This window comes from Aptenodytes patagonicus, chromosome 14 (assembly GCF_965638725.1).
Source record: "Aptenodytes patagonicus chromosome 14, bAptPat1.pri.cur, whole genome shotgun sequence".
Classification (NCBI taxonomy): domain Eukaryota; kingdom Metazoa; phylum Chordata; class Aves; order Sphenisciformes; family Spheniscidae; genus Aptenodytes; species Aptenodytes patagonicus.
In genome coordinates this window covers 3,327,665-3,563,668 of record NC_134962.1, presented here as the reverse complement: position 1 = coordinate 3,563,668, position 236,004 = coordinate 3,327,665, and the positions used below count along the sequence as shown (strand labels likewise).

General features: G+C 43.5%; 7 protein-coding genes across 13 annotated transcripts; 5 read left to right on the top strand and 2 right to left on the bottom strand.

The window, feature by feature from the left end:
* Positions 1 to 59,480: 59,480 nt before the first annotated feature.
* MRGBP (MRG domain binding protein) lies at positions 59,481 to 65,337 on the top strand. Its single transcript, XM_076351656.1, has 5 exons — positions 59,481 to 59,715; positions 60,318 to 60,439; positions 60,998 to 61,079; positions 62,751 to 62,825; positions 63,894 to 65,337. The coding sequence occupies exons 1-5, from the start codon at positions 59,481 to 59,483 to the stop codon at positions 64,082 to 64,084; spliced, it is 705 nt and encodes a 234-aa protein (XP_076207771.1). The 3' UTR covers positions 64,085 to 65,337.
* A 1,554-nt stretch (positions 65,338 to 66,891) lies between these two features.
* On the top strand, positions 66,892 to 79,545 carry OGFR (opioid growth factor receptor). The gene is given in 9 exon segments (XM_076351618.1): positions 66,892 to 67,175; positions 72,161 to 72,205; positions 72,922 to 72,984; positions 73,302 to 73,386; positions 73,757 to 73,835; positions 74,301 to 74,367; positions 74,705 to 74,853; positions 75,975 to 77,322; positions 77,324 to 79,545. Coding segments are annotated over 9 exon segments (2,088 nt in total). The 5' UTR covers positions 66,892 to 66,950; the 3' UTR covers positions 77,351 to 79,545.
* A 1,807-nt stretch (positions 79,546 to 81,352) lies between these two features.
* Positions 81,353 to 120,976, top strand: COL9A3 (collagen type IX alpha 3 chain). Its single transcript, XM_076352142.1, is given in 34 exon segments — positions 81,353 to 81,472; positions 81,475 to 81,508; positions 81,511 to 81,677; positions 82,945 to 83,013; positions 87,526 to 87,561; positions 88,185 to 88,256; positions 89,049 to 89,102; positions 93,635 to 93,670; positions 94,278 to 94,301; positions 94,834 to 94,887; positions 95,560 to 95,613; positions 96,366 to 96,407; positions 97,818 to 97,874; positions 99,557 to 99,610; positions 100,089 to 100,142; positions 100,690 to 100,743; positions 101,519 to 101,572; positions 102,718 to 102,771; positions 103,213 to 103,266; positions 103,565 to 103,618; positions 104,255 to 104,308; positions 105,079 to 105,123; positions 106,097 to 106,150; positions 106,572 to 106,625; positions 109,544 to 109,597; positions 110,362 to 110,433; positions 114,041 to 114,076; positions 115,499 to 115,543; positions 116,113 to 116,145; positions 116,542 to 116,688; positions 117,332 to 117,386; positions 118,249 to 118,431; positions 118,703 to 118,780; positions 120,801 to 120,976. Coding segments are annotated over 34 exon segments (2,283 nt in total).
* TCFL5 (transcription factor like 5) lies at positions 120,888 to 128,062 on the bottom strand. 3 transcript variants are annotated; one of them, XM_076352146.1, is made up of 7 exons: positions 127,885 to 128,062; positions 126,889 to 127,678; positions 125,978 to 126,164; positions 125,164 to 125,323; positions 124,285 to 124,531; positions 123,713 to 123,854; positions 120,888 to 121,112 (listed from the first exon to the last, which is right to left on the bottom strand). In XM_076352146.1, the coding sequence occupies exons 2-7, from the start codon at positions 127,620 to 127,622 to the stop codon at positions 121,089 to 121,091; spliced, it is 1,494 nt and encodes a 497-aa protein (XP_076208261.1). In that variant the 5' UTR covers positions 127,623 to 127,678; positions 127,885 to 128,062; the 3' UTR covers positions 120,888 to 121,088. The 3 variants fall into 3 exon arrangements, with proteins under 3 accessions (XP_076208261.1, XP_076208258.1, XP_076208260.1); XM_076352143.1 differs by lacking the exon at positions 120,888 to 121,112 and adding an exon at positions 121,831 to 122,962; XM_076352145.1 differs by lacking the exon at positions 120,888 to 121,112 and adding an exon at positions 121,831 to 122,962 and having other exon boundaries at positions 126,889 to 127,624.
* A 3,032-nt stretch (positions 128,063 to 131,094) lies between these two features.
* DIDO1 (death inducer-obliterator 1) lies at positions 131,095 to 189,165 on the bottom strand. Of its 2 annotated transcripts, XM_076351813.1 has the most exons (17): positions 189,086 to 189,165; positions 173,180 to 173,381; positions 170,860 to 170,970; positions 169,629 to 170,538; positions 168,993 to 169,311; positions 165,737 to 165,949; positions 164,714 to 164,939; positions 150,334 to 150,802; positions 149,251 to 149,410; positions 148,423 to 148,539; positions 148,095 to 148,202; positions 147,496 to 147,631; positions 146,820 to 147,366; positions 145,790 to 145,943; positions 144,667 to 144,756; positions 143,794 to 143,989; positions 131,095 to 136,258 (listed from the first exon to the last, which is right to left on the bottom strand). In XM_076351813.1, the coding sequence occupies exons 2-17, from the start codon at positions 173,274 to 173,276 to the stop codon at positions 132,867 to 132,869; spliced, it is 7,245 nt and encodes a 2,414-aa protein (XP_076207928.1). In that variant the 5' UTR covers positions 173,277 to 173,381; positions 189,086 to 189,165; the 3' UTR covers positions 131,095 to 132,866. The 2 variants fall into 2 exon arrangements, with proteins under 2 accessions (XP_076207928.1, XP_076207927.1); XM_076351812.1 differs by lacking the exon at positions 189,086 to 189,165 and having other exon boundaries at positions 173,061 to 173,247.
* A 6,327-nt stretch (positions 189,166 to 195,492) lies between these two features.
* GID8 (GID complex subunit 8 homolog) lies at positions 195,493 to 203,197 on the top strand. Of its 4 annotated transcripts, none has more exons than XM_076351634.1 (6): positions 195,493 to 195,561; positions 196,825 to 196,954; positions 198,135 to 198,331; positions 198,845 to 199,042; positions 199,376 to 199,545; positions 202,730 to 203,197. In XM_076351634.1, exons 2-6 carry the CDS (start codon positions 196,837 to 196,839, stop codon positions 202,854 to 202,856), a joined length of 810 nt encoding a protein of 269 aa, XP_076207749.1. In that variant the 5' UTR covers positions 195,493 to 195,561; positions 196,825 to 196,836; the 3' UTR covers positions 202,857 to 203,197. The 4 variants fall into 4 exon arrangements, with proteins under 4 accessions (XP_076207749.1, XP_076207752.1, XP_076207751.1 ...); XM_076351637.1 differs by having other exon boundaries at positions 199,376 to 199,552; XM_076351636.1 differs by having other exon boundaries at positions 199,376 to 199,552; positions 202,289 to 203,197.
* A 3,056-nt stretch (positions 203,198 to 206,253) lies between these two features.
* On the top strand, positions 206,254 to 227,586 carry SLC17A9 (solute carrier family 17 member 9). The gene is made up of 14 exons (XM_076351741.1): positions 206,254 to 206,369; positions 215,125 to 215,322; positions 216,928 to 217,067; positions 217,730 to 217,829; positions 218,621 to 218,751; positions 219,579 to 219,675; positions 220,607 to 220,703; positions 222,807 to 222,894; positions 223,208 to 223,242; positions 223,822 to 223,937; positions 224,431 to 224,486; positions 224,855 to 224,884; positions 224,993 to 225,670; positions 227,308 to 227,586. Exons 1-13 carry the CDS (start codon positions 206,254 to 206,256, stop codon positions 225,154 to 225,156), a joined length of 1,368 nt encoding a protein of 455 aa, XP_076207856.1. The 3' UTR covers positions 225,157 to 225,670; positions 227,308 to 227,586.
* Positions 227,587 to 236,004: the final 8,418 nt, after the last annotated feature.

Below are 236,004 nucleotides of genomic sequence, written 5' to 3'. Positions count from 1 at the left end.
TTGAGGTTTCGTTTCTCTTCACAGTGTTCTTGTCAGGGCTGTCCATTTGGCAGCATGTGAAATCAGATTTCCAAAGTCATTACGCTATTTGGAAATTTCCCCCAGACAGGACTTTCTCACCAAAGGCCCAGTACACATCAGCGTTTGAACGCTTTGGTGAGCTTGTCTTTTTTGTAAAGTGCATGAGACCTCACTTCAGCGACTGCGCCCGTAAAGGAGAAAATGAAATGGAAAAGTTGGTGAGGAGGGTTAGCAGGACACGTGCTGTAAACATGACGATAGCAGGACCTTTGCATTTAGAGCATCAGATGTTCAGTGAAATAAAAAACAAGGTGTGCTGTTGCTGCAGACAGCTCGCGCTGCGGGTTTGAACCCATCATCTGTGCGGCTGCCATCGCTACCTGCCCTCGGGGAGGGACACACGTCCGCACGGCACGAGAGCGCTGGAGCTCTCCTGTGCAAGGCCTTGAGTGCTGGTCTGATATCCTCCTGGTCGTGTTGTTTGGTAGCTGTATCTGCTAGAGCTCTGTCTGGTTCTTAACATTACAGCTCAACGAGTTCTTCTGTTCCCAGTCTCCATTCGTTTAGTACGAAGACAGAAATCGCTAATCCAAAATTTCACGATGCCGTGTCCTGGCTTTGTGATCAGGAGTCCTTCCCCAGCCGTGCCACCTGATAGTCCTGCACAGGTTGTATTTATGGCAAATATTTTTTAAAGTGCACCTTTTTTTTTCTGAAATACAAAATGTTGATGTGCTTTATTTTCTGTGGCCTGTTGCGCAATGGGAAAAAAAATGAATGTTAAAAGCGTGTCAGCGTCTCCTTTGTAATATTTTCTGTGACAAAGGGAAGGAAGAGGCTGTGAAATCCTTTTGTGTAGCAATGGGAAACACTCTTTCAATGTAACATGCTCTTATTGATACTGTATTTACTGATCAAACTGTAATGAAATGGTTACTTCCTGATATAGCCTTTGTACTGTATGGTATTTTATTTTATTTTATTTTGTCATTTATCGATCCTAAGAAATAAATATCCAAATTTAAGGCTTGGGCTAGTTATGCTTGAAATGGCAGCTGTGCCTTTATCACGCAGCCTGCTTACCAGCACAGGCTATCCGGCTGTGGTCTAAACCGGTGAAATCCCGTCGACCTTGAACTGGCCCAAGGGCGCCCGCGTGCTCCTCTCCCACAGCCTGCAAGCACTGGCTATTCGGCACAACGCAGCATCCGAACGCCAGCTGCTGCTCGTGTCTGCCAGTCGGCAAACAAATGGGGGGAAAGTCTGGCTAGGTCTGAGGGAGACTCCCATCAGTGAAGCTTGCCCTGAGAAATCCCTCCTGAGATCTGGCAGAACCGAAGAGGGTCCGTGCTGGTTTACAGTCCCGCTGGGCTGTTAGGAGCAGCGATGGTGAGCATCCAGCTCCCTTCGGTTGAACCCCTGGGCTTTGAGCGTGTGGCACCCACAAGCCTGAAGTATGTGAGTGGAGATCTTCTGGGCTTCAAGAAAGACCCGTGCCGCACAGAGGGCAGCTGCTGGGCTGAGATCCAGGTGGCACTACAGGAGTCTGCCTGTTTTCTGAACTCCTGTCTTGCTTGTCTTGCCCGCTTGCTTTCCCCTGTTGTAGGGCGAACATTAAAGACGTATCTCGGCCACTATTTCTGCAGCAGCTCTGCCCAGAAAACTGAGCAGATCAGGGCTTTGTTGCACTAGGAGCTGTAGGTACACAGCGAAGGAGGCAGCCCTCATCCCAAAGAATTTGTTGCTGAAAAAACAAAGGAGGTTTACTGTGCCTTAACAGTGAGATTTCCCTTCCTACCTTCCCCTCTTTTGCATGAACCACTTCCTCCCTGGCAGCCATTTTTCTAACACAGATGCAATTTTGTGGGAACAGAACACTTGGGTATCACCCAATTTATTAAACTGTCCTTACACTTAATGACCAAAAATCAGTCGCCTCCATTCTCCCTGCAGCTCCCGGTTAACGTTCTGTTGTGAAACAGCTCAGCTGAGCACCAGGAAAACCCACAAAACCTTCATAGTTTTTAGCCATTCAACCCTATTGTTTTGATTTCTGGTAGAGGGAGAGGTTGCTTGGAAAGCAGCAACAAAATAAAATTTAAATATTTGGGATGATTCATGCCTGGAAAATTCATCTTCTAAAACCTAGCTGAAATGCACCGCCTCTCCGAAAGCATTTTGGTGCTGCTTCCAGATGAGAAGAGCCTCTATTGTCCCTACACCATCAATTATTAAAGAATCAAATAATTTATTTTATGGATCTTTTTATTTGGCATTCAGCCCTGCTCTGTTAAAAGGTGTATTTTCAGTCCGCTGCCTAAGGAGCTGCAGTTAGTGTCTTCAGCAGTGAAAATCCACAACACGCGGCGATGCCCTTGTTTTCTAGCTGCAGGAGATTTTTGTGCAGGGCACAATGCTCTCAGTGGAGCCTCCATTGCTTATGCAGAAATCCAGACCACGTTCAGGCTGGAGTGAGAAATGTTGCCCTCTGCTCGTGACTTCTCTAGCTCAGGGCTGACTCCTTGAAAAAGCAGAACTCCGGGGAACCAGAGCCCCTCGCTCCACCTGTGCAAACCTCCCACCTGATGTCACGCAACGGGGCATCACATCACGCCCCACCAATGCAAAGGAAAACAAAAAGCTGTGGAGAGTCAATGAATTTCTTTTTTCCTTTGCTTGAGGCAAGGGCTGTGCCTCAAGAAATGAGGAATGCTTTCTATTTGGCCCGTATTTCTCATTTCAATTATAAAAGTCATTTCCATAGTTCACAAGAGGAAAATTTCAGGTGCCTTTTGAAACAAAAGTTACATTTTAGTAAATGACTTCATAAAGTTTAATAAACATCCATCCAGAAGTTAATTTATTTAAAATGTCTTTAAATCCTCCTCTGCCTTATTGAATTTGTTTGAACTGTAGATCAGGTTGGAGTAAATTCATGCGGGTATTTAAGCAAGAAGGCAGCGCATCCTGGTTGTTATTACAGGTCTCTTGTGGGCTGTGAAGTATGAAGCAGAGTGTGAAGCGACTTTGGGCACTCAAGTGCAAAACTCCTCCAGAAGTACACGAGCGCAGACGTGGCCCCGTGTGCTGCGGGGTGCCCGAACCAAAGTGCTGGGGTTGTTTCCCGGGGGAAAAACCACGCGGGGCGAGCGCACAGCAGCCAGCCCAGCCTCCGCCAGCTGCCAGCCCAGCCCTGGGCTCACTCAGCCAAATGCCGGGGGAAAGGACGGTGATGGAAAGTTTAGGACAGGTCAACTGAGCCCACCAGCGACCGTAGCTACTAAAGAGAGAGAAAACACAATTGTTTCATTCTTGAAGACAGACTTACTGAAAGCAAAATAAGCGGGAGGAGTCAAAAAAACTTAAATGAAACTTAAACATCTCAGAGATGGCCAGAATATCCTCATAGGTGTGGATACAACAGCCACACACTTACCCGTGCATACACTCGCTATAAATTTGTCTTTCCAGTGGGGACCTCTTCCTCTTGCTTGAAAGCACTGGCGGGCTTGGCTGGTTTGTATCACCAGTGACAAGACATTTAATTATACTTGGCTGTTTCTCTATGAAATCCTGAAGAAATGGGAAGCAATATCCTTCACCCTTTTAATGCAAAAATGTAAAACCGTCTTGTAAAGCAGGAACAGTCCACTCCGCTTTCACGCTGCTGCTGCTCCACTGTGCGCTGCTGAGATGTCTCAGCTTTGTTGTAAACTGAAGTTACATAAAGGAACGATTATGAACACAGCCTGGAAGATCTGCTTCAAGATCTGCAAAGGTACAGAAAGAATAAAGGACTCCTCTCTCGTGTGTAACATTAGTATCTTGGATGGACCATTTCATCCTCCCTCATCTTGATGAAACGCAGCACGAAGATGAAAGGACAGGCACACCATATTTCGCCATTGCATTAGCTTCAGTCGCATTAAGGGCTGAACCAGTTAGACTGGAATTTCTTTGTTCCTTTCTTCTGCTTCTCCTTTTTGCTGTCTTTGGAAGCTGCTCAGTAGAAAGCGTATGTCCAACACTTCTGCAATGATGCAGCTTTCAGCCTCAGGCACCGCTAAAACACAGCATAATTAATCAGGAAGTCTGATTGCTCTGTATCTCATCACTACTCTTTAAATATTCAATGAAAATATTCATATTCACATACCATTTTTTCTTTATAAATGTCTCAGGGCTGAGCAGGTATCAACACTAGGTCACACAGGTCTGTGTTCGTCTCCCTGCCGCAGACAGACACGCAAGGGAAGAGTCCCAGGGCCAGGGCTACAAGGGAGGTTTGTAAAACTCATGTTTTTCCAGAAATGCGTGAAGGGAAAGCTGCTGCACGGCCACGCTGGCATTAATGTAGTAGGTACACTGAATAACTGGAGTGTGGGTTGCACAGCGTGATGCTCGCTCCTCTGAAATCACATTTGTTGTGGAATAGCCCCCCCGGGCTCAGCTGGAGAGCAAACACTCGGCCACTTCTGCCATCCTGTACCTACATGCTGTACACAGTCACTTGTGGGCTCGCCAGCACCCCAACATTTCACGAACATAATCGAGATGTAACAGCCATCGTTATCGAGATTTAATAGTGCTAGCGCACTGCTAACAACCCAGCACACTCCCTACCTTCATCGCTGCAGGGGTGCTCTTGTTTTATGATACGGTTTTCAGGCACAGAGAACATAAGGAATTCACTCAAGACCTCTAATGAAATCTTCTTGTAGACCAGAGATTCAAACCCCGGTGTTTCCAGCACAGTCAACTCTGATTCATCTTTCACTTCATTCAGCTTAAGCAGGTAGTCCATGAGCTATTTTAAGCCTTGATTCCAAGACTTATATTAGCAAAACATGCCAGTGTTCAACCACTTAAAAGCAACTTCTTGCTGGTTGTCAGCAAAAGCAACAACGTTGGCATAGCACTTGGCAGCTTTCAAAGCGTTCTTGACGGTCCTGTTATCCTTGGTGTCTGCTTCCGTATAGAAAACATACACATTGCAGGAGGTGAAGCATTGTGTTCTGAATTTAAAAAATACCCAAACAGGAAAAAACTCTATTAAATGGGAATGACCTTAGTGGTGCCATGGAGAACTGTAATGAAATCTGTGATACCTGACATTTTCAATGTTCTAGTCCTTTGTCCCCTTGAAAAGCAGCTACAACTGTCAACAGCATTTTTAGTACAGCTCCCACACAGAGGATGCATTCTTACAAAGTTCCACATTACTGCAATAAATCATTTTTTGTCTTCCTTCAGGCTGGCAATTGGGATAAGATTAATTTCTCTGTACCATCATCACAAGCATGAAATTAGATTTTTCATGACCATCCCAGAAAAATGCCTTATGTAGCCAATGGTGTTTCCTGACTCAGAATTTAAGACTTACTCCTCTCCTTCCTCTGGCCTTGATCTGGATTAGGACAAGCAAAAGGTACGGGGATTTTAAAGCTGGTCACCAATGACATGACAGCAAGGCAGTCAGACTGGTGAATTTTCTTGGCCAGAGAAGTGAGCATCCTTTCCGGGGTGGGGGGGGAGCTGATCTAGCAAGACATGCAAACGCAAGCCTATAGGTTTTTGAAATGAAAGAAAATACAAATTTGTGGAGCATTTGTGAGCCCAGACCAAGGCCCACATGCACAACTGGTATAAATCAGTTTGCATCTGCAAAGAAACCCAGTTTGTGTTTCTAAGTGACCCAGTCTAGCTTTGCTTGTTTCTCTTTTCTGAGGCTTTTTTTAAAATATCACTTAGCAGGGGAAAAATGAAGCAGTTCATTACGTTCTCAGCTCCACAGCCAATCTTAAATGCCAGAGGCGCTGATCAGATTAAAACAGAAATCACAGTTCGTAGCTTGTGTCTGGAAGGAACAAAGACTCCGGTCCTGATTTTGATTGAATACAGGACGATATCTCTTGCTTATTGTATGTATTACAATGGCAAGGAGGGACAGCGTTTATCACAGCATGCCTCAGTGCTTTTTAATATACTGTTTATCATATGGAGCTCACTGGCATTCACAAAACACCCTTGCAGATTTCACTTTGTATCTTAATAGGTTTTCATGGACTTTGGGAGACAGAGAAAAAAATACATCTTCCCATGCTGCCGCTCTCACTCCATTTATACGCCATTAAAACCAGCTCCCCATCGAAGAGCAATGTCCTTGGCTTAGTAGAGCTAACTGGTAGAAATCCCTCTCCCCCTTGCCCTAGGGTGACATGACCTCTGTGAGATCAGCCACGATGTTATAATCTGATTCCTGGGGAAGAAGTGCTGTCTTCTGCTGGGAAAACATTTCATCAGTAAGCTTGGGAAAGAACAGGAGTAAGTGCGAGTGGCAGCTTTATACCTGTGGTGAACGGGAAAGCCAAAGCTGCCCATAGATGAACACTCAAACAGAAGTCGCGGAGGGCTATCTCTGCTCCACTCAGCAGCCTGGAAGGCAAATGCAAAATTAATGAACCTCTGCACAGGGAGATAGAGGCAGAAAAGGTTTCTGCAGGGAGAAGATCTCGCTTTGTTTGGCCCCCCGTTGAAATGCATGCCAACCCGAAAGCTACTGACTTTTCAATGCTCAGCTTTGAGGAAGATTGTGCCATATTACTTTAAGATGTAGGACAAAAGGTACAAAGGACTCCAAGTGCCTTCAGAAAGCGTGGAAGAAATAAGTGCACAACAATAATTCTATTTTCTTTGTGTGTTTCTATATACGCCATGTCATCAAAAGGATTTGCAGACTTTTTCCAGAGAGAAGACAGTTGTTTTAGCAACATCAGCATGTAACAAAAACCACTGGAAAAAGGAAAAGGAAAAAAAGAAAACATTCTGCTCCTGTCTGATTTTTGCATCTTCACAAATCAGTCAAAAGCTTTCCTCTTCAACCAAAATCTCACTTCCACTTGTTTACAACTGTTCATCCCCCGTGCTATTCATTTTCCTTGCAGATTGCCTCCAGGGCTCAGGCTCTGCCTATTTTTTATATCCATCTCTCCAGGAAGCATCGTAGGGTTTGGAGATCGGTTGTCTTGATCAACATGAAAAGGCAGTTTTGTGTAAGAAGGGGCTGTGAGTCACAGCAAGACTTTGATGAGCCCAATAGAATTCCTTAGTGATTGGCACCAGATTAAAGGAGAATTAGGAGCTATAGGACTGAAATGAAATACTGAATCAGATGATGGGATGGGAAAGATGTTTTGTTGGGGTGATAACTGATAAAGCTGAGGATATTGCATATTTATTTGAAATTGAGCCTACTTCTTGTGAGGCACAAAATGGAATTTCTCAGGAAGCTGTTTAATAGTGCACAGACAGAAATACAGAATAGGAGAATGAACAGAATGAACTGGAGGGGAAAGAGGGCTGATCGGACACTGCATCGATGCAGTGGGCTGAAGGAAGGGCACGGGTACCACCCCACGAACCTGCTCAGTAAAGCATCCCCGGACCAAGCATCACAGTAAAACAGAGAAGCAAAGAGTAAAGTTCGCTCACGTCTCCCAGCCTGTTCCCACAATTGCTGCCTCTTTTTGGCCGGAGTTCTGTATTTTTTAACTGTTCTCAACTGTCTCTTAGAGCAATTATTCCAAAGTGCGACTGAGGACATTTTCCCTTCTGCTCAGATGAAAGTCACTTCTATTCAGTTTGGTAGTAGCTCCTTGGACCACCTAAAAGCATCTCCTTTCTTTAGTTTCTAATCTGTACATACCCAACTGCAGGGAGAGCTGCTAAGACACTTGGAAAGTCAGTGGGAGAAGAGAGCAGAAGGGGAGAAAGAGGATCTGAGCTGATGCTGCAGAGGCTGAGGAATGGGACACTCACCTGGCTTACAGGAGAAAGAGAGAAGGGGGATAGCAAGGAAGGAGTTAAACATTCAAATTTGGGGAGGTTTGCAGAATTATTTGCTGCCAAATACAGCTCCAGAGCAGGTCAAGCTGCATCTTTACCAGTACAGCCCTTCCCACATCCATCTTTTCAATCACGAATGTTTTCACAGTCATCCCTATTCTCCAAATGTTAAATTTGGTAAAAATGGTCAGCCCCAGACCCTTAAAATGACTGTGTGTTTGATTTGATTTATTTCATCTCCACTTCAAATATTCAAATCTTTCCAACCAGCTCCTTTTATTTAGGATTAACGAGTAGAAGTTTCACTTGAGCAGCTGTGATTACACCCCATGAATGTTTAAATTGAGGATAATTTGTGTTTCTGTTCCTATCAAAGTATCGGCTCTATAAAATGGCTTGAGTCAATTCTACTTTTTTACTGTTTGTGAGCAGAAAAACTTCTGGCTTATTTGCATTGTGGACAAATTTATTCCTAGCTTTGTTTTCTTTAATAAGACTGTAACTTTAATAAGATTTACATACTGAGACTCACAATATACAGATTTCAGATAAATTTGTTCAGTGGTCAAGGCACAAAAGAGAAAATATTGCAATTAAATTGAATGTTAGCTTCTATCTACTATTCTACCAGCAATAATGAATTACAATCTAAAATACAATTCAACTCTAACCATAAATATTCATAGCTAAAAGTCCTTATTTTCCCTTAAACTGTTCTGTGCTACTAGAAAATCTAACGTTTCAAAAGTCAAACACTGGGACCTCATCATAACCAGATGTACCCAGGAAAACTGTGATGCAGAAAAGTGGACTTCATCTCAGATAAATCATGAACTGTGGTGGGAGCAATGCTATATACTGAGAGTCAATGCATGAAATTTGCAAAAAGCAAATCTGAGACAGGCAAAACTGGGATTGCACAACCAGGACCAGGCGAAGACACAGAGATATCAGTGTCTAGATAGACACTGTTCAGATTAGATATAAGGAAGAAATTTTTTACGCTGAGGGTGGTGAAGCACTGGCACAGGTTGCCCAGAGAGGTGGTGGATGCCCCATCTCTAGAAACGTTCAAGGTCAGGTTGGACAGGGCTCTGAGCAACCTGATCTAGTGGAAGATGTCCCTGCCCACGGCAGGGGGGTTGGACTAGATGACCTTTAGAGGTCCCTTCCAACCCAAACTATTCTGTGATTCTATGATATCGCAGACAGATATTCCAGCCCCATCATGGGGATCATGAGCAGCCACGTGTGGATCTCACTTTAGCAGCTCATGCAAAGGAGATCAGCTTCATTTTAAGCATTATTTTGAAAGAGGAGATCACTTTTCAGGTGAAAAGTTTGCCTCCTCTAACATCTCCAACTGCCTGTAATCCTGGTTTCCCATCCAAGAGCTGACTCTGGCAGACCCCACTTAGTTTCAGAAGTGTCACAACCTCCCCCTCAAAAGTAGCAGTAATAGAGAATGTAACAGTCATAGAAAGCAGGGGAAGACGCAGCAGAGATTTCTGGTGTGCAAAAGAGAAGCTGAAAGTTACTGTTCCCACACCTGTGCGTGAGCAGTCCAGACGTACTGTGCCGAAAGAGCTTCAGCACTGTCGATAAACTTGCACCTCCCCGAGGGCCAGCCTTGCAAACATTACGTTTACCACCAGCTTCTTTGCCGAAAAGGGGACTAAGCTGCAAACAGCCAGGGTTTTGGCCAGCGTACCCAAGGCTTAACCAGACCTCCACCACTGGAAACCACGAGCTGGTATTGCCTGTGTTGAACGTCCGTGGGCAGCACAAGCTCACATCCCCTGCGGCATCCCTGCTCGCTCGCTTAACGCCGTCTGATGGTAGGGAGGCGCGGTGCCAAGCAGGAGTGCCAACCCTGTCTGTGTGGAGCCCGAGTGATGGAAAAATAACTAGAAAAGGCCGAGTCTTGCTCTGTATCTCAGTCCCATCAGACTTCAAGAGGTGATCTAGGATCCTGATGCAGGAACCTTATATTTTCTCCTCTCTGCTCCCATCCCCTTGGCTGGCAGTTCACCGTCCCTTTTAAGCCACACCAGGAGTTTCCAGTTTGACATCCCCAGGAAGCAGGTAGCTGGGGACCAAGATGTCTTGAACCAATGGCCCCATCCTGAGATGCAGAGACAGAGGCACGTGAGGCTATTTGCTAAGAGCGTTCGTGTGCACAACTGCATGAGGAGGGGGAAAGGAAGAAAGAGTGTCTTATAAACCCCATGACAAATGGGAAGACAAAGGTAATTCAATTATGCTGCACAATGATGTTAGCAAAAAGGATGAAGAAATTAAGTAGATAATTGTTTATCCTTTGTTTTCATTGTTGATTCAAAACTAATACAATTATTTGTGCAGGTGATGTCTCAGCTCTGATTCGCATAGGGGAACAGTACTTCTTGTGCCTTATGAACTGTTAATTCAACATGACAGGTTTGACCCGAGAACACTAATAATGTTGCCATCTCAGTTGTCTGTTGGCACAAAGCTGGACTGATACATTCTGTCTCACTAGTTCAGGCAATTTTGTGGAAGCAGAGACCTCTCAGGTGACAACCATGTACAAGGGGAATGTCTTTCCTTTTTCCCTTTTTTTTTTTTTTAATTACAAAATCACTTTCCCATAACTTAAAGTTGTGGTTCTCTTTCACTTTGATTTCACCACCTAAGTCTTTCCTATATTACAGCTCCAGTAAGGGAAGAGAAATGAGTGGGGAAGTCATCTGCAGGATGGACTTTGGAGTACAGCCACAACGTGGCTGTGGTTGGGCTGTTCGCCCCTCTGCCTCTGTCTTCTACTGTCAGCAGAAGAGAATTGTCTCCTTTCTCCCCTAATTATCCCTGACACTCAGCTGGCAAAATCCCCACTCACACGTGTTTTCCATTTGCCCCTTCCCATGAGAAGAAGCAGGACTTGTGCCAGGGACCCTCCTCTTTGAGCAGTCCCAGTTTAAGTTTCCAAATTCTCCCGCACAGCCCCTGCCAGGTGGTCCCCTTGTACATAAGCCGCAGTCCAACCACAGCCACCTGTGCTCCATGCTTTTGTGGTCCAGAAAGTACAAGAAGAACTTTCCAGGAACCTGAGCAAGCCTCCAAGCCTGCATGACCTTGAAGATATGATCCCTCAGGAAGAGGGAGGCTCAGCTCTTCCCTTCCTGAGCTCTCCTGTGATTTGATTTGATTTTACCTTGCCATGAAAAGTTTCCCACTTGTCTGCTATATCCTTCCACTAGAGAGAGGCCTGCAGTGAAAAGAGATGATTGTTAACACAGCTGCTGCAGGTTGCAGTGTTGAACTCGCTGAGGTTCACATGGTGCCATCTTCAACCTCCTCCAGAAACGCAGCATTGCTGCAGGGGCCACGTTCAAACACTTGGAGCCGTCAGGATGGGTCTCTGAGGGAAGGCTGGAGGTAACAAATGCTGGGGGTTATCAGTTGCTGGGTGTTTTCAGAAAACAACTCCTTTGCCTTATTCATCTCTATGGATCCATCTCAGTATCTTCTTTTTCTTCTTGGGCTGAATAGCTCCATTTAGCACTAGGAGCCTTTATTTAAATGCGTATTTCTTTAAGTGAAGGAAAACAGACAGGGAAGAGAGAATCCTCTTTACTTTCAGACCTCTGTCTTGAAACCTTTGCTTGGTAATTCTACTCACCAGTAAAGATGAGCACACTCTTGCTTCTGGAGTACCGATGAGAGGACAAAAGCTCTGTGTGCTACAGCTGCTGCCTCATGATCTTCACTGCTGGGAGCAGCTTCAGTTATTACATCAGATTTCCCATTTCCCCTTGTTGCCCCTAGCTGAAGTCGTAATCGTGTCATGGGATGAAATGGATAAAAAGCAAAAAATATATACACACGCAGCGAGTATTCATTATTGCGGTAAGCACCTTGGCTGGTTCTCTTTTCTAGCTGATGACTATCCCTCACAGACCAGTATCGTGGTACCTGGGACTTTCTGAAGATGGACAGATCATCCCGAACATCTCACCCTACCTGTGCAGACCTGCAAAGCTGTTGCTAAAGCACTAGCGCATCTCAGAAGCTACTAAAGGCTAGGGCATAGATCACAACAGATTCTCAACAGCATCCAAAGGAAATGATTCCCAAACACAGATCAGACACAAAATAGCCGCTAGGAACCAGAGCCGTGGGATGCCTCTTCTCACAAACTCCTCCACTCCTGCTGACAGCGGATGCTGAAATAAACTTGCTCAGATGTCACATTGGAGCCTGGAGACAGGCCAGTGGGAAGGGAGGAGGTGTGGGAGTGGATGAGGGGGAAGGATTTTTTTCTCTTTGCAAACAGCCAGTTTCACCACTGACAAGGTGGAAACCAATTTTAAAAAAAAAAAAAATCCTACTCACAGGTGCCCAGCTTCTCTGGAGGAGTTCCTCAGTTCTCCCCACTCCTTTGTAGTAACTTTTGGGTGCTGACACAGGGCACGGGAGCTAAAGCAGCCTTGCCTCCCCGGTGTCACAGCCCTCTTGCTTAAACAGGGACTGTCCTGAGGTCTTTGTCAGCTAATGGGGGAGCGTGGCCACAGTCCCTCTGTTTGCACACTTTGTGGGAGCACGCATCAACCACTCTGCTGCCCACGCTGTTTGGAACAATGCTGCAGGAAGGTTGGTTGCAGTCTTTTGCTGCCATTTTCCCATGAGATGCTAATAAAGCATCTCAGAAAGACGTAAGCTATTTCAGTGTGATGCTTGGCAAAGCAAGGACAAAGACTAGCCTATTAAGATGGGTCATTTGGCTTCATTTTCTATCACTTACTAAAAGGATCACAGTGAAAATACCTATTTCAGAAAGGCAGGTCCTGCCAATTCATCATCAGACAGGCTTGACACAACAGCAGAAGATGGATTCTTCCCCTCCCAGGGTCAATTTTGAATTTAAACACACGTATTCCTGGGAATCTGCATCAAAGATCCTAAACAGCTCATAACAGAAAGAGCAAGACAATGTTATTATTCAGCTACATTTACAAAATCCCCATGCAAAGTAAATGTGCATGAAATTACTGCTGCGGCATCTGTGAATCACAGGGACCTTAATGTTTTAAAATTCCCTGATGAGCTTTGCTCTGCAAGATACTAAGCAAGTTTCCCCTGCACCCTGAAGTCAGTAAGGGTGCAGAGCTGCCAATGCTTTGTAGGATAAAGCTTTTTCTGAGACAGGAAAGCTTTTCCAGAAAAGCAACTTGCTTTTTGTCACTTGCACTTCAGAAAAACCCCATGAGATCTGAACCCTGCAGACCCAGGTAGAAGCAGTCTGGGTTTAACGTTCCACGTACAGATCAGACACCGAGAGTATCAGCTCCTCTTCGGCCCTGCAGCTTTGGGAAACGTATCACCGCTGGCTCTCTGGTTATGCTGTATTTCTAAGCTGCTCCCAAGACAGGCTGCATACTGAAATGCAACAACCGTTCACCCCTTTCCCAGGCACTCTTCTCTCAAACAGGGTGAAGCGTGATAACGAACAGCTGGGTAACATCAGCAAACACGGTCAGCTGGCCACATGGGTGTCAAAGGGTTTGGTTTCCAAGTGCTAAAAATGACAGACTCAAATCTCTGCTCAGCCAAACACTTCCTTCGACGGCAGGAGAAATCAAGTCACCGTTTTAATTTCTCCTAGCTTTAGGACACAAAGGAGGATAGTACTTATGGGTGTGACAGCAGCAACGACACTGTGAGTTGCTTCTCCTTAGGACAGTATTAATGTTAGCTGTGGAGGCCCTGCTAATAGCAGCAAAAGAAAGAAGCCACTGGCTTTCCTTGGCCCACAACAGAGATGTCACCTCAGTCAAGAAGTCTCAACTCAAGCAAAGGAGGTCCTTTCTATCCATCCAACGGCCTTGTCAGAAGCTCTTTTTTATTTAGTGTTTGTTCGGGGATGCTCACCTCTGAGGGTGCTGTCCACTCATCCTTGCTCACATGTGAATCCATGAGAGATCTTACACTATGGAGGCTGTCAAAAGGTTTCCCCCTTAATGAGAGCCACTTCTCTGCAAGGAGCCATCGTGGCCTGGTGATCAAAGTCAACATCCATCATCAGACAGAGCTGCATTGTTCTTATAACCCAACTTGCTGCAGTGCAAAGCTCATTAATACAACTTGCATTAATCGCTGATCATTACACATAGGGTCCCCATTTTGAAATGCTTGGCAAATCACACAGCAAGGTCCCCTAACCCCAGCTTGCTCATTGCCTCCCTAAAAAAAGGATCTGCGGAATAATGACTGACAGAAGGTCTTATTCACCAATGTCTCTTAGTCTGCACTCATGAATTTTCATCCCGATGCCTTCCTCATAGGACTTTCAGAAAGCCAGACTGATTTTATTGAATGTGACAGGAGATAACAGTGCCTTATAATAATTGCGCTTTTTTTTTCCATCATGAAAACTATATAATGTAGCAACCTCAAGCTCGCTGATGAGCAAAGGGATACCTTCCTAAGTCACAGGCTATAATGTAAGCAGCTAGAGCTCTACTTACCCTCGTTACATCCCATGTAAAGAGGATGACCCAGGAGGTTAGCACTGACATCCAAAGCATCTTATGATTCAATTAGTCCCCTTACTGACACAAAGAAGAAATTAGGATAGGAGCAGAAGCACGCTGGAGTGTATCTCCCTTCTAAGGAACATCCTGCTAAGACGGGGAATGAACAAAATGGCTTGCTCTACCTCGTTATTCTAATTTATTCCTGGAGATGGGCAGTTACCTACTGGATAATGCCAACAAGGGAATCTTCTCCAATGGCCAAGAAAAAGCCTGCCTTCATTTGTGAGACTCAAAGGAATCAGTTGCTGAGAAGTTATCCAAAGCCAAAGGAAAGACTTCTGCCTACAACATCTGCCTCTCTGAGATGGGCATCGCTCACCACGTATCAAAAGGACAGGAGATGTAGCAGGTTGGAACATGGAAGGCTTGAGAGCAGAGGAACTGGCTCCATACATGCTTGAGTTGTGTGTCCAGTTGCATGTGTTGATCAGGCTCTTGGCTGCGCAGCAGCTCCCAGGAGTGTCTGCAATTCATGCTACAAGCACAGAACAGAATGGGTGCACATTTTGTTAGAAGAAAATCAGGCAGTTTGGTGAAGAATAGAGCCAGAGCAGGAAGCAATATCACTCCCGAGTTCCGCTTTCTGCACAAAACCACTGGTGCAGAGATATCAGTATCCTAAAAGAATGCTCACATACTTCATTTCTTCCTTTCAGCCCCATCATTCTCCAGTGACTCTCAGTTTGCTCCACTCATAATATTTTTCCCCCAACAATAATGAAATTTATGCTATTTTCATTATCCTTCAATTTGCTGCACATTCTAAATAGCACTCTTGGAAACTGATACAGGGACTGTGCTACTGTCATTTGAAAGCAAGAAATGATTAAGGGGCCTACAGCCAGCCCTCAGATTCTACTCCTTGGCTTAGCACAGCCAAAATGCAACAACGGAAGGATTACATTTGGAAAAGGGAACACAGAAATCACTTCTACAGCCTGTGGCACTAAGCTCCAAAAAGACCATCAGACACTTCCATACGCGCGCACTGGAACGTGCCCCATATTGTATAGGCGTACAGGCACGCATTTTGTGAGGTCATGGTAAGGGTTACATGCACACTTCAAAAAATATGCATGGATTCTTGCAAATGCACGTGGTAGATTGGCTTTCTGACTTGTCGCCCGTGCCAGAGCTCCGGTCTCTTTGCACTGTCCACTTTACCATTCTTTGCTTGAGATGGTGGGATTTCACCTTGATCTGAGGAAGGACTGGTGAGCTGTGATGCTTTTTCCTCATGACAGCTCTCTGCATCAGCTTGACAACAATAAGCCAGAGCAAAAGAGATGTAAAAAGTTGCTGAAAGCACAGCTGATTCTTGGTGCACTCATTCAGCAAAACGTTTTATGATGCCGCATGTGAGGGACATTGTGTGAAATTAATTGTACATTTAATTAGCACTCTGTCTCTTTTTCAGGTCTGCTACATGCATATTCCCTTTCTTCCTGTTCAATTATTCTACATTACTCTCTTTCAACCCCTTTTTTCATTTAGCACTGTAGCTAATTCTGTAGCTGGTTGTTTACATAGGAAAGTGGAACTGAGGCAATTTGTACAGGAAAAAAAAACCCTTCTGTGCTACAATATGCCTTTCTAGTGGCAGTCACCAGATACAGACTTTTTCTGCCTCCCCCTATAGACCCCAAACAGCTAAAATTACCCACGACTGCACTATATGAAGCAGGGCAGAAGTCTAGCTTAGATCTATGCAAATCCTACCGCCTTGGCAGCATTTTAAAATCAGGAGGAGCCAATGTCAATGGCCTTCTATCAAAGTAAAAGAAGTAGAGCAGAGTCTACAGCTTTGGATAGAGAATACGGCTGATTATTTTTCAGTAAATACCATACGCAGTGGAGCTGTGTTAATCCGACTGGGCACCGTATCCTTGTTTGGATTAGCAGAAGTTCATATTCTTGTGCTGGAGTGATTACTATTCTCAATACTCACTTTTCAGCTGTACTGTGGTGTCTTTCACCAGACAGAAAGATACCTTGGCATAAGCAGAAGCACAAACAGAAGAAGCGATAGCATTAACACGAATATATCACATCCACAAACCGATGCAAAAACTTTGGCAGCAGAAGGACCAGAGGTGGAATAATTTAATGAGCATTTGCTGATCGAGGGGTTTGGATGAGCAAGCTCCAGGAAGGTGGCTGATGAGATGATGCGTGCCATGCAGTCAAGAACAATAACACATTAACGTCAAACATCATGGTCAAGTACTGGTTAGCAAGCATATCCCAGTGTCTATTATCATATCCCTAGAAGCAGCCCAGCCTGCAACCATCACCATTGGATGACAGTGACATTGCAGATAGACAGTAATATACTGTCTAATGAACTGATGGCAACAAAACCTGTGCAGCTTTGTTTTGCATCCACAGTGAAACAGAGGTCTGCTCCCCTCCCAGCTCTCACTCTTTGAAAAATCAACTTTAATGGGACCCTGCCTATTTTTCGCTTCTCTCAGTTTTGCTAAAATTTCTTTGAGACATGGATACTGCCATAACAACCAGCTGAAGCGACCCTCAGTGGGCTCAGATGTAAAGCCAGGCTTCCAAAGTTAGAATTTATGCAGCAGGGGAACACGTAGTTTGAGTTACTTTTGACAGAGTCTTAACTTCGCTGCGCACAAATACACAAGTGTATTTGTTGCTGAAGAAGAGGAGGCAAGGTAGCAGTACATGAAATTGCATTAATGCTCTCTTTTCTTTGCCAATAAGAATTAAAGCCTCAGGGCAAAGGTCTATTCTTCACCTGATTTTATTATGTGGCCTGGATTTAATTGTGAGCATCCTTTATCAGCTCTGTTCATCCTCTTCATCAGACTCCAGATGCATACATAAAAACACACATTTGTCTTCCCCTGCTATTTCAGCTGTCCCTGAAATACTAAAGCACCAGCTTTCAGGGCAGCACCAGTGGCTCCTGGGATGCCAGAGGGCAGCTTAAATGAAGCTGGAAAAAAACATCTAGCCAGTTAAAAAACTGCCATGTTACAGCCACATTAAACAAGTTAATGTGGCTGGACGAAGAGCGTGTCCTAACATCAGGGTGTAGTACAGTGAGGATTTAAAAACAAGAGGAAAGGCTTTGTTACTGAAAAGTCAGCCTGGGGAAATGATCACCTATTTTGTTTACCCAGTTTTGCCTGCAGATCTTCTTTTTCTTTGCTTATTTATCACTCAGCTTCATTATGTATTTCCTTAGTCATGCTGCCGATACACTATCGAATCGTTTTGGTTTTTTTCTCTCTCTGTGCCCTTACAACCTGGTTTCTGAAGTTCTGATCACAGGCTGGAACCAAATGATACCGACAATGTGATTTTGTAACGCAAAATTTCATAATGAGGTCCTTTCCCCGCACCATTTCAAGCATATTAATTCAGAAGTGGAAGCCTCAAAATAGCACTACTGCTACCAGTTTGTACTGAAAACTGAGGTCAAATACACGAGGAGTCTTTATTTATGAGTTCTGGTAAGTGTTAGTAAGCATAGCCTAAACCTCGGATCCAGAATGTAAGGAGAGCATTTGTAATATATAAATACTTTTGGTCAGTGACACCGAATGTGGTACGAACGGTACTGCAAGAGACCAGCTTGTAATTTTGGGTCAGAGCCAATGGAATTCAAAGGATGATTTCCCATCATCTCTGATAGGCTTTGGGATCAGGCCCAATTTGCTTTAAATCAGGCATCTGGCACTTAAATAAACTAAAAGGTTTCTTAGTTTGTGGGCTTCCAGTAAGGCTAGCAGCAATATGTTGTGCAAAGAGAAAGCTCTCATGTAATGTTCCTCCCTGGCTATAGCTTTGTCCCAAGATGACATATTGTTTTCAAATAGACTCACATGATATAATTCTATTATAGATGCTCTGTGCATGTTTCATGATGGGTTTTTCTACTTCTTTAAACTCCTTCAGGAAGCATGCCTTCTATTAAGTGTATTGATTTATATATATCAAAAGCCGTATGTTTAAAGGAAAAGGACAAAATAAGTTCACTTTTTTTTTTTAAAGGAAAAAGAAGCAGGAAATAACAGAAAAATGACAGAACTTGTAGTATGTTAGAGTAATTAACTGGTGAAGGAAGAGATAAAACCCGTTCCAAAGCAAGCTCAGGTAGGGGGGAACAGATCACCCCAGCATGAAATTAGCGCTTGTTTTATTTACAGAAGTGTCCTGTCAGAGATTTGTTTGTTCAGTTGAAATCTGGTTTCTGCTCAACCCTTGGAAAACTGACCAAGCATTTGCATGACCTGACCGGCACAGATGAGATGTTCATCTTGGCCATGCAAGGGAAGGTTGTCAACTGTGCTGCAATACACGTGGTCTTGGCTGACTTGATAATCAGACTCCTACACGTTGAGAGGATCTTGACAAGACCCTCCTGACACTGCTCTTCCATCATGCTCTGTCAACTTTAGAGGTTGGTTATTTCAGGTCTTCCACACATTGGACATTCAAAGAGTTCCTCAGCTGTTGCTGTTTTATTAGGAACAAAATGGCACAGCTCCAGTACAGGAGGCATCAAGCCCTCTACTGCCAAGAGGCTCTCATCTTAGTTTGTGTATCGCTAATCCACACTTAACATTTTTCATGCCGGGATGATCATGCATAGAAATAAATGTATGCATAAGACCCCTGGCACTCAGTATCTGGAGGATCTGGTTTTAGCCAAGAATATTGTGCGAGACATTTCACGTGTTAAATTCTCTGGATCCTCGTTAGAAAAGGCAGTCCCTAATATTTACTCTGTTTCATGTACATCTTTGGCTTCCACAGCCTCTTCATTCTCAATGACCCAAATAGTTTCTGTCATGTTTTGTTGATAATCTGACTGTGATAAAACCTTTCTTAGTGTTATTAATCTCTCATGCAGAACCACGTGAGCAGAGCCTTACCAAAGCCTGCTCCAAGAGCTGTTGAAAGCAATTCTCCCCTTGCATCTGTCCCATAGACCAGGCTTCAAGTATGAGAGCAAAATGTCAAGTTCATGTTAATATGCATAGGGACTTACTGCAAATTATATATACTGATGTTAGGTATGTGATTACCAACTATTATTACATCAAAGGCACCCATAACTAGTTCAACTTTAATTATATTGATTAAACAACACAGGCGCAAAGCAAAAGGAGTTAACCGATTGCTGAGCACAGTGAAAGGCTCTTCCTTCATCTCAGGAAGATCCCTAGATGTAATTATGAAGATGCAGGTTGGCCCGTAGTGCCCAGATTGTGTTAGGGCAATGGGCTGCCCTTTGCAATTTCTATCATCTATCAGGCTTGTCTCCCCGTGTTCTTGCCTCTCCCAGATTTGTAGCGACATCCACAGCAGGAGCTGCCGAACCCTTGAGCTTTCTGCCATTCCCTTGCTGCTTCTGACATGAATTGGGTGCACTGGGCAATCCTGGGGGAGGGGGGAGGGCAGGGAAGCAATTAGCAATCGACCCGCTACAAGGATGAAACCGTTTACTCTCAAGCAGCTGTGTGGAGGCAGCTGGAAGGGGCGATTTCTTGAATGAGGCTCCTTCTTATTGCTCTCTTTTGGAAGGAGGACTGGAGGGCAAGGGTGAATTGGGATGCTTCTGTGTTTTTTGTTGTTGTTCTCTTTCTTCAGCCTCTCTTTTCAACAATGACAGGATGTATGATACACAGCAAGGGCAGAGATGTGTGAAGTGATATAAATGGAAAAGAGGTCAAGCCAAAGCATTCTTTGGAAGAAATTAAATCTCTCTGAGCTGTTGTATCTTTTCTCAGCATCTTTCTTTCTTGAATCTTTTGGCTAAATGACCAGGTCTGCTGTCACCGTTTCTCTTTCCCCGCTCCTGGAGAGGGTGTTTTTTCTACTAGTGGGCTGTTTTCTGGGGTTTGTATTAGCTCTGTTCAGCATAAAACTAGTGTCTGCCTCAGAGCTGGGAGCACTACTGGTGTCTTTGGGAAGCAGAGACATGAAATGCATATGAGCCATGGAAATATGATGTCTCTATCCTGGCACACCCAGTTAATAAGAAAAGCTGGAAAAATGTTGGACGGTCCCTTGCCTACATTTGGGTTTCATTGTCCCCAAGATCTAGAGATCCAGGAGCATCAGCTCAAAAGTTTCATTTTGTGCTCATCACTATGACAGGCGGGTGAGTTTTCTCCTTCCATGGTCTGAAGATAAGTCTTTTTTTTTTTCTCAAGTGTCAGCATAACTTTTATTGAGTCTTCACAATAAAGATTCTATTGTTTAGTCAGTGTTATTGTTTCTAGAAAAGGAATGATTGTCAGTGCTGCTGTGGACTGGTATTTTCTCTGGATTTGAATTGAATGAAAAGTCTAAATTAACAGTCTGCTGTAAAAATGAAGAGATGGCAGCAGCTGTCATAAATCTGTCTGTGGAAAGAAAAGTGGAGTTTGCTGCTGATTTGCAGATGGTAGATCTGGGTCTCAGACCAGCGTACAGTATGCCAAATGGAGTTACACTGAAGTCCAAGGAATTAAAGAGCTGTAACTGCATTGGTGAGAGGATACAAATCCTCTATTACAATTAAAAAATAACCAGCCAAATTATTTCCACCTGGCTATTTCTTCCGGCTCATGGTGTTATGGCCTTATTCTTAGGAGAAACAACAGGATGAAAGGGGACAGTCTGTATGACTCTAGAAGAATGCTTGGAACTATTTTCCAGACATATTGCATCATTTTGCATTGGCTTCTTTGTCAGCAGAGCCAAGGCAGATGGGGGAAATTCCCCCGCCATAGAGGGATGTAATGGTGCCATAACAGTAATGACTTGCAGTGACCTGCAAGATAGGGAGCAGAAAGTTGCCAAAACCTGGGGATCTTTTACTGTGAGCGCCCTGGGGAGACAGGGGTAACGCGGAGTCTGTCCCAGACAGAGATATGCTGTGGGGACTGTGCATTGATGAGCAATCCAGACTCTGCAATTCTAAATTCCGTGGGACATGTGGGAATGGAAGACAGAGGCAAGGCCAAACCACTCAAATTTTCCAGATCAAGTTGTTTCTGCACCCAAACTTTAGGGAAAAAGGGAATATGGGATTGAAAGAGCTATTGACAGAGCTTGGGATCCAGAAGAGCCATGTGATGTGTCCGTGTTTTTTACCACGACTGCAACATAAAAAGTCCATCTTCCTCTCCTTGCTTGCAATGCAAGTTTGTCGTTTCCTCTGCTTAGGAAAGAAAAAAAGAAAAAAAAAAGAAAAAGACAGAAAGATAGAAACTATGTTCTGCTGTTGTAGCCCATCTCATAAAACCACATCTGATGTGATAGCTGGGAGTGAAAGTATGTCACTCTGCTACAGCAAGTGACTTTAATTAAACTTCTTGGCAGGATCCATGAAGGCAATGTGTTCACACCTCCAATTTATTCTTTTTTGGGTGGTTGCATACAGCCACAGAATCTTCCTTTCGCCCTATCCTCTGCTGGCATCCTCCGTGCCCTCTACTCCCTCTGACCCAGCCAGCCCGTTTTCATAGAAAAGCTGTGAAGAGTAAAGCTCGTTGAGCTCACTGGTAGGTGTCTAGGTTGGTGGCATTTTGAGGATTCCCCCCTGACAGCCCTCCTTCCCTTGCTGCTCTTCTCATAGATGGTCAAGAGAGGACAGGGTGGCACAGAAGCCAGCAGCCACCCAGCTGATGCCAGCAGGTGCCTGTATCAGGCCTCCAGGCGATAGACAGCCTCTATACACTGGCTTGGGAGATTCTGGTGGAGAATGAGAGCTTTTAAGTAAGCCCTCTGCACAATTTTGCAAGATAATGCATCCTGGTACAAAATACTGAGTTGTGTCATGGTGCCTCCTACATCACACTGTATTAGATTAAGCTCAGCAGCAGGACAGTGTATTACACGGCACCATGGTGTATTAACTTGAATTTGTATGGTGTCTGTGCATCATATGATAATGGTTTTCTGTCAGCAAAGGCTGTTGGAAAAAGGAAGACTATTAATACAGACGTAATGGAAACAGAGAGAGTGGGAATAATCACATTTCCTAGTTCTTGTTAGAGGTCTACTGGGGCTCAGGGAGTGGCATGCACAGCCTGAACGTGGCAAGAAAGAGTTAAGGGAATACAGAATGGCGGGAAGAAAGAAGTATTGCCACAGAAGTTGAGACTGGATGGACAACTTTTCTTCTTTTTAAGTTAGGAAGGGTCCTATTTTTTTTCTGAAACTATATGCCACCGAGTAAATAACTATTCATGGAGATGCTCTTTGGAAATAGCCTCATTTAGAAGCTCTGTCCCTGATAACAGACAAGCATTTATTGGGTTTATAGGAAGAACAAGGTGTTTCTTGGGAAAGATCTAAAGTTTCAGCCACCTTATTTCTGTCTTCCAGGCTTCTCATCAAAGGAATAAAACTTGATTTAGCACTGGATCGCTGTCTATGAGTCACCTGTAATTTAGCCACCACTGATTTAGAGAGACATCAAGCATAAATGGACATAGAGTAAAAGCCAATGTACAATTGATATTTTTCTGTCAGAGATAATAATTTATAATACCAAAACAGAACACAGCTGATTTTAAAGTGATCTTACTCTTGGATAAGCAGTGAAAAACTTGTTAAACTATATGTTCTGCAGATACATTTTCAACATGTATCTATTCAGAAGACACCGGAGAACAGAGAAAATAGAACAGGTTTTTAGGATGCCACCTGACAAGTGAGTCTTGCAGTCAAGATATTAGACTGCAAGTTAGAAGAATATGCTTTAGTTCCTGGCTCTGCAAGAAATGCTCCCTGTGACCTTTAACATCGCATTTATTCTCCTGCTGTCTCCAAAATAAAATAAGAAAAATCTTAATATTGTTGTCCAGCCTCCAAAGGGTACTACAGTGATAAATGCATTCATGCCTCTAGGGCACCCAAGTAATACCATGGCTACAGCCTTATTAGAACAAGACAGATGCTTCATGCTTTGGCCCATCACTCACCTATGGGTCACCAAGTCGATCCATACCCTATATATGGGAGTGACAGTCCCACGACAAATTGCAGGGCTGTGGGAGGAATGGATCTGTCATGTGCTTCTGACCCCGTCACCTGCCCTCTGCCCATAAATGCATTTATTCCATCCTTCCCCATCTTTGCAAGCTCCAACCTGCCAGCATTTGACAACTGAATCTCAGCTTTGATGAGAAATATTTAGAGAACGGCTTTGTGATAGCTGCAAGATGAGCACTATTCTAATTCAACAGTGCTCAGATATCAGTGTAGCAGGGTGGGAAATGTCTCCCGTCTTCTCTTTAACTCTATCTAAATTATTGCTTTGCATCTAAAGAATATCCAAATGAAAACCCTGCAGTCACCAACAACCAATTTCATTTCCAGTGTCATGGAATAAGTTACCATACATTATCAATAAATAGAGGGAGAACGTAATAATTCTAGAGAGAAATGTGGTTCAAAAGGAGCCCAAGTGGACTCGAATGGAATAATACAGCACAAAAAGATCACCGCGTCTACCCTCATCACCAGCTATTCATAGCAAGCACAGCATCAGCCATATTACCCTAAGGCAGTCCTGTCAGGATCCATGACATTTTTAATTAATCTAGCCAAGACAAAAACAAAGGAAAGAAATCTCTGCAGTCACTATTTTCTTTGCACTTTGTATATCCCACAAAAATGAACTTTGGGGAAGGCAGCGTGATAAGGCATTTTGGTACCCAGTCATCCACTGCACTTCCCTTCCAACTGCCTTGCAAGCCGCCCTGAGATGGGAAACGGTCGTCTGCACCAAAGAGGTTGTATTCATGCCTTTTCACGGATCTCACACTTTTAGGTTCTAGTCTTTTAAGAGCCTGATTAGTGACAAAGATTTTATCAGCCCTTTGGTAAGGGCTGACCTCCATCAAATTTGGGGTGTCCTACCCTTCTTATGAGGATATTTGCATGTGTGCATTCAGTACCCAGTCTCTGCTTCAGTTTCTCTGAAGCAATCTAATGAAATATATTAATCTCTCAGTCTCTAGTCCCTAGCTTTTATTTTTAATTATCTCCTTTGCTTTGCACATGGAAGGCTTGAGAAGTGATGCCGCCAGGGCCCAAAATTTAATTTGGGTGGATCACGCACCTAAGCAGACCTGATAAGCCAGTCTATTGGCAACACTACCAGCCTGGAGACAACGCTGCAGATGGCTGCATGACCTCAGGTAGACCAGATTGTTATTAAACATGATCTCAGAGCAGCTAACGCTTTAGAAACTAGAAGTTTATTAGGCTCTATATTGACATTCCAATCTCCAGCAGTTGACAGAACAAGCACAAATTCATCTTCTGGCTGACTGGGCAGCCCTCTGCTCCTCTCATGTTGACAGATCTCAGCTGAAGCACATTTTCAGTTTTCTTGGCAGATAAGTCAAGGATTTTTGCCATCTGAGCTGTCCCAGGCCAAATTAATTCACTGCCACATACTCGCATGCCCAGCTCAGGACACTGAGCACATTATCTCTGTGCCAGGAAGCACATGCACATGTCCTAAAAGAGGACATCTCAAAATCCAGGTGACCCTATTACACACCTCCAAAGTGAAAGTGTGGTTCCAGTCCTGTCCAGTTGCGAGCATTGAAAAATCAAAGAATTGTATTAAATTTTGTTTATGCACATACATACGTATGCAAATTTATACACGAATACACACGTGCACATATGCAGGTGTTTGTGTGTGTGTGGTGGAGTACATCCATCCAAACAACCTATGCCGAAAACAGAGCAATACATTAAGGTTGGATTAGATTATAAGGAAATACTGTACAGTACACATATTTGAAAGAAAAAAATAGAGTCATAAAAAGCGTTTTCCCAACAGATCCAGCCTCCCCAAATGCCTTTTCCTTTACTCAAGGGACTTTTTTGATACTATATTTGGAGTTGATTTCTGATGGTTTTCTGTGCGGCCATGAAAGCTACGGATGGACTCTGTGCTCCCGTACCATGGGGCTTCATGAATGCTGCAATCAAGAGCTTTCAGATAGCTCAGATGGCTACAGGTAACAAACAGATTACCTCGGGTCCATGGCAATTCAGAGACAGTCTGAGGGGCTTAAGGAGTTTCTCTGCTTTTAAACACGATAATGTTTTGCCAGAAGTAGTACCCTGTGCTTGTTACAAAGCACAGTTTAGCAGACTGTATCTCGAAAAACCTCTTGCCGCTGCCACTTCACACCTCGTTTTCGTATTGTACAGGGTCACTGTATGAAGCAGGGCTCTCTCAGACTCCTTGGGTTTCCGCGATTTCTCAATAGTGGGCAGAAAGGCAGATCTCACCGGAGAGAGCACGCACAGGAGGTCCGGACAAGGATTTTCTCATCAAGGGAACTGCCTGCTGTGTTTCTGAGATGTTCACTGGGAATTTGTGTATATTCTTCATAAATTAATGTCAAAGAAGATACAAGTCAGACATCAACCACTTCTCATCCTAATGGAAAGAACTCTAAAAAGCTGTGCATATAGGCTAATCACACAAGTGAAAAGGCCAGCAACTCAATTAGCCAACCCATTAATTATTAACACAGTATTTGTTTCTTCACTTTTCTGAGGAAATGCAGCAAAACACTAAGATAAAAATCAAAATGCATGATAAAGGCAATCCCTAAGTGTGTATTTATCAACACTCGCTTTTTAATTTGCATAGAGCTGCCACCTTTAAGAAATAAAATCTTTGCTTGAATCTCATTTCAGTAAAACCCACACGATGTGCAGAGGGATACCCATCCTGCTGAATGCGGGTGTCTGGCAGCCACGGAAGCTGGTTCCACTTCTAAACACCTGCTTGTGGTTGCAACAGCTTCATCTGCAGGATCCTTGGCTGGCTGTTTGATTGGGTTTTTATAACTTGTCATCCCTGCGAGATGAGGATGGTCCCATTCTGCCATCACCATCTGTCTGAGGCTTCAAGGCTCGGTTGTCCATTCTTCTGCTTCTCACAGCATAAATTTGTGCAACTCAGTCAATTTGCATCTTCCCGGCATTCCCCGTGTAAGTCCCACAGTAGTAGGCACTGCACAAACTTCTGCTGAGAGGCAGGACCTGCTGAAAACACGTTGCAAGCTAAAGGGAGGTGGTAGTTAGGAAGAGTCATTATCTTAATTAAGCTTAATGCTAATCCATTTCTTGAATCCCAGCCCAGGGTCCTACCTGAAACCCATTTTCTGAGCTGTGGTTGTGAAGGTGTAACTGAAAAACTACCCTTCTGTTAACTTCATCATTTTGGATCCCATTCTGTTACCTTTCCCCACACGGGACAACATTTAGCTCTGCAATTCATCTCACTTAAACCCTGGGGACTCTATGGAAAGAGCAAGTCACTAATCAACTTGAGAGCAGACAGAATCTGGCCTTTAGAAGGGGATGGAATGAAAATGGGAAAGCAGAGGATCTCTAGGGAGTTTAAAGTGTCTGTCAAACACACACCAAAGCTCCAGTTAAGTGGGCTGTGGAAAGTTTAATCGGATGGCATTATCCCAAACTGAATTCATTTGCTAGTGTATAATGTTAATGAACCTCATCTGCTCTTGCTGAAAATAGAGTATGAATGTGCATTATTTTGAGTGCATGCATTAGCCACCGCTAGTTCCTTAATTAGTTTTTCAAAGACTGTGTCTGAATGGAAAGGTTATGGAATAGTAAGTGATAATGGACTCTTGTTTTATTTGATGCTCTTTCCTAATTTATGGGACATTAAAAGAATGGTAAAGAGAAATAATTTCTTTTCATCAGGGGTAACCATGTTGTGGGCAAAATGAAGCATGTATGTTTTCCACAAATGATCTGAAACTCTCAGATCCAGACAAGTTCAGCTTTGATGGAACTCCCTTTTCAAGGGACAATTTGCCTGCCAAAAAGGAGTGTATTTTTCATAAAGCCTTTGGAACCTGCCAGCTTTGCTGTAATCCACTTGACTGATGCTCCAGTTCTCTTTAAAGAGCAGATCTGCATCTAAACTGCTTCAGATGCAAGGACAAAGGAAACGGTGAAATTCCAAAAACTGAAAGCCATCAAGGCACTGGCAAATGCATTGAAATCCATGAAAAGAAATGGATCTGGAGCTACAGGGCAGGCTTTCATGGAGAAAGGGGACTGATTGATGGAAACACAGAAAAGGCCAGGGTCTTCGACAAAGACAGTGTCAGATTTCCTGTAGAAAATGGGAACAGTTCTTGAAAGAGGTTTTTTTACTAGCAAAGACCTTTGCATTTTTTTAAGCCAGATTATGTAGCAGTGCTCACAAAAGCAGAGACAATCATCTACCTGAAACGGGAGACCCAAACTCTTACCACGGAGCAATCTCCTGACAAAGGGACTGAAAGGTGCCCCTCTTCTTTCCTGTCTCCTAATAGGGAACCCCCATTAGGTCCTTTATATCCACAGGCGAGGGAGAGACCACCCTTACCCTGACATGGGTGAGCAGTGAATTCCTCCCCACCATCTTTCTCCTGCCCCTTGCTGCAGGCTCTGTGTTGCTTTAGGGTTTGCTGGGGCGGGAGCAAGGAGCACTGAGCAAACGCTGTTTTCTTTACCAAAGAGCCATCCATGCTTCGCAGCCAACATTTGAGCGTGGAAGCCAAGAGAGAAATCTGAATACAGGCTGTGATGGCGTGGTCTGCAGTATGGGGGCTGTATGTGCAATGGGGCCCGTCCATGCACAGAAGTAGAGCTGGACTATCTCAGTCATTTTTGAAACTAGTTTCACTACGAGAGTTCAGAGTGCAAATGCCCATATACTGTCTTTAATCTAGTTTGTAGAGGTTTTTGCTCTCCCCAGAAAATTAGAGGCACAAGCTACACCCACAGGAAGGTTTGTATGGATGTCCATGCTTGCCCTGCTTTCACTGAGCCATGTTTAAATCACACGGTTAGTTAAATAAGCCCAGCTTCATGCATCAGGCAGGCATTAATCAGATCGCAGGGCTCTTCTGAGATGTGGCAGGAGGGCTGTGCTTCAGCCCATGCGTGTGGCATGGAAGGATTTGCTTAAAACTCTGCCAAGAAATCATCCGTTCCCTGTGCTCCCTCTCTAAGGATCTCACAGAGACGGGGTGGGGTTGTCTCCATTGGCTATTCATTGCCCTGATGGAAACGTTCGGATTAAAAGTTTTAAAAATATTCTTTTATATTTAAAAAACACCCAAACAATCCCCAGGCTGTGTCTCAGACTCATTAAAAGTTGGACGGTACCTTATCAAATAACACAGCGATCATCAGCTTCCACTGACATGGCTTATGGCTTGATAATAAATGACTTAATAAAACAGTAGTAGCCATTTCTGTCTGTATCAACTTTTTTTTTGCAGGAGAGATCCTTGAGGATATTCTCGTGCCAGAAGTATGTGAAATTCAGGCCCATTGCCTCTTGTATGGTATAGCTGTTCTGTTCACATTCCTTTCCTTCACCCTCATATATAACCTCTTTTACCTTCAGTCCTTTTGCTACCACTTCCTTATTATGAACTCTTGATGAAGTAAACTGTGTTTTGACCGAACACATACAAAAAATGTAAATTTCTATGTTTGTTCCATATAATTGTGCCTCAACATAATTGTGCAAGGCTTGATTTTGCTTGTAAGGGATCCATTTGCACACAAAGACTCTCTATGGCTTAGCTATTTTCCTTTGCTTTATCGCTTAGAATAAAATGTAAACACCACAGTCCCTGCGTGATTGTGCATTTCATTGTAACTCATTTCCATACTTCGGGTTTGCTAGCAAGTCATACTCCGTGATTTATAGCAAAAGAAAAATATGAGACTAATCTGTCAGCCCTGTCATTGAAAAACTGACACATTATAATGTCTAGAGAATTGCTCCTAATCAAACAATTAGTTAAATTGCAGTGTATTTAATTATTGGTAAACTTACCAGATACTGTAGCACAGAGCAGTCAAAACCCCTTTAGAAATAATTTTTCCTTGGAAAGCTGTTTTCTTGTGTCAGGATAATATTTGCCATGTTCAAACTTCCCACCCTGGATTAGTAGAGTCTTTAATGTAGACAAGTATTACTGTATTATTTGCAAACTTATTCAACAAATGCTGATGCCATGATGAATAGAAGCAGTATTTTCCTGAAAGTCTGGGATATAAATTAAACCCTGAGGGAGACTAATATCATCCCTGGCTGTTCCGAAGATCATGAAGGGACAGTGAGGCTTACGCAGATGCTCTTTTTTTTCAACCAGAAATTTAATTTTTCAGAACACTGGAACCAACCTCTGACAAAAGCTTTATACAAACTGGTTTTCTGTGCTCCTGTGAAGGATTCCTTTCCAAAGAACTTGCTTTTTCCACCAGAAATGCTTCTGATCAGCTCCTGCTCACAATCATGGCCCAAACATATTTAAAGAAGGGAGGGGATGCACAGTATCGGCCACAAGAGAAAAAAAACATCTGCAGCTGTATCTGTCAGCCAGACGCAGAGCACCCTGAAATGCCCCGGCTATTCGAGAGTTTAAAGATGAATCATGGCCACCTGCAACTGGCAAAGAGGGAGAGTGAAACTACCAGATTTAAGCATGAAGAGCCCTGCCGCAGACTTGCATCCTTGCTCTCCTGGTTAGAAAAGAAGCATTCTTATCAGCTGCCAGAAGACGGGTTTATTACTCCAGACAGAAGCTCATGAGCCTTTCACTCCTAATTCAGGACTTTAACAGAAGAGGGGAGAAGAAGGGGTGGAAATAGGAGATAAAGAGAAAATGCCTTCTTAAATTCAAGTGATTAATACATAACATTTTACTGAGATTTTTCCTGCTTCCACCTGACAAGTGAAATGCCAGTGAGTAGTATCAGACAGAAGATGGATGCTTTCACCCACAGTGTCAGGGCTGAGAACTGGGAGACACAGATTTAGTACTTGTTCATACCTGGCTACAGAACCTCCTGTGCTGCACTTTTTTGTCTTCTTTTGCCACACGATAGCGAATTACTGGCAGAGGAAGAGTGGAATTGCCCAAAACCCTCTTTGAGGGTGACCACGGTGGGCCATCTCTGCCGTCTCTGCCACCTGATGCACACTTGGTTCTGGGTTGCTGTCCCAGAGGCACAACAAGACCCAGCACCTAAAAGTTGAAGCAAGACACTGCAATAGAGTAAATAAGATATTGTTATCTTCAGATCAATACTGCGTGTCCTCCTAGCCGTGTATCAGCCAAACATAACTAGGTCAAATGCAAGGTAAATGGGTGAAATTTCATGCCTGTGACATATCTGAAGTAAAACTATAGGATCTGATGTCCCTTCTGGCTTTAAGCTCAATAGGGTTGTACTGCAGTGCTATGACCATAAAGTAGTCCTTGGTCAGAGCTTTTGTATTATTTCATGTAATACCATGGTGGTGCCCAAAGGACGTGGGGAATTTGTCTTGACAGAGGACCTCAGTCCCCCAGGATCCTGTGTCTTAGTCCCTTCAGCAATATTTCTTTTCTGGAAAACAAATTTCATTTTCTAAAAACTAACTGCTGTACCTTCTTGGTGTGCAGCGCTGAGAAGGAAGGAAACATCTGGAAATTTCATTTAACAAACTTAAGAAGTAAGACTGTTTTTTGGGGCTGCATGTTCTCACTGGAACACCTCCAACTCCTTACTCAAGGCTCTTTTTGTCTCCTCAGGGGAAACATTATAGCAGTACTGATGTCCTGATGGATTAGACAATTTCTTAATAATTAATGACAGTTTCCCTGTGCAGCTTGGTCAGCGTCCCACTAAACAGCACAAAACAAATGAGGTAACAACAAAATAGTTCACCGGTAGGTAATGCAGGGCAAGAGCTCCGAGTCTTCTTTAATTTTGCCACGCACCTTCAAATTCCTAGTGTGGGAAGTCTGTTTAGGGTTGCATTTTTTTAAATAGGTCATTAAAGACCATCAGGAAAACGAGCTCAAAATTTTGCCCTCAATAATATCCCCTGAAGTACCGTAATTTATGCTCCTTGAGTGCAATGTACTGTAACAACTCTGCAGAGACTTCATCACTGCAGTGTGCTGCCCACCCAGGAGATGTGTAGATGGGGTAGGGCTGACTGCCCGTGAGGGAAGAGCTGAGCCTCTCCAGAGGACAAGTCAGAGAAGCCTAACCTAAGTTACCCTATGGAAAAACCTCTCCACCTCTCTCAGCTGAGTACATGGGGACTTAAGTTTAGCCTTCTACCTGAAGAGCTGTTTGCAGATGCCTAAAGTGAACGTATCCCCAAGTCTCCACAGCCTGTAAAAGGCAAAACACAGTCATCCCGCCCAGGCTGTGCTCAGGCCTCACCGCCACGGCTTCTGATCTCCTTCAGCAGCATCAGGGACTGACATGCAGAAGAGGAGACATAATGTTGCCATCAGAGAGGCACTGTCTTCTTAAATTATTAATGCGCTGCTGTTTTCCTGAATGTTACTGAGAAATTATTATTTGAAGAAATAATAAAGTATACTTTATACATATATATACACACAGACTTTATACTATATATATAAATAAGGATAAAGTACTATGAAAAATTTTCAGAAGCATCAGGTGTTGGTTCCCATAGACTTTGGTTACACATTTTCATTGCTGCATTTAATTATTTGAAAATATTATTCTGTTCTTTATCACGAAGAACACTAGCAATATGGGATAACCAAGCACAGAGAAGCGTGGATCTGTTACTTACTGCAAAAGAAGAGCAAATTATAGATGAAACGGAAAAAGGTTGAAATATTTCATAGCTGCTTTGCTATACCTTCACAAGAAATAAATAAGTAAGTGGAAACCAGGTACGTGGTCTCCACTATTTTCACACAGAGGGAGAAGTGCAGGCCACATACAGATTAAACACTATGTAAGTAAGGTGGATAATCGAGTTTGGCAGGACCTGCAGAAATCTCTCCTACAGTGTTTAAGGAAATGCTCAGATTTAAATATCTGACCATAGGTTATCTTATATTTTCCCACAGTCTGTCATGAGTATTCGCTATATAATGGAAGCAGAAGAAAATTACAACTATTGAAGTCATCATATCCATTTACCTACTGCGCCAGGTAAACACATTAAAAAAAAAAAAAAAAAAAAGAGTTGGATTTGGAAAGATTTTTAATCTGTTGGAGCTTACAGCCTCGTTCTTTACTTGTACAAAAAATCAGGACTGGGATCTGTTTCAGCAGAAATCAAAACCTGGGAAAAAATTCTGTGCTGAGTGAAAATTTCTGTTACCCCAGAGAAGCACATGGCTGGAAACCAGTGCAGATTGGAGGCAGACCTCAAGTCAGAGTGCATATAAAGTTCTTATGTTGTGATCAAGTCCAGCCCCAGTTTAGGATTAAGGTTATGAAATGTTAAAATTATGTCATCAGAAATGACGGCAGCAGATAATTTATCAAGCTGTTAGAGAAAGAGGGCTGTTCCAGCTAAATCAGATGTGCCTTTGTTTTAAATATTCTCCAAGCAGAACTAAGGGGTCTGTGAATGGGAGAGGAGAGCAACAACCAAAAATTGAAGCTGCTGATAAAAAATGATAGGCTGAATCCTCAAGTATGGCTTAGCGAACTGCTGCTCTGAACAGAGTAAAACACCAGCAAATGTAACTCAACTTCTGTGTGCGAGAATATTCACCCAGAGCCAGGGCAGACTGCATGACACCCAGCATCCAGGGACACCCAGCGCCAGAACATCTGTAAGGGCAGGGGCAAAGCAACCTATGGAAACATATACTGGTAGCATTAAGGCTACTTACCCTTCTCCAGCTCTGGATCCTGTGCCGATGGCAGCTCAGCCAGACCGGCAGATCTCCCAAAGAGCTTTTACTAGATTTTGTTGCCCATATGAATTGCAATTCTAGCTAGAAACTCCCTCACCTCACCATCTTTCTGTCCATGAGTGGGTGACATACAGTCCCAGGCTTGGGCTGTGCAATGGGGACTGCCGGGCAACCCAAATCTGCAGGCTGTAGGAGGATGTCCATCAGCAACACAGTCAGCACAACCAACCTCGTCACCTAAGGGAATGGGGGCCCTTCAGAGGTGTTATCACCCTGTGACTGCAAACCAGGACTGGTGCTCTCAGTTCTCGGAGCCATGTCATATCAGTCTTGCGACTCTCAGCCCCTTGCACCTTTTGCTGTCTGACCACTAGAGCAGGAGGTTTGGCCACCCACCCTTTACCAGTTTTTCAGTGAGTGAGGTATTTCCAATGAAGAGGGCTGCCTTTTTTGCCTCTAAAAAGATTTCTCAAATTCTCCTGTATCACAGGTGCCTACATTGCCATCTCATAAGTAAATATGATCACTGATTAGACACCAATAAGAATTTCATGCTATTGTTCTGGCAAAAATTGGTGCCACCAACTTTCTGAAAGCATTGGGATGTTGTAAGCTTGGTAGGAGTTTGATTAAACTGTAAGTGAAAATGCTGAGCACTGCCACCAAAAAGCTCCCTGGAGCTGTAGTCCCAAGTAGCACTTAGTCACCTGCAGGTATTCTAATTAATCAAAATTACAGAATTTCTCAATCAGAATCATAATTCCTTGTTCCCCAAGCAATACACTGGCTGACACTCTTCAAACACAGGAGACAGAGAAGAGGCAGATCGTTCTGCAGATAGATGGATGGATGGATGGATGGATGGATGGACAGAGGTGAGCTGTTGCACTTACAACTGAGGGTAGGTCCCATTCGTGGCTGTGGCTGTAAATAGGCTTGAGCTGGCTTTAAACCACTCAAGTACCATGAGCACTGTGGAAATCAATGGGGGCTGGGGAAACCCTCTGCAGAAATTAAGTATGCATTGCAGCTGTCAAGTAAATTATATATTGAGGCAATGCCTCCAATTACTCCTGATTTAGCTAGTTAAAAGGTAATCTGGGTAGAACTGTATGACCCGACAATTCTCATAGTCTAACTAGGCATAATTAGGAAAAGGTGCCAGCTGGTAGGTACAATTTAAATACAGGTATCGGTTAAGCCCATTCTGTATAAGAGGGCAGTTCATCTCAGTCAGTTCTTTAATCTCTCCTTCATAATTGCCATTTGCTCTCTGTTATGCATTCATCTCTGCAGTGCACTGAAGTGTCATACTCCAGTTCATCCAGCGTTTACCTTTCAAGTCTTGCCAGTTCTACTGTAGCTAACTAAATTCACGGGTTCGTGATGCTGTCCTTAGCATATTCCTGTTCTGGAGACGAATCGTGGTTGGTAGGTGCCATCTCAGAAAAGGAGATGAAGCACTGAACTAAATAGCATTGCCCCAACCTTTGCAATTTGCTGTAGCCTTCTTGTAATTGCCGTGCGCTGTTTTTGGAGAGTTGCCTGCACTGCTCTGTGAGCAGCTTTGCCTTGATTGATGGCTCTTGTGCTCTGCTCTCTGGGGCAGGAGATTCAGGGACACGTGCCCAGCACTAACCGAAGGGGCTAAAGGGGTTAATTCACATCATTTAACAGCCTTTCCTTTGGCTGACTCAGGAGTGATACCGAGTGGTTCGTAATATGGCTCTGCCCAGCCATCCCAACCCTGAATGATGCCAGTTCTGGGAAAAGGTTTGAAATTAGGGTCACGGATTACAGCTGGGGGGACGTTCCCAGGTTAGAGAGCCCTGCAGCAGGTCCTGGAGGAGCAGGAAGAAACGGAAAGTTTCTATTGCTGTTCATCAGGCAGAATAATCACAGCCAGCAAGATGCAGATGACAAAGATGTGCCATGTTCCCATGTTCAACAGGATACCCTCTTCATAATTAAAGACTTTCACAGCAAGAAATATTGCACAGTGGATTTTATAGCAATCTATAAAGTCTATGAAGTCTATAAAGAAGCAGAAGGGCACTGTTTGCCTTCCAAGATCAGGTGGGAAGCCTGCACTTAGACAGAAAAGTTGTCTAACTGTGCCTGCTTTCTGCTTCCACCACCTAACGTCTCTGCCCTGAGGAGCTCGCCTACAAAATGAAAGCACTGATGGGACAAGGCATGGGAAAACAGCTGGGGAGAAGAAAACTGGAGGCTCCCGGGATATCCGTAAGCACGTTGTTCTGTGAGCAATGAAGCCTGGTAGCCTACAAAGTGGTGTTTCGTGGCTGGATTCTCTAGTATTTATTAAGCATATTTCTTTGTCTGAAGTCTTCCCCAGTGATTGCAATATTCATAATGACTCTTTCTTGTGCGTCTTCTCTGATGTCTACTTAGGGCTGTGCTCATACCGCAACCATTCCCCAACAAGAACACTAACAAAGTCCATCCTCCTTGCCAGGCTACCTTGTGCTAAGAGGTTTGTCAGACATTAATTGCTTCAGGAACTCTTTCTATCATATGAAATGACATAAAACCAAAACTGACCATTTGGGGGACAAACTCAGAATTCGTTTACACAAGAATTCCTGTGCAAAATTAGTTAAAAGCTGAAAGATGTGAAATATCAGAGATCCACTGAAAGTCAGCCTTTCTTTCTTACTCTTCAGGACTCCTAAGGATTTCAAGTCTAGTAGGGCAGCCGTGGCTTGCTGTAATACCTGGCTTTATCCACCCTGTTTCTTTCAGTAGCTAGAGACTATAAGCACTTGGGAACAGAGTCTGTTTTTATAAGACACGTCCACAAGTGCCTGATGCAAAGGGATTCTCACTGGATTTTCTGGCTAGTATCACAGTCATATGAAGAAGAAAAACACATGGACATTGAACAAAAATCCATGTCTTTTCAGTCACAAGATAAGGCAAAAGATCATTTTGAGTGTAGCTGGGGCAAAACAGAATTAGTACTTATGACCTTTTTACTTTTTAAATTAATAAACACTGTATTTGCTACTCCCCCCCCCCCCCTTAAAAAATAAAAACACAAAGATTTTTGAAAGTTTCTCTTTTTCTGGTTGTTTGAGAATTGCCTGGTATTGCCTCAGGTTAACAATAATCAGAATAGAGCATTCTGCAAATGAGCTCAGGAAACTTTTCCCAGGACATCTCTCAATCCATCCTTTGCGGACAAGTGTTTTCAGCTTCCCTGTCCGTAGCTCTGCATTAACAAGATTTATGTGGCTTTCACTTGCATTGGACAGGTGAACCTCTTTGATCATCCATCACTGCTTTTCACTGAGTAACGTGAGCAGCAGCAGCGTGTATCCTTGTGCTGTAAGAAATAACGTACTTCCTAGTCCTTCACGGTGTTAATTCACCAGATGAACTCAATGAATCCCATCGGGACTCAAGGGTAGTCAACAGCAGCCTAGAGAAAGGGCTATGGTATGAAACAGGACATTTCTTGTGTTGAATCCATGGCTGCACTGCGTGGGTAACATAAGTATTGCTTATTTAGCTGACAACAGTAATGAAGATTTTCTTTTCTGCAGGCAAATATCAGCATGTGTTAGCACATCACTGCAGCAACTCTGGTTTGGGGGGTTTTTTTGGTTTGGGGGTTTTTGGAAGTTTGTTGTTGGTTGGGTTTGTTTGTCGGTTTTGGTTTTTTTTCCAGAAAAACCTAACAGAGTGGGCAGGTAGAATAAATCCTGGCAGAAGCCAATACGGAATGGAGTTTAGGACAAGTAAAGGGAACGATTAAAGGACAAGTAAAGGAAAATCCACCCTGAGGACACTCCTGCTCCTGATTTCCCAGGATACTTGGTAACATAACAATTTTGGGCTCAGACACACATGGAATAGGCTTGCTAACTACCCATGCTGGTATACGGTTTGTAGAAATTGTATAATAATATGAGTTAGCCTAGCCCCAGAAAAGGCAAGATAAATGTATTCAAATTTATCTAAAAACTACTACATGATGAGATCAGCATATCATTAATTCAGGAAGAAACTTAAGAACTGTTTTGATTTCAGAAGAGTTGCTCTTGACACACGCCACTGAAAGCCACGTGTGGTGTTAGAACAGTCGAAGATATCTTTTTAAAGCTTCTGGAGGAATCCCTTGTGTTTTGTAACATAAAAATTACACCTTAAGTGAACTTCTGAAATCCCTGACAGAATCAAAGGACCTTATTCTCCTTTCATTTTTACTAGTAGAATTACTCACAGTTTATACTGATAAAAGAGATGAGAATAAATAAACCCAGGTTGTGCACTAACATTCTCCAAAGACTCATTAAGCTAATTGTGGCTTGTTCACAGGGGCCTGATTCCAGTCTCACCTCCCTGCCCCTACCCCAGCATAGCCAGGGTCAGCAGACTTTCTTTCATACGCCCAAAGCCAACATTAAGATAAGTCCTAAGGGAAAGTACAGTATAACATATAACGCAGCACAGCAGTAGTTTTAATACTACCACACTTCAGTTTGTTCCCCGTGGATATGCAAGAATTGTAATGTATGCAAAGCACTCAGTGGGACCATATTTCCTCCGAAAATGTTTCTCACAGGAAGCCAAATTACATTTCTTTATTCAACCCAGACTAGTTAAATTTGCATTTCCAAAATGAGTACCAATTTCTCCGTGATTTTTTGCTCCTCAGAGAGAGATTTCTTATGGTATGGCACATCTCCATCACATGCACTAATTCCCCACCCAGAATTGTAGCCGTTTAGTTACCACAACCTTGTGCACGCAGGCCATTTACTCATCTAATGGAGAAACAGCATATATATTGTAACTATTAAACATGCAAACCTGGCATGCAAATATGAATGTTAGTCTGAAATTCAGGATCTGTCTCCACCTGTAATTTTAATGCAAATAAACAAAGGTGACCTACTTCAGCACATCAGCCCTTCCCTGATATAGATGGTTCTTCCAAGATTTTCTTTTTCCTCTAGGTTAGAGTTTAATCTTCGTTACACAGGTGTGACTATGGATCTACTTAAGCGACTTCAGCAGCTATCGCATTGGTCCCAGTAAGAAGATTTGGACTGTACCGACTTGCCCAATGTGTCATAGTGGATTTGTGATGGAGATGAAAAGAAAATCCATGAGTCCTGATGCACTCCGTGCTGTTCTCCTCCTTACACAACACTTCGTTACATAAAACTTCTTCTGGAAAAAAAAGGGGGGGGGGGAGAGAGATGGAAAAAAATAACATCTTTTTGGTTGTAAGCCAGTTTTCTGTAGCAACATGGCAGTAGCGTGTGAAGTGAAGCAAGATTTCCTTATAGCACCATGCGACAAGGCTAATCAAAATAAACATCCAAAAAATAGAGAAATTAAGGATGAGGTAGCAGACTGTGGGGAGAGCAGATGGTTATTTAAAATAACAGCAAATTTTGCATGCTGACTGCAACTATAGCTTTTATCACAAAACATAGTTAATGGCAAAAGAGAAGGCAGAAACATCATCAGGGTATTTTGTGGGGCTGGTGAAAGCAGAAGGATGAAAAATATATGGGGAAAGGGGTATTTCCAGCTCCCTGCAAAATCTGCCCTAAGTATCATGGCACCGGAGCAGAGGCAGGGGAAATGGAAATGCAGTAGGTGGAAAGAACGTCATATTTATCAAATTTGTCACACAATATAAAAGGTCTCTCACAAGCCCAGGGATCAGACACTGAGCTAAAGGAGAATCTTTTGTCTCCCCGGGAAAAGAAAACCACAAAATCTGTAGTTTACAGTAGTTTGAAACCCAGAAAAGAGGGTCCAGACCCTGAGAAACGAGCTGGGAAACCAGGACTGCACTGACAGCTTAGCTCAAGCAGCGATTCGACTCCAGCCGCTAGCACAGTTCCCATCCCCGTGCACAAATCCACAGCCTGAGTTCAAAGTCATGGGTTTAGCCACGGGTTTTGCTAATCCTGTCATTTTACAGGCTCTCACTATAAGAAAGGGTTGTTGCCAGGGGTCAGGCCCCATACAGGGCTGTTCAGCCACCGTATCGCGTAGAGGTGCGCCAGGTTATTTGATCTTAAGCTGAGCTCTCGAGGGATGGGGCAGCAGCCATACCTGCCCTCCCAAGTACTTCATCCCCTCTCGTGACGGCCACTCCAGCCGGGCGAGCGTCAGCCACGCAGCTCAGCATTACTCGGAGTTACTGCTGCATGCGGACTGCCCCTTGGGTTTGCGAGGATGCATAGCAAAGAGAGGGGCAGATTATTGCTAGGCTGCAAATCACATTAAGTAACAAAATAAAAGCCAAAGATGGGTCCATTTAGAGACAGACAGGGGCATGAGCCAGTTCACAAACACGCTTTGTAGCCCCCAAATTTGTATCCAGTATTCAGGTGGCTCATAGACTCTGATCAGGAGCAAAACACTCACTCAAAGAGGCTACCACCACCTCAGAAGGGCTCCCAGTCATCTGGACATCCTCCATTCATTTTGCAGATGCCATTCCCTGGGCTGACTCCCTGAAAATTACCCTTGAAATGTGCCTGATTTAGGAAAGGAAAAAAAAAAAAGGCAAACAACCTCCTCCTGACATGACTGTTGTGACAAATTGAACTGCAGGAACAAAAACGTCTCTCTGTACAAACTAACCGCTTGACAACTGCGTGGGAAGGTGGGCGGGAGCAGGAGGGGAAGGTGGCTCAAAGCACCCGAAAAAATCCATCTTTCTGTACTCCAGCCTGCAGCAGCTGCTGTGGGAAGTGCTCTGGAATAGCAACCTCCCTCTGCACATCCCAAATGATGCTACAGCACCAATCCATCTGCTCTCAGAGACCTGATCTTCAAATGTTCTGCAATCAATAGGAGCTCCAGGTCTGAATAACAAGGCAACAAAGAGTTTAGCTACACAGTCCTCTCTGACCAGGCCACGGTTCACCCCAGACTAGGGAGGACAAGACACTTCACTGAAGGCCATACCCAGATTACCCCATCCTCCCTAGACCCGTGTTCCCTATGCCTAAGTCTTCTACACTGATCTCCGAGTCTTTCTTAATGAATTGTAAAATAATGTGGCTTTCTAGTTCTACAGGAGGGACTCTGGGAAGGAGGGGTGGCAGGTGTTTCAACTCGCATCGCCATAGCAAAATGGGCAGCTATCACTATGAAAAAAAATCCTGAGATTTAAACTCACACTTGTTTCATGCTGACTGGCCACTGCCAAGTGCATTCCCCCACGCAGGCAGCACCATGCATACCGGCTGCTTTCAAGGGCAGTATGTCCACCAGCATGTTCTTTTTTTACAAATTCAAAGTTAAACGTGTTGCTGGAATCTCAGGTAAAAACAGGGAGATGCAGCTTCTGAGACAGAGAGGATGCTGCCAACCAGCTGCCAAGCAGCACCTTGGGTGTCTCGGATTCAATGGAGGGGACCTGGGAGCCTCTGCCTGCAATTTCTCTCTGCCCTGGTGTGTTCTGTTTGCAATTTGCCCAGTGTTATCTCTGCTAACTGTGAATTCACTGCTGACCCTCCGGCAAGGAGCACCAGCAGGTTGCTATTGTACCACCACCCTGGCCCCTGGGATCAGCCGTCCAAGTGGGGTCAGCCGAGCAATGATACCAACTCAACAAAAGACATATATGTTTTTATAAGTTCACAGAAAATACCTGTTTCCTCCTGAGCCGCTATCTTTAAACCGCTTTTTACTGTGAATCCCCCTTTAAGGCTGAATAATAAAAACAATAATCAGAAATTGCAGACAAATTGCTTCCTCTCTACAGTTAAAACTTTCAGAAATGAGCTGTCAGCACATTGAAAGAATGGAAAGCAGCCGGCTCTGCTCTGCGCTATTAAGTGTTTTCAGCACACCAGACACTTTAGGATCTTGGCACAGTGAGCAATAAATGCAGAAGCAGCATCTTTTCTGTCTCCTGCAGAGGAGGGGGAAGTAGAGGGACATATTCTAAAGCCTCAAAAGCTGGAGATGACAGTGACATAGAGGATGCAGCTGTATGCTTTTTCCAAGGATGACGGGTTTCCATGGAGTTCACACCACACATCATCTGCTGTTTTGTTGGTCATGTGTGGTACCCACCCTGGTCTGGCCTTCTGGATGCCAGAAACCCTGCCAAGTACGTGTACATTTTAAAGACATGGATACAGCAACACAGCCTTTTCCTTGACACCTGAGCACTGCCTTTGTCACTGTATCTATCAGAAAGGTGGAAACTGCCAGTTTGGATCACTCCCAAGGTCCATTTACTCCACTCGCCTTCTCTGACAGTGGCAGCACCAGATGCTTTGGAAGAAAGTGAAAAAAATCCCTTGAGTACTGCAAGCTGGGCAATGCCCTCAGATCTGGGAAGGCAGCATCTGCCTTATTATCTGCATTTTCCTACCCTTCCAGCTGGTTTTCTGCCCTAATAGAAATGTTTGTGTTTTCCATGACTGTGAGACAGTTTTTCTAGGAGTTATTTCACTCCTTCAGCAAAAAAATAGGGTTCCTGAGTTTGCCGTTGAATGGAAGCTTCAGATCTGTTGCATCAGGCTTCTCCTTACTCAGATACATCTCAGTTCTTGTCTCACACAACTTCCTACTTAAAAATACATTTAGCAGTTATCTCAGCAACAGAACGGACAAAGGCAAAGGCTTATTGCCTGCCTAGAAACACAGAATTTTTCATGTCTATCCTGATAAACTACTGCAGCTGAATAGCAAATGAAATTAAAGCATTTTTCTAGTTCTCCTCCTCCTAAGTGATCATCCTTGCAAAAAATTAACTGTGTGGATGCTCACAGTATTTAAGATCATGGTCTGCTCAAAGGTGTTTTCTGAAGAGAAAGGACAGTTCTGCCTAGAGTCTCAATTCCTGGTGACTGGGCTTTATACAAGATCCTTCTGCAGCATTATCTAGATAAATTATAACTCTACATTTCCTCAGAAGTCATGCATCTTTGTACTGGCTTTGTACACCCCTTTCTTCAAACTCTCTGATATTATGCAACCAGTTTCTACCACCCCTCATCAGCACAGTATCTGAACACTTCCCACATAAAAACTGAGAGTGAATGAAAACTTCAGCTAATTCTTTGTGTTTCTTGCACGTTGGGGTAAAACTTTAGCTTTGATGGAGGTTTTATTTTTTATTTCAGATGTTACTATTTCTTCTTCATTTAATATTGCTTGTTTAAAAGGGATTTATTGAGTAGAAATGTTGTTTCCTAAAGCTGGCATTCAGGGTAGGATAAATCTCATCACTAGCAGACAGAACCAGGGTATCTCCAGGTTTATGACACACAGGTGGGAAAAAGATGCGGTAATCCAGAGCACAATCCCAGAACCACAGCCTGTAAGGTAGTTGAGCACGGTTAGAAGGACCCAGGGCAAATAGCAATAAGGAAAACTTTAGGAGAGCTGACAGAGACAGTGTTAAACCCACTCGGGAAGCCCTGTCTCCTGTGTGTCACAGGCAGATGTGGTGAGTCACCGTAGTGCTGTTGGGGAAGCAGAGCTATAGGTACGTGTATATGTATCCTAATACTCAATTTTCTAGTTCCTGCCAGAGCATTTGACTAGAGCTTTTTAGTCTGCTTAATTCAGTTTTGCAAATATATGCTATCTCAGTGGTCTAGTGAAACAGAAGATTATAGCTTTCTTCATCGCTTGAAATTCAGCATGGCAACTTCATTACAGAATCAATTTATCAGATTACATTGGAGTCCTTCAGATTTAAAAAATGGACACCTGCTGAGCTTCTATATTACATTTCCAAAACTTCTTGCATTTAGCAGCATTTTCAATAAGTTTCTTTGGAAATTAATTGGCGGTGTGATTAAATTCTTATTCAGGTACTCTATACAATGATTCAAGCACCCATGTGAATATGTAATGAAACATAAGATTAGACTCACTATAGAAGCAGAACGGGGAACAGTGACTGGCAATGTTTGCTTGGATTTTTTCTTTTGAAATTAAAGTCCTTGCCAGGTTCTACTACCCAAAAAATAACACATCTATGCCTCTAATACCCTAATAAACATTTGCTTTGCAAAACCTCCAGACCTGAAGGTTAAATTATTAAGTACAACCCCAGAAGAGACACGGAGGCTTCTGCCGTGTTTCCAGGCTTTGATTTTCTTTTGAAAAATAGGAAGTCTTTCCATCTCGTGTTTTCTGTCTGCAGGCCCCTGGCTTGCTCAGTGAAGTACCAGCCAGGTAACAGGTAGCCTTCGGTTCATTTTCAAACCATGCGGCCTCAAGAGAGCCGTGTACTCAAAATATCTACAGAACATTGTTTTTCCCTCTACCTACATGGCCTGAAAAAAAGGAGGAAATCACCAAGAAACAAATTCCCCTGCCCGCTGTCTAGATTTGTTGGGGTCCCCCCTGCTCTGTGCCACCTCTCCCAGCCGTCACAGGAACCGTTAGGACCAGAACTAGCAGGATTTTCTGAAGGGAAGCGCCCAAGGCATTCGTGGGACAGAGGAGAGGCCCATCCTTTTTGCTCAGGTGGGAGGCTCTAAAGCTCAACTTCCCCCTCTCCTTTCGCTTTTCCACTTAACAAGTCATCCCCCCTGTTATTTGTGTGTCTCTGGGTGATGGCTTAGCAGGTATCATCCTGTGCCTGCTTACAGAAAGATATGCAAAAATACCGAATGCCCTCTGGCTGTAAATGAGATCACCTAATCTGCGGACGCCTTCCTTGTGAACAGCCTGATCAACAGTCCACAAATGTCTATGGAAAGTCTTCACCAATTTCATTCAACCCCAAGCCTGGATGTGGCTCCTTCTTCTGGAATTTGGCACGTTGAGCTCATACCCATGGCAGCTGCCTAATATCACAAAGCAGCACTAGCACTTCTGCACCAGCCCTGAGGGCAGTGTAAATGCAGGTAACAATCAGCAGTCTCAGACTACACAATAAAAACAAGTGATGTTAACTGCCCATTAAGCCTGATGAGCAGTACTTATCTTCCCGATTAAGGGAATAATAAAGTAGATTTGGATTTGCTGATTGCAACTGGTGTTGCTACAGAGCTCGGGTGCCAGGCCTGCGCAAAGCCGCCTCCTTGTTTTTATTTCCAGGCACCTGAGCTAGAAACATTTTCCCTGTTCTCCTTCTTGCTGCCCACCAGGATCACACAGGCACTGCAGGCATCACGGAGCTGCTGTCGCTGATGCCACCCAGTTACCAGCCAGCCAGCCATGGTCAAGCAAGCGCAGAACTACTGTTTCCATGCCAGGGCTTCAGATGTTCCTGGTGAGTTGATTCCAGTGCCAAGCTGCTATCATTAAAGCCTGTTATTCTCACAAAACATCCACGCAGGGCACTTTGTCATTTCCCTCCGTATACTAAACTGTTGTTACCTCAGTGCTGTGTCTGTCTGATTCACATGAATGCTGGTGTGTCATTTTTTATAGGAGCAGAGAATGCAAAATCAGTATCTAGGAGGGCTTTATAACTGAAACAGAAACATGTTCTCGGCAGAGGAATGGACGAGAGATAAGAATGAAAATGGAGCTGTGGGAATACCTGAATCCCGCCCCACTTGGATATTTAGTGTGGTGTTAAAAAAGACAGTTATGGGTTTTCTTCTGTTAGTTCATTTGTGAAAGACGGGGGCATTCTTATTTCTGAAGCTTTTGAAGCTCTTCTATTAGCCTGTTATTATGAATTTTTAATTATTACAAATTATTTTAAAAACTTTTGTTCTCTACAACTTGTTTGTGGCAAAAACTGGAGAAGGTGCTTTAGAACAGGCTTCCTATCAGTAACACTCCAGCAGGACCAGGAATACAACCCATTGCCATGGGATAACCTGTAATAACAACTCAGAATCCGGACCCCGCTCTTCCCAGCAGAGCGGCTCCTAAAACAAGTCTCCTCCAAGCAGGTTTGTAACCTCTTGCGGCCATTCATTTGGAAAACCCTTGCAGCTCTCAGATAAACCGGTTACAAGCTCTGATGCCCTTTTTAATAAGGAATCACTTAGCAACGGTGGGAACACAGCACCCGCTGTCCGTCACACATCATGCAGGAAAAGGAGGGGGCAACAGTCACCTCCAAATTCACAGGAGTCCCAGCTGTACCCGTCAGCCAGAGCAAGGCGTGAGGAGCCGGTCCAGAGGCAGGGAGCGCTGAGAACTGGCCTGCCTGCTGCTACAGAAACAAAGGCAGCTCTAGGGGCTGGTTCCAAGTGACTGCTAATGCAACAAAGGGGACTAAAAATAAGGGGTTTGTACGTAAAACAGCAATCACAGGCAGTTCCACTTAAATGCTGTGAAACCAAATATCTTCCACTTATGATTACAGCCCATAATGGCATTTCCTAAAGGATCTTACTGTGCTGCTGACACAGACTCGAAGTGAGTAGGATAGTCCCAGTAAAGCCCGATTCCAGTGAGTTGCTGGAAATTATTTATGCTAAATGGTTCCCTGAACAGCCTGCCAGCCTTCTGCAGAAACCAGGCAGGAGCTCACCTCCAGCGTGACTTGGCTGCTTCTCTTCGTCTTGCTGTGCCCCTCCACATGCACCTCAGAGAAACACAAGAGTATTCAGACGAAATATTCTGACAAACTTAGTCACAGACTTACATTTAAGGATGTGTGGGATTAATTATATAGGAAAAGCTATACATCAGGAGTCAAAGGCCTGGGGTATTATGGTGAGAAGAAAATCACAGAAAATCAGAAAACTTGTTTTCATTAGAGTGGGGAAGCATAGCATGTAATCATCATTTTTACTGCACTTCATCAGTGCCAGAAAGGTTGACACTAGCACCTCTCTTGCAGCTTCTGTTTCAAGATGTAACCCCACACGTATCATAGAGCTGTCGGACAAATTCACCCCTGCCATCTTAAACTAACCCAGCACCGTTACTGCTGCTCCTTCTAAACCTCTAACAAAATTGCTTCTTTTCTGCCAAAGGTGCTCTTTTGTTTTATGAGAAGTTTAAGAAAACAGTGTACAGAGACTAAAATCCCAATCCAAGTTCAGTTTTGAAACTGTTTATTTTTATAGATCAGACGTTTTAAACATATTGTTTGTTGCTTAAAACAGTTTTACTCCAAACGCTTCCATCTATATAAGTTATCTCTGTGCCAGTATTTCTTCCTAGAGGTAGATTTAAGCATGAGGACTAACATCAGGTCTTTTCTGACATTAGAGAAATTTGAGTCCAAACCCAAACTGCCTGACTAAAATCTATTCAGCAAGAATATAAACCGGAGTACAATTCCAGATTATAATCCAGTAAACTAGGCATTTGGATTTGGACCCCAGATTACCTTTAGCACTTCAGTCTCACCCCTTAAAATCAGTGAACAATCGTATTTGCTGAATATAAGGTAGTCACAGTGGACGGAGACTGAAGACATGTAACAGGGTATATTAAAAAATATACTACCGTCTGGATTGATTTAACAGTTCATGGTCCTCAGAGTGGGGGAGTGGTAACCTGTGAAAAGAATAGAGAACTAAAACATTCAGGCTAAGAAAGCTCTACTCCTCTGCTCTATCGTGTACAATAATATCAGAGAAGGGACGAGTACAAATAAATTCAAAGATATATAATTGGTGTTAGTAGTGCTACTTCCTTAGCCACAAGAGAAACAGTGTCACAGAAGGCAAGGAAAGAAATGCTGGGAGAACTTCGAAATGCGCTGAATTTCAGGCGGTGTAACGCAGGTATCCAACCACCCGGTATCATCAGCAGGGCTGCACTTAACTGCTTTACCGTTCTTAAAAGAAAACCACTTTTGCATTACAAAGTCAGAGCTATGTTTAATCACTTGTAAAGTTACACTGAATTTTAAAAGGAAGAAACTGTCAGAGTGTACCAAGAAGCCAAGTAATTAGCCTGCATTAATCTTCGGTTGCCCCCACTCCCTAAAATGACCTGAAATTGTAAGTTATGTGAGCTCTGAAGTCTATGTAACCCCTGGGTCAAGCCACGAGGATTACAGAGAGTTTTCATTCTGAGGCTGAATGCAAATGCACAAAAAAACAATGAAGATTCTGAAGAACATTCAGGTTCCCAGTTGTTGACACCAACAGAGCTTAGGAAGCAGCAAAAAGACAGCTGCTTCCATCAAACAACATCAATTTGAGATCTGATGCTTGATCCCACTTATCTTAATTATAACCTTTCATTAACCGCCTAAAGAGAAAAACAATTTTAATATAGTATCTCTTGGCAAAAGACTCAATTGAACAGTAAATTGAGGAAAAAATTCAGACTCACAATGCAGTTAATAGTCATAATGAAAAGCTTTTTCCCTCAGCTGCCCTCTCATTATAATAGGTCACAAAGTTTTAAAATTACATTATCTTCAGTGAGCGGTCATTTTTTGCAATGTAAATAGCAATTGTTATCCAAACTGAACACTAAAATGTGGGGTTTAGTGACAGAAGAAGTTTCTTATATTAGGACATATCATAGATGTTAATATTACGTCTTAACAGGGTTTTAAAAATTTTTATTGTCTTGTCTTCTTAGATGTTTGAGGGATACAGCAATTTAAACCTCTTGGACAACCCCTGCCCTGTTGTGAATCCACTGAAATGAAACGGCTCCCAGTGCTGTCCACTTGGGAGGTTTTCACCTCTCATATATGTTGAAGGGTGTTTTGCAAAGGAGCTGGACTTGGGCATGAAACTACCCAAAAGAGCAAATATCTAACTCTGAGGGTTTGAATTAGATCTGCCTGTAATGAACAAAAAGAGGATAAACAAAAAACCATTGTGTAAAACCAGTAGCTCTGTGGTATGAATTGTACTGCCATACAGACACAGCATCTCCTCCTGTTTGCATCACTGTGAGTCAGGAGTAATTCCAGGGACTGAACTTAGTAGATTTAGTCCAGTGTCATAAAACAAGCTGTGCTGGTTTTAGCTGGAGTAGGGTTAATTTTCTCCACAGTAGCTAGTACGGGGCTGTGCTTGGGATTTGTGCTGGAAACAGTGATTTGTGCTGGAAACAGTGTTGATAACACAGGGATGTTTTCATTACTGCTGAGCAGTGCTGACACACAGTCAAGGCCTGTTCTGCCTCTCACCCCACCCCACCAGCGAGCAGGCTGGGGGGCACAAGGAGCTGGGAGGGGACACAGCCGGGACAGCTGACCCCAACTGACCCAAGGGACATCCCACACCATATGGCGTCATGCTCGGCATAGAAAGCTGGGGGAAGAAGGGGGAAGGGGGGACGTTCGGAGCGATGGCGTTTGTCTTCCCAAGTCACCGTTAGGCGTGATGGAGCCCTGCTTTCCTGGAGATGGCTGAACACCTGCCTGCCCATGGGAAGCAGTGAATGAATGCCTTGTTTTGCTTTGCCTGCGTGCGCAGCTTTTGCTTTACCCGTTAAACTGTCTTTATCTCAACCCACGAGTTTTCTCACTTTTACCCTTCTGATTCTCTCCCCCATCCCACCGAGGGAGTGAGCGAGCGGCTGTGGTGCTCAATTGCTGGCTGGGGTTAAACCATGACACAAGCGATCATCATCATGTTTAATTGTCTGTTGTTTAAAGCATTGTCTGTTCATAACTAAAGAGTAAAGGGAGCAATGCACATTGTGTATTCATTGTTCCAGTATGTTTGTGATTATCATTTTCTGGAAATATGTTTGTCAACAAACTTCTATTATGAACCTGAATATTACCTGTATTAGAATCGGGAGCTTCAAACAGCCGTTGTCAGAATTCATTTTACAAATTGGTCTGGAAGACAAGTATAAAAACACCTGGCCAGCAATCCTATCTAATAAAACTGATTAGAAGAGCACAGTTTTGCATGAGCCCGCCTCGCTCGTGGTGAGAGCAAATAGAAACTGTTCTGAATTTGAACAAACTAGAAACAATCCCATCAGGGCACAGCGATAAGGTAATATACAGATATGGATTAAAGCAATAAAAGATAAAGTGGAAAATGAGATAAGTTATTTTTCTTAACAACTTGACTAAGTTGATCCAAGAAGAAGAACTTAAAAAATTCAAAGTGGTGAATGCAGCTTATTATGTTCTTGGGTTCTTCTTCCAGAACAGACTGTAGATACAGAGGAAAATTCATCAGCTCTCCCTAACCTCCCCACCTGTGTTGAAGATAAATTACACACGGGTACATAAACAGCTGCACACCTTTTACATGAAGCTATTTTCTAAGGGTGGAAAGATTCCCGTTTCATCCCGCCTTTGATCGTGGAGAATATTCAGACGGAATCAATCAGAATTCCCTTCAATGGAGAGAAATTAAATGAATGTAGTAGCAAGACTCTTCAAAAGAGCTTTAGAAACCGCTATACACAAAATGGGGAGAAACTGTCACTTTCCGTGTTGTGCCCATGTTTGAAAGCCACCACAGATCATTGCAGCTGGACACTGTCAGAAAGGCAGCAGCACATTAAATGTTGTCCTGTGCAAGAGTAGAGCTTCTGAAATGAAAATACCATCAAAGTCGCCTCTGAGAATGAAAGTTTGGCAGCTGTATAAGGACAGCGGTCATGTTAGACCCAGGGCTAACTCTACATCCGTGTTTCTATCACTTTCACCGATGAAAAATCCTTCCCATAAAAAAAACCCCAAACAATTATGAGGCTAGTTTAAAGGGTATCATTTAATAAAGGCAATGAATGACCCAGCATTTTAGATTTGCCCAAACATTATTTTTTCCACCCCTCATTTTAGGTCTTTCTCTTCTTTGGCTCTTGAGCATTTGGTCTTCAGGCTAAGAAATAAAAGGGAGGACAGCAGAGCCAGATATAGGGAAAAAATGACAGCATGAGAAAGGGCAGCATAAAAGACAATTTCTGAGAAACTCAGCTGATAAGTAAATTTGGTGGAAGGTTCTTGCACTCAACAGAGATGGATGATTTCATCCTCTGACCAAGGTCAGGTGGTTCTTCTAAGGTCACACGACTCTTCCTTTAAAAGCATGAAACAAAACATTGGTAGATGCAAGTTCTCTTCTAAACTTACACAATTGTAAATATTTTCTAGTGGAGACTTATTCATTCAAATGAAAAATTGTGGTGATCATGTTTAACATCACCAAAAGTAGAGAGCACTTCAGGTAATAGCTTCCAGGCAGGGGAAATAAAACACTGGGAATAAAGCCATCCTTTTAATCTTGTAAATATTTATTATCATTGCATGAGCAATTCAGAATTCTTGTGTGCAATGTTAATAGGACCCATTATAGTTCACCTGAGCCCCAAATTTCCTACTGTTAAAGCAAAATGGATTTTTTTTATTCTTATTGTTTTCTTAAAGCACATTGTACTCCATTATATGGTTAAGATGGGTATGGATTCCAAATGAACTCTCATCTGCTTCTAATGGTGAATAAAAAAAGAAAAACTTCTGAAAGTCAGAAATATAATGTGATTGAATAATTCCTATCTCAGGACTGCTAGTGAACCTAGGGCCTAATTTAGTGTCTCTGAAGTTGCTGCAAAAAAACCCTTCTGTTTTTTTAGGTTTTGATATCTCTTAGCAGCAAAGAGAGCTGGGAAAAGAGCTGTGTTCTGAAATACTTGGACTTAGCTCTGATGTATAGTAAGTTTGGCCAATATAAATTAAAGACATCAAATTTTCCTTCACAGGTATACAGTCCCTAAAATATAAAGTGCACAGATACCTGATTTGAGGCATGCGAGTTAACAAACCGTCCCTCAGCCAAGATGACATTAGTAGCTAATAAATGCACTGATTTTGTGTGAATGAAGGGTCAGCTTTGCCTCTATCCCGTCCAGCCAGATCAAGACACCTTGGCAAATCTGAAAACTAGCCAGTGAAGGAAGATTAGAAAAAAGGAGGATTTTTATCCTCCCTAATTCTTTTGACCATGCAGTAGCATCTCTAGTGTGCTAAAGGACCTCCAGGGCCCAAGACTTACAGATAGGTATAAAGCGGTTGGGGAGTCACAGAGCTCGGACATTCCTTAAATTACCTCTCCAACTCCAAGAGGACAATCTGTAGCAAATGCTCCTTCCCTACCTCCCACTCCTAATGGCTTCCTAAGGGCTGATCTAAAGTCTTCTGAAGCCAGGAGAAAGACCCCCCCAGACATCAGTACATTCCGTATCAGCATTTCCTTTGGACAATGGCAGTCCTTTTCTAATGGGAACGTAAGAAAAGTGTGAGTAATTCGGATCATCAGCAGAGACGGTTTTAAGAACGGGATAAGGGCAAGAGATACTTGATAACTCTCACATGGACTGGAGGGTGAGTCAGTAGCACCAGGATGCGTAGGTGGGATCCAAAGCCAGCCAAAGCATTCTGTCCACCTGCGTATCAGTCTCTCATGCCCCACCTTCCTGTTCCAATCTATAAAGAAATAGTTAGCGAGCTTTTCAAAGTACGCCCCCCAACACACATGATAAAATCAAATAGATATTTTCTTTATAAGTTTCTCACATAGTTAAATGATGAAGTTATCTATTATGAAAGAAATTGGCGCCTTCCTACCATTTAGAAAATTGCTTAAATTTGATACTTTACCTCTGATATTGTGTCAAGGAGCATAAAACCAGCATGAATGGCCATGACAATTGAGAAATCCTGAATAGGAGGAGAAGCTCTGCCTCTTTCCAAAAAGCTTACAGTCGCAGCTTGCTGGGAAAAGCTGTGAAATGTGCTGTCTTTGTCAGTAACGCGATTATGCAAAGTAGATGATAGTAATAGCCCTGCCCTGCCATCACTTACAATGGCATCTGCTCCCTTTCAATTTTATGTCATTTTCATTGAATTTAGGTCCATCAGGTTGCCCTGCCACAGGATTCATGTGAAAATGGGATCCTTATTCTAAGCAACTGATGCAGTTGAAGAAATGGGAAGTATTAAGGCTGCTATCCATTATGCAAAGGGAGGAAGATTATTCCAAAAACGCAAGGAGATAAAATCTATTTAAATGTGCAAGTTTTCAATTACTTCCATTCCAGAAAAAATTGAGGCTATTCTAAATAAGAGGTCTGTATATCACAGCTGGCCTCAGAATACTCTAACATACGTGTTCAGATGGGAATTATGACATATATGTAAAATTGCTTACAGACCTGACCCAGCAAAGAATGCATTCTGATAGGAATCCGAGTTGGAGCTTGGAGTGAAATAGCAACTTTGGGGTAGAGGCTACTGAGCAAGTAAGGGATAAAGCAGGACCAGTAATTTAAAGATGGACAGTGATCTTAGCGAAGTAGTAGAGCACGTTGGCCAAGTCGGCCAGAGTTTAATTACGTGGTGGTCCTAGGAGGAGACAGTGCAGAAGGTGATAATTAGAATTTTGGAGTGCAGTAGAGAACTGCTGATCCAGTGGGCAGGTTTATGCAATTAAGTCTGTCATGAAGGTAACATACATAATTTGCCAAACTTCTTAAGCAATAGCTCATTGGCATCACTGACTTTTACATCAACTTATATCATCCCTGTACAGTTTATAAAATCACTGAGTTATGGTACACAAGCAGCAATGCACTGAAATAAAGTTCTGCCTGCTGAATCAGAAGACAAAAAGTGGCTAAGTGTACCAGCCCATAACAGAAAGAACTGCACATATTACCTTGGTAATATTGTTAACTGTATCTGTTCCTTTTTACAGGAACAGATTTTTATATATTTTTATACAGTGATGTCAGTCATGACAGTGTTGTCTGCAGCCTTTCTTTAAACCTGTTTATTTATTTGAGGGTTTTTTTCCCCTCCTGAGACACCCTAGGCACGCACATGGTGAAAACTGACATTTTGTTGGCTATGAAGATGGAAACACTTCCATGCTTCAGATCTAATCCAAATACTTTAAATTACTGACATAGTTACTTTGGCATTTTTGTGATGTTTTAGAAGGAATGACTGGCTTTGAAATATGTGCTGTAAATTGCAACCAAAAAAGTAAGTCGCAGGCCTGAAATACAGTAACCAACTGTCTCCTGCCTCCTCTTACAGGTGTCTCCTAAACTGCCAAATAAATAGAAACAAGAATACAGTCTATATGAAATTCCACCTTCACCGAAATCAATGGATTTTTTTCCCCTTTGATTAACACATAAGACAACTATTATTTTTGCAGTTGCTCTGTTCTAGGATTATTAAAGATAGTGGTGGATTCATTGAAAATGGTGAAGGATAAAACTCAGAGACTGTAGGCAACACCAGCCAAATTATTTCCTGATCCAGGACATTAGCACTGTCTGGTCGAAGGCAAACTCGGACCCACGAGCATCTCCTACCAATAGAGCCACTGCAAATACACCGATGATTTCTGAGAATCCAATTTCTTCTCCATGTGACGGAGTTTACTCTGTACCCAGTGAGGAATTTGGCTCAACAGATAAAGCTCCATCATCAGATATGTTGGTTTATCAAGCATTCCCTACTGTGAGTAATTATATTCTTTGCACGAGGATAAACCCAGAATTATACAGCGCTGGTTTGGTTCTGTAAAACGAGTGCAGGCTTGAAATTTTGGAATCAAAGCAGAAGTGTTTATAAAACAAAACAGGAGACAGGACAGGCGTGTTCTCCATAACTAATGAGGAAAAAGGGTCCTGTTACTAGCACTTTGTGGTCTCTTGTTTCAGAGACATGCTGAATCTAGAGACCTATTTCTACACATCAGACAAGTTCAGGCGTTCTTTGAGAAGTTACTTGGCTTACTCCTGGATGTCATTATCATCATTGCGAGCCAAATTTCAAACTAACCTGTTGTTTCCACAGCTTTCTGTAACAACAGCATTGCCTGGCTGGCTGCAGCTGCAGTTTGTTCCTAACACATTATAGTTAGCCGATGCATAGGGTCCATACCAAGAAGCGACCTTAAACGTCACCCAGATGTTGTAGCCTAACAGATGATGCTGAAAGGCACCTGTGAATACTCTCAGGTAGTCAAAGTTGAAATGCAAAAAAAGGGCCCTAACATAATCTCCCAAACCCTGGACTTGCACAGTTCTGTCAAGGTTTGTATGTGCTTAAAGGAGGACACGTCCTTTACGAAAATCTGCTGCCACCCTCCGCCACAGTGAAAGGCTGAGTGTGGTTGTCATTTTAATGTCAGCTAGTCGGGTTTAGTGCTTGTCCGCTTTCCTTCTGAAGATCCTTTGTGTTTATGCTGGCTCTTTTTTTATTTTAAAGAGTAGTATTTTTGTTTTGAAAAATGAATTTAAAAAAATGTCCCCAGAGAAGAAAATGATGATCTGAACAATCCCGATCACAACACTGAAACTGTCAAGGAAGGGAATCCCTTCTAGATTTACGCTGACCAGCTGGGCTAGTGTGAGTTTACTTTGGCAGGCACTTTAGGCACTATCAATAAAAATCACCTTCAGTAAAACACGCTATGGTCTTCCCATGTTGGCTTGGGATAGCCGGGCGTTCATGAACTGATTCTTGTGCTCACCTTGAACTGGTCATTCTAAATTCACTGGTTCTTCTTTCTGCTTCTCTGTAAGCCTGGGATATGATGGATTTATTAAACTGAAAAATCAGTAAGATGGCTTTTTCTTCCGCAATCCCCACTCTGCACTGGGGTATTTTGAAGCGTAACAGCAGCAGTAATGAACACCTCTGTGCGTGCTTAGAGATGATTATTTGCACTGTTTTCAATCTATTTTTCTAAGGCTTGCCATCTGATGCCCATCTAATATGCAGCCTCTCTCTGCTGGGAGAATGAGCACAACCGATCACAAGGGAAAAGTTCAGTTCAAGAACATATGTCTCAGAAAACAGAAGGTATCCTCTGTCTGACAGCTGCTTCCCCCTTCTTTGCTGCTTCACATCTCCCCCCACACACACCTTATTTTGAATTAAATTCCATACTTTTGCCCCTGTAAGAAGCCACACAGGCCAGATCTGAGAGTGAACTCCCCATTCAATGTTCTTGTTTAAAATAATCAAATGCACCTTTTTGCTAAGAACTTGGGCAATTGGAAGAAAGCTGGGAGGTAACTCCTTGCCAACCGCTGGAAGAGGCAATGCTGCTCTAAAGGGCTGCGTGATAAGACTCTAGCAACAAATAGGTTTTATCTTTTTGGTTCTTCCTCCTTGACAGGTTTAATGGGGAGAAATGCACGTCTATATCAAACTATTTTCACTGGACAAGCTCAAGAAGCGGGCCTGTGTGAACCTCATGAGGTTCAACAAGGCCAAGTGCAGGGTCCTGCACCTGGGTCAGGGCAACCCCCGGTGTCAATACAGGCTGGGGGATGAAGGGGTGGAGAGCAGCCCTGCCGAGAAGGACTTGGGGGTACGGGTGGATGAAAAGCTGGACATGAGCTGGCAATGTGCGCTCGCAGCCCAGAAGACCAACTGTATCCTGGGCTGCAGCCAAAGCAGCGTGGCCAGCAGGTCGAGGGAGGGGATTCTGCCCCTCTACTCTGCTCTGGGGAGACCCCCCCTGGAGCACTGCGTCCAGCTCTGGGGTCCTCAGCATAAGAAAGACACGGACCTGTTGGAGCGGGTCCAGAGGAGGGACACAAAAATGATCAGTGGGATGAAACACCTCTCCTGTGAAGAAAGGCTGAGAGAGTTGGGGTTGTTCAGCCTGGAGAAGAGGCGGCTTCGGGGAGACCTTATTGCAGCCTGTCAGTACTTAAAGGGGGCTTATAAAAAAGATGGCGGCAAACTTTTTAGCAGGGCCTGTTGCGACAGGACAAGGGGGAATGGCTTTAAACTAAAGGGGGGTAGATTTAGACTAGATATAAGGAAGAAATTTTTTATGCTGAGGGTGGTGAAGCACTGGAAGAGGTTGCCCAGAGAGGTGGTGGATGCCCCATCCCTGGAAACGTTCCAGGTCAGGCTGGACGGGGCTCTGAGCAACCTGATCTAGTTGAAGATGTCCCTGCCCACGGCAGGGGGGTTGGACTAGATGACCTTTAGAGGTCCCTTCCAACCCAAACTATTCTATGATTCTATGTATTAAAAGATGTGCAAAATGATCAAGCTCCAACTTTTGGACAATTCCCTATGCAGCCCTGTTAAGCAAAACTTCCTATAGATTTCACACTGAAAGAATGGATTTTGAAAGCACAGGTAAAGCTTACAAATCAGATCAGAACTCCTCTTTTCAGGAGGTCCTCGTCAGTCAGAAAGGATATTATATTTGGAAATACTAAAATACGTCAAGGCACTGAGATTACTTATCTTGTAGGAGGATTTACGGACCTGAGAGTAATTTGGTGCAGGACTATGTGTGTACTTCTGCATGTAAAAACTATGTATGCAATGAAAATGTCGTAATACAGTAGCTAATTACCCAGTCTGCCAAAAATTAAACCCAGCTACGGCTAGCGACACACAGTCAGCATCAGATGGCAGTGACTGCTGAGCACATCCATCACTTTAGCCGGGTTCCCTGTCCGTGAGCTCCAGCAAACTGCAGTACTTCTCTCTGTTTTTATAGAATAAAGCCAGTAATGCTCTCCAGGGGTCTCAGGAGGTTTCATTCACCTATGTGAGAAAAATTCTTTTAGAATCTGTATCAAAGATGTACTAAAAACCCCAAGCAAAGGTTAAGTGACTGATTTTAATGCAAAAGTATGCAGATTATATTCTTTTACAAATGTTCATGTGGCATACCAAAAATTATCCAGGATTCGGAATGAAGTTTTTACTTTGTTAAGGGCACTAACACATGGTGTTCTAAGATAACGACAGAAATAGTTGTAGCCATATTGCTTATCCCAGAAATCCAAAACGCTTTTAGAGAGAATGCCAAATGCTGGGCATATTTCTCAGTTGTTGCAATGTCTTATGAAATATCGGATTGTCTCTCCGGGGGGACACGACCTGATCCAGCGAAGGGCTGAGCACCCTTTGTTGATATAATAGGCAGCCAGGTTTCTAGGGCTGAAAGCAGCCTAGAGTGGGAAGAAAAAGAGAGGCACTAAATTGTGCATGTCTTGCATTGCCGGTATCTGCTTAAAACCAAAAGTAAGATTTAAACTTGAACAAGAAGAGGGTAAGTTTTTCAGAATCTGAAAAATGTGTTCAATGAGGGGGAAAAAAGCATCTAAAATTTAAAGAGAGAAAAATGTAACTCTGGGCCGAATCCGGGTAGAGGCTGTATGTGGCACTATTATAGGCTCCCATATGTTTCCTAGAGGCACTGAAAGAGACAAGGAAATTTAGACACAGGGAAATGTAATTATTTGTGATTGAAACAAAATAGCAGTTTATGCGTATACTCTTCCTGTTGAATTAGCATTATTCCACTGAATTAAATTATTTTCATATGGTATTGTACTTTCAGAGGTAGCCATATGTTTTTTCACATTCTGTTTCACATGCTACTTTTTTTAGTCATCAGAACTTAATGACATAAAAATTGCTATCTGAGTTGACACAGTTATTCCCCCTTGATGATAGTCTTTAAGTAGAAGCATAACGTGACAGATGAGAGTGCTGAAGCTCAGTGTTTCACACAGACTTAAAAATAATTAAAAAAAAAAAAAATTATTCCTGAAAAACTTTGAAAACTATTCTACAGGGGAACAATTTTTCTACTCTGTAATTTATTTGCTTTTCTTTCTTCCTTCATTTTTCTACGCCTAGAAACGTGTGTATGAAAACAGGAATTTAGTTGTTCAGGAACTCATTTACTCCTGCTGTGCAGTCATCACAGGAAATCATAACCCTCTCTTTCGGTAGCAGATTAAGACTAGGTAGCAGCATAGATCAAATAAACAGTGGAAGATTAAACAGATCTGAGAGCCATACTGGATTTAGGGCCGGATTTAACTGGAAAAGCATGCAGACTTGTATTCGAGATCGGCAAAATCTTGTCGACTGATAGATAATTTTGGCTCAAAATGAGGAAAGTAGTGTGAAGCCTGAGCGGCGTAAAGGCAGGTCCAGTGCAACCAGGACGTAGGTACAGAGGTGACAGTAGGCAGAAGAAGTATTTCTGGAGATTCCTGTAGTCTTGATGCAGAGAAGTCATTCCAGCAAGATCTCTGTCACTCTGAATGGAGCCCTCACAGAAAGAGTTATTCCTGGAAAATTTCAACAGCATCTAAACCAGACGGGAGCGAGAGACTCCTTTCCATTTTGAGAGGCTAGCCTGAACCCCGCTGGAACTGAGGATTTGCATCCAGGCATCCGTATCCAGGATCCGCGCCACCAAACTTCCCAAGGCTTCACACGTGAAGTTTTGGGTTTAACTCATTTCAAATGTTTACTTAATGTTAGATTAATCTGTTTTGGGTATAAGCATTACATCAAGCCCCAAAGAATGATGAGAGTCAAGTTAATTCTCTGGGTAGAAAAGGTACAGAAAGTTTTCCATTTCAGAAAATTGCATATTTTCCTTCCTACTTCTTATTATTTGGATAATTTGCATGAAAATAATGTCTCTTTGCTTGTGAGTTTTTGCCCCCACTGCTTTATTAGTCACTCAGAACAGTCGTTCTTTGCGTATGTCATTTTTATTTGCTATTGAAATAATTTTAATGTCACAAAAAGGATCAAGATTTCAAGTGAGGAGTGAGCAATAGGAAAACTTGATCACCTAAGCAACAGAAGTCCTGTTTCATGCCTGTGTGTCTAATAATATCTAAGAAGGCAAAAAACCCTATCACCGAGGGAATGATACATTCTCTTTCTTCCCAAACAAAACGTTTTCTTACGCCTTACATGATGGGCAAAGCTGCTGTGCTCTGCGTTTTTCAAGCATGCCAGACGTTATTTGTTAAGCACCAATGTCAGGTTGATATAAAACCTTCCTGTTGTCACAAGGACGAGGGGTCTGGGGGGGCTTTGCAGCGCTCGGGACCTTTCCCCAGCGCCATCTTCCACCTTGGCGGCTCCTTGCGCCAGAGGACAGGCCGGGAGGCCGAGCGCTGGGGCGGCCGAGGCTTCCCTGGCCGCGGGGCCAAGGCTGAGGCCCCGCTCTGACCTCCTAGTGCCACCTTCCCAACCCCCTGGTGATCTCAAATGTGGACGAACAGGCCTACGGAGGCCACCTGGGATGGCGGCGTTCCGCTGCCTCCGCGACCGGCCCGAGAAACTCTAAAGCTCGACAACGGTCGATGAGAAACTTCTCGGAGGCACCTGCGGCCTCGTCCCGTCCCCGGGGGGACGGGCTCCGTGCCCAGCTCACGCCTCTCTGCCCTACGAGCGCGGTGCGGCCCAATCCTGAGGGAAACCCCCCCCGAAACCTCCCCCTGCCCCAGGAAAACCCCCAGGAAAGAGGCCACAAAGGGCCTTTCCCCCCCGCCCCGCCCCGCCCGAGGAGCGGCCCGCGGCCCGCCACCCCCTCCTCCCGGCCGGCAGGAGCCGCTGCGGGCGGCGGCGGCGCGCGGCGGGGGGGGGGGGGGGGGGGCGGCAGGCGGCGCGGCGATGGGCGAGGCGGAGGGCGGCTCGGCGGGCGCTGTGGAGAAGCCGCCGCTGCCCGCGGCCGGGCCGGGGGCCGCCGCGGCGGTCGCTGCCGCCGCCGCCGCCGCCGTTGCGGCCGCCGCGGCGGCAGCGGCCGCCGCCCCGGAGCCCGGCGTGCCGGCGGAGGAGGCGGTGGTGGTGTGGAGCCCTGAAGTGGAGGTTTGCCTCTTCCACGCCATGCTGGGCCACAAGCCCGTAGGTGAGAGCAGGCCGCGGACGAGCCGCGGCCTCGAGTAGCGCCGCTGGCCGGGGAGGAGAACCAGGCGCTGGGCCCGGAGCGGCGAGCTCCGGGCGGGGGGGCCCGCCGGGGGGGGCTAGCGGCCCGGCCGCGCTGCGGTGCTGCCCCTAGCGGCCTCCCGGGCCCGCTCCCGCCGCGGCAGCCGGCCGAGGGCCCCGGGGCTTCTCCCGAGCGTGGCGGGGCCTGTGGGGAAGGAGGCGCCGTGCCCTCCCGGCCTCCTCAGCCGCCCCTCCTGGGGGCACAGAGCCGGCCCCCCTTGCTCCCCTCTGCCTTCGCCTTTCCTGACTTGCTGCCTTATACTTTCCTTCGGTTGTTTTCCACGCAGCTTCTTTAAAAGCTCTGGCTGCGGCCACATGTTGGCGTTACCTGGTGGGGCACCCTCAGCCCCTCTCCGGAATAGCACCTGTAATGTAGGGTGAAATACCAGCCAGGCAGGGCTTCCCGGATTGCCGTGTGTCTCTCCCAAACTGTATGATTTCCCTGTAACGACAGGATGTTTTTTTTAATTGCGTGGCGTAAGTAAAACTGTCAGTAGTGTTAATCGCACTGAGTTCTTCCCCTAGGTGTGAATCGCCATTTCCACATGATTTGTATCCGAGATAAATTCAGTCAGAATATTGGACGGCAGATTTCTTCCAAAGTGATTTGGGACCATCTGAGCACCATGTATGATATGCAAGCTCTTGTGAGTATAGAGGGTTGGTGCAGCCATGTTCTTATTTCGTATGGTTCAGGAGTTTTGATAGGCCAAAATCACTGGGCCTGTCATAGCTTTCATGGTACGAAGAATTACGTGTCGTTCCAGTGGGTCGATGGCATTTTCCCTGTATAAAAGTACATCAGATGGGAGACAATAAAACCTGCAGTGGTTTGTGGTTGGGGTTTTTTTTTTCCCATACTGTGTTCTGACTTTAATAAACAAAGTTGCCTAAATGCTGATCTGGCAAACGTTTACTTAGGTACTTAAGGTCAAATAAGGAGGTTATAGTGCGTTTACCTAAGAATTTGCCATGTTTGGGTTCCTGAAATGATCTCAAATGACCACGTGTCACAGTCTCGGATATCTTGACCTTAGTAATCAGTTTGACATCAGGAGCCTCCTGATTCTCTAATGTCTGAAGTGTCTTGTTAAGAGTTATTTAGCTACTAATTGCATCTAAAATAGAAGTTGAGATTGCACTTCTAAATCCAAATTAAAGTTTTTACCAAAGTCATTCATAGGGATCTTTCTTTTCTTTCTAAGCATGAATCTGAGATTCTTCCGTTCCCTAATATAGAGAAGAATTTTGCTCTTCCTGATGAAATGATTCAAGAAGTGAGAGAAGGTAAGATGTGATAGCAGTCTCTTATTCTTGGTTAACCTAATCTCATTTCAGAACGGGTAGTTTAACAAAACTCCCCCCAAAAAAGAACGTAACATGTCAATCCAACGCCATACACAGGCTGGTGTGTGAGGTGTATCGGGAAAAGGAAGTGTTAAACAGATACAAGTTTATCTCATGAATTTTTAATCAGCTGACTGAAGGACACTGTCAGGGAGCACTGTTTGTGCTGTTCATATTGTCGTTATCAGCCTCTGTGTGATTGACCACTGTAGGAGACAGGCTAGCGGGAGAGATAGACCTTTGGTCAGATGCCACACAGTGCTTCTCATATTCTTAAATATAATGTAGGTGGGATGCTAATACAGCACAAACAGGATCTGTTGATACCATTTAGATTCAACTTCTCCTTCTGGGTATACACAAAAGATCCATGTGCTTCAATCAGTTTGCAGCGTGAAAGGCAAAATGTGCTTCTTTGCAAGGTGATTAGTAGTTTATTGTGGGTTTTTTGCACTTTGTTGAGACGGCTGTAATATTGCATCAGACCATAATTTCTGCTAAAACAGATGATCTACACACTTTCATGTGGTTCATTTTGTAGCAAGATAATTTTTTAAAGAGTAGGAGCTATAGAGCTGATGAAAATAATGTTTTCTGCATTTAATTTGTATGCAATAATATTTCTGTGATAAAATTTTCTGTACCGATGATGATATAAGGCAGCTAAATAGCAATTCAGCTAATGTTTAAAAACGTACACCAGGAATATACTTGCTGAATGGCTGCAGTTTCAGTAGCTGGCGAAACTTGCTTTTTGGGCGTGGACTTGTACCTTATGCTGGTATAGCCATCTCATTTTTAGGCTATTACTATTTTTAATATGGTTCATATGTCTTATTTTTAAAAGCATTACTGGTTTTTAATGTCCGATGGTAGATTTTTCATGAGTTTTTTTTCCTCTAGTTGCGTTAAAATTGATTGAAAACAAAATCAATATGAAACGTTTAGAGGCGTTTGTATAGATTCACGGTGGTTTCCTTGCGCTGTGAAATAATTTCTTTGTGTTTTTACCTTCTTGGGATTCAGCTACCTCGTTCATCCAAATCTCTCTCACTTGTGCTAAGCCTATCTGTATTGTCTAATCTAATAGAAATACGCAGCAGTTTGACAGAAATCTTAAGTTGAGCGGTGAGAGCTGAATTTTCAAAGTTTAGCTATATCTGTGTTACTTAGTACTGTTATCCAAGGTAGGAGCTAGGAGGCTCAGGCATCTGCCAGAGGAGTTCTTGGGATACTCTAAACTACAGTGGAATGCTTCTCAGTTACTAGGTACACTAAACTTTACACTAAAAATTCAGCATAAAATCATAATATAGCTAAGACCTTGCGATATGTTTTGCCTGTTTAGCATTTCACTTTCTTCGTGTTAATAATGTCAGTGGAACTTCTTGACATGAGACATCATCTTGTTCGGTGCTTTACCTTACGCTCGTAGTATGGCTGGACTGTTAGCTATGTTTCTGTATCACAGTGCTGAGGAACCGTTCTAAATAACAGCTGAATATTACACATTTGTTAACATTATGCACATATGCTGAGGCTGCTAATCCAGAAAAAATACATACGGCTCTTTAAAACCATCTAACCATTGCCTAACAATCCTTTCTGTAGGAAAAGTAATGATAGAAGAAGAAGTGAAAGAGGAAATAAAAGAAGAGATGGAAACGCATGCAGGTCCAGAAGAAGGTAAATTTGTAACTCTCTACTGTGTAATACGAGATTAAAAGACAACTGTAACTCTGAGAAATTAATGTTAAAATGTAAATCCCAAATATGGTGTACGTTGTGATTTGTATTCAGACTTAGCGTATGCTCATGCCAAGAACTAGAATAATTTAAGAATGCACAGAGTAAGCAGTTGCCAATATCTGATACTTCAAAAGATTTCTCCTTCGCTCCTAATTGATATGTGCAAAGTTGTATAGCTTTGGAGTGTTTTGGTTTTAATATGTACTTGACAAAACCCTGGGAGTCTGAAGTAATCTAAGGATCTCTGAAAGAAAGTTGAGTCCGGTTTTAGCCAACCTAAATACTCTGTGTTAGGATCTTTGTAGTTACGGGAAAAACAGGGCCTATAAATCAAAAAAGACTGTAAGATTGTATGCTTAAATCGGAAGGCGGGCAGAGTGGTTTTTTTATTTTATTTTATTTGCACTATCTTGCTGCTTTTAAATATAAGGCTTCTTTTCCTAACACTTTGCTGTAGAACAAAGTCAAATGTGAACAGTAGAGATCCTGCTATTTACCTTAACAGACCAAGCCAACTGTTAACTATATAATTTCATAATATTTATATCACAGAGTAAGTGGTGTTTTAAGATTGAGTGTAATAAAAGATCTAAAAATGTATTTTAAAAATATATTAAATTTCACATTTTGAGTGTTCAGTTTTAAAATCTATCGATAATACTGAATGTAATGACCGTTGCTGATTATAAATTTCATAGATTGGTCCTATGTTCTGTAAGTGTTCCTATTAAGTATTTTAAGTGCTGTTTAATTCCACTTAATGAATTTCATTTTTAGCCTGTCAAAATACACGCCTGTCTTTAAAGCAAATAATAAAAGCAAGATGTGCCTTTCTTACAGAAGATTTTTCCTTTAAAAGTGAAAGTAATACTTAAATGGTGGTTAAATATGCTGAGAATTGATTGGTTTGAAAAGTTTTATGTAATATAAAGAAATTTGATATCACTTCTTGTTTGCCTATGTGTATGACTCTGATCTGGAATCATTACTTTGATCCTATTTCAGTTTTTGCACCCTCTGGAAGTTTAGGAAAAGCAACTGAAAAGCCGAGCAGCAAAGAGAAAGAGAAAACTTCATCAGATTCTGGGTCCAAAGAAGGATCTGATAAGAGGAAGCGCAACAGAGTGACTGAAAAGGTCTTAAATGCAAACAGTAATCCTTCCAGTCCAAGTGCTGCAAAACGACGCAGAACATAAAGCAAGCTGTGAAAGAGAGAAGTAATAAACTCTGGAACATGAGGAGGGAACAGTAAAAACGAGTAGCAGGATAGTTGCTACGTAAACTTTTTGGGAAAGGCAAAGATATCTGAGCCAGGTATTTGAAGAATCTGCACATTGGCTTTATACATGCAAGACTTTGTCTGTCTTTCCTGATGTGTTTTCTAGTCAGCACCGAGTAGCTGAGCGATGGCTGCCTTCTCAGGGCGTTGGGGGAGCAAGCTGGCAGCGTTAAGAGTTTATGCGTATGTAACAATTCCGGTGGCTGCATTTCGGACAGGTAACGCACTCTGTGTCAGCATAGTTCATGAAACAAGCGCTCAGTGAAACACAGAGCCTCAGTTCGTGAGAAGCATAGGTTATTTCTATAAATTTGGGGTCGTTTTTTCTGCCTTTGCTTTGTTGCTGTCTTTGAATATTACAGACCCTCTGTGGGCAGTGTTGTTTGGCCATTTTACTTACTGCAAACGTAGCGTTTGTATCAAATGTCTGGATTCGTTGGTTCAGTAAAACTAAAATTCTTTTAAATACAGGTAACTACTGAGTTGAAGTATTCTTTCGCTCGATTTGCTGGAGGAACCTTTACTTCTTTCACCCTTAGTCATGTAACATTTCTCAATCTTTATAAGTTTATATACCATAAGTGAAGTGAAAATGGTAATGCCCCGTGAACAATAATTAATAAGTATCCTAAATAAAATAGCCAGTGATGTCACGTGGTTTTGTAAGGGATCAGCTGAGCTGTGCATGAACCTGGAGATGTTGCTTCATCCGTTTGTACTATAGTAGTATATAACAGTGGGTTTTGTACTTCATTATTTATTTTTTTTAAAGCAGTTTTAGTAGATGTTAATGGAATTGGTATTCCAAAATGTTAATTTTGTTCTACAACTTAAGATCATCTTACTGACATTGTAATGCTTATCTTTTATACGCTAGAATGTTGAGATTTGAGAGAAGTTACTATTTTTGTGTTGTGAAAAGATGGACCGCAATCAACAAACACGTTAAATGGTGAATGAAGTAGGCTGAAGTGTTACTGAATTTGTTTCACCATATTAACTATCAGTTAATGAAAAGAAGAATTACTTCTTAATCTATCAGTATTGCCTTCAAGGTGAGGAACTAGGAATCTACTAGTTTTTGCTTCTGTTCTAGGTGCGTAACCAAGGTCTCGTCTGCCTTATTTGCTTCATTTGTTTTATACCAAGAATAAATTTGACTTGTCTTTATTTTGCTAAATGGTAATTGTTGCGTAACTTGGTTAAAATTTGGTCCAACTTATTTTGAAAGTTGTTTAGATACCTTGTGTCTTTAGTGAAATTGGTCAAAAGTGCCTACCTGGTGGCTTGGTTTTTTTACTTCGTCTGGATCGTAGGAGCTACTACCCTGTTATTTCTCTCAGATATTTGATGAGAAATCCTGACCCGCTGAAGTCAATAGGCAGGTTGCTGTAAGTTTCCACACTAGAGGATTTTCTCTGTTCTAGCTAGCATAACGCAACTGTAAAGTACTGAGTTGAGAAGATGAAGGGTTTTGTTGCAGCCTTTTGGAAGCTCAACCTGTTCACCCTCTCATACGCACTGGTGAGCTCTAGAAGGTCAGAACTCTGCCAGGATGGTCACTATAACTGCTTTTGCAGCGTAGATGCAATCGCACTGGTTTAGGGTCTGAAATAGCGAGGCATAAACAAATTCCGAACCAGAAGGCGTGAAATGCCATGAGTTTAGTGCTGTGCTCCAAGTGACAAGCCTTGCAAAAGGTAACCTACCCGCCGGGGAGCTCCGTGGAGCTCTGGTTTGAGGGGGAGATGCTACTGGTGTCTTGGAGGTTTTCTGGGTGGGCAGAAATTGAACTTTTATAACCTTACGTGAGGAAGCTCCTGGTTTTAGTTTTGACATTTAAGAAAAGTACTCAGATTAATTTATTTGTTGCTACTCCCAAGTTGCAGAGGTTGTAATCGTATGTCACTTACAGATCTGTCATCTAAGTGCTGAAAGATGAATGCCTCTTAATTCTTAAGGAAACAACAGAACTTGAAGCGCTGTTTGCTTTGTCATGATCTACGTGGATCTTGGCCATAAAGTGCAGATTTTGTAACTTTCAAGTCTCGCGGCCTTGTGGGTAAATCCTGTTCATCCAAGGGGTTCTATTAAAAATCTTTTTGCTATACCAATGAAATGGGGGGTTTTTTTATAGCTTAAAGTAGAAATGCATCAGCATTAACATGTAGCGGTGCAGCCTCTCAACACCATCCTTGAAGCAGGGAGAGTCCCCTTGGGATTTCACGGTCAATCCAGCAGTAACGGATTTTTTTAGGAATGTGTCGGTTGCCGAGTTAGGCATTTGGCAAACGGAAATGCTTTGAACGACCCGAGTGCTGCAGCTCCCTCCTCCCTTCCCTTTCACCGAGTCCTGCCTGCTTGGGAAGGCCGTTCCTGCCTTCGCTTTCCTGGGAGGGGAGTCGGGCCTCCTCCCGCGGGAAGGAGCGAGACGGGCGAGCCTTGCCGAACCGAAGGACGGAGGAAAGCGGCCGTTGCTGCCGTATCCCGTTTCCGGGGTGGATGTGGAAGAGCAGAATTACGTTTCCTCCGCTTTCTCCCCTCGGGTGGACGCGCCGAAGGGAAGGATCCCGGGAGAACCGGCGGCGATCGCCTGGGCGGCCGGCTGCGGGAGCGACGGGGGAGCGGGAAGGGGGCGGGCGGCGTGGCAGGAAGGGGGCGGGGCGTGCCCGCCCTTCCTCCCCCCCCCCCCCCCCCCCCCACGTGCTCGGGCTTTGTGCTGGGCGGGCGGCCCCGCCGCCCCTTTCGCTTTCCCTTTGCCGTCCCCTCCCCGCCGCGCTCCCATGGCGGCCTGGCTCGGCTTCAGGGCGGAGGAGGACGAGGCGGAGGACGAAGCGTGCTTCTGGAGGTACGACTCCACCTGGGAAGAGGAGGAGGAGGAGGAGGAGGATGGCGGCGACCAAGAAGAAGGCGAGCCGGAGGGAGCGGAGGCGGCAGCCGGGGAGGAGCCGGAGGATGCGGGGGAGCAGCCGGTGCCGAGCTGGGCGCGGGGCTCCCGGCAGGCCCAGGTGGGTGCCGGGGGGGGCGCGGGGGTCCCCCGGGGCGGGAGCGGGGCACAGAGCAGACCCTCCGAGGCGGTTCGGGCTGAGGAAGCCCCTTCCCCTGCCTGCCCCGAGCTCCTCGGGCTCCACAACCGCCCCCGGCTCCCGCTCCGCGCCGAGGGGCGCTCGCCGCAGTCGTTCTGCGTTTGCAAAGGCAGCCGGTTGGGCATTTAGGAGCGAGGTCGGTGCGGTGAGAGTTGCCGTAGCCTTCGGGATCGTCTCGGGTACTTCGGCGCGTGCCACTGACGGGCACGCGTGGATCTTCCCAGGCCACCCGCTCCGCGCGCTGCCTTTGTACTTGGGCGCCTTCCCCCTGGTATCCTCATTTGCTGTCGGGAACTGGAGCAGCTCGACGTACTTACAGAGGGTCAAAGGGGTTTTTCGTCCTGGCGGCGGTCGCCAGCGTGTAATTTCGTCCTCGCCTAGAAGCCGGTCTTCAGAGAGGAGAGGTGACCTGAGGGCCCGTTCGGGAATCGGCTGGGGGGTGGCGCAGGCAGAGGTGTGCTGTGACTTTGTGACCCCTTAGGTTTTATTACGCTGCCGTGAGCTGGGTTTTAATATTTTTGTCCCCCACCATTCCCTGCGATCCGGCTACTTCATCCCATAAATACGAGGTCTGTCTTCTGTTCGGCACCCGCCTGTTCGCCACGTTCTGGTGGCCGCTGGATCTGACGTTATGACATTGATGTTCTTCAGCAGCTCCTGGCTTTTAAGTTTTTTTTTGTCGGTATCCTCGTCTTTGTGCGGTGGCCTTTTGTACTCTTTCGTGCCGCCAATAAAAAGCCATCACAAAACACCTGCTCACTTTCAAAAATGAGCTGTAACTTTTTATTTCTTCTAGACACGTTTGTTTTTCCTAGGGAGCGTATTATAAAGCAACTCTGAAAACAGAAAAGATCCGCTGATGTTTTAAAAACTGCAGGTATGTGTGCAGTTACAATGAATGAGGTAGTGCTGCAAAACGTGAACGCTTGTCTCCAGTGCCTTAAAATAACGTTGATTTGAAATTAAAGGAACTTGTTAGTCTTATCAGAGGTTCCTATCTTTAGCATCAATGTTTTTGAGTTTGACGTTGAGCGTCAGTAATTTCTTCTACAGCACGGTTTTGGCAAATGCAAAACTGCGTCCCTGTTTTTCAGTCTTTCCTGGGTCAGTCAAAACGCGGTACGGTCCTTCAGCTTAACTCCTCCCCTTTCGGGGAAAGGGAAACTAATCCTTCACTTGAGTTTCATTTCACCGACTCATCCATATTCTTAGAATATACATAGGCAGATAAAGCTTTCTAATTAATACACTTTTAAAGGAGTTTACTATTAAACTTCAAATCTTTCAATAAGCATTAAGATATTAAAATAACCCTTTTAAAAAAAAAGTAAAAGAAATTCTGTGCAACATAGTATTCCAAACACTCACGACTTCCTACAAAAATACACGCTCTGCACTTCGCAAACAAAACCAAGGCTGAAACACAGCGGATGGGCACGCCCGTGCGCGTCTGCACCTTCACGGAGTTCACTACGCCCGTGCGCGTCTGCACCTTCACGGAGTTCACTACGCCCGTGCGCGTCTGCGTCTTCACGGAGTTCACTACGCCCGTGCACGTCTGCGTCTTCACGGAGTTCACTACGCCCGTGCACGTCTGCGTCTTCACGGAGTTCACTACGCCCGTGCGCGTCTGCACCTTCACGGAGTTCACTACGCCCGTGCGCGTCTGCGTCTTCACGGAGTTCACTACGCCCGTGCGCGTCTGCACCTTCACGGAGTTCACTACGCCCGTGCGCGTCTGCACCTTCACGGAGTTCACTGCGGGGAATGTAGTTAGGCCTCAGCTGTGCAGGTAGGTCTGTGAAAGGTCACGGGCATTTTAGGCAGAATAGCTGTAATACTTAAAGGAGGAGGCAGGGATTTCCTTTGAAGTGTTCTGCATTGTTTGAGGGCACGCTGTCAATTTTCTTTTGTACGCGGCTGGAGTTCTGGTTTTGTTCACGAGTTTTAATGCCTCCAGAACGTTCAGATGATTCTTTTTGAATGTGTTTGTTCTTCAGATATTTTTTTTTTTTTTCTTAGAGCAACTGGATTGTGACAGCTGTAAAAGCAAGGACCATTTTTTCACTCCAGTGAGTGGACTTCTTGAACTTTGCCTTACCGGCCCCTGGAATATTGTTCTGCATCTTTGAAGAGGAGTTCTTCCGTCAGTGATGAATGTGTAGTCACCTCTGACAGTGCCTGAAAAATTTTTAAGGGCAGTGAGAATGTACAAAAAGAAACAGTAAATCTTCTGCTATCCGTTTATGCCTTTACAACCTGCCAAAGGCACGAATCGGTTTGCAAAACTAGTTCAGTTCTGTTTATATTACACTAATACTCATTCTTCTCCCCTCAGCCTAGATGGTTTACTTTATGTCTGAAGTTTTTATTCAATACTGAGGTTAGAGGTTTTTATTATTATTTTCACTACGCACTTTCAAAACCAACTTAAAATTCTACTTTTATCTTTGCATTTCACTTGTGTCTCTGCAAATACCCCATATTTGCGGTTTGAAATTCCTGCAGGGGTGTCTTTTCAGCTCTTTTGCATTTTGGCGCTTTTAGCTTCTAAGAGCGAGCATTGAAAATTTGGGGGTTTGTGCTCATTTTAAAAAGGTTACCTCTGCTGTAATGCGTGGGGGTTCATGTTCCGCTGCTCGGAGCCGTGTTTTAATAACAAGCCCTGTAGTTCTGCCTTCTCCTAACTCTTCATCAACAAAAGGTTTCGATCACTCTTCTGGGATTCTGTCGTCTTTCTCATTCCTGTGTCTTGTTCACAATCCGCTTGGTCTTTCATCCCTTTGGGTTGCAGCTGGTTTCTGGTTTTCAGCCAAATATTGTTCGTGTTACCCTCTCCTGGCTTTGTTCTCTGCTTTCCTCACGCTCTTTGCACCGCGATGCATGTTCTGACTGATGCGTTGCAGGTTTGGAGGGAGAGACCCACTTAAGATTGCCTATCAGTGTCGTGAGAAATAAGGGGGGTTGATTTATGTGTGCGAGTTTCAGTCTTGCGCTCTAGTTTGTCTTTCTAACCTGGAAAGAAAGGGAAGGTTATGTTTCTGTGTGGCTTAAATAGAAGTTTATAGAGACCCAGGAAAAACACCTGCTTGGAGGGAGGGCTGAGTGTTGCTCTCTTTGCTTCCCCGTCTTGCTCTCTTTAACGCTGCTCCCCAGAATGCCTCTCTCCTGGATCTACCTTCTCCCTAGACAAGCCCCGCAGCACCTTGCACCATTGCGTTGCATCTGTCTCTCTATCTACGCTTACTCTTCAGCAAACCAGTTCTTCTTCAAAATTGGAGCCAGTCTACTGTTAGCCTGTCCCACCTGGCTGCGTTAAAGGATGTTATTTTAGAGCCTTAACTGTAAAGAATATCTGGAAATTGATTCTTCTGTAACTGGGAAGAAAATTTTCATTAATTCCACGTGTATCAGAATTTCTTCCTTGGAGTTCAAAAGTTATAGTCAAAAGCATGGATGAATTTCAAAGTGCTAAACCCCAGTCTCTGCTTACATCTTGAACTGGATAATACTGATCTATTCTGGCTGAACGTACCTCTTAGTCTTGTGTTCGCAGCCACTTATTTTTTTTTTTCCAAATGTTAGCTGTGCAGCAAAGCTTTTTGTAGTTGCGTGCATTTCTGCAGTCTGGGTAGATTCTGGGGCTGGACACCAGCGCTTGGATTTTCTAATCCCGTATGGGCCGTGCGGCTGTGGGAAGTTCTGCCACCTATTTTGGTCTATGTTGTCATGTATAAAATAGAAATGTGTTGCAATCTAGACAGGCATTATTTTAGGTCATCACAAGTTACTACATTTAAAAAGCAACTTGAGCTTTATTTAATTCCTGTCACCAAAGTATGGGGGAATCATGGTGTGTAAATAGATATTTAAAATGTAATTTTAAAAACTTCTGCATTGTTGACCTCCCACTGTGGATAAAGCTTTGATCTCCCAAATGCTGTGCATGCTTCATAAATTTTAACTATTAACAATCAACAGGGCTGCTGAATGGATAACTTAATTACAATGAGGTGTTAAAAAAATCTAATCCAGTTCCTGCCTTAATAATTAATGAACCAGTGATCCGTGTTCACTAGACAGTGGTTTTGTTTTTTATTTTTCTCTGGGCAAATGAAGTTAGGAAGTATCAAATGAAGTTAAAAAATAACTTGGGAGAGGATTTGCTGCTTCTTTCTTCTAAGTTTCTTAAAATGCTTATTTTGCAAGAGTCTGCACATCTTATCCCTCTTTCACAAAGACCCTGCTCTTGCTGTGAGCTGGCGTTGAAGGCTCTAACTGCACCGTGCATCACGTTGGGTGGGTCCTCTTGTTCATGAGCAGTTTTGTTCATTTTGGTGGTTCTGCCTTGACAGAACACTTTTTTAAGTGCTTTCGTGGTTTGGGACAAGATGGTTCAGCACTCAGCAAGATTAAGGACTATACTTTCAGGGGTCATTTCTGTAGTTGGTCACTAGAGGAGAGTGATCGGACCTGTAATCCTGTCTGTGTTGCTTGTGAAGTGTAACAAAATCTCTTATCATTGAAGTAATCCACTGTAAAAAAAAAAATATATGTAATTCAGTTAAAATGCATTTCCATGAAGTTCAGAGGAAGAAATGAAGCTGCTGTTTGTGATTTCTGTCTAAATGCTACATTTGGAATTAATCTAGCACATCTGTGTAGCGAGGAGAACCTGATACCTAATTGTCAGGTGGACGTGGCACCTCAGGTTTTTCTCTATAGCAATTTGAATTACGAATAAAATCAAGTGAATTCAGCTGTAACTAGGTAAACCTGTCACTGGGCAACTAATAAAGATCATGTGAGTCACTGCTGTGGGTATTCTCATCTCGTATATATTTTTTTATTTTATTAGTGAAGTTTGGTTTCTGAAATGATTCCAACTAAATGCCTTTTATTTGTAGGAGCCAAGATCAAATTGGTCACCGCTGTCTCGGAGGGGTTTTCAGGTAGGCTTGATGTAAAGTTTGGTTACTTGGAGAGATGAGCAATAATGAAGATGATGATTGGAACAGAAGTCCAATAAAATAAGTATCTAATGTGACCATGTGGCTCTATTATTGTCCACTGTCTAGATCAGCATGATGCTAAGTCAGCAAGGCTGCTCTTGAGCATAAAGCAAAGATGAAGAAAACATTATTTCAATAATGTCTACAGGGAATGAGAATCCTGAATTTAAGGGATATTTCCGCATCTTGAATTCTACAATTTTGAAGTCTGATCTCTGTCTTGACTAGGGTATATAGTGACTCAGAGAGACAGACAGAGAGGGCTTAGTTTGTCTTGTTTTAAAACCTTTGAGTTAAGAAGAAAATGACATGTTACTATTGGGGATTTCCAGCTAGTTCTGACCATTTCTGTAGGAAAACCCAACTGGGATAAAAGGTGAGCATAAAACATGAAGACCTTGATTAATAAGACTAGAAAAAGAAACGTTTTGGTTGAAGGAGATGGTGTGAACTTCCCTTAGTCTAAAGTTGTCTTCAGGAATGCAGAGAAACGACTGCAGTAACAAACTGGCTGGTTTTGGGGGTGCTGGGGGTGCAGGGCACAGGAGAGCGATCGGCAGGGGAACATTCAGTCAGTGGATTTTTTTTTTTTTTTTCTTCTTTTCCTCCCAGAAGACAACTTTATTCTGGATCTCTGACCTGTCTCTCTTATCTAGTTCTCAGGCAGGCGCAACTGGAATGCAGCAAAAGACTTGCAGAGATACAGACATCATTACCCGGTATGGACTAAATGATGATGCACATACTCTTGTGGCTCTTGCTCATCGTGTGCTAAATTTAGGAACACTTTATAAATTTTGAGGGCACCCTTTTGTCTTTACGTTGACAGGCTCAGAACCTTTAAAGGATTTATTTGTGAGGGGGAAGGGATGATGCGTAAGTGGGTGCATCAGAAACAAGCTGTTACTTACCAAAACACATTTCAAAGATTTAGCTTGAAATGTTTAGGAAACGTGAGGGAAAGCAAGAGAAGTGTTGAAGTGAATACTGCTTTTTAAAAGATTGCTGGTTGTTGATTTCTTGTTGTCATCTCCAGGATTTGATAGAATCAGAAAATGAGGAGGAAGAAGAGATGTGGAACTTGAGCTTTTATAAAAATGAGATTTGTTTTTTGCCCCAGGGTGAGTACCTTGTGTGGTGACTGTTTGATGCAACTCTGCTGCAGCTGGTTGAATTGGTGAAAGAGTAGCTTGATCCATTGTGGGATGATTACTAAGCCAAACAAAACCCACCACCAAAACAAAAAAAAACCCCACACCACACCAAGAATTTCCATTTTAAAATGTCCTTGTTCCTGTTGTATGTTCCTTAATTTTCTGTTTGGTGGTAGAAAACTAAAATTTTGTTCTGGCTTACCAGAATGGTTGACTGGTTAGAGAAGCTAATGCCTGTATGCGAACACCTGGCGCTGGGTGATGAGCCAGCCTGGGTGACTGGCTAACTTTAATTTTTATTTGGTGTCATTTCTTCTTGCCTGACTTTTCTTTTCAGGTTTGTGTATTGAAACTCTGCTTGAATCTTGGTGGGACAACTATGAAGTTCTGGAAGAAAACCATTCTTACATACAGTGGTAAACTGCCTGCATGAATATAGTGCCTCTCTTTAGTTGTGCCTCTTAAGAGTCAGTTGTGTCTGTGTTCCTGAATTCAGCTTCCCAAAAGGCCCAGAATTACTCCTGAGTGAAACCTGTGTCCACTTTATTTTATTGAGTTACATTCTTCTGGAAAGAAGTGCAGCTGTGGCAATAGATCTCAGTCATGCTTGGTCTTACGGCATACTGCAGAACGAAGTGTTAGGGCAATGAGAGAGATCCAGATAAGCAACGTATGTTGTTATCATTGGTGTAGACAATGCTTTTATGGGAGGGATTTATTTGTCATATAGTAAACTACTTCTATGTCCATAAGGATGTGAGGTTTTCAAGAGATGCCTGCGATATCACAATTTTTGGAATCTTTTTTAGTTTTAACAAAATGGGTACCCTGGGTTGGATGTCATCTTTGCTCATCTGGGCTGAAAATTTCTTTCCCTTCAGGCTATTCCCTTTACGTGAACATGGGATGAACTGGCGTGCCAAGCCACTCACGTGTCAAGAAATCCAGGTATTGAAAGCTTTTGTCTTTTTGGGGAGGTTTGTTTTTGTTTGGGGGGTTTTTTTGAGATCTGAAGGATGTTAGGATTTCCCCTAAATGCCTTATATGTGAAGTCTAGTTTGTTTGGTTTGGTTTTTTTTTACATGCTTGCTTGGGGCCCTAGTATGAACGGAGCTTACTCAAGCATTGTTAAGCATTTGTCTGTCTTGTGTCTGCCAGTAGCTACACCAGCAAATGAAATGCTTAGTGATATAATCAAGCCTTGTTTATAATTCAGGTGCCAGTTAAACTGGTGCAGGTAATTAGGGAGTTGCACCTTGTATTCATTGGTCTGTCTTGTTTTCAGGCCTTTAAGAGGTCCGAGGAAGTTATGCAAAGGTTTACACGTGCTTATCAGCTCATGCTGAGATTTTATGGAATCAGTCTGATCAATGAGAAAACTGGAGAACTTAAGAGAGCAGAGAATTGGGCTGAACGATTTCAAAACTTGAACCGGTGAGTCTCTGTTTATACTGCTGGTCATTTACTACAGCCAGGCACTTCTTTGAGAAGGAAAAAAAGTCAAGAAAATCCTCAGCCCTTGAGGAATGGAGGCTTTTGTTGATAAAAAAGTTAGCTAGCTGAAGTATTTTTAACTTGGCTCAGCCTCTGACCGTAGGTCATCACGCTCTGTCACTTATTAAAGTGACAAGTATAACAAGTAAACCAGCTGAGATTGGTTTCCTTTTGTATCCGGTGCAGCTGTTAACAGCAGGCATTCGTGTCGGTCTCCTGAAGTACGAAATACAGACTTGGAGATGTTAATATTGCTCTAGCAGAGCTTGTGTTTAAAACCACGTCTGAAGCAGGAATCACTGAAACGTTTTCGCAGGTAGACAAATTGCCTTTGTAGTATTCTGTTAAACTACAACACAGGAGTGTTTCCGTGTGCTCCCCTGATTGTTTATAAAGCTGCCTTACCGTGTGCGAAGTGCTTTGAATCCTCGGTTGAAAAGTGCGCTGCAAATTGGTGGTAATGTTTTTGTGTTATTGCAGGTCTTATCATAGAGATAGTAATGACCCTTCGTATTCTAGTACCGCTAATGATATTAACAAGGGCTCCGAAAGGACTGGGCATACTCCCAAAAGAAAAATCAACTTGAAAATCGTCAAGTATAATTAAAAAAAAAAAAAATTAAAAAAAAAGCTGTGTCTAGCTTAAGTCCCTAAGTCATGAATTTCTGGCAGCACCCTTACATGCCTGTATTATTATACTTTTCTACAGGCTTACCCTGCAGGGTCGCTCTCAGGGACAGGATACTGGCCTGCATGGACCTGTGTGTCTGACCCAATATGGTGGCTGTTATCTACCGGTGGGTGATGCAGAAAGCCAGAACCTTTCCAAGCAGTTGAGATGACTGATTAATCCAAGTGGTCCAAGAAGGGCTAGGAAGGTGCTGCTAAAGGCAGATGGCAGCGGTAGGTTCTTGAAAAGTAAGCCCGCCTGCATTGTCACATAGTCTTTAATAGACCACAGTCAATAATGCGCAAAACATTTTGCAGGTACTGTGGGGGTTCGTTGTAACTCCAAGCTTGTAAGACGCACTTAACAACTTTGCTTATCTGTGTTTTTTCAGGTTTAGCCACAACAATTTGCGGATTACGCGCATCCTGAAGTGCCTGGGGGAGATGGGATACGAACACTATCAAGTGCACTTGGTAAAGTTTTTCCTAACAGAAACTCTTGTTAAGGAGACGTTACCAAATGTCAAGAGAAGTGCCTTGGATTACTTCCTGTTCACCATCAGGAGCAAAGAGGAGAGAAGAGAACTAGTCCACTATGCTTGGCAACACTTCAGACCTCGAGGCAGCTTTGTATGGGGACCACGCGACAAGCTCTTGAGGTACAGACCGTGCTCTACCAAGTCACAGCTGCACCAAAAGACTGAAGATGAACAAGAAACTCCTGGTAAAAAGTGTGATGATTCTGTGGAAGAGGATGAGAACCAGTCTCTAGAGATAGAACAGAAAGCTGGAGATGCTGCAGACTTGCAGCCTAAAGTGAGTGATGAAGATGTAAAAGAGAAGTTAAGTGAATGCATTTCGAAGGGAGGGGATGGTGAAGAGGAGAAAGACGCTTCATTTACCCAGCAGGAGGAGAAGGATTTAAACAGTGAGACTGAAGAAGTGCAGGGTGCGGCAGAGAATGATTGCACAAAGGAGAGCAAGAAGAGAAAACTGGATGCAAACATGGCAGACGCTAAAAAGAGTGGACCGTTGAAAAGCCCTACTGATATTGAAAATATTTCCCGTAATCTGGGAGAATGTGCAATTGATGCAGAAATCCCCTCCTCAGCTCCGCTCTTAGAAGCAGAAGAGGACCAGGAAACACTGAAAGAAAACAATGCAAGCACCAAAGACTCAACAGTGCCAGAGACCACTGATGCAGCTGTAAAACGGAGGAAAGTTGATAAAAGAACATCAAGAAGCAAAACATGCAACCTGGCCATAAACCTGAACATGGGGCTCTCTGCCTCTAGTGCCAAGTTAAATCCATCTGTTGCAAACACTGAGGCTGAAAAAGAAAATGTCAGTGAGAAAAGTGCAACTTTGGAAACGACAAGCGAGAAGGGTGGTGGTGATGCAAATGGTGGGGCTGTGAGACCCCCAGTTGGTTCCACGCTCCCCAAGACTGGCTGGACTTCTCCAATAAGTGATGGCTTGGAGTTGAGTGGAGATCAAGTGACAGCAAGGAGCGATCAGCACCACTGCACCAGCACACTCCTGGGAGGCAAAAGTGAGGTAGATGGGGTAGAACAGCATAAAAAGGCAGAAAATGCAAGTGAAGAAGGGCAAGCAGAAGTCACAGGCAAGAAACAAGTTCCAGAGAGCCTTGAGCAGAGCATGGCATCCACTTGTCCTGAAGAAGACAGTGCTGAGGTTGCAACGCAAGAACCTGAAAGCTCTGAGCGTGCAGCAGAACCTTGATGAAGAGCACGTAGCAGCAGAGTGAGACCAGCACGGCAAGCATTCGAGCACGCGGAGATGACGCTGCCCTAACTGCTAGGAGCCAGCTTTAGTGATTTGGATAGCAGAAGTACACGGAAGAATAAACTTCCTTTGGACTGATCCAGGGTAGCCCCTGTCTGACTTTCACCCTTCCAGACTTTTTTTAATCATCTGTAGTAACTTCACTGAGATCCAGCCCTTGGTTACCCTAAAGAGGAAAACTCTAATTTAGTCATCTTCATGGACAGGCTGTGTCCTGTTCCTGTTTTTTATCTGATGTTCAGGATTATCTTGGAGTAACAGGGGTTTTTGCACTTTGCTTTGGTTCTGGTATGTCCCTTCTTAAAGAGAAGAGGAAAACTAACCTGTTTCCTTGTTTGAACTAGTCAAGTATTTATTAAATACATGATTTTTAATGTAAGACAGCATGACCCAATTTGCCAGGCCTTTCTATTACCATGTAACTTCTATTTGTTGTTTTGAAAGGCTGTACCTTCCCAGGAGATTTATTCCTGACAAAGATGCTGTGTGTCTGGTTTCTAGGGCATAAATCATTATTTTTGTGGCATTTGCCTGGAAGAGATGAGTATATGCGTTTCAAATCATGTAAGGGTGTAGTTCCCTCTCCTCCTATAAAGAAAGTAGGTTTGACTTGAGGCTGGGATAAAATGCATAGTCAAAACGTATCTCTGACCAATATTAACCTTTGTGTACGGATACTGTTCTCTAGGGTGCAAAGTGCTGATTAATTTGCTCCATTTATGCCCCACAGAAGTTGCTTTGGAGTGCTTGTTAGAATTGAGAATATGAATTGTCTACTGGTTTCTAAGAGAAAAATGATCAGACTTTGCGTAAAGCTGTCTAGAGCTCTTCTTCCCCAGGTTTTTCCACCACTCCCAGACCCTCGATAGTCTTCCACAGATACTTATGTCCGCTACTGGTTCAAAGGCCTTCCTTCCTCAATTGCCAAAATAGAACAAATGTTTGTCATTGCATCTTTTCAGACTCTGCCGTTAATTTGCAGTTGCCCGTGGGGCTGTCTTTTCTGCAGGCCCATTGCATGAAGTTAGATGTGTCAAATTTAACCCACTTCCTAGTTAGGGCAGGATTGTTTTACCATTAACGATCAGCATGTCAGACAGCGAGGGCATGTTGGAGTGCAACATGTCTGGAAACCGCTGGGCTTTGTAGGGCAGTTAATTGAAACTTTAATTGGAGGGGGTACGCTTGTCTGGTTCATTTATTTACAGCCCTCGAGAATTTACTTTCAGACCTTGCCAGCTCTTTGCCTGCCTTAATGTTGCTGACCTCCCTGTTAGCTATTTTTGCCTGAGTTACACAGTATTCAAGCAAGTCTGAAGGAGCATTAAACAATTTAGCACTTTCGCTCCTAGAGATTTACAACAGAGGACCTGTTTCATGAAGCGGAGGAAACGGTTTCCAACAGCCAGAAGGTCTGGACTTGCTGTTTGCTCAGATTGTTTGTTTTAGTTTTGGGGTTTTTAGGTGCTGTTTGTTTTGTGTGGGAAATGACTAGAGGCTTGCCTGCCTTGCCAGAGAGCAGATGCAGTAGCCTGTGCAATGTTAATGTTTTTCCTCTCTCTGCTACAGTTCTTAAGAAGCTTCATCTTTCAAGGAATTTGATCAGTGACTTGCCTTCCCAGATCGGAGGTCCTGATCCAGCATGCCACATACACGCGTGTGGGAATAAAAGTCTGCAAGCTTAACATCTAATGTTCATGGTCACACATGTGCTGGAAAAAGGCTCTAATGTTTTTAAAATACTTCTTTTTTTTTTTCTTTCTTATGAACAAACAGAGTTAAATAGCCAATAAGAATACACTTAACTACAGATATAAATACTTGACCATGTTGAGTGAAAATTCTTTCATAAAAGATTCGTAAGACATTGTTCATCATGGCTTTTGTACAGATTTATAGTAATTTTCTTATTTAATGAGCTCAGTTGGGGCATAGATCATATATTGTTATGGTGATGTGTGGTTTGTTTTTGTGTTTAATGGGATTTCACTGTGAGCCCTAGACTGGAGTGCTCAAACCAAACCGTTCCCTGTCATCAGGTTTAGAGTTTTGGCTATAGGTGTTTGCAGTGAGTTCACAGGATGTTTTCCAGCACTCAGAGCTGTATCACAGTGTCTGTTAAATTAATGTCGCCTATTAAAGCATGACTTTAATGCATACCAGTTTCCACTTACGTTTTTTTCATCTTTGAGGGCAGGACGTGACCATGTGTCTGCCCCCCCCCCCCGTAGCCAGCTGCTGTTGCTTGGGCACCCCCAACGAGTGGGTGCATGGGGCTGTCCGGCGTCCCCACGCAGAGGTCTGGTGGGCTCACCCTGAGATAAACCTGCTGCTTGTTCCATGTGGAGATGATGCTCAGTCCTCCTCCACCGCTGTAAAACGTGGCCAGTGAAAGTTTGGGGGGGAAAAGACACCCCCCCACACACGCTTCTTGTTTAATGGTGTGCTTTGAAATGTTTCAGTGTGCCCTGTCTTGGGAGGATGGCAGCACAGAGCCAGGTGTGTGTTGTGATGCCCTGTAGAGCAAACAAGGACTTTGCTTTTGAGCAGCTCCTGGGGCTAGCAGGCAGGAGGGCAGCTGCCCAGCCTGCATATGGGGGCTTTAGTCGAGTGGGCCTTTTCCTCCAAGACACGAGCACAGGGGTGTCTGTGGTAATGACCTCTGTAAGTCGCTGCGTCCCTTCAGCTGTGCTCCCTCTGCCTGGGGACATGGGAGGAGAGGAGGACCGGTCCTCCTCTTGTTCTGTGTGGTGGGCTTGAAGGTGAATACTCCCAGGGCTCTTCCCTTGCTGGTCATAAGCAGGCTCCCCTTGGAGCAGCCCTCCCATCCTTGGCTTGCTATGAGCAACGTGTGGCCGAGGAATTTGGATCTGCTTTGCCTTCTCCCTCGCCATCAGCTGGCCTCAGTGCGAAGGAGGAAGTACAAGCTCTGTGCGAAGCAGTTCGTGCGACTGCGCTGCTCTCCCTCTCTGGGGTTTGTGGTGTCTAATAAAGCATTCAATTTACTTTGAAGCCATCCAAAGACATACAGACACGCGCTCCCTTTCTGTCCCCAGGTGCCTGTTCCACAAAATCTTGTAGGAACTTATAAATCTTTGAGTCCTTTATCCCTCTGTCAAGGTTGGTGGAATATTGGCTGCTGGGGAGCGGGACAGGCACGCACTGTGCTCATATAAACCTCCTGGCGTAAGGATGCCAAACTGAAACCTGGTATTTCATTTTTTTTAAGCTTTGCTTTTCCACTTCTGCTCTCCTCTTGCTAACCAAATGAGCTGTGTCGTTTCAGTCCTGATGAATCTTGCCACTGTTCCTCTCCACTTCCAAGCCCTGCTTTGGATGAAATTGTCTTTAATCGATAAAGGGAAGCATGAAGCTATTTGCAGAAGATGCATCTTCATGAATATATTGCCATTGGGATCACCTAGCTGGGAACTGTCATCCTGTTCCTTCCTTGCAAATATTTCAAAGGCAATTCTTCCTTATTTTTTTTTTTGTGGCTGTGAGAACATTTCTCCTTTTTTCTTCCTCCTTGTATCTGTCTGTGATCATCTGTTCTCTGGTCAGGATTCATCACTTTCTCAAGAAATCAGTTGGCATTCTTTAGATCTCCTTGGAGAAAAAAAAAAAACACAGATGTGAACACACCTCCAGAGCTAATAAACCGTCTCACAAAGCAGTAAGTGCATTTCTCTGTAGTGCATCTTGCACTCGCTACAGGTATATTGATTTACCTAGTGAAGATAGGTAGCCTCAGGCACTGAATAACTCTCACTCTGTGTTGCTTTTTATCTGTCCAGCACTGAGGTGGTGATGGACTTTGAGAAATGGCCCGGGTGAGATCTAAGGAACATCTTTGTATCTCCAGCCGGAGCAGCCGAATTTTGCTCCTGCGGCGTGTCTGCAAGTCCGGCCCTTCCTTAGGCTCCCTCCCTGTTTGCTCAAGGCTGGGGCTGCCCAGCGGGGCATGAATGAGAGCTTCTCTTCCTGACCGACTGCTGCTCCCCCTCCTTCTCCCACCTCCTTCCGAAAACCTCCTCTCTCCTCCCAGCTCAGCCCCTCTCGCCTGTGCTCCCGAGCTCTGCCCCTCCAGCTGGAGCCGCAGGTTTATCTGGAGGCGAGGAGTCTGTAAGCTGAGACCCAGGAGGAGGAGGGATCTGCTGGACCCTGGAGGAGAAACGGTTTAGCTGCCCAGGAGGAGCGAAGAGAGGCAGAGCCTGGGCACCATGGCTGGATCCTCCGCTCTTGGGCTTCTCTTCCTATGTCAGCTATTAGCCACAACATCAGCTCAGGTAAAAAGCCTCATTTATGTCTTACGCTCAAGAAAAAACTCCGTAAGGGAAAAAGATAGTGGTCTGTGTATGTTATACCTGCAGGATGAAATGTGGCAGTAGGCAGGTTATTAGAGTCTAAAGTTCGTTAAATGTGTGTTGCTTGTGCTGTTATACAGAGAGTGCCTAGCAAGCACGTCTGGTTTTGTACCTGCGTAGGTAGGCTTTTAGGTCGTATCCCCACGTGTAGAAACCGCTGCTTTATACTTTCCATAGAAGTATTGTCTTCCCATTCAGGACTGCAGCTAGGAGAGGGAAAGCCTTGGGAAAGGGGAGACCTGTTGATGTAAGAGAAACAGTTTTCTTTTACAATGAAGTAATAGGTTGCCAGCGAGACTGATGATCTGATCCGGGTCTTCATCTGAATCGGAATTTCTTATTCCTTCCCTCAATCAATTTTCAAATTTTACACTTATAAAATAGCATATTTAACCCTTGTTCACTTCAGACGTGAAGCTATATTAAACTCCCCTGTGTGGTGTTAATATTATTGCCTGGGGAAGTAACTCCTCAGTGAGGTTTTTCATTGTGTTAGTGAGGAATTTCTGCAGTCTGGCTTGGGAATTCAGAGCTACCCTCATCTGCTGTGAGCAGAGCTGCTTCTACAATGAAACCTTTGTTTGCTGAAGCTACAGCAAGTTGCTCTCTGGAGGCCCCTCCATACAGAAGTCATTTATTGGACCTTTCTTTCCTTCCCCCCACCTCAGACCTCCTCCCAAATCCCAGATTTTCAAACGGCATCCTGCTCCGAGAGGAGACTTTCTCTTTCTCCTTCTGTCTTCAACGGTGTCCGCCTGGCTCTTCCATCACCCCATCAGACTGGGACTATAAATTAGTTTTTAATGCCAAGCCCTTGGCACCTATTTTCCATGGGCTTTGCGTTTCCTCCTCTGCCCAAAATGAAACGTGCCTGCAGGCAGTGAGAACCATTTCCTATACAACTAAACCCCTTTGCTGCCCAGCGGCCAGCTCTGATTCCCAGCGTAAGCCACCAGTTAAAAGAGCTGGGAGCCCTGAGGGTGCGCTCAGTCAAAAGGGTTTTCCAAAGAGCCTTGCACCGGTCCTGAGCTCCTCTGAGTCCACCCAGGATGGTGGGGGGGCCCTGAGGGATGGAGGGTTGGTGCAGATTTAGGGTTAAGCTGTAGGGCTTGGCCATTGCTTTCTGATTTAGCCCATATGTTTCTTCTGACGCAAAAATAAACTCTTCTCTTTCTCCCAATCCTTTCAGAGAGTAGGACCACAAGGCCCTCCTGGACCACAAGGACCCCCTGGACCATCTGGCAAGGACGGCATAGATGTGAGTGACGTACGGCAGAGGGCAGGCTCGGCCGAGGGAGGGCGAGGGGTGGAGCAGAGGCAGAGCCAACTGAGCAGAGAAGCTGCTCTTGTTCTCCAGAGCCCTAGCCCTTGGGCCATCCTTCAGAGACGGATGGACCTGGAGAACCAGCCTACTCACAAGAGACCTCCTTCTGCAAGAGTCAGAACAGCGAGTGGAGGTGCTGAGTGGCCTCAGGTTCTTTGCAGGATCAATCCCCTGTCTCAAGAGAGAGTTCAGGACAGAGCTAGGGATTCGTGACCCTGCTTGCAAAGCAGAATATTTCTCTTTCGGTGTCTAGGGAGGAGGGGGAACGTAATATGGTTGAGTGCATGGGTACAATGTGCGTCGGAGTCATTGCATGTTCTGTAGCTCAGAGAGGTTTATGTGACACTTCAGAGCATCCACGTTTCTAGAGAGGCCCCAAGAAACTCAAGTATGCAGCACTGGACACTGCTTTTACTTAATTTGTTTTATTTCAACGTTGTTAATATGGCTATCCCTAACTTACATTCGTATGCGAGAGGTCAGAATCTGGCTTGTGTGTTTCCAGACATGAGTTGCATTTAGTGGCACAAAAGGCAAATGAAATGGGCACCCTTTATTTCAGCAGGCAGTTCTTTATACGTACACCTCCTGTAGAGGTAGAAGACTACGTACCACAGGACCTACTGGAGGAAAAAAACTTGTCCTATTACTTTTAATTGATGGTTCCATAGAAATGAAAAATTTTGCTTCTATGCATCTGTTGGATAAGGGCTGAATTGTGTCCTTTAGTTGGCAGTGGATAAAAAGAGCAACAGATGGACCTTCAACTGGACCACATCACACGTGAAAGGCCAGATTCCCGCTTCGCTATTCAGTTTGAGTAGCGCTTGTCTCTCTAAGCTGCTTATGGAATAGGGCAGGGTTTTTTAAAGCTAGTCTGAAGTAAGTTTATTGGAATTCGGCCTTTAAGCAACCTTGAAAAAATCTATTCATTCCATGCAGGTCATTTTCTTTTGGATAAGAAGGTAAAAAAAGATATATGTGTTCCCTGGTATATGGTGAACAAGGAGCTTTTTTGTCTGCGGTGGTGAGCTTTCCTAGTGGCTCTGTGAGCAAGGCTGGTCTGAAGAGAGAACCTCATTGATTTGCAGCTAGTCCCTCTAAAGTGTCCTTTCGACTAACGGAGACCGTTTTACTGAAAATCTCCCTGGTTTTGTAGCATGAAAAGTTCAGAGCTGGTACATTGACAGTTTCTCTCCACCCTGGAAGAGGGCAAAGGACGCACGTTCACGTTTGCAGCAGTGAGCCTGTGGAGTCACTGCAGCAGGACATCCGTGCGGCCAGGAAAGGGTGGCTGCGGTTCTGTACAGAGTGAAAAAGAAGAATTTGGGAGGGATGAAGCCCTTCAGACTTCAAGTCATAACCAACTTCTGCATATAGGCAATCAGAAAGAAACAAATCCCTGTAATTGTGTCGTTCAGTTCTTGCTTTCTGCAGGATATTTTACACCTTAATTCTGGAACAGCACCAGCATCACTTCTGATCGCTCTTGGAAACAGGAGCCTGGGGAGATGCTGGTCACGTGAAGCTGCGCCCTTTTATCCTCTGCTAAAAGCTTCGGAAGGCTCCCTGTGGGACAGGACCAAATAACAATGTCTAATTAATACGAAGAACTTAGTCCTAATAAATCAAACGGCTGAGTAAAGTATTTAAGGTGCTAAGTCTTGCAGTCCCAGCTTGAGTCTGGAGTTTTGGCGACGCAGGAATAGTCTCTCATTTGAACAGACTTGATCTACGTCCCTCCTATGGATATAGGTTGTCAGGTGTCCTGTTCATGTGAGGTTGTCCAGCTGTTCAGGGACAGGCTCCGGGATGGTTTCTGCTCTTCAACAGGACATTTAGACTAAATTCAACATTTAGTCCTGTTGAGTTGCATACGAGAAGAGATGCAGAGCTGTGGCTAGTGTTGAGCACAGTCATGAAGCCTCCCAGTTCAAGAGCTACCACTTTTCTGGCAGTACCCTCCAAAAAATTATGGCATGTAAAATCCAGCACTGCTCTGCATTTTCATAGTGCTGCATGGAGAGGATTGCGTGGGGCCCAAGTGGTAGTGTCAATTCTACCACCGCAAAGAACGAAACCATTATTTTATTTCTTTTCTTTAGTGATTATACTTTCTTTAAAGCACAATCGGAACTTTCCTGGACCGTATCTATGTGAGTTTCCTGAACTCTGTAAGCCGCTCCAGCTGGGTCGTCTTCACAGATGGCTTTGGATCAATGCTGTGTGGGAAGAGCCGCTGAATGGTCTTTGAGCTGGATGAGCGCTGCCGAGGTGTTCAGCAGTCCCTTACTGTCGGCCGTGAGCAGTGAGCGATGCATAACATACAGCTGAATTATTCAGGATATCTCCGAACAAACCTTGGATGAACCCCATAAGCACAATTTCTAGAATCTCCTGCTTTCGTTCCTGCTTTTCAGTGGGAGCTGCAACATTAAGTCCCTCTGAAATATTTTATAATTATAGCCTTTAACATACTTCACATTTCATACTCAGTAACAATCAAAATCTCTCCCTCCCAAGAATAGAAACAGCATGTTATGATCGAAAGAATTAGCGACAAGTTCCTGTGAATGATTTCTGGGGATGTAATTCCCCAAATTGCTAATAAGCAATTGTCACTTTTCAAAAAATCAAGCTGCTTTTTTTTTTTTCCTTCCACTTTTTGTCTTCTGGCTTGACTTGCTAAGAAAGAGCAAACTTCCTTCCCTCTCATGTAGCACCAGGAGAGCATTTCCTTTTGCTGACGGCCTTTGACTAATTCCCAGCGATCTGGCATTAGGGGTATATGCACTGATTAGGCTTTTGATTCAGCTGACTGAAGTTCTGGTGCTCCTGCAGAGTCCCGCAGGGGTCCACGATGGCAGGATCAAGGTTTAAGATGGTCCCAAACAGCCTTTACTGATGCTGTGACCTTGCTGTATGGATTGCCATCACACAGGCAAGAAAAAAATGCAAGGGGCTGGCAATCTCAAGTGATGGAGGAGGGAGTAAACCACCTCTACTGCCATTTCTAGCTGCCTTTTCAAACCATTCATTGCAAAAGAACTGCTCCTTTCATTTCCTTGGCAGGGGACCTTCCCCACCTATGATAACGATAACTATTTATGGAAGATCTGTGGGCAAAGGACACCAAAGGAGTTGCTTCAGCAAGACAGAGCATAAAGATCCCTCTGTTCAATGACTCTCTGGTCTGTGCGTTGATCGGTCACCAATGCAGTACATAAATCCTCGCCTGAGCGAGTCAAGGCAGCCAGTCTTGAGAGATTTGCCCACAGACTTCGCAGTTGCCGACACAGTAAATATAGAAACATGCTATAAATTCCACAACTTTGCTTACTGCCTTCTAACTCCTAATTATCAGGCCCGCTGTGGGAATGGTGTTATTTCTAGCCTTGCTCTGTTAATAACCACCCTTTTTCCATATAGATTTTCTTCTTCCAGGGTATCAACATACCCCTTCCCCTCTGCTTGCCCACAATACCTGAGCCTCTCGCAATATTTAGTGCACTTATCCTAAAGCCAGGAGGGGAGGGTACCACCCAGACATCTGGAACTGGGACACAAAGTGATTTTCTGCGGGATGAGATGGGAAACGAAGCTCCAGTCAAGCTCCTGCTATTCACAAATGATTGCCTCTTTCGGTGGCTAACAATAAAACACAAATATCTTGTTGTCTGGGGTCCACACAAGCTCCTGAATGATGTTACAGCTGGCTGAGCCAGAAGGATTGATTCAAAGACTTCTTAAATATTGTCTCCCAAACACCTTTAATGCTGTTCTTCAAAGTTGCTTTCCATTAGGATAGGAAAAAATGAGCACTTTTGAAATATTTTATAAAAATTGGGTTTAATCTGGATTGTGCAATTGGATTAGGTGGAAATCAGTTGGGGGCTTTGTGCATTTCCTTTTCCTGTCAAAGTTCAGTCATATGAAGAAAATCATTGTAGGCAGTTTGTTCATTCTTCACTTTCTGATAGTCCCCAACTCCCGGTAGTACCACAGTTGCACACTGTGTCCTGGATACCTGGAGCTTGTCATTGTATCCCTCTGCTTCATCAGGAAGATGTTTGAAAGCCTCAATAGCCATCCAGCTTCCTCTCTGCCCCACTTGCAGACAAGCCCAAGCGCAAATAATTTCTAAGTAGACCTAGAAAAAGGTGGAGGTGCTGGGCACCGTTCAGAAGCGCTGGTTCTCTCTGGGAGGCTGAGGATGTGGGTTTCACCAAATCTGCTATCGTAGATGTGGAAAAGGCTATCCAAGCTCATCCTGCTTTCGTGGTCAGCAGGATCTAGAGCATCAGCTTCATAAGACTGAGCATGGTAAATCTTGGAGCGGGCATGAAGGGAGACTTGAGCGCTATGACAGTTGGGAGCGCCGTTGTTGCAAAAAGTCAACGGAAAGAGGTACAGCACTAACACCAATGTCTTTTCTCTTTCATTTAGGGAGAGCCGGGCCCTCCTGGTTTGCCAGGCCCACCAGTAAGTATTTTCTGGTTGACATTGACTTGCTCATCCTTTTGAGAGGGACACAATGCAAGAGCTAAGACTCACTGGCTCATTTTCCTCTTGATCTACAGCAGAATTTCCATAAAGGGTACACAGGAGCGGAGATGCTCAGCACTGGTCCTGGGGACAAACGCATTCTTCTGCTTCGTTGCTAGCGGAGGATATGCATGAAATAAAGCTCACCCATCGCCGGTATAACAAAACTGGCAGCAAGCCACATATGCGTGGTTATTTTTGGCATTGGTCTGAGTCTGCTTCAGCTCCTCAGTCTGCCGAGGGGTGCTCAGAATTGTACCAGGTGGCACAGCTCTTTGCTTTGGGCCATTTACCCCATCCCTTTCTACCCCTTTCTACCCCTCTACTAGGAACAGCTTATGAGTAACTGTATGTGGAACTGAGCCAAAGCACTGAAATGAATTTAGGATTTGGATATGGATTCATGGCAAGTTTCGTCCCTCTCTGCAGGAGTTCTTCCATGTTGCATGGTGTAAGATTAACACATCAACAAATGAACTTCCATCTTGTAGCCCGTATCAACACACACCATGTTTCTCTTGTTATTATGTTAAAAATAATTGCCTGTTTATCTGATTTAGGGGCCAAAAGGTGCACCAGGGAAGCCTGGAGCAGCTGGTGAAGCTGGATTGCCTGGCCTTCCCGGAGTGGATGTGAGTATTTTGTCATCTTCTCTTAGATCTTTTAAGTATTTCACATAGGCATGGGTGTTTTCCCCAAAGCGTCTCATCAACTTTCTCTGTGTCTACTGGAGAAGCAAAGTGGGTCCTGGATCTACATATGTCTTGCATACCAGGAGAAATTTTAAGAGTTGAAAGCATCTCTTGGTTGAATTAAGGAGTATGAGAACAATTTTGAGATGCATAACTGATAGGACAGCACTCTTACAATGAAGCATTGCAGTTCTTCAGAGGTGCACTGGGCAAGTCTGCAGAAACACAGGCATCAGTTGATGTTTCTGGAGCAAACCCATCGAGCCTCAATTCAGAAATCCAGTCGTGCTTATTAGCTGAGACTTGCTGGTCACTGGCCTGGGATTTGCCCTACAGCTCTGGACAGGTGACTGCACACAGCCAAGTTTTCCCAGCTTACCGACTTACTGCCGTGGTAGCTGACTGTGGGTAAGGTTTTAGCCAGCACATTTTCTTCTGCATCAGGCGAGAGGAAGCATTCAGTAAGCTTCCACAGCTAAGCTGCAACGCAGTAAACACCAGTAACAAGGCTACGTGGTGGTGTTCATCCACTTACAGTGCACAGGGAACAGCACTGATAATTTGCTTCTGTTCCTTTCCTTTGTGATTAATTACAGAGAGAAATAAAATGGTTAGGCTTTCCTGAGACCTTGGCACCCAGATGATTTGTGTTGGTGACAGGGACTTCCTATAGCTCTTGTTACTGTATTTCTCTGTTTTCACACTTATCTTTCTTTTTTTTTTTTTTTACAGGGTTTAACAGGAACCGATGGCCCACCTGGCCCAAATGGGCCTCCAGGAGACCGTGTGAGTACCACATTAGATCCTAAGTCCCTTTAAATGAACATTGTCACTGATTGTATTGATGGTTTCTCACTCCTTTGTAAACTGGTGACATTCGAGTGTTGATTACGATGGCTTATTTATCCGTAAACCCTTGCAGAATGCTTGGACCCTTGAAATGAAGCCCCAGATGGCTTTTCATTAGGCAGGGCATGAGATCCATCTTCCTTTCACATGGCGCTGAATGGGCTTGGATAGCCCACCACAGTGGTGGGAGTGCCAGTGCAGAACAGCCCTGGTGATATTTCGAGTATCTAAAAAGTTCCTTGAAGCAGTCGATAAACTTCGTAATTAAGTCTATCAAAGTGAAGCTATTTTGGCCTTTATTTTCAGTCTGAGTATGCAGCTCTGTTACGTTTATAATTACTGCTACTGTGTATTAACTGTTTAAACTTTTGCCTTTTGTTAATTCTGGGGCTGTCCATATGGTTGACATTATTAGTTGCTTTGGCATAGACTTCCCTAGCCAGCGTAGCAAGAAATAAGAGGGTTTTTTCCTTGCTTCCTGCATATTACAGCTCTGCTAAGGGGCACCACAGGGACAGAGAAATTACTGCCTGAGATGTTACAGATGTCCTTCAGATCATCTACAATGGGGCTGGAAAGGCACTTAGGTCTCCTTATGACATTAAGGACTAAACATGAATGAGCCATTCAGCACAGATTTTTATCCAGCATGGCTATTTTCCTGTCTCCCAGGGAAGATAAGACTTGTATCCACAGCTGGTTTATTGGTCTCCTGAACTCGGGGCTACAGTAATGGGCTGAACACACATCACAGCGTGCAGAGGTTAAAAAAGGTTCAATATATCTCCATAATCCATTTGTTGCCCTGAGGAGTTACCCAAAGCTCAAAACTCTGAGTCGTCTCATTTAGTTAAAGGGATGAGTGATAGAACCGTGTATCTTTGATACGCTCTGCTTCCTTTCCCATGTGCAAGGCAACGTTTGCTTGGCCACTGGGAAAGTTGAGTGGCAGGACCGAAGCATCTTGGCCACAGCCCCGAGCCTCCGTCCATTGGCACTGCACTAAAAACCATCTCCTTTGCTTTTCCTCGTGCCCGTCTTTCCCAGGGATCCAGGGCTGCAAAATCCTGACCGCTCTCAGACAGCCTGTGGCAAGAGCCCAGCACCTCCTGGGAACTGATCCCTGATTTTTAAAATAGAAGAGTTCAGGACCACACACAGAAAACTGTGAGCAGTTTTGTGCCCGTTTCACGTTCGGTGGTGGTATTTGCCCATGCCCACTTTAGCACCCAAGCTCCTAGTTTGCAGCGTAACGGCGCAGATAATTTCTGGGCACAAGAACTTCCTCTTCAGCTGTTTAGTAGAAGCACGCAAATGCTGTTTTAGCACAGTTACCGTAACTACATGCTCTGATTTGACGTGCTTTCCCATGTCTCGTAACTCAAGCTGTCAGCATGGGGCAAACTTGGGACCTGTTGTCATTTACGGGAGCTTTTCAAGGTCAGTGGTCCGTCTGGAAAATTGTTTTAATTGGTCTAATAAAAGCCTGGAAAAAGAAAAAAAAGCCTGTAAATTTCTAGCACTCTAAAAGGACAGCATTGTTATCCCGACTTTTTCTTCTGCCCAACTTTAAGAACATATTTCAGTCTCCCAGGAATCACTGAAATAAGCAGGTGTCTACTTACTGTTGTGGGATTGAATTCATGCTTAACGCTATAACTTTTCTGAACAAGCATGTTTTCCTGAACTGGGGTGTCTGAGAGCGAAGGTGTTGAGCATATGGAAGTGGGCTCATGGAAGACAGGTTTTAGTAATACATTATTGCTAAACATTTCTTTTCCTTCATCAGTCCAACAGTGATTCAGGTCTGACCAGGGACAGAGTATTGTGAAGGCAGCATACCAAAATGGGTTTTATGTTAAATACTCCCATCGCTGTCAGCATCCGTTAGCTTTTCTCATGGTTCTGCTTACAGACTAGATCAAGCCTAATTGCTTTTTCAATTAAAAAAATCCTTTCTTTTTAGCCAGGAACGAGCTGGGTTCTGACCTCAGTGCTAGATACTGGTGTCCTTCGTTGGAAAGTTTTCAAAGGCCGTTTTGAAGTTTGGTGCTTTACGCTATAAGCAACGAGGAAAACATAATTATTCATATTTGTTTATGAATGTCATATTAATCAAGTCTTTCCTATGCTCCGTAGTTGTATATTTATAAAGTATATTACTTTAAAGTGAAAAATTATGGTGAGATTGTTTTTTAATCAAAAGAGAAAGAACATTGTTACCAGGAGAATGAGTTGAGTCAGACGATGTTATTAAAATCGAGGTGTAAATTAGAGTCTCTCCTTTGAACTTAATGGAGTGACATCAGCTTGCTCAGGGACTCGATGATCTTTTACCGTACCAGGAATGTTCACTGCTGCATGCTGCACCTTACGCCCTCAAAGATATCAAAATTAAGGAGCGTAAAGTGCCAACGCTTGGCACTTTGGGTACTCTGCCAACCTTTTGGCATGTCTGCCAAAGCAGAAAGGGGCTAGGCAGCTGGTTCCAGTGGGGGCAGGATTAGGGTGCAAAGCAGTGGGTGCCAGGAATTCCATGTTTTCTTTACAGGATGAGATCCCAGCTTGTCCCTTACAACCATCAGTGGTTGTAAGGACTCAGCCTAAAGATAAAAGTGACTGGAAGAAAAGCAGGGTAACCTGCAGTAAGAGAAGTGAATGAGCTGACATTTGCAGCAGAGTTGATTTTTATTGGATTACAGTCCTCTCCTCACAAGACTCCTCTTAATGAGGCCTTGGGTCCTCTGTATCTTTCTCCTTAAGCTTAACAAGGCAAAATATTTCTAATCTCATTCGGTATGCACAACATTAGGAAAGGGCTGGAGTTGTCCCTGGGATCACAATAAGCAGCAGTGTGTTGGGATATTTTCCAGGTCTGCCCATCTCCCTTGTTCTCCTGGTCCTAGGGGTAGATACCATTTAATTCCAGCTCAGGACATCATTCTCGAGATGTTTCTGTGCAGCATTTTGAGAACTTTTGGAAAACAGGTTTGGGTAGTTGGGCTGGCGAGAGGCTGAGGAAGCCTCGTGCTGTGATCGCTCTTTCTCCTCTGCACAAGGAGCTGACGGTTTTGCTGGCACTGGTTTAACCCAGTCCGTAAGTAACAACATGGTTTGTTCTGTGTTTAAGTCTGTCACCTCCTTACTATTTTAAGTTCTGCTTTTATCCAGAGAGCAACATCAGCTGACAACAATACAAATGCAAGCAAAAAGCTGTCTGCAGCAGGGCCTTGAGAACAACGCGGCTCTTCTGCAGCTCCCAAGCGTCAGCACAGCTTAGAGAAGCCCACTGCGAGGGCTGCGTCAGTGCTGTTGAGCAAGCTATTATTTTATTTATCATTCACCCCAAATTACACTGGCATTTCTGCACCTCCACCACTTCTTCCCCCCCCCCCCCTTTTTTTTTTTGGCTTTTTAAAAGGAGTGACAAAATTGCTCTGCTCTCATCAGCCGCCTGCCTCTGCTTTTCCTTTCCCCGTCGCAGCAACAGCTGTTTTCAGAGGAGGCTCTTGGACCCGAGAGCATCAGTCAGCAATGCACACCCAGTATCTCTTGGAGATATCTTAACAGCTGCTGGCCAAGGTCAACCCACCACACTGGGGTTTTTTGTTCATTTTTATATTTCCATTTACTTTCTGTTTCAGAATTACTACCTATAATGAATTTTACAGTCTACCGGCCAATGTTGGCATTGTTGCAATGCAACAAAGGGATTAAGAAGGCCGGTCTGTCTGTCTTACCATCTTTAGTTAAGCAGGAACGTAACAACTTCAAGAATTACTTAATTCTAGTCTAAGACATGAGATCACCAAACTCTAGTCAAGCTGAAGAGTAAGAATGCAAATTGGGAAAAGGAGATTGGGGATTTGCCAAGGAAGGCTAGTGAAGAGGCAGAAGCTGCCAAATCTTTGTCTTTGCTTCAAGCAAAAATGTATGAATTAATAAAATTCACTAGAACGAGTCCAAATCTTCAAATATCCAAGCTAAATAGTTTCAGATAATTTAGTCATTGGATCTACAACATGAATGTATTATGAATGAGAATGTTTCAAATGGATGAAATCCAATTTATGAACGTTTTGATATTCGTGGAGACTAGACGGAGGCCAGCTGTGACTTGCAGAAGTGTCTGTCTAGTCTTTTAGGAGCAGCTCATGTTTTAGTCTATTCTCTCTTGACCAGCAAATGGTGAAGAAAGTTGCTGGGGCCAGTTCTGAACCTCCATCCCTACTATCTTAAAATGTTCTTCAATCAAGTAATTAATCAGGAATGACAGAGTCGTTATTCATAAGTTTCTATCCTTGTGTTTGTGAATTCAGCTGAGCATCTCCAGCTGCATGCTGTTACTATAAGACACTGATGGAGTTTTCAAACAAAGATTGGTGTCAAGGAGAGCAGGCATTGGTGTCTGCCCATATGGAGGTTTCTGGTTTATCCCTGCTAATTTGCACCCTGGTTTATTCCTGTAGGGTGCATTAGGACCTGCCGGGCCACCTGGACCAGCTGTAAGTACCTCCTAGACCTGCATATGTGAAGATGGTGTGTAATATTATGCCAAAACCATCACCAAGACAAGACGGGAAGCCTTGTATCCCAAACAAAGGGATCAAAGCCTGACTGAGTGAGAAAATATTGTTTGAAGTGTTTAAATACATGTGTGTGACCTGTTCTGGTAACACAGGGCCTGTTCTCAGTCTCCGAGATGTTAAAAGTCAGCTTGGGATAAAGACCAGCATATCAAATGCTATCAAAATTATTAGACATTAGATAATGTCTAATAAAAATTAAAAGAAAAAAGAAGAAAAGTAGATAAACTAGAATGTCGTCTTCATAAATGTCTGTGTCCCACTATCACGTCACTGTATGTGGCTTTACTTAGAGATGTCTCGTAGGTAACAGTGATGTAAAGGGAATACAAATTATTAGAGGCAACAAAAGGATTGATTAAGACTCCAGCTCTGCTCTGATTGCAGCTTACAATAACTGGGGACAGGGGAGTGCTAAGGAAACTTAAAAGAAAAAAAAATTAAGAAGCATTTTCTGAGGTTTGCTTTTTTCCCCTGTATATTCAGTTTGTAAGTGATCTCTTACTGTTTTAAATGTTGTTTCCAGGGCAAAGGACTACCAGGACCTCCAGTAAGTAATGAGGCTCTTTTTTGAAAAAGAGGTTTAAATTATTATACTAGCTTTATTGGATACCTTCAGTGTTACAAACCCACCCCAGGCCTTGGGTCCCTCTCCTGTGCCGGGTGGAGGGATGCGGAGTCCTGCAGGTCGGCAGCCTTGTGGGGTTTTTTATGCTTACCTTACCCCCAGGGAAGCTGGCATAAGCTTACCTTCCACCCAGCGGTGTAAATTCAAGGCACAGCAGCCTTCTAATCGCTGGAAGCGACCAATTCTGGGACAGCTTTTGTTTGGTGGTTTCTCGGAGCTGCTCTGTGTCAGAGGGGATGCAGATATGGGCAACATGCGATGATGACAAGAGCACGCTCCGTGGGAAGGTGGAGCAAAAAGAAAGATGTGCATTGGTAAACTGATTGTCTGGGTGCAGGACTGGGCTCCTCGGAGGGGTTAGACAAATGAGTACAGCCAGACTGTTTGTTTGCCCCGGGCTTTGGCAGCTATGTCAGGTTGCCATGGGTATAAGGATCTTCTCTCTGTTCAACAGGGCCCTCCAGGACCCAGTGGGCTCCCAGGTGGAAATGGATTTCGGGGCCCTCCTGTGAGTTTTTCCTACCATCTGATTCTCATTTACCGAACATGCCACAACCACAGAAGAATGAGGTTCATTTCTGGTCTCTTACCCCATTCTGGAAGCGTGATGCACAAGCCACTACAAGCTCTACAAATGCCCCCGGGCAATGCTTTTCCTTGAATCAGCTTGTGTAGGGTCACCCCAGTCAACCAGTGCAATCCAAAGGTGTGCAACTGCTTGCAGCCATGTTTTCCTTTACCAACTATGGGTAAGGACAAAAAAGCAGCCAATGTCGCCAGAACAGAGATTAGTTACCAGCTGGTGTGTACTTTCAGCATCCTCAAAAGAAGCTACTGCACAGAATGGGTCTGATCTGAGGGAGCACGTTCTGCAGAAGCATGCCATCATTTTTGGGTGCCCACAGCTCCACTGGAGAGGTACAGAGCCGGTGGAAGCAGGGATGGAGGTGCAGGGATATGTTCTTCTGTCCTAATCCCTATACTTCCATATGCATCTGCTCTTCTCTTTGCAGTCATAGAAGCCTCTGCAGAAAGAAAGGTGCAGTTTAGTCCCATTAGGGATATCTTGCCCCACATTCACAAATATGCAATGGCACTTGGTAGCCACCCTTCCTTTCACCTTTCATTTTCATTTAAATGATTAAGAATGGGAATTCTTACTATTTTTCACTCTTTTTAGGGACCTTTTGGTCTGCCAGGATTTCCAGGGCCTCCTGGACCACCCGGACCTCCCGTAAGTTGAGGCTTGCAAATAAACGTGAGAAAATTCCCATGGGGAGTCCAGAATTTTCTTCTTGCTGCCAAAACGTGCATGTTTGTTTTGCTGCCATTGCCTTGAGCGCTCCTTTTCCGGGCTAAGTTTCAGCAGGCCGTAAACGCTGTGCCCCAAGGAAAGCAGTGACTTTTCACTGGCTGCACTTTGGTGCGTTGATTATCTCCTGTTTATTGTCTGTGCTGTGTGGGTGGAGGAACCCAGTGACATCCAGGCTTTATGGCACAGACAGGTCGCAGGGTGGGTTTTCTGTTCTCTCAAGGTTTATATGGTTGCTCGGATCACGATGTGTTCTTGTAGGGCCAGCGAGGGGGGCTTGAAACCAGCAAGTGTCTGTTTTGGGTTTGCTGCGGTATCTCTGGAGGGTTGGAGGGATAGGGAGGTCTTTCCCAAGGAACTTCCCCGGCCTGAAGGAGGGCCAGGCATAGCTGCTCTTCTCAAATTGCTGCCTTCGTCACCTAAGGCCCAAGGCTCTTCCCCAAGCTCATCTGTGCATCTCCAGAAGATAATTACAGCCCTGACATGTCTGTTTTGAGGACTGGTGCTGCTCATAACGCTCTGGGTTCAGGGGCTGCGTTTTACGCTGTGGGGCTGGGTATCTGCCTCGTGCTGATCCAACTGAGCTGGGTCTGTAAAGTGCGTTTTCTAGAAACTGTATTTCCTCCTGGTGTTTGTCTTGATGTATTTAAAAGACCACATTTCATGAATTGCAGGGTCTTCCAGGCACCCTTCCCGATGGCGGTGGGGACCTTCAGGTAGGTTTTTCTTTATGTAGCGTGAAAATATTGTTTGGTTTAATCCTTGATGTGACTTTTGGGTGATCCAAAATGTGGCATGCTTGGGTGACTGTCAAATCTTTTAACATGCACCGTTCAGACCTGCAGACATGGGTCTAAACTGCCGTATTGCAGAATGCATAAGTGTCGCGTGTGTATTTACAAGACTGAAATATTCTTTCAAGGAGGTAGATAAGCTAGTGCTGATTTTTTCCTCGATCTTTGCTTTCCAGTTTGCTTTCCAAAATGCAGGTTGTGCATACATTCTTCATTTACAAAACAACTTCAGCATTTGGTAAATGACAACAGCTTTTCATGCATCTGTTTCCAATCCTGCTTTGCAAGAGAAAAGGTCGTGCGTGTTGCACTGTTTATTTCCACGGATGGTGGCACTGGGTTCCTATGGGCATATGCTTTGTTTAGACCTACTTCCTTATGAGAAAGTCTTGATTCCTGCCTTTCAAGGGAATGAAAGGAGTGTTAAGTCCATGAACGATGGAAGTGACATTTCCAGATTTCACAGCTGTTGTTGTGACAGCGTCTTTGGTTTTCTAATTGGCGTGCCCCAAAAAAGCTCAGAGTCAGTTTAGACTGCCTTATGGCAAGTCACGTGGAAGTTAGTAGAAAATGATGCTATTTCTGCAGTTTTAATTTAAGTTACCCTGTGGAATATACTAGAAAATTAAATTGCTGCTACAGAGGTGTAGCCTGAGGTTTTATTAAAAGAAAAAAAAATAAAAATGAAAGAAAAGCTGCAGAAGAAAGTCTCCTTCCCTATTTATAGTTTTTAGAGTATGGCCTTTTAAGCCCCATTAAATTTCCATGCACGTTCTGATTTGTTCCCAGTCAAACTAGAGTTCCCACCAGGGGCTCACCCACCCCTAGACACCTGCAGATACCAGCTTATTGATATTTGGGTTAATTTGTTATAGGTCCCCTTCTGATAAACTCTAATGCTTGTCCTTGTTTCAGTTAGGTGAGTTGTCTAATGGAAATCAATAGGGGTCAATGAATGCATAGAATTAAATATGTTCCTAATGATTGACAAGATACCCATTCAGCTTCACCGGGGAACTGTGGTTCTCCACTATTTTGGACTGTGGACCACTGTCAGCCTTCAGAATTTTTCACAGTCCATTGCAGGCATGCTCCAAGTGAAGCAGACCATTCATAAATCATTTTGTGGGTTACTGGGGGCCCGAGGACCTCTTTAGCACCTCCTGCCATAGGGAAACGCCGGTGAATACATTATGGTATGAACGAATTAGATTTAGTAGGTTTAGAGCCAAAACCCACATGACCTTTTATCTTCTCCCTAGTAATGAAACCAGCTTCCCTGGATGCGCTGTGTGTACTTGGCAAACCAAAGAGTGTTTCTGTTTCTTGCAGTGCCCTGCTCTGTGCCCACCGGGTCCTCCGGGTCCCCCAGGAATGCCAGGGTTCAAGGTAAGAAAAACACCACCTGCAGATACAAGGGTCTGTCTCCCAAAATAAATACCCCCATGAACCCCTGGCATTAAACTGTTTTATATACAGCACACGTCCCCTGTAGGCTGCACACCTCTCCAAACCAGCCATGCATTTGCCTGGGTTTACGCTGTCGAAACAGAAGACCCCTGATACAGCCAAATATGAGACAAGAGGAGGATGAAGGACCTCATCCTGCCCCCTACATGCTGTTCCCGCACTCGTAGCAATAGCTGCTCTGCCACTGAACTCAGTCCTGCAAAGGGTGTAAGCATCCTCCCTTCACCTTCAGCCAGGGGCTTTGCGTCCTTCAAGTAACTGCCTGCGCTTACGGGCACGTTGCTTTGTGGCTTCGTCCCTTGCAGGATTGCAACCTTTGTCGGATGGAAGATTTAATTACTGATTTTGCCTATGGCCATTTATTCCTACAAATGAAATTTAACCCTTTGCATAGGGTGAGCAGAAAGGTTAAAACACCATGCAAGCCTTGCGAGGTGCAACTGATGAACAGGAGCGAGCAGAGCGCAGCGGTTCAGAGCTGCCTCAGGAACGATGTGCTGCCTTTTCAGACTTCAGAGAGATGTAAAAATCTCCCTGTACACACAGATACACACGTTTTACTGTAGCAAAACATAACTTACACGACTAAATACAATTTAGTTGTCATTTTCTACCCAGTGTAGCACCAGGCAGCTTTCTGTTTATATTGTTTGATTCTGGTACACAAATTTTAGGTTGCAACCCTCAGTAAATCTCACTCCGCAGTTAAACATCTCCTTCTGTCCCCTCTATGATTCACACGAATTCTGTGCAGTAGGTTACACTCCAGCAGTGAGCTGAAGTAATAAGTTACTCGAGGTTTTTTTTTAGCAGGATTTAGCAGAGGTTGGCAATGGGTGGAACATCTCCTGGGAAATGCTCTCAATTCCTCTTGAACTGACCTTTTGCAGGTCCGTTTGATCTCTGAGCTGAGTCATAAATATCGTTAGAAATACACAGTGTTTAGGGTATAACTATTCAAAATTCCTAACTTATGAAATGCAAAAACCTGTGAAGGTCTCCAATTATGATGCAAATGATGCACAGGACCTTTTGCGTGGTGAGGAATAACATCTGCCACGGCTGAAATTAGTCTGGGTCTCTCCCACAATAATAGGAAGGGAGCCAAAAAGCAAACTGAATCTGAGTTTATATAAAAGATTTCAGTGGGACGTGGATTTCTTTGCAAGCTGGATGATGCAAACATTAAAGATGACTTAAACAAAAAGGGAGGTTAAAGATCCAGAATGGGGTTTTCAGAAGCGGCTCAGCCCCATTTTCAGAAGTGATGGGAACTGAGTTCTGGTCCCTGACCTGTGATTGAGAATTGCATCGGGAGACCTGTAGCCTGGTCTCACTGCAAGGCACTCTTGAAAACCAAATCTGGGCATTTCCTGAAACTGTAGATGAATTCTGACACAATGATACCTAATACAGGAATGGTGCATGGCTAATTAACCCCAGAAGTGACCTCCATTCACACAGCTACAGCACAAGTGTAGATTATTTTCCCAGTAAGTTGTTTGTGTTGTGTGGGTTTAGGTCTTACAGTTATCTCACGAAATTTAAATTTTGAAACAAGACTGTACTGGAATGTGAATAATTGGAGCTCTTATTTCTAGGGACACACCGGTCACAAAGGAGAACCTGGTGAAATAGGAAAAGAAGGAGAAAAGGTAAACTTCAATTTAAGGGGGGTAGGGGAGGATTTTTCTCTTTAAAAGCACCGTAACAAATAGTTTCTTCAAGAAGACAGGGAGAAATGAGGCAGTTGGCTGAACAAGGAGAAGTTACTATGACTGAAGTGCATTGGCTTCCGTTGCTCTGCATGTCTGACTGTGTGCTAATACTTCAAGAAAATTCCTCTTCCCAATAATCATAATGTTAAGATCAGTTCGATAAGTTAACTCCTCTTGTTTCACGTGCAGGGATGTCAGCTCAGGAAAAAAGTCCTGCATTAATCACTCGGGTAAATTCCTGACTGATGAAGTGTTCTTGCACGTAGAAGAAGTTGCCTATAAAGTAGAAGCAAATTCTGAAGCATAAATCTGAGTGGGAGGGAGCTCAAGGAGAAATAAGATGGGAGGGTCCCTGGCCTCGGGTTGGCAGGCTCGTGCTGTCTCGCCCTTTGTCTAATTATTTTTTCTCTCCCAGGGCAACCCTGGCCCTCCCGGTCCTCCGGGCATTCCCGGCAGCGTTGGCCTGCAGGTAACACCTCCTCTTCAGACCGGTTCCCGTGACCTTTTTACTGTGAAACTCAATGGTGCCATCAATCATTTTGTGTTACACAAACAGCTCTTGCCTCTGCATAATAACAGATGTAGAAGTTGATGCTGGTAAAAAAAACCAAATCACGCTGGTTTCACTGAGCTTTAATTCAGGTCCTGCTTTTGGTACCTCACCTTGGATGAGACGTCCAAGTGATAGCCACTGTCTTGCTGGTACTCCAGCAGAGCCCTGGACACCTTTTGGGAGGATCTGAGGCTGAGCTCTGGGCTGGCTTGACAGTCTGGCAGGTGGGCTGGGGAGAGCAGGCACTCTGAACGCACGTCTGCACGGGATGTCTCCTCTATCACTTGCTCAGAGGTCGTCACCGAAGGGGAAAATGTCTTGTTTGTGCATCGGAAGGCTGAGCCTTCTGCCGCTCTTCACTGTTTCTTAATGTTTTCTGTGTTGATGAGTTGCTACATCATGCTGTTCTGCCATTTTATGTTTAACAGCGATTGGGTTTTAAGTGATTTGTTTGCTTAATTAGGGCCCAAGAGGACTAAGAGGCCTCCCTGGTCCAATGGGTCCGGCCGGCGACAGAGTAAGAAAAACCTTCTTCTGATTTCCCCCCCCTGCCCCTCCACCACCAGTTTTTCTCTCGCAAGGTCCAGGTGGCATTTGTCCTTACTGAAGACCACTGGGGAACTTGTAAAGATGCAAAGTGCAGGCTCTTTCCTGCACCCCCCCCCAAAGCAGAACAACCTTCCAAAGGCAAGAGGAGCCTACATACATGAGGGATTGACAGGATCAGGCCCAGTGTTGATTTAAGCATTCAGACCAGAAGGACAAAGTTCTGTCCCTGCAGGACTGACAATGCTAAAGAATCTTGCAAAAAACCTGAGAAATGTTTCATGAACATTTCACTTTCCGTTCTGTCTCTTTACAAGAAAAAGCTAAAGAAACACTGGTGGACAAAGATTTTCAGGACATGAAAAGTCTGCTCAGTGAGAACAGGGTCAATCTCTAGCTCATCGTGGCTTTGGACTTTTGCCAAGATCCCTTGATCATTGACCTAGAGGCTTGAATGGTTTTGAATTTGATAAAGTCACACATTTATTTAGGAACAAGCGTGTTATCAAGATATTGAGGCCATGAATGATATCAGCGTATCATGGAGATAATGGTGGGGACATCCAGAGTAAAAACCTGCTTGTTCAGAGGGGGATCTTTTGCAAGACTGTATTACAAGCTAGCAAGAACTATGGGGTATCTTTCCAGGGCTTTGTGTGTTTTCTTAAATTGCGGTATAAGGTGGGGATACGGTTACTTCACCCTCTGCCAACCACAGCATTACAATGATGTATTATTCTTTGCAGGGTGACATTGGTTTCAGAGGGCCACCTGGAATCCCAGGACCTCCAGGGAAAGCTGTATGTATCTACTTCTCAGCATCTCTATGGCCCTCCCTTCCACAACCAAAGCCTAAAGTTTATCCCTCCCGCACTAAACTCTTTGCTGCCAGTGAACAGGAGGAGTGTGCTGCCCATCTCCATCAGATTATCCCCTTTGCCTTTTTCCCTCCAGTTAAAGCAATGTTATTTCACCTGACCCAGATCTCGTGATGTCTTTCCCGCAGTCATGCCCCGTGCCAGAATAAGTTCACCACATTTCCATTGCTCTCTCTTCTTCACTGCTCTTCCCTGAGCATCGGCTGCTGTGAGCAAGCACTTGAGAGGGGTTAATCTGTGTTGTTCTTGGGAAGGAGAGTTTTGGGGAAGAATCAGTAGGTGCTATCCTGAGCTTACATCCTTTGAGCCTGGTCTATTCCCGAGTGCCCACAGCTCACAAGGACTTTTGCTACAAGCAGAAATAGTTGTGTATCAAAGATGCAGTCCTCATCCTTCTGCAGAGCTCTGGGGTGAAGTGTAGGAGAACACAGAACCTGCACGCTTACCTGTGGGCAGACCCCCGTACCCTCCTTACTGTGCCCAAATATGAGACCAGAGCTGCATCTGCAGCATTATGGCCTCTCTAAGAGCATTTTCCACTGGCCTGTCTCTCCTTAGTCTGGATAATGTGACATCCACTTTACAGCAGACACCTTCGCCTGTCTACGTCAGCCAACACACCACAATCTGCATTGACCCCGAGGCAGTACCACCCTCTGGGGAGCCCTCCCTAGTCTTTGCAATTATAGAAGAAATTCATCTGAACTAAAATAAAATTAGGTGTTTACTGTCCTCCAAACATTTAATTACGCCAAGCAGGACAGTAAATATTAAAGTTTTTCTCCTACTCTGTTTCTGATTAAAGAAAATGCTTCATTAAATGAAGGGGAAGATGGTCTCTGCCCCGATGGATTGTTGGCAAAGTCCCTGCTGCCGTTCGTCTGTGTCAGGAATTACCGAGTGTAACTGAGAAAGTCCAGCCGAGCTCTTAGGGGAATGTGCACGCTCACGCCTCTGCTAACGCCAGCCAACAGCACAAAAAAACCTTCATCATTTACACCCCTGAAGCATTAGTCTTTGTCACTGTGTGATGAAGATGCTTAATGGCTTTTCCTCCTCTGTCACAGGGAGACCAAGGAAACAAAGGACCTCAAGGATTCAGGGGGCCCAAAGGCGATACTGTAAGTGGAGGAAAACACCCGTCTGCTCAAATTTTGGATGTGGCATTCAAAGGAGTCTGTTTGACAGGCTTGTCCCCACCTTGGTTTATTTGGGAGGGAGGTGAACAGGATGAAAGTATTCGTCTCAAAAATGAGATGTTTAAAGCTTATTAAAGATGCCTAAGTAATAAGATGCCTAAGTGCTTCTTACAGCCTAGAGCACAGGGATCAGATCTTGCATCTCCATCCCTTGAAATGATCAAGAATTTTCCCAGATGCTGCAGCCAGCGTTAGATCAGCTTTCTGGTGTGTCCTAAAAGAGCCCCCATACCTATATGAACAGGACAGGAGCCAGCACAGACTGAATGAAATGTCCCCACAGAGTTTGAGTATTATTTTTGTTGACTGATTGTTCTTAAGGGTTGTGTCCTGGATAACGCAGGATTTATTGTTGATTTCTAGGGTAGACCTGGACCAAAAGGAAACCCAGGGGCTCGTGGACTCATAGGAGAACCTGTAAGTCAATTAAATAGGATGCAGGTCTCACTGTTGTCTTGCTTGCAGATGATGAGATAAAACGCGACAGGAAAAAACTTGCATCTTACAGTCTTTGCTATCAAACTTCTGCTCTGTGGGTCTCTGTAACCTTCAATGTAATCCCAGTTGGACTAAACCCTAGTTGTACTGCTGTTAATGAAAAATCTCCCTGTACAACTGGAGCTGGACCCATTGCCAAAAGGTTCTTTGATGTGAATGTATTTTGCAAACCGCAGAGTCTCCTCATAACCTTAACCTGCGTTGTGCACGGTTGCAGGGCATGCCTGGCAAGGATGGACGGGATGGAGCTCCTGGACTCGATGGTGAGAAGGTTTGTAAAGTCCTACTTAAACACCGCAGGAAAGATTTCTGTTAGTGTCCCATGTGTGTTGCAAAGCTGCTGATGCTTGTCAAGAAAGAGCATGGCTGGAAAGCCTTTGCTTCCAAAGAGTTCTCCGATAGCATAATTAGTGAAGAAAAGTGAAGCTACTTCTATTAATTAATCCTATAGGAAATTCCCTAAAGAAAGAAGATGCACATATGGGCCGTGCACATATGATCTAAACTCAGCTGTGTCCTTATACTTAGTGGTTCCTTTTGGCTGACTCCAGGCCTTCAGAGATGCCTTTTCAGAGCTGTCGACAGACGCATCCGTTTATTTTAATTGCCTGTAGACAAAGTGCTGTCAGGTACTAGTTGCCTGGTTTTTGAACGGTGATCCCACAGGAACATGGACCGCGTGCTGCCAAGGAAGGCTGGGAGCTGCAAGGGGACTAGGGAGACACCTGGGAGCTCTGGGCACCCCGTTTCTGGTGGGTGCCCACCTCCTGTAGGCACAACAGGCTCTGGGTCCCGCGCGTGTAGGGAGGGAGAAGATTACAAATACCTGTTTGGGAATGTGTCCCCTACCTGTGTCAGACCATTTTTCAGTAGCAGAGGGTCTCTCCTAACCTCTCGGTATCCACAGGGTGATGCAGCTCCCATGGGTGCTCCTGGAGAGAAGGGGCCGAACGGACTCCCTGTGAGTATGGCAGCAGGACCCGTCACCTTCGGGGCGGTACAGCAGCTTGGCCTGGGTACAGAGATCATTCCTGGGGAGGGGGGGGGGTTCATTTTGTGCGTTGTCTCACAGGGGGCCCCATTTAAGCCAAAAGGAAACGCACTTTTCCCACCATACAAACAGGGGAGCAGTGTACAAGACAGAATGGAAAACATCTGGAGTAGCACCAAATACTAATAGAGTAATACCCTGGCTTTTGGCCACTCTGGCTCCGTTTAAAATTTAAATTTGAGAGGGATTTTCTCTTTCACATCCCAGTGACGTGCATCCCTTATGCAGGGAGGAAAGTTCTGGGATACAAATGACCGTAATTCAACAATAGCCTGAGCTCTGTTCCTGGCTTACTAGTGTTCATTGGCAAAATGTTTCATCTTTCCAGTCTTCCAACTATTTAAATAGAGGTAAAGTATTCCTTTCTTCCTGTCTTACAGAATGTTTTGAACATCCCTGGAGAGAGGTTTCTGCTGTGTAAAATGTTGCTGCTGCTGTTCTATTTGTGTATTCCTCCTCTTTGCTCTAATTGTCAAGGATTAGCATACGTAGAGCTGCTAGTGCAGTGAACAAGGGGGAAATTGAAGCCATAATTTTCATGGTGAAAGCTGCAGAAATGCAAATCCTCCATTGCTTCAAGCAAACATTGCTCCTTGTATGTCAAAGCAGACCAGAATAACAAATTAACTCCACTTCTTCCGACGTTGCTTTAATTTATTTATTTTTTTTTTTTTCCCCAGGGACTGCCTGGAAGAGCAGGTAGTAAAGGCTCAAAGGGTGAACCAGTAAGTGAATCTCTCTAATGATGGGTTCTGGTGCGGAAGCTACTAAACTTGTCACGGCAAGGCTTTTCAGCTTTTGGGGACTGGTGCCCACAAGTAGACCCTGGGAGGACTTACCCCGAAGTGATGGTGTCAGTGTTCCTCCCAGGGCGGGGTTCCCCTGGCAGCGCGGAGCAGGCATTAGGTGCAACAACTGAGATGGCCCTGCTCTTGCTGAGACAGCTCTTGCACCTGGTCCAGCGAAGACATAGCAGATACACAGGAGAGTCGTCAGTAGTTTAGTAAACCTCAGAAGGAAGCATTGCCCCTTTTGTCGAAGTCCCAAGAGCAGGCTTCATCTTTGGGAATCAAAAGGCTGAGCATCTGCAAGCAGGAGCAGGATTATCTCATCGTTCCTTTTGGAGACTTCACCCCCACCTCAGGAGGAGAGCTTCCATGGAGCTTTAGATTGGCACCTACGTGTGAGATAAAAGAAAATCTCAGACAGACCAAAGCAGTCTAGCACAAAGCTGTTCTGGAAAGCGTCTTTTTTTCCGTCCCTCCCCTTCATTTCTGGATTGCCCCCCCTGCACCTGCATCATTATTCTTGTTAATCCTCATGCATGAGATAGCACTGCAGGAAGACGCTTCTCCTTGCATCAAGGTGACGCAGAAATGGATGAAATGGGGTGTCCTGAGCACGCCTCCAAAAGAGCATCCCTGTCTCATTCAGTCCGAGATGGGATACGGTGGCACTGCCCTGAGGCTGGCAGCCCTCCCTAGTCACTGGGCCCAGGACAGGACGTACAGCTCATCTGTTCTTTAAATGTCCATTTTTCAGAGTTTTCTCTTCTTGGTCTTAAAACTGTAAAAGTTTAAAGCTGTTTTTATTTCCTGACCCAGGTTTTAACTCCCTCCTCTGTTTGTTGCTCTAGGTAGGCCAGAAACGACCCTCTGAAGTTATGCCCTAACCGAGTGTTTGCTTTCTCCTCTGCAGGGCAGCCCTGGAGAGATGGGAGAGGCAGGTCCCTCTGGAGAGCCAGGCATCCCTGTACGTATCCCCATCATTTACACTTAGCATGAGCTCTGCCGGCTGTTTTAAACCAAGCTGCGAAGCTGGCGCCCGTGTGCTGCTTCCCCGCACAAATAGAGCTTTTAGGAATGCGACAGGTGCTGTGCTGCCTGCAAGGCATGCAAGCCCACCGTGATGAACGCTCCCAGGCGGCCCCACGCTTGCGTGGAGCTACCCAGCGAGCGTGATGCGAGCCGAGCAGGTGGGCACCTCCGTGCACAGATACTGTGCTGCAGCGGAGGTCAAAGCCCACCGAGGCAGGCGGTGTGACGGCAGCGGGGCAGGGAGTTTGGGATCGAAATAGCCTGGGATCCAGGAATACATTCCAGCTCTGCGGTGGATCGGGAAGGGTGGATTCGTGGTTCCTAAATGGCATGGCTGACTTTGGTGTTCTTGCCAGGGCGATGTTGGTATTCCTGGTGAGAGAGGTCTGCTGGGACCCAGAGGAGCAACTGTAAGTACAACGCTGCTTGTAAATCAAATTGATACCAAAATCGAGTTCAGTACCTGGGAATTACTCTTTGGATAAAATAAAAGGCCACATTCTCTCTTGGTATTGTCTCTGGGGAGTTTTGGCAGCAGAGGAATTACTCCCCCGTAAGTGGGTCAGATCCTGCTCTCACTGACAGCTCTGTGGAAATGCGAAGTGATTCATCCCGTTTTGTTTGGCAAAGAAAGCTGCAGTTGTCCAAGAGGTTTGTGGAGCTGCTACAGTCACACAGGAGAGACTGGACAGTCAGCAATTCCCCGATTAGGCAGCAGTAATAAGGTTCAGCTTGTGCTGAATGTGCGTCATTAATGAAGCAAAACTCCTGTTAAGCTATTGCAACGTACATTGCCAGCAGCACGTGAAACATGAAATCCTTCCCATTCCTGTATCGCTTTCCTTGGAGCAGTAGAGGTTCACCGCAAAACCTGAAGCCGTACAAAGCAGCAAAACTGGAAAAGCCTGCACGCTGTCACGGTGAATGACAGGGGCTTGAAAAGTGTTAAAAAGTCTGTAGACCTGTTGGGAATCTCTTGCCTTTCTTGCACATAGTTGCATGCTTTTCCCGACTGCTTGAAAATGCCCCGAAGTTCACAACCGTACGGTGGGTGCAACACCAGAACAGTTTTCGGGTGGGGATTCCCTTCACACATTTCCTTCTCCCACCTAGTACTGCAGCAGCATTATCTCGCTGGGAGCTCGTAGGTGCGAGCCCCCAGGAAACAAAACCCCATACGCAGCTCTAGCAGTTTTCACTTTTACTCTTGTGAACTGACAACTTTTTGAAACTTCTGGGTGAGAAACCACTGAGGTCCTCAATGGAGCATCTTGTTCCTGCTTTCGTTGCATTCCCTGCATCGTCTCAGAGCCTGAGAAAGCTGCAGGAGTTGCAATGCAAACCTGAAAATAACTGCATGGCTGCCTGTTGCGTTCCTGCTGAACAGCAGAGATAATAAATGATACCAGGATGATAAAAACCTGATTTTGGTCACACTACTAAAAATGCTAGGATACCTTTTATTTTGTCACTCTCCAGCTAGAGCTGCCATTGTGGTTGGACCTGACCTTCCAGTGGTTTTGTTGGGCTTTTTTTCTTTTCTTTTTTCCCCCCCTCTTGATCTCAGTTTGAAATCCAGAAGCCTACAGCAAGTCTAACGTGATTTCTGGTGTGTGCCACTTGGAAGAAATTGAACTGTATGATTTATTGCTTGTGAGCAGCTGCTCTTTAAACTTCCAAGGAGAGGGAAATCAGCCTTAGAAATAATGTTTACTTTTATGTCTGCAATTTTTCATCAAAATAGCTGGCCCCACAAAAGGTATCGTGTCATTATAGCTAAAAATCAAATGCAGTAGAGCTAATTGCATTGGTGCAGACTTCTGCCGTGGATGCAATAGCAGATGAACCCGCGTTTATTTCTAATCTGGGTTTCTGATTTCTGATTTGTGTTGTTAGAGTCCTAATTTATATGAAATGTAGTTCAGCCTGGGCTATTCTAAGAGAGTTGCAGGATTCATCTACTGTTGAGACTGTTTGGCTCAAAACAATTTGACTTTATTTATCATAGCACACCACGGGTTTCTTCCCATTCGGAGGCTGTCAGGTTCTCTCAGGTCCCACCACTTTCAAAGGCACCAGCACAGCAGCGTCATTTTTGGTGCAATTTAATGTAACTTTCCTAGAGCTCTGTATTCGTAACTCTCAAAGTTCCTCGCTGAATTACAAGCAGAAAACAGAAGTGGAAACAGTAACCACAAGAATACCCGAGTTCTCTAGCTTTTTGAAGATGCTGCTGCTCTGTTTCAGCAGATGGGCTCCTTCTTCTGGGCAGACCCTGGTTTCTGCACAAGGTTACGGCCATGCTGATCTTGAGAGCCAGGCAGGGGTAAGGGCGACTGGTTTAGATCGTACCTTGAGTCACGCATCTCACGAGGATTTCCTCTTCGTGATGACCAGAAAAAGTTATGAGAGACAGTGGATTTTCAGATACCAGGGAGAATTTGTAGGGCTAACACTTAGGGAAAAGATACAGATGCCATTTTAAGGCAGGTTAAACGCTGGTTTCTTGGGTACGTTGGACAGTCCGTGCTGACTGATCTTCTGCCTGCAGCGGCCAGTTTGAAGTTTATTTGTGTCCCTTAACGCTACGCCCAGCAGAGATGGCTGTAAAGGAGACAAAGCTGAAGTCCACCTTGTGACAGAAGTTTGCCTAAGGCATCTATTTCAAGAAGACACTTTACAAAATGGGATTTAGATGCCTAAATTACTTCGGGGGTTTTTTGCCCGAGATCTTTATCGCATATGTGATTTTTCTCAGTGGAAAGCAATAGAGAGTCCTAATGGTAATGTTCATGTTCTGTCTAGTGAGCCGGGCTCTTAAAAGCATCTGCACTAACAGCATGAGACTGCCTTTTTCTATATTGCAGGTACAAAGTGTGTCAAAGCAAGTGGATGCAATTGCCATTTTTCATGTAGTGAAAAAACAGTAGTTTCTTGTAGAACTGGATCAATTAAAAGCATAATATTGGGATAGCAAATCCCCTTTAATGTATATTGTTTATGCTCTATCATGCTACCACTTTGCTGTCATTGATCTTTACTATTCCTGAGTATGGTATGTCATTAAGCATTAATATCTACAAATAAGCATTAATATATATACAAATAAGCACTTTTGCTAATAACAACAATATTAATAAAGCTCAGTAACCACCAAGCACCGCTTTACAGCGGCTCATCAGGTTCATCAGCAATGCCACTGGGCAAAGTGTTCTGCAGTACAGACCTGCATGCTCGCTCTCTGTTAGACGTGAGCCAATTTAATTACACAAGTGACTTACCTGGCCCTGAATTTTCTCCTTACCGAAGCTTATCTTTCTCTTTTCAGGGCCCACTTGGTCTTCAAGGCCCGATGGGAGCCCCCGGTGTCAGAGGTTTCCAGGTCGGTATGCTGACAAGGGTAACGTAATGTGCACCGTGTTTTGGCAGGTCACTGTTTTCTGCAAACCTCTAGCAAGACAGTTGCATGATGGCAACAAGCGATAGGAAGAAACGCCTTTCCCTTTGCCAGAACCAGTCTGACACCTTTATTAACACAGTACGATAGAAAGAGGACAAGGCCAGATAAGCTGCCTGCTGGAACAATTTCTACTTAGTGTTTGTTTGCGAAAGAAGGGTTTGAGTTTGAACTACGTAAAGACGCCTTAATTTCTCCTCGATCTGGACGCTCCCAGCCTGCGCGTCTTCAGTGAACCCCTCCCTTCTGCTGCACTGGGGACGCTCATATTTCTTCCTCCCCTCTCCAAAGGAGTGTTCACAACCGCTCTCCATTCCCCAGTGAAACTGGCTGAAAACCAGTGTAGGGTGCTACCTTCTGGGACCGTCACTCGATCGGGAGCCACAGATGTGATTTTATTAGCGGAAGACCTGGGCCAGCCAAAGGCTGGAGCACTTTGGCAGTGTGGCTGACCTCAGGTGTGAAACGTGGTGGGGCAGAAGTTGGAATCAGCTGTACCGACCAACGTGAGTGGTACCAGCAGTCAGCATGCGGTCCCTAGGTCCTGGGGGGAAAAGGAGAGAGGAAATCGTAAGACAAATGACCTTTCTGAACATCTTATGGAGACTGGTGAACTTTGGGGATGTGAAGATACGCAGGGTTTCCTGACACTTTAAGCTGTAGCTCTTTCTTTCTTGTTTTCCGAACAGGGTCCCAAAGGTGCCAGTGGGGAGCCTGGCCTTCCTGGTCCTACTGGAATTCGTGGAGAGCTAGGTGACAGGGTAAGGAGACGAGTATTAGTCTGTAACTAATTCCTGTTTGGGAGGTGTGAAATTAGAGCGTAGTGGGGCCCCCCCAACACGGTGTAGCTGATGTCACCCCAGCAAACACAAGCAGGCTTGGTAGAAGGTGGGTACGTTGGGTGTCGCAGTCCATCCTCTGTGGCTGCTGCGTGCCCAAGACGGACCCTACAGCAGGTAGCAGGATTCGTGCAACCTCTCTCTTTTCTGTTCCTGTCCTTGTTTCTGCTTCAGTTCAGAAACTCACGCTGTTTTTAGATAGGATGGATTGTTTAAAAGAGACTTTGGGATCCTATCCTAGCCAAAATAGACGATTGTTAGGGTTTTTTCCCTGCTCTGTATGCTGATTTCACCAAAGCCTTGCTCCCCATGAGCCCAGGAGAGCTGATTCGCGCATTGCTGTTATTCAGATGCTTGATTAGGGTTTCTGGATTTTCTTAAATTACAGTTTGCTCAGTGATTTTCTTTCTGAACAGCAACACACCTGGGCCCCACACCTTGGAATAAATGCAACTTTTTATTTAAATGAATTCATTCTCATTTAAAAGAAGCCAGCAGGGTAAAGTGAACGATATTTGTTCAGGGCTTGCAGGAGAACAGTAGCCATGTGTTCGCCGGCTCCCTCAACTCCAGCTTTAAGGTGAAGTTTCTGTGTAAGCGATCGCAGCGGCACCACGGGGGTTTCACAATGGCTCTTCTGTGCCAGCTCCAGGCAGGTTTAAAAAAGCCTCTTGGAGGGACTGCGAGCCTGGAAGTGTGAAACAGGAGGGTTATTGTGGAGCCGTGGGGTCCTGACTGCATTCAGGGCTTCGCTGCGGTGAGAAGATGTATGTTCAGAGTGGAAGAGGCCCCTGCACAGAGCAGCCTGGTATCCAGAGAGCTGCTCCGAGCAGAGGGAGAGGAAATTTTATACTTACAGCAAAAAAAAAAAAACTAACCAAACCCCAAAAAACTAGGTTTTATTTCTGGCTCTGGAGCTAAGTGTAGTTACTCTTAAGACGTAATTGTTGGTTGTTTCTTAACACCCCAGCTCGTTAAGAGCTTTCCCCAGGAAAGCATGCTGTAGCAGGTTTGGATAACTCTGGAGACTTTCCACCTCCACGTATGCGGCTGGTACTCGGAGTAACTTCCATCTGCCCACCCAGTCCCTCCGGTGTCGGTGACAGCCACCTGTGCCCACAGTCCTCCTCCGTGCGGGCAGCAACGAGGGCTGTGCCAGCCATCGGCACTGCCAATTTCCACGCTTATTACTGGGCACGAGATTTGGGCTGGGAAGGCCCTAAAACCTCAGAACCGCGTCTTTATAGCTTAAACAAGCAGCCTTTGCTGCTGAGGGTGATGGCATCTGCTGGGGGGTGGACGAAGAGCGCAGCAGATACTGCCCTGGGTTTGCTTTACCGACGACCCAGCCTGCTGGTCCTGACATGTATAAAGAGGAGAACTGCAAATACAGGATCAACACAATTCCACCGTCCCAGCTGCAGCTAACCCATCACGCTCTCTTGAAATCAATTGTGGCTTTTTTCCTTTGGGGGGGAAAAAAATAAAAATCAAATCCTGCAAGCCTGAGTTAACAGGTACTGATACGCTTTTTCACAGTCCTTGGATTGACTGTGGCCAGGAATATAAACCAGCATATCCGTAAGTGTATTTTCTGGCATGAAAAGCACAAGAGGTCTAGTGCGTTTGACTGTAAGATGTAAAGTAGCATTGAGATGATATATAAACCATCTTGTTGGAGTGGGATATTGGGGAGGGGAAGGATTTGACTGTTACTGCTGACTGAGGTAGCAATAGGCAAATATTCTTCCTAAGGATTTTTATTATGATCAAATTCCTGAGGATTCTGGGTGCCGGCAGCCACCTGGGGCAATGTCTCTCTCAGCTCCATGCTGGCATCACCAGATGCTTGGCCAAAAATGTTGATTGTGTTTAACTGATAGGGTGACACAAACGTGAGGGCGGCCGGTGGACGTGGAGCTGGTGGTCCTAAAGTCCTGTCACTTGTTCCTGCTGCTAGGAATTACTACTGCTGTAAATTACAGTTTTGAATCAAAATCTTTTGGGCTAAGCTTTTCTTTAAGGGAGTGTTCCTCGTAGGGCACGGTCTTTGGTGACTAAGCTGTGTTTTATTGCCATAAACTTTCATGGAGCTTGGGAGTCTGAAGTCGGAGGTATAAATCTAGATGATAATGTTCAGAAAAGAATATACCGCCTTTGCCATCGGCAAACGTAAAATGGGAGTTATAAATAGCTGTAGCCATTCTTGCATTTCCACATTCCATTGTCTGTTTTGCTGAGAATTATTTTTTCTTTAATAGAAATCCCCCCTTTTTTAACTTATTCAGTGCTTGCCTTGAGCAAAATGGCATGCCCTTGTTCTATATGTTTGTCCTCCTCCAAGATTCTGTTCTGCTGAGCCATCTCCAGATCTACTTATTAAAACAAGATCACTTTGCAGATGCCAGATTGATGAATGTGCTGTAGAAATCCTGTTAGAAGGGTAAAATGGTTGAATTTCCCATGTAGATTTTGCAGTAGAGAAAAAGATCTGGGGTTCTCCTGAACTCCCGGTTGGCTCTGCTGTATGGACCCAAAATCACGGATAGGGCTGGAAATGTCTCATGTCCTCTCTGTGAATGCCAGGTAGATAAAGTTGGAAGGATATTTCAAGTTGCCTGAATTATTCCTAGGGTGATAATCAGTTCATCATCTGAATGTATTTTATTCCTGTGGCCGTGTTGTTCTGTGAATCTCAAAGTCAGGAGCACCTAACTCTAAATCCCCAGGAAAACTGACAGTCTAATAAAGCCTTGAAAAGCCATCCTGACTTTTTGCCCTTGTGGTACAAAAATGTTCTTGTCCATTTTATACCATGAGTAACTTCAGCCTCCTTCTCACATCTTCAGGTGTGAAAGGCAGAGATCAATCACCCACCAGTCTCATCCTGGACCTCGTCATTTCATTTCTGAATTTGTAAAATTGCTGTTTTGGTCACGATAGTGAGATGGCAATAATGAAAAGCAGAAGGGCAGAAGCAAAACAGAGTTCCTGCCCCTGGGATGGATGTGAAAGATGACTTTTGTGAAACGGGTTTTAAAGACTAGGATTAAAAGCACGGTATTCATTTTAGTTTTATTTAGGAAATTGAGGAGGATGGTATGAAAAAGGCCAGTGTAGGTAACCTATGCCAGGCAGGTGGGGAGCAGTGCATCGCCGAGCCGCGTCCAAAAAGTCTCTCTGGTCTGGTTGGATGAGGACTTGGTGGGCAGAAGACCACCAGGCCTGAGCTGGGAGGTCCTGCCTGGTCTGGCAGTTGCTCTGCGCTGTCGCTGGCATGGCAAGAGGCCTGAGAAACTGTCCTACAGCACAAGCCGGTGACTGTAGAGGGTGCTGCGAAGCTAGCAAGGACGCTTAAAATCTCTTCTTATTTCTAAGAAGTATGAATGAGATTTGGACCCTCCTACCTGGCAGTTGGGAGACGAATTCCCAACCCCTTGCTGAGTGAGCGAATGTCTGACCGCACCAGGGAGTCACAGGAAAGTAACAGTTTGAGCTCATTTGCCTTCTTTCTTTTACTTATTCTCAGGGTCCTACTGGTGTTCCTGGTCCCAAAGGTAACCAGGTAAGTGATAACTTTCACGCTGTAGCCAGCAGAGGCATTTAGTCCATACTTTAGGCGCAGCCTTTGACAGCACAAACTGCTTTTCCTCCCTCAAGCGAAAATATTCTGGAGCGGGCACCAACAAAACCCTCTTTGGTCCCGTTTTTCCTGTGTTGGCGAAAGAGATATAGTCTGTTCTAATGGAGACACAAGAAAATGCTGTGATAAAAATGCTAGGCTCTTGCTGTGTATTTTGTAACCACGAGGCATGCCGTATATGAGCTCCTCACATCGTATTCCTCCCGAGTTAAGTTTAGAAGCGCAGCTTTTCACTGAACTTCATGTGCCTGATGAAGAGGATTTGTCCTAGCCTCAAAGCTGGGCACGCGAATAGGCTAATTTAATCTTTTACTTTTTGCTGCTTAACTTCCATAGTTGGATTAATCTCAGCGATGAGCTTTTGAGCCAGTTTTCATCAAATATATGACTTTCATTAATACATGAGACTGTTTTTGCAGAAGACGAGTGCTTTTCCAGCAAGCGTCGCTTGTTTTCTTTACCAGTGTCAGTGCGGTCTCTGTTTTGTTGCTAAGGGAAAGACCAACCTAATCTCCGTTTGTCTTAAAATAACTTCCTCTCTAAAGCCATAGAGTCACCATAACAATGTTCATTATCTGCTCTAATTGCCGTGTAATAAGCCAGCTCTGCCGCAGAGCATTTGGCGTGGGGAGCGCTGCCCGTGCGGCCGGTGGCAGCAGATTGCAGCAGATTGCAGCGATTCGCGTCGCCCCCCGCGACGCTCGAATTGCACACGCTGCTGTTGGCTTGATGGAGGCGATCAGCCCATTGATGCCGCTTGTCACGGCTGGTGAAGCTTTAGCCACTCTTACGTTACGGTCCCCAGACAGGGCGGAGAGGGATGGGCCTCACCAAGTGATGGATCACTTCTGTTTGAGGGTGGGATGAAGCCGTTCTGCAGATGGCTCTTTCTGCTAGAGGACACAGTTACGCTGGACACCGAACGTTTAGCCGTCGTTGCAAACCCACGTTTTCTGTGAGACCCAGAGCTGGGGAACCTGAAGTTTAGATTCCCTGTACGAGGAACGCCAGTGCCAGCCTGTGGATGTCTTTCATGGCCACCCCTTCAGGGCTCTCATCTCTATGAATTCAGCCTTTCATCCAAGTACCAGCTTGTTGCAAAGGGCACCTAGTCCTTGTGCAAGCTGCCTTGCACCACGAGTGCCATTGTCAGCAGGGGAACAGCTGCTGTAGAGCTCAGCTTTGGGAAGAGAGAACTTCCTCTTGCTGGAGCAGCTGTATAAGCTGCTAAGTGCCCCCATCTCCCTTAGGAGCTGAGGTTGTCCAGGTCTCAGAGTGAGCCTTATTGTCAATAATCTTTGTGCTCCAATAGGTGCAGTGCTAATTCTGGTGTATCACTTTCAGGGCATTGCTGGAGCAGATGGCCTCCCAGGTGACAAAGGAGAACTGGTAGGTGTCCTTAAATTTAGTAGAATTGACTCCTCAAATAACAGACGGGTCTAGAGAACCATGTATCGAGAACTGATATGGTCAGTCAGAATTAACTGTCCAAGAGCTCCAACCCTGCTGGCTGCGAAAAGGAGAAGGCAACCCAAGCCTTTCTGCCACCGTATTCAGGTGGCACCAGCTCTCCTCTTGTCTTCAGGAAGCACCGGATAGCCAGTGTGGCCTTTGCAGAGCTGTGGCGTATCAGCACTCTTGTCGTTGTGCTACTCGGAGCGGTGGACGCTGCTCTGTCCACGGGGCGTTTGGTCCATCTCAAGAAGTAGCCAGGTTGCCTGGACCTGCGTTCACCATTGGTACCCGGGGCAAGTCTTGGCGTCAGAGTCCTCTCCCTGTTGTGCCAGGGCTGAATCTGGTCTCCAGCACCCTGCTATCACTCCTGGCCCCTTTGCTAGAAAAGCCCATTAGGTGCCGTGTACATGTCATTGCGGCTTCCCGGAGCTCGGGAGATTTGACTTTAGATGCGCATTTTCTGAACGGATCATTCTTTCTGATTTCCCTTTTCTTTCTAACAGGGTCCCTTTGGTCCCCCCGGCCAAAAAGGAGAGGTATGTGTCAGCCATTGCAGGCTCGTGCCCTGAAAGGTTTGGGAGTAAACATGCTTATCGCATCTTTTGATGATGTATCTCCATAAACTATGTCCTGGCGTTGATTCCTAGAAGCGTGTTTTTGTCACGGCCACGCCGTAAAATCTATGAAAATGACAATTTTCTGTGGCATTCAAAACATTCAAATGTGTGTGAGCATTTTGCTGCAGCATGGACTTCTACTATCATGACCTATATATGTAAAAGCACCCAAACGATGTAAGAAATGTACTTGGTCAGCCAGATCAGTTAGGGAAACCTGAAGAAAGGCTTAACTAATCCCCGTGAGAAAAGAACGGACCATGTCTTCTGTTTTAAGTGGGGTTGGTTTCTCTTTTTTCTTCTTCTTCATTACAGCCAGGAAAAAGAGGAGAACTTGGTCCAAAAGGTGTCCAAGGACCTAACGGGACAGCTGGAGTACCAGGGATCCCAGGACATCCAGGGCCCATGGGCCATCAGGGGGAGCAAGGCGTTCCTGGCATCACGGGAAAACCTGGGCCTCCTGTAAGTATTACCCGCTTCTGGGGCGCGGTCAAGGCGTCTCTGAAGTGAATAAATGGATCGTGGATTTTGGATGCATGTTCAAAAAATAAGGTCCTGCATTTGAGCGGGCAACAGTAGGTCACTGTCCATGCAAGCTAACAGTCTTGCAGCAAGAGTTCACCAGTGCAAAAAGATGAAGAATTTGCAGGCTTCAGAATGACAGTCGCCCAGAATGCATGCCTTGGAGAACTGATTTTCTCTCACAGTGATACACGGACGGATTATCTGCGTCCATTGGGACGGGCTGTAAGTCACTGTTCTCATTACAAAAGTGAGTTAGAAGTTGGTCATTTAAAAATACAACTCCTATTCACGACTTCAAATGTTAGACCTCTGTCTTGGTCCAGAGCTCGTTTCATCATTCAGGAAAGGCCAAATAAGCCCCAGATTAAATATCTGGCCTAACATTAAAATTAATCTCTGCCAGTAGTATGACAGAGCTTCTGAACTGAAGCCGTCATCTTTTGAAGGGGGGAAAAAACCCACTCCTCTTCAGTGCTTCTTACTGAGCTGCTGGAAGTGTGTTTCGTGTCCTGAAGCTTCTGTCAGGGATGATTATTGATAATGTGGTTTGTATAAGGACAGATTCTTCTGTTAATTGCAGGGCAAAGAGGCCAGTGAACAACATATAAGAGAACTCTGTGGGGAAATGATAAATGGTGAGTATTGCTGAGAGAAAACTGACTGTAATTACCGTATTTAGCTGAAGATGAGTAGATCCTGAACATGAGATGGCTCCTGAGATTTGTTATTTTTCTGTCTTAATAAGAAAAAAAATGTTGACCTTTAACGTAAGGAAATTGTTCAGGAGGTCACCTTGTTGTCTGGGATGTCTTTCACTTTTCGAAGGTTAGTATTTTTAAACGATTCATCATGGCAACATACAAAGCGTGCTGAAAGCAGCTTTGACACAAGTACCGCACACGCACGCTGGCGGGCACTGGCTGGTAAGTGTCTGCCCCAACCTGCGCCATTCTGAACCCCGGCTCCCACCTCCTCTCCCCGCCGCGGCACACCCCATCTCCCCGGAGCAGGGCTCCGGGCAGGGGCCAGCTCCCGGGGAAGTCGTCGTCTTTCTTTCAAGTTACTGTTCTGCATTTAGAGGTTGTGTTCGCCATTTGGGATGAAGTTAAACTCTGAAAGCTTGTTTCAGAAAACTTGTTTTAAGTGTAATTTTCTAGAATACTTGACATCTTTTAAAGTGGTTTAGGAAACGGGAAGTATCAATGGCTTAAAAACCTGCAGATTTCTGACCAAAATCTCCCTCTGTGGAGATTTAAGAAAATAAAAAGCCACAGATGAGCTGGGAGGACAGATGCAATGTTTAGTTTCCTTCTGACAGAAGCAGTAAGTGTGTAGGAGTGGCCGGGAGCAGGATCTGCCCAAGCACGCAGCTCTGCTTTACTGTCAGACACGCAGTTTTCAGCTGCTCGCTCCGTTAAGCACACTTGGCGGCAGACGACAAACAGCCAAGCAAAGAGTGGAAATGTTGGACATGCAGTTTTCAATTGTTCCTTTCAGATCAAATTGCCCAGTTAGCTGCTAATCTGAGAAAGCCCTTGTCTCCTGGAATGACGGGTCGTCCTGGCCCAGCTGGTCCCCCAGGTCCTCCGGGAGCAACGGGAAGTGTTGGGCACCCTGGTCCTCGCGGTCCCCCTGGATACAGAGGGCCAACAGGAGAACTTGGTGATCCTGGTCCCAGAGGTAAGCGAGACTAAACCAACCAGCTTCTCTTTTATGCCCACTGAAATAAATTGCAAACTTGTACTAATTTCAGCAGTGGAGGAGAAAAGATCAGGCCTTGGGCAGCCGATGGAGTTCTAGAGGGCAGTTCTGCATCGTTAGGGATGCAGTGTAAGCAGAGACCCTAGCAGCGTCCTGAGGGTTTTGAGTTTCTTGGTCTTTCCCCTTCCTCGTCCTTGGATCCAGCTGCAGTACACAACTCACTGTTGAAATTGTCTATTTACGATTAAAGGTGACACTGGCGAAAAGGGAGATAAAGGACCTGTTGGTCAAGGTATCGATGGGCCTGACGGCGATCAAGGACTTCAAGGTAAGGCTGTGCAAATCGTTTAATAAACCGCGACTAAAGTAAAGGCTTAAGAGGGACAGCTCTGCATATTGGTGGCCGTACGTTACCATCACTTTGTCCCTGTAATCGTTACAGCAGGGTGGTTTTCCTGTGGGCACAGCAGGTGCAGTTTGAACAGCAGAACTTAATTAGCACATCCCCTCTTCACACCACTCCTGCCGCGTCCTAAATGTTTTGGAGTATGTTTTTGAGAAGAGGCTGCTGGGACAGCCAGACTCTTCATTTGTTCTTGGTTTCTTCCACTAACGGCTGTGAAAGGCCAGGAGCTTTTATAGATTGGGAAGTCAGAACCCTTCTGAACTACTCCCACGTGGTTGCTGTTTTCAGAGGTGCTTCATATGCAGTAACTAACTAGTTAATTAACAAGTAGTGTATCAGTTCATTTAAAGGTGTGTAACAACAACTGTGAGGTGCCGGCTCCAGACTAAGGCAAAAGGATCGTGCCTGCTGCCCATCTCCCGATGGACACGTGTCTTTTTGATGCTCTGCTTAAAGAATGCCCGCAGTGAAAGCTACAGCCCGGGCTGCCAGCTATAGTCCTCCAAAATTCAGTCCATGTTTCTGGATGAAACGAGAGAAATCGGGGACCATATTTAATTCTACCAGAAACAAACATAGCTTCCTAGTGTAATGATTTTGAGAGAGCGGTGTTATTGCTCTGTACCTGGTTATAAACCCAGTTCCTGAAGTCATGAATCCTTTATCAGAGGATTCAAAGATTAATTTATGCAAATTAATGAATATCTATTAGAAACTCAGAAGACTATTCTTTATTTTGCTCGCCTATTAAAGCAGCTTTTCTAATTGTGATTACATCTGCACAATGACTAAGTTACAGGCACCAAAAGCAGGCTCTGCATCCATATAACTTCATAAAACCAGAATATTTATACCCAGTTGTCTTAGATTCTTCCATAAAATAATTGCATTAATCCATAAATCTTTTCTTTTCCAAAGCGTGTAAAAAGAGGCTATGTTTAACATATTAGATATTGAGAGCATTTGTCCTGCTCGTGAAACGTGAGGAGATCAACAGCAGATGCAACTCATCGCTTACATGAATAGAAAGAATCAGGCACCGTCTCTCTGTCACAATTAAGACAGGAATGCAGGTTTATAGACCACCTGATATAGCTGTCCCCCAGGGAGACAGGATCGTATTTTACAGTATTTATTCAGTAGCTTGCCCTTACAGAAATTAGTGTTCCGTAAATTATGTTTGGCATCTGAAGGAAAAGAGAAATAAAAAAAATAATAGCTTGAGTTTACCCAAAGCGGAAATTATTTTTGCCAATAAACAAAATATGTATTTCATCGTGAGCAAATTTTTGAACTTAGACACGGGTATAAAGGAAACTCCTGACCTGTAATCTCAGGGAGATGTTCTGTACCACCATTCTCTCTACTCTCCTTCCCTTATTCAGAACCTTAATTACAAGTAGACTTTGGGAGGTGCAATGAACTGCAGCAGCTGAAGGCCCCCCCCTAAGGAGCAAGCTGGGGGCCAGGAAGGAGGGACGGGTGTATATTGTCACAATAAGTAAGCTGTGAGCTCACACATCCAGGATATCCCCTGAGCAAACTATTCGGGGACGATGTAAAATCATTCCGGTTACAAATTCCTTGTTATTATACACTAACGGAGGCGGTACTGAGACAGAGTCCAGTTCCGCAGCGGTCAGCAAAAGTCAAAACAGACGCATGCAGTAACGAAGGCGCAATATTAAACATCCGCCTTCAACTACACCGAGGTAATTCCAGTAAATCCAAAGGTACTCTAAAAAATCCAACGCACATACTCCAGATTCAGGCTAGATTTATTCAACACCCTGTACTCAACAGGCCGTAACAAGCCTGATGTACAGACACTCAAATTATTTCAAGAACTCTAAAAGTAACGCAGATATATACACCTATGTTTAAAAAAAAGAAAAAAAGGGAAGGAAATAATTCATGTAATCTTTGTCCCCTTCTTGTTTAGGCCCACCTGGTGTACCTGGAATTACTAAAAATGGTCGCGATGGTGCTCAGGGTGAACCCGGTCTTCCAGGGGATCCTGGTACTCCTGGTGCTATTGGGGCTCAGGGAACTCCAGGAATATGTGACACGTCGGCTTGCATGGGAGCTGTTGGAGCATCAACGTCCAAAAAATCATAAAACAACAGTACAAGAAGTGGAGAAGTGACTGAATATTTAAATAAAGAGTGCATTGTAAGAAAACAGACAGAATCCTCCTAGTGATAAATGGACAGATGTTCCTTCTATTATATTAAGCGGAGACTTTGCCACAGTTCTATGAAAAAGCATCAGATGAAAACCTTTAATTAAAAGATGCTTTATGAGTATTTTCTCCTCCCCCCGATTATTTTCCAGAATTTTTACTGCTAAACAACCTCACCTTCCCGTTCTCCCCTTGTTCAAGAGACCTGCAAGAGGAAGCATTGTTCCTTTTTACCACCACCCCCTAACCCTGTACTAAAGGCCACTTTTCTGTATAAACGTTTCGGCCTCGTCAGTCGAATTCCTTGGTGCCGCTCCCACTGCCCCGTTAGTGCACAAACCTGCGGACGAGACACGTTGTTGAGGCGTTCGGGCACCTGACTGCCACTTGCATCAGTAGAAATCAGGCATTTAAATATCCCATATTTTAATACCTTAAGATTCCGGCCTAAGTAAAGACCATAGCTGACGTATATGCTGTCAATTACCAATTTTCAGATTGCACCTCAAATATTTGCCAAGACTAGTAAATAGTAATCCTCTCGCAATCAAATTCTGCAAAAGGTGTAATGTATATATTTTAATTTACAGGGGAGAATTTTTGTATCTTTCCATACGATAATAAAGGAAATTAAGTAACAGCATTTTCACGACCTCTACGTAAGCTATTTGCACAGTAATTGTGAATGAAACCCCACGTAAGAAAGGATGCTCTTCTAAAGTCCAGCCAGAAACACCTGTATGAACTGTTGTAAAAATAAAAGGAGATTTTTTTTTAACCTTTTCTTTGTGATGTTGTAAGTGTTATTATACACATCAAATTAAGTCAGCTGAACTCCATTTTCCAGAAGTGGTTTTGCTAGGATTGTTTGGAAATAAATTGCTGCAACATTGTCCATATCCGTGATTTAAAACAGTATTTATTTCGGGAGACCTTTTTGTACTTTAAAACCTGCTAGCATCATCTATTTTAAAAAATTAATAAAACCACTCTCAGCTCACGAGCTATTCTATTTCTGCCCTATATGCTAAAGCTTATGAACAAAGGAGCCATATATTAATCTTTAAATATGAAAATAGTTTCTGCATTTAAATAATCTACTGTTTACAATATGCCACTCTTGGACTACAGTAACAATACAAGAAACTGTTGGACAGTTGTGGGATAGACATTAAAAATAGTACTGTGTTTAAAAAAAAATGCTAACAGCGTTGTATTACTCTTCAGGGCCAAGTATGTTAAAATATGTATGGCAAATGTGAACTTCGTAATATCAGCACAGTTTAGAAACTATGCACTTAATTAACCAATATAGCCTTTAAATTTTTAATGGGAAAAACGGGCATTATAATATGGTAACTTTAATTTCTTTTTACACTTGAAGAGTACATTTGCATCTAGTCATTAAAATAACAGGACAGATTGATGTTCTGCAACTACTCCTAACTGTACTGGATCATCTTTAAAAAACAAACAAACAAACAAAAAAAAACCCCAAAGCAGAACCACAAACAGAAAAAGAACATATTTTTCTATAACTAAAGGGGAAAAATACTTAGCTGTCATGACATTTTCTGGTAGCTTCTGGTCCCAAAGCCCCTTTAACAGAGCACTGATTCCTATTGCTGCTAGTTAACTTTCATTTCCATTTTGAATAAAGAATGTTTTCTTTAAAGCTCTATTTATATATTTTTACAAGTTATATTTTGCAATTCATATTCAGCATGTAAACGGAGAAAATAAAATACAGTTTGGGCCACTGTTAGCCAGCCACGCTTGTCACACAGTTCGAGGCGGTCAGTTCAGACTACTTGGTCTCCATAGCCATGCGTGTTTTCCTGCACTGGACACGTTACAAACGAGTCTGCTCTTGCTATTTTTAGTCTCCTGCCTGTTTTACCACAGAACACAGTCTCAAATTCCTAAAAAAATGAAAATGCAAAAAAAATAAATAACAGTTATGTTTAATGTAGATATTTACCTGAGATGTATGTTGTTGTTTCACTAGTGTCTTGGAAAAAAAAAAATACCCCAACCCTTTAGTCGGAAGCGCTGAGGAGCCACACCAGTATCCTGACAAGCAGGTTTTCCTACACACACTCCATCTACTCTCTTAAGCTACTCAGCAGAGCCAGAATTACTCTGGGGCTGCAACTACCGGTGCGGTTGCGTGGGAGCTGCCTGTAGGGCATATAAGCCTTTACTACTCTCACCCACTTGGAGGTAGTGTGGGCACGTAGCTGTGAATCCCATCACTTAACTACCAGTTCACAAAAGCGAGCTAGAAGACACGCCATGAAACAAGCAGAAAATAGAGAAAATTAAGGAGGGGAGGGCGGGGAGGAATGACTGAAGAGGACCTTAATTCTACATTGTTGTCCAGACAGTATCATGCTCAGGAACCAGGCTAACTAAAAAAACCAAGAAATAAATTTTAAAATCTGATTTGAAAACCCTGACGGAGGACAGCCTATGATTTCCCACTACTGAACTGAAACTGTTGTGAGGACAGCTAATAAAAAACCAGTATTTTTAAAAAGAAGTTTCAATGATATAGAGGTCCTTCACAAACAGCATCAAGCAGAAGCATTCCATATACTTTAGCTATGTTGTGATAGCTTTAAAACACTTCACATTTTTATCAAGAACAAAAACGAAATTAGATTTAAAACCTGTTTCAGAGAATCACCATGCCTTTCCTGGATGTACTTCAGAAACGCAGTTGTCCATTGTAAAGTTGTTGCCTTGTCAGTATCAACAGTACAGAATGGAACCAGAAGATTCAGCTCATCGCAACAAATCCGGATCCTGCGCCTACAGGCAAACAGAAAAGGTTATCAACCGACGGGCGAGAAGGAAGGAAAGAAAGAAAAAAAGGAAGACCGCTCACACACGCGACAAGCCGTGGACTTTGGGGACTTCTTTTTGTTTGCTACAAGCTTTGTATTTGTGTATAAGTCATGTTATACGCAAGTTACCCTATCTATAGAATTGGTTACATGGTTTGAAATCTCTCTTTTTGTTTGTTCATAGAGTAAAAAACCAACAAAGACGACCACAGTGAAACATACGTGGTTTTTTTTCCTCTAACAAACCCCAAACCCTCACCCCCCGCATTGCTTTTTCTTGTAGGTAAAACAAAGTACGTCAAATTTACATTTTACTCTGGACAATGACAGGAGTATTACAGTGTCAGTATCTTAGGCTTCAAAAAGTTTGTCTTGCCACTTCTCACAGAAATTACCTTCTGTCTCTCTCCATGCGGTTATGTCTTTCTCTTCGCTGAGCGATTCCGTCCTGTGTACCGCTTTGCACCTGCACACTTGCATTTGACTGTGCTGACTGCCAAGGACCCGGGGCAGATGCAGTATCCTGGCTATCGTCACGCATATTTTGAATTTCACTAAGAGGTTTGCGATCTATGTTTGTATCCGATGGGCTTATTCGGCTGCAACTTCTTCTGGTTATCGCTTGCTTGCATAAGCTGTCTTCTTGGAAAAACAAAGAGGGAAAGAAGAACCTGTTTATAACCTTCCCACTATTCACTGAAAGTTAAGATCATGGAAAAAATTTTTTTGCCGCTTTATTTACGTGGAATAACCTTTGAAGCTTTATTGCCAACCTAGATTGACTCTTGCAGCAACGCACGTCCTTCGGAAGCCCTAAGGCACTGCTTCCTGTTTCAAAATCCACCTAGCTTCTATTTTCGCAGAGAACCCATTGAGATCACGCCTGCCTTTGACTAGCGTTTGAGGCAGTCCTTCAATTGTTCTTCAGTTTGATACCGACTGGATCTGCTATATCAACTTTGGGGTCAAAAAGTGTAGAAAGAAACCAGTTGCTTACTCTAGGCCCAGATTTTCAAAGGTACTTTGCAACCTTCGGTTTTCTCATTTCAAGCTAGAAGTGCTAAACAATTTTGAAAGCACAGCTAAAATCATAGGTGTTGATTTTTTTTGGAGAAATCTAGTCCCGTATTGCCTACAGCACATCTCAGACATAAACACCACACCTCGTATGATTCACGAAAATCATATTCATTCTAAAAAACACACAAATTCAGAAAAAGTTGTAGACTTGAAGGCCAAGAGAAAGCTGAGTGAAAAGACGATAAACGGTTTACCTCCAACTTTAATCCACACTTCCTCAGGCAAAGCTTTATTCATAGCACCTGCTGTCTGCTTTGTGGATTCAATTTCCTGATAGCAGAAAGAGAGTGTCTTGGGTATCCCGAGGTCTTGATGTTTGGCAGCTTCCAAAATAGCGCAAGACGTTCCAGAGGTCTGCGAAAACCAAAAAGGAAATACTTAGAGGACCATATACGTAAAAAAGAGACTATTTTGATACCTTCATGTTAACTTCTTAAGTTTTAGCCCCATGATTCAATGTGTTGTATCAGAATAAATCCCAATTACTTCCGCACACCACAACCATAGGATCTTAAAAGACGGCTGAATTTTTGGGGGATATTTCTGACATTTCTAAGTGCCACGCTATCACTCTTGCTTCAGAGGTTACTGCAAGTTGGGGGAAAAAAAAAATCTTTTTCATCAATTAGGAAAAAAAAGGAACCACAGCAAATGGTACTAAGTGTCTCTTTCTTGTCTTGCGCAGATGAAGCAGATAGATACACTGATAATCTCAAGACAGAAAGCCCTTCCAGTAAGAAATCTAACGGCCTATTGATCATCACCTGGATGCACGTTCTTACAAACGACATAACTGCCACACAGTCGGTTTGTGTGGCAAATTACTTTTGATGGTCTTAAAGATTAACATGAGAATAAATAAATGGCATTACAGCTCATCCTGATCATCCCTATTCAAACCAAGTCACACTTTAACACAAACCCTTAGAATTACACCACACCTAAGAGGTTAACATTATTAGCATTTGAAATTAGCAGAGTACAACTAGCGGTGAATACGTTCCCTACCTGTGCTTGGGAAGGATTAGCGCTTCCAGCAGTAGAACATGCGTTCATAGTAAATAACGGGTACGTGAACTGTAAAGCAGGCGTGGCGGGTGCAGTCTTATTTTTCCCTAATGCAGCACACTTGTTTTCTTGCTGATGAAGAGGAACACCTATCAGTTCTGACGGCTGTCGAATCAACGTTACTAAACTTAAAAAAAAAAAAAACCACAACAAAAAAAAACAACACGGAAAAGATACCAGACTGACTACTTGAAAATGAGTGCAGAAAAATTTACAGCTACGCATACTTCTAGTAACTATCACCAAGAAACCACTTTCATTTACTGTAAACAGAAATCATTGTTACTGCCATATTGCCTACTTCAGGGTCAAAAAAAAAAAAAAAAAATCAGCTGAGAAGGTATTTTATTCTGTGCCGTAACAATTCAGCTTTATGCCTCAATAAAATGTTTTATCAGCACACTAATACAGTTACAGGGCCAGACTGTAAAACAGTGGTTTTGCTCCAAGTTTTCCCCGTAGTCAGGCTTCCACATTGTGACACTACTCAGTTGCTGTTAATACTTTATTATGATCAAAAATCTGCTTTGCTTTTAGCAAGTTGCATGTTAAAACTAGGTCATGTTCTTCCCTCACCTTTATTTACATTACATGTTGTTATCAAGAATAAAGTTGTAAAGTAATTAATCTTGGAACTACATTCTGTACCATTCATGCAATATATTGAGGGGCCTAATCTGAGGTCCGTGGAGTTGCAGCCGCATTTGACTGGCACGGTTTAAAAAAGCCCAACCCATCATTCTCACGTATTAAAAACAGTACTGTTCTTAGGCTTCGTGTAGAAAATCAAGTTTTGAACGATATGATGATACACAGTTTAACAACATAAACTAAAATTAATTGCAACACACTTGTTAAGAGTTACTCCAGATTCTTGGGGTTCTTGACATCTGGGGTTTTCTGTCTGGATGCTGTTGAATCTGTCTTCCAACCGAACTCTGACTGCAGATTTAGATCTAGGCTCTGGCGCCAGTGCCGAATTTTCAACAAGTATGTTTCCTTTATTTGCCCGAACAAAATTTTCACCGTGTTTAACTTTTACTAAACTGCGTCCTGTGACATCTACAGAGCTACTGTCAGGCGTTTTATCTGTTTGGTTCAAAGGGAGGTTAGACTCGCTAAGTAACATCATCCTGAGCTCCTGAAAGTCAGCATAGCCCAAACGTGGGTTTGAACTTAGCAAATTGCTGTCAGAAGGTAGTCCTGACTGACAGGTAACCGGGTAAACCGACTGGTTCCCAGCGCTGTTTGATGAACACCCCTCCTGACCGGTGTTCAGTGAGGTCTGGTGCAGAGGGGGGTCTGCAGAATTACCAGGCGAGGAGAAAGAATTGAGCCTAGCTTCCACTTCACCTTCACTAGCTTGTGCCTCCGTATGTGAGTAAAGTATGTGCTGCAGCTGGGTGTACTCAATTTCCATCATCTCCACCAGGCTGACGTCTGTGGTGGTGAAGCTAAGATTTTGCTCACCAAAGGAAACGTCACTTGAGCCTCCAGGTCCGACAGCAACCGGAGCAGGATCAGGAACACTAGCTGTGCTCTGAGGGATGGAGGTCTGAGGCTCCTCTGGGGCTGATCCTGACATGACTACAGTAAACCTAATCAGTTACCAACGTCTCTTTCAACAGTAAACCGTAAAACCTGCAAAAATTATCAGTACTACCCATTAAAAAAAAAAAAAAAAAGGCAAAGAAATTGCACTTAATACCGATTCCGTACCACCGCGAGGTAACAAAGCAAGGAACAAGCTCCCGATAGCGGGGTACCAGACGGTCTAACCACGTCCCCCCCTCCGAGCCCACCTCCCTCCCACTCCGACACAGCTGCTCACACGGAACGGATTTCACCTGCCGACACCCGGCCTCGGGAGGGAGGCTCTAGGTACTCTGCTGCCTCAGACTCCCTCAGAAGAGCCCCCGGCTGCCTGCGAGCCCCAGCGCGACCCCCGGGAAAGGCGGAGGGACGGGCCCCGGCTGACAGGAGCTGGGGGCGGGGGGGAGCAGCTCGCCCGCCCCTCCGCCCAAGGGGCCAGCCGGCCCCTCCCGCAACGCCCCGCGGGCGGAGGATGCCCTCGGCTCCGGAGGGGAGGCGGAGGAGGGGCACCCGCCGCCGCCGCCGCCCCCCTGGGCCCTCCCTAACGCTCCGGGCAGCGGCCAACCCCCCCCCTCCCCGCCGCCACCGACCCGCGGGGCGCGCGCCACCGCCGCCGCCAACCGCCGCGCGCAACCGCCGCCCGCCTGCCCGCCGCGCGCCTGCGCTCCCCGCCGCCCCGCCCCCGAGGCGGTGCCGGCCCCGCCCCGCGCCTCAGGCCCGGGGCGACCTTCGGCCCCGGGCGGCTGCCTCGGGCCGTCCCTCGGCCCGGCTCGCCCCGAAGCCCCGCGGGGAAGAGCCGGCCGCGGTGTGGTGGTGGGTGGCCAGCCCTCCTTCCCGGCCCGGCGTTGGGGTTTCCGTGTCTTCTCCAGCTCGGGCTGTGGAAAACCGGCGAGGCGGGGTGGTGGAGCCAGGCCCGTGAGGAGGCGGCCGGGGGAAACGGCCAAGAGCGGGGAAGGGCCGAGAGGGGAGAGGGGAGGCTCCCTAAAACTCGCCTTTTAAAGATAGCTCTGTAGATGTCACAGGACGCAGTTTAGTAAAAGTTAAACACGGTGAAAATTTTGTTCGGGCAAATAAAGGAAACATACTTGTTGAAAATTCGGCACTGGCGCCAGAGCCTAGATCTAAATCTGCAGTCAGAGTTCGGTTGGAAGACAGATTCAACAGCATCCAGCTCCCTAAAACTCCCTAAAACTTTCCCATCTTCGGGCGAAGCCTCCCCGCTAAACGCGAACGCAGCAGGGCTTTCTTCCCGCCAAGCCGTTAAACGGGAACGCAGCGCTGCTTTTTCCACGTAAGGCCTCCTCGTTGAACATCAGCATGGCGGGAATTCTTTTCACCAACGCGAGGCTTACGAATTCGTCAGCCCACAGCCTGCAGGAGAAGTTGTGTTTGCTTCCAGTTGTTTTAAGAGCAGGGCAGTAGAGCTCGGCCGTTGAGGAGCACAAGGCCTGTTGAATGGCAGTGGGGGTGTGGTCGAAGTCACTCCTAGTATTCTAAAAATCCTCCCCAAAACCAGTTTGGGCCGGGGCTCCGAGGTCCTGACCGATGATCGATCGTACATCACGTCCACCACCTTTTTTTGTCATTCAGGTAGCGTTCGGTATTCTCGCCTACTAGTCGTTACCAGCCACTGAGAGCACAGACAGTATGAACAAAAATTGGAAGAGAGAAAAAAAGCCCCAGTGGTTTGAAATTAACACCTACGTTTTGGTTCATAGTTGCAAGATAAAGGCTTTTTCCCTTTTTGCTTTTTTTTCCCCACCAAGAATGCTGCTGTGAAGCACTGGAGGCAGGAGGCTCTTTCCTACACCCAATACACAGCTACAGTAGAGTCCAGAGCCCTGGATTTCCTACTGTAAGATTCAGTTACTAAATTATAAACACTTCAGTAGTTTGCCAGTGTTTAAAAACTGTTCTTTGATAGAAAGTTAATCCAAAGCCCCTTAAAAAAGTTCATTTTTTCTGGACTTGTAAAGCGGTATTACCACATGATTTCATGAAAACGAGCTTGGATGCTAGGTCTTCCACTCAGAGACCGCCTGAGCGCGTCCACACAGAATCACTCTCTCCACAACAGGCATCTCGCGATCGTGAGCGGTCTGTACATTCGGTTTCTATTACGTATCTGCTACTGGTTATGTATTTTAGTATTAAAAACAGATGCCTATTACAGAAGACGCATTCTAGAAACAAGCCAGAGCACGAAAGGCACAAAAATGCTACTCTAGCTCAAACAGAACAACATGAAAAAAATTCAATACTTTATGAAATCTTCATTCCCTTCAGGAGGTTAAAAAAATAAAATATGTTTACTGCATTCTTTAATGACGTGCATATTCAGTCAAGGTAGCATGCACAGACATTTTCCATGTCGAAGTGTACCGTGTTAGGAGAGGTGTAGCCAAAGTCTGAAAGTTACGCTGGTGACTTTCCTCTAGAAACAAAAGGCAGAAATTTTAAAAGCCGTTTTGTGCACATTGGACTCAATAGACTTTCCTCCTCTCGTCCTTCTGCATGCTCTCCTTTAGAATGCATGAAGTTGGAATATTACAGTCTTTTATAGAGGTAATGATCGTTCTGCTTACATTGTTCTAGACCCTTCAAAGGCTTTTACATAAAAATCTAGCAAAATACTCTTTGGAAAGTTAATTTAGCTTAGTACAAACATAGATAAAAGCTCAAAATAGTAAGTCGTTTCATGTTAATCAGAAGTTTGAACAAAGCCAGAGAATTGAATTGTTTCTTTTTCTCTTTCTTGCGATGCATGATAACAATTCAGTGCCCTTTTTAGTCTCTGTAAATTGAGTTAAATCGTTACGTTCTTTTCAGCCTCGCTTTTACTGTCCACTGCAGTGTAGAACACAGGAACCTTGCTGCAAAATCCAAGTCCAGGTCATAAACTATATAAAGCTGTGGTTTCAAAAAATAAGTCATCAGTGTCTGTCTGCATGCTGTTGATTTTTTTGCCACGACATCTGTGGGAGGATGCATTTACTGTTCCTAAATCATGAACAGATTCCCCAAACTGATCTGTGATAAAGGAGTGTTTCCTCGAAGATGAAAATCCACACATGATAACAATGTAAAGTCGAGGAATTCATAAACGGTGTGAACTGAGTTTTTCCAAAGTTCAAAGCTGACCTGAATTAATTAATATCTTTTCTTTAAATTTTTTGGGGTAAAGTCTACAAACCACACACTTCCTAATTCAAATAAAAAAACCCCTTCAGAATAAATTGGGGGATGTTTTGGAACTGAGAGAAAAATCATAAGCACAGATTTTCATACGCTTTTTAGAGTGCCTACAATTAAATGTCAGTTGGTAGTGATGTCCTGCAAAACATCTCCTTTCGTTAAACAATGAGGAAATGAAACCTGTGTGCCATCAGCCTCTTGTGGTTTGTTGAGAAGTAGCAATATTTAGAAAATAATATACACATACAGATTTAAGAAATGGACAACAGTTCTCTGTAGATGTTTATTCTACTTACAGTAACAAAAACCTGTGAAGTCCCATATTTTAATGTACAGTGATATATTTTGCCATATAAAATACAATTTACAGAAATTTCTATCAAGTAAACCTAAACAAACACACTTACTTTTTGCATACTTTTATGTATGTCTTTAAATTAGAAACATCTCATTAAGAAAAAAATCTTACACCATAGTAGATGTTTGCATTTAATACCACTTCTCTGCATGTTAACGTTTTGTCTACAGGTTCGGAACACAGATGATCATTTCAACCAGCAAATCCTTGATGTATAAGGACTTCGAAGATGCACCAATATGAACTGTAAAAGCCGCAGTGAGATACATGGCATACATGCTACTTGTAATGTAGCCTTCAAGACGCAAATGTTTACAGGAATCTAATTTTACATTTCCAAAACTATTTTATAAAAATATCAAAATATTTACCCGACTGTTAATTTACACGGTCAAATAAATTAGCGGGGTTTGATTTCATACTTTAGAATGACGCACTTGAAGAATACATGAAAAGTAGCAAGGTAATGTATTTCACAGTGAAAAACGTCCCTCTGGAATCACCGCATGAAGTCCCACCGCTCTTCTTTTCAAGCTTAATGCAGTTACACCTTTTTCAGTGGAGAGGTTTTATATACACTACCAGCCTAAGCAGGGTCTAACAAAAAAAACAGTGACACTTTTTTTTCAGGAGCAAAACACTTTTAGAATGAAAAGTACAATAAAATGGGGACAGCTCGTAAGTCTATGGCAGAATTCTGCAAAAACAAAACAAAACCAAAAAAAATGCTCCACTAAATCAGTTCAATCGAAGTAACGGATTTAGCGGCCCATTTAACCAACCTGTTCTTCTTTCCTTTGGTATACCAATTCATTTGTAGTCTTAGCCTTTTTCAAATAAACGTCTGATGTTTTTATAAGTTTTGCTGGTTATAAAGGTGCTACTCTTGTATGTCTTTTAATTACAGATTTGTAAAAATGCAACATTTAAAATCCCTCAGCCTCACGAAAAAAACTAAGTACGACTTGTTTCTTCGCTGTACACTTAACAGATGGATTCCAAAACACAAAATACCTGTATATAAAAAGGAAGATAGTGCACTTTAAGCTTATAACATTCCATTTTCAAATCCTCCGTCAGTCACAAGTAATTATTAACACTGTTCTTCTGCAGCCTTTTCCTAAATACACACGACCCTTCCGTTGTAAAACAAACAAGACGGCAACATTGGACTCCTTTTTTTAAAGCGTGTGCTGTAGGAACAACTCTGACACCAAAATATCACGTAAATGAGATGTAAAGGTATGGCTCCTAAGGTCTGGATTAAATTCTCTTATAAAATTACAATTCAAGTTACTGGAAAACATAACTTTATAATCTTAAAAAGCAATATGCTCTTCTTAGACTTTTTCCATTTCTGTACTGTAAATGGAAATTTTAAGATAAAGATGCAAGTAGAAAAACAAAATTTCAGTACAGGTAACGCTGTGAATTTTTATAAGAAAAACATTATGCACAAAATGCAGCAAGTGAAAGTCCAGTATGTTCTTGCCTTTTACCTATTTGAGTATTTTCATTCACAGTTGTTCAAAAATTGCTAATTTGTCAGTACATTTTGTAAGGCTAGTTTTACAACAGCGTTTTTGTAAAGGTGAGAATATACAGTATGTACAGAAGATGCTGACTCAGTCCTTGCTGTGTTGTAAAAGTGTATTATTTATGGGAGATATATCAATCATATCTCTATGACTGATTAGTGGTAGATGAAGCTTCTGTTTCTGTTGGTTTCTGAGTTTCCTTCGGTGTTTCTGGCTTCATCTCTTTACCGATTTCCCTGCTCTTACTCCGATCTTTGCGATCTTTTCCTCTTTCTCTTTCACGATCTCGATCTCTCTCTCGATCTCTTTCTTTTTCCCTGCTTCGATCGCGGTCCCTGTCTTTCTCTCTGTCGCGATCTCTGTCTCTGCTTCTTGATCGCTCTCTATCACGTCTTCTGTAGGATTCTCTCTCTCTGGTTCTTGCTCGCTCTCGGTCTCTGTTTCTTTCCCATTCTTTAGCCCGCTCTGAATCCTTCTCTCGATCTTTGTTTTGGTTTCTGTCTCTATTTTTATCCCATTCCTTGTCTCTGTGTCTCTCCCAGTCCCTGTCTCGATTCCAGTTTCTGCCACGGTCTCTTTCCCAAGGTCTGCCGTGTTCTCGATCCCTTCGTCTTTCCTCAAAGGGTCTACCTTGTCGATTATCTGCCTGCTGAGGCTCTGGCTGATCTAAACCCTTGTCTTTATTTCCTCCCTCGTATCTCTCTCTCTGTCTCCCTTCAAATGTCTGGCCTCTAAATTCAGGATTTTTGCCTTCTCGGAAGTCAGACGCTGACCACTGTCCTTCCGACTCAGATCCTTGTCCAGAAATATTGGAAAGAGATGCAGATGGTCCAGCTTCCTCCCACATCTCTTTTCTGTGGGGTGGTGGATGGCTTGGAAGGTCCAGGAGTGGTCTTGGGGTCGGCTTCATACCTTGTGGTGACTGACCTTGGAAATGAAATCTAGAAGGGGGAGGTTCATTTTCCTCTGGAAACAGTGCAGGTGTGGCTCCTCTTGGTCCTCCAAACTGAAGCGGTGCTGGACCTCTCTGGTTGGCAAATCTGGGTGGTGGACTCCCTCTCCGTTCTTCAAATGGCTGTGGCAAAAGTCCTCTTGGACCAGGTATATGATTTGGAGCTGGACCTCTCTGCCCTTCAAATTGATTTGGGTGAGGCCCTCTTGGCCCCCCAAAATGACTCGGGGCTGGACCTCTTGGCCCTCCAAACTGAGGGCCTCCTCTCTGTCCTTTAAACTGAGCTGGTGGGGGTCGTCTTTGACCTCCAAAAGGAAAAGGCGAAGGTCCTCTGTTTCCCATAAACTGAGGTGGATCTGGTCCTTCGAATTGTCCTGGAGGCCTAATCATTTCATTATATTGGGAATCTGAGAATTCCCTTTGTTCCATGTGAGGTTCCCTACGATCTTCAAACTGAGATGGTGACATTCCTCTTGGAACACCGTAAGAAGGGGCAGGGCCCCTATTATCACCAAAAAGAGATGGTGGTCCATGCTGAGTAGAAAATAAGGAAGGAATGGGACCCTTCTGACCTCCAAATCTTCCAGAGGGAGGCCCTCTTTGCCCATCATTATTTGGAGAACCATGTTCTTCAGAGAACTGTGGTGCCGGTCCTCTAAAATTAGGTCCATGAGGTCCTCCAGGTGCATTGAGCATCAGTGGTGGCGGAGGCCCTCCTTTCTGCCCAGACAAAGAAAATGGAGGTCCAGCTCGGTTTTCTTCAAAGTGCTGTGGGGAAGGTCCGCCCTCACTCTGAACTGATGGAGGTTCAGTTTGTTCTACAAATTGATGAGACTGAGGATTTCTTTGTTCGTCATATTGCACTGATGAAAGACCCCTCTCTGGTTCAAAGTGACCAGCTGCCTTTTCCTGAGAAGCAAACATTGCATTTGAAAAAGAATCCCTTCCCATTACTTCCTTTGACTCATTTGACCATGGTGCTTTATGCATATCTGGCAAAGACTGACTGTCGTTTGATGTGGAGAAATTAGGCTGAAAAGATGTACTTGGAGGTGTTGGAAGCAGCACTTTACGTAAAGGTTTGGATGTAGAAGATTCTCCAGCAGCTGTTTGACTCACGTTTTCCAAGTTAACTTGAACAGTGTTTTCAAATTTGCTATTAGTCACCTCTTTCTGGGACACCGTAGAAGCCTTTTCACCTGAAACCCAGTTATCGCCACTAAAACCAGGCTGAGCAGCGGAAATTAAAGTTTTATCTTCCTTACCAAGCGAAGTCTGCAAAGCATTTGGAAAACTTGCTGGAGCAATTTCTCTTGTGGATATCTCATTCTGTACCACCTGTGGCTTTATTCGAGAATCAGCATTGTCATTAGTCTCTGTCACCATTCTTCTAGCTTGTCGAGGATCTCTGTTCTGCCTTGGGTCACAACCTTGGTTTAAAACTTGTGCTTGCTGATTTAAAGATGAAGGTAAATCTACTTTTTGTGTAGCTTGCTGGTCCTGATGGAATAATTCGGTCTTTATTAGGGAAGATTTTGGTGGTGGTGACATTAAAGCATCAGACACTGAAAAATGAGCCATTGAAACACCAACCGCTGCTCTTTGTTGTCTGAGGGCTTCTTCTTGTTCCTCTAGTTGCCTTTTCTGTTCTTCTATTTGTTTGTTTAATTCTTCCAACATTTTTTGCTGTTCTACCAAGGATGAGGATGCAGATAAATCGGGCACAAATGAAGGAGATGTTTCCGAAGAATTGCTTTTAGTGTCTGTATACATTTTGTTAGGTAAATCATCAACAGTAACTTTTGCTTCTTCCAAGATAGTTTCATCTTCTGGATCGTAGGCCTCATCCTCTAGTTCTGCTGTGTTAGATGGCTTTTCCACATTGTATCGTTTTTCGGTTTCACCAGTCTGCATTTCAAAAGCTTTCTCCGGACCATATTCTTCTTCAGGATCATACGGTCTGTCATCCTCCTCCTCTTCTATAGCTCTGTCTTTTGACATCTGTCCAAACTGTTGCACAATGGGATCTAACAAAGGAACAGCTGACATTCCTCCATCAGCAGCAGCTTGACCTTCCTGATTTGAAGACTGCACAGTTTCAGAATCCTTAGCAAGAGGCTCAAAAGTTTTCTTTTTTCCAAAAAGCGTCTGCAGGATGTGCTCGAGAGGCGTGGCAGTTTTTGAGGATGAAGAATGCGTAGCAGTAACGCTTGCAGAAGCAGCAGTTGAAATCGGTGGCGTTACGGTAGTTGTGGTTCCACTTTTAATTGAGGACAGTATTTTTAATACTGAAGGTGTAACTGCTGAGGTGTCTGGAATGGGAAGTGGGGGTGGAGGTGGAGGAGATCCAGGTGGTGTTGTACTCATGGTTGAATCTCCTGCATAAAGTGTGTATTTCAGAGTTTTCTTCTCTTGCGAAGCAGCTAGCGGCCCTTTAGAGAACAGTGATGTTTCGGTTTCCTCATGCGCTTGAATTCTGCTTCGCTTCTCCTCTATCTTTTCTGTTTCAATGCCAGTGGCAAGACGTTTCCCTTTCTGACAGATAACCAATCCAAGAATTAAATTTGGCCGAGATGACTCAAGACCTGAAAGAGAACACAAAGATTGTATACGTAAAAAATTAATTTTTAATTATGCTTTCAGGAGAAACTTACTATTTTATATAGTGGCAGCTACAAAAGACATAAAGATAACAGTTTTTCTAAATTCCATTAGATGACCACCTATTGGCAATTTTCATTAGACCATAAGCATATGCATCTGTATTTCTTTACTTTTTATATATATTTGTATACAGTAAGCAATGAATTAATTCCTTCCCTGATATTTTTAATAGAAGACTGCAGCAACAGGTAGGATTATTAAAAAGCGTCTCTACAAACGTTCAAAACCACAGAAAGTTTTTACATCAATGTATTGTTACATTTTTACAAAAGCAATGTATTGTTACAACAACAACGTCGTTGTTGTTGTTGTTCAACCACCCCTACCTCTCCCCCTGAATAATCATATATATACTTCTAAATAGTTTGCAAATATGTTGTATACACAGACATATTGAAAAGTGAGAAAACCTGGGCTAAACTTCGGTTATAATCTGTGCTAGAGACTACGCTGACATTTACACCAGTCTACAAATATTTTGTCTATCTCCAAGTTAAACAAATACCAGTAATTGCTAAAAAGATAACCTCCAACAGTGTTTGGAAACTATTGAAGCTTGTAACCCACTCCCTGTTTGTTTGGTTTTTTCCAGCTAGACATTAGTGATAGAAGCAGGGAAACTGATAACTAACGTACCAAACAAGCAAAGGAGAGCTTAAGCAGACACGAGTTTAGCATGTGGGAGAAAGGGACGCTGGGTGTGTTTGCTTTCTCTGCAAGAAAATGGTTGCTCGGGTATGAACCTGGGACGCAGAGGGCAAGGTGACTTTAAACCCTCTCTTGCAGGATTCGGTTTGATGCCGTAGGCCTTTCTGTAAGTAAAAACCATTGTGAGCAGAACTACTTCTTTGTGAAAGCTTCAGACTTGAATCCTTGGGAGAATTGTATCAAAAAATGATGGGAAAGTTTCTGATAAAGAGGAAAAATGCAAAGGTCTGTAGGTCTGTTGCCTGTTACTGTATGTCTTCCTTTTACATGCACAGTTCCCACTGGCCCTTGTGGAAGATGAACGTGTCCGGAATGAAGGGCAGGGAATAAATCCTTTAACGTACAGTTGGTGGCAAATGTAGAAAATCTGTATAAAGAGAGGCTTTTCTAACTTCTGGATTTAATGACTTTTAAAAGGTCCTCATGTGAGGACCACTGTCTTTCCCCCATATGTGCCATTAGTTATTATTTGCATCCAGCTAGGAAGCGGTAATACAGAAACACAAAACAATCTGTAAAGTAACAGACCATATTCACTGTGGTTAAATGGTGAGGTGAGGACTCGGACCTACATTGTTCCTTCTATTCATGATCCTGTAAGGAAGAGTTTTATACATATATGTTCCTTGTTCTTATTAAACCAAGCCAACTGCTCATTAAGGAACAATTTTTAACTATCTAATTACTAGCACCGAAAGCTTTTTGATAGCAACAAAAACCCCCAAACCCCACAGTTGCAGATATAGTCCATTAGCAAACCACATTCGCAGATACATTACTTAGCTGAAACAACTGAATTTGAAGTTTTAAGGGGACTCTTAAATTTACCATCTAATGAGAAAATCACGTCATAAATTTTCCTAAATTTATGCTCATGCTTAACAAACTTCACCTTTTCCAAGTTCTTTGGTTGCTAACTTCACACCTAGAAATCAGTAAAAGAGTTTAGCATATTTTTAGGTTAAATGTGAAGTTTTGTCAGTGAGAAGATACCATCACTCTTACAGCTTAAGCTAAATTCAGTTAGAACCTACTTAAGTACAAGATGAAAACTTGGCTGAATTGATGCCAAGGGAAAGCCCAAGCATTAGAACCAATTAAGTCAAGATTTCTTCTTCAATGAAAGCCTATACTGCAGGAATTATTTGCAGTTTGCTAAATAACACACCAAAACCGTAGCTGCTTTATGTTTTAAACTTACATAGCAAGTATTGAAGAGAAATAGTATTTCATTAAGCGTTAACTTCTGTTCACAGAATGTCTCCCTAAATCACCGACGCTTCCACTTCTTACACTCAAATCTTATCCCATATAAACCTTATTTTCCAAATAATGAACTACAGATAATAAGACAAAGACAGTAATTTTTCAAATAAAATAAGTTAACTTCAAAGTTTTATGAGAACTCTTGACAATTGAGGGAAAACCCCCTCCTCTAAAATTCTGTGTTCTTCTGATTGTAACTGGCAATAGTACAGTGAAACTGTTTTAATTACTTAACGAAGAAACCAGCAAAGTCTGGTTACTCCCTAGAAATAGTCTTTTTAGAAGACCAGACAAAATTAGAATGAAAATTTGAGGCCAATCTAAAATATTTGCTTGAGATTTCCTATCAGGAATGGCTCTCATTATAATTACGTTGAGAAACAAGAATAATTAAATTTGAGTGAAAGTTTTTGGAAAACAGTTATTCTGTAGAATGCATTCTAGATCCAAAATAGAATTTATATTATTTCACAGTTCAGTGGTCAAGTTTTACATAGTTCTGTGGTTAAGAGGGTATTAGACATGCTGTTTTAAATAATATTTTATTTTTCATTTTGTAGTACATACTATTTCCTATTCGTACATCTAAAATTCAGTGCCAAAAAGTTTTTTTTCTCCAGGTACAAGATTTCTGTGTCAGTAAGTGTTGCTAATTTTCACCACCTTCTTTCGTATTTAGAAAAAAATTATATAAGTTATAAAGACATGAAGAAAATTAGCCGGCTATATTACCAGAACTACGATTTGCTAATAATTCAGTACATGCACAAATTTGCCCCTTAAGAGGGGTAGGGATGTTTAGTGAAAGTAGGCAGGACAGGAACTAAGCAAATAATTATTTTCAGTGAATCTAAGATTCTTCAAAAAGGACCACATAAATACTTGACTTCTCCAAATACTCATTTGCACCCACAGCCCACAAGCAATTCGAGCAGTTCTGTTCACAATAATTTACTACCTTAAATGAAATGATATTAATGTAGAAGATCAAGGCATAGTTCAAAAGTTAGACAACTGGGAAAAAAACCCCAAAAACCATTCACCATTTACAGGCAGAGTAGACTCATTAGTTAGAAATGGTTCGCTGTGTGTGAATTTGCTTTATATTTTTTTCTTTATCAGCATACGAATAACGACTCCACGTTTGGTCGGTGTTGACCAGTGCAGAGTATCTCACAAATTGGTGTTCATCCAAAAACTCCTAGTAGGCATTTGCTGTCCTTCTGTTGTTAATGTTTTGGTTATCTGCTTTTGTGCAGAGACTTGTGGTTTATGCAATTAGTCACAATGAATCTCAAACAATGAATAATTGAAATAAACAGGTTTCAAAACTCCGCCAGACAGGATATCTAATAAACAGCAATTAGTGAAAAATCAGGTTTGAATCCCTGTAAGAAACAGAGATCAAGTCACTAATTAAAACAGGGTAAAATTTTAATACACTTTCAAGACAATAAATTCCAGTAGTAAGTTAATAACATTAGTCACAATTTAATCTGTTTAGTCATCACAGAATAAATCCATTAAAATTTTGTTTTGATACAGTAATTTTACACAAATACTAGAAGTTATGCCTAACCTGGCTTCTACATTCACTCAGTTCAAAGTGATCAAATACTAAATGCTTCTTTTGAATGGAAACATACAGCTAGACCAGCATTTCAAAGGTCAGTCCACTCTATTTCAGTATCTATAAATAGGTTAAGTGCCTAATTTTAGTTCATAATGAAAGTGTTGGCTGCAGTCTCCAACTATTGCTCAATGACTGTCTTTCACAAGCGAGCATTTTAAAAGTGCTGCAAGCTGTGTCGGCAGAGTTAGTAGCCTTCAGTGCTACATTATTTATAAAACGGTTATTATCCTATTATGTATTTGAAGTCCACGTGCTGGTGGACTCCATAAAAATTGAGTTACATGCTGTAACTAAAGCCATTAAAACTGGATATACTAAATGTTAGTATTGGATGAATATTTGGGGTTTTTACCCTTAAATACCTTTTTTCATTAAATCAGTTTCACCATGTTTATGCATGTAATGGCCACATCTTTCCCTATCATCATCAGCTGGTAAGAAGTTACCTGCACTGTTAAAGACAGATGCCCAATTTCTGTACATCGGTGACAAAACCACGGGAGTGGACTAAGCATGGTGTACATTTTTAAACTGCAGAGACCGACACAAGATATTCTTTAAATTTTATCAGCACCATTTAAGTATCTGTCCCCATTAATCACGAGAGCAGCTGACAACCACCATCAAATTTGTGCACCCTTAATCCAGGGATATAGATCACCTCCTGCATTGCAACACTGCTGCACGTTCAGGTACGCTTCCTGAATGGAACTGACTGGCGTAGAAAATAAGGGTCGTAATGCCGGGCTCTTCTACTACCCCTACTTTTCATAATGCTGTCTGCTGAGATGCTAACTCCATTCAGAGTACAGGTAAAATTTTGTCCCATTTGTTGCAATTTTTAAGAGCATTCTAAACAGCATGAGGAGATTTCATGCCTTCATACTTTAAGAAAAAACACACTTCCTATTGTAAACTACCGAAAGAGATATATCAACATTTGTGGAATCCTTTGCTGATATATGGCTGGTTTTTTTAAATTCATTTATTTTAACTATGTAAGATACTTGTTACGTTCCCAACGTTGCCACTAAATCCCTCAATAAATCACTTTCTATTGGTAATTAAGTCTAATTACACTATTTTTTACAAAGTGCTCCAAGATCTACAGATGAAAGTGCTAAATAACAGTAAGTGTGTATGTGAAACAGAAGTAAATTCACATACAGTAATCCATTGCAAAAAGACAATGCAGAGGAGCCCAGATACATAAAATCTAGTAATAAATGTCTGAGATGAATTAAGTATAAATATGGATAACCTTCCATTTCCCTCTGTTTTTAAATCACCCATGTCAAAGTTTTTTGTAGGTCTTCTAGGTACTAGCGCAGTTCAGAAGTCCTCAGTTGTGTTCCAAATCCAGTCCATCAGAAAAGAGGAGAAATTCATAATCCATACGTGCCTGATGGAACTGGCTGATACAGCTGGAATATCTTCTAACTAGGATTTCTGGAGTGGCAGCGTTTTATTGTCCTCTCCCTCCTCCCCCCTCCAGTCATAGTTATCAAATCATCTTAAGCTATCTAAAGCATAATGCTTTTCAAGTCCTTGCTAAACTCTATGTGAAGGTACACGATTAAATTTAAGGAGACAATGACCACTTTCCATAAAATATTTTTATTGATTGTGAAAGAAAGAAAAAGCGGTAAATTCCAGCAGATGTCATTAAAAAGTATGGATTACATGTCTTTTATGCTGTGGTTTTAATACATACACAAAAAGAGAAAAACAGCTTACCTGGTTTTTTTGCCCCCCCCATACTGGATCTGGTTTTAAAATATGAACACAACTTCGCGCAACTATGACGCTTCCAAGAAGTGTGAATTGATGGCAGAAGTCTGAGTGGGTCTTCTACGAAACTGTTACATCATACGGCCTCCCTGCCTTTGGAACCTTGTTTCTATTCCTATCCTTTAATCCACTTTGCCTACAAATACGTATTTCAATTTGAAAACCTGACTCATAGAATTCGCCTCCGTGAACAATACCTTCAAATGATACCTGTATTTCTTCTGAGCAATTCCCTCCGGTTTTGAAAAACTTGTGCACTTGAAACTCAGCAAAACCAAGCTGACATTAGAAATTTCTATACTAATACTTAGTAGAGTTTGTCTACATTTGCCAACCTCCAATCTAAGGTAAGAGTTTCATTTGAAATGAAACCTATAATGGAAAAGTAAAAGGAAGTGTAAAAAGGAAAGCTGGTATTTCCACAGGAATGCAAGTAGGCAACAATTAGGTAAGTGCCCCCCAAAGCAGGTTATTTACTAGCCCAGCAAAAGACTGCAGACATATACAGCTGATTCAACGGCCAATCCCGTTCTTGTGTTACTGTCCAGAAAGGAGGGTATTTCTTTTGCTCTGGCTTGAAAAACCAGTCCATGAATTAAGACTCTTTGCCTACATCCCTGTGCCAAAAGTCTTCTGCATTTAGTGTTTTCATGTCTTGGCTATGAAACGGGAATAACAGTTTTTGCCTACCTTTCAAGGATTCAGTAAGTTAAAGACTACGAGGTGTTGAGATTCAACAATTATAGCTATATTGCTATAATTTAGATAGCAATAATCCTGCCTTTTTAGCTATAGCCTAAACACAATGACCTAGACTGTGCACTGTTCAAGGACGGGTAAGACAGACTCGGAGTGTATGACAAAAATCTTGTCTGAGGATGCAAAGCAAGTGCCCTTCGCAATCTCACAGAGGAACGGAGAGCGTTCAGCTAACGACGTATCATTTCTTGTTGAAGTCATATGCCATTAACACATGAAAACCTGTCCCAGACACTGTTGCTCCTGCATATAAGCTCTGAGAATGCTTTATTGAGTTTAGTCCTGAACTTGTATTTGAGGAGTAGAGGACAGTCAGCTTCTCAGAAAGGTCAGCTCCTTGCACGTTTGCTGTTTCATACCTACCGTTTAATATTTTGCAAACCATTGCTATGACAAGGAAGTATCACCTTCATTGTAACCGGTAGTTCTTCAGCTTCTCAATCTGTTATTTTATATAAAACCCCAGATACTCATTGGGAAACTAAGCATATGCACCTCCTCCATCCGCAGATGAAGATGACTTCAAGTTTTGTAATAGAAGGGTGTTTCATGGCTGAATTCATTCTCAGTTCTTCTGTCACCATGTTCAACGTACAAACATGGAGCAAACTCCAGCCAAACATTACTACTGGTGATTTTATCTAAAAATAGAAGATTCTAATATAACCTGCCTATACCAACTGCTGTCTGCCACCTACTGACCCTAAGGAATGTGGATCCCTTTCCTCCCAAAAATCCAGTTTTCAGAAGTCAGTGATTTGGCTAGAGTTTGCTCCAGCTAGAACAAAACATTTCAAACACCTTGTGCACCACATTGCACGTGCAGCATAATACTTAGCATGAGACAATGACAATGTAGCGAAACCACTATAAATACTACCTTTGTCTTCATTTCTTAACTCCTCTGTGGGCTAAGTTTCTTGCTTGATTTAAGCGATGATGAATGGCCTGTAAGGGACTAGGTTTTGTGGATTTATGGGTTGCTGAAGGATAAGGTGGCGGTTTTATGTTGGGTTTTTTTTTCCCAAGGTAGTGGCTGTTCCACATACTTGATTTTACAGGTAAACTCATCCTCCTAATAGCATATAAGCATCTTGTTGGAAAGGCTATGTAAATTTCAGACAATTTTATCTTGAACAGAGTTGGATTTCCAATTTTTCCCTATTTACGTACTTTAAAATTGGTTTTATATAAAAATATTTAATAACGCTTACATTAAACATTCAACAACAATTCTCTCAGATTGACTTTCGTTTTGTGATTTTACCTAGCATTTAACCTCCCCTGTTTTGTGCTTACCTGGTCCCTCAAAGGGCAAGAGTTTGGAAGGAATTGGGTCCTTAGTACTCAGGGGGATCAGGTAGAGATCCTTGACATGTCTGTTGTTATTAGCTACAACACCAAAACGACCACGACTGCTAAAATAGGAGTAGAGAGAGATATAGGCAACTTCTTCTTCTTCTGTTGCAGGATGGAAACGAATCAAACACAATTCCTGTAATACAAAAGCAAAGTGGAAAAATTCAACCTGCAACATACCAGCAAATAAAATGGTAAAGGGCAAATTCCAGAGGTAAAAATAAATTGTACGTTTATCACTCCAACTATGTTTTCAAGGCAATACTCTAGCTTTAAGAGAGTACTGCTGTTCAATCTGTAATACTAAAACAGAATTAGGCTTGTCATTTTCAGAAATACAAACTACTTGTGTATCTTACATCAAACTAAGCATCTTGAGGTTCAAATATGAAAGAAATGGAAAATTCTTAGTTTCATGATTATATCTGTCTACTGTGCATCATTATTTCACTTCTAAAGTGTTTTTAATAGTAAAATTTATTACATACATTAAATGATAAGTTCCTTTTCTTTAAAATTTGAATTTCAATCTTCAATACTGAATAAATAGATTATTTATGTTCCATCATTAAAAATGAATAAATAGTATGACGATTTAACTACTATGCAGGAGAGAGAGATCAAGAGGATCTGCAGCTCAATAAACATGTTTCTTCAATAAATGAAAAATTTCAAAGGAATAAGTGGTGTTGGTAGTTTTCCAGGTGTGATCTATGTCAGTATTTGCTGTTTACTACTTTATATTATAAAAAGTTGTCATTTTATATTACTCTATTTTTCTTCTGGGTTTTGCAAAGGATTTTAAGTGAATACCTTAGAAAGCGAAGATTTGAGTTTGCCAACATAATCCCAGACTGTCTTCGGTGAGATCCTCCCACCAATATGAATTGTATCTGGTAAATCCTAAACAAGAAGTATTACATGGTAGTATGAGAAAAACCAAGAGAGACTAACGTTTAAAAGCAGTGCAGGTTGTCCCATCCCAGTAGCCTAGTGGATAATGCACTATTATATTTTAGTAAACTTTCATACATACTTTTCTAACTTCAGACAGGCTATTTCTAAATTGCAAGGTGTTTAATTACGGCATGTTACCAAAAGGCTAACATTATACATGAAACAGAAAAAGCACTCCCAAACAAGGATAGCAGCAAAATGTCTAATAGTTCTGTATGCCCATTAGTGGCTTTGTTTTTATAGGGAAGCTGCTATTTGAAATACAGATTTTCTCCACGCCTTCCGTTTCTCAGGGAATGCTGCACTCGTGACTCCAAGTCACGTGAATTCTAGTGAGCTTCCTGTCACGAGGACACCGAAACTCATTTTAGCAAAAGCAATACCAAAAAGAACCACCGGCCCTACTAATAAAAGTCCTAAAACACACATTTGTGTTTGAAACTTCCTAAGACACATAAAATGCACTTCAGAGAAAAAGAGAAAGAAAAGGTTATTTGTTTTAGCGCAAACCTTTATATTGTCTCATTATTTGAATGTGCACCCTCCCAGAATAAGATCATGCAACTGTTTTTATTTGAAAATTAGTAAAAAGGATGATATTTTTCATAAATGGCCAAACAAAATTTTGTAATAGATCACATCAGTGACCCATCTAGTTTGAGAACAGAACAAGACATCTACTTTAAAATACTGGCTCTAAAACTTCTTTTCAAAAAATGATGCTGAAATAAAGGTATTATTCCCTGTTAGATCCTAACGTGTAAATATGTTTAAAGACATGAGAATTCTTCACAAATTTGTGAGGAATTTTTAAAAGGCTTTTTTTTTTTCTTGAGCTACTTTTCCTATTACTAAAGCGATGCCATTTACCACTGCCACAGTTCTAATATAACAATATATTTATAGTGACCCCAGCCTTTCTAGCAACAGGAACTGCAGTACAGGTTTATTCTAAACACATAAACATGTCAGTGCTAACCTCGCTAAGATAATCAAAACACCCGGAGACAGGATATGCTTTAGTGACAAATTTGGCCACACTTTGCATGTTAATAAATCCTTTCCAAATGGTGTTGAGACGAGAGAGAAAGAGGGAAGTATCGCTGTCTTGAGGTGAGCGTGGCTCTGCGACACTAAAAAACAAATCCAAAACAGAAAGGTTACAGAATACAAATGAGAATGGTCCCTTCTTCTTTTCTTCCCTCCTCCTATTGATCAAATACTTTATTTTAAACAAAGAACAGAATTTTTACTAATTGCTTTGTTAATGTTTTCCATTAACTTGGTATTAGTGAAAAAAGCAAGGAGTAACAGAAAATAAACTTGTAGGTGCAGACAGGCAAAAAGATGCCGGAAGATAGGACTTTTATAAAATTAGGTTAGCGCTATAACTGTTGCGATCCTGACTCTATAACAAACTCATCTGAATTATATATCTCCCACTAATTGAGTCAACAATATGCATCTGAAAGAGATTCTCAAGCAGAAGAATTTGCTATGAGCAAAAAATCTTTTAAATGCAGTTTCATAAGGATATACTTTGCAATATTTAGTTTTACTATTGTATATACCCAGAATATGAAAGAAATCCATTTCCTTTCAAGCTGGTAAATTGGTTAATTTTAATTCATATTCATAAATTCAGTTGCAACAGTATTTTACTATAGGATGAAAATCTGGAAATGCCTTTAAACCATCTCTCACATACACTCGCTTTCTATACATTAATGTACATGCAGACTTCTAAGTCTGCATAATACCTTCAAGTTTTATTTATCTGCTGAAACACATTGTAGAATCTTTGCTGTCAACATACACCGAAGCTCAGAAAATTTTACCAACCAGAGAAGGTAAATGAGGAGATGGTAAATTAAAAATCTGATCCAGGCTACCTGAACTTTAAAGCTAAACATGCCTTTTGATTGGGGGGAGGGGAACGGGACACATGGGACTTTGAAGGTAACCACATTAAAGATTCGGTAGCTTGGCTTACTATTAAGTATACGCACTTGATATTGGGTGAATGATGAACTGCTAAGTATCTTGGATCTGGTGAGGATGATGGTTTTGTTAATATTGATTTGGGGACAGTCATAACTGGTTTTGAAGTTTCCTGTTTTGTTTCCCCTGTTGAAACTTTGTCAGATGCAGGACCAGAACGCAGGGCTGGTGTCGCAATACCAGAGGAGCTGCTCATCGCTGTCCTCGGATCTCTGCCAGAAACCGTTACGGTTGTGACAACTCCGCCAGCACAAGAGGCAGGAAAAGCAGAAGCCTCTTCAGGTACAGAAGAATCTGTATTGTTATGGCCCTGGGTTGTAGGAATGTAAGTTCTTTCTACGCTTGACTGAGAAACTGTTTCTGCTACCGGTCCAACTTCAGTTTCCATTGCGTTTTCAGAGACGGCCTCTTTGGCGGGCTCTGCTGTCGGGGTTGGTGCAGAACTTTCATACTTTGGCTGAACTTCTGGTTTTGATTTGGACTCCACCTTTTTAACAGGAGCCACTGACTTTATCTTCTTAGGTGGTACTTCATCTTCGGATGCTGAAATCTGACCTGTAGATTTATTTTAAAAGCTTTTGATTACTATTTAACAAGGAAATAGTTGGGAGAAAAACAAATAAACAAACAACAGTCTTAACATAACAATTCTTTTACTTTGCACAAAGTCAGCACTATAGATACCTGTACAGATTTTGCAGTTCAGGTCAAAAAGATGGGCTCGATGTTGACTTGTTGTATCCTTCAACATACTGCTAAAAACATCTAGAGATGGAGCACTGTTTAAATTTGGTGCAGTTCGGGCTGACTCTTGCTGCTCCTATAAGTGAGTAAACACAAAAAATATTCCAGTTGATCATTAATTTCAACCATAAAAAATACTTTGGAAACTGTTAACTAACTTCAGTTCTTTAAAAAAAGGATTAAAGGCCTTGGTTAAAGCATATCATGTCAGATAAGAGTTCTCAAATAATATTTGTCCTCATTTCATTCCACGGTGTTTTGAAGTAGATAGCTAATGTTCAGAAATAAAAGATTTCTCCGTAAATTGACAGCAAGGGCTGAAAAATACACAGCATTTTAGAAGTGCATGCAAAATATGCCTATCATTTGGTTGTTGCACTCCTTCAAACTAGAAGGAAAAATGCTCCTAGCACACCTACTAGGTGATAATATCCTTACAGTTCATTGAAACAATCTGCACTTCTGATGAAAAATTTAAGGCCCTAGTTACCATTTATCTCCCTCGATGTCTTCGTGCTGAAGCAATAGCCAATACTTACATCAGAATCAGACACTGGCGGAGAATCTTCCATATTTACAACTTGCATATGTTCCCGTTTTACAGACGTTTTCTTGATTTCATGAGATTTGCTTTTTGACTCTATCATCTGAAAGAAACAAAACCATTTTGGTAAAAAGTCCACATTTATTTTCTAATTTTATTCTGTACTTTGTTATCATTTGGCTGGTGGTAGAGAAAAAGTAGATTGAAACTGAACGTTTTTCATTAGGAAGGAAATGGCACATTAACGTAATACGGGTGGTAAGGGTTGGTGAACTCACTCTTAATTCATATCTAAGGACATAGGGGAAAATTACGTTACTTACTGCTTTAGCTGGTTTCTCTTTCCATACAGACAGTTCTTTAGATAGAAGTTCTTCTGGTTTCATTCTCACTAGTTTTGACAGTGAGATTTCCTCACGAAGGACACGATGAAAAAGTCCCTGAAAACAAAACAGACTTTGTTGCCAAGCTGAAGAGATCCTGCTTGAGTAACTAACAAGATTTGCAGTGCTGAACAGGCAAAACCTGTTCCAGTTCCTTAATTCTCTATTAAAAATACCGGCTACTTATAAGCAAATTTGGAAAGGTGCAGCAAACAGAAAATAAGGATGAAACAATCACAAAGTATGAATTTTCCTCATTATCATCAATATCTATCAATATAACTGAATAGGAATGTCAGAAGTTGAGCAGCCACTCTCCTGTTTCATATCTACTGTAGAAAAAAAAGAAAAAAGACAGACGTTTCAAGTGTTCTCTAGTGGATATTTTCATCTGCACCAGCATCCATTTTTTTCTTTTAAAGCATAAATATGATCACGTACATGGGTGGTATCCAACACATACTACAGAATGTCACAGGAGGAGAAATTAATAAAGTCTGTATTTATTTTAAGAAAGCCATTCTCTAAATAAGTATTTCACACCAAATGCCCAAACTTAACAAATACACATGACCAACTAAAGTAGACTTTGAATTCCTACTGGATAAAAACTTTTTAAAAAATATTTGAATGGCTTTATAATAATCTTTTGTACTATAATTCATCAGTCTCTATCTTGAAACTCAACGTTGAGGGTAGAGTTTGACATATCATTAAAAACCAAAAGTATATTTCAGTATATGTTTACTGTTTAAGGAAATTCCAAACCTGGTTTTTGGGGTCCTTGAGATTGAACATGATGCTACGGTATTTACTCTTGTATCTGTTGTCCGTAACTTGAAACAAATTAAACATCTCCTTTTCAATATTGAGTGCTACTTTCCCTACTTCACTCTCTGTCATGACCAGATCATCGCTATCATTGACTCTGTTAAAAACAAAAAAGGGTACGTGCATTTACGTTAGGCATGAATCTTCAAGTAGCATTCATAAAAACTAACTTTTCAGAGGAAGGAGCTAACCTAGGCTCCTCCTCACTCAGTGAGGGCTCAAGACTCCTTTAAAAGACATCTAAAAGCCAAAGTCTATCTCAGGACCTTGAACCGTGAACTATGGCAACCTTTCACTACTGTCCACAGGTGGGCATAGAAGACAGCCTGCTCACGGCACTGAAGTTGGGAGTTTCTCTGCCGTGAACGACACAGGGAGCCCAAGCACTTGAGTTTTAGTCCTACATTTTCCACTGTGAACGGCATTTCCATTTCAGCGACAATACCAGAGTGCAGTGCTCTATAAAGTATTGATGGCTGGCATTAGCTTTAATAATCATTGTGGGACAATTTGCTTTTGTTTGTTTGGGGGTTTTTTTCTTTCTTAAGTCATACAGCTGTCCACTGACCAGGTTTGTTTGTTGTTGATTTTTATATTGGGAGGGGAGTGAATCTTTGCTTCAGTAAGCCTTTGCCCTTTCGCTGTGATATTTCCTATACTATGTTCCCTACAACCTCTACATCTCCAAACACTGCCATCACCAGATTTTAAAACTTCAGAGCTTCTGCATTATAAAAGCTTCTATGTTGTAAATTAATTCTTCAGCTGTAATTGCCTCAATATAGAGACTAGTGAGGTTTCTTTTTTTTTTTTAAGGCTTTTTCACATACACATTTATTTTGTATCAGGATTTTTACACTTTTTTAATATAAACCTGAAATGCCAATTATACTTGTAGTAATTTGTAGTATAAATTCAATCCCTCAATATCCCTTATCAAGAAGTAAACAAAACTCTGCAGGCTAAACATTTATGTCTAACTGTAGCTTCCTATATAAAGTAAGTGCTTTGAATTCCCACCTCTTCCATAAAATTTCTTTTAGGGACCGTCGAATATTTTGTCGAATCTGAGAGTTGGGTTGTGACTGCATAGGGCCAGCTGATGCTTTTGCTTGACTGCTTCCAGATGCAGCAGAAATGGAAGACAGTGAAGGCTTTTTGAGTCCTCCACCCAAACTGGAAGATGTAGCTGGTTTTTTGGAAACTGATGAGCCATGAGAAAGAGATGAATGTTTTGAAGGAACACTGCCTGATGAAGGAACACTGCCTGATGAAGGCCAAGGTTTCTTGGGAATTACACCTTTGAAACTTCCAGCCGAAGGTTTCAGTGGTTGCTTAGTTAGTGATGTGTTAGAGAAGGATGGGGACTTCTTTGAAGGAAGATTTTTAGTAAGGGAAGACATCTGTTTCTCCATTATAGATGCAACAGCTTTCTTCGATGCCGATGTAGGCTCTGCTCTATCTTCATGCTTTTTCTCTTCCCTTTGAGCTGTTAAAACAAAGAAGAAAATACAATATTAAAGGCTTAACTTTATAACTTCCTATTCATGAAGATCAGTTACCAATCTATAAAGAAAAGTCTGTGAAATGACATCTCCAGAGAATAACTATCAAGTAGGCAATTTAAGCTATTTACTTTCACTAGCCTTTTTAAAAGTAATTTTAAAAACCATGTAGAGGTTGACATAATTTTTTTTGACGAAATTTGTCTTTGATCCTTCAGAGAGTACTTCGTCTCAGAGGCCGACTGAAGAGTTTAAGAGTTCCACTTTGGCTCTAAAGGTTGAAAATTTTATTTACAATCTACACAAGAAAACTGGAGGAAAAAAAAGGCACCACCTTCAAAGATTCCTGAGTGGGATAAGCTTCAAAAACACCCCAAACTTTCACACATTTTTTTTTAAAAAAAAAAAAGGGCAATACAACCCACATCTTACATTTAAAGAGAAAAATTCTCACAGCACCTTACAGAACCTATTTATTACAGAGGCTGACCTGAATGTAGAGTCCGTGAATTTGAAACTGCATTATTATCTTAACTTTAGTCTTACTGAAGTTTAATAAACCCTTTCCCCCAGACTTTCTATTTTAAAGAGCAAGCAAAACCAGACAAGTTACGTAGCACAGAAGTCACTTAAAAAATTTAAACACATACTCAATCTACTTGGTTGCTAGCATTAATATCATACTGATGACATTGCCATAAACTATTATTAGATCTTCCTACTCAGTTCCTAGCTAAATTCTAGATTTATAGAATAATTAAACATTAATATTGCTGCTCAGGCTGTGGCCATCTAATTCCCACCATTCGCAAACTATTCTATTCACGCTATCCAAAGTTTCCATTTAAACATTTTTTTTCCTAATGTTAATAGAATAATTGATACATGTCATATACAAGAAAATTTACAAAGTATAAGTAAAGGCTCCAGTTTTCACCCATGTTGAAGTTATACTTGCACAGGACTTTAAAAGCAATCATTTATTTAAATTGCATTTCATCCGTCCACCTTCTGGCACTGACAGGAACAATTCAGCATAACAAAAAAAGCCAAAACCAAAACAACACACACACCCCAGCAAAAAACCCATCAGTTACCAGACATTAAAGCTACAGTGGGCTAACACTAGCACATTTATCCTGACAGCTCAAACAAGGAAGGGTTCTGATGGAAAATATCAAAAAACAACTCCTGAAATACAATTGTTTCAATTAGAAAAGCCAAGTTTTCTCCCAAAAAAGCCCTTTTTCTCACAAATCTGTAGGTAACCACTGACTAGTTAACAAGTTAATTTTTAATCTGATGTTTTTAGCTCGTGAGGGTTTATAAATGAATTAGCCCAGAAGCCCTAGTTGCAAAATGCAGGACACTTCCTGGGAAAAGATCCAGGAATTTAACATTTATGACTTTACCAAGGACCGAACGGTCCCTCTTCACCTTCCAGATCTGCTATAATGAGAGCAGAAATTACTAGGAGGGTCTGAACTGTCCAATCTTTCTATCTGTTCTGAGATGGACTTGAAGGGGACAAAGCACTCCCGTGAAGTCTGGTTCAATAAACCCCACAAACCAGCCCAAGCTTCCAATGGAAACACCCCCCAAATCGGGGATGATTTGGAATGCTTAAGGACATAATGCGATATTCCCTCATTTCGGGAGGAAAAAGCCTTGCAACCTTTCTCCATGCTTAAAGTTCAGGTACCCCCCGAATGTTAGCATAAACTTCCAGCGTGCTGGAAGCATCTAAAAATGCTTCTAACCCCAGTTTCTTTAAACGGGCTCTTACTGTTGGCAGTTTCACCACAAATACAGAAACCAGTGGTTAAGACGAAATAAGAAACGACGCTGCACTTGGACTTTTGTAAGGCTAAGTATAAGGGTGTGTGCTGAACTTCTGCCGGAATACAAGGAAGAACCAGAAGATCCAGAAACACTATATATTCATCCTTATTTTTTTTCTTAGAAGCATTTTACAAGTAGACAACTTGAGGAGTTTTTCTGAGTGAGTTTTAACTATTTGAAGTGTAAAACGAAACAGCTGCCATAATATATTAAATAATTTCAAAGAATGTGACAATTCTGCTATAAAGTAGATTAAAATTATTACTCTCGCACTATTCCCATAGTTTTCCCTGGAGACTGGTCTTGGTTACTGTCAGAGACTGAGCTAAGGAGACCTTCCGTGCGACCCACAATGTCTTCTCTTATGTCCCCACCCTCCCCCCGAGCTTACCCCGCTAACACTGTACCAGATGTCAGGAGGGCTTTGGCAATCCCGGGAGGGAGGAAGGGGATCGGGAACTATTGCTGATGGTTTTGGTTTGGTCAAATTAGGCACCCAGAACTTAACAGAGGTAAAAAGCCAAAACTATTTCGAGTTAGTAGTCTTGAATAGAGAGGCGGCGAATATCCAAAACATGCGCACTGATAAAGCTGCAGGAATTACTCTACTTCCATTCTCTTTTTCCTGGTTTATTGCATCTTCTGCACAGATTTGTACCTTTTCAGGCAGGTAGGACAGAAGCACGTTTCTGTGACTCATCGTGAAAAGGCAGGACAGCACAGCTCAGGTTTCAAAATGACGACAGTAAAATTCAGTCCTCAGTGCTAAGACATTTAGTTCTTTTGGTTTACAGCAGAAGTACAAAATGTGAAATTCTAAATTTGTATTTAATTCTCTATATGCTATCTTTTTAATGATTAGTTCAAATTAGTTAACAAGAACTACATTGATAAAACTAAAAATAGCACAACCAAGATGTTTTGTGTCACTCAGATGTTGTATATGAGAACTACAACCACACCACAAACCTTTCTATGTTACAAACCGCTGTACCATAGTAAGAATAGGTACTTGTAAAATAAGTAAGTTACTAGTACAAAGGTAGACTGACGTTCCCAGGGTTGAAGGGCAGCAGAATCGATGTGTCCGAGAAGAAAGATGCAGAAGCACCCTTTATTCTGCAAGTTGACATCATGACCATTTAGAAATGTTTCCAAAGTAAGGCATGCAATTCTGTGCTTCTTTAGCCAATAGAAAATGTGCAAATATTTCATAAGCTTCACGGAAGTTTAACAGTTTCAAACTACTTTATACCAGTTAAAACTGTCTACCTAGCAGTACTTGTTGATGAAACTGATGGTACAGATTTTGTATGTACTCATTCAGCCACACGTAGGTCATTCAGTGCCTCAGAACGTCTACCCACTACTTGTTCAAACTTACAGGACACATCACTATTTGAAGGACACCCAAATCGTGTGCACATTGTGACAAAGAATCAAGACTACTTAAATCCTACATATGCAAATAACCCGTGATGGCTGTAGATGAACCTAATCTAAAAAAACCCTCTTATCCTATTTTGACTATGAGAAACCAGAATTTTTGTCCTGTCAAGTTTTGGTTTTTAGTGACAAGATTAATGTGCTGCCACGTAATCCAGCTGAACCGAACTCACTGTGTCGTTACACGGGTCTTGGATCCAACGCACAGGAGCACCCAGCTGAGTGCGAGGAAGGAGCAGGACTGCCTCTTCTGGTGGCAGCTCGCTCTTCTATTGACTTAGCCGCAACGTGAGCACACCCCAAAGCTTACGCTATCTTCTGATAGGTATGAACTATGGCAAGTGCATGTTTGGAAGAGTTCACAGAAATATGTACTCTTTTCAGAGAGCAGTATGCCAACGTATGTGGAATTTAACTTCTGAACAGATGCCACAGCCGTTCAGCAAATTGACAGGACATGTAATGGAACAGGTTATTCTCTCAGACCATGAGTTTCAAATCGCTTGGCCTCGCAGTCCACGAACAACTTGAAGAGAAGACGCAGTCAATGCCTACTATACACACTGGCCACTGTATTTTATACTGTGATGTTTCCAGTCCTTTTCATCAGTAGCTCCAGCGTACCTACAATAAATGCTCTCAAACAAAGTTAAAATAAAAGGATAGGGACGACCACTCACATTAGCCTAACCAGCCTAACGGAATAATAGGGAGTTTCACCACAGACAGAAGATTAGTGCCAGAATAAGGCATTTAGTGGCTCTTCTATTTGGCACTTTTGAACACACAGGTGTACCTCCCTTGGCTGGATGTTAGAAACGGTATTCAAAACAAAACATTAATTCCTATTTTCCCCATTTTGTCCTGTCAGCCACTTCTTAGGACAGCAACAGGATTCCTACTGACTGAAGAGGCACGGGCTAAAAGAGGAGAGGTTCAGACGGAGCTGATGAGTCCGCTCATTTCCAGAGTGAAACCCAATGAATCCTCTGGCAGAAAAAAGTGCATTCCTTGCAAGGCTTAAGAAATAGCATTACTATGGTATGTTCACTACAGACATAACTATAATCTCTCCCACTAGATGTCCACAGATACAGAACCCCTCCCCTAAGGAAATTCCCCGTGAAGCTAAGCCATATATTACAACATGCAGCCAAGAACGAAACTTCTGTAAGCGGTGGAGGACATAACTGCCACATTATCTATTGTGTTACAGATGAGTCTGTTGAAAGCCTGATGGTTACGTATACTTCACTTTTGTACATCTCAACAATGCTGTTTCAGCATTGTAATGTGGTTGTCGAGGCCCAATTTAGGAATGATTTCCACAGTGCAGCGCTGTTTAATTTTGCGTGAAGGATTTGCGGGATGCACTCGTATCATAATCCCTCACCTACACTGGGAGGCTGTGTTTTACAGCACCAGCACAGAAATTATCCAAAGGAAACTTTGCTCTTCCTCTGACCTCTTCAAAATATTTCTGTATAGCATTCAAGCCTATGCTGGTTCTTCCCCCTTTCCCTCTCCACCCAATCTTTGGAATAGTAGCTTTAGAAAGTCACTTCAAAAATACACTGCCCCCCCTCCCCCCCGCAGTTTCTATTTAAATTATCTCATTTGTGACGGGTTATTTTGCTGGAGACATTATCTAGTTTTTCCAACTTTTAAATATCTGAAGAAATGTGCTATTACTTTTGTTTGTATAGTTTTGAAGTTATTCAAATCACTTTAAAGATCTTCCATTTCTTGCTCTAGTTGATGCTAAGTTTTAAACGATGCTGCAGATAAACCATAGGCAGTTACACTTGAAGAGCCTGTTTCGTAATGAGTCTTGTAAGGCTCAAGCTTTTTTCTTTTAAAAAAAATCTTTTTTTTTTTTTAAAAGAAGAGGCATCACAGCTACTACTACAGAACACTAAAAAGACTTTTGTGAAGAATGTCTTGCAGCTGAGTGTTTGTTACATAGTACCAATTACGAGAAGTTTCCCTACAGAATTAAAAATCTGGCATAAGGCTGTTCATACAACCACTGCCTCTGGTGTCCAATATTGTCTTAACATTTCCCTGTGTTCTCCTCCATCTACACTAACCCACTTCCCCCCCCCAGGATAAAATTCCTCATGGCAGTGTGTGGGGAAGCACAGGCTGATGGCTGCGTCGTCTTGTCCAGCTTGCACAGAACCTTCCACAGTGGGAGCACTGGCCCAAGGGCGCAGGACGTCGGCAGCCCAACGCTTCAGAAGACGCGCTGCACATCGGCAAGCCTTTACAAGCCCACAGCGCGGAGGCTGCTGAAGCATGTGTGGGTTCTACAGATACTTTTCATGCTCCTCTGTCACTAAAATAGAGAGCTGTAGGGGGAAAAAAAAAAAACCCAAACCAAACCACAACTAACTTTCAAACGTATGCACAGCATACAAGTTTGTGTGGCACCAACAGTAACAAAGCTGGTAATTAACATTTTTCTGTTAAAAAAACCCAAAAAAACCCCAAAAAACCAATGCTGTAAAATTCCACAATATGAATAATAAAACCTAAGAAGCAGAGTACAGCTACTTGTGATCCACCTTTTAAAGTGGATCATTTACTACACTTCAAAGGATTTTTATGTTGTTTTCCAAAAAAACTAATGTCAAATTGGAGGAAAATTCACACTAGTGCAGCTTTGCAGTTGTTAAAAAAGGCAAAAATGCCTGTTAGAAGGTATTCTCCAACAGCCTGTGTAAAGGCTGGCCGGAGCTGAGTAATTACGTATTTTGAGAAGAGCTAATCTCTGAAGATAGGCAACAGCACCGGCCTTTACAATAGCTTAAACATCTGATAGGAATGCAGGTGCGAAAACACCAACCAGAAGCACTAATCTATTTCGGAATTCACAAAAAACCCCAGCCAGCCTTTTGAGTGTCACTCAAAAATGGGTCTGTGAAATTGTACTGTGAAGTTCTGTATGGTCCTGCAGCTCCTTCTTGCCGACACAGGTAGCTGCACTACCCGTTTCTCCGTGCAGTCGTTCCAGCGTGCTGCAGCTGTCCAGCCTGAACACTGCAAGAGGTGAGGGCAGCCTGTTTTGGCACATATCACAGTAGAAAAGGACAGTCTCTTGGCTCAGAGAAGACGAAATATCTCACCCCGATTTGCCAATATCTGAGAATTCAGGAACGGTGTTTTGCCCTTTGTAAAACCGCTGAAACAGTGGATAGGTGAGATTTCTCAGATTTAAAACTGCTGGTGTTCCAACAGCTTCCCTTTGCCACTCAGCCTCGCTATGTCCTAAATGGACTTGTTCGATGCAGCTGTGGTATGACCCCTTTCTGCATGACTCGTGGCAGAAATAATTTTAACAGAGCAGAATTTAAACTAAAACCCTCCACCCCAATGCAGTGGCTGATACCGAACTTCAATCCATGAGTTCTTCCGAAGTGAAACCTTTTATCCAACTTAAAAAATTGAACAAAATACACGGGTGAGCTGGTGCTTTAGATGTCAGTTATAAAGCACTCTACAATGGGAAGTTACTTACCAGTTACGAGACGTTCCTCAAGAGCAGCCTTTGCATAGTCACACTGCTGGGATGCACGCCTGACATCTCAGAGCCTCAGACACTTGTCGAAGAGTCAATCCTGTTAGGTGCCACTGAAGCACCCTCTTGTGGCACCGAACATTCAGTGCCCAAGGCTGTGAAGGTGAGGTGTAGTTTGTAACCGCTTCAGTTCCATGGCCGTTCAACTGTTGCCTTCCCGAAACCTGTTTTTGCTAGACTTTTTGTCATTTCCCTCAAAGATAGCTTAGCATTAGTTCTAAATAATTCAAAAGTGTTGAACTAGTCTTAAATAGGTTTCAGTGTTAGTTTTCACCGTTAATTGCCTACGGAACAAGGTGTCTGCTTCCACTTTCAAGACCAAATCAAACTTTATTATCAAACACTAGTGTTTCAGAGGTGTGCCTCCTGCCCTGCTGTTTTTCTTCAAAAGGCTCTATCAGTTCTAATCTGCACCACAATGAGAAGCTCGTAATTAAGCTGCCTGTTGTGCCAAGCCTTTACATTCAGGCACACAAAGAAAGTAAATCTGTCTTTAAAGTTAATTAATTTAGGAAACTCTGAGAGGAGGACCTTTTCTGTGGTGGTGATTTGTTTGCATTCAAGCCAACGCTGTAGCTACGCTCATGCAAATCTGTAACTTAGACACGCAAAGCTTTGTTTGATCTACATGAAATTATAGTGATTTATCTGTTCTACATTTAGATGACTACATCTTCACAACTACACCACTCCTGAGTGAAAGAGAGGCACTACTGCTGCAAAAAAAAGGGCTCCTTATTTTCCAGGCCGTTTATGGATTGGTATGATCATTCCTTGCAGTGACAGGCCATCTTCAGGTTCCAAGTTCAGTACAGATCAGACACAGCGAATCATCAGCACCAAGACCAACAGCAAAACTTGACTCCAAAGTGCAAGAGATCACCTCAAAAAACCCCTTTTATTTGGGAACTAGCAGAGGAAGATCTTTTTCGCTGGCTATGCAGTCAAGTGAGCAAGTTCAAAGAACTAAAGTAATATTAGTAAAAGAAAGCAAAACAGCAATAGAGGGTGGTGAGTTTTTTTAATCAAACTTTCATCACTTTCAGTGTTGATGACAAGAGATAAACCACCCTAATATTCATAGTGCATCCGTAAGTTGTGCCAGGTTTCTGCCCCCCAACCCTTCCTCTCAGCAATGCTTCCTTATACTGAAGCCAAGCACCCATTATGGCAAGAGTGCTGGCTTTCTGTTGTCCAAGCTCCTTGGGGGTGCTAGGTGCTTGAAAGACAATAATAGGAAACATGCCAGCAGCAGGGACCAGCCTTCCTAACTTAAAGAGACACGGCAAAAATCTTCACGTGGCTGACAGCCACAGGACAGATGTAACATACCTTGTAGAGCAGAGAAGGGGAGCTCCAGTAGTTCACAGGCAGGAGATGATAATCACTCCCCAAGGATCCCACTGCTCCTTTTAATTGGCTGGGTCCCAGGGGATGTTGGCTTCAGCAGCCACTACTGGTCTGCCTCACTCCACAGCCAGGGCTCAGATCACGTGCCAGCCCGTGTGCCGGCACAGCCCCTGCCATTCTCACGATGCAAGTTCGGCACCGGAGCCGCGTTACACCAGTCGCTCCTGTACTATAACCTTTCCAAAGCCAGATCTCCAAGATTAATTTCTCAGAAGTTCTGGCAGACTCATCTTAGGTATTCTGATTATTATTTGGTCTGTCAGCAGCCTTTCTGAAAACTCCTCTAGTTACAAAAGGTTAAAGCTAGACCTACATGTACAGCAGCCGTGTGTCCCAGAAAATTGCCAGTAACATAAGTAATTCTTTTTATTCCCTTGGTACTACTCAATACTTATTGCCTCTTAGTATGGGTTTACGTTGCAGAATATAGCATTAAGCAAAGATACCTTAGCTTTCAAGGAGTTAATTCAGATACCAGAAGTAGTTTAGTTATAACAGTATGGAACTTGGCACAGGCTAGTTTTTCCTATGGGGAAGCACTCACACCAAAACAAAGGCATCAAGTTTAACTACAATCAGTCCTTGCAGACAAAAATACTTATGACTTAAGAACAGCTCCTCAATTTAAGTAAAATATTTTTTAATAGTTAGTAGTTAAGTATTTTTAATAGCTGAACCAACAGCAGCATATCCACATACACTGCACTCCACTGAAGAGTCACAACTTAAGCTAGTACAATCTTGCCTGAAGAGAAGCATTAAATTGGCACCAGTCTGTGTGCAGACAAGGCCCGTTTTCTTTTCACAAAGATACTTACAGCTTCCCACATCACTTTTACCTCCTGAGCCATAACTCCTCTGTTTTGTGTACTACATTTTCCCCCTGCTGTCTTTATAGTGGTATATTTTCTTTCTTTCCTGCCTTCATACTGTTATTACGGAGAGGGGAAAAAAATGACACAAGAAAAAAACCCCATAAATTATGTATGCTATAATCCTAGCATTTTGCTATGCACATCACATTTTGTAATGATGGGCTCCCAGTATCACTGTATTCCCTTTACAACGTCTCCATATTTTGTCAGAGGTGTATAGGAACAAAACAGGCCAAGTGCCCTTTGTATCTGGGATCTTTCACTATACAAGCAAACACTATTCACTTTGTGAATAGGTCTTGGGTGTAGAAAAGTTTAGCTGCAGAAAAAATGTATTGTTTCATCAGAGCCAGGGCTCTACAGACCTGGCCTCCCACTTCCAGGAGGTGGCAGTGTTAAGTTGTCTCTCCATAATTCACTGCTGTAAAGCAGGAGAGGTACCACAAACAGTGTGCTTTCCTCTTAATGAAACACTTCCCCTTCGAAGTCCCACTCATTAACAATTTCTGTGAAATACCAGTACCAAATAAGATATTATAACAGATAGCTATAAACTCATATGATTTATCTGTCTACAGTTAAGTAAACAGAAGTTTAGTGCCTTAGTGTGACTTAGAAGTACTTTTTACTCAGGAAGTTCTACAATAATAAGAAACACATTTAATGTTCATTTTTTAACTAATAAACCCTCTTCACTCTCCTGTGCGCTTAGTTACTTTTATCAATAAATGCAGTTAAGATGTTTAAATAGTTTTAGCACCTGAGCTGAGTAAATTATCAGTTCATGTATTTCTTTTAAGTCAGTCAGCTGAACTTCAACAAAGATTTGAAGCACTGATGAGTACTTAGTATACTTATGACTGGGTAGTTTAAAAACTGGGATACTGCAAATGTCTACCTTCCTCCCTCCTTTTGGATTCATTTTCTATTTTAAAACTGCTGATACATTTGCTGCTGACTTCTATTTGACACTTAACAACAAAAATATAGAAAAAAGTCTCTTCCAAGTGTTGCTCTATCAAACAGAAAACCTGAGGTCAGGTGCTTCAGACTTACACACTGATACTGCTGATAAACCTTTGCATCAGCAAACTTCATGTCTGAAGTGCTCCTTTACTCCCTTTTTACAGGGCAGCAGTGAATATAATGGACAAATATTGTTACAAATGCAATACATGATATTAATTAGTGTAAAACTTTAAGTATAAAAGCTCTCAGCAGAATCAAATAAGCAGTGGACACAAACTGCTTTTGTGGATCCTTCTGAAAAAACGTGTTTATATTATGCTGTTTAAAGTTTGTCCTCCTCCAGCATAATTAAAAATAACGCTTCCTATTATTGTAAGATGTATGTTAGCCTGCTAACAAAACTGAAACATTTCAGAAATCATTTTGGGTGGTGCTTCCCCACAAACACCTAGATGATCTTACTAGATAAACGAGTCTGTTTTGCTTTTGTTATGAATTTTACATCTCCTTTGATATGACCTAAATATTGATAATTAACACTAGCTCACATGACAAATTCAGGATTTCTATCGCAACTTGAATCTCTGAACAACAATGTTCCTAAATCTCAACAATCCATATACTTGTATCAATTTGGAAGCTAGGATGACTTTTGAAATTCAGTATAAAAATTGAGCACTGCATATTAAACTAATACCAATTTTCCTAACGAAATTAAAAGCAACACTTCTGAAAGGGAATATGACGCATACCTGATTTCCTCTTGTATGTGTAGTTCAAATACTGCCTGCAACTTTAAAAGTACTTGTACTTCATATTTACTTATCAAAGCAAGTTCAAGATATTTCCCACTCTAGCTATTAAACAAATAAATAGGATTATTTTCACTGGGAACATCAAGATGTTAGACAGTGTCATTAATCAGGCTCCAGATTTTGGTGTACAAAGTCACTTCCAAGTACAGCCCTAACTTATCCCCAAAAAAGCTATAGAAAAAAAAAGTAGAAAATATCAGGAATTGAAGAAACACGAACTAACGGGGTAACAGAAAAAGAAATCACTGCTCTCTGTAACTGCATCCTACTAGCACCAAATAGCCTTTTTTTTAATATATATAAATGCAAAACAGGCTGGGAGGAGAAAAGGGGGCTTGGTGGCAAGGTTTAGATGCAAATATATTATATGCCCCTATCACCCAGTACATCTCTAACAGTGGCTTGATTTTCTTCTTGCTACTACTTGATAAAACTACTGTCGAATGTAACAACAACAAAATCTTGTATCTGACAAGTACAGAGTAAATGTGTAAAGTAAATCCATGTCTGAAATATGATAAACTGACTGATGGAAAGAGTATTAGAGAGAGTAATTCTGCTAATCACATTAAGTTTCCTTAATTCCTAAAGGGCCTCGTGCACTGGAGTCACAAATAAGGATTTGCAGAGCATGGCTTGAAGCTCTGGGAGAACGCAGGCTGTATTTTGAAATACTGTATATGGAAGAATCCCGTCCTTAGCCTCCTCTAGGTGACCTTAAGTCCAAATATTAGACACTTAGATGTCTGAACTAGTCATCTTAAACGTCTTTCATAATCAATGTTCAGAAATAAGCATTTCTAAACAGTGAGTCACTTTGTTCTAAGATTAGTGTCTAAAACAGATTACATGTTTTGTCCACTGAAGGTGTTTTTCTTGACAGACTAGCTCAGACTTAAAGAGTTCTAACTTTTAGATACCCGAAGTGAGATGACTCTCACGAATTTCCATAATGCTGTTAACTTCTATGTTTTGAACAGCATGTAAAGATTTGTTAAATAAATAAAATCTTGTAGAATACTCTTAAAGATGATGCAATCGCAGCTTCTCAGGAAGATTACAGATCAAACCCATCCAATCAGAAAGCAGGACAAATTTTTTCACAAATACACAAGTGATTTACCTGGGAATTTAGTAATGGCACCGAGTCTCCACATATTAGTACCACTTACCTTAATAATAGCAATCTGAAGTTCTTCCTTGCATTTGATATGAGAGTTCTTCATCACACGAACTAGGTTGTTTTCTATTCGTTATTAAAGTCTGGTACATACACATATTTTTGAACCAATTTAACCATTTATCTACAGGAATCCAATTTTCTACTGGAATTGGTTATATCTGTATAACCTCCAGCGTGGTAAAACTTAAGAGCAACCCCCCTTAAAGAAACCCCAAACTTGCTGCCTCAAAACCTGTATTCCTGCCTCCTAGGAAAAAACCTATAGCAGTAAGGACATTTTAAGTGATACGGTTATGAGGTAGAAAGTGTCATGAAAATTTGACACGTAAAATAAGCCCTTATAGTTTCATTTACATTCTTCTCTCCTAATTTTGGTTATGTTTAAAACACTACTGTTTCTGACAAAAAAAAAGCTAGTTCCTTTTTGAAGCAGCTTAAAAAAAATGCAAGTTTATCAAAGTATGTATCTTAAGAGTTCACTATAAAAAAAGGCACAAGGCCCAAGTAACAAAATATGCAACAAAAATATGCAGGGAAAAATTATAACCATTTAAACATCTGATGTGGGTAAATACAATTAAAATATACCTAGTAAGTCTACTATATGCTATAATAATAAACAGCAATTTAGGTAGCTAGTGTTCCCTCGGTGTTTAAAAGTTACATCTAAAAAAAATCTCATCTTAAAGATAATTTATAAACTTATCAGTTACTTTACATATAATGTGTTTAATAACTAGGTTTATTTCTGAACATAAAATGTAAAATTGGCTAAAGTGTGGTTAAGAAAGCTGTGAGAACTGCATTTCTGAATTCATTAATCTTCAAGTGAGTGAACATTAGACACCAGGTCATGTGTTTTGTAAACGTGAAATGTAAGATTTCATCTGAAGTTCCACCACTGCATTACAAAACTACTTAGCTGAGTCAATCAAAAAACGTCATTAGCAGAAAGACTTGTTCAGGCTACAAAGCAGTATTTACTTACCTTTGTATGAGTTACAAGGATGCTATTCAAAACCTGCAAAAATATGCAAGGCAATATCTCTGCCTAATATCCACTTAAGATGTGTTCTTGTGTGTGTGGATAATGTGTGAAGTATGAACATATAAATAGAAAGGGGGGGAAAGAAAAAAAAAAGAGTACTGCCTCCCCCCAAACTTAGAAGTAAAGAATGGTCCTTAAATTATTTCATGTAAGGAAGAAAAGCAGCAGGAAGAACTTGGGATATACTTGACAGTTAAAAGCTGTTTGAAGAAGTGTAAAGTATTGTTGGATACCACGTTGAAGATTTCATTCTCGGCACTAGCACTGAAAATGCAAGACCTGAGAGACAGGTGCCAAATCTAAATTACAAAAATACAATTCAAATTAGTACAGTCAATTGCCGATTCATGCTGCAACCTTCTTGTAAAACTTAACACAAATGTATCGATACTTACCTTTTCTAGATTAGAAAAAGTTATTGTCTTTATGGGAAAAATTTAAAGCTTAATCATGTAGTTTTCATCCAGAAATCAGCTGGGTAGATTGATAGGCTCTTAATCATACAACTGTCATATGATACAAATGAAACTTCTAAAGGTGTCTCCCATTTGTGTGTATCTCTGTGTGCGAATCTTTGAAGGTGGAGAAAAGTAGTTTGGTGCCATATTAAGAGAAAAAAAAAACCAAACCCAAATCCTAAACTCCCTAGTCTTGCAGAGCCAAGAATGGATGGGTATTCAAAGAAAATGTAAATGATTATTCAGGAATATCCCTATGCGATACATACATTTGAACAACAGTGAAGATGAAATGGCAGCAGTCCTTTCAGGCTTTACAGCATTGTAATTATGATCGCTTGCCCAGGATGGCGTGCTGTTTTCTGCTGCTGGCTCTTTAGCAATTGGTTGAGTGTTTGCCTCAGTCTTGGCAGCTGTCAAAACGGTCTTCTTCATATTCACCTCTCTTTTCTCAGGAAATTGTCTCTTTTGGTTTGAAAGAGGCTTAATAACTGCCTGCATGATTAAAGGAAGCTTAATTACTAATAATCATCAAATACATTGTATTTTAAAAACAAGCAGAGATATACTTAAATACAGGAGCTTACTATAAAAGAAATTTGTGTAAATACACTTGAAATGATGTAATTTCACATTCAAGTCTATAAAACAAAGGTAATATACACTGTAACTTCAAGAAAAGAGAATGGCAAAGAAACCACCTCAAAACAACAGTATTTATCATCAAGTTGGGGGGGGGGTGTTGTTTGTTTGAAAAACTACTGCCCATTTTATAGTGGTTTCAAAAGGGAAAGGAGAAGGCTTTGATTTCATCTTTTTGCTTCCAAAGCACACATACAATGCAGTCACTTTAGTTCACAATTCACAGTAATTCCAAATTACTGCCCAAAACCCAGTAATTTGGAGTTAAAAAAGGTAAAATTAATTTGGAATGAAATTAAAATAAAAAGGGGTATTGCTTACACTTTTTTTTTTAAAAAAGGTAAATTAATTTGGAATTAATTAAATTTTTTTTTTTAAAAAGTACACTGCCATCTAGAAGGCCCTTTCAAGAAACTATCTCTATCTAGAGGCAATTAATGAGATTTTTAAAAAGTGACAGGAAAACATTTTATTGTCAGACGAATTAAAAAATGCTTTTACCACAGAAAAAGGCAAGAGAACAAAAAAAAAATACTAGAAAGCTCATCTTCATGCAGGACTTGGCACTTGTAGTTGCCTGAAAAAGGAGAGCACAGAAATGAGCCACTGTGCTTCAGGACAACTGTTTTGGATCATGAACATTAGCTTACCTGCAGTTGAGATTTTGGCATGCCAGGTTTTTCACATTTTGGTTTGATCTTCTCTTTCGGTTTTGGTTTTGCATCTTTGCCAGCACTTAAAAACTTCATAGTGGCTGCAGCATGTTTGAGAATGCAGTCATTGCTGCAATACACAGAATCAGGCTGAGCCAAATTAAAACAGCCAGGACCAATGCACTTTGATGCACCAGGAGCTTCAATTACCTATAGATTGAAACGGAGTGAGTTCAAACTTCAAAGAGGAAATGGAAACATACCTGTATAACATGAAGAAATGCTTACATATCATATGTGCAGACCACAGCTATGACTGTTAGTGACTTGCACAATTGCCAGCGTGAAAACAACCTTCATCCATGATGTAACAGAAACAACCCATACAAATGTAAGGATTTCACTCTTGTAACACAGTATTTTCAGAACATGTTCTATTTTCAAGTGGTTGGTCTCCTAGCAGCGAACTAAGGGAGGCTTGTTTCCTAAATTTTCAGATCCTATAAACACGCAGATGCTTTTTTCTGATCCTCTACATCACGTGAGAAATCTCCTTAATAATGCAGAACTGGTTTCTCAAGAGCAAGGTTTCTAAAACACGTTTTACTTATATATCACCATCAGCAGCTGCCCTCAACCATGCACACAAGCAAAAGGAAGCACTCAGCTATTCAGGTGTACAGGTAGTTCTTGCTCTAGAGGTTTACCAATTTTAATTTTACAAGTCTCCAACTTACATAAACACAACCGTTTTCTTAGACAATTTTGCTGTAGCCTAATACTTCTTACACATTGAGAAGTTTGCATATGCAATCTTTATTTTCCTCTGCTTCACAGTTACTCTTCATTTCTATCAAAGTGCTATATACTACAGCACTTCCTCATTTCCTCTTCAAATCTTAAGATTTAGAAAATAGCACATTCCTTGAAAACAGAGTACATTAGGTCAAAGTCTAGAAATATCTGAAAGCTCTTTAGGCTCCAACATATCACCTCTAGGTATTACGCCTTTAGTCTCACTCTTCTAGATTACTCCTAGAAATGTTATACAACTGACCTAACACTTGGAACTACTGTAGCTCTAGACAGCCTCTCCCCTATCAATAAACTGCAGTTTGTAATTACCAAAAGTTAAGTTTTTCAGGAATATTTCCAGTAAAAAAAAAAATAAAATATCTATTATTTGCATAGCGTGGCTTATTTTTCCCCAAGAGTCAGTAAGACAGCATTCTCTGCTGCAGCCTGATAAAACCCGGGTTTGGGAATTTTCCCATAAAAAACAAGTTTATGCTTTAGAATACTTTTCCATCATGTACACACTTAACTATGAAGTACGAGAAAGAAGTATCAACTCATGTTCCCTAAGAAGTACCTCAAACTTCAGATTAACTGAGCTGTCATTTCTAAGTAAGGGCATTTACTCAGATGATGACAAAACTTTCAGTGTTGACGTCTGTGCTTATAAAATTTCGAGGAGTTTTAATCACAAACCAAAACTCTACAGCTATAGGTGCTTATGGACAGCAACAAAAAGAAGTCTTTCTCAAAGTGCTTAGAATACTGGTGTAAGAGAGCAGATAAAATGAATAACGAGCCTGTTCAGTCACCGTACCACAGAGTGATTTCAGCACACCAACATATGTGAAATAGCAATGATCTTTTTGCCTAGAATGGGCAGGGAATTCTCCAGCGAGAGAGTGGTGCTTGTTTACACAAGCCATAGAGGGATCTTAACTGAGGTATGAGGGACAGCATGGGCTGTAACACAGACTTGACCGTTCAGTTCCCTCAAAACGTGGTACCACCTGGCAAACACAAATAGAGCAGTTCCATTCCTTTTCCAAATGCCAAAGAATACTTAAAATATTAGCAGTTCTTCCCTAAGAGGCAGTGAGTTAATGATAATTATGGGGGTTTTTTTTCACTAAAGGAGAGATGCTTAACACATTGAAGTAATTTGTTAGCATGCCAGTATCAAGGAGTAATTGGTGATACTCAGAAGCAGAACTTAAAATTAATACTAACACTGTCGGTGAAATGCAGACCAACATCAACAGAACTGGACTCTCAAAAACGTTTTTGTGTACAAAAAGATACAAATGTATTTGAAACTGTATTTGAAAACATTTTTGAGAAAAACACTGTTTTCTACACATTTATCTTAAAATAGTAAATATTTATATATTAAGCTCAAACTGTTCTGATCTATACATTAAGTTCACTATGCTGACATGGATAGCTCTGCTATTTAAATTGACTAGAAGTTGGGGGGTGTTCCATAAACGTTTTGTAGAAAACGTACTACAACAGAAAGATTCCTCCAGAGAGACGCTTATACTCAAACTTGTAATACTTATTCTAGGGATGATTTCGAAGTTTAAAGATTAGGCATCAAAGAACAAATTCATACAGAAAAAAATATGAATAGCTGTAGCATTCTAACAGCAAATACACTAAACATGCTCTTCAAGGCACAGTGAGAGGAAAAGGAGAATGTTCAGGATGTTGGCATTACTACAGTAGCTTAGGCAGTACGAAGACAACCACTGTAGCATGAAGTTTTTAAATTTGTGTACATTGAGCTGAAGAACCTTCTTTGCCTGTATTTTGAATTGGGCATGGAACTTGCTATTACAAAATTTAAGCTGCTTTTATATTTTATGCCAGAATTTGCAATAATTCAAAATACACATTTTTATGTTAAAAAGGCAGTATAAAACAATTCTCTATGTACTAATAACTCGAAGCAGCATCAGGACAAAGATCAGAACTTCAAAGACTAATTGGGAGTCCGGAGGAAGTACAGCTGGAATTAACTCCAACAGACACTTGTCAATGTTAAGTAAAATGTTCCACTGTCATTGAAAATGTCCAAAATTGAGATTATTTCAAAGCTAGTATAAACCAGTCCAGAATTCTAATATTTTTATTAAAAGAACACCTTATTGTTTGACTTCCAGAACAATATTTATAAAGGGCAGAATAGCACAAAGCATGTAGTGTGGCATTTCCTTACACCTACCTAGAACTTTTAAATTCCCCACTTCCAAATAACACTTTCTTAGTTTTTTTTTTTCAGTTCCTGTACTGACAGAACTATGGATAAACTTCTGCTAAATGGTAATATTTAGTGGGTTGTTCAGCTTCATACTTAGCTTTAAAAACCAAGTCAGATTTACAGCTGTACAAGCAAGCCATTATCTCAATGTACTCAAGTGAAACACGAAAAATAAGAAACAATTAAAATACTTACAGGCTGAAATATCTTTAGTTTTTTCTTCCCACTTGGATTTGCAGCTTTTTCAATCCTACCCTTGATTCCTTGGTCCTCAACAGATTTTTGTTCAATTGTTCCTATGCTTGTGAATTCTGTGCCATCCACATTTACTTGCCCCGCTTTAGCTTCCTGCTGGTCTATTTCTGAAACAGGCTCATCCTGTCCCTGTAGAATGGTGCAGTTCGGACAGATATAGTCCTCACCATTCCTTTCCAACAATCGCCCTCGAGCCTCAGAAATACCCACGCAGTCACCATGAAACCATTCCTCACATCTATCACAACAAATCATAAACCTGAAAAAAAAACCCCAAGAAACAGTAAAACATTGTGAAATGAAAAGACAATTAATGCTCAACAGATATTTCAAGCAGCAGATCTTAAGTACCCCGCTAAAGTACCAGTATACTGTTCTGCCTCACTGTTCATTTCTGTATTCATTTGTTTATCCCCCCTTTTAAATATTTGTTATAAACTCCCCCCCAAACTTCACACAAACCCAACAGTTCATTTACATATACTCAAAAAGTAAACATTAGCATTTGGTTTAATTATTCATCACAGAAAAATTCCAACTACTTGCACCACATTTTTAGTTGAAACCTTTGCCTACCTGTTGTTATGAGGCTGACGACAAATACAATACAGTGCATTTGGGTCATAAATCTCAGATTCAGGTTTGCTTTTGGGCAGTTCTTCAGGTTCTTCATCTGTGCTCCCTTTTGCACCAAGGGCAGGCTTTACCTCCTTCTGAACCTGAAGATCTTCAGTGTCTTCCTCGGACACAACCACTTGACTTGCAATCTCAGTGCTGTCTGCAGTCTCAGGCTCTTGTTTGACAGGCAACTCAGACTCAACTTGTTTTTCAGACTGGACATCACCCGTTTCTGTAGGATCTTGTTCTGAATTTCTTTTCCTCAGGCGGTTCTGTATATCCTTCAACGTCAGCTGCACAGGTTTCTGTTCAATGCGTTTCTTTCTTAGTCGATTCTGCAGTTCCTTTAGAGTTAACCCATCACTATCACTATCAGAAGTATCATCTTCCTCTTCCTCCTCCTCCTCCTCTTCTTCTTCTTCCTCTTTTGTGCGTCTGCTTTTAGAGCCTTTCTGATCCTTACTACTCCGAGTGCCAATCCTCCGAGTTGCAGGTTTTATATCTGGAGTGCTCTCAACACTATCCTCCGAAGCAGTTTCAGCATCTGTAGCTGGACAGGATGCTGGTTCACTTGAATCTTCCAGAGCAGTAGGAACACTCCTCCTTCCTCTGCGTCTTACTGTTGTAAGAAATTCTTCCACTCTTTCCGTTCGCTTTGGTTGCCGTCCACTACGCCTGAGGTTTAAGCTTTGTTGCTGCTGTTGCGGCTGTTGTTCACTAGAGTCTACATCAGGATCTCCTGCACCTTCTCGCTTAGCAATTGTAGTCCTTCGAAACCCCCAGGTTTTCCTGAACTCTTTACTTGTAGGCTTGATAGTTTTTTGCTCCTCCTCATTGCTTTGCTCACCTTTCTCATCCAAAACTGATGCTAAAAACAAAGGAATAGTTATTAAACTGGTGGTGAAGGAAGATATTTTTTCTTAAAAGTTTTTTTCAATATAGTATTATTTTCTTTGTGATAATATATCTCCACCTCATTTTATGACCCTGAAAACAGATGCTTTCTTGCGAATGTAATACAACAGCAGTACCAATTAAGTACATCATTGAACACTGTGCCAACATAATCCAGCTGTTACAAACTCTTGTTATTTAAAAATATATGTATATACACATATATGCACACACACATATACACAATGGACAAATAAGTATATTTTCTGCTCAATTTAAAAGAAAGAAATCTTACCAGGAGAACTATTTTCCATGTTGTCAGTATTAGATTCAGATTCTAATGGCACTGGCTGTGAACTTACAGCTTGTTCCATAGCACGGACACCACTGTCCCCACCCTGAAATGCTGGAGAGAAACATAAGGTTCAAAACTCAGATTCAAAAATATTCATAGCCTAAGTTTATTAAGTATTCCGATGTAATCTCATTATGTTATTGTAACAAATACTTAACTTGAATTTCAAGCCACTAATAGTCACTGAATATCAACAAGAAGTTGACTGAATTCCTTCAAAGACAAAGTAGTAAGTTAAATATATGGGTTTGGACACTGTACTGACATACTTTATTAAATAGCCTTAGGATTTCTGATATTTCTCAAAAAAATCCTTTCACGGTACAAACCTATTCCCTGGGGTTTTGTCTGGGGAAAAACCTATAGCAGTTCCACTCCTTATGTGGACACAGGAACCACGCATGCACCAGTGTGAAAGACCATGGAGCAGAATAAGGAGTCATCCAAACAGACAGTACAGACATAGTTACTGTTTTAAAGGTGAGGATGGTATTTGATATCACTAACATTTTCTGGTAGAAAGGACTACTGATTACCTGTAGCAGGATAAGAAACAAGGTAGAAACAACAGCCAGTTTAAAGAAATTCAAAGCTACTGCTGTTCAGATAATACACGGTTAGTCAAAGAATAATGAGGTTTTGGATTTTAAATAAAATGCAAAACCAGAGAAATACCCTAGTCCTCCTTGTTAAAATAAACTTGGTCTTTATCTTGTCTATTAAACAGTTTAGCTCCTATTTTTAAGTCGTTTCAGAAACACTGATGGGTATTCAGGATAAAGCAACACACTTTTCCTTCATTATTTCTCTAACGAGTTTTATTGGATAGAAGAAATAATGCAGAAAAGCACAAAATAAAAATCTTCAACATCTCTTGGGGGGGGGAGGAATCTGCGTTGAATGAAACTTGAGAAAGGCTGCTCCTTGACATGGTTATTTACAAAGAGGTTTTCAGCCTATATGATCTACCAGAATGACAAAAAAAAAAAAAAAAAAGATTCAGCAAAGAACCTCCAACTACCACAGATGGAGCCATAGGGAAAAAAAAAAATAATGTCCTGACAACCAGGATCCCTTTTTTCTCAAGTCTTTACCAGCATACTAGATTTGAGAAGACAGAAGCAGATGACAGAAATGAAGATAAGATCTGAGACTGCATTTTGATTAATTCAGGCATAACCTGGTTTGAACAAGTATTAGAGTTAGTATTACATCATGGTGCAGTGTTTTAAATGAGTTGCATGCCATGTAAGTGCTCTCCTAAATGAATGCAGAAACTGTTTTGCAGTCATTGCAATTACATTGCTCATGTGAAACTATAATAAGCAGTAGTAAGTATACCTCAATGAATTGGGTAAACAGAAACAGTACTTTAAAAACAACAACAACAAGAAACACCCCCCAACTCTCCCCCAAGAATGTTTCTGGAGTAGTTATATGCGTATTCCTGGCTCAAGAACTGCACAGGTAAGCCAAAAGGGAACATTAACACAATTCCTAAATAACAGAACTTGCTGAAAGAATCAAAGATATTTCTAACAGCTGTACATATTACAGCTACAGGTTATCAGAGGCACCCTTTAGTAAGCTTTTCTCAATCTTGCAGTGTACACCGGTGACGCATGCCTCCTTATTTCATATACTGCATCAGTTGTATTACTGTTCTGCCTTATCAAACACGATCTCTCTATAGTGCAACTCCTCCTCTCACTAGAATTATATTTAACAATGCTACAACAGAAACGTAACTTGTCAATGCTATAGAAACATAAACATCCATGCAGATATGTTAACAAAATTAACACTTAACTTGTAACTTAAGAGCAATTTCAGTGAGATTCTAGAAATGTTGCTGTAAAAGCAGACAACTCCAGAACATCAATTTAAATAGTAACTGATTACTTTCAACATTACAGCCAGAATAAAAAGTGAATTTTAAGCCTGTAGTACACAGGTAAAAAGCTGAAACTGCTTCAATCCAATATGAAATTCCATTAAGCTCCCCCGTAAAAAAAATCACTAATGATAATTTTTTTTTTTTTTTTTAAAAAACAACACTAAAACTATATTCACACCAGAAAAAGGCTGCAATGGAAGTAAGGGAACAAGTCAAAACAGTTAAAGTTTACATCTTTGTTTACCTTGGAAGATGAAGAAATGTTAAAAGCTACAAGCAGAGGTAATCCAAATTCTGAGATTTAAATTCCAGATAAAATGTAAACAAATAAGAAGTGTCTTCAAGGTCCTCTATATGCTTTACCTGACACAGCATTAGAGGTTCGAACGGTTTCTCCCTTCAGAGCTGAATGAAAAGGAGAGCCAGAGGAGGGCAGCAAAGGATCAGAGTCATTCAGCATTATCCTGCCAGCACATGCTGAATTTCCTGATTCAGAAGTGCCAGACTGAGTCTCTGAGCTGTCAGCAGGACCAAGTACTATCAGTCCTCCTTTTCCTGCTGGTTCCTGGAAAAAACAAAGAAGAGACAAAATAAGGCACCAATGTATTTATGAACTTATCTTACTGTTGTATACATAAATTTGGAATTGTTTTGCCTCTAATACATTATAAAGCAACTTCTGTTATTTTGCCTTTTTGACAGTTTTCTACTTTCAGAAAGACACTGAAAACCAGAATGAAAAGTCAAAGTAAAGCAATACCACCTCCACCACTTACCAACAGTTGAGACCTTTGAAATAAATATAAAATGATTGTACCAACTCTCATCAATTCATTTAGATCCCAGTAAGACTTCCAAGAACAGTAACAAACTGTAATCAACAAGTCTATTCCATTTACAGTATTTAAAAGCATCCTGCAAGTGAAATTTAATAAGCATATATTGTGCAATGAAAATGCAGAAATGCTTTTAAACTCCATCAGCATGCCCAAGGTTACAGTAGGGAAGATTTACCAGTTTGTACTAAATTCCACCACAGAAGACATCTGCAGCTTTGAGGATTTAAATCCAAGTGGCTACTCAGTGGTTTTGCAAGGTGGGATAGTAAAAATTTATAGTTGAGCTTCAGAATTAAGGAATATTCCTTATCACTGTCTCTTTCACTAATAAGGTTTGCAATACAGAAAATTTCAGAAGCTTTTTTCCCCCAAGGACAGCAGATTACATCAATAACACCACATTTTCCCAAAAATTAACCCTTGAAAAATATTTAAAAAAAATCACAAGGCATTAATTTATATCAGCTGAATAACTGTTTAGTCCAGGGGTCCGAATTCACATACAGAATGGCAATCGAACATCAACACTGACTGCTTGCTTCCCAGCTCACCTGAGCTTGAAAATCAGTAGAAAATGCCTGCATTTAACCCAAAGTAGTCTACCAAAGTAGAAGAACACTGGAAAAGAATTTGGGAGGAAAAGGAGAACCAGATGGACAAGACAGAAAAGTCACTTTTGAACTGGCCTGTAAAATAAATTAGTGAAGACAAAAGAACAATACTGGACACAGACTATGTGTGTCAGCATTCTGCAATTAAAGATGCAGGGGAACTGCCGTAGTAGGTGTAGGAAATACCTAAAACATTCGTAATTCTTTCAAAGGAGTAAAAACTGATTGTTAACACTCCAGGTGGGGAGACACACAAATTTAAGAACAGATTAGATAATCCTTCATAGACATGCCAATACATAGTCTGAATTTTATTTTTAAGAATATGTCATTTTTTTCCAAATCTTTCAAGCCCCCAACTCTTAGCATCTTTGCTGTTTAGAAGCACTTTTTACTTCCTAAGCCATGATCATCTCTAGGTGTTCTCCAATGCCATGTCACCATCCCAAAAATAAGGAGAGGGGAAAAGACAAACCCCTCCCCAAATCTGATTTTCATCAGTAGATCGCTTTATTATTTCATGAACAATAAATCTCAAAATTTGCATGACTGCAGCAAAGCAGAATTAGGAAAAAACCCATGAGTATATAGCTAGATCCACATCAATATTTCCTTCCCCTGTACCTTCTCCATAGGGGATTATATACATTATCTACATTCTTTCCCTCGGCCAACTATTCCCACTCCAAAAATAGGAGAAAAAATTTAAACAACAACAAAAAAAAAGGACAATAGAATAAACTAATTTTAAAGTCCCTAGTGCTATATCTCATGGCATTGAATACCTGCTCTAATATGTATTTTGCTCCATTGTCTGAATCAGTGATTATATCCCCGGAGTCAGTCACTGATGGCTGAAGACAGTCTGAGTTTAAAGTGCCTTCTTCCACGCTGTTGTTCTGTAATAACCTTTCAATCTCCCTGTTCAGAATCTCCAACTGATCACACATCATGCAATTTTTAAGTGATATGCCTAAAGGAAGAGGGAAAGTCAGCTAATCACTTCTTGTTCAACTCTAATATTAAACTATGAAAACAAACTATGCCTCTAGAACATGCAAAAAGTGCATCCTATTTGAATAATTTATCCAGTAACATACTAAAGAAAGACTTGTCTAAAGTATTGTCTTCACAGCGCACAGTTATGTATCCGTGCGTTCAAGGCCCTGTGTGCCACACGCTCGTTACAATTACGTTAGAGCCACAAAGCCAATATCATTAAAGCATTCCAAAAACGGAATCGGCATCTTCTCTTCTTAGGAGACATTCTGGCTCCTTGAACGCGATACATTTTACAATGTTAGTCATACCCCACCCAGTGGGCAAGGCTGCACAGTGCACGGTCTACAGCTCTCATTTAAAGTGAATAGCATTTTTAACACAAATAGTAATTGAAAACGAAGAGATTCTATGCAAGAATCATGCTTCTTTTTGCATTAGATGATGTTATCTCATTATTATTACCTGTATTATTACCTCTGTTACCTACTAACAGAACTGCAATTTTAAAATTATTTCCAATTTGAGAGGTATACAAATTCAGTACACTTGAAACACTAAAATTGCAGACCCCCTACATTTGCTATAAAATGCTTGGTTTCCTCTTATTATTATTTAGTATCTCCATTTTTCCCTCTCCCCATTCGGTCCAAATTATTTTTCATGAAAAATAGAGTAAGTTTCAAAATTACTTTAGATTAATCTGCTCTTGCAGAACTGCATCTTAATACAGGTTAAATGCCTAAAAGAAGCTGAAAAATCAAAGATTATCAAAACATTAAAGCACAAAGCCTTAACTTGCAATTACACTTTTAAACCTAGCAAGCCTGCTGGCACTTGTAAGCAAACATTCTACTAACTGCTTGCAAAAATATTTACTACAACATAAGGCAACTTTGGAAGTCTTCAAATATCTGTTTCTCTTCCCAATCCAGTATGATTTTTTGTTCATTTTGTTCTGTTTGTTCTCAAGTTAACTATTCAATTGCAGTTGAGATACTGACAAATGTCAGCTGAAGCAGCAAACTGGTTATCTTGTTTTAAAGGAACTGAACACCTGTGATCAACTTGATCTTATTCCTCCTAATACAGTACATTAATCACATTTCTGAAACTGTTCTAGCTGGAAACTGAAAATTGTTGTACTTCCCCTAATAGACAATTCCCATCAGCATCATCCTGCCTTTCTGCCACATCTCCTTTAAAAGGATACTACGTGCCTTTGACAAATTTGAGGCAAGAATCTCTAAATGATGGGACAGAAAAGCAAAATAATATTAACAATAAACATATATACTGTTGCTTATTCAAAAAGCCCTCTGGTTTTGCTTAGGTTAGCAACTTCCGTGATAAGCAATCTCCACTGTGAAAATGTGTAAGCTTTTAAGACCAACTATAAATAAAGTTAGAAACGCAAATCAAGAGTTTCTTCAAGGACAAATCTCTTCCCCTTCACAGATGAAGCAAGCTTTGCCAGTACAAACCCTAGGCTGATTTAAGTGGTTACATAACATACACAGCAGGTCCTCAAAGGATTCACAGTTCTTATTAAATCCACATTTATGGACTATGAAGAACAAAGTAGAACCCTAACACCACTTGGGCTGCTACTGTCCTGCTCCCTTCTCCCGTGCTCAGTTACACAGTCTATGCCACATCCACCCACGTACCTCTGCCACAGAAATAGTCACCCGTCTCCTCAGTAAACACTCCGCTTATGAATCCAGCAGAAAATGAACCCACCAAAGAGTGATCCAAAACGATAAAAAAAAGAACATCAGAACTAGTGTAAAGACATGCAAGAAAAGGGATGGAGAACAAGATCCCCTTAAACAGGCTGAGCTGGTATAGCATCTTGCTGCTATCTCATTCAACACGTGCACACCATCATCCATGCAGCATGCACTCCTCAGATCTCAGCAAGCAGGATTTCATTAACTGTCCCCTCAGTCAAGACTCTGTTTTAAGCTTGCAAACTGTAATAACGTGAGCATTCCAGTGAAACAGAAGTCACTTATCTAGAAGTGGAGCATAAAGCTGATGCATAGTATCTTGAGAAAGAATATTCAGCCAAGAAAACATTTATTCAGGTTTTTCCTCCCACATTAGTTTGCAGGTAAAATGTTCCAGTTTCCCCAAAACAAGTTAGGCACTTGAATTCATCCTGGACCTAAATATCTTCATCAATGACATAGACAGTGGGATCGAGTGCACCCTCAGCAAGTTTGCAGATGACACCAAGCTGAGTGGTGCGGTCGACATGCCAGAGGGACGGGATGCCATCCAGAGGGACCCGGACAAGCTCGAGAAGTGGGCCCCTGTGAACCTCATGAGTTTCAACAAGGCCAAGTGCAAGGTCCTGCACCTGGGTCAGGGCAACCCCCGGTGTCAATACAGGCTGGGGGATGAAGGGGTGGAGAGCAGCCTTGCTGAGAAGGGCTTGGGGGTACGGGTGGATGAAAAGCAGGACATGAGCCGGCAATGTGCGCTCACAGCCCAGAAGGCCAATCGTATCCTGGGCTGCATCCAAAGCAGCGTGGCCAGCAGGTCGAGGGAGGGGATTCTGCCCCTCTACTCTGCTCTGCTGAGACCCCACCTGGAGCACTGCGTCCAGCTCTGGGGTCCTCAGCATAAGAAAGACATGGACCTGTTGGAGCGGGTCCAGAGGAGGGACACAAAAATGATCAGGGGGATGAAACACCTCTCCTGTGAAGAAAGGCTGAGAGAGTTGGGGTTGTTCAGCCTGGAGAAGAGGCGGCTTTGGGGAGACCTTCTTGCAGCCTGTCAGTACTTAAAGGGGGCTTATAAAAAAGATGGCGGCAAACTTAGCAGGGCCTGTTGCGACAGGACAAGGGGGAATGGCTTTAAACTAAAGGGGGGTAGATTCAGACTAGATAGAAGGAAGAAATTTTTTATGCTGAGGGTGGTGAAACACTGGAAGAGGTTGCCCAGAGAGGTGGTGGATGCCCCATCTCTAGAAACGTTCAAGGTCAGGTTGGACGGGGCTCTGAGCAACCTGATCTAGTTGAAGATGTCCCTGCCCACGGCAGGGGGGTTGGACTAGATGACCTTTAGAGGTCCCTTCCAACCCAAACTATTCTATGTTTCTATGATTCTATAAATTCCAGAAGCAATCAAAGTGCAAAAGTATCCTACCCTAGAAAAATCACAAAACTGTCACAAGCTTTTAATTTCAATTTGGTCAACTACTCTCAAGCAGTGACAAACCCGAAAACACAGGGCTGCCCACTCTGTAAGACTACAGAAGCCACCACCCACATTCAGCATCCCTGTGGATTCTCTAACTACTGCAAACCTGTGTTTTTCAGTATACATGGCTTGACGAAATTCCAGAGCAGTATCAGCAGCCAATCTAACAAGAGAGAGAAAAGATACTCCCAAATTCCAAATCCTGCTACTGCAATACCACTTGTTCACAAACACGCAATACACATTAAAAATCCATCCTCCAATGTCTTTATTAATCAACCAAAAAAAAAAAAAAGAGGGAAAGCTTGTAACCTCACTCCACTTTTCTGTAAATATCACTCTCACATTCAGACAATACCTCAAGAAAAGCATACTGCTACCTACTGCCACCTTTGTAACCCAACAGTTTACAAGTCTCAGGCAAAAAGGAAGGCAGAGAGATTATCGATGCCAGTAACAAAGGGTTGAGAGATGTTAATTGCAGGACAGGCAGCTTGAAGACACCTGGAACTGCTGATGCTGACTTCTTTAAGCCCTTTTTAAGATGCCTCACTATAACATCTTAATCTGATGATGACAGAGCAAAGCTTTTAAAGAACACCAACATTTCCCCATCTTTTTGTGTTTGTATTTTTAGACAAAGGCCAATTCAACAAATTACCAGCAAATATACATTCAGATCAGTATCATCACTTTTATTTTTTCCTCTCATTTCCCTGAAGAGGTAATGAAACATTCAATGGGTCCACAGACCGCATAAAGATTTTGTCTTTTCTAGAACTTATCATTTTAACTGCATTAAGAATTCCCTGCCTCAGTTAACCGGGAAGACTTCACTCTAAATAAGGATCTTGAAAGACAGCTTAGTAATAAAACCTTTAACATGAACCAAAACCAACCAAAAGATATAACTTAATTTCTCCTTTATCTGAGGACTTGTGTACAAAAAAAAAAAAAACACTATGTGAAAATTCAGGGTAAATTCTTCAGTTTCAGCTTACTAGCTATTTTATTTAGTTTTTTGAGGAATCTATATGAAAGACCAGTGATCTTTATCCTCTCATTAATGTTAATCCTCATTGTCAACAGCTAGATGACAAAATATGCTGCATCTTATTCCATGTTCCTGGATGACAGCACTCTTCAATACTCAGCCAATTTGCTGTAATCTACACAAATTCTGGTATCTCATTATTTAGAGGTTATACAAGCACCTTGCATGAATATTTTAGTCCAAATGGTTAATATCTGGCACCTATTAGTTCTCTTATTCCCTACTCACCCTAAGACCTCTACAGAAGGATGTCTTTGATTTTGAAAGATCTCACACATACTCACCCCTACACAAGCATCCAAGAAAGCAAGGTTCACCTCATATTTGAGACTTGTGATAGACCTTAGTACCTACAGGAGTTGTTTCAGTGTGACCCGTTACCTGAGGAACATTTACTTCTATTGTGACAGAGAAACGAAGGCGCCTTTTTTTTTTTTTAAAAAAAAAAAAAAGACTTCATGTTGAAGCTCCAGTTAATGTTTTAGATACATTATGGAAATTCAATGGCTAGGGCCCAGGGACAGGACAGAAACCTCAAACCACCACAACGGCCAATATAAGGTTCAGCAGCGTTCTGAAAACTAGGGTTAGTGAGAAGACAGAAGACTCTTTGCATCTGCAAAGAAATTCAAAGCATAAGAGTCTTATACCTTCTAGCTTTTAAAAGCAGGTATCATTCATCAGTGACCAGTTTCATCTCCACGTCCTGACACAAATCCAGCCTGTGCCAGTATTTAAGATACTAGCTTCAGTTAGAATGACTTGTAACTGGCCTTTAGTTGTATTTTCTGTGAGCTTCTTCAGGAGTAGAAGGCCTGACATGCAAGGTATTTGGCTAGAACCAAAATATCCAGGATAGGTTTCTTAAGTATCAAAGAAACTGTAGGGTGTTACGAACAGGACAGAAATCATCCCTTCCAGAATGATGTAACAGTGATTCCAATCACAACTGACACTATTTGCTCATTTTATTTCCTGTAAAAGAGGCACTGGGCTTCGCCTATGCCTCCTTTAGGCATTAAAAAAATTCCTAATAAGCAAATATATTAGTATCACATGAGAAAAAAAAAATACTGAGAACTCATATAAGGGCATAATTTCTGATGCAAATAAAAGAAATGTTGGTATGGCTTGGCTGATGCCACTCCCACTCAGAACACTGATCCCATTGAAAATTACTTTGCATCCCTATTTGTCAAAGATGACATCTGGGAAACCTGCGCTCTTTCTACTAAGCAGCAGCAAAATGAATCCCTTGCATCAACAAGCATTACAGAAGCAGCCCAAAGGAAGTCAGTAGGGCAAAACCCACTTTGTACAAAAATGAGCAGTTCCATTCAGACCATGGACAAAAGGTACAATCCATTGACCCCTAAGAACAGCAGGAAACAGGTTCTGTACTAGCACTAGAAAAAGCCACGTACACACAGGGCTGCAGTGCAGTTCCCTCCATCTGCTCGTCCACGAAAGTTGCAAGAGCAGACTACTTACATGAGAAGCAACAGAAAATCAGACGATGAAACTTAAATGTTCCACCGCTCCTCTGAGGAGAACCCACTTGGTCCAAGCCTATCTTAAGGCTGGCACAGAGAATCCCTGACATTTGTAGGTGCACATCAGCATGCACAGACCTGACAGAATACTCACATCTGTGCTAAAAATGCTCTGATAGTACAGTGCACCAATTTTGCCCCACAACTAGTATATAGTCTTTTATTTTCATATAAAATGTATCCACACTTACTGATTTAAGTATCTTCCTTCTGAAAGAAGGAAAACACCTTTCAAAAAGTTGTGAAATGGGAACGTTGTGACAAGAGAGAAGTAATGAGAGTTGAAGAGTGAGAGAGGCAGCAGTCGTAAGGCTCAAGTCTGGATACGGGGAGACATAAGAAAACTGATGCGATCCTGAACTCCCTCCCCCGTCCCCCAAATAATTTACTATCTCACTACTTGACTGCTACAGACAAGCTGCAGTTCAAGGTCAAAAGTCCAGACATCCCCGGTAAATACTAAGATTTTATGCCACGAAGAAGTTTACATTTGAAAGATCATGTTAAAATAAAACTTGCATAAAATCCAAGTATTTCACTGCTTATAGTTAGACCCAGAAGAATAAAAACAAACAAAATAATGCTACAAAAAAATGTAACACTCATCTGTAAATGCTTTGCTGGCTATAAACACACTAATTAGTTCCAAGATTATAAACAAACCTACCACCTCATACACCCACAATACTAACAACTTAAAAGTGGCAGTTAAGTCCTTCCTATTCTAGAGTCAATACATTATTCCCATTTAAAAAATTAACACATTAACAAGCTTTGAAATTTGCAGTGTAGATTCAGTAATACGTAATTCATTAATACAGCCACATTCCTCAGAAATACCTCATCTTAATTTAAGAAATGTGTACTCTTCTTAAATACTGCATGAGGCAGTAATAATTATAGGCAAATATAAGCAGTACTATATAGCCAAATTAGGACAAAGTATCACCAAGATCTAGTTTTAACGTAGCTTTTAGTATCATGACAGTATTTCAACCCCAGATGCACATAACACGTTATTAATTTATCAGGGATGGCACCACTGACATCTACAATACAGTCTCACATCACACCGTTCCACTCAGACCTGCTGCTGCTTCCCTCACCTCCCCATCTCCCTTTACAAAGACAGGTTCTAATACTTGTAAAGCCTCAGTTTTCAGTGTTGGGTAGTACCCCATCTAAGTTCCTACCAAAAGTAATGGAAAAGAACTGACTGGACTAGCATGGAAGATCAGGCTGCCCCAGGATAGAAATGGTTGCACCGGAGGATAGAGAATCTGCACCCTTTGAAGATGGTGGAAAGAAAGTGTGTGATGGTACCCACACACAGTGGTCTCCAATGTGAGGGAAAAGCTCCCCAGGGACACCTTAGCACACCAATGTGATCAGATCTCCCAGCAGGGGCGGGGGGGGGGGATTAATTCAGAGGCTTCTGCATCTCTGTTGAACCCCCCTTCCTCAATCTTGCTGACATTTTATCACAGAATCTTTGAAGGTACTGTAAGACCTTGTGGTGTCATGATGCAGTATCACGAATAATTCAGTAGTGTCCGTCACTACCACATTTCTACCATCAGACACGCCTGGAAAACCAGAAAAAAACATTTCAATGAAGTTTTGCAGTTTGCAGACTTTCTGACTTTGAATGCAGCTTTTTTTTGTTTGGCGTTGAAAAATTATTTTAAACATCCAGGGTATGGTGCAAAACACTTGTCTTGGTACAGGAGAGCCCATTAAATGCACATTTACATGATACCAAGTACTGCCAATATGCAGTGCTGATGCCAATCACCTAATGAGATTTAAAATGTAAACATTAACTACGTTTTTTTTATATTTCCAAAGATGCAGAAACAAGTGTTCAATTTTCTTCCAGATTTTTCTCTCATGAAAAATGAGACTCAATACATTTAGAAATTTCACAGGATCATTTTTTTCCACTTGAAAAAGGTATTTAAGAAATATTCTAAATTAACAATAAACTTTAGAGCAAGCCAACTTGACAGCTTACTTTTTAAAATAATTAAGCAAATGTATTCATGTCAAGAAGTAAAAGAAAGAGCTTCCCTTCAAAACAAATACATTCACTTGGTCTCCGTGCTTGCAATAATAAAGAAATGAACCTTTCCAAATTACAATGTCATTAGTCACCCATTATTATAAACCCTCTCTACTGCATGTCTGAAACTAATATATACACCATCATCCTTTCCATGACTTCTTTCAAGCTACTCACTTACCTTACGTAAGCCTCATAAGAAGGCCACTGCCTCACATGACGGGTAACCGCGCACACATAGGACAGCAATCCTGCACATTTGCAGTGAATGTGGGACCTCCTGGAAGTGTTGAATTTAATGTGTATGCACAGAATCACATTACCATGCACACACAGCAGACTCTAGTGCACAGCAGCAGTTAGACAGAAAAGACACTGAGTGACTCCATAGTACAACATAACTACTCCAAGCAAAAACGCATAAAGTAGCTCCCTGGTTTATGCAAAACAAAATACACACACTGAAGTTTATTTTGATGTCTTTCAGACTAGAAAATCATCTCCCCAAGCAAAACATTTTTAAAAAAATTCTTATTTCAGATTGCATCATACAGGATCAGAACAGTCAGAAAAAAATAAAGGAAAGAAGGGATGGACCACTCAGTAGGTAGCGCAGCAGAATGAGAACAGCACCAGGTATTACAAGCATATTTTATTCTGGATAAGTAGCAAAAAGTGCTTCTTTGAACCAGAGCGAAGTTCCCACAGCTAAATTTAGCTAAATAGCAATTTCTCATAGAAACATTCAAGGCACTTTAGCAGCAGGCCCACCACAAATCTGGCAAACATGAAAATTTTATTTAATAACAGACAAGACTATGATCGTATCTACACTATGGATGTTCACTGTCACAACTGCACAAGTCAGGAAAGTTAAGGGGTACAATCCCTAACCAACAGAGCCCTGCTGGCATAAGCACCTCATATTGGTGTAATTACACCTGCAAAACCGTACTTTTACCTGAATGAGTCGTTCTGTTCGCAGGGTGGGGTAGCAGGTGTGCACCATCCTGGTGCAGCAGTTTTATCAGTGTGGCTGCATACATAATAAGGAAGCTCTATCAACACACTAGTACAGGCCCTTCCAAGTAAGGAAGCAGTTTATCTCAGGAGGAAGCAAGACTTTGAAAGTTCACTCAAATTCCTTGAATGAAAAATGTTACGTTAGCAAACAGATTCTAAGATATTTGTGTACACATTAGAGCTTCTGCCAGCACCGCTCTGTCTGTTAGTAGCTGGGGAAGGCACTGTAACTGACAACTGTACTGACAGAACTTTAATAAAGGTCACACCTTAACATAAGGCACTTACACTATGCACATCCTCCAACCCGTAGGCCCATAACTGTGTGTGATAAACAAACTTCATATTCAGTTTAGTGTTTTCTGCACTTGAGAAAACATTAACTAATTTTAAGAGGAAAGAAAAGTATTATACACATGCCACTGGTATTTTCTAGTCCAGAGCTTCATGGGTGCTTAAAAGACTAGGCAGATACACTCTACTGGCTTACTAACAGACTGACATTTGGCTTTTTTACTACTCCTATACCACCTTCTGAAGCCTTTATTCACATTTTTCTGAGTAAGCTACTCCCATATCTGCCCTAACAATGAAAATTTACACAAAGACAACAAAATAAAATTGAATTTTTTGGTCAGGATTACTTCTGCTCTCAGGGTCTGAACAGTATGAGCAAAAATGAGATAGCGAATAGATTTTGCTCATTAAAAAAAGTTGTGAGCAGAATCACAAGCAGTGTAGATAGCTCTGCCTTTCCCCCCTCCCCCCCTTTTACACAGATTAAGAAAAAAAAAAGGCAGCTTTCTGTGGTCAAAAGCTTAGATTAAAAAAATAAACATAACCATCTCTGTACAAGAAACCTTCTAAAGGCTCCAGTACAAGCCAATTTTACAAGCAACGGTCCTAAGTTTAGGCAACAGAAATATAGTTACAAACTTTGATTGTTATTGGGTATTTCTCAATATACAATCTCTTTACCATTCCTTTTCCATCACCTTGAATGAAATATTTTTACAAATACATACTACTTATTTGCCTAATGTTCAGTTTCTGCTACGGAACTTGACCTCTTCAGCAGCACTGAAAATACATTTTCAGCAACTGCACAGGAAACAACGCACTTTGGAAAAGTGATTCATGCAATTTGGCATTCCTCTGCTTAAGTATCAAAGAAATTAGTTCTTTATCATGGCTGTTAGGAACACTCAGCTGTTAACTGAACAGCAACAGTTATTCGGCTGTTAACTAAACAGCAACAGTTATTCGGCTGTTAACTAAACAGCAACAGTTATTCGGGCTAAGTCTGAGAACCTTACAGTTTAACTCTTCAATATCCTACAGCCTGTTTATTTTTAAACATTCAAGATTACAATTCTACAACTGACAAACTTCAGCTTGAATACTTACACTGTACTTAAAAATCCCTCTTCTCAAACAGTTTTACACAAACTAGTAAAGCTGTACGGGCTTTTTGTCAAATTGGCATTATAACACTACATAAACTAGTTACATATCCTAAACTATTGTATGTAAAAAATGTTAGGTTTACATTATAATTAAACTATCTGTATCCTCTGGCATGCCCAGTTATTGTTGTCAGTCGAACCATGCATACAGAAATGGACTCAAAACAACTGCAGGATTACAATTTCTGACTCTATCAGCACAGCTGTTGAAGAAAAAAAAAAAGAAACCCTGTGTTTTTACACTTTTTTCCCTTATTTCATTTGTAAAGAGTGAGCTAAAATATAACATCTGAAACCAGCTATCATTTTCACTCTTATTGCATCAAAAAGACTTCATTAAATGAAGTAAAACAGAAATTAATTTCTCCTTCAGAATTTAGTGAAACAGTAATTACAGCATACTGATTATGTTATTAAAAATGCAGTAAACACAGTTCAGTTCCCAATTTTGATTAGGGTTTACTGTGAGAACACACATAATGTACATTTAATCTTTGTGTCTTAGCTCCCTAACTGGAAATTTAAGATTTTTATTAACCTCAAAGTCTATCAATGCTCTTGAGACTACCACTATTAATAACTGTGAAGTATTCACTTATTTCAGAAGCTGTATTAGATAAAAACTGAACAGTAGTACAACCCTCAAAGCATTAACTGACAGTTGACTGAAGATTCTCCTAGTGAGGAGGCTTGACAGTACACAAAAAAGCTACCAGTTCTTGCGTAAACTAGATAAATCTTATATTAAAATCCTCTCCCTAAATCTCCTGCCACTGTCCTACTATTCATAGCACTACAAGAGACACTAGGCAGAAAAACTGCACCAGAGAATAAAACTAGTGCAGATAGACACTACCAATTCTGTCAACTAAAACCCATCTACTCTTACTCTTGCCGAGTACAGTCCCTTCTTCCATTTTTATCAGTTAAATTTTATAAACTCTCAGCCTAACCCCTATAATCCTTGCCCTTCCTCTCCCCACTTAATATTTCTAGCTGAAGTTTCAGGCTGTATAGAATTAAAATCCCACAGTTGTAAATTACAACTAGAAAGACAATTATTATCTTAAACTGGAAAGAAATAACATAATCTACTGCCAGAAAATCTTAGTAGTGAAGCAGGATTAGGTAGAACAAACACTGCCTTTTGATGAGTCCACTAGACACTGAAAAATATTTATTCCATTTTATTTACTATTCTGGAGTCATACAATTCTATTAGCATTGCTTTTGGGAGATTCAGGCTTTTGTGTGGTTTTTTTTTTTAAACTCAAAAGACATCTCTTGGTTATGTGAAAAGCACCTTCTGAAGCACTGTGTGAATTATATGTATTATTTTATATTTGAACTGTTTTAAAATCTATATTTCGTGGTGTACATACATTTGCAGCAGAGCAAAAACTTCATTTGCATACCAACAGAAATCAACTAAAATATCCCTTAAAAAAATAAATAACACAAACTCTGTAAAAAAAACATTATTTCAATGCTAGTCTTGAAGTCAACAATTATTTGATTTGCAAATCACTGGAATCATGCGGTCTCAAAGTAGGCTGAAGGCTAATGTGAGCCTTTATTCTTCCACCAAAGTGCATTAAAAAAACCTTTATGTGCAATATGTCTCTGGAACCATCAAGGGAAAAAAATTTAAGGCCTAACTGAACAGCTATTTTGAGCATACTTCTATATTTATTCCTATAGAAAGTTCCAAATGTCAAAGAACGATAACAAGCAGCTGGCATACATAAAAGTGGAGCAGAACCCAAATATCTATTACAATTAACACAGTATATGCTACACTTGTACAGTAACTACACATTATCATTTTTCATTAACCAGCAATTAAATTGCTTAAACAGCTAGTAAATTTTGTTTGTAGAAGTAGCAACAAGACAGTTGAAGCTAAACCAATTCAAATTACCACTTACAAGAAAACTGTGTAAAACAGAAAGATAAAAAAAGCAAACAGTGAAAAAGTTCTCATAAAATAAAGCAAAATATAGTTGGATATCAGCTGCCAAAAAATTTACTTGAACAAGGCTGTGATGATTAAGTATTCAAAAGAGCTTTCTGCAAAAAATCTCAAATAGATTATCGGGGGGGGGGGGGGGGGGGGGAATTAACCAGGGAAACTAGGAATGCTATATACATCCTTTTGAGTTAAATAAAAGGAATCAGCATTTTTTTTGTCTCCCTGAAGTTCCTAGAAGGAAAACATGAAAGCCCATGCAAGAAAAAAGCATGTTACACTGTTTTGAATTACTGAACATACAAACAGCAGGGAGAGTGTAACACACATACATTTTGTAACACGTTAAAAAGATTGTAACGTTCTTTCCAAGTTAAAAATGACAAGCTAAAACGGTAAGATTTTTTTAACCCACTACTAAAATACAGCTATCACTTGGAGGTATAAACTGAAAACTACTTAACTGTATGAAACAAAATTTGGTCACCATCAAAGAATGGCTTTTACAAGCCAAATAAGCAGCTCCAAACTACCATCACCTCCAAGAGACAGTATTTAAGTACATTAGTGCAAGGGATGGGGAATAGTTATTGACAGGGAATTTACTGAATATTTAAAGCCAGCCAACAATTACTACTGCCTAAAAATTCAACCCCTCCTCTTTACCCCTGCAAGAAAGTCACCAGAACATGGTAAAGTTCAACTTTTCTTGTTTAACTCACCAATAAGGAGATCACCTCCATCGCCCAGAGAAAACAAACGTCACCTCAAGGCAGGTAAGTTTTAGTCCCACCCTCCGAAGACCCCCCCAGCCCCGGAATGAGTTTTCGGTTGGGTTTCTGGAGTCCCCAGCGGCGAAGAGCACCGCCCCGACGAAGGGCGCTACCCCCGCACCCAGCCACCCATCAGGGCCGCGGCGGAGAACCCCTCGTCCAGTACTAGGGCAACGGTGAAACTGAACGAGAAAGGCGGTTAAAGTCGGTCGTGACGTCACGGAGAAGCTTGCCGGCGTCAGCTTGATTATGACGTCGATCGCCTCAGAGCACAACCGTCCTCTCCTTTCCCCCCAACATGGAGAAGCCCGCCTTCTAGCCCGCTCCGCCCGGGGAGGGCGTCCTCTCCGCTCCGGCCCAACCACGTTATGGGCTTATGGGGCGGCGGCTTTTAGCTTCCTCCGGGGCCCCCGCATCGAGTCGCCGACCTCCTCTGGAACCGGGCCAGGCCTCCGGCGTGCCCGCGCCCTGCAGCCGCACCGACGGTCCCCTGAAAACAGGCCGCGCCGCCCCCCCCCCCCCCCCGCGCCGGGGTCCCTCCGGCCGCCCTGACCCGCACCACCCGCCCGCCTCCATTTTCTAGTCGAGCCCAAAGGCGTCCAGGCCGGAGGCGGCGGCCGCCCCTTTTCCGCGACCCCTCTGCCGCAGCGGCGGCCCCGCTCCCTTTCTCCCCCCGTCCCGGTGCTTCTCCGGCTGCCTCCCTCACTCACCGCGGGGAGGGGGTGGGGGGATCTCGCCGCCGCCGCCGCGGGTCTCAGCCCAGCCGCGCCGCCATTTCCTCCTCGCAACCGCTCCAGAGCGCTGGGCGGGGGCGCTCCTCCCCCGCTACCATAGAGACCGACATGGCGGCCAACGGCAGCCCAGAGCGCTCCGCTTTGCGCACGGCTCCCGGAGGACTTCGGTTTGCGTTGGCTCCGCCTCCCGGGCAGGCGGCGCGCGCTCCCTCACGGCAGGGCCGCTGGGCGGGAAACCGCGGCGCCGGCCTGTCACCTCTGCAGCAGCCGGGGCCGCTCCTCCCCGTCTCCCTCCACCTCGAGGGGAGGCTGAGCCGTTCCCCACGCAGCCGTCGCGGCGCCGCTGCCCGCGGAGTCCCCGTCCCGTGGGCTCTAGGCCGCCGCACGCTGCCGTCCTGCGGCCACTGAGGAGAACGGGAGGCAGGCCGCCCCGGTCACCTCAGGGCCTCCTCTGCAGATGAGTCCTGTGGGATCAACACCACCTGCTCCCAGTTTTCTTATCAAAAATACGGGGTGATCTTACCTCACAGGAACTGCAGTTTTATTCGTTATTCATGAGGTTGCAAGTGCCAAAGCACAACTACACAGTAACAGTGCTAAATACTGTTTTGCTTACGCTGAATTCTCTCACAGGGCAAGTACAGCTTTGCCACAGGATTAACGTGGCGGAGGAGCCTGTCTGCTGCTTGCAGACCCAACTGCTCACCTGTGCTTATCCCATTAGGGTTTGGTTTTGTTTTTTCCTATTCTACTCCATCTGTTCTAGAAAAATCAAATAGCAATTGCTGCAGTAATGCTTTCCTCTGGGTCCAGGTTACGGAATGCTGTGGAAGTGCTTATCCACTGCATGGAGGCTTCCCAGTAAACACCCTTTAAAAAATGGTTAGGCTAACTCAGAGAACTCCCCAGGATCTGAGCTGCTATAAATAGTTACAGAGAGTTAACTCCCATTTAGATGTTTTGTTCCTACTGTCAGCATTTATGATATTAGACCCTGATCCTGCACATTTTTCCTCATGGGTTGATAACATTGATTTCAGTTGGATTCCAGACAGGTGCAGTGTTTACTAAGATGGATTAAGGAATAAAAACATGAGGAAACAAAAACATACTTAGCATTAATTCTACAGAATTACAGGATTCTATTGAGTAACTTGATTACGTCTTTTAGAAGTCTACATTCTATATACAAGACTTCTGGTGGTAAAAGCTCAGGATAATGTTGGAAAAGCTACTATTAGCTTTTTGCCCGATAGCATAGTCAGCCTCTTTCTCCACCTGTAGAACTGGGCAGTATTAATACTTACTTCACACAGGAACACCAAGAGGTAAAAAAAACCCCAACAGATTCCTGTGCAAAAGTACAAGACACCATGATTAAAGGCAAGCAGCAGTTTAATTTTTGTTCTGCAGCTACAATAAATGAAAAGCACATGGAGGGGAAATACCTTATGATTTGGTAGACCAAGCTGCACTGCGATTTATGCCCTGGGAAAAGCTAATAACGTTGTTAACGGACAAATATAGCATCTAGGGAGTGCTCAAGCCCAGGAATTACACACCAAGGGAAAGGGAACATGCAAAACAAGGAATTGCACACCAAGAGTGAACGGGGGATGCCTGCAATAGGGGATCCAGCAGTGAAACAGGTATTAAATTCCTCTTACACGCATTTGGTAAGAGGCTTACACCATCTTAACGTAATAGTGATTCACTTTGCACACCCAGTGAATACCATCTAAAGCACATTACACTTTCGACCCACAAAAAAAACCCTACATCTTTGTGTTAAAGCCCAAGTCAGAGTATCTACCTTTGCTGACTGAACACCTGTGTCACCTTCACTTAAATGGTACCATCAGCACCTCAGTTCTTTCCCTGCCTCGTTCCCTTTCCTTCCTAATTCTTTTCCTGTTAGAGCCTAATTTCCCTTAATTTGGGAAATTTACTCCTGGGTTACTGGTCTGAATCTGCATCGTCCTGGCATCAAGCAGAAGGAGCTTTTTTGGTGATCTATATCATGCGAGTTTTGTTTCGGTTTAGGCCTCCTCTCATATAACATGGTGATAGTTTCTAACTGGTTTGAACCGAAAACCCTGCTGGGAAATCCTAGCAGAGATTAATAACTATGAATCAGCTTCTAAAACAGTCTAATAAGCACCTTATCTATCTCTCCTTCTTAAACACTGCAGAAGCTTATGCTGAGATATCTACAAATCCCTCAGCACTACTCTCCTTAAAACTTTTTTCCACTACTTTCTAAAACCTTTCCCGCTATTAGGCAGTCAGTAGACTGAGACTTTCCTCTGCAGCCGATACATCTTTACTTGTTTATCCCTTGGGTTTCCCTAGTTATTCTTTTTCAAACTTTGGGTGTCTACAAATTGGCCTTACTTACATTTGTAGTGTCTCACACAAGGGTCTTTAGGCGCGACCCATAAAACTACTATTTGTGATAGGCACTAGGGCATCATCTTCGCATTGCACACAGATGGTCTCCCCAGATCTGGGGTGTCACTTCTGCTCTCACCCACCTTTCCCCGCACCAAGATAGCAACCTTTTCTAGTGTTTGAAGATGCAAAGCCCGTAAACATACTTACTTTGTGCTCACCCCTTCTCTCAGTTCTTCCTCACTGAATGTTTTGGTGAGCCAATTTCAGCAGCCAGGTAAAAACTAGGGACAGAGTTAGCCCATGAAAAGAGTAGGGACGAGTTCTCTTCCCTTCTCCATCTGTACCATGTTTTTGGTTTTTTTGGGTTTTTTTAACAGATAATTAATCATGTTAAGTCAGAAGAGACTAATTTCTGTTGGCTGTGCTCCAGCTTTACCTTTTTGTTTTTGTGGAAAAAGGCCTCTGTCCTGAGTTCAGCACATCACTCAAAATAGATAAGCCAGGTATCAAGATAGCGTATCTTCTGGGTCCTTGATTCTCCAAGGCTCCTGATACTTCATTTTTCATAAAGACTAGATGAACACAGAGAAATACTTTACTGAGGGCTAATCATATTCACATAAATAAAGCAATCCCCTTCCCTACCAGCTGACAGAAACTTAGGGATTTTTTTTTTTTCCCCTCCAATTCTAGGTAACACCCCCACACACACCCCTCCCCAATATATACCTTTTTTGCAGGGATTTTTGTGACTTCTCCAGGAATTAGTGATTTTGGTTTGGGATTCACTCCACTCAACTCCACGTATCAGTCATCAAAATACCTCTTTGAGATTAGGATTTAGCAAATGCTAATTCATATAAAAATTCTATAAACTGCAATGAATTACAGTTATTATATGTTTCTTTTCGTCTCAGTTTTGTAGTCTTGCCCAAAAATCCAACTTTCCATGTTATTGCTGCCCCCATTGCTGTAAGATTCTGGTAGGACTGTGGCATATTGAAGCCACGGGATAGTTTCCCGAGAGGAAAGTAGTTTGTGTCCATGCATTTTAATCCAACTTTGGAGTCACAGAAGTATCCTGCAAGGTTTTCCCTGAGTAATAAAAGAAAGGTTTGGTTCCAACTTTGGGGAGAATATGAGAGTTTTTAACAAAAGCTGGGCTTTAGTGCTAGGAAAAGAGGGAGTGATGTAGGGAGCTTTTGCCCCAATTTGCTGCACAGCTTTGTACCTTCCTACTCCCTTCTTAATTTTGTGAGGTTTAACAAAGAAAAGCCGTGCAAGTTTGCTATTTCCAAATCCTTGAGTATTCCAGGCTCCAAAGCACAGGGAACATAAGTGTTCCTCTTCAAACAAGACAGCAGCAGGTATTATACGTGGGACGGTTAAACATTTATTCAGTGAGATACAAGTTAAAAAGAGGGGAATACGGAAGGTGACTAGGCAGCTTTCTGTCAGGAAAGAGTTACTATAAAATACGTGTCATTTATTACTCAAGATATTGCTCAATCCCCCAAACATGCAGAGTTTTCATTGCACCCAGAACATTAGTAGGGGAAAAAAAGGCCTGTATCAAGATAAAGCAATAATAGTTTTAAAGTTTTTTATATACTTAGGATTTTATCACATTGGGCTAATGCTGCCATCAAAAAATGTGTCACTACTGCAAGTAGTACTATTTAGTATTCTTTAACCAAGTAAGAACAATTAACACATTAGAAAGTCACTTTGTTTTCAGACTCAGCAAGAAAATGCTTCAATAGTAACATTCGAAGTGTGTTTGTTGCAACTAAAGTGGATATAAAACCTCCTCTCTCAAACGAAAGCTCAGTTTCAAAGAAGATTTGACCTTACCAGAAACATCAAAAAGCTAGAGAAAGCATACGAAAGGAAAAAGAGAGGAGAATGCAGCCGGCCGTGATGTTCTGCACAGGAGTACAAGCTTTTTTGTTAACATTATGGTTAGAAAAAATGTCAACTCCTGAAAATATTTAAAAACAAACAAACAACCCAAACTATTTTTCATGACAAGCAAAACCACAGCTCAGGAGCTGCTTTTAGCCCATTTTTACTTTTCTTTAGCTGAGGGACAGTAAAGGGGTAAAGGGAAATTTCCGTTGCAGGTGGTTGAACATCCCAAGTCGTGAAAAAACAGGTGTCAGCACCACACAATCAGTACGCTGCCGAACAGCAGCTCAGGCGTTTTTAGCTTACTTATTCAATATGTTACTGTACTTATTAGAAAGCAATTACACCTATTCTTTACCTGTAAACAGCAATTGTGGTACGAATTACACTCGGTTGCCTCCTCTCTGCTTGGGGTGTATTTCCCTCTACAGAAAAGTCGGGAAACCCTCCTGGAGAGGGGCGTCTTCCTCCTCCTCTCTCCCTCTTTATGGAAGTCTCCTGAGAAACTCCACCTTTTAGGGAGGAGCTGACAAGAACCGGCCGGGACAGCTCAGCCCAAGAGAGATTTACAAGCCTACCGGTTCAAAAATAGCGCCTGAACGTTGTTGTTTCCCAATGAGCCAAATTCATGGAGATTAGTGTTTCGATTAGCGCCTGAGGAAGAGCCCTCTCCAACCGATAGGAACACCCGCCGCGCTGCAGCTCTCTGCGTACGGCTAACCGCTAATGGCAGGTGCTGCCAAACATTGGAAGTTCTTTCTCCAGAACTCTGCACTGTTTATAAACGTGGAGGTTGGTTTGGGGAAGTAAGTTAAAGGAATAAATTATTGATTACATCGTAGGTTTTCTCAGTTTCGATGTAGAGACAATCGTAACGGAAGTGAGTTTTGGAGGCTGCGCTTTTTGCACAGTTACAAAAACAAGAGTGAAAAATTAGTAATTGGATCCGTATTCCCAGTCTGTGTACGTGAAATTACGTTTTTTCTGAGGAGTATCATTTGCAGCATTTCACACATGGAAGTTGCACCTCTTAAGCTGCTCTCCATTTAAATATACAAATCGAGGTGTTTTCTTGGCTGTTCTGCGGAGCGCTCTGACTCACAAACCCCACCGGATCTAGCCGCAGCGAGTTTATTAACGCTCCTCAGCGGCCAGTGCAAATTTCGACAGAGATCATAAATCGGAGCCCTCAGCCACGGCCGTTCAGAGTCCAGCGTACCAACAGAAGGGGAAATTGGTGGATCTGTGCGCTAATACGCCAGGCTGTCACCTACAGCAGACCCTCCTCCCTTTCCGTTTTCCTGGCAGATTGGCAGGGCCAACTCTGCGGGCAGCAGCCCGAGCTCGAGCGGCCAACCCTTGCCAAGCACAGCTCTACAACAATGCTGCGACCGTGGACCCCGCTGTGCCCGTGCAGGAGCAGTTACACCCTCACACGGCTGTGACTGCCCACACCCCGGCGGGGCAGGGACCCGACCAGCCGATCAGTCAATTTCTGCTTCGGTCGTGACTGCCAGGGCCGGTGTCCCTCTCCCGAGGAGGCCCACGCTGCCACCTCAGGCGTTATTAAAGCGTTTGGGAGGGATACGAGCCCCAGAACGGCTGCGGTAGCTCCCGGCAGAGGCGGCCCCGACCGCCGGGGGCGGCAGCATGGCGGAGCCAGCGCAGGCCCTGCCCCGACGCCTGCCTTACGGCCGTGAGCCAAAGGGGGGCTGAGGGGAGGCAGGGAAGGGGCGAGACCTGGCCCTCAACCCTGCTCGGCGCAGCGGCCCCGCTGACTCCAGTGCCCCCCAGCCCCACGGGCTGGCACTGGCGCCGCGGCTGCCTGAGGCGGCAGAGCGGCCATCTTGCAGCCCGCCTCGCCCCGCACCGCCGCCGCCCCCGCGGGATCGGGCCCAGTCTCTATGGTACTGAGGCGCCGCCACACCGGGCCGTCTCTATGGTACCAGCTCCCCACCGGATGGGTGTACCTACACGGGCAGACGTACGCTCTGTCCCGAGGGACGACTCTATGGTTGCATTTTCTCGCCCCTCTGCGGGCGCTGATTGGCCGAGAGGACGGTTCTCGCGAGATCCGCGCGCCAGCGGCCTGGCGGAGGCGGCGGAGGGGCCCGCGTTCCTGCGTCGGAGCCGGCACCGCGGCGCGCTCGGTAAGATGGCGCCGGCGGACCCGCTCCTTCCCTCGGGGGACGGGGGCTGGCGGGGCCCTTCCCGTGGCCCGGCGGGTCGGCCTGCTGTCGACCGCTGCGGGCGGTGGGGAGGCGCTGGGCCTGTGGCGAGCGGGGCCGAACGCCTCGGTGGCCCGGGCCCCAGGGAGGGCCAGGTCGGGGCAGCGCCTCGGCGGGCCGGTGGCGGGCGGGGGCCGCGGCGCTGCCCTGCGGGGCGGCGGGGGAAGGTCGGTGTGCCCCGGCGGGCGGGGGCCGCGCGGGGCTCGGGCCGCCGCAGCCCGTTGCGGCGGGAGCCCCGTTCCCCCGCCGCGTGTTTGGGAGCGGCGTGAGTGCGGGGCCGGGGACCGATCGGCCCCTCAGCCGGCCCCGGGCCGATCCTGCTTCCCGCTGTCCAACTTTCCTGGGGTCGGTGTGGCTTTGGCGATAGTTTAGAGGAAGAAAAACCTGTTGGAAATGGGCCGGTGATGAGAAGGCGCGATGCCGCTCGTGTTTGTCCGAGAGGGGCGGCGGTGCCTGTTGCTGTTGTTGTTGCCGCCTCTCCTCCCCCTTTCGCTGTCCCTGTGACCGTGACTTGAAGGTAGAAATGATTAAATGCCGGCCTAAATTTTAGAAAAGCGCTTTGCTTCCAAATCTGAAAAAAATATAGTCGAGAAAAATACTGGGAGATAACGTTTTAGTAGTGTTGACAGGAGTACTTTTGGGGACAAAAGAAGCTAAGCCGGTGTAAGCCTTTTAGTTGTACATTGGATAACATATCATGTACAGTTTTGTAGCTATACAATATATGTAGCTCTCCTGTCTTAAGTTTTGGTGAAAGCTTTAAAGCAAATATTGTTTACGTAGGCTTTGCTTTAAAGGCTTGTTACAATTTTTCTGGCTAGCTGTCAAAGTCTGATTCGCTTGTTTCACACTGTGATGCTGTGTGTCCCGTATAACATGTGAACAAGATTTATTTGGAGTGGATTTAAAAGTAAGTACAAGAAGATGGTATTTGAATTTTTTATTCTGACGTTTGATGAAAGCAGCTTTAGAGACTGGCTAGTGGATGTGAAGGAGCACAGGAACGAGGAGGAGAAAAATGTAAAATTGTGGTTTGAGGTAAAAGGGTCTATTTTGGACTATTAATTTAAAAGATCTCATAAAAAAGAGGTAAAGATGGTAGTAACACAGTGCTTGCACACATTAAACTTACTTCTTCTTGGATCGTGTTAAATGAGATGCTTTTCTTTTCTTTTTTTCTTGTAGTAAGAGTCCAGGATGAGTTATGCAGAAAAACCTGATGAAATCACGAAAGATGAATGGATGGAAAAACTTAATAACTTGCATATCCAGAGAGCAGACATGAACCGCCTTATCATGAACTACCTTGTTACAGGTAAAAATGAGTAGTAATGCTAGCAGGCTCTTGAATGCGTGTCGCTTATTTTATCAAGACAGACAGTTTTGGCTAGAATATGCTACTAGATGGAGTGAAATCAAGGGCTTTAAGGATTTGGTGATTGCTGTTGGGTTCTCTTAGGAACGTACAACAACTCTTGTGTTCTCTTAAGTGGAAACTGTCTAAGATTCAGAGACCGAGCAGTTATCATGCAATTGAAGTGATGTTTATTAACCTTAACTCTTCTGCTAAAAGATACAGAAAAGAAAGTATTTTCTGGAATGCTGTTAACAAACATGACCCACTTCCGTATGGTGTCCTTTTTTGTGCCATTAAAACAGTTCAAGATATGTTGCAGTTGTTAAATAGCACTCTGAAAGCTGCACAGAACAACTATCAGAAGCGAGTTTAAACTGGCTAGAAAGATAAACTCTAAAAGGGCACTGTTGTCGAAATAGTTTGAGACCAAAAATATTAACCCCTTCAGCATATAGCCTAACTTTATACTTGGAACAATCAAAAACCCTCGGAAATTGTCCCTAGCAATTATGATGCATACCATCACGGTAAGCTATACTAGGGCGGAGGTATTTGCATCCGATCTACACCCCTGTTTACACTGGTGTGTAGGTGAAGCCTCTGGGATGAAGGAAGAGCATCTTAGTGGCGTAAATCATTTCTGTGTGTATGAAAGCATGACTTAGGATTTAAAATGTTACAACTTAAAAAAAATGTAGTGTTAGTACGAAAAAGCAAAATTAATTTTCTGTTTCTTCTCAGTAAAACTGCTAGGTCTGTGTAAACAGATTTGGGGGCTGGAAGGAGAAGCAAAACCACCCAAATTTTGAAAATGTGATTTTGAAAATCCCATTTTGGAATAAGTATACTGCTCTATTTAAGTATAAAACAAGCTTTCAAGTTAAGAGTTATCGGACTACACGTTGCATGCATCCTTAGAGAATGAAGGCACTTGAGTCAAGAATGAATTAAGCATGTACTGTTAGATGCCCGTTGGATAAAAGCCTATTTAAATAGATAAGAATTTTTCAGAAGTTCAGACGTAATCTTTAAACCCCCAAAATGCACAAGCAGTACTCAAATCTTTTCATTTAAGCTGATTTTTTTTTTTAAAGTGTTTCATAAAATAAATCTTATAGGTAAAATGTTTCTATTTCAGAGGGCTTTAAAGAAGCAGCAGAGAAATTTCGAATGGAGTCTGGAATTGAACCCAGTGTTGATTTAGAGACTCTCGATGAAAGAATAAAAATTCGAGAAATGATATTGAAAGGACAGATTCAAGAAGCCATTGCGTTAATAAACAGCCTCCATCCAGAATTGTTAGATACAAACAGATACCTTTACTTTCATTTGCAGGTAAGGACAGGTGGCAAACTTTATCTTTGTTTCAGAGGTTGCTGAGAGAGTGGGAAAAGTAGTGCAGATTTTACGAGTATGTTGGGAGGTTTGTGACTGAACGTGGATGCAATTTCAGGTGTTTGTTCTTGGCATCATTTCGTAGCAACCGGAAACTTTGTGGCATGGTGCAGGAACCATCATAGACAATCAGTAACGTGAAAACTTAAAACAGCAGCAGTGGCCTGTGACTTACCAACTTCCAATTGCTGTTAGTCTGAATTTCTAGTAGTTCCTTTGGTAACACATCTTTGCAAAACCTGTAACTCAAAGCGTCAGGTTACCTTTTTCAGTAGCTTTGGAGACAAGTCTGGTGCTCCTTGTCTCACACATTGAGAAGAATCGACCTCAAACTGTCAAATTATGGATTAGTGTTTGTCTCAAATTACACACGAACGTCTGAAGATTACAGTCTTGAAATACTGAAGATTTGTTAACGTGTTCAGCTAATATTGCTCTGTCTTTTGCATGTAGCAGCAGCATTTGATTGAACTGATTCGGCAGCGTGAGACGGAAGCAGCTCTGGAATTTGCTCAGACCCAATTAGCAGAACAAGGCGAGGAGAGCAGGGAATGCCTGACAGAAATGGAGCGCACGCTGGCTTTGCTTGCCTTTGATAATCCCGAAGAATCACCATTTGGAGACTTGCTTAACATGATGCAGCGACAGAAGGTAGTCCTTTCTCAAAAGGAAGTTGATGTCTTTTATTCGTATGTGGTGAAAATGATGTCCAAATATTTTTGAATTGGTTAGAAAAAATGTATATAGTGGTATGCAAAAGAACAGAAGTATTTCTCAAGCAAGATTTAAAAAAAAAAATGGTGTTAATGCATTCAACTACTTGGCTCTCTTCCTTGTTTTCTCCAGGCTCGTAGTCTACGGGGCTTTGTCCTGACCGTGTTCTGAGGAATTAGCGCACTAGGTGTGCTCTTTTCAATGTCTGTGTGACATTAGCAGTGTTAATCATAGGAAAACTATTACTGAACTCCAGTATTTCTTTTCCAGGTATGGAGTGAGGTGAATCAAGCTGTTCTAGACTATGAAAATCGTGAATCAACACCCAAGTTGGCAAAATTACTGAAACTACTACTGTGGGCTCAGAATGAGCTGGACCAGAAGAAAGTGAAATATCCCAAAATGACAGACCTCAGCAAGGGGACGATTGAAGAACCCAAGTAAAATGTGTGCAGATGGACATCAAACAATCTTAGTACTGCACAGTATACATTTATATCAGTCTGTGACTGAAATATTTTTACTACAGTACAGCACTCAATTCAGATTTTTCAATGAACATCTAATTTGAAGGGAGAAAAGTCCCTTTTAAATGCTGCAAAAACTGCATTGAAAGGCGCTGTATCTCTTTGAAAGTCTGACTTAGGCTATGCACTATAATACATTTTTAAAAAACAATTAAACAGGACAGGAAAAATAGCATTTTTAAAAGTACAGAACTCAAGCTTTCTAATTGGCTACTGATGCCTAGTTTAGTGGCCAGTCAGTTAATACGGAGTTATATTGGCAACTATTCAGTTAAGTTTAACTGTCTCCTGTTTGAAAGGTGTATATAGAACAGTGAATATTTTCTACCTTTAAGTTATAGCCAGATATACATTCCCCTTAAAAGTAACTGGTCAAGTTTTCATCTATAAACTTTGCAGTAAGGTCAACCTTTTGCTTAGGAAATAGTGTACAAACTTGTAAATCATAATTTAAGGACTTTTTTTTTTTTTTTTCCTTGTTTCTGACTTTTTGGTGCTTTATATGGTGAGAGCTATGTTCATAATGGATCAGTGACCCATCTTTTCAGGAGGAGTATTGTTGGAAATAAGTTTTTTGGTTTTTTTCTTAATTTTCACGAATGACCAAAATGGCCCCCAGAGGCATTTGAGGGTTTTTGTTAACAGGGGCCTTTCCCCCCTATATTAAATTTGCAGCTGTAGACACTGCAGTGATTCTACTAAAGCTTTGTAGGCCACTGGATGTTTGTAAGCTGAAAGACATGCTTGTGTTAGGAAATTAAGTGGGGGGGAGAGATGGTCGTTGAAGCCTCTGATGCATCATCTTGTGCAGGATCTGCCTTTATGCTTGCGGAATAAGAATCGTAGTTTTAGGGCTACTTGGGCTGTTTTACTGCCTTCAGCTGAGCAGAGCAGGGCTGTCTAAAACCAGAAATTCCCATTTTCTCAATTCTTCCATACCTTTCTGAAGAGATGCAGTTCATCTTCACCTGTATTTGTTTACTGGCTGTCCTCACTCCAGTTAGGATTATAGTTTTAACGTTTTACATGTGAAGTCCAGACTTTCAAGTCAACAAATTGTAATCTTCTGGGTATGGGATGTTCTGGTCGACTCAATTTGGCAGCACTGAACACTGGTATATATCCAGTGGTAGTAAGCACTAATATTGCCAAATCGATCTCTAGATTTTTAGGTCCATATATCAAGTTATTACAGATCTGCTGAACAAAGACCGAGCCGATGGGTGAAATAGCTTAACATCATGAGACACTGGCAGTCGTCACACCAGTCCCATACTGTACATAATCTAGTCTTGTATGGTAGATATTACCCTGTAGAACAAAACTTAGTTTTCACTTAATTTTACTGGAATACTTACGCATTAAACTGTATAAAGCTTTGCAGATACACCTGACCTATGGAAACTAACAAAACCTGTTACTGATTGCATTACTGTGAACACTGTTTACTTGTGTAGCTATTTTTTGTGGGGGGAAACCATTGTTTGTTAAGCAGCTACGAGATGCGGAGCGCCAAGGTTAAGCTAGATGACGGATGTAACAAAATGATTTGTTCCCATTTATTACTGATCATTCTGTTCTCCACTTTGAGGCGTTCGTGGTATGGAGGTCTTAAAATTTATACGTAACAAACAAGCTATCGGTAGCCCCCCAACTACAACAGCGGTCTGGCTTTCCTTCACCCAGGCTGGTTATTCTAATACCAAACTTTTAACAGTTGTGGGTTGTTGGGTTTTTTTGTTTGGTGTTTTTTCTTTAATTTTTTTTTTTTTTTGCCTTTTCCAGTCGGTTGATGTCTGAAAACCATGTATAACTTTTAGTTTGTGAGAAACTGTATGGTTAATGTAACTTTGTTTAATAACAAACTGCAGAAACAAAACTGGAATAGCTCTAATTTCTTCCTATATAACTGATCAGCTTTTCCTCTGTTCTGACACTCGTGTTGTTAAATCTCATCTAAAGCTTCTCCCGGATGAAATGGAAAGTGGTGCGTTTTTGTGGCATGACTAGCATTTTTCTCCATGAGAAATGCAGCATTACAGTCCTGGTTGAGAAGTTCACTGTACTTCTAGAACGCTACGTTAATTTCATATAGTATTTGCGCAAAGATTGAGCATAGACTACTTGAATTTTCACTAGCTTGTTTTTTTTTCCATTAAAAAATAAACATGTTTTTTAAGGGGTTTAATATAAAATTAGTATAGGACTATTTCACTTTGTTTTTATGAACATGCCACATTGATAAGCAGCTTTAATCTGTAAAGTTTTTGGTAACTGCAAGAAAATATTCGAAAGCTATGCATTTTAGAGAAAGCATAAAGGTAGTGATAATGGTACTTCTAAGGATCTTTATATTAGTGTATATAAAATAGTTTGCATATACAAATATAATATATAATCTGTTTGAAATATTCTTGAATGGTAGGGGCTGTGAAACATACTATAATTTATGGAAATATTGTACACAGTAAACAGACCTCTCAGTACACGAATGAACTTTTGTCATATGCATGAGAAATGTCTTCTTTGGTGACTACTAATGAATGGGATTTTGTTAACCCATTTTTGTTAGATAACCACTTTAACATATTATTAAATGCCACTTTGATCAGTTTGCTTTAGTGTAAAAATACGTATTTTGTTCCACTTAATTTAGAACAACATGAAAATAACTTTTGTAAGAAGATTTGTTCCAAACTCGACGGTGGCAAACAAATCTGGTAATTAAACATGGTACACTACACTCATTCCTCCCCCAGCCTTTCCTTTCTTGGAAGCAAATAAGATTTTTTTTCATTAATGCTACGGACATGAAGAAGTTGGGTTGTAAAATACCCTGTCTTATATGCCTCTGCAGAACGGCTGTGTATCAAGTGTGTTTTGATGAGGCTACAAATCTCTCTCCTTTCCCAAAACCTGTCACCTTCCTACTAATAACTCTCGTCTTTTCTGCCTGTCAAATCTAAGCTAAACTGTGGTTGCTTCTGTTGTACGACGGAGTCATTTGTGAAGGGTGGGGGGTGACGGGTTGCCGTGAAGATGAAGTAGTGGTGGTACTTTCTGAGAAATACTGACTGAACTGTTTAATTTTATATAGCTGGAAAAACAGAGGCCGCTGCACAGAAACTAACAGCAGAATTTTAAGTAAAGCATTTCCTCTCAAGACTTTTGAAGAGGCAAACATATACCGCTTGAAACCAGGTGAAGTACCGCTCTCTCTTTAAGATTATTTCATTGAAACACTTTCAGCTCCTTCCACCCACATTAAAAGAAAAATTGAAATGAATGTGGAGAGCACTTATGTAGCATTTAAGATGTGTGAAATTACCTGGAAAGAATTCTGTCTCCTTTCCACTCCTTGTACATACAGGGGAAGCCGTTACATTATTCTAAGATGATTTTATTGTTTTTAATTTGTAATTTTTATGCTTTGTATGCTCGAGTATAAGCTTAAAAGCATTACTTAAAAAAATCCTTGACTAGTAGATGAGTGTTGCTCGACTTATTTCAAACCACTTTCTGTCCAAGTTCGTTACGAAGCTTATTAAATTGAGTTGGAGCGTGATCCCTGTGTCTTATCTTCACGGGTAACGGGGCCTCCTGCTGTCAACAGCAGCTGAAAGCATCCTTGAGATACTTACCTCAAAGAACATAAAAGGATATGGAGTCATATTTTGCCCTAAATCTGCCTTTAGGCTACAGCAAGTTGAGGCGGGTTCTGACCTCTTCCATCCAGAATCGACGTCACCAGTCAGTATTTGTTTCTGCTATAACGTTCTTAACGAAAAGGGACGAGTAGGGTTTATAACCGTTGCATGAGCAACGGTGTCCCCAGCCCTGCTCGTCAGCTAGTTCTCTTTACGTGCTCAGCTGTGCAGAGACAAAACACAAAGCTTACGAATAGCACCCTCAAAAGGATTTGTATTTCTCAACTATTTTTATTCTTGTCCTCTTCCCTCCTGCCTTCATGTAATTACATTAAGGACAAGTTTGGCCAAAGTACCGGGGGGCTGCGCGTTGATACGATCGGGTACCTCAGAACCAGAAAGCGCTGTGCGTTCTCTGTCATGCTCCTCATGTTAAATGGGGATTCCGACAATATGCTGCTACCTTATTCCCACCTGGATCAATTTCTGTGCGGGAGTTGCCGTTCACTTAAAAGCAGTCTCAACTTGCAACTTCTCTGATCATTTGCTTATTTTTCAGCGTATTGCTGTCTGCAGCAGTTTTGCAAAGTTGCATTATTTAGCACTAGAAACCACGTGCATTTTCTTCAGACTGTTGAAACTGCTCTTGGTCGGCAGGGAGCTTTCAAGCTACAGTTGGACTGTCCTTTCGGAAGACAACAACTCCTTTCACACCCCTTCAGGATTTGGTCTTGATCTGTGCTTAACTTCACAAAATCTTCAAATAATACAACCATTGTCTGGATAAACTTCAGCGATAGTAAATGTCAGCTCAAATATTAACCCAATAATCTTTTGTTTGGTTTAATCTTGACAGATTAAGCTGAACACAGGAAAAACGAGAGGAGATTGTGTTCTTGCATAAGATGATTTTCTTTAGTCAGCACCTGTCTTCTGAACTGATTCCATTTGCCATTTAATCAGCTTGGTGGGAGGTTTGTTTCTAGAAAATTATGCAGCAGTAGGAGGAACGATGCCTGTGTTTTTACTTTTTAAACTATGTGCATGTGATGGATGTTACACTCACTTTTTTTAACTGCAGCTATGTCTGACAGTGAAACTAGCTGCTTACGTGAGAAGCAAATTAGTCAAGCTATTCGTTGAAGAGGTGATGCTGAGCAGTACAAGGAGAGGACAACAAATAAAGAAAACTTTGTGCGACGTGCTTAATTTCCAAATTGAATCATAATTTTAGTAGGTTAGTAGCCAATGTTGCAGTGTCTGTCTCGGAGGTGCTTGCATCCCACAGCAGTGAGACTTGCATTAACTCACACACGGGTACGAGTTAGTAAGTGTTCTGTATCTGTGATTACTGTAGCATGCCCAAGACCTCTTCAGTTCTTTTCTGAGCTTGTTACGTGCGTTTCACTTCTTTAGTTACATCAGCACTCATCTCCCCTCCTGCCTCGAATTAACTTAACTCCAAACATATACGCTATTTAAAAAAAAAAACCATATTGAACAATGGTCCCTCTTCTGGAAACGGGCACAGTAGCAGAGTGAATAAAAATTCTTTATAGTTTCCAGTTTCCTGTCCAAATAACAGAAGGAAAGCCTACAACTGGATGAAGGGCTAAGCCTGTGGTTACTACACATGGTTCCCTTCAGTTTCCACTTGTGCCAAAGCTGCTTGTATTGTTTGCTTTCTCTGTCGGTAGCAGGTCTATGCGACCGTCTGTGACTATGCCACAGGCCTTTTGGGGGAGATCTCTTTCCTCTGAGGAAGAAATGCTGAAGCAAAGGACAAAGTATGATTTTATGATTTTAGCTTTGTCAGCCCTGGCGACCTCCTTCTTGTGGAGTTGTCTCTATGGTGCGTGAAGAACCTTTTGCTACTTCACTGTCTAAGGTTCAGCTCAATAATACTGTTGCCCCTCCGGATTTAAGCAGCAAACTGCTCTTCAGGGACCTGCAAAGTATTTGTGTTAGGAGAAGAATGGGTGAGTTAGCTAAACATTCGTCTGCTACAGGCTTAATTTTAATGAGCATTTACAGGCTGCTGGCTGCTCGAGTAGCGGAGTGGAGATGTCTGCCCTGCACCTGCGCCTTGTACTTTTTGGTGCAGCCCAGAAGCTCCGGTACCTTTCCGACCTTGGTCGGGCTGTGCGGGAGCTCCTCCATCCTTTGCTGACCTGAAGTTTTGCCGTGCCTGCATCCAAACTGCTATCGGTCACAGAATCACCTGAACAATGTCTTAACAAAGCTCCTCCACCTGCTCATTCATATTCCTGAAGTGAGTCACGAGTCCTCTTGTTTTGGACTGAGATAAACATCATTTTAATTATCTATTTCCATAAAGGAGTCTGATTATCTCTCTCGGATACTTTCAGCAAGGCAACAGCTCTATCCAAGAGCATCAAATCAAGCTGTAACAATACTGATTCCTATTTTTTTTTTTCCTTAAATTCTTTGGATGGGAATATCACGTTCAGTTCTAATCCTTAAAAAGCAGAGACAGAGACTTTTCCGCCGGCAAACCTGCGAAAGCTAGAGGAGCAGGGGGCCGCCTCACCAACAGCGCGTGTCATGTTCGGCTTTCCAGGTATCAGAGGGAGAGGAGAGGCCGTGTTTAGTCCCCTCCGCCAACCCCGCTCCGTTTTGCGGACGGGGCTGTATTTACCGGAGGAGGAGAAAAAAATAGAAAAAGTGACAAAACCCCCCAAGTTTGTGGGTGACGGATGGAGAAAACGCCCCCCGCTCCCCCGTGGGCCGGGCGCCTTCCCCGCCCGTGCACCCTCCGCCGGCCGCGGGTTCGAGGCTGCCCCGGGACGGGGGACGGGGAGCGGGACCCCGCCCGCCCCCGGCCGCTTCGCGGGCGGCGGGACTTCCCGGAACGGCGCGGCGGGAGGCGCTGACACGTGGCCGCGGCTCGGCGGGGGGAGGGAGCCGGCGGCCGCCGCGATGTGAGCCGGCGGAGGCGGAAGGCGCTGCCCGCATGGCCGCGGGTGGCGGCGGCAGGAATGTGCCGGTGTGCAGCGCCGAGCACGGCCCCCGGGCCGCGCAGCACGACGGCATGAGGAGGGATGGCGGCGGGGACCCGTACTGGTCTAGGTAAGGCTGGACCCGCTCCCGGGAAAGCCGCTCCCCTCCTTGCAGCGCTCGCCCGGGACCCCCCCGCATCCCTCCGCCGGTCCCCTCCCGGCCCCGGGACCCCCCGCAGCCTCGGGCAAGCTCAGCCGGAGGCCCCCTCCGCCGCCTCCTGATGCAGCTCCTGGAAAAGATGCAGCTTCGGGATGGAGGGGGTCGGGCAGCCCGAACCGTTCCCCGGAGAGGCGGTTTCGGGAGGTGCTCGGTGCTCCCCGCCGGGATGCCGCCCGTCCGAGCCCCTCCTCTCCCCGGCCCCCATGCTGCCCTCCGGGGGTGCGGGAGGACGGTGCCGGGGGACACGGTCCCACCGCCCTGGGCAATCCCCGCTGCCTCGCCCTGCCGGGCTCCAACAGAGACCGTAGAGGAAAGGGGGAAGATACGGAATTAGAGCGAAACACCGGCGGGAAAAAGTCAATTGAGCTTATTTCTGGCCTGTAGTCAGTTATTTAAACATGCCGTTGAAACCACTATGAGGTTCTTATCGAAGTATTCCAGCAGGGATGTTTGTACTGGTGATAGTAATTAAATAAGATAAAGTCTGGAATAGTAGCTGGGCAGCAGCTAGATAGCACAAACTGTTCTTCAAGTTAAGTAATTAAAATAGTTAAAAACACTGTTAAGCCCAAGCTGTCTACTTCTAACAGTAGGGGCATACGCAAACGCAGGGTGCTCTTGTGTTTGGAGCAGAGGCTACGAGCAAGGGACGGAGCTGGGATACCTGGGGCAGCGCTGCTCCTCTCTGCCGCCCTGGGAAAGTCATCCAGCACCCCGGCCTCAGGACCTGCCGCTTCTCCCAGCCAAGGCAGGGCGAGATGATGATTCAGGAGTGCTGTGTGGCAGCTGGAAGCGATGGTCAGAGGATTTTCCAGGGAGCCTCTGGACTCCCCTGTGTCGCCCCCGTGCTTTTGAAATTCAGTTCCGTTTAACGCTGCCACGAAGAGGAACTAATGCCTGGCTGCCACCGCGGTGGCCTCCCTGCTCCCCTTCGCCTTTGGGGCCGGCGTGACCCTGTGGTGAGCTCGCTCTGGCAGGAGAGTGGAGGGGCAGCCACGGGGACAGGTGACGTTGGTGCCAATGCGCAGGAACGTGTGGCCAAGGGGAGGACTTGCCCCTTCCAGCAGCAATTAGCCGCTGGATAAGTTGAGGTTTATCATCAGTTGCTTCCTGCAGTGGCAGCAGGCCGACAGCCGGCTTTAAACTGCCGTCCCGAGGGAGACTTTTCCTGCGGTCAGAGACCTGGAAGTCTAATCCAACCCACGCTCATCTCGGGAGTGAGGGGGTAGGTCTCAAAAGCAGATCTTTGGCACCAGCGTTGCTTAAAATTTGAAGATTCTTTCCCCCGAAAGCACTTAGGAAAATTCCTTCTCTCTGTCTCCCGCTTTCTAACTTTTCCCAAAGTCTTTGTGAAATGGGAGTGGTGAGAGAAGAAGAACCCAGCGCCAAATTTTTCATGAAGCAAAGTTTCCATTTAGATGTTTTTCCTCTAGAAAAAAATTTAATACCTTTGGCCAGAATGAACCCCCCAGTTTCCCAAATCTCTTCGAAAAATGCAAACCATCAATAACACCTTCCAAAACAAAAGAGGCTGTTGATGGAGACAGTCTGTTGATCAAGACAAACGTATTTTGAAGCGATCTTAAGCGCTGCTAGAAATTGAAAGAATCCAGTTAATGCGAAGGAGCAGCAAGATAACCATAGCTCCTATCAGATCGTTATCTATATTACAGTAATTCACAGAAACTGAGATCATGTCCCTGTTGTTTGGTGTAGACACACACGCGTGGTCACAGCCCTTGTTTGGGGAGGCTTTATGGAGGCTTTATGATCTAAAGTAAACAGGGCAGGAGAAGGGGGGAGCAGAAAGGGGGAGTGATCCGCCAGATCACGCGAGGAGGTTGGTCGAGTTGTATAAAATACCTCATTGGATGGTTTAAAGTCAATTTGGTGGGCAGTTTTCAAACGGCATGTGCAAATAAATAGCTCTCACCATTTCCAAGTAATGAATTATTGCCATGGAGGCAAGGTTTTATCAAGTGGGGGAAGTGACATGGGTTCTCCTTTCATGCTGCAGCAAAAGACATGCCAGGCAGCCTTCCAGGATCTGTCTGCACCGGCAGTCCAAGGAGAGATAAACAGTTATCTTGGCAGGTTTATTTTTCCGTCTTTGTTCATGCTGCTGCTTCTTTTGTCCTCCCTTTTTTCAGCTGTCTTTTCCTTCCTCTTCCACTGTTCTTGCCCTACATTTTATCCTGCCTCTCTGGATGCCTTTCCCAAACTTTTCTGCAGGTTTTCGGTGGCTCCGTTATCACGCATCTCCTCTTCCTCTTCCAAGAACAACACTCGGGGATTTCTGTTTGGGGCTTGAAAAAGCCCTCACGTTTATGTAGCGCGTTTGGACATTTAGATAGCACTTTTTTATGGAGATCTTAACATGCCGAAGCAGGACTCCTCAGGCAGTAGACGTGTTTTAGCATCTCTGGTTTCACTGGGGGAACACCGAAGCGCTGAGAAGAGAAAACTGTTGCTGAAGGTTGCACACAAAGCCACGGGCAGATCCAGCGGTAGACATGGGGATCACATTTTGGATGGTGCCTCCAGGAGAGAAATACAATGTGGAAAAGTCAGTGTGTCCTGGGAAGCAAATGACTCCTGAAACCACTCTGCGTCTCCCAGCCTCTGGCTACACCTGAAGACAAGGGATTATTATAGCAGTTTCTTTAAGCTCCAGAGATAAAAGGAGTTGTACCACCGGCTACAAGCTGGTCTCCAGTCGCCTGACCACGCTCTTTGCCTGGAGCCAACGGTCACGTTGTTTTTCTGAGTTCTGTGCCCTGATCTTTTGTCAACACAATGTTGCAGTTTTAGTTGCATATTTTTTTTTGGTGGTTGGGTTTTTTTTTTATTGTACAAGTTCCTCACCCGGGTTTTAAGCATGCCCTTGCTGAGAACTTTTTTCACGTGGAAAACGTAAGCGAGACATGCGTTTCATTCCTGGCTGATCCATGTATGCCCTTAGATCAGCATGCAAAGCACGCGTGCGCTTCATTATTACGTTTTCCCACCGCCTCCACCTGGACTAAACAACTATTTCCAGCTCATATGAGCTGCTGAAATCTAATTTCATCTTTGCTTTTGCCGAAAGCAAGAAACGAAGAGAGGGAATAAACCCAGAGCCGCGCTTGCTGAACACCACTTTGTTGCCTTCTGCAGCTCTGCGGAGGGAGTTTGCGCACAGGAGGCGGACAGGAAACCACCAGCTTTCCCAGGAAAAAAAGCCCTGTGTCCTCTGTGCTGCTCTCGTTGGCTGTTAGCTGGTGGATTGGAAAAAAAACCCCTCCTCTAAACCCCAAAGCTACTTTTGACAGCGACAAATCATTAGCTTGGAGCCGGTCTGCAGCATGACAAAATCAACTCAAGGAGGGGAAAAAAAAAAACGTATCTCTCTCTTGACAAGTATGTTAGATTTTCAAGGGAAGGAGAAATTGTTGTTGAGAAAAAACAAAGAGAGAGAAGTGAGAGGACTGTCAAACCGGGTTAAAAATAACTACCTGGGTATTATCTCCTCGCACAGGAGTGCCTGCACGACTGCTGTGTTTACACCACGTCAGTCAGGCCGTGGTTGTGTTGGGGATTGCTGTAAGTTAAAGCCATAGGCAGGTAAGCTGGAAAAGAGGTTTTCGAAGGGGGATGCTCCCATGGGGCTGGGAATGGGTCATGGGGAGGAGAACGTCCCCAGGCTGTGGTGTGGCAGGCGAGCAGACGTGGGGGGGACCGCGGGCACCGGCTGCCCACACTGGGGATGTTCCCCTGGGAGGTGGCCCCGTGCTTGGGCTGCTGGGTGCCCTTGGTTTGGAGCTGGTGGCCCTCCAGCGTGGCTGGGAGCTCGGTACCACCACAGGGGCTCGTCCCAATCCTGCTCGTCCTGGGGTTCTTGCAGGGACGGATGAGTGTCCGCTGCTGGCGGCTGGGACGAGCAAGCAGGCTGGAGCGCTGGAGGTGGCTCCAGCTGATGTACCCCCCGTGCATGTCCCACAGAGCTGTTTTTAGTCTCTTTTTACAGAAGAGGACTGAGGTAGAGATGCCCTGGGGGTGGGTTGTACGGCCCGCCAATGATACCTGCGCCCACCTTGGCCACGGCGCAGCTCCGATGCGGATTGGGAGCTGCCGCTCCCGGTTCTTCTCCCACTTCCAATTCCAGTTACGGAAAACACCCACAAACCTCGGAGACAGCTTCTGGCCAAGAGCTGTTGCTGGGACAGACTGTTCGTAGTCTTGCTGTCTAACACAGCTCTCTTACTACCTGAAAATACCTGACGGTCCAGACTCGTGACTTGAAGGGTGTGCTAAACTATAATCTAATTGATAGCCTAAACTCCAGCAAGTCCATTTTAACAGTGACCTGCAGTGTCTGCAAACAGACAGACCTGCAGACTGGGGGAAAGGAGGGAGGCAAGTCAAGAGAAATAAAGCTGAATAAATATTTGCTCTGTGGCATCTACAGGAGAAATTCCTTCAGCAGGAAAACACACTGCAAATAAAGATACCCTATGCTGCTGGCTCTCCTTCCACCGCAGGGCAGCTCGGCTTGGTTTTGCCCCTTTGGGGCTCTCGGGCATCCTTAAAAATCAATCTTAACCACTGTGCCTTAAGCAGGGGACCCGTTTGGTTGGTGGCACCTGGGTCCCAGGGGAATCACTAGATGCTTCCAAGCAAAGCTGTGACCGCTCAGCACCCAGGGCTGCATTTGGAGGAGGAGAACCAAGGGACATCAGGCAGGGCTGCTCAAATACAGGGCTGCTGCTCTACAAAAAGCCAGCCAGGAAGAGTCATTAGGGCTTGAGCTAATTATAGTATGTCTGGGTGGTGGTTGGAGGTTTATGAAATAGGAAGTGTTTTCTAGCTGCATGGCTGCTTCTCTCAGTAGAGGGTCTCGGTGACATGCAGAAGGGGATGCACCTGCGGTGCCTGTTTCTCGTAAGCAGAAAGGCATGACAGGTCAGGAGAGCACAGGCCGGGCAGCGAGAAGCCACTGCCGTCACGTGGCACCCAATTAAGTCAATTAGGTGGCTCCAGACACGCTCCGGTGATTCACCTGCCGATGTTTTGGAGGTGGCTGCCCCCTCTCGCAGAGGTTTCTGCCCCGTGTAGCCGGGGGTCGCCAAGACCGGCACAGGGTTGTGGGGAGGTGCTTGGTCTGTCCACGTGGCCGGTGAGACAGGCACGGTGACACCGATGACACCAACGGCTGTGACTTCCTTAGGTTTAGATGTGCTTTACTCTGACTCAGTTTGGTTATCTCCAGCACAGATTATCATCAGGGGAGCCATTAGATTTAATTTGTTAACACTGGTAAAGCTCTGCTTCTCGGATGGCTGGTGTTGCCTACAAAAACTGTTGTTTGATTTGTTATTATTCCGTAGTTTTTGAAGGAGAGTTTTAATTTTTCCCCTTTGTGCTAGTTGAGGTTTCTCCTGTAACCTTTGCTGTTGTTGTTTTGCACTGAGCAGAACATTGACTCATCGGCAGCCTCTGTGATAACTATAATTAGGAGAAAATGCATTTACAAAGCTCTTTCCTCTGATGCAAGCACATCATTGTCCTTGCAGAGAAATAATTCTTGCCATGCTTTCAGGTGGGTGTGGGCAGCTAGTGATTACATTTGACACTCATATTATTTGAGTGAATTTTCCTAGCTGGATATGCTACCTACGGAGCGAGTGGTAGTCTGAAGCCGTCTTTATACTCCCCACTTGTTTTGAGCATAAGTCCCTACCGATGCATTTAAACATGTAGGAAAAGATCATAAATGTATAGAATGGAGTAGTAATCAAAGAGAGCATTGAGACTGTGTCAGATACCCAGAGACTGATTTAGTGCTTTTGAAAAAGAATAAAAGTCAAGAGAAAATAATGCACTGAAGTTTTGTCAAAACATCAGCTGGGGAGGAGGCTTGTCGGGAGAACGTCTCTGCTTGGCAATCCCTTCCCACTGCTGTACCTGAGCTGGGCTTTGAATGGTGTCTTGCTTTGTGCCCTGCTCTCAGGCAGGTCGGACCTGTTGCCTGGATAGCCCAGCACTGCCGGCTTGGCTGCCTCCCCCCCCTGCTACCCCCAAATCCTCTTGCGTGCCCCCAGTGCAGGGGCCGGGGGCTTGGGTGCCTCTGCCCGCCTCATCAGAGCAAGAAAAAAGGCTGGGAGCTCACAGCATCCCCTCCTGCCCCTCTGCCCTGAAGCCAGAGCTGCTCTGCAGCCTGCTCATTGCTTTTTCGAGTTCAATCCATTAGCACCAAACCGTGCTCCCCCTGCCTGCACCTTCCTTGGACGCTGGCGTTGCTGCGCGTGGGTTTTGCTTTTCCTAGTTGCAAACGCCCGCTGGAGGGAACAGACCTTGGCAACATTATAAAGAGAAGCAGAGTAAAGACTAGTTGAGCTGCACAGGTCTTTTTCTCTCCATCTTACACCTTGCACAGCTGTATAGGGTTTAGGGCCAAGGAAGAACAGTTGATCTAATATCCCATTAAAATGCTGCTGTGCTTATCAGAATAACTGCTGGGAGAAGAGGCGGCGGACCTCAGCCCTGCTCCAGACAGTGAGAAAGCTCATAAAGGTCTCCCTTTGCTTCGGGGGGAAAAGCACAATTTAGAAAACTGTCTCGGTGGCTAAATAATAGGAAATACCTACGCACATCGCAGGCTGCTGCGTTTTACTTGGTCACCTCAATTGTTGCAGGTTCAATAGCTCAAATTAATCTGCGCCGTGCTGCCGTAGATAACGGGAGAGATTATGGCCCCAGACTGGCAACGGCCCATTTCTGTGGGTGCAGAAGCACCGGTTAGGCAGGCGCGGGTCGGTCGCTTAGAGCTGCATGCATCTGATCCCGGGTCGTCTTGAGGCACCCCTCTGAGGGCTCTCCGTATCATTTTCCATTGCCGGTTACCCCCCACCTGCCCTCTGCCTCCAATGGAGGATTTATACCCAAAAAACGCCTGCCTGTATCGTCCCGCTGGGGTTGGTCTGACCCGGACACTCGGTGTTCGGGAGCCTTTGGTTTCGCTGTACTTTGCAAGCTGAAGTCGGTGGAGCCGCTGCTCCCGGAGATGGCTGGGGCAGGTGATTAAAAAAAAACAAATCACCTTTGGTTTTGCAGCAAATTAAGATATGATTGCTTATCTTCCTCTCGGCGTAAGACCAGGAGGGAGTCTGAGAGCGTTTATCAGCCAGTTCAAATGGCTGAGGCAGGTCAACCCTTGGTTACTTATTCTTCCAGCATAGATACGTGAGGTTTTCTAGTTCCTGTGTTATTTTGTGCGTTTGTACATGTGCACAGCAAAGACGGTTCCAACCTTCAAAGCACCAACTGAAACACTTCCAGTTTCTCCTGCCAGAGGTTGGCACTGAGCTGCTTATCTGCCTCGTTGGGAAACAGCAATAAATTCACCTCCAGCAGGCACAGCTGCCCAGCGTGTTTTACTTTTCATTGTTCCTTTGCCTCCCTCCGTGACGGGCCATTTGACACGTTTATAAATGGTCTTGTGCTGTGTGGGATTAACCTACATTTATCATAATTCCAGTACAGAGAAGTAAATGCTCATTTCAATATAAAAAGTGACCCGGGTTGTTTCCCACGCAAAAGGTGGCTATGTTTAGTAGGGTAGAAAGCACAGAGGTTAATGCCCCGGTACAGTGAATTCCAGTCGTCTCTGGAGCAGTGAGTCTGTTTGCTCAGTGCTTTGTGCTCTGGCCTCTGGGCACAAAAATAACCAAATACAAATACTACAAATAGTGGGTGTTCTTACTAAGCTTTTAACTCCGTAATTCACGGGCAAAGGGGGACCCAGGCTGACGTTAGCGGGGCTGCGGGGAGGCGGAGTTGTTCACCTACACCTGGGGCCTGAAGTTTGCAGCAAAATGTGGGTCTCTGCTCCAGAAGCACATCGCTGACTTGGAGCAGGGGAAAATTGCCTTCCCACTTATTTCCAGCCTGTATCTTCTGCAGGAGCACTTTTCTTGGGGCTGAGTACTCATGTACCAATAAATACATTCTGTTAACATATTATTACTAATACTATCTTAAACTTCTTATCAGGCCAGGCTGGATTATCTTGCTCCTCTCTCTGGGCTATTCAGCCCCATCAAGTCTTGTCTCGCACTAAAGCATTCCTCCATCTCCCTCCTATTTAGGAAGGGTAGCACATACCCACACACACCCCACACCCCCCAACTCCCTTGGGGAATGGGCAGGAATGCCAAATAACAAATGTTTGCTACCAAGATGGTGTGTCTCATGCAAATGCTTCCAACCTCATGCACTGACCTTTCCTTTGTTATCCTTATCTTTGAAAGAACAGTTTCTAAAGCTTTTGTTTGGTGAAAAAAGCAAAAAAAACCAGGCTCCCCCCTGCCTTTCCCTCCATCTGCCGTCAGCGATGCCCCAGCAGCCCGTTCCACCTTGCAGCCTGTAGACAGACATTATTCTGCTGCTGGGGTCAAATAATGTTTGGGATGAAAGTTAGCATCGTTCATGAAAGTCACCAGATGCAATACGCTCTGTGTCAGAACCGCTGTGCCATAGGGGGATTGCTCTGACCTTTATGTTATCAAGACAGACGTGTTACGGCTTTCAAGCAAACCGGTCTGACCCATAAGTCCTCGCTGTGCATGGATCTACGAGGCAGACCATTCCATCTGCCCTTTCCCCGTCTTCCTCTCCATCCTTGCAGGCCCGAGTCCCGCGTCTGGACAGTGATGTTGCTGCTGGGGACGTGCCTGCTGTACTGCGCCCGCGTCACCGTGCCCATCTGCGCCGTCGCCCTGAGCACCCACTTCGACTGGGACAAGAAGCAGTCCGGCATAGTGCTCAGCAGCTTCTTCTGGGGCTACTGCTTGACACAGATTATCGGAGGACATATCAGTGATCAGTACTGGAAATTATTCTCATGTTTTCCTCTGCTCGGGCCTTTTCAATGACACTTAGCTTGGTTTTGACCTCTCAGTTCAAGTCTCGGCAGCGGCTGTGAAATTTTCACCCTGGGACAGTGATGGGGTGGGAGGGTGAAGCGTGTCCGTGGGGGGAAGCTTTATGGGGCACTTGCAGGTTGCTCTGAAAGCACTTGAGGTCTCTCCATCAGCCTCGCTCAGGGTCTGTAGCTCTGATTCAGAAAGGACACGTGTAGTTTTGACTGTCCGATTAGATCTCTGGGTCTTAAAATTGGCGCTATGCTTATAGGGCAGCAGGCACTGAAGGACTTTGCACAGGCAAAACCCCCAGCAAAGACAGGGAGCGCCTACACGATCATTACTGCCTCCACAGCTCCTGCATAGCAGCTGCCAGGAGAGATCTACAGTCCTGTTAACGGACACTTAGACCAACATAGGGGTTTTTTTCACCTGGAAACAGTGAAGAGCACTTTTATACCAGCATAATTTTTCTGATGGAGGTTGTTTTTAGCACTGGTTCAGTAACTGGAATAAAAAAAGCAAACCCACAAGCTTACCTGTTAAGCTGATGAAAGAAATAGTGGGTGTAAAGCAGACTTTATTTTAGAAAAGTGATAAATGCTGATGCTCATGCATAGTTCGTAGCTGCTGCTCACCGGGAGTGTTATTTGTCCATTAACAAACAGCTTAATCCCAGTGGTGCCAGACAGCCATTCGGAAGGGTTTATAGCTGCAATCACTAACCACAAGAAGAAAATATTTCCTTTTTGCAAGGAATACAGCTTTTTTCTATTCGATCTGCATAGTCTATCTTTGTTTTCAGTTCAGCACCTCCAGTTTTTCCACCCTATATTCTCATGCAGTCTTTTCACAAACAAGCCCCCATCACAGTTTCCATCCCGTTTGGGGAAAACCAAGTGTCTCCATTTCATCATATCAATTAAAAAACAACTTGCCCAGCTAGCTGTAAGGAAAGATCTGAGTAATTACCTGCTTGAGTTCCTCTCCCCAGCCACCGTATTCTTAGTGAGAAGGGCTTTCCTGTGAAATCTTTTGTGAGGAACACGTGCCTGGAAGGAGTACACTATGCATGCAGTGCACTAGGCTATTTAATTATGTTCCTTAATAGTTTGCAAGCAAACGGCTGCAAAAAACCAAATGTTAACAGGCAGAGCTGATGCAAAACAGCGGATGGAAGAGAAAACACCGTCACTGGTTAAGAAAAGCAGAACGGTGACAGCAGCTTGGGCTTCCCCTCCATCAGAGACTTGAGTGCATCAGTGCGGTGGTGTCTCTGGGGCTGGTGTGTGCCGGAGATGGATGGGCACGCTGGTGGCCAGTGTCCTGGTGAGAGCAATCCCGGTGACCGGCCGCTCGCTCCCTGCTCCAGGGGTGCAGGAGGTGGGAGGGGAGGAGGTCAGAGCTACTCCCCAGAGGGCTAAAGACATTTGTAAGAGAAGAACAGGTTTGACTGAAAGGTTGCTCTTAAAAACAGGCTAAACTGGGAAGAGCACTTGAGTCTTGACTGGGGGGCTTTGCCCTTTCGCCCTCCCCTCATTTTTGATAACGTGTTTTCTGTCTTCCAGAATAGGAGGTGAGAAAGTCCTCCTCCTCTCAGCATCAGCCTGGGGGTTCCTCACGGTCCTCACCCCCCTGCTCACCCACGTCACTTCTGCCCACCTCGTTTTTATGACCTCCTCCAGGTTCCTCATGGGGTTGCTGCAAGGTGAGACCCCTGTCCCGAGCATGTGTCTGTGTGTCTGTCTGCCCAGGGGCTTCCTCGCAGGGGGGCTCGTGTGCAGTAAATGCAGATGCAAGTCATGTGGTTTGCAGTGCACGAACCCTTCTCCCATGTGTTCGAGCAATCCTCTGCCTCAAAACTGCCTCCACATCCAGAACTTCCACGGGAAAAAAAAGTGACATTTCTAGAGAAAGTCACTGACAAATCGTTCCCCTGTAGAAATCTCTCCGCCAGACAAGGGCTGCTGGCCTCTGAATTCATCACTGTTCCTGTTTGATTTTCCACATTTTAAAACTCCTTCAAAGGACTTGGGGAAAATTGGTCCTTGCCAAAACTTTTGGATAATTTGGGCTGATTTGCCTTCCTTCTTGCAGCACTGGGGAACTGTTGGGATAAGTGCATTGGCATTGATGGATTTACAGTAGCAGCGGTGATGATGAAACAGGGGATTACGGAGAAGGCACAAACAAACCTTTCATGGTGATGGATTCACTTATTTTATTTGATATCCCTGTTTTGAATTCACCAAAGGTTTTGTTGCTTTGTCTCAGTGTTTAGCTCCCGCTGGATCTTTTAAATTTGCTTTTGATTTTCTCACGAGGGCACAGGAGCCTGACTGCTCCCTGCCTTGCTCCCGTTGCTCGCAGGGGTGTATTTCCCGTCCCTGGCCAGCCTGCTGTCCCAGAAGGTCCGGGAGAGCGAGCGAGCCTTCACCTACAGCACAGTGGGGACTGGCTCGCAGTTTGGGTAAGTTCAAAAGGCTTTGAGCAGCGAGTGACAGTCTCCGGACATCGTACGTGATGAAATGCCATTAAATAGTTGGAGGCAAAACTCGCAGCCCAGAGTACATGTGGATTCCTGGGTCCTTGAGGACACCGGCTGCAGCTGAGGAAGCCTCAGGCAGTTGCTGTCGTGCATGTCAAGGATTTATGTATTTTTTTTTCTTTCTTTTCAAGCCAGACTTTGAAGAGTGTTTGCAACATTTAATTACTATGGGAAACAGCCTGATTCAGTAGGAAGAGCAAGGGTCAGCCTGAGACTGGTCACCTGTCCTCTCTGATAGATGGGGATCATAAAACTTCTCCCATCTCTGCTAATCTCCATCAGAATTACTTTTCTAAATGGAAGGGTTGCTTAAAAACCAAATAGAAATATTACTGCATTTAATCACTTAGTTTTCCAGTGTACTCGTTTCTTTTGCTGATTTATACATTCTCTGAGATACTTTCTGCACACCAGCAACCTCATTTTCTTTCCCTGACGAGCATGTTTCAGTGCGGGGCAGGCGAGCGTGAGGTCCCTTAGCGGTTTCTCTTCCCCAGCTGAGGATGCCGAGATGCCACGTGGGGAACAGGGCAGGTTGCAGAGTCACGGGGGGACCGGGCAGGCGGGCAGCGCCTGTGCACGCAGCGACTGATGGCTCTTTGAAGTGCATTTAGTGACACGCAGCATCCGCCCCAGGGAGCATCTCCCAGTGGTGCGTGCGGTCCAAACGCTCTTAGCCAGACCTGTAAATCCGAGCGTGGCTTCCCTTGCAGGACGCTGGTGATCGGCGGTGCAGGATCTCTCCTCCTGGACTGGTACGGCTGGGAGAGCGTTTTCTACTTCTCTGGTTTGCTCACTTTGCTCTGGGTTTACTGCACCTGCAAGTACCTCCTGAGTGAGAATGGTAAGTCCAGCCGCCTGCATCCCTCAGGCTGCCAGCGCTCCTGAGGCTGCGGGACCCGAGTGGTACCTCCCGGTTATTTTCTGCAAATCCCCTGTGTTTCCAAGATCATGCCTGGTTTTACACAAAGACCTGTTGTTCAGATGTCTTCTGTAATACACGCTGTGTCTCACCCAAGATGCTAAACCCAGAAACGAGGTTTTGAGCTCTTGCATTGCTGATTTCCTATGTCAAGTCCCACGCTGGATTATATTGCTGTCGAGAGCCTGATCTGACTCCTCAGTACTCTTAAGCACCAGTGAAAACACCAAACAGAACATGATCTTCAAAGTGGATTAAGCTAAAGCAGGGCAAGATACTTATTCCAAACCAAGAGCATCTACACACAGAGCTTTTAAAAACCAGTTAATCCAGAATATCTCTTACCAAATAACAGTCTGGGAGTAATTCCACACATGGGCAAACCATTACTCCTGGCTCCAGCATTATTAGTGTGAGTGTGGTATGTAGGAGCTCAGCCCGTCAGGAGCCTGGTGTGTGCCTGGTGCTGTACAAAATCCAAACCTGGTCCTTGCCCAAAGAGATTTCTGTTTAATTATAACGAGATATAACAAATGGGTGTAGGTGGCTGGATGGGGAAGTATGTGGATGCAGTGGAAAAATTTTGGTCAACGTAACAAGGTGTTTTCACGAGCATCCAGTTCTGGTATTGCCAAAAAAAGAGTTAGAAAGAGATTAAAGGTAGTTGTATAGCAGTCTCCCAGGGCTCCTTCCAGCTGCACAGAAAATTACTGATCAGAGCTTTCCTTTGTATGTTTTCTTCCCTGCAGAACTCATCATCCCCATAGATTATTTAATGAGAGGCCTCTCGATATCCAAGCAGACCAAAGTTCCCTGGAAGCAGCTGTTTAAGAAGGCACCGATATGGTAGGCAGCTGCGGTGGCCTCGAGCGTCGGCAGGGCTGGGGAGCACCCTCCTTCCAAGGGCTTTTTTTTCCTCTCTGTGCTTATTTCTTCTGCCTATGTGTATTTTGTCCACTTATTTATATATTTGGGATATGTGACCAGGTTTTCTAATCCCTTCTGTATAAACAAAGAACTAAAAGGTAAGCTTGACAAAAGGCGGTTTATGTTCTGTCCAGAGGAACGTCAGGCTTCAATATTACTGGCAAACCTTCCTCCTTCGCAGTCTGTTCCCTGTGTGGGGGTTGTGTGCTCCTCCGGAGGGATATTCTCCACCGGTCTTGTTAGAAATGCTGCTTGTAATGGGCTCCGAAGAAGTCCTGCTCAGGGGCACTGGGTGGCACAGGCTGTGTTCTCATTGCTGGCAAAACATCTTTTTAATAGCCATTTTTTCTCTGGGATTCTGCATTTGGTACTGAAGCTCATCCAAGCATGTTCCCAAGTGCCGTTTAAAGCCGGGGAGGAGGGCGATGGGGCTGCAGGGCAGCAAGCCCATTCCTGCCTTGAATAACCATGGAGCATTTGCTGATAACAAATCCCTAGAAAACCCCAGACAACACCTCTTGGAGCGGGACAGCTCTTGCAGCGCTCGAAGGGACTGGTGGGAAATGCACTTGCACAATTGCTGCTGCAATTAACCTCGCCTGAACCCGGGGGCTGACGTCAGGCGCCGGCCCGGGCGCTGTGCGGCGAAGGCAGCGAAGGAGCGAGTGGTGCTGCGAGTGGCAAGCCAAAAGGAGTAGTTACCTCTGAAAAAATCTCAAGAAGCAATTGTAGCGCTGTGAGGGATTTACGTATAGACCAGGAACTGAAATACTGGGTTGCTCGGGTGCTCGTTTCCCACCCCGTGTGACCTGTCACTCCTGATTATTTCCTCCCCGCTGTGTATTTTCAGGGCTGTCATCATCGCTCAGCTTTCTACGGCCAGCACATTTTTCACTCTCCTTTCCTGGCTGCCGACTTTCTTCAAGGAAACTTTCCCCGAGTCAAAGGTAAGTTGGCTCTGAGACACAGGCACTGCCGGTCCCCGTGCAAATGAGGTCGTGCTGGGTGCCTGCCAAAACGGGTTGGCTGGGGAGGAAGATGATGGCAGAGGGACTTGGTGAGAGCAGGCTGGGAAGCAGGAGGAGGTGGGAGGCTTCCCTGCGGGGTTAGGAGCCGTTACCCCCCTGCACACGCATTTGGAGATGCAAGCAAGCATCCTCCCCCCAGGTAGGCAGAGGCTAGTTTCTAGTTGCTTGTTTAGGGATGCTGAAGTGAGGCGGAGCTGGGGCACTTTCCAGGCAGGGAAGAGAGGGTTATATTTGGTTTTTAGACTGCTTTTCTTCCGAGGGAAGGATGGTTTTCAAATGGCACAGAGCTCATGACATTATGCTGTGGCAAATGACCATCAACCCATTCACTCCTGGGTTTTCACGGGGTTTTTAACTGTACTCACATTGTATAGCTCAGACCTGCCTGTGAAAATGATAATTACCGTTAATAACGTGTACTTCAAAAATGCTATAAAAGTTTCCCTCTCCTCAGCACAAATGATGTTTCCATTTTTCAGAAACCTAGGCAATACTCAGCTGGCTGAGAGCTGGTATTTTGATCTTCTTGTTCTCAGAAACTCAGACAATCTTTTCCACAATGGCTCAGTTCGGGTTTTATGATTTCCAGAGCTGCTTACAAATGCCTTTTCATATTACGTGTGTACGGCACTTTATGGCATACTTGATATTTATATTAAAATCATGTATTAAACCAGCAAACATATTGTTGTGACAAGATCTGTGCACCTCGAGTAATATGCTTGTGCAGCAGTAATTTACCATCTGTTAAGCATTATAGCGTGGTGCCCTTATGTAAGATGCTCTATATAGTGTTCCTGCATCTGATAATCGCTTCATACGTTTTAATAAAACGGGGCTTGAGGATGCTTGATTTTAAAGAATGGATGATAATCCTTAATGTGGGAAACCTATGTCACCTACTGGTCAAAGTCCCTTTCTGCAGGTGAGCTGCCTTCACCGCTGCCTTCACCGCTGCCTCCAGCCCACCTGGATGGAGGTGATGGAGGGTTTTGGCTCACGCTGCTCGGGGCGATGGGCCGTAGGGGTGAGACAAGGGTGGTTCGGTGTGTTGGGATTGACTTGCTGAGCAACCCCAGCTGGTGTTAACAGACACCAGAGAGATACTACCCCACAAGCCCTATGGGGTAACATTTTCAAAAGTAACCAAGACCCAAAGTTTCAAAGATGCAGATGGACCCTGGTATGATTTCCAGGAGCAGCTGGAACAAGGTTATTCAAACCCAAGATCATTCAGCCTTCCCGCGCATCCTGAAGCCAGGCGAGGAAGGGAGGGATGCATCCACGGGGTGACGGGCTCTGAGCGAAACGCGGGGAACGATGGAGGGATGGGTAGGTTCAACCAGCTGAGATGAAGCCCAGCCCAACCCGCACTGATTTCCCTCCTGGGATCTGGGCACCAAAATTCCTCTAAGCAGCTGTAATCAGATGACCAGTAATCATCTGTGATTACAACTCTAGCAAGCTCACTTGATTGAAAATAGGCCGAAGTACGTTGCTACCCGTAATGTTACCTAATCCTGGCATTAGAAAATCCAGCTATGTTCCCTCAGCTTCACAGTAACGTTGCTAATGAGGTTGAAGCTGATGTCAGAAATTTCGCCGGCAGCTTTACTCATGACCCACAGGGCAGAGTAAAATCTACAGCTTGCTTTCCAGGGCTCTGTGGCTCTCTGCCACATCACCGTGCTGAACAGTAAACTTTGCCACGTCTAATCCCACTTTCCCAGAGCAGACAGAGCTTTCTGCCTCCCCCCTGGATGCAGGGTCACCGGGGCAGAAGGAAAGACAGCAAACCTACCGAATGCCACAGCCCCGTAATGCGCCTGCCACCTTACAGACTTCGGAGTGGTGCAGGGTGTAGCTGAGAGCTTGCTGTGCGAAGTGGGTAGAGATCCTGCAAGAAGTCCTGATCACTTCATTTTTTTTCCTTTCTACAGATATTACAGACTATCAAATAAAATATTTGCAAACAAACTCAGCTCTGACAGCAAACCTCTCTTGATTTTTGCTCCCTTTCAGGGTTGGGTGTTTAATGTAGTCCCCTGGCTGGTTGCAATTCCAACAAGCTTGTTCAGTGGCTTTCTGTCTGATCACTTAATCAACCAGGGTAAGAGCTCTTTTGGCTTTTCTTCAGCTTTTCTTTTATGTGATGTGGAAAGAGGACCTGGGTGGGAGGAGGTGGGCTCGTTGGTAGGGAGAAGACGCGGCAAATAGACAACGTGAGGTTCTGATATGAAAGCAGAATAAATACTCCAGGGTCCAAATCCCATCCATGTGTTTGGGGCTCCCTTTGATCTCAGTCGCAGTATCCACCTGGAGATGAAATCTGGCCATCTGAAATCCACTTACTGGCTGGTCTCCTGGCTGGAAAACAAGGAGACCTGGTGAGCTGTGCTTAACTGCAACTCTCTCTCTTCCAGGGTACAAAACCATCACCATTCGTAAGTTCATGCAGGTAAGAGAGCTGAAGCCACAGGAGCGACACTTGAGCTACTTGCTGAGCTCTGCTTGCACGGCAGATGAGACCTCTTATGGAGCTGGGTTGGTGGTTATAGGTGGAAAGAGGAGAGGTTTTCTAGCTTTGCAGATAGACTGGTGGTCAGTGCGTATGGGGAATGAAATCCAGAGGAAAACCCTGACCGAGGAACCAGGACCATTGTAAAAGGGAACAGAGCATGGACCAATGGTAAGGTTGAGCACAGAGATTTGTGCGTGCTCCGAAGAGGTTTTCTTTCACAGGCAAAGGCCAACCATACGCTGTCACTCCAAATGACCCCTTAGATACTAGGAAACAGCAATACGGATGAGCAGAGATAGAAATGCCGGGTGAGAGCACAGCGTACCCTCTTTGCTCTGCAGCATCACATCCCTCTGGACAGACCTCTGACACAGAAAGGCAGGACACTGGGGAAAAAAAAGGCTTGAGAAGCACCTGGTGCATACGAGCTCTTGCCATTGTAAAAGGGAACAGTTTGTCCGCGCTTTCTTCCTTACAGAAAATGTGCTGTGGTATTTAATTTTCCCTTTCTTCCAGGTCATTGGCTCTGGTGTCTCGAGCATTTTTGCTTTGTGCCTGGGCCAGACCTCCAGTTTTTGCAAAGCGATAGTGTTCGCCTCCGCCTCTGTTGGACTTCAGACCTTTAACCACAGGTAACGACCGTGATAACGACAGTAGCTGTGGCCCTTAGCTCTTATCCCACGCTTGGCATTTTGGGGTCTCAGAGGAGGCTGCCTCCGTCGTGAGTGTCAGAGCAAGAACTGGCGCTTGTCTGAGCATCGTGCGTTGGTCCCTGCGAGGCCGGTGGAGTTTAGTGCCCGCTGGGTTGGAATTGATCCAGCAAACCTCTAGCGTGGGGAAGGGCTTGGCGTACTGGAGGGTACGTTGGACCAGGCAGGTATTAGGGAGGTGAAGCAGGAGGGGAATTGCATTTTGGCCCCTCTGAACACTTGGAGTTGAATCCTTTTCCTCCTGGTACTCTCCTGTGCTGCTTCACTCTCAGCCTCTTTCCTCCTTTCTTCCGACAGTGCCATTTATTGTCTAGGATCCCTTCCTTTTGTTTGACAAACTAAACTCTGTGTAAATGATGAAAGAGCAGTCGCGCTCCCTTAAAACAGCCATTTCCCCCTCTCTGTTTCTCACTAGTGGCATTTCAGTAAACGTACAGGATCTGGCCCCCTCGTGTGCTGGCTTACTGTTCGGTAAGGATTCCTGCGGGGTTTCGGTTGTGCTGGAGAGGTGGCGTGTACGGGAGGGGGGGGGACAAGGTCGTCAGCATTAAGGTTTGAGGAGGAGTAGCTCTGTGCAACATCTCCTCCGTATTCGTGGCCTCAGCTTCCTTCTGTGATACACCTGCCGTTGCTGGGGGCAGGTAACTGCACGAGCATGCCTTTCGATTTGCCAAATGCTTACCGGCACCCAGGGGTGGGGGGTGAGGCCGAGCGTCGGTTGTCCCAGCCATCAGCAAGGCATTTAGCTGCGCACACAGACCAGGGGTCGGGTGGGAGCCCGGATGAAGCCATCCATGTCTGCGGGTTTTGAATACGCAATTTCTTTCTTTTCTTTACAGGTGTCGGGAATACAGGTGGAGCCCTCCTAGGTAAGGTGCCCTCCTGCAGCTCCTCCTTTCCTGGGAGTCCTCTCCTCGCAGGCGGGCAGGATCTGGCCCCAGAGCCTTGGCATTTCTTTCTCTTCCCTCCTATCCCAGGTGTCATTTGCGTGTACTTGGCTGGCTACCTGATTGAAACGACTGGCTCCTGGATTTCTGTTTTCAACCTGGTGGCTGCTGTTAACAGCATTGGCCTCTGTGCATTCCTCATGTTTGGAGGGGCCCAGAGGGTGGACACAGACTCTGCATATATGGACCTCTAGAGATGAGTCCAGCAAGCAGCCGAAGGACAGGAGAGTGTCACGTCTATGTGTCATTGTCGCACAAGTGCCAAAGAACATTTTTTTTTTTTTTTTAGGTGTTTAACAGGACAAAAAATATACTGAGACCAAGTACATAACGGGTCTGAATGAAACCCGTGGGAGAAAAGAAATCTAGAGTTCATTTTTTGCTCAGGGCATGGCTGATGGCCTGTAGAGCCATCCAGCTCAACGTCTCCAGCGAGGACACAGCCCATGTGACTGGTTTGCCCCAGTCCGTGTCTAGTGGACAAATAGCCGCGTGGCCAAAGCAGCTTACCTCCTTGTCTCCGAAGGCAGCCGCCGCTTGCATGCTTTGCCCTGGAGCGGGCGCTCGCTGAGGGGAGCTGCTTCGCTGTGCCAGGAGCGGGTCCCTCCATGCTCTGCTGTCCAGTGACCGCAGGGAGGGTGGCCGGCTCTCGGGCTGCCACGCGACACGTGTGGTCTGAACTACATGAAAGGAATCATCCAAGCGAAGGTACCTCTGACCTTAACCCTCCCTCGCGTGCCTTCATTTTGCAGTCTGCTCGACAGGTACCAGCCAGGTGTGCGAGAGAACGGGTTGTGAGATGAATTCAAGGCTTCCCTTCAGGGGAAGTCTTCTGGCTGGATGTCTACTGTGGACCCAGGGGCATGAGGTTGCATCAGTACTGCCTTCACCGCGCTTGAGCTGAGCCAGGAGGTTGCAGAGCAGATCGCTCAAAACAGCTGAGCCCATCTTTGCTCAAGGACAGAGCTCAAGGGCTCCCTCCTCTCCCGGGTCGCTTTACCCCAGCCCTGAGCCAAGGTAGACCTCCTCCAACGTGAGAGCAGAGGAAAGCTGCAGTCACCCATGGTCAGGCTTAGCTGGGCTGACCTCGTGGTGTAGGTGCAGCCGAGGAATCCCCCGGGAGCTGTTTTGCCATGTGCTGTGAATATATAGGAAGAACAGGTCATGTTCTGTGCTATGGCTCTGTACTCCCAAATGCTTTCTGCTTGATCAGACATGTCCTCCATGTGCTTTCAAAGGGGTGCGGGAGACTTTCCAAAGAGCCTGCAAGGGGCAGGTTTTGTTTCTACGTTAAACGTAAAGCAAATTTCTGCACTGGGGATCCATGGTACTGGATGTGGATCCCGGCAGTTCCCTGTGTCAAAGGGAAATATTTGGCTGTACACGCCTCTGAGCCTGAATGTCTTAAGTTATTTATAAATATTTTTAAATTTAAGTACCAAATTTTATATTTTATGTACTTGAGGCCTGATTCTGCATGCTTATTTTGAGTGGTACTCCCACCAAAACCCACGGTATTTCTAGAAGGGAAGGATTTACCAGCCTACGGTTTCTAGTTTTGTAGGATCTATTTTAAATGTGACATTTCATATTAAAGCAATTCATTGCTTTTCCTCCCACCCCTTGCTTGCAGCCTAAAAGGATCTCTTTGATTTCTCTAGTGCTTACCAGAAAACTTCATCGGAGACTTGGGAGCAGATTTCCCAAGGGACCTCGCTGTGCAGGAAAGCTATAGGTTCAGATTCATTGTCCTTGGAAAAAAATAATTATCCCCTGCTTCTCCTTTTGTTTTGGCCAAATTTCTTCTTGGAAGATATGTTGGAGCCATGTTAAGCTTGTGACTAGCTGGGTTTATAGTGAAAATACTGACAGCCTTTTAATTGCAGAGACACTAATGGGTGCCACTAAACTGAGCTGAGCTACTTATTGGGGATATTAAGAGATAAAGATGCAACTGCCTGATGTCTTCGCAAGAGAATATAGGATCAGTGTGGCCTGACTGGGGACCAGAGAGATAAGAAAGTATTTTTTTCTCCCTCTGTGCCTTTTTCTCTAAAAGGCTGGTCGCTACCATAGGTACAACCCTGTATCTGGGGTGCTGCAGAGCTGCAGAGCCAGGCCACACGAATGCGGCCGGGAAGCCTCTTAAAATCAGCGGGTAAAATGGGGAGGGCACACACAGCAAATGCAGGCTTGCCGAAGAGACCTGAGGCGATGCAGACATCTCTGCCAGCCTTGTCGCTCGTCCAGCCCGAGCAGATTGTTTGCACAGCTTTTTCTGTAGTGACATAGAAAAAAAAAAAGTGGGTTTTGGGTTTTTTTTAACATCTTCCCTGGCCATTCAGTGTTGCAGGTCAGGAGCACAAGGAGTGAATTCTGGTTCTCTTCGCTGATTGCACCGTTTCTTGTGAAAGAGTTGATCAGTTTAAATCACTCGCATTCGAATCAGGCAGCTTGGCCACCCCTTGGCTCTGCAAGCTGGGAAATCTGGAACTGAGATCTTCAAAGGAAAGTCAACATTGCTGGCTGTGCCTTCTCTGTAAATCCAGCTAACACTTTGGTGGATTGTCCAGATTATCTGTCTCTGTAAACTGGCTAATAAATACTTGAAGTACGTTTGAGGCTTAAGTTTCATTATATTCGTACATCTTTGGCAAAGTATTGAAACCATTTTACATGGCCGTACTACCATTTGTTTAAACAACCTTGCCAAAGCTTGCTGTCTGAGGGTTTTTGTTATGGAAGGACCTGAAAAAATAAAGGCAGCGAATCATTTGCACACTGTCTGATTGCCCTTTGAATGCAGAGGTGCTAATTTGCATGATCAGTAAGGGGCAAGCAGAGCTCAAGTGTATTTAGTGTGATTAACTCCTTAGGGCTGGTGAGAGAGGACGGGGAGGCTGTGCTGGGAGAATATCTGGGCTGGCAGATTTTCACAGCATCCTCGCGTATACTCGTGCGTCGGACCTCGGAGTACTTCCAGCTACATCTTCTCACTTATTTTGGAAAAATGACTGAAAAGCTGTCTTCAGCAGAGCTGTGGTCGCTACAGCCTCAGGAGACACGGTCCAGTATCAGTCGCTAGAGTAATAACACAAATGAAACAAGTCTTCGGTCAGGCGGGGTATACCCCTGCAGACAGCTCGCCTTCCGCCTGGAGATTGCCTTAAAAAAAAAAATAAATGATGATGCCAACTTTTTCGCATCCTCGCCGATAGGTTCGAACAGATGCCAACAGAGGGAGCTGTTAGATTTGGGATGTGGCAGCTCCTGGCTGGCCGAGAGTTGCTGAGCCTGGCCCTGGCACAGCTGGCGCGGCCGGCACAGCTGGCGCGGGTGGTACGGCTGGCTATGGCTGGCGCGGATGGTTTGGCTGGCAGAGCTGGCAGGGTTGGTACAGCTGGCACAGCTGGGCAGCCAGCGGAGCCTGGCCCCACCGAGGAGCAGCCCCCCGGCTGGTGGCTCTCGCTGCCGGAGCCTGCGCTGGGGGGTCCCAGGACCTGCTGTCCCAGCATTCGCTTTCCCTCTTCATTTGGCAACTGTACAGTCAGTGTGGGGGGGTGGGGAGCAAAAGTTTGGGAGTACATTTTAAAAGGAGAAATAGCCACTAAAGGAATTTTAAGACCTCATCTGTAGGGTCATGTAATCAAGAAAATATCTTTAAGGACTGCGGAGTCCACTAATTTTCTCCTCAATGTGCTCAGAAAACAATATGAAACTTTGTGGTATGAAAACGATGCCGAAGATAATTTAGCAGAATGTAAGTTGTCCTCAACTTTTCCTGTCCTTTTGCTCCTCTTATAAAGGTATAGACAACCTCTGACACACACACTTGAGCTATTTTGACCTGAAAATCTCTAAGAAGCCACAGACCCACCTTCAACCCTGCCCCGTTCTTCTTCCCGGTATCCTGCAACTGTGTAAAGCCTGAGAGAGAAGAAGGAGCTCTGCCACGTTCCTTAAATCGTCCGGGTCCCAGGGCTACCCCGCCTGTCAGGCTGGATCCCAGCCCGCCCTGAGCAACCAGGGATGGGTACGGTGCAAAAGGGACTGGGAATCTGGGACTGGGCTTAAAGGCTGATTAATCACAGGTACGTTGTATTGCTGCTGTGGGTTGGAATTGACGGGCCGGTTTGTATTTAAATTGTTTGGGGCGCATTCAATAGCTGGCTCTAGAGAATTGGAAGGATACTGTTTTATTGCAGCTTGCATAACACTAAATCAATAAACACATTCAAGCAGATGGAAAGCAAAACACAGGAGAAAAACAGCACTATTATTTGGAGGAGAAAAGAAATAGCAAAGAGCACTTCTCGCTGATACTTTCGCCTTGAAAACACAAGCAGATGCTCTCACAGCAGAGACCTGATCTAACATCCACCTGCCAGCTCCCTGGGGCTGGGACATGCCCCAAAGACACCACCATTCCGCAAAGGGCACCCAGCGCCGTAACAAGCAAAATATCACCGTTTATTGCAGCCGTGACCTACTGCATGGCACGTAATGAGGAATTTTCCATTTCAAACTTTAATGCAATAATTAAGATGTCCATTAAGGTCTTTACAGTTTGACTGCTTGTAATTAAAAACGGGAGGGATGGGGGGGGCAATGGCAGGGAGTTGCAGTCGAGGGCATCAAGCTCCCGCCGGCAGCTTTAAGTGCTCTCCCCGATTTTTATTCTCTGTTTTGTTTCTTTCTTCCAAATAATTTTCCTGGTTTTGTTTGTAACTGTCCTCAGCGCAGGTGGCCTGAAAAACACATGAAAACCAATCTTAGTTCCCACAAGTACAACTTGATTTTAAAAAAGACCTTTTCCCCTCTACCAATACACCTCCGAAATACCGATGCTCCTGGGATGCAGTTTTTGGGGGTGTCTCTGAGCAGGGAGATCCTCGGGGCATCGCCTTGAGCCAGGCTGCCCCATCCGACAGCAGCGCTGGGGACATGGCGTGAGCCAGGACAGCTGAGCTCCATCAGCAAAGAGTCACGGGAATAACCCAAAAGCACAGCGTGACCGTCAGCCGCAGGAACGGTAACTGGGGTTTTATGCTCCACTTGGTTTCCAGACTGGTATAGCTCCCTGCTTACACAGTTCCCGGTGCAGCGTTAAGGGTGGGGTAGGTTTTAATCCAATAATGAAAAGAGAAGAAACCCCCGTTAAACCCACATCTTCCAACGTGTCTCTGCTCCTGGGAGGCCAAAGTCCCATTATCCAGTAATAGGATTTGGCCTCCTAAAGCTGTACTGAAATACTTGTAAAATTTTGTTCCCAAATCACCAGATTTTTACAAAGGATTAACAAAAATTAATGATTTGACGGAGGAAGTAGCTGCCAGACAAGCTTCGGCTGATCCCTTGAATCCCTTCCCAAATTGCTTTCCCCTGCTCTGTGCAACTACCAATTTACCGGTGACTCGCTCTTGTTCTTCCAAACACAGCGCTGGGCGCGATCCCCTGGCACTTTGGCATTAATTATTCTCTAATAAATTGTTTTTAATTTCAGCTCCAAAGGAAAAGAAAAAATAAAAATCCCGCTTCCATGGGAGACAATGGAAAGGTACATGTGTAGCAATTATCGGTAGGATTTTACACAAAGAATTAGCAACCTACTCGCGCATGTCCTGCATTCTCATTAAAGGCAAACCATTTGCGGTTGACAGGGGATTTTCCTGTGCAACCATTTAGGCTCATCGCAGCTGTTAAATTCCTTTCATATTGGGGTTTTTTTCCCCCCTCTCCTACCAAGTCTCGTACAAACCCACTCATTTACAATCTCTCTTGTGTACCTGTGTGAATTACGAGTGAGGGGAACACTTTCATGAGACTCATCCTCAGCCCTTGAGATGCCCGGAGCCGGTGCAAACCTTGGCTGGTCACAGGTGCCTTTTTACCTTTTTGCTCTTATTTTGCCCCAAATGAGACGAGCGACGGCTTGTGTCTGTAAAGCCGGTGTCACGAATTTCCCAGCTGCAGTCGCCTTCGTGGGGTTTTGCTGCCGCAACCAACCTGCTCCTCAGTGCACGCAGCTCCGCTCTGCCTCCTCCAGCATCCTCCCTCCAGCTCCTCCGTCCCGCGGTCCATTCCTCTCCCAGCCCCTCTCCGCAAGCCCATTCAGCAGGTTTTGGGGAGTGGACAAAGTCCCCACATGTCCCCAGGCTCATGGGAGGGAGGATGTGCCCTCTTATTCTGCACCCCAGACCCTGGTTATTTACTGGTTATTTAGCAAAATAACCCCCCTAAACAAATAGTATTATCAGTGAGAGTAATCAGATATCAGAGAGGAGGTCTTCAGATGAGTCATTTATCGTGATCTGGTTTATTTCATTTTATTTCAGCCCATCTGGGGCACAATTGCACTTTGAAAAGGGCTGGAGGCTGCAGTTCCAACTGCAGGAGCCACCTGGACCCGCAAGAGCTCAACATAAAACCACCGTCCTCGCAATTTCATTTTACAGAAAACTCTAAGTAGGACACGCGCTGCAACAAAGTGGGTGACCCAAGAAATGTTTGCACAGCCCTGGGCTGTCCTTCCAGGAGAGCCAATGCCCGTGGGGGACGGGCTGTTCTGCACCTGGACAAAAAGATTCAGATCCAGGGACCATGACAAACCTTTTCAGAGGGGTACCTGTTTCCTGGGGATTTTGTGGCCGGAGTCAGCTGGGAGTACAAAATTCAAATTGAACTCATTTCTTACTTAAATGATGCATTTTGGGGGATTAAAAACTATGGGGAAGTTTTGATTCACCTCCAAATCAGATTTTTTTCCTGGCTCATGGCTCTGTGACGAGCTAAGTGAAAAGCTTTAGCCTATATGTCACCAAACTCTGGATGCAGCTCTTTGTCCTTTGAGCTCTGTCAAATACCAAGTGATCTCTCTCAGCACCCTCAGATCATTTCAATATTTTCAGAAACGCCTGTGTAATTTTGATTCGAGTTAGGATAAAAATACTGAAATCCAGAAACAGAGACAGAGCCTTGAGGTGGACAATCTCTTCCTGGCAGGTTTTGGAAATCTTTCATAATAGCTTGGGGTTGAAAAATGGGAACTGTTTGGGGGACCGAAAAGATAAACATGCCTGGAACCAGCTGTATTTTAAAGGGTTTAGGATAGAAACCATGCCTGAAAGAGCATCATTAAGAAGAATTACCCACAGGTTTAAAGGATATGGATAAAGCTGTTCAGGATGGAAACTGCACCAGATTCACTGTTGTTTCAAAACCAGATATGCTAATACACACGCAATTATATGCCGAATTTGGTAGTTAGCGTGGCTGAGACCTGCCTGCGTGGGTTCTATCTGCATGCGCTGTCGCAGTTAAAACACACACGGAGCAGACACATGAAAATCTGGCTTGTAAATGTAACACCAAGGTAATGCAATCTGAGGTATTACTGGTGGTTTTGGCTGTTCGGATTGAGAGGGGGCTAAGGCTGACAGCTCAAATAAGGCCTCTGCCTCCAGGAGTGGCCCAGATCACTGGAAACCAAGAGGGGTCCTGCTTTAGCACCTACCTTTTTCTGCAGAGCCAAAACCTACAGCATGAGTAAGAAATGGCATATTTTGGCATTGCTCAGGGCTTTGCTGTTTGTAGGTGAATCTTCACCACTGGGCTGGTAAGAACGTGTCACCGCTCTCCGTAAAGACACTGTTTTCTCTCTTCTCCTTCAATGCAGTGCCAATTTTTACCCTCTTCTGACGGTGTCTGTTCATCCTCTCCCTCCTCCTCCTCCTTGGAGATTTCTGGATTAAAGAATAAAGCACAGAATTGATTTCCTGAACGTGCATTAGAGAGGATTATTCCAGGAGATTCATCCGTGTTTGGTGGATTAATATTTCCAGGGAAGGGCATCTCCGATCTCAGCCAATACTTCTCTCAGCATATCCCAAAACATTTTTTGCTTTTGCAGGCAAGGAGGAGCATCTGTAATGGCAAGAGACAGACAGCAGAAGTTCACAGCACTGGCGTTTGAGCTTCAGAATCTTTTGTAACACCAACATTTCCCATATAAATATATGAAGGGTGTTTTCTGTGAATTCTGCTTTTTCTTTACTCTGCTAATAGTAAAGAATAAAACCAGACACATATCAGACAGACACAGAAAACCCTACCAGCACCAGGGAAGTCAGCTACAAATCCCTGTGTAGCATCACTCGCCACCAAAAGCACCCTCTGAGAGAGGGGCGCAGCATTCAAACGAAATAGGAGCCTGTCCAATTAATTAATTTGGCCTCCATACCCTGCACAAACGTAGCAGATCAAGGGCCTATTATGTTATAAGAGCAATCTGCGAAGCCTGTCTAGCAATGCATGGCTCTGAATTATGCTTCAGAGGTTAACAACTGAAGTAGAGCTAAAGCTCCCTCCTCCTGTCCTCCTCCTCCTGGAGGAGACGCTGCGTATAATTGAGCAGAAGAGGCAAAACCTCTTCCCAGGAGAGGTGGAGGCGAGTCAGCCCCGAACCCTAATTGAGACCTCGGAGACCAACCTTTAGATGTCAACCAGCCGGACAAAAAATGATTGCTCCTCAGTCATGCTTGGACAGATCAGCTGGGCTCCCCTTGCACTCGGCTTTAGCAGGGCTCGTTCTGGTGATGACTGTAAGGAAAAAGAAGAAAGGGATAAAAAAATCAGATTTTAGCAGGGGGGCAAAAGAAAGCATTCAGAAGGACTGCCTATCCATCCCTGGAAATTTTCTTCTAGGTATCGACTGCTTTACCTGCTTAGACTCTTGCATGGTCCGAGGTTTGCAAGCAACACTGCTGTAAGGCAGAGTAAGTGTTAGAAAGCAAGCTGGGGACTAGCGCCCGCAGGTAAAATTGTCCTGCCCTATTGTCAGCACATCTGGCAGCTGCTTCAGAGAAGCAAAGGGTCTTTGCTTTTACACTGCCCTCCAATCTGAGGAGGGCACTGGGTGTTGTAACCGCACTTTTCTGAGAGTCTGAAACGCTTGGTTTCAAGAGCTGGTTTGATTTTTGCTTCCAGTCTCAGTCTAGGACCAGAGCAGGAAATCCTGAAGCATCAAAGAAAATCATCTACATGTCTGTAAGGATGGGGAAGGAAACAGGGCCATTGCCTGGCTCTGTAAGGGGGGTGGGAAAACCTGGCAGCAGCTGAAGGGTCATGCTAGAAGGAAGGATGGAGATCCTTCACTCACCCGAGATGGATACCAGCATTTGGAGCAGGAGATGGGAATGGGGGATTTTAACTCCTGACCTGCTCTGAAGAAGCAAAGAGCTGGTCCAGAGGCTGGGATTGCGGCATGGGTGGGAAGGTGGTCGGGGTGGGAAGGTCACAGTGGAGAGGAATGTACATGGAGAGAGGGAAAAAGCTTCGGGGGGGGTTCTGTAGATGAGGCTATCTAGCCAACTCTGGGGGTATTCCTAAACACTGAATTTTGTGTCCTTGCTTCTGATTTCACATTGTTTCTTGCATGAACGTGACTCATTTGACTGTTGTGGACTTTCTCCTGATGTAGATCATCATGTCTGAGCAGATAGCCTGTCCCTGGGCCTTACGACACCAGATTACCCCTCCTCGCGACGCGTTTATCTCCCTGCTTTCATCTGCCTCTCAGGGATGATGTTTATCAAGCAGAGGTTTCTACCCAGGGCCTTTAGGCACATTTGTACAGGTGACACCAGCCCTGTTAGATAATCCAGAGAGAGCAAAGCAAGAATTTGAAGTGCAAGGGCAAAAGAAGTGGCTGATCTTTTGCCCATCTCCTGAGCAGCATCGTCTCAGCGGCTGCATCCGCATCCCCGCAGCTCCGCCGAGGGACGGCCCTTTGCACAGCACACACAAAATTTCCTTGGCAAAAGCGTGGGTCCCTCCAACCAGGGCTGATAAACCACATGGTCTCACAACTCTTTCGTTTCACTACCACTGCCAAACTACAAACATAACAAATGGATTTGCATTTTCTTAGAGCCACCAGGAATTTGGAGGAATAATTTTTCCAGCTGATGCTCAGCACTGGGCAGTAAGGACATTACCCCGTGTGCCACAGCTCTATTTGGGACGCTGAAATGCAGAAAATATGACCCGACACAAAGAATAAACACAAAACGCATGATTTATTTATTAGTCCCATCACATGATGTGCTGTTAGCTAATGCCTTAGCAATGCATTACCAGCAGGCAACGTAATGAGTATTGTCTTGCTTGGCTTCAGATAGAAACTTCAAGTTGAGACATGGATCGAAACATGTCCTTGCGGTCCCTCTTGCTTTCATCCTTTTTTCCACAGGAATCACAGGAATCTCCATCTCCCTTCCCTGTCCCACCGTCTTTTTTTGCTTTCTGCAACAAATCATATGAGACTTCTCTGTACCTCTATGTACCTAAACAATAGGGATAGTTGGACAGTATCTTCCTTTTCTCCCAATTTCTAGTTTTCTGTAAAGAATGTTTTCTCTCTAAAAGATTCCTCCCCCCTCCCTAAGGTCTGCCTGAAAAAAACAGCTCTTAAAGTAAAACATTTGGGGTTCAATATGGATTTACTCCACAGGAATTTCTCTTGGTTTTGTTTTCCAAGTGTTTCGAATGGAAAACTTCAACCAGATGGCGCCCAAGAGAGCGCATCGCAGCTTTGCATTTTTTAGGACTGATATAACTTATCGTGAACTGCAAAATAGCTGCTTTCACGCTGTTCCTTATACCAGCCCTTAACAGCAGCCTCTTTGGCAACACAGCTCAGTAATTAAAACCTGCGCTTGGGAAGCGATTCCTTTAACCATGGAAATTAAACACGTTGTTCCTGAGCTCCCAAACATTTGCACAGAGCCGGGTAGGCACCCGAGGGCCTGTCCCCGCTGTGGTTTTACTGTAGGAAAGGCAGAGAAAACAGGAGAGCGATGCAACGCTCGGCCCTCGGCGAGAAAAGAGCCGCCTGGGAGTGCGTGTGCTCGAACTGCAGCCTGGGCTCGTCGTAAATTTTCCCCCCATGCAGCAGCACCGCTTGCTTGATAAATGATGCTCCAGCCTGAAGTGTCAAAAGGAAAGAAAAAAAAATCTCTCTTTTTTCCTACTTCTTTCTAGTT

What these genes read in the sequence shown, in the direction of transcription:
- GID8 (XM_076351634.1), top strand. Translation starts at nt 196,837, where the DNA reads ATGAGTTATGCAGAAAAACCTGATGAAATCACGAAAGATGAATGGATG. An exon ending in ACCTTTACTTTCATTTGCAG is followed by an intron (nt 198,332 to 198,844) that starts GTAAGGACAGGT and finishes TTTTGCATGTAG; the next exon opens with CAGCAGCATTTGATTGAACT. An exon ending in GGGACGATTGAAGAACCCAA is followed by an intron (nt 199,546 to 202,729) that starts GTAAAATGTGTG and finishes AATTTTATATAG; the next exon opens with CTGGAAAAACAGAGGCCGCT.
- MRGBP (XM_076351656.1), top strand. Translation starts at nt 59,481, where the DNA reads ATGGGCGAGGCGGAGGGCGGCTCGGCGGGCGCTGTGGAGAAGCCGCCG. An exon ending in GCTGGGCCACAAGCCCGTAG is followed by an intron (nt 59,716 to 60,317) that starts GTGAGAGCAGGC and finishes TTCTTCCCCTAG; the next exon opens with GTGTGAATCGCCATTTCCAC. An exon ending in GCATGCAGGTCCAGAAGAAG is followed by an intron (nt 62,826 to 63,893) that starts GTAAATTTGTAA and finishes ATCCTATTTCAG; the next exon opens with TTTTTGCACCCTCTGGAAGT.
- SLC17A9 (XM_076351741.1), top strand. Translation starts at nt 206,254, where the DNA reads ATGGCCGCGGGTGGCGGCGGCAGGAATGTGCCGGTGTGCAGCGCCGAG. An exon ending in CCTCATGGGGTTGCTGCAAG is followed by an intron (nt 217,068 to 217,729) that starts GTGAGACCCCTG and finishes CGTTGCTCGCAG; the next exon opens with GGGTGTATTTCCCGTCCCTG. An exon ending in AAACTTTCCCCGAGTCAAAG is followed by an intron (nt 220,704 to 222,806) that starts GTAAGTTGGCTC and finishes GCTCCCTTTCAG; the next exon opens with GGTTGGGTGTTTAATGTAGT.
- TCFL5 (XM_076352143.1), bottom strand. Translation starts at nt 127,622, where the DNA reads ATGTCAGGATCAGCCCCAGAGGAGCCTCAGACCTCCATCCCTCAGAGC. An exon ending in TCTGGAGTAACTCTTAACAA is followed by an intron (nt 126,165 to 126,888) that starts GTGTGTTGCAAT and finishes TTTTTTTTTAAG; the next exon opens with TTTAGTAACGTTGATTCGAC. An exon ending in CGCATGGAGAGAGACAGAAG is followed by an intron (nt 123,855 to 124,284) that starts GTAATTTCTGTG and finishes GTTTGCCTGTAG; the next exon opens with GCGCAGGATCCGGATTTGTT.
- DIDO1 (XM_076351813.1), bottom strand. Translation starts at nt 173,276, where the DNA reads ATGCTGAATGACTCTGATCCTTTGCTGCCCTCCTCTGGCTCTCCTTTT. An exon ending in AAGAGAAACCAGCTAAAGCA is followed by an intron (nt 148,203 to 148,422) that starts GTAAGTAACGTA and finishes TGTTTCTTTCAG; the next exon opens with ATGATAGAGTCAAAAAGCAA. An exon ending in TCAAATCTTCGCTTTCTAAG is followed by an intron (nt 143,990 to 144,666) that starts GTATTCACTTAA and finishes TTTGTATTACAG; the next exon opens with GAATTGTGTTTGATTCGTTT.